This window comes from Hyaena hyaena, unplaced genomic scaffold, assembly GCF_003009895.1.
Source record: "Hyaena hyaena isolate Hyena2069 unplaced genomic scaffold, ASM300989v1 scaffold_242, whole genome shotgun sequence".
Classification (NCBI taxonomy): domain Eukaryota; kingdom Metazoa; phylum Chordata; class Mammalia; order Carnivora; family Hyaenidae; genus Hyaena; species Hyaena hyaena.
The window spans coordinates 273,897-562,254 of record NW_024080869.1 but is presented as its reverse complement, the minus strand read 5'-3'; the positions used below and the strand labels follow the sequence as shown (position 1 = coordinate 562,254).

At 36.3% G+C, this 288,358-nt stretch overlaps 1 protein-coding gene and 1 long non-coding RNA gene across 3 annotated transcripts; one reads left to right on the top strand and one right to left on the bottom strand.

Annotated features, from left to right (window-relative positions):
* The first annotated feature begins 79,560 nt into the window (after positions 1-79,560).
* HMGCLL1 (3-hydroxymethyl-3-methylglutaryl-CoA lyase like 1) lies at positions 79,561-264,512 on the top strand. Of its 2 annotated transcripts, XM_039244304.1 has the most exons (9): positions 79,561-79,668; positions 128,574-128,654; positions 128,880-128,987; positions 158,740-158,835; positions 160,772-160,920; positions 171,963-172,026; positions 173,444-173,632; positions 258,980-259,105; positions 263,183-264,512. In XM_039244304.1, the coding sequence occupies exons 1-9, from the start codon at positions 79,561-79,563 to the stop codon at positions 263,282-263,284; spliced, it is 1,023 nt and encodes a 340-aa protein (XP_039100235.1). In that variant the 3' UTR covers positions 263,285-264,512. The 2 variants fall into 2 exon arrangements, with proteins under 2 accessions (XP_039100235.1, XP_039100236.1); XM_039244305.1 differs by lacking the exon at positions 258,980-259,105.
* Positions 125,822-278,885, bottom strand: LOC120239802. The gene is made up of 4 exons (XR_005530512.1): positions 278,837-278,885; positions 141,243-141,329; positions 128,542-128,628; positions 125,822-125,921 (listed from the first exon to the last, which is right to left on the bottom strand). It is a non-coding gene; the product is annotated as an uncharacterized LOC120239802 (long non-coding RNA).
* Between the last annotated feature and the right edge of the window lie 9,473 nt (positions 278,886-288,358).

Here is a 288,358-nt window from a genome sequence, read left to right as displayed (position 1 = left end):
CTAAAAGGAGGAAAGTACTAATCTAATTAAATTAGAATATCATTGTAATGAAAATCTAAATGAAACCTTCTGAACCCCTTATTAGCTTTGTTGGTCTTTTTTGTTTTTGTTCTTTTTCTTTCTTAAGTTTTTATTTAAACTCCAGTTAGTTAGAATACAGTACCAGCAATAGAATTTTGTGATTCAGCACTTACATACAACACCAGTGCTCATCCCAACAAGTGCCCTCCTTAATACCCATCACCCGTTTAACCCATCCCCCTGCCCACCTCCCCTCCAACAACCCTCAGTTTGTTCTCTATAGTTAAGAGTGTGTCTTGTGGTTTGCTTGTCTTTTTTTCCCCCATGTTCATCTGTTTTGTTTCTTAAATTCCACATATGAGTGAAATCATATGGTATTTGTCTTTCTCTGACTGAATTAATTCACTTAGCATAACATACTCTAGCTCCATCCACATCATTGCAAGTGGCAAGATTTCATTCTTTTTAATGGCTGAGTAATATTCCATTATATATATATGGCCTACCTCTTCTTTATCCAGTCATCAGTCGATGGACATGGATGTTTGGACTCTCTATAATTTGGTTATTGTTGATAGTGCTGCTATAAACATTGGAGTTCATGTATCCCTTTGAGTCAGTATTTTTTCATCTTTTGGTTAAATCCCTAGTAGTGCAATTGCCAGATAGTAGGGTAGTTCTAGTTTTAACGTTTTGAGGAGCCTGCATATGGTTTTCCAGAGTGACTACACCCAGTTTGCATTCCACCAATAGCTTAAGAGGGTTTGCCTTTCTCCACATCCTAACCAACACCTGTTGTTTCCTGTGTTGTTGATTTTAGCCATTCTGACATGTGTGAGGTGACATCTCATTATACTGGTTGGCCTTTATAACTTAAATATTTACAATTCATAATGACTGCCTTTAAGAAATTTCACTCTGAGAAGACTCTTTGACAGTTTTTGCATAACTTGATATATTCAGTATGTGGGTGGGAATATGTATATGTGTATGTATACACTTTCAGGCAGAATTATAGTTACAAATGATTTTGGCTTCAGATTCAGACCTTGGAATATGACTCAATTCTATACCCTGACACTTTCCACTGTTATAGGTTAATCTTCTATAAACTTATTTTGAAAAGATGTGTTATGGTTACTTTAAAACTCCTTTAAGTAGAAATATTTCAAAAATATAACATGTTAATCATAAAAGAACACATTTCTTCCCTATGAAAATTTCGGTGAGGCATAAAAAAAACAAAGAAATATATTCTGCAAAATGCTGAAATAATGTCTGGAAAATATGTGAAACTAAAATCACCACACAATGTAAGTTAAATGCCCATATTTATTTATATAAGGAGTGTGACTCTTAATGTATAGAAGATGCCTCTTTTTTTTTCACTGTGGTTTTCTTGTATGAAGGAACACTGTGTGGCCTGGATTCTACTTAATTAAAAGCCATAGAGGGCCTTTCCAGATGTAAAAGGGGCCTGAGCTGAACAGTGTGTTGACATCAGATGAATGGGCAAGGCCACCTGCTAGCTCCACTTTTGGCTTTGTGGATGATTTACATTCCTGTGGCCTGTTGCTCGGCATGACCACTCTCAGCACTTCACAGCCCCATGGCCTGTTTAATATCATGGATGCCTTCCAGTCATGAGGTCCCTCTCTATATTAACATCAGCGCACAATAGCAAGGGGCTCGTTCCATGATCTCTCTCCTTGCAGTATGATGGTTTTACTTAATTCAGGCCACATAAAAGAAAAGGAAATTCTGGATTAAGATAAAATAAATTTCTCTTGCCTAAAATCATTAACAGAACGTTTGTTCTCTCATGAAGATAATGCTCCCCATTTTAATTGGCAAATATGATGAGTTAGGCCAAAAATATAAATCTTGACATTATTAATATCCGCAGGCTGTTTCAATTTTGTTTCTTCAACTTTTTTGCAACAGTCAGGCACCCAAGTGTGTGAAAATGAGGCTGTGGAGGCTGAGATCATATCAGTCTATAGACCTAAGAAATTTAAAATATAAGGTAAAATAAAAACTGAGAAATTTTATATTTCAGAAAAGAGAAACTGGCGGTGGCAATAGAAGTGAAAGGAAAGACTCATACAGAATACGTTAAGAACACATAGAGAAGGATATTATTGAAGGAAGTTGCCAAACATTTGATTTTAAATTATTTTAATAGAAGCAAAACTAATGAGGGTGTATGTAGGTAGATTTGGAACATTGCACATCAGAAATGGAAACAACAGCTTATCCAAGCATTATCATAAGTATTGACTTGCAGACAATGTCTCTTCATTGTTGTTTCTTTTTCAAAAATCGTTCGGTCTTAGATGTAGAAAAAGCATTTGACAAAATACAGCATTGCTTCTTAATAAAGACCCTCGAGAAAGTCAGGATAGAAGGAACTTATTAAACATCATAAAAGCCATCTATGAGAAGCCCTTAGCTAACATCATCCTCAATGGGGAAAAACTGAGAGCTTTCCCCCTGAGATCAGGAACACGACAGGGATGTCCACTCTCACCACTGCTGTTTCACATAGTGCTGGAAGTCCTAGCATCAGCCATCAGACAATAAAAGGAAATCAAAGGCATCAGAATTGGCAAAGAAGAAGTCAAACTTTTACTTTTCACAGATGACATGATACTCTACATAGAAAACCCGACAGACTCCACCAGAAGCCTACTAGAACTGATCCATGAATTCAGCAAAGTTACAGGATACAAAATCAATGTACAGAAATCGGTTGCATTTTTATACACTAGCAATGAAGCAACAGAAAGAGAAATCAAGAAGCTGATCCCATTCACAATTGCACAAAAAACCGTAAAGTACCTAGGAATAAACCTAACCAAGTATATAAGAGATCTGTATGATGAAAACTATAGAAAACTTATGAAGGAAATTGAAGAAGACACAAAGAAATGGAAAAACATTCCATGCTCATGGATTGGAAGAATATAGTTAAAATGTCATTACTACCCCAAAGCAATCTACACATTCAATGCAATCCCAGCCAAAATTGCACCAGCATACTTCTCAAAACTAGAACAAACTATCCTAAAATTTGTATGGAACCACAAAAGACCCCGAATAGCCAAAGTAATACTGAAGAAGAAAACCAAAACAGGAGGTAACACTATCCCAGATTTTAGCCTCTACTACAAAGCTGTCATCATCTAGATAGTATGGTATTGGCACAAAAACAGACACATATACCAATGGAATAGAATTGAGAACTCAGAATTGGACCCAAAAGTATACAGCCAACTAATCTTTGACAAAGCGGGAAAGAGGATCCAATGGAAAAAAGGCAGCCTCTTTTTTTTTTTTTAATGTTTTATTTATTTCTAGGAGAGAGAGAGACACACACAGCATGAGCAGGGGAGGGTCAGAGAGAGAGGGAGTCACAGACTGAAACAGGCTCCAGGCTCTGAGCTGGCAGTCAGCACAGAGCCTGACGCGGGGCTCGAACCCGCGAACTGCGAGATCATGATCTAAGCGAAAGTCGGACGCTTAACCGACTAAGCCACCCAGGTGCCCCAAAAGGCAGCCTCTTTAACAGATGGTTCTGGGAGAATTGGATAGCAACATGCAGAAGAATGAAACTAGATCATTTTCTCACACCATACACAAAAATAAATTCAAAATGGATAAAGGACCTGAATGTGAGACAGGAAACCATCAAAACCCTAGAGGAGAAAGCAGGAAACAACCTCCTTGACCTCCCCTGCAGCAATTTCTTACTTAACACATCCCCAAAAGCAAGGGAATCAAGAGCAAAAATAAACTATTGGGACCTCATCAAGATTAAAAGCTTCTGCACGGCAAATGAAACAATCCATAAAACTAATAGGCAACCAACGGAATGGGAAAAGATAGTTGCAAATGACATATCAGACAAAGGCTTAATATCCAAAATCTATAAGGAACTCACCAAACTCCACACCCGAAAAACAAACAACCCAGTGAAGAAGTGGGCAGAAGAGATGAACAGCCACTTCTCCAAAGAGGACATCCAGATGGCCAACAGACACATGAAACGATGCTCAGCATCCCTCCTCATCAGGGAAATACAAATCAAAACCACACTGAGACGCCACCTCACGCCAGTCAGAATGGCTAAAATGAGCAAATCAGAGGACTCTAGATGCTGGCGAGGATGTGGAGAAACGGGCACCCTCCTACACTGTTGGTGGGAATGTAAACTGGTGCAGCCCCTCTGGAAAACAGTGTGGAGGTTCCTCAGGAAACTAACAATAGAACTCCCCTAGGACCCAGCAATAGCACTGCTAGGAATTTACCCAAGGGATATAGGAGTGATGATGCACAGGGGCACGTGCACCCCAATGTTTGTTACAGCACTCTCCACAATAGCTAAAACATGGAAAGAGCCTAAATGTCGATCAACTGATGAATGGATCAAGAAGATGTGGTTTATCTGTACGATGGAATACTACATGGCAATGAGAAACAATGAAATCTGGCCATGTGTAGCAACATGGATGGACTTTGAGGGTGTTATGCTGAGTGAAATAAGTCAGGCAGAGAAGGACAAATACCATATGTTTGCACATATAGGAGGATTAGGAGGAACTTAACAAAGGACCATGGGGGAGAAGATGGGGGGAAATAGTGGGGGAGAGGGAGAGAGGCAAACCATGAGAGACTCTTGAATGCTGAGAACAAACTGAGGACTGATGGGTGTGGTGGGGAGGGGGAGGATGGGCATGGAGAAGGGCACTTTGGGGATGAGCACTGGGTGTTATATGGAAACCAACTTGACAATAAACTATTTGGAAAAAAAATATTTACAATAAAAAAATAGTTCAGTCTTCATATTAAAATGGAAAATTCATATATTATTTATATAGGTTGAAGTAAACTATGTTTGATTAATAAAATATCTGAAGCATTTTGCATATATCTGTGTGAGTTGAGGTACAATTGTTCAAATGGAACCAATATTATTTAAGATGCAATAAGAAATTCATAGAGGAAAGATATCACTATATTGGGGCCTTATAAAATGTTAATAGCTCTCTAGACACAAGCCAATAGTCACAGATGGAATATCTATAGGTAATAGAAGATGGCATTTGCATGCAACAATGGAAACTATTTTGGCCTTGCTTTTAAACAATGTCATCTGAGGCCTAAATAAGCATAAGTGTTCTAATAGGAAAATGGTATAATAAATGTAATACTTCAAAACATGTTTGTAATATTGTTTAAAAAATAATCACTTTTGATTTTATTCCAAAGACAACCCATGTTGAACTTTGTTATTAATGGGTAATTTTTTAAAAAAGGATTTTCTTATAATTAAAATTTGGTGTTATTATTAATCATGTAGACTACTATGTTATTTTTAACAGTCACACTTGTTTCTCAAGAGTTCTACATTTATTTCAATTAAAAATTATTTTTAACATTTTCAGTCTGAATAACATGAAACCCTAGTGGTTTACTTATTTTCTTTCTCTTTCCTCTCTCTCTCTCCTTTTTTTTTTTTTACAATAATTCTGAACTTGTAAGAGATATTTTCTATGAATGTAATTTATTGTCAAACTGGTTTACATACAACACCCAGTGCTCATCCCAACAAGTACCCTCCTCCATGCCCATCACCCATTTTCTCCTCTCCCCTGCCCCTCCATCCACTCTCCTTTTGTTCTCTGTATCTAAGAGTCTGTAAGAGGTATTTTTAAGTAAGGTTAAGAAAAGAAACAAATTTATTTTCTCTAGTTTAATTCTATGTCTTGAACTTATTTCTTTGTGGGAGTTTGTTTTTGATCTACAGTGTCACACAGGAAACCAAAGTGAATTCTGGTAACATGCTGAAATAACAGAGGCACATAGCTTTCCCACAAGAAATATTGGATGAAGTAAAACTACAAAGAATACATAGCTGAGGCGCACCTGATTTGCTCAGTCAGTTAAGCACCTGACTTCAGCTCAGGTCATGATCTCATTGTTTTTGAGTTTGAACCCAGCATCAGGCTCTGTGTTGACAGCCCAGAGCCTAGAGTTTGCTTCAGATTCTGTGTCTTCCACTCTCACTCCTGTTCACTCTCTCTCTCAAAAATAAATAAAACACTTAAAAAGTATAAAAAAAGAATACATAGCTGAAATTTTCACTCACAGTCAAGATGGAATAATAAAGACTTGACTTATACCCCAAATTAAAACTGCGAAAAATGAAAAGAAAGAAAGAAAGAAAATGAACTTTTTATTTTTTATTTTAACATGTATTCAGTTTTGAGAGACAGAGAGACAGTGCGAGTGCGGGAGGAACAGAAAAGGAGACACAGAATCCAAAGCCGGCTCCAGGTTCTGAGCTGTCAGTGCAGAGGCTGACGCGGGGGTTGAACTCACAAATGGTGAGATCATGAACTGAGATGATGTCTGCCACTTAACCAACTGAGCCACCCAGGCACCCAGGAAAGAAGTGTTTTTAAGACAGTAGACATTAGTGAAAGGAAAGTGATCTGTAAGATACAGAACACAAATGAGGTGAGTCCTGTGATAGTCCCAGGGTCCTGCCTTGAGAGAATTTCCAAATTACTGTTCAGGGAGTAGGAACCTAGAAATTTATATCTAGCTAAAATAACTTCCAAAAACAAAAGTGAAAAGAAGACAATTTTTGGATTCTAAAATAAAAAAAGACTATTTTTGGAATCCAAAACCTGAAAGAATGAATTACCAGGAGGTTCACACTACAAGAAATGTTCAAAGAAATTCTCCAATTTTCCAGACAGAAAGAAAATTACTCCAGATGAAGATACAGATATATAGAAAGGAATGAAAATTATCAGACATAGAAACTATATGACTAAATATACAAGATTGAAAAAAAGTCTCTTTAAAGATAATTGACTGTTTAAACAAAAATAACAACAGTATAGTATGAAGGTACAGCATATAAATAAATAAAATATATGAAACGACATAACGTGGGAGGAAAGAAATAGAATACCATTTTAAGGTTTTTATACTTATGAGGAGTATAAAATTACTAAAATGTAGACTGTAAGAAGTTCTATTCATCCTAAAATAACCACAGAAATAATAGTTATAGCCAATAAGTCAATAAAGGGGATAAATTGAAATTATAAAAATAATCCAGCTATTTTTTTAAAAGGCAGAAAAGAGGACAAAGAATGAAGGGAACAAATAGAAAAGAAATATCTAGACGATAAACTCAAACTAACCATATTGAAAATGACCTAAACACCCCAAATAAAAGATAGGCTTTGTCAGATTGGGAAAAAATGAAGGCCCGTCTGCATGCTGCTACAAGAAACAAGCTGCAAGCATAAAAAAACAAGTGGGTAAAAAGTAAAAGGATGGGAGGAAGTTTATTAGTATGAACACTAGTAAAAATAAAGCTGGGTCCATGTTAATATTAAATACAATATAGTTACAGCTGAGAGTATTGCTGAGGTAAAGGAAGCCATTTTTCAATTCATGAAGAAGACATAACATAATCCTAAGGTTTACGCTCTTAAAACAGACCTTCAAAATACAGGAAGCAACAACTAATGGAACTGTAACAAATAAAAGACAAATCCGTAATAATTGTTAGATATTTTAATAATATCCCTCCCGAACAGTTGATAGAACAAATAGGCAGAAAATCAGCAAGAATATAGAAAACCGGAATAACACCAACTTGACCTAATTGATATTTATAAATACTTTACTGAAAACAACAGACTACACACTTTCTGTGAACATGGGATACTTCCTAAGATAGACCACATCTACTATATAAAACATTTCTCAATAAATACAAAGGTACAAAGGTGCGACAAAGAATGTTCTCTGACCATAGTAGAATTAGTTAGAAAGAAATTAGAATAAATCAAATTGCCAATACATCTGACAAATCCCCAAAGGGACGGAAATTGAATAACACACTTCTAAACAACTGATGTGTCAAAGAAGCAGAATGAAAAGCTAGAAATTATTTTTAAAGAAGAAGTGAAAACACAAGATGATTAGAAATTTTTTTAACTAAGAAAAATGAAAACATATGACGTCACCTTTGATGGTAGACTGCTACAACATGGAAAACAATACAAAAGGGAAATGTATAGCACTGAAGTTTCAAGTTAATCACCTCAGTTTCCACCTGAAGACACATACAAAAGACAAGAAAGGAAATAAATGATGCAGCTAATATCAATGTAATAGAAAACAACAATAGTGCAAATCAGTGAAACCAAAAACTTCTTTGAGAATATAAAATATTTGAGACTATTTTGAGTTTAAACACTAGAGATTTTCCAGATATTGAAGGAATGATAAGGTAATATTATGGATGACTTTACACCAATGGATTTGTCACATTTGATGATTTGTGAAGATGAATTGTTTGGATGACACAAACTACAAATGTGGACTCAAGAAAAAATAGATCATTTGAATAGTACTATATCTATTCAAGAAATTAATTTCCACAGAATAATTTCAATACAAGGTGGCTTCAGAGGAGAATTCTGTCAACATTTAATGACAAAATAATACCAATTCTATACAGACTTATCCCTAACTAATTCAATAAGGCCAGCATTAGCCTAATATCAAAACAAAACAAAAATAGTTAAAAGAAAGCAAGATCTGTAAACTGAAAACTACAAAACATTGCAGAGAGAAATTGAAAGTTACCAATGGAAAGATATACCTTGTTCATGGCTTGAAAGACTCAATATTATTAAAATGTCGGTTTTTCCCAAATTGATAAGAAGCCCTATTCAAAACTCTGCAGTCTTTTTAGTAGAAATTGACAAAACAACTTTGAAAAAGAACAAAGTTTGAGGGTTCACATTTTGTGATTTCAAGACTTATAAAGCTATAGTTATCAGACAGGTGGTATTGGCATCGATAGGCAAATGGATCAATAAAAGAGAACACGGTTCAAAAATAGATCCATACATATATAAAGACAACTGATCTGGGGCAATGCACAAGAAATTCAGTGAAGAACTGATAGTCTTTTCAACAAATTAGCAATTGTATACTCATATGTAAAAAAAAAAACCAAAACCTTTGTACACTTAAAGAAAATACCTAAAACTATATAATTGTTAGGTAAAAATTTTTAGAAGCTTGAGTTAGGCATTTCTTTCTTTTTTTTTTTTTAATATTTTTTATTTATTTCTAGGAGAGAGAGAGAGAGAGAGAGACAGCGTGAGCAGGGGAGGGTCAGAGAGATAGGGAGTCACAGACTGAAACAGGCTCCAGGCTCTGAGCTGGCAGTCAGCACAGAGCCCGACGCGGGGCTCGAACCCACGAACCGCGAGATCATGACCTAAGCGAAAGTTGGACGCTTAACCGACTAAGCCACCCAGGCGCCCCGGCATTTATTTCTTAAATACAACACCAAAAATATGATCCATAAAATTAAAAAATTGATAAGTTGTACTTTATCAAAATTAGAAACTTTTGTTCTTCAAAGCACTGTTTCAAAGAATAAAAAGACTTGCTGTGAACTGAGAAAATTTCTGATAAAGAACTCGTGTCCAGGTATATAAGATCAATAATAAGAAAACGAGCAACCCGATAAAGAAAGGGACAAAAGATTTGAAGTGACACTTCACCAAAGAAGACATATGGATGAGAACTAAACATGCAAAAAGATGGTCAACATCATTAACCATTAGGCAAATTCAGATTAAAACCACAGTGAGTTACTACTATGTCCCTGTTAGAATGAATGAAATGTAAAGTTTGACCATGCTTCCTGTTAGAAATGATGTTGAACTACTGAATTTCTCATATACTCCTGGCAGAAATATAAAATGGAGATAAGCACTTTGGAAAACAGTTTGATAGTTTCTTAAAAAGTTACACATTCACTTACAATTATGAAAATACTATATGACAGAGTCTTTCCACTCCTAGGCAACTACCTAGGAATAAAGGATATAAAGACTTCTACAAGGATGTTTATAGAAGCTTTCGTGGTAATAGGCAAAAAAATAGGAAACAACTCAAACATCCGTCACCACGTGACTGGATAAACAAATTTTGGTATATCATAATAATGTAATACTACTAAAATTAAAAAGTAATAATTTGTTGAATTATTCAAGCAACAATAAGAATGGATCTCAAAATAATTATGCTGAATAAAAGAATCCAGACAGAAAAGAATACATAGTATATCACTAAATTTATATAAAATTCTACAATGTTCAAACTGACCTAAACTGGCATAGAACAGGTCAGTGATTACTTAGAGGTTGGTGGGAGGCCCTGGTTGGAGTAATTACAAAGGGGAAGAAGAAATTTGGAAGAATGTGGATATGTTCATTATTTTGATGATGATGATATTTTCATGAGTATATGCACATATCAAGGCTTTTTAGCTGTACACTCTAAATATGTGCAGTTTATTATATGTCTGACATATCTTAAGCTATGTATTTTAAAACTTTGACAGCTTTGAGACAGAGACAGAAAGAGAGAGAGAGAGAGAGAGAGAGAAAGAATCCCAAACATCCTCCATGCTTAGATGGAGCCTGCTGCTGGGCTCAATTTCACAAACCATGAAATTATGACCTGAGCCAAACTTAAGAGTCTGATGCTTAACAGACTGAGCTACCCAGCTACCCCTGTCTTAAGCTATTAAAATATAAAACAACTAAAAAATAATCCCACAACAAGATACCACTCTACACGCATACAAATGCACATAAACATGCACAGACATAAGATCATATCAAATTGTATTCTTTAAATATGTGCAGTATGTAGTATTTCAGTCATATCTCAATAAAGCTGTTAAAAAAAATTGTAGCTAAATGCAACGTGGCTCTTTTGGTTAAAGATCTGACTCTTGATTGTAGCTCAGGTCATGATCTCAAGGTTTGTGAGTTGAAGTCCCAGGTCAGACTCTGAGCTGGCAGAGTCTGGGATTCTCTCTCTGTCTCTCTCTCTCAAAATAGATAAACTTACAAAAATTATAAGAAATTCATAGCTAAATGCATAAGGAAAGAAGATAAATCTCTGTATGCTAAAAGTACAGAGAAATTAATGCTGGAGCACTCAGGGAAACCTGTCAGAATACACTAGCCCCTCATGGTTTCGAATCAGAGACCATTGGGATGGAGGTTCTGGTAGCCATTCCAGTACTGGAGACTCACTCTGGGCCTTTTTGTAGTGTGGAATTTGGGCCACCCACTAGAGAAAAGTAGGAAAGCACATTGGAACTCTGGTCATTGAAGTGTCATCTGTAAGAAATCAAAATTACAGGCTGTGTTATGTGAAACTGTAGAGTCTGACATCGTTCAATTACCTAGAATCAAAACTTTAAGAATTTACTATAAAAGCTCTTTCTGCACCATGGAAAGCCTGGAGGCTTTTGGTGAAAGCAAGCCCCAAGTAACTGTGTAGTGATAGTTTCACAGTCCAGAGCACAGAAATATATTATACATAGATAAATAAAATAGTTTACTTGATTTATTTTGAGAGAGACAGAGACAGCATGAGCAGGGGAGGGGCAGAGAGAGAGAGAGAGAGAGAGAGAATCCCAAGTAGTCTCTATGATGCCAGTACAGAGTTCAATGCGGGGTTCAAACCCACAAATCCATGAGATCATGACCTGAGCGGAAACCAAGAGTCAAACACTTATCCAACTGAGCCACCCAGGCGTTCTTACCTTCATATTTAAAAAAGGGAACAAAACTGGAAACATAGCAGTATATGCCTAGTGAAACTATCATTTAAGAATGAGTGTTGGGGCGTCTGGGTGGCTTAGTCGGTTAAGCGTCCGACTTTCGCTTAGGTCATTATCTTGCGGTTCGTGGGTTCGAGCCCCGCGTCGGGCTCTGTGTTGACTGCCATTTCGGAGACTGGAGCCTATTTCAGAGTCTGTGTCTCCCTCTCTCTCTGGCCCTCCCCTGCTCAGCTGTCTCTCCTTCTCTCTCCTAGAAATAAATAAAAATATTAAAAAAAAAAAAAGAATGAGTGTGAAGTAGAAGGTTTTTGAAAGTAAAATTGCGAGAAGTTATCACTCCCAGATCATGACTGAGAACATGTACAAAGCACTACTTTCAGATAGTAATTGAACTGAGAAGGAAGGGATGAAAAAAAAAGAAGAAGCAGCAGCAAGCTATTAATATAATATAGCCATTGACTCTGAACATTAAAAATAATAATTGCCTGAGGTATGAAACAAAGAATAAAATACTAGACAAAAATAGCACCTGGGTTAGGATACAAGAGATAAACCTTTTTTCTTTTAATAATGTTTATTTTTGAGAGAGAAAGAGAGAGAGACAATGTGTGAGCAGGGAAGGGGTAGAGAGAGAGGGAGACACAATCTGAAGCAGGCTCCAGGCTCTGAGCTGTCAGGACAGAGCCTGAAGTGAGGCTCGAACCCATGAACCTGAGATCATGACCTGAACCAAAGTCGAATGCTTACCTGACCAAGCCACCCAGGCACCCCAGAAGTTAAAGCTTTGAAAGGCCCTTGTACTCAGTGGCAGAATAGAAATATTGCTTAGTTGTAGGCTTTGTTAATTTTTTTGGAGCAACTACTGAAAGAATGGAAATATAATGTATAATACACAAATTATATATGATAGGGGATTGAAAAATTTGATCCAATAAAAAGTAAGAAAGGGAAAAAAAGGAGAAATAAGCATAAATAGTTCACATATCTATCAATTGCAAAAGTTATAGATTAAAAATAGCTTCTAAGAAAATGCAGATTGGGATACACATGTAGAAAATTTTTAACCCATTGTTGATACTAGTTGAAACTGTGTGATGGATAAATGAAGATTAATTAAATTACATTATTCTCTATTTTATATGTTGTTGAAATTTCCCAAGATAAAAATGTGAAAGAATAAAAAACTCCTGTTATAAAATTTTGCCAAAACCTTTTAAAATTCAAAACCATAAACAATAAATAGATTGGCTCTTAAAAAATTCTTTCTAGGTTATTTTTATAGAGACACCTTCAGAAGGCACTTTACAGGTTGTTTATAAATTATAAGAAAGAAAAAATACCAGCCAAGAACTGTGAAAAAATTAATTTTGGAAAAAAAACACTCTTTAAAAAGTATAAAGGAGTTACTACTTAACAAGTAACATAAAATTTCATAGGAAAATAAATTTTAGTAGTGAAATTGCCTCATAGAAGTGTTTTTACTTAAAAGAAAATAAAATTCTTTTTTTTTAAATTTTTTACATTTATTTTTGAGAGGCAGAGTGAGACAGAAAGTGAGAGGGGCAGAGATAGAAGGAGACACAGAATCCAAAACAGGCTCCAGGCTCTGAGCAAGCATTCAGCACAGAGTCTGATGTGGGGCTCGAACCCACTAACTGTGATATCATGACCTGATGCTCAATTGGCTGACCCACTCAGGCATCCTGAAAATGAAATTCTTAAAGGCATGTGCTTTTTTATGATCATGTAATCTAAGTAATAGTGAATTGCATTAATTTGCTCATCTTCATGGCTATTTGAATAACTATTGAGCCTATGGGTGAGGGAAAAATTAAAACGAACTTAATAACTAAGCCCAAATAATACTTATAGGTGATAGGTTTCCTGCAGGGTGTAGAGGAAACAGACATTGTCTTGATCAAGTCTTTACAGGGATGGGAGTTCAAAATGAAGGAGGCAGAGTGTCACTTTGCTGATGTTTGCTGTCTGTTATTTAAAGATTTCAGTAGAGGAAAAATGCTGGCTGACAGCTGTGTAGTGAGACAGACCTGGGTATGGATTCTGAGTGCACTTTATACTGGCACTATGATCTCAGACATGGTACTTAACCTAACTGACTCATGGTTTTTCTCCTCTGTAAAATGGGGATATGTTCTGCTTTCCAGAATTGTGGCAACTAAATTAGAAACAGGGTGTTTGGCTGTAATATTAAAGGGCAATATTGTGCTGGACAAAATGAGACTAAAACAGTAGAAATGTGAGCAATAAGTTTTTAGTTTTTTCTTCTTAATTTTTTATTTAAAATTGTTTGGGGGACAATTATTCATACTCTGAACCGTTTGTAGTTGTGAAGATTTTTTTTAAGACATGAATTTCCAAAAAATAATTAGCTATATATTATGACAAATATAATGGGATAATTTGTAGCTTCTTTTAGTCTCAGTTGTTTCATCTGAAAAATGGAGATAATACCTACCCCCTTCAAGTTATTGTGAAGATTATATGAGTTTCTCTAAGTAAAGTATTTAGCATAGTGCATGGGACAAAGCAACCCTCCATTTTGTAAATTCACATAAGTGTGCCTAGAAACATATTTGGAAGTACATAATATAAGTAGGTTATGGTTGAGTTTGTCTGAAGAGCTTTATAGCTTTAAATATTTTTCTTATATTTGCCAATTTCCTTATAATGTAACCATGGTATTTTATTTTATTTATTTTATATTTTTGCAACAGCAATGATAACAATATTTGAATTGAATCAATAAACCAAATAGTAAAAAATAAGATTAAAGATAAAGGCCTGTTATTTGGAAGGATCATCTTACACATTCTCTACAATTTTTTTTAACCTACATGCTCTGATAATACATTAACATTTTTAAAATTTATGCATTTTTATTTTATTATTATTAATGAGTTTTATAACTCTTGCATATAACAAAGTATTGATTTATAAACTAACAATATGACTAATATAAGGAAATTAATAATATTTGAATAAAAATGAAGTTGAAAAATCAAACAAGTAAAAAATCCACAAAAAATCTAAACTAAGAAGGTAACAAAGATTATAAAACTTCTCAGTGATGGTTCTAGGTAACTAGTTCATGAGAAAAAAAGTGACTTAAGGTTCATTTCTTACCAAATCATCATTTTGACAAAAACCTCATCTTATTTAACTGGTTTCTTCTAAACTTCTTTCAACTTAATTGTACATCCTTATTTTGGAATTGGAGAAAATAAAATGAAATTTTCAAGAGATTTGTATCAGAGAGTAAATTAGAATGTTTGCTTAATTTCAAATCTTGAATGTTACATTCATAAAACTGCTGTTTTCTAAAGCAGTAGAAAGCATTTAAGGTTTTATTGGGCAGGAGGGTAACATCAGAAATGCGATATTTAAGCAAAATCACTGTTGACAATGTAGCCAATGGGCTGGAAGGGACAGAGTTAATTGAGCTGAAAACCAATATTGATGAACAAAGACTCATTTTGTGGTTTGCTTTATGTATGAGGGTTAGTCTCAGATTTGGTTTAAGGTAACAGGACATTTCTCCAGGAAAAGTTGCTTTTGTACCAGAGGGCTTTCCCAGAGGTACTTAGAGGGTACCTAGCATCATTACAAATGTACTGGGTCTGAGGAAAATGGTTCTCTTTCTCATTTAAGTGTTCCACATATTTAGATATTGACTATAGAGAGGGATAAGAGGTTTTGTTGGAAAACTAGTTACCACTAAAACTTACTTGAAAAAATTGCACTTCTGTAAACCTGCAGTGAGCAGGGAGGGAGCCTTCAGTTCCATGATTTCATCACTTTTGTTTGAAGAGTCCATTGTGAAACAGCTTTTCATTCTGCTTATTGTCTATCTTGAAGATTCTTAGGAACCCAGCTTTGTTATAGCATGGTTTCATCGTGGCATAAATCATTTTGATACTTTCTCCTTAGATTGGTCATCTTCTTCTTTGAGAATGTAAGTCTTTATTAGAAGGTTAAAGAAAATATTTAACCTCTTCATTACAATGTATTAGGAGAAAGGAAGTTAAGTCAGTAAAGTTAATATCAGTTTGCCTGAGATAGTACTATTCAATATAGTCCCTTGATCAGCAGAGTAGACATTCCCGGGCAGCCTGGACCTCCTGCATCAGAACCTATCCGGTAACATGATGTCCTTGTGATCATATGCCTGTGATGATCTGATAAACACTCTCTAGAGAGCAGATGGGCACCTGAGTTCAGGGAGTAAGATTTATGGATATGCACTTAGCATATTGGTATTAATGGGAGAAACTACACTCAGCTTATTGGTGGAAAATACTAATAAATATTGAATAATGCTTATGTGTTGCAGATCTGTGTGCACTCTTCTTTTCTCCTTTCTCCTCACTCCTATTTGTTTTTATAACTTAATAAAGATAATTCTGTTAAAGCTTTGTTTCTTTTTTCAGGCTATATCTAATGACAGTAACAGATTGGAAGGTCAATAAGATTATTGTTTTTCTAAATGATATAAAACTAGGGTTTTTTTCCCCCTTCCTAAGCAAAATCACTGAGTGAATGAGATAGCCTAGTATAAAAACAGCCACCTTCTCTTCATGGCTTCTCTTCTTTCTTGCTCAGTATCATTAGATGTATCAGATTTCATAGGCACTCTGCCTGACAACCTAGGTGCCATTTTACTATTACATCATGTCCAGCCATTTTTGGTCCCCATAAGAACATAAATCAGATTTATTAGTAACTTATTTTTTATTTATTCCCTCTATTTCCTCCTATTTCAGTTCGTGGTTATTTTATATGTAGAATAATATGCATTGAGACTCTAAAGTTTATGCTATTGACCTTGTCCTGTCCTAGTAAATTCAGTCTTTGCAGCTATAGCTCCATTTTTTAATTCAAATAAGGAGTAATGGTAAGTAATTTGGAAGTGAAAAGCAAGGCTGTCTTGAAACAATCTTTTATCATCTTGGAGATGTCAGGTGTTTAAATCTTTATTTAATATTGCCTCAGCCATAGCTCTGGTTTCTCAAAATACCAGCCATCCATGAACCAATACCCTGACCTAGACTGGATAATAATTTTCATGTGGTAGCTTTTTGACTACTAACATACCCCATAGGTGTATTCAGCATAGCATTATGGGAAAAGTCTGAAGGCTAAAGTATGTCCATGAATCTAGTTCATACAAGGACACAGTCTTAATGAGTGCTTAAGAGTAAGTCACCATCAGCTTTGATATAGCCATCATTGTCATACACTAAGTTTTTACACATGACAGATAGTATGAGTCAGCCAAAATGCATAAAATATGATGCCATAAAAACCAGTTACTTCAGTCAATAAATGTGAAAATGATATAAGATAAATGTGAATGGTTTTTCAAAAGAGAACATATGTCACTGTAACATCATTTGAAGGTTGTGTTTTACTTCATACTTACTCTCAGTGGACTATGAGATTGAGCTGTAAATAGATGTGATTAACTTATCTCCATGTAATCATTTGATAACAGATATAGTCTAAAGTAGGAATTATAGCATTATGTGACATTTGTGACATATTTTAATTGAAGAATTACTGTAGTGGAATCCCCAACCAGAGAAATTTCAAAAATTCCTTTGACTCTAAAATAGGAGCCCATATGTATGAAACAACTTTTATAATTATAAGAAAAACAGTCTTGGCTGTGTGTGAATTTTAATGGAATGAATTTTCCTCTCCTCCCAGTATATCTCAGGCTGTACAGAGCATTATACAGGACATGCTTTGTAAAGTCATACCCTTTAACTTTCTTCTTATCTTGGCTTGGTAAATCCTAGAAAATAACAATTATATGACATTTGCTAACACTCAGATTATACCTATTACAATACCACCTCTCTCCACCATTATAACTATGTGCTAACTGCCATTGCATCTCAGTATATGAAGTAATAAATAGGCCCCAAGTGCCAAGCAAAAGTGCAAAAGCAGGCAAAGCATTTTCCCCTGCATATGGGAACCATCTCTTAGGAACTTAACTTCGACCTAGATAGGCAGTTTGAATTGCTTCTATAGTTCCTTTGTTAAGAAACTATTTTTATTCCTTAAACCAACCCTTTGCTTTTGGTTCTTGTATGAATACCGTGGGAAACTAAAACATTTGCAAACTGGAGAGTCTTAGTACACAGTGCTTGTTCCACGCCTTTTGAAAGAAAGTACATGGGGATTATTACTACTTTGGTTATTTCAAGCACTGTAAAAATTAGTCTCAATGTTAGTTCCCATGCTCTCCTTGCACTGACATTATTACGTTTAGGGAAATGTGTACTAGTGGGGCAAATGGGCTGTGGGAAGGGGTGAGGAAAAGAGTGGCATTGAGGCTACACTCTTGCTATCAGCACTTCCTCAGTGCAAGGCTATTTAATGAACTTAGCCTCCACAGATTTTTAGTAGTGTTGAAACTTTGGAAGGCAGATGTTTGAATATTCACACTGTTTTGCTATGCTGTTTCTTATGAAAGGGTAGGAAGAAGACAATTGAAGGAATATTTGCTGCATCCCTATTACTAGTACTTTCCAGTAGCTGAGATGCAGCACCTTGTTTTTTTGTTTATCTTTGCCTGTTTTTAGTCCTGTTTATGCCTGTTTATCTTTGCCTGTTGCACATTAACTGAGCATAAGAATATTGTTTCTGTGATGTGCAGAATTGTACTTTGATGGTCATTAAAGATTTGGAAATGAGTGGTGTTTGGTATTAACCAGCTGTGGCCTTGAGTGATGAAATTCTAAAAATATGTAGTGTGCCTTCTCAAAACACATATGCCTTAAATATGTAGAAGTAATCAAACACAGAAGACCAACCTTTAGGCAAAATTGGCTATAAGGGGCATAAGCATTTAGTCCTTGATTCCAAAGATTGCATTTCAGGAGTTGGAGACTTTGATATGCAAATAGGAATGATTGTATTACTAACAGTTCTCAAATGACCAACAAAATAAAAAGATTTTATATTCAAGTATAATAAAAATTAGGACACACACACACACACACACAAGAATGACATAGTTATATCAATTACAGAGTCTTAGAGTTTCAAAAAAAAGTAATGCATAACAGAAGAGCCAATGACCATTGCTGTTATGTTTCCTGCCTTAATTCATTTCTTACTCGTTATTTCATACCATTGCCCTTTCAAATCCTTAGAAGCCTAGGATTGCAAGATAAGATAGCTAGTCAGTATAGGCCTTAGAAAAAAAGTGGCCTTGGATATTTTAGTCAGTTTGTACCTAGCCACTGGTGCCTCAAAAGACTCATAATATATTCTTTTTTTTTTAAATTTTTTAATGTTTTATTTATTTCTAGGAGAGAGAGAGAGAGACAGCGTGAGCAGGGGAGGGTCAGAGAGAGGGAGTCACAGACTGAAACAGGCTCCAGGCTCTGAGCTGGCAGTCAGCACAGAGCCCGACGCGGGGCTCGAACCCACGAACCGCGAGATCATGACCTAAGCGAAAGTCGGACGCTTAACTGACTAAGCCACCCAGGCGCCCCAAGGCTCATAATATATTCTAAGAATGGAAAACTTTTCGTTGTTACAGGCAGCGTTAGTATAATCAGAAAGGATAAGAATAGGTCAGATAAAAATGTATGAGCTTCCCTAGCATGCTTTTTTCTGCCAAAAACTTATTCTTGAAACTCCCTCTAAATAGTATTAAGTACATTTGTGCTAATTCCAGTGATTAAGTTGTACCTTATGCCTATGTTTACTGGGAACTGTTGGTTTTTAATACTGTGATCAAAAATATTTATTTAGTGTACTATCAGATGATGTAACAAAAAATACCTGTTAGGCACAAGGCAATGTTTTCATTTCTTTCTTGCAGAATGTATTGGTGTGTCTGGATTTTTGGCTTTTATGAAATTGTTTTCATAATACTTTGAAACATTAACTCATGGATTTCTTCTTTTTTTGCCATTTCCAAAAAGAGGTCATTTTGTCAACTCAGCAGATGTCAAACCTAAATTTCTCTTGCCACAGTTGAAGCCTGTCTCCTCTTCCACTTGAATGACTGGAAAAAGAGAACAGCTGTTGGACGTCACCCCCTTACAATAATAAGTCCCTACTTAACTTTCTCTTTTTCCAGTTCATTTTAAAGCCCCAAGCCCTGAAATTTTCCTCATAGGTCCTATTATCCTTCCTAAAATCATTGGATGCAATCCTGTAGTCACATCACCACATATGTGGAGCCCCAGCTTGGGAAGAGTAATCTCAGAAAGACTGTACTCTGCTGCAAAGGTATGGTTGCCTAGCTCATCTGCCTAACATTTCAGCTAATTACGATAATAACATGGAGTACAAGTGAAATTTATAGGTGCCGTGTGGTCCTTTCTTTTTCTTTTCTTTTAATTTTTAAAAATATTTTATTTATTTCTGAGAGAGAAAGAGAGAGAGGCAGTGTGAGCAGGGAAGGGTCAGAGAGAGAGGGAGACACAGAATCCAAAGCAGGCTCCAAGCTCTGAGCTAGCTGTCAGCACAGAGCCCAATGTGGGTCTCAAACCCACGAACTGTGAGATCATGACCTGAGCCGAAGTGGGACGCTCAACTGACTGAGCCATCCAGGCGCCCTTCTTTTTCATGATTTAGTAACTTTGTATTGCATATTGTTAAAATTAGTTATTCTTTCCTAAATTATCTTAAATATTTTTCAAAACATTCACCCTATTTTAGATTAGGTATTGCTCTGCTGAGGCCAGAATTAGTCATGGAACTATCTTACTTTTCCTTTACATAAGATAACAACTTACCTTATTGATTCATTAAATTCATGGTAGGAGTCAGGATATATGAAAAATGGCATTTAGAGAATAGTTTGATGATGATAACATAGAGCTACAGCATTTTCATCTACAAACACTGTGAAATGCTAGTAACTCCTAAAGCAATCTCTTCTTCTTTTCTTACTCTCAAACTTCAGGATCCCACTCTTATTCTATTTGTATTTACAGATGTAAATAGACACATATACAGGTAGATATAGTACAGTCATTAAGAGCACGGGTTTTGAGTTTTACCTTTGGCTTTTATTCCTTCTCTGATACATGTGAAAGCTCAGAATGCTTTTAAACTTCAGTTTCTTCATCTATACAATGGCAAAGTCAAAACTGACCATGTCTAAATATGTACATGGAATGTCACCTAGCCGTCAAAAAGAATGAAATCTTGCCATTTGCCATGATATGGATGGAGCTAGAGAGGATTATGCTAAGGGAAATAAGTCAGTCAGAGAAAAACACTGTATGATTTTACTTACATGTGAAATTTAAGAAACAAAACAGATGAACATTGAGGAAGTGGGAAAACAAGAGTGCAAACAGACTGTAAGAGATTCTTAACTATACAGAACAAGTGAGGGTTACCAGAGAGGAGGTGGGGGGATGGGCAAAATGGGTGATGGGCATTAAGGAGGGCATTTATTGGGATGAGCACTAAGCGTATATATAAGTGATGAATCACTAAACTCTACTCTTGAAACCAATATTATACTATATATTAACTAGAATTTAAATAAAAACTTGAAACCAAAAGCACCAAACAAACAAACAAACAAATACCCTCAAAACTGACCACATCATCACAGGGTGATTGTGAACATTAAATAGGATGATAACATTTGAAATACTTTGTAAAGTGAGTGACCCACAATGAGCATACAATAAATATAACTAGCCCTGAAATTATATTATGATTTTTATAATTTTAATCATCTCTGAAGGGGTATCACCATCAATATAGAATTCTCTGGTACATATCAGTCATATATAATTTGTAGCATATTATTAACCTTAGGAATATTTAAAATTACTGCTTTCCAATCCTATTTGTTGTTGTCATTTATTTGCTTGTTTAATTCTGTTAATGGTTGTTTACTATTGTCCCACAAGCTCTTTACTTGCACTTGCACTGGTTTAAGTCATTACTTCTGATACAGGTTTTGTGTTATTCTGTATATTTATCTTTATGTAGATTGTTTGGCTTTGTTTCCTTTTTTTTTTACTTTAGGTTTTATAATTGTGGAACACAGGGAGAAGACAATCAGCATATAAAACACATAATACAAGCTCAATGAAGCTCACAGGCAGAGGCTAGCAGGATGCACACAGCTCTCCATAATATGTCTACTTCACTAAACAATACAGTGGAGTGGGGGACACCTGGATGGTTCAGTCAGTTAAGAGTCCAACTCTGGCTCAGGTCAAGATCTGATGGTTCGTGAGTTGTCTCACTTTTGTCAGTGCAAAGCCTGCTTTGCATCACCTCTGCACCTCCCCAGCTAGCACTTTCTCTCTCAAAAATAAATAAACACACAAAAATAAATAAACAATACACTGGGCCTGCAGGTGGCTAGATTCTCCACTAAGAAGGAACCCAGTTTCCTGCCTCCTTTGATATTTATATAGGAGCTGTGAGGAGACAGATCCTTTACCCAACTAAGTTGGAAAATTCTGGACTTTCAAAGTGACTATAAGGTCTTGCTGTCATAAGAATCACTTTATATTTACACTCTGACTCCCTAAGAAGTTTGCACATTGACATTTATATCAGCAGAGGACCTTAAAGCCCACACTGCTAAGCCTCCTTTCTCTAGATCTTCTGAGGAGGAGCTGTTGAGTCATCCAGTAGATACACTAAATTGTCAATAATGACTGTCAATTAGGAAAATTGGAAATGTTAGTCCTGCATAACTTTTTTTGAATTCCAGTCTAGTGTGCCTGAAAGTATTCCAAGCTAGTGTGTAATGTGCACTTGTGATTAAATAGCTCTCATAACTAAGCCAATTATTATTTTACTAATAATATGCAAAAATACTAATTATTAACACAAAATGGAAAATTGATATAGGTTCCTAGAAAGAGTAGGCTTTACAGATTGTTGTAGTTTTATACAATTGCACATAATAGCAATTTCAGTGAGTTATTAATGTTCAAACAGTATTTCTTACATTCAAGGCTGATGTTCAATAACAAGATATTTAAGTAAAAGTTAACTGCAAAGTATCTACTTCCCATCTTGGCTTTGTTGTTCTTTTTTTTCTCCATTACATACCCTTGAACTCTGAATGAAACAGGTTTTTCATGAGGAATAACGTATTTGAGCTCTTTGTCAATAAAATGCAAATGTGTTCAAGGAAAGAAAAAGTTGTTCAATTTGATTATGATGGAAATATTAAGGAGGACAATAGTTTAGGTTAGGAAGGTAGATTAAGTATAAGTGATGGGGGATCTGGAATGCCAAAACAAGGAAATTAAAATTTATTCTTTAGGGTAAGAATTTGAGCCTAATAAATACGTTTTATTTTATAAAACAAATTGAAAAAAGCAAGTTATGTTATTCTAAAATACATGGAAGACAAAAAGTACGCAGACTAAATTTTAAGGAATCAGAAAATTTAGAAAGTAGTATATTTATTTCTCTTTACTCTTTTCTATAAGCATATTTTTAAACATGGCTGAGATCATACAGATTTTTTAAAATTTAAGATTAATTATTGATATTTGAAAGGTAATATATTCTTAACGTTTGAAATCCAAAAATGTACAAAAGTGTACACTGAAAATTTCCCTCTCAACTGTATCCTCTGGTGTCCAGGTCTGTCAGTTAAAGTGATCAGTATTATCAGGCTAATCAAGAGCATATGTACACACAAGCATGCATCCACACAAGCACATGCCTTTACATACTAGCATACATTTCACTTTATCTTCTGCACCATATCTTTTTCAGCTAATGATTATCTTAGAGATCATTTCTTATTGGTATATAGAAAGCTTATTCACTTATGTAATGTTGATATGGAATTTTATTACATGAATGTTTTGGACTGATATATTTGCTGTAGATGGACTATATTGACCAGAAGAAGCTAGATACTGTTGTGGTAATCACAGCAACAGCAATCCGAGGTCTCAGCTGCTTATGTAACAAAAGTTTATTTTTCACTCATGCTCTGTGTCCACTGTGTCAGAGATGTGGGTACCTGACTCCATAGCCCTTCCTCAAAGGCTCAAGTTGAAAGGTTCCACCATTAAATACAAATAAGTGAAAAATCTCAAGGTCAGGTTCTTATATCTTTGCTAGTTTTCTGTCTACTAGTGTTATCTTTTACTGAGAGAGGAGTGTTGAGGTTTTCAACCAGAGATTAAAGTCTCAATTCTCTTTTCAGTTCCATCAATTTTTGCCTTATGCCGAAGCTCTTTTGTTGTGTTTGTATTAGTTTTCTATTGTTGTATAACAAATTGCCACAAAATTAGTACCTTAAATGAACCTCCATTTGTTAGCTTATAGTCTGAAGGTTGGAAGTCTAGGAGGGCTCCGGTGGGTTCAAGAGAAGGGAAACAATTGTAATTGGCACAAGTTTGGTGATATTTTGAATTCTCATGCATTTCCTCTACCCACCTGTTGCCACCTACTTTTCAGAATCTTCAAAATGTGATATATACAATCTGTCCAGATTTTATAGTTCAGGGCAGTGAGAAAAACAAAGTGGTATTTACTTACTTCCACTTTATCCAGAACCAGAAAACCCCAATTTGGAGTTCTTAAACATAAGCAATAAAGGGTAACTCTGGCTGATAAAGAAGAAAAACAATTTCTGTTTTTGTTCTTAAAAGTTATTGGATAAGTTACAGAATTGTTGAGAATGTTGAATCAGGCTGGAGGCCATGTTTGAAGAACAATGCCGCGAATCCTGTCATAGAACCTGCTGGATCAGGGAGTACCTGCCATAACCACAAGAGTTAGCACTTACCAGAAACTCAAATTTTCCATGACTGCTACTGCTGTCTGTAGGAAGTCTATCTCCAAACCCCAACTCAAACCAACCAACTGGTATTCATCTTAGCACCAAATGCTTTCTTGCTTATTACTTCTAAATCAGAGTCTTTCAGAGGTGAATCTAATTTATGCAAATCAAGTCACATGCCTGTATTTTTAACATTGAAAGGGAGTTGTATGGATTCTACCTCGTTGAGGGAAAAAACTCTCATGCACAGCCAGGATAATCGAAAGGTGCTGGACAACCAGGAAATAAGACCATGTTTATTGCACTTAGAGGACATTGGAGAAGACAAAATAAATGTTGGCCTTGCTTTATTTACTAATAATGTATATAATCAATTATGCTAGTAAAAATACTAGCTTGTTTTATATACCTAGAAGATTTAATGAAGTTAATTGCTATTTTTAAGTGTTTTTATTATGGCATTGAACAAAGGTGGATAAGGAAAACATACATACACTGGTGTCTATAGTTGCTCTTAGAATTCGTAATGCTATAGATATTTTCTTTTTTAAGATTCTGTGTTATAAACATTCCAACAAGCTACAAGAACAAAATGCAGACTGGATTCTTCCCCTCTGAAGTATTTATGTCTTTAACATGGACTTAAAAGCAAAAACTCCAAAGTAAAAAAGCCTGCTCTGTACCCTTTTCTGTTACTTAAGAGCTAAGTAGATGGACAAGTGACTTGGCTTCTCTGCACTCAGGCTTCCTATCCATAACATGAGATTGATGCTATGAGTTCCAAGCTCATGGAATTACTGAGAGGATTGTACAAGGTAAATATAAAGCTTGGTATATGGTAAATGCTCTGTAAATTTTAGTTATGGTTAGTATTATTAATGTTCTATTGTTACTATGGGAATAAAATGTATTCCTGTTATCTTCAAAGACACTCAAAGATATCCTCAATGTTGAGTAAAATCAAAACTGACTGCTTTCAGCTAGAGAATATTTTCTTATTTATGATGCACTCTGGTAAGCGACTAATAAGTTTAAAGGCTTCTCAATGTTAAACATGCCCACCTTCCTGGAAGACCACTTATGCGTATCTTCAAATACAAGTCACAATGCTCTTCAAAGTTAAGAAGAGAGGGCAAAGGTCAATGGAAATTCAACTCCTGATTTTTATCACCTAGTCTGTATAAACACAGAATACACAGAAGTCCAAAACTTTGAAAAAAAAAATTGTGAATGTTCCTTGGCTTCCGTGTATAATGTTATAAAAGACACCCGAATGCAATGTCTTTTGGTACTCCCTTCCATGTCTGTTGAAAGGGTGGGTGTTCTATGTAGTTTTGGCAGATGATGTTTCAAAGTTTTTGAAATGTTTAACTGGTGCAGCGTTTGCAATTGGCTGCTACCCATGCAGTAGGACTTGTTTCCTTTTGGTATAAATCAAACATTTAAGATGATAGCTCAGAGAAATAATTTGCATTTTATTGCTTTGGAAAGAATATCTGTGTGAGTCCTTCATGCTCCATTAGTTAGAAAATATTAAAGTAAAATGAATGAGTCCTGTTATGCATCTATGATAATTTGTGGCCCAGTCCCCCACAATAAAAACATAAAAATTTGACTCCTTACAAGGCTTTAACATGTAATGTTAGGTATAATCACATGTAGATTTTTATCTTCTTCTTCTTTCTTTCCAATGGCAAGGAGTGAGAAAAGAGAATGGAATTGCTTTGGCTTATGGTCTTAGAAAAAGTGCCTGCCCTGAGTAACTCAAGCACTTCGCAAAGTAAAATAACTGATTTCTGATACTTTGAGTGGATAAAAATGTGGTTTTCCATGAAGAGGGTTAACTTATTACTGAGTACCCTGTGGGTTAATTCTTGAAAGGGGATCCTATTTCTGGCCTATTGTACATTTTCAGTGAATGCTGTTTTTAGGCCCTATTTGTAAAAAGTTATTTGCATGGCTAGGTCATGTTGGTTCCATTACTTTTTTAGCACACAATTGGGACTACATAGTCTACACTTGATTCAGAACCAAAACAGAGGGTTTATAAAAGTGCATTCCTGTAGGGGAAAAGCTTGTGAGCTGAAAAGTTATGAGCGTAGGGATTTTTTTTCCTCTACCTCTTTATGTTACTTTATTCTCAGAAGCTTATGCTCTAGTCAAGGGAGCAGTAGTTTCTCAGATGGTTGTTGTGAAGCAAAATGTGGCCCTTCCTGTAGGTTTCAATTGTATAGCTAATATTTACTGATTTGTCCAATTTTGTAATAGGTATATTCTATTATTTTGTCTTTGTAATAAAATGTAACTAAAGTCCAGAAAATAAACATCTCAGTGAAGTGCATCTATTTTCCTTGAAATGTTTTAGAATAGGCTGCAATGAGAATTTTTTTTAACAGTGATTTAAATAATTTCCTCATGTAACTAGTTCAGTTAACATGCAGATCTTTTGCACCGCAGCCGAGGTTTGAGACAGATGACTTTTCAATAATGTTTTAATTCCAATTAAAAGCCCAAGAGGATTTCCCAACAAAAATAAAAGGAAAGCTTTCAATCTGGCCTTGGATGAGGAAGCAACTTGTACAGCTGCAAAATTGTCGCGTGGGGGAAGGAAGCAGATAATGTGCTAGAGAAATTAACAAGAGAGGGGGCATGACTTGTTTTAATGTTGGAATCTCCTCCTGAATCTTATATTTCCGAGTCAACTATAATCTGACTAAATGTTTCTGTCTAAAATATAAAGGAACAACCTAATTAAGAAAATGTGAGTACTGACATATTATCTTGTGGCTGCTCCGATAAATGAAAACTAATAAATGACTCAAAAAGGGAGTGTATTCTTACTTCAAAGTCACACTCTTATTTGTAATAAACAGCATTACCTAACTTGATTAGACACTGTATTCTTCAGATTCTACTTAAAAAGATACTAATCTGCTTTCAGAAATCAAACCAAAACCATCAAAAAGATTGCCCATGAAAGCAAAATTAAAATTGTCCTGTGTGACTGAGATATACGTCTATCCTCTTAACATAAATATTTTAAAATATGTAACAGACAGCTTCTGAGGTACCCCCAATGATTTCCATTTCTTTGTATTCACATTTTTATATACCAGTTCCCATACCCCCCTCATGCCCTCCATAGGCCCTTGAGTATGGTCTAAACCTATTAACTCACTTGTAGAGAATTGTATATGGTAGAAGTGATAGATATAATTTCCAAGCTTATTATATAAAAAGACCATGGCTTTCTCTCTCTCTCTCTCTCACTCACTCTTGCTTTACCTCTGATCATTACTCAGTGAGGAGTTGCCACTTGTGTAGGGAGGCCAATATAGCAGAGGACTGAGGGCTGCCAACTACTACGTGAGGGAGCTTGGAAGTGGATACTTTCACCCTAATGGAATTGTGGGATGACTTCAGGCTGGCTACAGTTTGAATACATCTCATGAAACACCTTGAGCCAGAACTACTTAGCTAAGCCTCTTATAGATTCCTGATCCACAGAAATTATTAAATAAATAGGTCTTGTTTTAAAACCCCAAGTTTTGAGGTAATTTGTTACATGACAATGTATGGTTAAATTCAAATATTTAAGCTGGTTGTTTGAAGAGAGAACATTTTACTTTATAGATATAGTTTTAATCATATATTCACTAATGCATATTTATATAATTATTTATAATTACATATAATTTATTTATCTCTGTATTATTTAAAAAAAAAGCTTCTTTCTCATCTGTGCTCCCATTCTCCTGTGCCCTTTCCCACAGGTAACCCCTGTTACTGTTTCATGTATCTATCCATAAATAATCAACTACATATACAAGTAAGCATGGTAATATATCTCTAAGAAATACTTAGCAGCCATTCACATAACTATTATACATGTTGCTTTTTAACTTACTGACATGTTTTTGAACCAAGTTATTGGGTGCCTTGTTGTTTTTAATGGCTACATGCCATGATTATCCATCAAATTCCCAGGTGTTGAATGTTTTGATTTACAGTATTTTGCCATCACAAACAGTGCTAACATGAATGTCTTCTATCTCTGCTTATAGGAAAACTTTTAATGGAAGTGCTATGTCCAAAGATATTTTTTGTAATTTTTAATTTAAATATTGCCCAGTTTGCTTCCATAAACTTTGTTCAACTTCCAGCAACAATTTAAGACAGTGTTCACTTCTCCATACTTTCATTAACATAGTTTTCAAACTTTGGTTTCTTTTATTTTCAATAATTGTTTTTAATATTTATTCATTTTCCAGAGGAACTGAGCCAAAGTCAGACGTCTAACCAATTGAGCCACCCCGGCGCCCCTCAAACTTTTATTTCTTTGTTAATCTCATAGTCTAACAAATAAATAGCTCATTTGGCCTTGATATTCCTTAGATCTGATGTTAATTAGAAGTGAGGTTGACCATTTCCTTGGATATTTAAAAGCCATTTGTATTTCCTTTCCTATAAACAGTGTATGCATAATCTTTACCCATTTAGTTTTATTGGATCACTGATCTTTTTCTTTATGATTTATAGAAGCATTTCTTTTTTTTTTAATATTTTTTTTTAATGTTTTTTATTTATTTCTAGGAGACAGAGAGAGAGACAGTGTGAGCAGGGGAGGGTCAGAGAGAGAGGAAGACACAGACTGAAACAGGCTCCAGGCTCTGAGCTGGCAGTCAGCACAGAGCCCGACGCGGGGCTTGAACCCACGAACTGTGAGATCATGACCTAAGCGAAAGTCGGACGCTTAACCAACTAAGCCACCCAGGCGCCCCTATAGAAGCATTTCACAGATAAGGAAATTAAAACTTTGTCTATTATATATGTTCAAATTTTTTACCCAAGTCAGTCATTTGTTTTTACATTTATATGGGCATATAGACATAGAATATTGAGGGAACTGGATCAGTCATCAAAAATTGGTTAGTGAGGGGCGCCTGGGTGGCTTAGTCGGTTAAGCGTCCGACTTTCGCTTAGGTCATGATCTCGCGGTTCGTGGGTTCGAGCCCCGCGTCAGGCTCTGTGCTGACTGCCAGCTCAGAACCTGGAGCCTGTTTCAGAGTCTGTGATCCCTCTCTCTCTGACCCTCCCCTGCTCACGCTGTCTCTCTCTCTCTCCTAGAAATAAAAAAAAAATTAAAAAAAATAAAAAAAAATTGGTTAGTGAAAGTTAAGCACCACGTACATGGTATCTCCGAAAGGGATGTAAAAGTGAAGGAGAATTGCTTGCTTTCTTTTGGTAATATCACTGTGTAAAGCCTTAGGAAAGACTTCATGAAAGTGGTGTAGTTAGTGTTTAATTTTAAGAAATAACCACAGCCATTACAAAGATAAAAATGCAGTGTTCAGTGGAGTGTGAGGGGGTAAGGAAAGGCAGCTGACAGCACATTAAAAAATAGAAAAAAAGAAAAAGCTAAGTGAGAGTGCATTAACTATACTTGGCTTTGTCCCTGACTTTCTGAAATGGCAGAGAGTCCTGAACTGCTTGTTAACTATGTAACTGAACTTACACAACTACTTACTAAATACTTGTCACTTACTAAGTACTTGATAGTCATACAGAGATGTCAGGTGCATTAATGAGATGATTCAATTCACTAAACAATTATTCAGTTGACTCCTTCATGAACTGGGAGAGGATCTAGCCTGGATGAAAATGCTAATGGTTGCATTTATTTTTGAAGTATAATTGCCCCTCTGTGCCATTGGGCACTAGAATACCCGATGAAAGTGTGAATTAATGTGTTACTAAATCTGCAGTGCTCTGACATGTGGTCAGAGAGTGGTATTTCCAAAATGTGAAGGAGATTAGTAACTCTTTGATCTTGCAGCTACATTATAAACTGCCACCTCCAGGGAGAAATGCTTTGGTAGCTTTATGTTTGGAGGATATTGTAGGGAAATTTACTTCCCAGTGGCATTGAGGTAGGAATTATCTAGCATAAAGTGAAGAATAAAAATATATGCCTGTGGAACTTCAGGATAATCATTGTTATACAAGGGAATCAACATCTCAGAAAATATGCAAAATTTAAAGATACAAGTAAACCAGTCAGTGAAACATTATACTTCATGTACACCTCTTGCACAAAAAATGAAAGAATATAAAAGATATTTGAGAGGGCTGGAAAAATCACCTGTTTCTAATTGCATTTCCTTCTCTCTTCAATTACTTGACAACCACCAATTAAGCAATTACACTACTTATTTTCCTCAGCATTCATTTTGACATCTAAGACATATGTTTCTGATTCTATCTCTGTAGAGTGGATTGCTGAGGCGGGGGAGTTCCCAGGCAGGCAAGTAGAGGGAAATGAAGGGGAGAGAAGGGGAGAAGATGGGAATGGAAGGGAATTAAAGAGAAGGGAAGGGAAGGGAAGGGAAGGGAAGGGTGGGAGAGAGAGAGAGAGAGAGAGAAGATAAACTTACTTTTTTTCAGCCTTGAGGGTAATTGAGAACTGTAATTGAAACAATATCCAGTGAAGTCATACTCTGTTTAATTTAGGGTAGTGTCATATAATCCTATTGTATTGTTCATTTAACAAAAGTCGTTTGTTCTTTTTTGCCGTTTTTTCTGTATTTTCTCTCTCAAGGAATGACATCTCTATCTATTCAATTATATAAACCAGAAATCTAGAATTAACCCTTGACATCCCTCACACAACCTATATGCACCCATGTGTGATAGATTTCTTCTAAATACCCTTTGCGTTTGTCCACTTCTCTTTATTTCTCCTGGCATCACTCAAGATCAGGCTGCCATTTAGCTTCTGCTTATTCCATTGCATATATCCATATTCCATAGCTTGGCTATTGTGAATAATTTTGCAATGAAAATGGGAATGCAAACATATCTTCAAAATACTGACATTTCCTTTGTAAATATACCCAGAACTGAGATTGCTTTATCGAATGGCAGTTCGACTGTTAATTTTTTTAAGGAAAATCCATACTTTTCCCAAATTGGTTGTACCAATTTACCTTAATACCAACAGTGTACAAGAATTGCCCTTTTGCCACATCCTCATCAATGCTTACCATTTCATTCTTTGGTAATAGTCATTCTAACAGATGTGAGGTGATGTCTTACTGTGATCTTGATTTGCCTTCCTCTGATCATTAGTGATACTGTATAACTTTTCATATACTTGTTAGCCTTCTGTGTGTCTTTCTTTTTTTTTTTAGAAATGTCTATTCAAGTCCTTTGCCCATTTTTAAATCAAGATATTTGTTTTATTGTTATTGAGTCATTTAACTTCTTTGTATATTTTGGGTACTAACCTCTTCTCAGATACAAGATCTGTAAATATTTTATCCAGTTCCATGGGTTATCTCTTAACTCTGTTGATTGTTTCCTTTGCTGTGCAGAAGTTTTTAGTTTGGTGCAATTCCACGTGTCTATTTTTCTTTTGGTTGCCTGTGCTTCACGAGTCATTTCCAAAAAATCATTGCCCAGACCAATGTCAAGGAACTTTTTCCCTAAATTTTCCTGTATTAGTTTTATAGTTTCAGGTCCTGTATTTAAGCCTTTAATCCATTTTTGTTGTAGACTTTGAGTCTGGAGTTCTCTCTTGTCCAGCAAGAGATAGATAAGGATAAGACAGATAGAGCATACTACCTCGGGGTCAGCAAGGCACCTTTCTTTTGTTAATTAGCTCCAGGAGTTTCAATTTGCTGCAGCAGTCTGTTGCCCTGTTTATCTCTTTACCTATTCTGGAAGCTTCTATCCTATGGAAGCATCTTCCTGTTCTTAGGCTTTTGTTCTATGCTGGGGCGACTTTTGCCATATTTACCTATTCTGGACGCTTTCGTCCTAAACCTTGTTAACCCATTGGTGCAAGCTCAGAGAATTCCTAATCTCATTCCCCATAATTCCAATTGGGTTTTGTAAAGGAAGTGAGATAAGGATGCAATCTCACTCTTCCCAAAGTGGATATTGGCTTATTTGGAATTGATTAGCATATGGATAGGAATTGAAATCAAGAGTATATACGAGATTAAGAAGATTAAGAATGATACCTATGGGGTGCCTGGGTGGCTCAGTCCACCTTTGATTTAAGTGTCCAACACTTGATTTTGGCTCAGGTCCTGATCTCAGGTTTGTGAGTGGAATCTGCTTAAGATTCTCTCTATGTTTCCCTCTCCCCCTGTCCTTCTTCCCCACTCGTGCTCTCTCTCTCTCAAAATAAATAAAGAAAAATTTACTTAAAAAAAAAGAAGGGAAATGATGTATAGAACTGAATTAAGTAACAGCAAATTTTAAGGGGTGGCCAAAGAATAACGTGGAGAAGGTTAAATCAGGATTTAAACCAGGAGAGAGGGATATAGGAATAGATTGTTCTAAAAAGAGGAAATAGTAAAAATTTTCAAAGGTGGTTGAGAGGTCACCTATAAAAACAACTGAGAGTAATTCAATACAATTAGCAACATAGGCTGTTGATAACTGTTAAGAGCACATTGTGAGTAAGTATTAGTGATTCTTAAGGTAGATAGCAGATTTTAATGAATTGAGGAAGAAATTGAGGCAAGTAAAAAAGCATTATGATATCTTTCCTTCAATATGCTAGTGTGATATTTGAAGGGAAACATGAGGTCTAGAGAGGAAATTATCTATTAGTCTATCACCGTATGAATCACCTATTTTGGTGAAAAAAAGCTACAGTATATATAAATGTTGATGGGAAGGAGCCAGTAGAAAAAGACCATAAAAGAGAGAACATGAGATTCAGAGTTTAGGTGAAGGGATTTACCTTAGAATGAGAAATTTTCTCTAATAATAACCCAGGAAGGAGAAAGGATACATACTTATTAAGGTAAATCATATAGGTTTTGTGAATAAATTGTTTCAACCTCTAATTGACAAATTATATTTTCTCTGACAAGTAGGAGAAAAGCATATCAACTAACACAATGAAGTAAATGGAAAGTAAAAATACACTGATAAAATTATAGTAGGTTGAAAACATGTCATACCGATTTGAAAACATAGCTTATTAGGGAAATATAGAAGTATTAATTAGCACAATAAATAACTCAATTTAGCCTGGAAAACTTAAATTTATAACACAGCCAATATATGTGGTTTTGAAAATTCCTCTAACAGTTGTATGTGTAAGCGCAAAAATGATGAATCACTAGATTCACGATTGGGGTTTGCACATTGGACCAATGTGAGGCTATAGAATGCCTGATTTAAGGGTTATGAGGACAAGAGGAGTTGATGTGATTAACCATAGAATCTGAAATTGATATTGTAGGAAATGAATCCTGAGATGAGTTGACAGGGAGGAAGAAATTTGAGGTGTTAAAATATTTGTGATCATAAAGAATTTTAAAACAAAGTGGTATGCACAAACCAGAAGGTGGAAAGTTGTGATGATCAAATTAGAGATTTAAATTTAAAAAAATTAACACATTTATTTTTGAGAGACAGAGAGAGACAGCATGAGTGGGGAAAGGGCAGAGAGAGAGGGAGACAGAATCTGAAGCAGGATCCAGGCTCTGAGCTGTCAGCACAGAGCCTGATACAGGGCTCGAACCCACAAACCATGAGATCAGGACCTGAGCCGAAGTTGGATCCTTAAATAACTGAGCCACCCAGGAGCCCCAAATTAGATATTTAAATTTAATAATTCAGAGATGGAGCTGTCCTGAGTATTTCTGAGATATAAGTTTTGGGTGTATCATCCTCATTGGCATTGAAATTACCTAGAGATGGCAGAACATTTAGTGGAGAGATAGTGAACCCCATGCTAAAGTCTTCAAGTCAGCAGATGACATTATAGTGAACACATGCTCATAGATAACTTACTCTGTTGTACAAAACATAATTCATATTTATAAATAACTTTAAGTTTTAACTTAAAGTCTCTTATTGAATCATACAACATATTATAATAAATAATATATATATTTATACAACATTAGAATTATTATGAAACAAACATAGTTAAATTGGTGACTATTCAAAAAACTATTATAATCTAAGTCAAACTGCCACTTCCTTTCCTCTTCCCCATCATAGGTTTATGTATTTTTTGGTGTCTAGGAAAGACATTCCTGGCACTTAGCTAATAGCCAAGGGTTTTGTTGAAATGTACAACCTGAGTGGGTAGCTTTATGTTGTTATGTTCTTGGCATCTGTCCTCTCTAGTTTATACTCAAATGACTGTACTTACGCCTGCCATGCTCACCATTAAGATACTGACCTCCTTCTCCTTACCATGAAGGATCTCCATACCTGCTGTCCATCTCTGTCAAACTCAAGATAATTATTTTGAGATATGAAAGAAATCTCAAAGGTCCCTTTATATTAAGGCCCCAGGGGACTCAGAGAGTTAATACATGTCTCTTTGCCTAAATATATTGTATTTCATTTCTGAAATACAGTCTCCAATCTGAAGCAGGCTCCAGATTCTGAGCTAGCTGTAAGCACAGAGCCCGACACGGGGCTCAAACCCACAAACTGTGAGATCATGACCTGAGCTGAAGTCGGACGCTTAACCCACTGAGCCACCTAGGCACCCCATAAGAGGTCAAGTCTTCCTAATGTGCTTCCCAGAATACACATTGAGAAGTTTCACTATGCTCTAGGTTTCCTTCAGCTTCATGCTAATTCCTACTGTTTATACTTCAATTGTTCTGCCTGTGGCTGGGATTCAGCACAAGGTACCATATTAGGGACCCTCAACAACACTTACTTAATCTTATTGTTCATCCTTCCCAACATTTTTTAATTCCCTAAGCTGGATCATCTTTATCTATTTTAAATGTCATATGCTTTTTCTGCAGTTCTCTTTTCATGATCTAAATCCCACCTGTAGAGAGAACCCTTTGAGATTTTCATCAATATTTGAATATATATTTTTTAGTAATAAGAAAAAACTTTTTCTCTCCAAGATCTGGCTTTTAAAAGTCCAAATCTTGCAGTTATAAAAAATACTGTTTCTTCTCTGGACTTCATAAAATCTACTTAAAAATTCAATTGGCTTAGTAAAATTCTTTGCATTCCTATGTTTGTTCTTACCTTAAAGTGATAAAGACCTTTAGCTCAGGGGTAGATAATCCAATTTAACAAGAAAAATTCAGGGGAGAAAAATCTTTATTATAAAGAAATGAAGAAGCTGAAAGGTATGACTTTGAGAAAGACAGAGTTTTCTTTTTTCTTTTCTCTTCTCTTTTCTTCTCTTCTGTTTTTCTTTTCTTTTCCTTTCCTTTAATTTCCTTTCCTCTTCTCTCCCTTCCTTCCTTCCACACCCCCTTCTTTCCCTCCCTTCTTCCTTCCTTCCTTCCCTCCTTCCTTCCCTCCTTCCCTCCTTCCCTCCTTTCTTTCTTTCTTTCTTTCTTTCTTTCTTTCTTTCTTTCTTTCTTTCTTTCTTTCTTCTCTATCTCTCTCTTTCTCTCTCTCTTTCTTTCTCTCTCTTTTTCTTCCTTTCCTTTCCTTTCCTTTCCTTTCCTTTCTTTTCTTTTCCTTTCCTTCTTTCCTTGTAATAGGGATGGGTAAATGATAGTGTAGAATGAACTTGAGAAACCAAATTGGATATAGATGTCATCCTTTCCCCCTAGAATCATGAGATTTCCTCCACAAGAGTCTTGTTGAGAAAATGGAAAGTCCAGAATAAGGCCATAATTACTGAAAGCATGTAAGTTAAAAAAATAATGAATGATCTAGTTATTTTATTAGATGAACAGCAACAACAAATTTGCATGTAGATAAGTGGAAGATGCTATTTAAGAAGATATGTGTAAAATCTGTCCTAGAATGTCACATTCTAACACCTACTCTTCATTTTTGTCTCCATAGCCATTTGCTCATGGTTATTTCCTCGTGTTTAAGATAGTTACAGAATGTTTAAAAGAAAGATAGGGGCATTCAGTGCTTCCCCAAGTAGACAGGGTTTGCAGAAAAGACGGACTGAATACAATTTCTAAAGGCCACGAGATTGCCCTGACCATCAGCTCTGTGAGTTCAAGCTTCATAAGACAAAAACAATGACAGACAAACTGCAGACCATGGTCATCCTTGACAAACCTAATTGCAGAAACACCTGCAGAAACATTCAAGAATCCCTTATTATAAACACTTATACCTGTTTTCTGTCTGGTGAAAAGCATTGTATTTTTTTTTTTTTTGTAACAGCTTATTCTCTTACATTGTCTTTAAAAAAATTTTATGTTTATTTATTTTTGAGAGAGATGGAAAGTGAGACAGAGAGGGAGTGTGTGTGTGTGTGTGTGTGTGTGTGTGTGTGTGTGTGTGTGAGGGACAGAGAGAGAGGGAGGCACAGAATCTGAAGCAGGCTCCAGGCTCTGAACTGTCAGCACAGAGCCCGATCTGGGGCTCGAACTCAGAGACCATGAGATCATGACCTGAGCCAAAGTCAAACGCTTAACTGATTGAATCACCCAGGCACCCCCAAAATGTCTTTCCTTAATTTTTTTTCTGCATAGTGAACTGAAGTGTCTAAATTTTGTGTAAATCTAAAATCCTCAGTGTCAAGGCATTCTAGATTCAAAGTCAGTTTTTACTTACCTTCAAATGCCTACCAGGTCTCCACTGAGTTTTGACAATGATGCCCTAATACTGGTATGACAACAAGGAGGGCTTCTTTTCTAAAATAGAGATTTCTTAAGTAATAGATGGAAGAGGGACACCTGGGTGGCTCAGTCGGTTAGTGTCTGACCAGCTCAGGTCATGATCTCATGGTTCATTGGTTCAAGCCCCGCATATTGTGTATATTTATTATAATAGATGCACAAAATAGATGTACATTCAAAGATGTACAAAAATACATTTAATCATCTCTTTTCTTCCTCTCTAATCTCTACCCCATTTCTGTTTTCCTTAGGTAACCACAATTAACCATAGAGGTTATCCTAGTATTAAATTCACCTTGACCAGAAAAGTATATGCATTATGAGTGTGCAAATTACATATATATGTGTATATATATAAGCACATGTATATAAAGCATTTTCATCATTTGTTATTATTTATAGATATTATCTTTAATATACCTGTTACTTTGCTACCTACTTTTCACTCAGTTAATTGGTCCTTCCTGTATATCAATGGATCTAACTTTATTGTTTTGATGCCCTAATTTAGTAATGCATATAAATATAAAAAATAATTATACTTAAGGGATTATACCACGCATGCTAGCATTAAACATGTTCTGTCTTTTTCTTTACTGTTTGCTTCCCCTCTCTTTCTTCCTATCCTTCTCTATAACTTAAAATATATACCACTGTAAGTGTATAGATACTTCGCTGTGTGCTAACCAAAAACTTCTCATGTTTTCTTTCTCTCTCTCTTATTTCCTTGCTCAATAATAACATGAAAAGCCCTCCAAATAAATTGATATGACTCTAATTTATTTTTAATGGCTTTAGGATATTTCATAATGTTGATATTCTTCAATTCTTTCAACCACTCCTCCGTAATTTAGAATTCATTTATCCTTGGGGCGCCTGGGTGGCTTAGTCGGTTAAGCGTCCGACTTTCGCTTAGGTCATGATCTCGCGGTTCGTGGGTTCGAGCCCCGCGTCGGGCTCTGTGCTGACTGCCAGCTCAGAGCCTGGAGCCTGTTTCAGTCTGTGACTCCCTCTCTCTCTGACCCTCCCCTGCTCACGCTGTCTCTCTCTCTCTCCTAGAAATAAATAAAACATTAAAAAAAATTTTTAAAAAAATAAAAAAAAAAAGAATTCATTTATCCTTAAGTTTTGCTTTATAAAATACAAAATAGTGAACTTTGTTAACATTACTTAACTGTGTTATAAGAAAATCTTTTTCATTTAATCATAACTTTGGATTAGAATTCCTATTATACCGCTAAAAGGTAAACAAAGTTTGTTTCATGGAAGTAAAATTAAATATATTTTATTAAATAGGGTAGACGCAATAGAAAATGTAAACTACGTGATATGGTATATAATATATATGAATATGTGACACATATGCATATATAATATACACATATGATGTGATTAAGGTATAAAGAGTAATCATGTGACTACTGTAGTGATACAAATCATCAATGGATTGGAAAGCTCTTCTCTATTCCTGATTGTAGTTTATACCTTTCTTTCTTCTACCTCCTTATGTTACCAATGATAGATATAATCTTAGATATAAAGTTTTTCATTTTAATTAATTAACATGTATATGTTTAAATAGCACAACAGTTATAGTTTTATATAATAGGGCTCTATGTACTGTTCTACACCTTGGTGTGTGTTTTTTTTTTAATGTTTATTGATTTTTGAGAGAGACAGAGCATGGACAGGGGAGAGGAAGAGAGAGAGGGAGACACAGAATCTGAAGTAGGCTCTGGGCTCTGAACTATCAGCACAGCACCCATTTGGGGCTTGAACTCATGAACCAGGAGATCATGACCCGAGCCGAATTTGGTCAGTTAACTGACTGAGCCACCCAGGCACCCCACAACGTTGCCTTTTTATTATGGGTTACATTAATACAATTCATGTTAATAGACAAGTCTGTAGTTTATGAATTTTCGTTTTTTGGCATAGTGTTCCTTTGAGTAATAAAATATGATGAATTGGCTCACTCTCCTATTGATGCGAATTTACATTCTTTACTATTTATATGTTCCAAAGAGTGAAGTTGCCAGAATATGTGGTGTGAGCATCTTTAGCTTTGTGAGATATTGTGCAATTTCTCCTCTTCCTTCCTTCCTTTCCTTTTTCTCTTCCTCTTCCTCTCCATTGTCATGAATGTTGTCATCATTTTCCTTTGACCTGGCTTCACAACAGGTGAAGGAAAACTGGAAGAAGATACAGAGTAGGGAAAGATTTTGTGATAATATTTAGCTGCATTGAATTTGTACTCCACAATTCCTTTGAGGTCTTAATCTTAAGTCATTTAAACCACTCTTAAAAATGAGTGTGAGGGGAGTCTGGGTGGCTTAGTCCATTGTGTGACCAACTATTGATTTCAGGTTGTGATCCCAGGGCTGTGGGATCGAACTCCACTTCAGGCCCCTCACTGAGCATGGAGGCTGCTTGGGAGTCGCTCTCTCTCCCTCTTCCCCTCTCCCCAACTTGCTTGCTCCCTTTCTCTTTCTCTCTAAAATTAAAAAAAAAAAAGTGTGAATTCTATGGCTTTATTTGTGGACAGCAGTAGATGTGAGTTTGAGTTAGCCTCTGCCAGTCCTTGCTGTGTGATCTTGTATGGGTTATTGATCTCCATTTCCATATCCGTAAATTAGGAAAATAGAATTATGCCTATCTCCTCCAGTAGAATTTTAGCTCCAGAGAAACAAAACAAAACAAAACACAAAACAACAACAACAAAGACCCAGAATATGTGTGTTGGTTCATCAGTATATTTTTTGTATCTAGAATAGTGTTGTCATCTAGTAGTTAATAAATATTTACTGAATGAGTTTAATAATTATACACTATAGCAAGTGAAAAGATTTAAGGAGGGTGACTGGCACAAAGTAAATGCCTATTAAATGTTTGCTAGTAAGTCGTTGTCCTAGTGGTGGTAGAAGTATTAGTAGTAGCAGTAGTATTACTAGTTGTAAATATATTATCAGGTGCGCCAGGTGGCTCAGTTGGTTAATATCCAACTTTGGCTCGGGTTATGATCTGCATTGCTGAGTTAGAGCCTTTGGGCTCTGTGCTGACTGATAGCTTGGCGCCTAGAGCCTGCTTCAGATTCTGTGTCTCCCTTTCTCTGACCCTCCCTCCCTCCCTCCTCCCTCTCTCTCTCTCTCTCTTTAAAAAATAAATAAACATTAAAAAGTATTATCAGCAAACATAGTGGTGGTGGTAGTGCTTGTGTTAATGATAGCAATGTTACTGTTACTAATAATATTAGCTAACACTTATTGAAACTGTACTATATTCGCACACATGAAATATTTAATTTGATCACTGAACCATTTTTGCCATAGATATAATTATCCTTTCTGGAATAAGAAAACTGAAGCAAAGAAAGCTCAAATAATTATTACTAATTAAAATTAGAATTTACAAAGTGATATTGATACTTACATATTAACTTAAAAATGGGTCTTTCAGGTGTTGTACATATTGTCATTTTTCAGTCTTTGCTTGGGCTGCTAGAAAACATAGATTTAACATTGCAGCTTGCCTTAACAATATTTAGGACCATATGGTATAAATTTAGTGGTTATTATGCTCCTGGCTTTATTTCTCTGTTCCTACTTTCCATTTATCCTAATTTCCTAAGCTATTTGTTTTACCTTTCTTATTGTATATATATTTTAAAGCTACCAAGCTACCTAAAACAAAGTCAGGGACACATCAAAATAAATTTTTCTCTTGTACTATTTCCTGTTATTTGTACAAAAACCCTGAGGATTAGGCAGGCTTATCATCCACATTTTACAGATGAGAAAATTGAGTTTTCAAGAAGTTAATGTGACTTTTGTGAGGTAATAAAGAGTGGAAAAGAAAATCCCAGAATTCTGTTCAGATCAATTTAAAAATACAATATTTATTTATTTTTGAGAGCGACAGAGACAGAGTATGAGTGGGAAGGGGCAGAGAGAGAGATGAGGAGACACAGAATCTGAAGCAGGCTCCAGGCTCTGAGCTGTCAGCACAGAGCCCAACACGGGACTTGAACCCACGAACCATGAAGATCATTATTATTATTATTATTTTTTTACTTTGCTGTTTTGTTTTTGGGTTCACTTTTTCTAGTATTGAATTGCTTTTTGTCATTTAAGGTAGTTTGGGAAACCAAATATGGATGCACTCTTTCAATGGGGACAATCCCTAATTCTAAGTTACTTTTTATTTCTAGTTTCTGATATTACTTTGCCCTACTCTGTTTTTGTCCATAGTCTTAGCAAAAATATAGTAAAATTATCAAGATAGCAGTAGTGACAGAATTGTATCAGTTTTAAGCATTGTGTTCTAGGGTCAAAGTAGAGCATGTTTAGGGGGAGTTTTATAGTTACAACATTTGGCAATAGTATGGATTAAACAAATCATGCCTTGCAGATGTAAGCCACTGGGTACTTTTCCCTCTGTGCCTTTTCTCTGCCCTTTGCCTTGGATTCACAAAGCCAGTGTCATGGCAAATGGTTTAGTCTCAATTCTCTACTAGACAATGACATTGATTATGCTGTATGTATATGTATATGTGCATGCACACACTCATATATGCACATCAAATTGTAGAAGAAAGAGAAGGGGACATATATGTCTTTTTGATACTCATCCCATGTGTTCATTATTCTAGGAAGAAACAGGAGGCTATATATTCAGATGTGGTCTCTATGGGGATGTATACTAACTCTTTGGCTAAAACATCTAAATGAATACTACCAAGGATGTTCAGAGAAAATAAGAAATTTCTTAAATATGCATATTTTAAAAAGAATGATCTTTTTAAAAAATTTCTCAATGGACTTTTTATTTTATTTATTTATTTAAAATGTTTTATTTTTTTCTAGGAGAGAGAGAGACAGCGTGAACAGGGGAGAGTCAGAGAGAGAGGGAGTCACAGACTCTGAAACAGGCTCCAGGCTCTGAGCAGGCAGTCAGCACAGAGCCCGACGCGGGGCTCGAACTCATGAACCGCGAGATCATGACCTAGGCGAAAGTCGGACGCTTAACCGACTAAGCCACCCAGGCGCCCCTCAATGGACTTTTTAAAAGTCAATTGTCAAATGTGTTTTTGTGGAAGAAGTCACTTTATTATCACACTTATTTCAACCTTTAAGGAACAACTGACTCAGGGTTTTTAAGTTTGTATCACTGCAGGAAACTCATATTGTCCTTCATCCTGTGTGGGTCTGTCAGAAATAAATAATGATACCAGGAACCACCGGTTCAATCCACATCTTTTGATGGTCTTGTTTCCTTTTATTAAATTTGTTAAATATCTCATTACTTTGATCTCAAAACTTCCTTTCCTTATTATTGTCCAGATTTAAAAATGATACTATTCTGTCTGTAATTGTAATGAGAAAAATATATGGGGGGACCTGGTGTGAAGGCAAGGCACCTCCTTTGTTTGGACTCTCCAGACACATATTACTCACATGTTAGTTTAACACATCTTCACAGGCAACAACTCACTACTTAAAGTTAAGAAATATGAATCCTTGCACTACGCCATAAGCTATTTAGCTTACCAGCAATTGAATTTAACAGATTTAGGTTGTGAGTACAGCTGTAACACTGGAAAGAAAGCATTTATAGTAATAAGGACATATGGAAATATGAACGAGTTACCACTGGCACAGCCGGGAAGCTAAGACCCTTTGTTCTTTGTAAGAACATGTTACTGTGCATTTTACTCACTAGTTGTGTTATTCTTCAAAGTTACATTAAATTCTATCGTGGTTTCCAACTGGATGCTTCTGTATATCCTATGCATAGAAATTTTGACTTATCCACTTTTAAAATGCTTAAAAATGTTTGTTTTTAATTTAAAATGTTTTTGCTCCTTCTTCACTTATAGTCCCCTTTGAGATGGTCTAGGTTTTGTCAAGGTGTGAAGGGGCTCTGTGTGAAATCCCGAGTCACGTTACTGATCAGGTGTGAAAAGGAAACAAGTGTCCTAAAGGCTAGGCATATACTTGACCATGAGATTTATAGTTTCAGTGTCTCAGAATGGAGTCAGGTTCTGTTCAGGAGTTCAATACACTGTTGGGGGGCTTCTGATTGCCTCCTGTCAGACCAGTGTTTGGGTCAGATGTGGACAATGCTAGCAAATAAACTGGGTTCCTACAGCAGCTTCTGTGATCACTTCTTTTAACTGTTATCAACTCATACCTTTAACTTGACTTCTCTGGCTTATACTAAACATCACCATTCTTTGTGTTCAGCATTGGGTCAATAATGCTAGGGCAAACACTGTTTTCAGAGGTTTTTTTTTCCCCCTAGCTCTTGAGCTCCCTTTACTCTTCTACTGCTCCATTCCTCTACTGATGTCACAAAGAAGAAATCCTGCTGTAGATGCCAGGCAAAAAATTCAAAATGATGTGCCTTCTACATAAACTTAAGCAAAAGTGAAAACTGACCCTCTGTAGGGATGACATCTAAGTGACAACTAGCATGCAGTTCAGGGGAAAAAAAGGTACATAGTCTTGGTAACTTGATACAGTAATCAATTCAACTACAGAAAATATAATATAATATAATATAATATATGAAATTTAATTCTTTGTTTTCAGCTGTATATTTCATGAAAATGAAGAGATTATTTTTTACTCACGCAGACTCTTGGCTGGGCATCATAACAATCAGGTCTTTGTCATCTGTAACTTGACAGTCTCTCATTCTGTTATGTTTCAGGCTAAGTTACGGGTTGGCTCTACCTAGTCAACATTTCCCTTAGCTAAATAATTATGTGTGATTTAAAGCTAGGTCTCTGTTGTCTGTTTACTTTACTATTAGACATGGACAGAGAGATAAACTTTACAAGAAAAAAAATCCATGTATATTTCAATTTTTCCTGTTTTTGTTGCATGGGCAAATTATTTCTTTGTCTGTAAATTACTCATAGGTCTTGAGTATGACCTGGAAACACATCTATTAGAATCAGATTATTTTGTCTATCCAGATAATATAGTTCTAAGTGCTTTGTCTAGGCCACTGTGTTTTCAGTTTGTAAGCACATCCAACTCTCCCTTAAGGAAGTTTTGAGTTTTTATATTTAGAGGTTTGTTTACTTGGAGACTCAGGATGTATGTGCCTTAACAGATAATAAACTGTCTCCATTATTTTTAGAATATTTAGAAATTCTCATCTTCAATTTGCCTATGTAGAATGCATTTTTCCACCCTCACATTGAGCAGTGTTGACTTTATTCAAAAAAGACCCAATTAGGTGGTGAGCAAGGGAAGTAAAATATATTCCAGGAACCAAAATTCTTCTCTGAGGACTCTTCCCCTTCCAGGATATGAATAATGTACCACATATGGATGAATAATTTACTCACTGTGCCATGAGGGTTCTCATTTTTTCAACCAAGTAAGGTTTTAGAATTTGGGAAAGGTATCAACAGATTGATCTACTTGGAAAAGAGATGTGACATGTTTACATTCATCATCATGGGCATTCAACTGCAGGAATGTTGGGAAGAAGCATTTTAGTCATTTTAGAAATGTCATTTATTACCTCTGGCTACATGAATTAAGATGTTCCAAGTCGTTTCTCCAATTCCTCTTTGTCTTAAATTCCCGCTGGGTTCACAGTAGTAATCTTAAAGGCAGAGTGCTAAAGTCAAGTAGTAAAAGCTTACTTAAACATTCTGAGGTTTCAGATACAGAGTTTCTCTTTTATGTCCCTTTCCTTTTCATTATTTCTATTACCCTTGGTAGAGGTAGCCAAGTAGATATTTTAGCAAACATTACACACACATACACGTGCACATACACACACATTTTCGGTAAAGGTCTAAATCTATTAATTTTATTAAAATCTGTCTCCCTAATCTCAACTGCTAGATGCCACTTTAAATCAATGGTGCTATGTTGTATCACTCTTATTCTTGATAAATTTACTATGCTTTCTATCCTTGAGATGGGGCTTTGGTGTTATTTTCAACAATTTAACCTTTCAGTCTAAAAAACAAAGATGGTGGAAGTATGACCAAAAATTTTCAAATATAATGTTTTAATAAGTGTGAAAGGATTGACAGTAATATTCTGAGCTTTTTAAGACTATTGTTGCTGTGCATTTTTAAATCTTTTTAGTCTGTGCTGCCCACCAACATTGACTTACTCTTTCTAAAACATTATTTACTTAAATCATGTTATCTTACAGGAAAACCAACAGTTGTTCCCTGATGCTCATTGTATCAAGGTTGAACTCCTCAATGAACTTTCCTGGTTTTTGTTGTTGAATGATATAGTTCCTCTATAGCTCTCTGACCTTATTTTCCATTTTTTCATACATCTACTTTTACTTGTATTAAATCCTTTCTCCATTGTTCCATGAATAGAGCATTCTTACCTCAATCTTCATTCCTAAATTATGCTATTTTATTTATTTGAAATACCCTCTTTGCCTATCCAAACACACTCTTTCTCTGAGGCTACTCAAAATATATCTTTTCCATGAGCAATTAATGACTAGACCAACCAATACTGTCTTACTCATTTTTACAGTTCCTGTAACTAAAGGACACACACGACCATATATTAGACCATAGACATTTTCATATTTACATTTGTGGCTTTGACCTTTGCAGGATCACAAAACTCCATGTAGTTTGGTGAGGCATAAATTTGAACCCCACATACCTTGAGGCTGGTGTGGGCTAGTGAGTCACTAGTAAGCACACTGGCCACACTGTGGTCCCTTGCTTTACATTCACTCTTGCAGTCTTTTGTATAGTATAATCTGTATTTCATGTGAAAAATCACACTCATCACATATGCAAATCCTTGCCAGTATGGAAAATCAGGACACTGGATGACTCTGAGAGTTACAAGAGCCTCTGTACTTTATGTGGCTTACTCATTGCTTTGTGTATATCTATGTGGTCTTCCCAGCCAGTCATTAAAATTCACAGGAGAATTATGCACTGAAATTCTCTATCTAGAAATTTCCCAACAAAGCCCAAGGAAGAGTATGTTATGCCCTTACTGAATCAAAATGCTGTATACTGATTGTCTATCAGGCATGTTACCTGTTACTGTGAATTTTTTACTCCCTCTTAGGAGCTCTCTCTTGATTATAATATGATATATGCTATAATATGAATATGTGCAAAAACCCACTGTCTCTCAGTTGATGTGATGAAGGGGTTCCTTAAAAATCTAAACATTTCCGGGGCACCTGGGTGGCTTAGTCAGTTAAGCGTCCGACTTTCGCTTAGGTCATGATCTCGCGGTACGTGGGTTCGAGCCCCGCGTCGGGCTCTGTGCTGACTGCCGGCTCAGCGCCTGGAGCCTGTTTCAGAGTCTGTGACTCCCTCTCTCTCTGACCCTCCCCTGCTCACGCTGTCTCTCTCTCTCTCTCCTAGAAATAAGTAAAAAAATATTAAAAAAAAAAGAATCGTCTGTTGTTAAAAAAAAATCTAAACATTTCCAACAAAGTTTAATTAATATGAATTCTATTATAAAAAGCTAAAGAAATTCAGTAGGTTGAATCAAAATGCTAAGCTTGCTCATATTTGATATTTTCACATACAAGAATGACAAATTTTGAACTATAAATTACATATAAATTTATATGAAATTTAAATAGAATTATTAATAATTAACTATATTATAACAAGCACCTTTAAAATATGTCCATTAAATTAATAAAGATGCCATGGCCATGCCCAGATTATTTTAACTTATTTTGATTACTCATATTATTTTCCATTTTGTCTCATTATCAGAACTCTTAGAACTGACTGACTAGAACTTTATTTAGTCCGTTTTGAATTTGCAACATATTATATGTTTTTACTAAGGCGAAATCTGAGGCAAATAGAAATGGTCCTCTAGGCTTTTTAGAAAAATATTATTTTATTTAAAATGCACGCTTTAATCTTCATCTTGGCTTAAATGTTGTTAGGCTTTCACTGCTTCTTCATCTGGGGGCCTCTTTGAGGTATTGATCTATTTTAGTCATGGCTTCAGTTACCAGTTTAAAAACAAACAAAATCTGAATGCTTTGGAAACAGAAGTGTTCATACAGGCTAATCTCAGTGTACCTTCTGGGAGGAATGAGAAAATAGGTAAGGCTAGCAGAATACCTGTCTTTAAAGTATCTTGCCTTCTTCCTTTGCTACCCTTCAGAGCTTCTAAATTACACAGTTGAGATCAGCCCTGACATAGAAGGGTGGGGCTTATAAACATTGTTATACCAAATATAATTTATATGTATTTTTAATGTATCATCGGTTTATCATGTTATACTTAGAACACATGAATCAGTCCCAGAGGGAATTGGGAGATGGTGCCCAGTAATGGGGAAATCAATAAAATGTTACATTTTAAAGGTTGTTCTGACAACAGTATCCTTAACTTCTACTTTAAATCAGGGACTTCATGGGTAATGCACTGTGCTGAGGAGTTGGGAAGGAGTGAGCACCCACGGAGGGCACTGGCTGTCCCTGGAACAGCACCACTTCTGAAAGCCTGTCCCAATATCTTGCTTTTGGCAGACAAGTATTATCTTAATGTCCTTCTAGCATTATATTTTCCTGGGGAAAATGCTCATGGTTATAGTGGTATGAATAATTCACTATAAAGTATTTATTAAGTCTATGATTTGTGGAGGAATCAAGTGCATGTAATTGACCTAATATGAATACAGGTAGTTTATAGAAACCACCACTCTTTTAATTCTGTTTTGAATTTGAAATATTCAAAAAGCATTAGAATCAGTAACTTAAATGAGCTCCTCAGAAATATAATTTGCATTTAATGTTAGATGCCAAATCATTTTTTTAGAGATAACCATTTTATAGGAAGTATGAATTTAACGCATCGGAGCACAATCCTTCTATACAAAAACATGTTTCATTATGAACGCAATGTGCAGTCAACCTCATAAAACATGAGTACAGTAGCAAGCATGAAAGGTCTTTACCATGCCCTTCCACGTTTTTTTTTTTTTAATGTCTTATTTATTTCTGAGAGAGAGAGAATGACAACATGAGCAGGGGAGGGTCAGAGAGAGAGGGAGATACAGAATCTGAAACAGGCTCCAGGCTCTTAGCTGGCAGCACAAAGCCCGACACGGGGCTTGAACCCATATACTGTGAGATCGTGACCTGAGCTGAAGTCGGACGCTTAACTGAATGACCCACTCAGGAGCCCCCACCCCTTCCATGGGTTCTAAATGCATCCAGTGTTCTGCCAGTTCTCTCTTCTTGCTATATCCCCCTTCATATGCTCCATCTTCCTCCTTCACTTCTGCCAGCTTGCATTCGCGCCTGCTGATGGTCTCCCTCATCCTGGAATCCACTGTTTTCCACCATTTCCTGGAATCCATACTTTCCCATTTTTTGCTTTATCTTCTCTTTGGAGGAAACACCTCTTCTGGTAATTTCCTGAGAAAAGTTGCACGGGCAGTAAAAACTTTAAAACCGTGCATGCCTGATAGTGTCATTAGCTTCTTCTCACACTGGACATAAATTTTCTGGGTGTATCATTCTAGTTAAGAATTATGTCCCTTACAGCATTTTTAAGGGGTTTGGACTTCAGTGCATTTTAACTTCCAATGATCTTTAACTTTTTAATCTCCAGTTAAAGAGCTACTTTAGTTACTAAAATTGCAAAAAAATAAAAAAAAATAAAACAACTAAAAAGTTACTGATTTAGCAGTCCTGTACCATTCTTCAAATCCTTTGCTTACGAACTTTTCCCTTTCTATCCTTTGTATTTTTGTACAGTCTTTATTTCTAGAGTTGTAAGATTTCAAATTATATGCCCCATGGCTGTCTTTTTAAAATTTATTATACAGTAATCTGGAATATTAATGTTCTTAACTTATAAAAACAAAACAAATTATTTCTTTTATAATTTATTCTCTATTTTTTCTCTTGTCTCTTAAGTGTCTATTCATATTAAAATTCTGAAACATTCATATTTTGCTATCTTTTCCTCCTATTTTCTTTATTTATCTCACTGGTTTTTATTCTGGCAGATTTTCTCAATTTATTGCCCAGTATTTCTATTCAGTTCTCCATTTCTGCTCTCATTTTAAATTTCCAGTAGTGTCTTTTTGTTCTTAGTGTGCTTTTATAAACTTAGATTCTCATTACACGGTGGCTGCTGTCTTTCATCTCTCCAAAGACATTAAATACCTGTTCTTGTGTTGCTTTATTCTTTTATTTTTACTGGTTCTGTTTTCTCTTAGTTCTCAAAAATAAAAATTGTATCTGTTTTGGCCTCAGTTTTCTAATGACGTGTTTTCTTCACATGTGTGTTAGGACTGTACTTGACTTTCTTTTTCCTAGTTAAGAATTAGTCCTGTAAAGCTACTAGGAAGTTCCATGTTCAAAAATGGGTCTTATTCCATAGTAGGTATTATAATAGCTTGGTCAGCTAATTGTACCAGTTAGTTTTTGCTGTTAAATAAATCAAACTTAAAATGAATAACTTAAACTAATAACCATTGATTCAGCTTGTGATTCTGTGGTTCAGGTGGAGCCTGGACTGGCCCAGCTGACCTCTCTCTGCAAGCTTATGATTTTTGGTTAAGTGCTATGTTGATTGGCACCTGAATGATCTAGGATCTCATGTGTGATTGTTGGTGGACTGTTGGCTGGGTTATGTTTGTTCTCTTCCTCTCATCTTCTAATGTGCTAGAATGAGCTGGTTCACAGGTGAGCTCAGGATTCTTGGTAAATCAAGAGAACATGGTCAGTGCAAAAATAATAAGTGGGTACTTTTATAATCTACAATGGAATGTTTCTCAGCTGTTTTGTTGGGTATTTTCAAATCTAAATTTCTGTAAATCTTTCTCTTACAATTTTACCCAGAAAGAAATTTTCAAGAGAATACAGTCTAACTGTTGCTTTTCTAAGTAGGGAGATGGGCCAAAAGAGTCTTTGCAGTCACTATGTCAATTTTGTCTTAAATGTCCTGTCATTTTAATACCCCTCACTACTTTTTGTCTTTTGACCTTGGTTCAAGAGATCCTCCTAAGAGAGTAAGCTTTCCCTCTTTTGTTAGTGTGTTGGGGAAGGAGTTGTCTGGTGGTAAAGTCTGTAGACAAATATTTAAATGGAAAGAAAAATGCACCTATGATGCCATTGTTATGGCATTTTTAAGCGGGACTTATCTGGTATTATTATCTGGAAATAGTCTATGGATAAATCTTCCCCTAATTACATATTTCAAATGTTGTACATTCCATTTACCAAACATTAAAGTTAATGCATCTTAATGTATTCCACAAAAGTATTTGTGATTCCACAAAAGTCTTGCCATCATTAGTACACTAGATCAAGTAATTGAGTTGGAAAATCTTAGAAAGATTTCCTCCTACACCTCTCCTCATCTCCACCTGTATGCATACTTTCTAGAGGCACCAGATGCCTATAATCCTTGATTGAGCCTTACTAGTTTTGGCAAGGCTGCTCCCACTGCTAGCTTTGGATTTACTTTTCCCTGGTTTGGTGAGGCTATCTTTCATCTGTATGCTTTCCAGATTTCAACACTTTGTTGCTATTATCTCCTTTCCTATTTGGTTTCTGGGGGATTTTAATTAACCATATTGTAATTTTTTAGGAAGGAGTGGAGGAAATAGACATGGTTCTCTCTTTTTTTCTTTTACAATCATGCAATAACCAAACATTATTACATAAAACTAAAAATTTACATAAAACCTGATGTTAGAAAACCACCATCTGTTCACACCAAAAGCCAATCGAAGATGAAATGGGGTCTTGGCAACTGGCTACAAAATATAGTTCATTATTATTATTTCTATTAGTAAGTTTATTCATTAGAATATGACATATTTTTTCCATCTAACATTTGATAGAATAACTAACCATATGTGGGGATATTAGTAGCTACCGCTTAGGATGAAGAATATTTTTTATTATAAAAATTCTTGAAGTTTTAGAATTATAATTTTAAGATTAAATGCTAGGAAGTTATAAACGAAGTAGTCTATACAACTTGAAAGTAATGAAAACACAAACTTTCTTTAGGCCAAGATGGTTTAACAAAAACAAAAATATAAAACCCATAGATCTCTCTAAATCTCAAATTAATCAGAAGAAAGAATTTTAACAAACTAGGAAAATTATGAGATCACATATGATTAGATATAATAAAATATTTTAAAATTATGGTGTCTTAGTCAGCTTGGGATGCTATAATAAAATAACTTAGCCTTAAGAAGCAAGCAGTTATTTTCATAGCTCTGGAGGCTGGTAAGTCCAAGATCAAGGTGCCAGCAGACCTGGTGTCTGGTGAAAACCATTTTCTTGGTTTGCACACAGTTGCCTTCTTGCCAGACCTTATGAACATCAGAAAAAGGGGTAGGGAGCAGGAACGAGGAGAGAAGATATCTTGTCTCTTCTTAAAAGGGCAATAGTATAATCACATATATAATTTAAAAATAGCTTGGAGAAAATGTAGATATTTGAAAAACTGACTTATTAAAGTCATATCAATATTTATCAGTACTTGCTATTTGTCAGAATATAGTATCTTTTTATTTACTAAATCAGAAATGTTAGTACGTTTTGACATGCATAAATGCAAGTTTAAGAAGATTTTTAATCTCTATGGTTTCCACAGTGTAAGTTTTAGAAATTATTTTAGGTGAAACTGGAAAGAAGACAGTTATTTTTTCCTTAATTTGTATACATGCATTGAGTTGTTTAAAAAGTAGAAAAGAGGCATTATCTTACCATGATGAATTGAGCTTTTTCTTTTTCTTCTTTATTTCAATGCAATGACTCTTACTGGTCTTCTTGGCTGTCCTACAATAAACTTTCTTCGGATCTGAGATAGCTTGCTGTTCTCTTTTGAATTCTTTTTCATTCTCAGTACCTTTATCTCAAGAATGTTTGAACCTCTAGCAGAAATACATGAGTCAGTAAGGTTTCCTTTCAGTGTGGAATAGGATAGGGAGAAACTAAATATACACAAACTTCTTTGACTTATTCATTAGTAAACTTAGAATTTATTTCTGTCAGAGACAAGTGCAGAGTATTGACTTTCTTTAAGGATGACATATGTAACTGCATATGTAAATGTGTCCCATAAAAATATTACAAGATATGCTCTAAGTCTTTTGAAGGAAGATCAGAAATTAAGTGGTAGCAGTAGATCCTAGTGGACCCAGGAAATGGTGCAGAGTGGGATAAACTCAGTACAGTAATTGAAAAAACTGGGGAGAATGCCAAGCTTTATATCCTCAGATGTTTACTAAAATGAAAGTAAATTAACATGTAGTAAGAAGATAGAAAATTGTCTTAACCTAGCAGGAAGAGGGGCAGGTGTTAACAGTAATTTTAAAAAAAAGCACAAAAGTATTTTTTAAACATTATTTTTTATATGAAAGTAGAAGTCTGAGTTAGAGGGGCAGGAAGACTTTCTATTCCTCTTTCAAATATTCAATGGCAGAGGTAGAACTAGATTTCAAAGAATCTTATTTCCGCAGTTTAGGTAATGAAAAAAAGCAGATTTTTGAAGAGGAGTTTAGCAATCAACATATTTGTTAAGAAATGATCTTGGGATCAACACCTGAGAAAGAAAGGGGAATAAAGAAGGAGTGAGTAGAGGGAACAGTCAGGCATAATGACAGTCACAGCTGACCTGGTGTCAGGAAGCTGATCAGGAAGATCTCTGGTGTTAGAATGTCCTTTGGCTTTGCTGCCAACTGGGCTGAGATGCTAGGCCTTTATACTCATCTTTTGACACAGAAATACAGATCATCCTTTTTTTAAGGACATTTGTCAAAAAATTCTTAGGAGAATTTGTGTTGCAATTAGTTTGTACTGAACAGAAGATTAAATGAAGGGCCCTGGTTAGGTATTCCATGAAACACTGATTGGGCAATGGAAAAATATTGGACCAGAAATTCAACAGACCTGGGTTCACATCTTGCCTCTACCTTGGCTCCTAGTTTCTTTTTCTAAATGTGAGATGGTCCATTAGAAATATAAAATATAAAAATATCTTTCTACATAACTTTAATGGGTTATTTGTCCCAATTATGGAGGTATGTTATATGTATGAAAAGATCACCTGGAAATCTCATATTTTTCTAATTGTAACGTCCTTCAACCAAAGCTTTAATCAGAGGGATAAACTTCGTTCAGTAGCTTGAATTCTAGTTTCTTATTTCCCTTATACTTCTCTTTGCTTACCATGAAACCTAGGCTTTAGAGAGCAATGAAATATTCCAAAAGCAGCAATAGAAGTACATAAAGGATGCCTTTTGTACTGGATGACTGCAATAACCTGTACCTTTTCAGACTACCCAATGGGAAAATTATAAATGTAGACTTTATGTAATTTCATCTATTTCAAACAAGTAAGCTGTAAAAGTGGTACTATATTGTTATTTTGTAGAAGAAAGTTGCAAAGTACCCATGAAGTTGATGAAAACAATCCCAAAATTATATAACAGACATGATTCATGAAAAAAAAATCAATAGTACAACATTTTGAATGGATTTTTATATTGAGGCTGGGAGAATAGATTCAGAAGATTGTTGTAGTGATAGCAAGGATCACTTATACTGCAGAAACTGGCACTATCTTAAAAGGCTTACTGTTAGAGTAGGTAGGAAGATTTGCAATTACAGAGTGATTGTGACTTTTCTAAATCAAGATAATATAATAAGTCTTGGGGCATCTGGGTGGCTCAGTCGGTTGAATGTCCAACTTTGGCTCAGGTCATGATCTCACTGTTTGTGGGTTCGACCCTCATGTTGGGCTCCGTGTTGACAGCTAGCTCAGAGCCTGGAGCCTGCTTCGCATTCTGTATCTCCCTCTCTCTCTGACCCTCCCTTGTTTACACTGCCTCTCTCTCTCTTTCAGAAATAAATAAAACATTAAAAAAAAAAGGTAGTATAATAAGTCTTTATGATAGACTATGGAATACTAAACTAAAGCAAAATTAGTGATAAAATAAAAATAATCATATCCATTTGAAAATGAATTTTTGTCAATACAAATAAATGTACAAGGATGTTTTATGAAACAGTATACTGAATATTTAGAAGTATATATCGTAGACAAAATGTGTTTTATTATTATTTGTTAAAGCTTATTTATTTATTTTGGGAGAGAGGGAGAGAGAGAATCCTAAGCAGACTCTGCACTGCCAACACAGAGTCTGATGTGGGGCTCCAACTCAAGAACTACGAGATCACAACCTGAGTCAAAATCAAGAATCAGATGTTTAAACGACTTAGCCACCCAGGCACCCCACAAATGTGTGTTGTTATTATTATGAAGATACAGTATTCTATGTCAGGTTCCCTGAGATGAAGTTTAGGGCCTTGGATATTTATTAGTAAGTGTCCTTGTGATCAGTGTCTGTGGAAGGAAAGGAAGATAAGCAGGATTGGCTAGAAGGGGTAGTCAAGGTACAAAGTAAGCCTGACAATAGCCTCTGGAGCCACCATGGTCAGCCAGAAATGATCCACCTTGGTTGCAATGATGAAGTCTTTTAAGTCCATCTCCATTTGGCCATTGGGGGCCATTGGAGGGGGTGGGAGTGGGGGTAGTGGGTCAGCACTGCCAGCTGAAGACTTTGTGCCAACAGCACTTCTGGCAGTGGAGGCTATAAACTCTTCATTTGGGAGAATCTGGATGGCACATATCCTTAATGACCACATACACAGCATATTATGAATTTAAATATCAACACACTAAATAACATAAACAATAGCACATAATCTTTGGCTAGCTGATCTCCATGTATTTTAGTTTCTTCATTTTTTAAGATGATCACATTGATACAGTATTGTCAAAAATTAGTACATGTAAAAGTGCTTAGAATACTCACTGTATTATGATGCCCACTGCATGAATATTCATGATTATAAAATAGTAATATTAGTAAACCCTGGATTCAGAGAGGGTAAAATCTTTATAGCTTGTATCATCCTAATAATTGTTCTGTACATTTAGGGTTTCTGCCACTTGGAATGTTTTCAAGACAAATATTTCATTTATTATAAATTTAAAAACTGAAAAGAAAACCTTAAAACTGCAAGGCTTATGTGCCAGTAGCCCTTGAAAATTTCATTGGTTTCTCATTATGTTTTTAATACATCCCTCTGGTACAAGTATCACTATTTCTACACTAATATTTTTAAAATTTCCTTTGTCTTAATCAAAAGCTTTAGGAAACTAAATGTACAATCATTGAAAATATAATTTTAAAATTACAAAATATAAACCTAGAAAACTTGAGCAACACAAAAGTTAATTGAAACTACCCTAGAAATATAAACTCAATCCTAAGGATAAAAATGTAGCTGGTTACATGGGTTTGCCACATTCTTTGGCAGAGTTAGGAGGGGTTTGTTTTGTTTCAAAATAAGTACAGAAGTTAAAGAATGTGTATGATTTTCTTCTCCTCAAACTAATTTATATGTAATATTTGTTTTCTGATGAATTGACTTAAAGTTTCACATTTCAGGACTTCTTTGTCAGTAGAAAACTTGGCAAAGAGCTCTGCAGATAAAACATTCGTGGGTGGTGGAGCCTCTAACAATTGGGCTAGCTCCTTGCTGCCCTTGACTTTTGTTCTCCTTTAAAAAAAAAAAAAAAGGAGGAAGGAAAATTTTGGATAAGACAATTTTATGAATGACCTTTCTCCTCATCAGACTCTTTAGACCACTAATAAACTACTTCTCTATGGGAACAGACATTGAATCAATATAACTTCTGTATGCACTTATGGAATAAAATCAACTTACTCTTTTTTATTGAATGTTTTCACTGAGAAAACAATCTGACTTTGATACATGATAGGACCAAGAAGCTTCTTATGCTTCAGCTCTTTAGTTTGCCCCTTTTAAGAAAAAAGAAGGAAAGAAAGAAAAAGAAACGTTCTTGTTGGAGAAATCCTAAACTACAAAATAAATCACTGACTTTTTAAAAATAAATTTCAGAGAAGCATAACATACTATATAACTTCTGGTTTTTGAAGTTAAGGAAGCTCAGTGTCCTAATAACTTTCAGACTAGTGAGATTTAATTAAAGATGAAAGTTAATGAGGGACCATAGGAAGGATACCATCCATTTTTATGCAAGAAGAACTTTCATGGTGACAAAAATTAGACTATGCTGGTGGGATGGGCATTTTCAGTCCCGCAAATTGTGAAGTGAATGAGTCCGATACTGAGACCACTGAGAAGAGTTTAGTATTTAGAAATTGCACATTTCTGTGTTGAGTAGACAGAAGATATTATATCAGCTAAAATAGCAAATGATCATACTCCTCTCAAATTGACCAATGAAAACCTCTGAGATGAATAGATATACACAGGTAGCACGAGAACTCACAAAAATCTCTCTATATTGTATTTAGAAATAGAATTTGTTGGGGTGTCTGGGTGGCTCAATCAGTTAAGCATCTGACTCTTGGTTTCGGCTCAGGTCATGATCTCGTGGTTTGTGAGTTTGAGACCCGCATCCTGCTCTGCCTCTGCCAGTGTGGAGTCTACGTGGGTTCTCCCTTTTCCTCTCTCTCTGCCTGTCCCACACTCTTTCTCTTTCTCTCTCACTCAAAATAAATGAATAAACTTTTTAAAAAAGAAATAGAGTTTGCTAACTAGAAATAAAACCTAACATAAATTATAACCTAAATAAACTTTAAATAAAGCAGTTCAAAGGACAGTCTAATTGTGTGAACTGCCAAGTAGGAATGAGTTAGGGACATGATTTCAATACTCAACATAGGGAAAGTTTAAAACTTTTCTTAGTTTTATATATATATATATATATATATATATATATATATATATATATATAACTTTTATTTATATTGGGGAAGACAGAGAGAGTGTGAGCTGGGGAGGAACAGAGAGAGAGAGAGAGAAAAAGAGAGAGGGAGAATCCCAAGTAGGCTCCACGTTGTCAGCACAGAACCTGATATGTTTATTATTTCTGATATATCTGTAATATATTATACGTATTCAAATTACACTTCTTTCTTCAACTGTATTTCCCTGATGATTTGGCCTTTCTTAGCAGTTTCTTGTTTTGCATAATTTGCTTATCAGATTCCATAATAACACAGCTTCTACAATCATCATAGCCAACTTCTTTTGTTCTTTGGTCCATTGAACATTTGTTAATGGGAAAACATACTGAGCGTTAGAATTGTACACTGGTATACTGAACATTTACTAGCATAAAGTTAACTTAGAATTGACTTTCAATTTCATTTGTTGAAGCATATAATGCTATCCTTTTTTGTGAAGTGCAGTTGACACACAATGTTACATTAATTTCAAGTATACATAGCAATTCAACCAGTCTGTACCTTATGCTATGTTCACAAGTGTAGGTACCATATGACACACAATACTATATTTTAAGTTTATTTATTTATTTTGAGAGAGACAGAGAGAGGGTGAGCAGAAGAGGAGCAGAGAAGGAAAATCCAAAGCAGGCTCCTTGCTGTCAGCGCAGAACTCCAACCCATGAAACCATAAGATCATGACATGAGCTGAAACCAAGAGTCAGTTGTTCAATTGACTGAGCCAGCCATATGCCACAATACGTAATACTGTTTTAATGGCTTAACTGGCTTTTCCATTCTTCAGGATGATGTCGCATTCTTTTCTAAAAATATTTTAAGTTAATTTATTTCTGAGAGACAGAGACACAGAGGGCAAGCAGGGGAGAGGCAGAAAGAAAGGGAGACACAGAATCCAAAACAGGCTCCAGGCTCTACACTGTCAGCACAGAGCCAGTCTCAGGGCTCAAACTCACGAACCCCAAGAGCATGACCTGAGCCAAAGTCAGATACTTAATTGACTGAGCCATCCAGGTGCCCCAACAATTATACACTTCAATTCACAATTTATTTTCAATTTGTAAGTGATGTCTCTCTTTTAAGAAGAGCCTTGACACCTAACAGGATACATTTTTCATTGATTCTTTAACACTTTTCAAAGTTCCTTTAAACCAGATATTATTTCAAGAACACTGTTAACTCTTCTTTCAATCTGTGTAATCCTATTGTTAAAGAGAAAGTATAGGCTTCATGTAATGTCAACATTCTTGTCAACAAGAATTTGGGGGGCCTTTTCTTTAGAATTGAAACAGATTTCAGAGCTTCAGATAAATTGAGCATTCTCTCAACTACGTTTGTTAAAGAGAGCTATCAGGTTCTGAATGTGAAGAAAATTAAAGAATGCTGAATGCCAAAATAATTACAAAAATTCCTTAATCTTTCAGTTTGAACAGAACAAATGGTGAGGGAAAAGAGTAATGTTATAAAATTTACTTCAGTAGAATAGACATCCGATGATGCTTGAGGTGCATTATCAGAATAGGGGCAAGACTGCAAACACCTTCCACAAGACCATTCATGTTTTTTTTTTTTTAATGTTTATTTATTTTGAGAGAAAGAGAAAGAAGAGGGTGGAAAGAGAGAAAGAGAGAGAGGAGAGTGGAGAGAGAGAGAGAGAGAGAGAGAGAAAATGACCAAGGGAGGGGCAGAGAGAGAGGGAGAGAGAATCCCAAGCAGGGTCCTTGCTGTCAGTGCCAGCCTGACATGGGCTCCATCTCAGGACTGCTAGATTACAGCTGTGAGATTATAACCCGAGCCAGTGTCAAGAGTCTGACACTCAACCAACGAAGTCACCTGGGTGCCCCACGACCATTCACGTTTTGCTTCAACTTCAGATAAACACTATCTTCACCATTATGCAAAAATTTACCACATTTATATTTGTATGACCTCCCTTGAAAGCAGCACTTTTTTTAATTCACTACTAAATAAGAGAACCTCTGCAAATTTTTCTATTGTTTCTCAAATCTCATTTTATAAGAAGACATTTCCCCCAAATAAGTATTGCATAAACAAAGGGAATTTTTTTCTGCAATGTGATTGCTTACCTGTGATTTATATAAACCACAAGTTATTGATTTAAAAAGTGAGACATTTCTATTTTTATGATTTCTGTGATAGTAAATGGAGTTAGGACTTTTTAAAAATTATTTTAATAGATTTGTTCTGGAAATTGAAAATTTGCTTGCAATTTTTAAATCAGAAAATAATGGGGTACCTGGGTGGCTCAGTCAGTAAAGCGTCCAACTTTGGCTCAGGTCATGATCTCACAGTTCATGGGTTGGAGCCCCTCATCAGGTTCTGTGGTGACAGCTCGGAGCCTGGACCCTGTTTAAGATTCTCTGTCTGCCTCTCCCCTGCTCACACTCTGTCTCTCTCTGTTTTATTGTCAAAAATAAATAAAGATTAAAAAATTAAAAAAAAAGAAAATACTTCTGGTATGAGTGTGTTCAGTCATTTGAAGAAAATATTCGGTGTGGAAGGCCATTTCAACTTGTTTTCTGTATGTGAATTTCTCTTCGTATGTATCTCTTTCTTTGGTATAGTTGAAGATCTTAGATGGAAAATACTGATTTGTATCTGTTTTCCCATCATTATCGACATTGAATTAATAAATTCATACTGTGCAAAGAGCGTTGAGTTCCTTTTCTTTGTTTAATAAATGCCCACTATTCAGAAAATGTATCACACAATTTACTCTTTCATTTGGGCTACAGTATATACACATAAAATAGATTATATAGAGTTCTCAGCCTTAAGTGCCATCTTCTTGGAAACCCAAGCACCATGAAAGCCAACGGGAGGAAGAAGCGAATGTGCCAGTTGAAGCTAAAAAGATAGATGGGGTAGGGGTCAAGTAAACCACCAGCTTGTGCTTATGTGGAAGCCACAGGAGCAGAAATATGGAAAGCTGGAGGCCACAGATGCTGTTACGAATTGGAATGCATTCAATGGTTCTAGAACATCCATTGCCATCTCATTGCAAGGACCACCTTTGAGAGACCCGCTTTGCTCATACCAAAGTAGCTCCTTTGGGTTCTTTTCCCTGGACCTATGACTTTTGAGACTAATTCTGTTTTCATTTATGGCTGACTGTAACATGTGTAGAATACATCATATCTCCTGCTGTCTTAGCTGAAAAAAAAAATCATAGACACCACTGCAATAATCAAAAAGATTCCATTTGATAACCTCACAGCCATGCCAGTAGGTCTGTTATTTCTCAAGTGCAAACTTATAACTGTAATCAGTTTGAATCACTGAAAGCTAACAACAATTGGCTTTTATATCTGATGCAAAAAATGGTTAACTTGCCATTTGCCTGCAAAATAGAGTTGTATTTTAAGATACAAATACAAAGTTAGAGTTGATATTCTGTAAGGTTTAGGAAAGCCCGGAGTTCAAATATTGGTGGACTTCTCTAAGTGGATGTGTTTTTGACGGGCTTTCAGGTGTGTTCCTGTGGGTTGTAGACATAAGGCTGCTGTTGACTGTCTGACTTTCAAATTCACCAGAGTGAAGCACTGGCGGATTGGCCATTGTCTAGGCTGGTCACTGATTAAGCTGCTGACCTTCAAATGCTTGGGGCTGTCATGCATTTGCTAACTTTCTAAAATGAGACTGTTGACTGGTTGATTTCAGAGCACGTATACAGATTAGAAGTTATCTCTTTTTTTAAAAATATTTTTATTTATTTCTAGGAGAGAGAGAGAAAGACAGCGTGAGCAGGGGAGGGTCAGAGAGAGAGGGAGATACAGACTCTGAAATAGGCTCCAGGCTCTGAGCTGGCAGTCAGCACAAAGCCCTACGCGGGGCTCGAACCCACGAACCGCGAGATCATGACCTAAGCCAAAGTCGGCCGGTTAACCTACTAAGCCACCCAGGTGCCCCTAGAAGTTATTTCTTATTGGTGGTTCCTAGTCACAACTTAGAACTCTGGCCCAAATAGTCTTTTTCTTAAGACTTAACTACTTAAAAATAAAAGTAGTGTTAATTCTCAGTCCTCCCTATTCATTTTCCTTATCAAAACTAAGGGAGAAACCATAAAGGATTCTCAAATCTTTATTAGTGAAGGTATGGCTTCAGTTAATGTTGGCACCTAGGTTATTTAAGTACCAGTTAGTGTGGCAGATCTGGTGTATTTTGAATAAAGCACATTTAAAGTATGTTATCAGAGTTAGTAGAGGACACAGAACAAAATCATGACATACAGGACATGTTCTGTGCATACAGGACACTTGGCAACCATAATTTTAGACCCTTCTACAGCCAAAGTAGGGTTTTGTTTTATGTTGGAGTAGTGTTTGCTTGTTTTAGATTTTTATTTGAACACATCCAGGGATGAGGACCTTACATGATCTGAATATGTACAGTTTAGTTGACCATGCTCTTATTGTGGGAAACCTACCTTTCAGTACACTGCACCTTTATTTGCACCCACTGATCCAAATCTTAATCTTGGTAATCATGCAGAACCAGTCTAATCCTTCTTCCACAATTGCTTTCCTCAGACATTTTCTTGTAGTTATCATGCCCCTTTCTGAATTTTATCTCATTAGGGTTAAGTACCCAGATACTTAACTCCATTTCTCTGTCTTACAAGGTTAAGTTTGTTAACAAAAAACTGTTTAGTTTAAAATGATTTGTTTTTCTGAAGTTTTACTGGCCATTATGATTAATATGTCTATGTTTTGTAGTTACAAACTGTCCCATTTATAATTTCAGCTAGCACCTCACCCAGAATTATTATTTTAAGCTCTTTATTTTGAAAATGATTCCTTCAGTTTACCACTGTCATTTGTAGTTCCTCTACACCACTTCTCACAGATAATGGAATAAGTGCAGGGAGTTGTTTTTATTATTATTTTTTAAATTTCCATGGACTCCAGACATGTAATTTTCTGGGCCCTGAGCCCTGAGCTCTTACAACTTCTTCCTTTTACAACTTCTTAATATATCTTGCATTTCAATTCCCTCTTAACAACTTCTGTATCCTTTTCAATTGCAGCTTTGAAAATCTGGGATTAATTCTTACATAAGTACTGTTTTGTTATGGAAGAAACTATGTCTCCATAGATAGAAAGAGGCTATAAATCATATTTAAACATTTATTTTAATATGCCTTTAGTAGTCTTGTGATGAAAGGGAAAGTATTATAGAGGCATTATATTTTGAACTTTATAAAATACAAGTGCGTATAATTACAATTTTTTTAGAATTCCTTTATTAAAGTATTAGTAACTTTATTGACATGGTGTTTGTAATGAAAGCCAAAAGTCACAATATTTTATGTTAGGTTCCAAAGAAGATCTTACTTTAACATCTAAATGCTGTAACTTGACCTTGAAATAAAACTCAAATGCAATATGGAAAAATCAAATGATACCCATATTTCGTTGCTGATTAAGAATCATTGAGTTTCACACATAACAACATGTTATTTTAATATATTTTTCATTTAGTTGATAGCATATAATTTAAATATTTTTCTATGTTGATAAGCCAACAACTGGCTTCAGTTATGAGTTATGTGTATTTTAGTATTTGTCATTGATTTTCAAAATCTATGTAGTAAAAAGAATTGCCACAGCTGTTTTAAATGTCAAATACTTAACTTGGCAGGTAGTAGTTTAAAATTCAGCATCTAGTGACATAAACTTCATGAACTAATGACTAATAACAGATTTGAAGGACAAAAATTTAAGTATAGATGTAATTTAAATGCATAGCGAAATGTATTTGAGATTTTGTGATGCAAATCTATGAAGTCCCTAAACTTTCATTGTGTTTTTATTCATACTTTTGATAATTTTGAAGTCCCTAAACTTTCATTGTGTTTTTATTCATACTTTTGATAATTTTGAGTTATATATCAGTTTTCTGAACTCATAATTTTAAATAAAAATTGCACATAAATTCTCAATATATATTCTAGTTATTATTGCTATATAACAAACCACCTCAAACTTAGAGTTATAAGTGACAACCATTTTACTACACTCATTGTTTCTGTGGATCCAGAATTAGGCAACAGCCTGGAGGACAAATATTTCCTGTTCCACCATGTCTGGAGCCTTCACTGGGAAGGCTTAGCAATTGCTGTGGCCTTGAACAACTGAAGCTGGGGAATTTACTTCCAAGACAATTTCTTTCCTCACATTCTGGCATTTGTGCTGGATCTGTTGCCTGGAACACCTACCCACGTCCTCTCCATGTGATATGGATTCCTCAGAACATGGTGGCTGGGTTCTGAAAGAATGCGTCCCAAGAGAGGCCTCCAAGGACTGATAGAAATGACTGTTGCAAGGCCTTTTCTGACCTAGTCTCAAAAGTCACAAGATATCACCTCCACTGGGTTCTATTGGTAACAAAAAGAATCAACTAAGTTTGGCTCTGAGTCAAGGAGAGAGGACATAGATACCACCTCTCAGGGTAGGGGTATCAAAGAAATTATGGACATATCTTAAAACCACTGTGTGTATGAGTAATATGTGATCATACATCAGCATGTTCATTTTTTTTTTTTTAATTTTGAACTATCTAATGTTATCTTCGTCACAGATAAATCCTAAGTTGAAAACCAATGATTCCCACCTCTGGGGTTTACATCTTTGTGTAGTACCCCTTCTGTGAGTGTGGGCAGAATTTGTGAACTTGCTTTTAACTGATAAAGTAAAGATGATAGACTGTCATTCCTGCAATTAAATCACATCACATAAGGTGCTGTGTTAGCTGACTGGAGCTATAGTCTCCTGGGGGCTCAATGAAGGATGCAGCCATGTTGGAGAAGTGCCCACATGGCAAGGTATTATGGGTGGTCCCTAGGACCCAAGAGCAGCCTCCAGCTTCCAGCCAGCAAAAGTCAGGACATACAATCATACAGCCACAGAAAAATGGGTCCCACTAACACCTCAAATGAACTGAGGAGGGAATTCTTCCCCTACTGAAACTTTTGCTGGGAATATAGTCCATTTACTTTGATTGCAGCCTTGTAAGACCCTAAGGAGAGGACCCTGTTAAGTTATGCCCAGGTTTCTTCACATGGAGTTGTGAAATAATAATGTGTGTTATCTTAAGCTACTTGGTTACACAGTGAGAAAATACCAATACAACTTTTTTTTTTTAAGTTTATGTATTTATTTTGAGAGAGAGAGCATGAACAAGTGAAGGGCAGCTAGAAAGGGAGAGAGAGAGAATTCCAAGCAGGATCCACACTGTCAGTGTGGAGCCCTATGTGGAGCTTGAACTCATGAACCATGAGATCATGACTTGAGCTGAAACCAACTGAGACACCCAGAGGTCCCCAATACAATCTTATATGCTGTGATTTTAATCATATAGAGTGATCACATCACTTTACTGTCTGAGTCTTTTGAGTTTGAAAAATGTACTAAAATAGTGGAAATTGTGTAAATTTGAGATATTTATTGACAATATATTGATGAACGTATAAAATAGTTCTTTTCAAACAATATTAATTTTCTTAAAAAATAAAAAATATACATATATAAAAAGAAAATAGATTTTATTGTAGTAATTATCTGAACATTAAAAAATCTTAGTACTACATTTATTTATGAGCTTACTCCATTTGTTAGTCATAGCTTTAATACTTTATCTCTTAACGATTAACTGTCATGGACTTAATATCAGAATTTTCCATGGTATTTCTACATTCTTTCCTAAAGTTACACATTTTATTAAATAAAATTGAAATTTACCTCTGTAATGAAATATTTCCTATGAGAAACAATAGCTTTTTAATTGAGAAAATATTTTTATACAGCAGCTGAGTTTCCCGGTATGCTTAGAAAAAAATCTTCTAGGAAAATCTTCTAGAATAGAGGAAAATCTCAATGCCCATATTTTATTCAAATATTTTAACCCAAATAACTATACTATCTTTTTTTAAACTTATTTATTTATTTTGAGAGAGAGAGAGAGAAAGAGAAGAGAAAGAGAGAGAGAGACAGAGGAAATCCCAAGGAGGCTCTGCACCTTCAGTGCAAAGCCCTGTGCGGAGCTCCATCTCCCGAACCACGAGATTATGAGATTATGACCTGAGCTGAGATCAAGGGTTGGGCACTTAACCAACTGAGAAACTCAGGCACCCCTCTACTGTCTTTTAAATTGCATTTATAATATTTGTATTTTCTTATATTTTTGCTTTGACACAATCATTTGTAAGATAAAATTCATCAAATTCTCCAACCTTCCAAGATTTCCAACTCATTTAGAATAAAACGCCATCACAATTTAGAGGACTCTTTTACAAACAAACAAAAAAAAAACCATTCAGCATATATTAGAAACTGAGATTGATTTGCAAAGTTGTTCACAAGGGCCCTAATATTCTCAAATCAGATCAAAGATAAGCAGTGAAGAAGAAATCTTAAGGGGCACCTGGTGGCTCAGTTGGTTCAGCATTCAACTCTTGATTTCAGCTCAGATCATGATCTCAGGGTCATGGGATCAAGCCCTGCATCGGGCTCCACATGCTGAGTGTGAAGCCTGCCTGGGATTCCTTCTCTCCTTCTCTCTCTCTCTGCTCCCCCCACCTGTCAAATTAATAAGTAAACATATAAAAAAGGAAAGTTATATACTTTGATACTACATTGTATCTTTTCAACATCAGTTCATCACAAAAGATTGTGGTTCAATAATATATTTCCTGGTATGTGTAAATCTTGACATCTGTATTTTCAGTTTGGTTAGTAGAATATTTCTCCAGTATAACAAGATTCATGAATTATTTGTGTATCACCACCAATCCCAACTGCATTTTTTCTTCATAGGTTTTTAAGAAGGAACCCACTTTCGCTATACTGCAGCATTACACCAAAGACTTTATTTGCAAAATCACAACAACAAAAGCTATCCTCAATGTTAAACTTTTAACTGAATTTACGATAGCATTCACAGTCGTCAGATCTTTTCCCTTGGTGAAATACATTTCAGAAGCTTTACTTTGATTCCATGAATCAGATGAGAAAACAAATCAAACTTTTGTGGTAATGAGCTAAGCTGCTTTTCTATTGAAATCTCTGAACAAGGTAATAAAAAGGTATTATTTCCAAGTTCTCTTTCTCATGGACTCCATGCATTAACAGCCCTATCTCTACTATTCACCTGTGCACACACATGCACACACACACACACACACACAAACACACAAATACAGAAAAACAAAAAGACACAAAGTCTTAGAATATAAATAGAAAGATTAACTTAGAATAGTAACTTAACTAAATGAAAGTTCATGCTTTATAGATTGATAGATATTCCATCAGTGCCTGTACATGTGTTTAGATGTTGTCTTTTGATATAGTCTTGAAATGCTGGTGCTTCTGTTGTAGATTTGTCTTTTGATTTTAATGTGATCAGTTCAACTCCCAGGGTAGATGGTAAATACTGAAACACATTTTGTTTAAATTACAAGTGCATCATCAACTTTCTTGAGAAATGGAAATTCAGAACTTATTACTTTAAATGCACATTTGTTTTCTCATGAGATTGCTATCCAAAGATTTTATTACAAAATAAAAAATATGAGCATAAGTAAAAATCCAATGAACAGTTGTAGATTTACATTATATAGTAAATTTTTTAAAAAACCTCACAATATCCAGCGTGTACACTACTCTCCATACTCCATTGCAGGACTGCTCAGCATCTATTCCTTTACGTAATTCATCCATGTTTAGCTTACGATTTTTAATATTTCCTTATACCCAGAGGATTTGTATTTTGTCAGCTTCAGACATTTCACAGGACTAAGAAGGGGTCATGGAACAATTAACCAGCTAGTAAGACCAAGACACCAGCAGGAACTGATGGATAGATTTCTTTTCTGACCATCATCACCCAAGACCACATGGAATTAGCTGTCCCTAGCTATTTCTCACAAAGCCCATTTTATTTGATCAGCTGGCACCCTGCATGCTGTCCTTGAAAAGGAGATAGTAGTTATATGTTGCATCTGGAAAAGATCAAATAAAGAAAGAGGCTTGTTGCTGGTCCTATTACAGATTTAACCACGTGTTAAAGTGAGAACTCCATTCTCAGAACAAAAGTCTCACACTCTGCAGATGAGATTGTGGCAGAAGCTGGGAGTCAACCTAGCCCATCCTGGCTTATTTTAATATAATTATTAAATAAAATTCTTTCCTAAAAATTAGAAATTCATGAAATTCTAAATAGTATAGCATAACTGGACAAGTATAATCTGGGACTGACCCAAGCAAAATGGAGAGCTTGGTCTCACTGAGAGGTGATGTGAAGGACATGGAGGAGTCAGATATTTGAGCTAATGAGAGGGGAAGAAAGAAAATAAATTGTCTAAGTAATAATTTAGGATCATTGGATTCAAAATCACTTTTATAATATTTGTTTCTTCATAAGATAAAATTCCTACCCTCTTCTACCAAGAATTCTTTTATAGATGGTATAATTTTTAAGAAACCAAGTACATTTTTCCCACTGGTTCAGTGTAAGAAACACTTTCTAATTTAATTAATCTTTTTTTTTTTTTTTACAAATAGTTTATTGTCAAGTTGGTTTCCATATAACACCCAGTGCTCATCCCCACAAGTGCCCTCCTCCATGCCCATCTCCCCCCTCCCCCCCACACACATCAGTCCTCAGTTTGTTCTCAGCAGTCAAGAGTCTCTCATGGTTTGCCTCTCTCCCTCTCCCCCACTATTTCCCCCCTTCTTCTCCTCCACAGTCCTACATTAAGTTCCTCCTAATCCTCCTATATGTACAAACATATGATATTTGTCCTTCTCTGCTTGACTTATTTCGCTCAGCATAACACCCTCAAGGTCCATCCATGTTGCTACACATGGTCAGATTTCATTCTTTCTCATTGCCATGTAGTATTCCATTGTATAGATATACCACATCTTCTTGATCCATTTTTCTGTTGATGGACACTTAGGCTCTTTCCATGTTTTGGCTATTGTTGAGAGTGCTGCTATGAACATTGGGGTACATGTGCTCCTTTGCATCAGCACTCCTATATCCCTTGGGTAAACTCCTAGCAGCGCTATTGAACCCCTAGGGGAGTTCTATTGTTAACTTTTTGAGGAACCTCTGCACTGTTTTCCAGAGGGGCTGCACAAGTTTACATTCCCACCAACAGTGTAGGAGGTATCGTTTCTCCATATCCTCACCAGCATCTAGAGTCCTCTGATTTGCTCACTTTAGCCACTCTGGCTGATGTGAGGTGATATCTCAGTGTGGTTTTGCTTTGTATTTCCCTGATGATGACGGATGCTGAGCATCGTTTCTTGTGTCTGTCTATCTATTAAAATGATGACTAATATAATATGTGGTGATAATTCACTCTCTGTAGGAGGGAAGTATATATAAGTATATACTCCAGTATAGTCTTAGTGCCAAACTGCTTCAGTTTATAAACCAACTTAAGTCACTTCTTAGCAATGTGACTTTGGTCAAGTTCTTTAATCTCCCTATGGTTCTAATTTTTTTTGCTTCCAAAATGTGAATATTAAAGATACCTATGTAAAAGAGTTGTTCTGAGGATTAGATAAATTAATATGTGAAGAACTGTTAATATAGTGTGTGGCACATAGAAATCAATCAATTCAAGCTAGCTATAGGTTGTTATTATTTCAATCAACTTTTCTGGAAGCTTAGAAGGAAATAATACATACTATGCATTTAATATTACATAAATTAACTGTGCTTGATTAGATAAAATGTTGATTGTTAGACTATGTTCCTATTAATATTTTATAGTCAGCATGAAACAAAGTAAATCAAGGTCTTAGATCAAGAGAGAAATCATATTTTTTGAAGACACAATACTTACAAAGGCAAAATCTTTATAAATTATGCTGTATGTCTTTATTTTCTGCAAAATATCACTTCTGCCATACAGAGTTAAGATACAGAGGTGGCAACAAATGTCCATTGACTGATGAATGGATAAAGAAGATGTGAGATATATATACATATATATATATGTGTATATATATGCAACGGAAAATTACTCAGCTTTCAAAAAATGAAATTTTGTCATTTGCAACAATGTGGATGGAACTAGAGTACATTATGGTAAGTGAAATAAATCAGAGAAAGACAAATATTATATGACTTCACTCATATGTGGAATGTAAGACACAAAACAGATGAACATGAAGAAAGGGAAACAAAAAGAAGATAAGAACAGAGACAGAGACAAACCATAAGAAACTATTAAATACAGAGAACAAACTGAGGGTTGCTGGAGGGGAGGTAGGTGGAAGGATGGGCTATATGGGCAAGAGATACTAAGAAGGGCACCTGTTGGGATAAGCACTGGATGTTATATGTTAAGTGATGAATGACTAAATTCTATTTCTGAAATCATTATTACACTATACATAAACTAAATTGGATATAATTAAATAAATAATAAATTATAAAAAAGAAGAGTGGCAAGACAAATCTGAGCTTTGCTGGCTATCATTTGTAAAAGCTAATATTTGAATGCTAAGGGATATAGGATTTATAAACTAATTTTAATGAGTTTGTTTTGAACTAATGATAATAAAAATACATTGATCCTCTTAATATGTGAATGATTATAAAGTAAGACATCAAGTAAGCAGCTTTATGATTATTTATGGGTCTCATACTCTAACTATGGTTTTGTCAGGATGTGATCCCAGGAATCTGATTCCTGAGCTGAGCTTTACATCTCTCCCTGGGAAATCTGGTCTTTGATGGGGTTTCAACAACTCAATTAGCAGGACTAAGGGACTAAGGTAACTACTTATTGGGAGAGGTTTTGCATTTGTAGGAAGTCTGTTTTCCATGGGTTAAATATTTGAAATTATGGGAGGGGGGAGCAAACCTAAAATGATTTTTGATGGATTTCATTTTTCTCAGTGTGATTTCAGCAAAGGTAGCTATAACCTGATGATAACATAAGTAGCTGTGTGTCAGACCACTTGGGTTTGAACTCAGCTGTCTTGCTAAGTAGCCATCTGTTCTTATGTGACTTAGTTAGCTTCTCTGTGTTCAAACTGTCTCATCTGTAAAGTAAGAATCAGATAACCTTTCTCATTAATTAGATAACATGTATTTAAAGTACTTAGCATAGTTCCAGTCACAGGTTAGGTCACTGCCATCATCAACAAGCATACTAGTCATGTTCAACCAGTGGTGGTTTTTGCCTCCCAGGGGGCATTTGGTAGTGCCTGGGGATAATTTTGGTTGTCATGAGTTAGGGGAGGCTACTAGCATCTAATGACTTGGAGGCCAGAATTCTGCTAAAATTATTACAATGCAAAGGAAATCCCTCACACAAAGAATTAGCAGGCCCCAAATATCAATAGTGTTGAGGTTGAGAAACACTGATTTTAAGTTATTCTGTTGGATGAAGTTGTTGGGTTGTTTTTTTTAAGTTTTTTTTTTTTTTTTTTTTTTTATTAATGCTCATTTGTTTTGAGAGAAAGAGAGAGAGAGAGAAAGAGAGGAATCTCAAGCAGGCTCATCACTGACAGCACAGAAACTAATGTGGGGCTTAATTTCAGGAACCATGAGTTCATGATCTGAGACAAGATCATGAGTGGGATGCTTATTCAACTGAGCCTTCACCTGAAAATGAAATTTAAAGGCCAAAACACATTTTCAAAATGTTGCAAATAATGCTGATTAATTCTAACATTAACTCTATCTTTAAGCTTCTGTTAAGCAAACTATGACTTAGCAAGAATCAGAAACCTCTGAATGATATATAACTATGAGAAAGGGAAATGTTTCTGAGGGCATAATAAAAGAAAGTAACAAGTACGTTTGTACAATGTAGGTGAGAAAGTGAAATGGAAGACACTGGACAAAAACTAATGAGAGCAGGGACTGCGTGGGAAGAAGGGAATCTCCAAACCTGTTTCCCTGTTCCCCTTTTCACTCCTACCTGGGGATCTGGTGAGTTTATAATTTTTTAGTTCATTTCAAACTTTAAATGAGTGAGTGAAAACTTTTCTGAACATCATGTATGAGATTTTGAAAGTTGTAAAAATTAATATTGTATTACACAATAGCTATAGATCATCACCTTAGCATTTCATATGATTCCATATTGATGCATTTCCACTTGTGAGTTTAGAGGAGATGTGCGGCTGGAAAAACGCAGAGCATTGAGTAATGCCACTAATTAATGCACTCTTGTGACTTTCTGCCCTTACAATTTTTAACTAAAATGTTCTTGGAATGATAGCATTCTAGCTCGAAAGGGACAACTGAAATTATCCAATCAGTTGTTTTGAATTCTTTAGAGAATTGTACTTCCAAGAGAACACTGGGAAGCTGTTGGCATGGCAACTACATTTTCCATGATGGAAAAACTTCTGTAAGTGGTAGAGTAGAACTTCTTTAGGTCAGGAAAAAAATACCATATGATACGTGGAGAAATATACTAATGACTATTCCATGTGACAGAGAAGGAAAAAATGAAAAGTAAGAAATCATCAGGAATTCAAAAATCATAATTCCTACTAGATAGATATTTTGATAAACTTATAGCATGGGCATAAATTCATGGCTTGAGTTACTTTTAATAAGAGTAATATCACTACTACATCTACACATGATTATCAAGATGATGTCCCCTCTGTAAATTTTCTTTGAGGACCTAGACCTTAGTCTTAAAACCTCAGTAAGAGAGAGCATATATAAATGCTGCAGTTATAAAGAGAGTTCTTTAGTTGTTCCCATGGACAGTACTTTAAACGTCATCAAGCCTGAAAAGGTCTTCGAATTTCATACTTAGGACAAGATTGGTTTCTCCATACATTGTGGGAATTTCATGGAGTGCAGAATCAAGAGACTGAACTCTAGAGTAAACATTTTAACCTTTTCTAGGAATTTTTATAAGGAACAAATGGCGGTGTGTGTATGTGAATAATGTCTATCATTTATTCTTGAAAAGTATGAGATAAAAAAAGGTAAAGCAAAGGCTTTGAGATACAAAATTTTGAACCCTCTTACACTTCCTGTTGATTTTAGTATAGTTATTCAAGGTCTCTGAGCCTTAGTTTCTTCAGCTATTAAATGGAGATGATAATTCACTCACATAGTTAAAATATCCAGTGGAGTGCTTCATAGGTCTTGTCACTTAATAAATCCAATATTTCCTCCCCAGCTCATGAGAACAGGTATGACACACTTTAAAAAAGTCTAAGGCTATATATAACAGTCTGACTTGCAAAATAAATACTTTAAAATTAGCCTCGTTTTAGCACCTCTGGTGGATTTATGTGTTTATGTTCATCTGTGGCAAAACTGAAAAGGATCATTGTACCTATAATTTCCACAGTCAAATAATCACGAGCATAAAAGTATCGTTAGATCAGGTACTTTTATGAAGACTTTTATTTGAAATTATTTCCATGTCTTGATAGTTCTTGGTGGTAATATATCCGATTATCAACTTATCTTTCTCTTCCTTTCCCTGCTGTTCCCCTTCACATGATGGACTTGGTCTGTCCAATCTTCTCACAGATGCCCTCCTTCCTGGTGCCTCTCTTATGTCCCTAACTGAAAATGGAGGGTGCTCTGCTCCTGTAGTTTTCATATTATCACTTGGCACTCATCAACATACTGTTTTGTTGTAGATATTTGGGTGGCATATTTCACTACTAAGTTAGAAGTGTTTTTGTGTTAAAGACTGCTTGTTCATCATTATTCCCAAAAGGGTAGTATAGTGCCCTATACTTATGCATTTAAATACTCAATACACATTTAACAAACATGCAAATTATGCTATAAATAATTTTTTTAATCTAGAGTCTATATTTTGGAATTTAGAGTCCTATAGTCAGCTGATTAAAATGCATTTGCTACTATATATATTAGATATTATAAATTTAAGTCTTAATTTTCTTTGAATGTCACCAGTATAATGTGAGACCTTTAAAGCCAAGAAGGTATGTCTTACATATTTGTTCATACTTATTTTCCCATTAACTACTGAACATCAAAAAAATCTCTTTAGTGAATTAAACTAATGTTCTATAGGTCATTAAATTTGGGCTTTATAGAGTCCCACCAACTGGGGCAATGTCATATATATATATATATATATATATAATTTGTTTTTAATTTAATTTTATTTTGTTTTTAAATTATTTCCATACACACACACACACACACACACACACACACATTCTTCACATTGAACTGATTTGATTTGAAAAGAAGAGAAGAGATAGAAAGCTAAGATATATTATTGAGCGTCTGCTATGTGCAAAACAAAATACAAAATGCTTTGTGCTTGTCACCAATATTTACTTGTTTTCTGATTTAATAGTGCTTTATACAGATTCACAGAATGATACTGTCCATGGGTAAGAGTGAATACAGTTTACCTGTTAAGGTCATATTCATTATAAACCATTAAAACATATTAACTGATTGATAAAAACATTTTCCAAATAGAGTCTGAGTTTGTAATGGAATGGAAAGATACTTTTATATTTATAGGCAAAAATTATGTGTACTGTAGCCATCTAATGAACTAAAAATAGTTAATGAACAGTCAATGTTTGTATATTTTCTTTTATAATATAGCTGGCAAAACTAATGTTTTTGGATCCTTCTGAATTACTGAAAGAAGAAATAGACTCCTACATCTGGAGCAATGTGGTTTGCAGCTTTGTTCTGATTTCTGTATCTAGTGCCAGGTATCCATCACCTGGGTGGGGTGTTATTTTGGTAAAATAGATCTCATTACTTACTCTCAAAAGAATGCTCTATTTCAGAACAATGCTATTGTTAATGGAACTTTGATTTTAGGGACCAAATGCCAAGAATGTTTTTAAACATTCTGTTATCCTTCCCATCAATTTAGATCAGCCAGACATAACATATGTGAGAAGTTATCTAAATTTTTCAGCAATAAAACTGAGATGATGAAAGCTTTGCTTCCCCTTAGGTATCATCCAGTATTGGTAACCAAGTTGTTTTCATTCTTTCTTTTTTATTGTTTAAGGCTGGTGCATATTAGTCTTGTGATACTTGCCAAAGTTCTGTAGCATCATTGTTTGAGACTCACCATATGTGTCTTTGATCCCTGCCCAGTGGGTACCTTGGCTAAATGCCAGTTTGGCACTTATTACTATTACTATTTTGATTTTTTCACTTGCTTCTGACTTTATACATGCTGTCATCATACAAACCCTTAAATAGCCATCTTTGGGACCAAAGGGATTCACAAAATGACGTGTTTTAACTGTACCCTTCTCCCCCAAGAACTTGCCACTTGATTGATATGGTCAGTCCACCTCGTTTTGGGTTGACTGATCTCTGGAATACAAACCCCTCATCGTTCTGTTTTTGAGAGCCTTTGTTTAGGATATAGGGAACACATAACTGTGTAATTTATTGTTGTCATTTTATATGGAGAAGAAGTAGGGAGAAGGATGGGAAGGATTATAGAGAATATGTGGCTTAAGTCTAGTTTTCTTTCTTGTAGATTCATCAAAATATCAGAACTCTACTCTAAGTTTCTCAGTTTCTCCCAGTTAAACTTAATGTTCATAGCTCACTTCACCATCTCTTGGATTCCATCTTTCCTTTCCTAGAGGTGATAGGAACTCCAGAATGCATTGGGAAATAAGTGCAAACATAGTAATCATAGAAAAAAAAAATTCAAGTTAGAATTCTGTTAAACATGGATGACTAAGCTGATTTGTTCTTTTTTTTAATTTTTAAAAATATTATTTTAATTTTTTTTTGAGAGAGAGAAAGAGAAACAGAGTGTAAGCAGGGGAGAGACAGAGAGAGCAGGAGACCCAGAATCCAAAGCAGGATCCAGGTTCTGAGCTGTCAGCACAAAGCCCAAGGCAGGGCTCAAATTCACAGACACTTAACTGACTGAGCCAGCCAGGCGTCCCGTGCTGATTTGAAAGATGCCTTTCCCTCCCCTCAAACACTGATATCAAGGACACACCCAGGTACTAAATATTGCCAAAAAAGCCCACAAGAGGGTACAGGTCTGTGTAGCCAGAGACTGAGGCTTTTATCACATGGGAGTGGGATATCCAATGGCCATCTGAAAAAGGGAACTAATTGAGACAAGATCATGAACCATTAGGTTTCCAAAGTCAGTTTCATGTGTATGAGATGGTAAAGGTTCATCTGAATGTGTGAGTGAGAAATGAAATCCCTGCAAGAAAACTGAAGCCAAATTCCATTGTGGATGGCTTTAAGTTCTAGATTCATAATATCCTATGGTACCCCAAGCTAAGATAACAACAACAAAAATAAATCCTACTGCTGTCAAACCAAACTCATTGGAAATCCCAGCCAAGCCAAAGAGAAACCATTCTTTAGGGATGTACCAATAACCCATACAAGATTCCCATGGGGGAAAAAGCCTTCATCAAGGATAAACTTATATTAGTAAATTATGAACCACATGAGAAAATACTATATATATGAAAACAAACTTTGTTAGAAATAGAAATAGAAATTGACAGAAACACAACCATCATGGAAGATGTTGTTTGTTGAAAGATTGATTAGACAATTATTTATACAAACATTCACAGGATCATATTCTAGCTACCCATCTCCCTTTCAAAAATAAGTAAAAGGTATCTCCCTTTCAAAAATAAGTAAAAGGTATTGTTTAGAAGATTATTGAAAAATACTTTTGATTATATATGTGTGTATATGAATATTGCATAGCCATTGGCATCATAGTTTGAAAGAATTTATTTCAATGTTAAATGAAACAGTCAGAATCAAATGCACAGATAGGAAAGTATTTTCTAAGAGAAAATATATTAAAATATTTCTAGTTTTAGAATGGTAGGTAATTTCATTGATATCTTTGTGCATATTTTGTATATCCCAAAATATCTATAATATGGGAAAAGATTCGAATGACAATACAGCACTGAAAAGCCTAAAACTTTGAGAATTGTACATATTTTGATATTTCTGGCATCAAGAACAAGTTTAGAAAATGGGCATGAGATAAGACTGTAAAAATAACTAAGAATCTCAAGAAAATTGATTGTGTCTTTTAATATACTTCTCTGCAAAGGTTATGAGAAATCTCTAAGAGTTCTAAGGTTAGAAATACTGATCAGATACGTATTTTCAAAAATTTCTCAGGCTGTACAGTGTAGATTTTTTAATGCAAAATAAACCAGAAAACCAGACTACAGTAGTAATAACAGTTACATTTTACTGGGTGCTTACTATGTGCCAGAGACCATGTGTTGATCACCTTATATATATTCTAGCTCATATCACCTTTGCAACAGCTCTGTCAGGTGGGAAGCTTTACCTAAACATAAGGCAACAGAGGCTAAAAACTTGCTGAAGGTCACTGAGTTTGTAAGTGGTGGAATCAGACTCCCATCTCAGAGAATCTAAAGCCAGTTTTAGAGCTCTCCCTCACTATGGTGCGTTCGGTGGTGCCTTTCAAAGAGAAAGATGGAAAAGAGAAGGCAACAGAAAAGAAGTTAATTAACATTTCTGCTTGAGAGATTGGATTTTGAGTAGGAGTTTAAGGAGAGAAGGAAGTTAAGAACAATCCGGAGAAGACAGGTAACGGAAAGTTCTGAAAATGATTTAAAACTTACATTCATTAGAGAAAACAGGAAATTCAATTCATTTTAATTTGCAATGAATTTTTGTGTCTTCTCATATTTGAATGTTGAAATGCAGTGAAATAGAAATAGTTTGGTTCTGATGCATAAAGAGAGTAGTGTAGAGTGCAGATCACATATGCAACACTTTGTGATTTTTTTAAATGTTTATTTTGAGAGAGAGAGAGAGTGAACATGTGTGCACAAGTGAAAGGGTGCATGAGCAGGGGAGGGGGGGTGAGAGAGAGAGAGAGAGAGAGAGAGAGAGAGATAGGGAGGGAGAGAGAGAGAGAATCCCAAGCAGGATCTCTGCTCTCAGTGAGGAGCCCAACTCCGGGGTCGATCCCAGGAACCATGAGATCATGACCTGAGCTGAAATCAAGAGTTGGACGCTTAGCCAATTGAGCCATCCAGGTGCCCCACTTTGTGATTTTTAACAAGTATTTCCTTTACTGCTCTAATGGAACCCAAGTTTCTTTACTTTCATATGGGGAGAAAGAGCTACCTTGCCTACCACAAGAATTTGCTGTTATCTGTTCTCATTTCATCTAGAACTTTTTAGATTTGTAATAATAGGAGTACATATTGAGAATTTCATTCTAATTGTAAAAAAAGATGATGTTCAATAAGGTAGCTGTTCAAATTTGTAAATTTTCAGCATTCATAATTAGCTTTAACATCAAACCTTACTTTCCACCAAAAACCCATCTATTTTCACCCCCTTTCATTTGTGAGAGTATACATTCTTAAGATATTTGGTCCTTATTATTGCCAATGATTTTGGTATTTATAGGATAAAATTTGGATATTATAGCATTTTCCATATGAAATGCATGAAGTAAATCTGTGCCACAAATATTTTCATATTTATAAGGCTTTTCTGCAAAACACACACACACACACACACGCACGCACACACTATATTACTATGGTGCACTAGTTGGGAGATGACATTTTCTGAAGGCCTCTCCTATTTAGAAAACTAGTAAGCACTAAAATTTACTTCTAGGTGTTCTTGGTACCAAAGGGACTTAAAATATTTGGCTTAACTCAGAAGTCATATTCTCCAAAAGCTTAGGCTTCACTAATAATTATCAAAACTATTTCAAGTTTTTTTCCTAAATTTTAATGTTTATTTTTGAGAGAGAGAGAGAGAGAGAGAGGGAGAGGGAGAGGGAGAGAGAGAGATGAAGAGGGGCAGAGAGTGAGGGAGACACAGAATCCGAAGCCGACTCCAGGCTCTGAGCTGTCAGCACAGAGCCCGACGCGGGGCTCGAACGCACGAACTGTGAGATCATGACCTGAGCTGAAGTCTGACGGTTAACTGAGCCACCCAGGCGCCCCAAAACCATTTCAAGGACTGACTCCATTATGAAGGTTACCTTGCTGTTAATGTTGTTCAAATTGGTGCTTTTCAATTCTTTCAAATACTATGTTCCCTGTTACAGTATTACAACAAGGAGGGGAAAAAATGGTAATAGGCATTGTTGCAACCTAAATACATTTCAGTTGTGTGGAAAATAATTAACAGTTGATCTCTGCCAAAACAACAACAAACAACAACAACAAACCATAGAATCGACTTAGCACTATGAAATCATAAAAGAGTCACTATCCGGTAAATAATAATTGGAATTTTTTTGTGCTTTAGAGAATTACAAGCATCCAATAATTGCATGAGTTCGCTTTGGGAGCTTAGAGCATGTTCTCCAAGTTAATTTCCTTGGTCAAGGCCATGAGTTCTAAGATCCCCTTATGTCTTTGCATTTTCCAGGGCTGTCCTAGTAAGGATCTATGTGATACCTCTCCATTGTATGCCTTTTTTCGTCTTTAATGTTTTAATTCTATTACCCATGGAAGTCTTCCCATTCTCACAAGTAGTAATGATTCTGTCCTTATTCTGGGTGTTAAATTCCCTCTAAGTGTGTTTATGCTATGTTTTACAAGATAATCTTTGGCTCCTTTCGTCTGCTAGTGCAACATCAGCCAGCTTCTGATTTCTATTTGCTACAGCAACCAGTCGAGCTCATTGGCGTGCCTGGCCCTGCATGCTTGATTGCACAAGACTATTCTCGATGAATGTCTTGTCAGTTGCAAGATGCTGAACCCACTCTGAAAAGTTTTAGAGTGGGTCCAGGTGATGTAAGTGTGCTTGTGAAAGGAGAGGAGGTCGAGAAATGGTCTGTTCCAGGAACATCTTCCCAGTCCCTTCCACACCAAAGCTTACTCCTATTCTAATGTACAAAGAATTTCTGTAGCATTTTCAGTTCGAACGAATTTAGCCTTTAGCGCTTCAATAATTTTGAGCCGTGTATTTCTTAAGCAACTCAATTGCATCTCAGTGTTTGCTCGTAGTACCAATTTACTGACAATTTACTGACTTACCAAGTTATCTGTGACATCTTCCCCAATTTTGTACTCTGTATATTCTCCTCTTTATTACACAGTGTTTAAACCTTGCAAACGGCCTGAAAATACTTTAAAATCGAGTTTACTGTCATCAGGCAGAATCTCAAGTGAGTTCAAGGCTGGAGAATCCCCCATTAAGCGCGAAAGTCTGCAGCCGGGACTGAGCAAACTCACCCGCACAAAAACGCATGCGCCCTTCCTCTCATTTACACCCGTTCTTTCTCTTAGGAGCTGAACCAGGTGAGAAGTCGGTAAGTGGGGCGTGTGCAGAGAGCCCCGCACGCTCAGCGCAGCAAGGAAAACGGCGCCACACTTGAGTAGCCTTGGGTTCCGTCCCCTTTCTTCTCTGGTTGCGAGTGCTGCGGGCGGCCGCCGCAGGTGCCTCCCGCGCTGCTTGCCCCCGGCGCGGCCGCCGCTGCCCGCTCCCACCCCTCGGCGCCGCCGCAGTGCGCGGAGCGCGGCTGGTGCCCGCGGCCCGGAGGGGCGCGCTCCAGCCAGCGCCGCTCGCTCCGCATCCCTGTCCTGCAGGCTCCCGGCACCCTCCCATCGCCGTCTGCGGTCCCAGGCCCCGCCATGGGGAATGTGCCATCAGCGGTGAAGCATTGCCTCAGCTACCAGCAGCTTCTCCGGGAGCATCTCTGGATCGGAGACTCAGTGGCTGGGGCGCTCGACCCTGCGCAGGTACCACCTCGCGGCCCAGGATGTCCCCACCCTTTTGCACACTGCCAGCTAGTCTCTCTCCCTGTTATGTAGCCACCGCACCCTAGGGCCCTTTCCGCAGCAGTTCCGTTTTGTTAGGCCTCACCTCTTAAAAGGGTCCCCATCCTCTCTGTGCTGTGAATATGTAGACCCGCCTGTATAGCTCAGATCCAGCAAAACCCCTACCTGTGGCCTTGCAAAGGAAACGGTTTCTTCTTTGTTTTATCCCCGAAGGGGATGCATTATGTAATAAGTATGTGTAGGCATTCCTCCAGGAAGAGTGCCTTTGTTTTCATTTCCTTCCCTGTACCGTGGAACAAAGAGGACACATTTGTCAAAATGTTTGTCAGGAAAAAGAATGATGCCAACATATAAGGCTAGGGGAAAAAATGGTAGAATGTAATTATCTGTCGTACCATTAATTAATTATCTCTAATGTATTTATGCTTCAACACAGTTCAATAAGCTTAAAAAATTGTAAATAATAGCAATGTCAAACCAAAGTTTATTTCCCTGTGATTCCTGAATACCCATTTTAAGACAACAGGCAACGTAATAGTATCCACATGTTTGCAGCTTAATGCACTCTCAAATGGCAGGTAAATGAAAAAAAAAAGTATATATATAAAGACATTTGCTTTTCCTTTAAAGGAGATCACAATGTAAAATTCTGCAAGTAGTAACCATGATCATTGTTATATGAATGTTAAACCATGGACAAAGGAAGGGACACTATAAGGGTTTTGCTCTTTTTTGAATGTTGCTGGATGCAAAATGTTTGTTCCTGATTCATCTTGTGAAAAGAATAGTAACTTGTGTTAATCATGTTAGTAGGTAAACATAATTTTACTATGTAGCTTTAAATCGACTGTTCTAATACTGGGTTTCCCTTTTCCTGTAGTTTTACATTTAGCGTATCCTCAGTTTAGCATACCCTTATGTGAAATCGTAATCTTGGTTCTACAAATTGGAATTCAGCATTTGTGGATTCTTTCAAAAGCAATCAGAAAGATACATTGCTTCCCCTTACTTAAAAGATGGGTGTGGTCATCTGGCTAAAAGCCTGTTGCTGAGAACACATGAAAGAGAAAGTTATTCTTCCTGTATGTTTACATAACTACTTAATTTTTCTACATTCTTATTTGATTTTTAGCTATTATAACAATATTCAGTCTGTTATATAGTAACCCTTAGTTTTTATTCCCTAACTCTGAGACTTTACAGGACTCAATTATTAACACTGTATTTCTCTCCTTTACATTCTAATTTTGTGGATTGTGGGGTCAATGATGGAGCCTGGGCTGCTACCTGAGCATGTCTACTTTGCCCTGTTAAGATGCGGAAGCAGGGTAATTGAAAATGACTGGCAATATGAGAAACAGCTATACATTCTCTAAATATCACGCTTTTATCCCCTGACTGCTTTGCCTGGGAAACTCCTATTCATTTTTCAAACACAGCTTAAATGTCACTTCTTTTGACCAACTCTTTGGCCCTGCCCAGAGTTAAAGCCCCATTTCTGTGCTCTCATGATACTTGATACATAATTCTGTTTTAGTCCCAATCTTGTTGCATTGTAATTTTTAAATCTTACTTGAATTCACAGCACCATTGACACCTGACACCTGATACTTAACTCATGGCAATTGATCTCTCTTCCTTGGCATCTGTTTAACAACACCTGTAACTGCTTTTAAAGCCTACCTCTCTGGTTCCTAACTCTGGAACCAGCCTCACTTAGTGGCTTCTGCCTGTCTGGGAAATGATCAGTTCCTCATGATTCCTTACCACACTCACAGTTTCACTTCCTGTTTATATTGTATATATATATATTGTATATTTATTTATCTAGATTTATTCTCACCTCCCTCTTAGGCCCTAGTCCTGATGTTCAGCTGCTCTTTTGACGTCATCATTTGCATATTGAAAAAGCAATTCGAACTCAACATTTCCAAAACTGGATTCACGTTCTCCCTCCTTAATCTCCAGACCTTCTCCACTATTTCCTATCCTAAGAACCCCATCACAATTCATTCAGTTCTACAAGCCACAAACCAAGAGCTCTTTATTTTCTACATCGAAAGTATGACAAAGTCCTGCAATTTCACCTCTTGACTTTCTCTCAAATCCATCTATATTTCTCCAGTTTCATTGCTGCTACCGAATTTAAAATGGCATTGTCTCTCATGGACTACTGGACAAGAATGGTCCTTCTTCAGTCCACTGTTTGTATGGCTACTTGGAAGATGTTCTCTACTTCAAATAGAATTCTGTTGTCCCCCATTTTATAGCCTTCTATGAATGTCCATTACTGTTAGGAATGAGTACAACAACTTTTAAAGTGTCTGAGGCTTCAAATGGTATTTTCTTTGCATCTCTCTGCAACACCGTTTAAAGGTATTCTTTTGTTCTTGCCACAGTGGCCTTCTTTGAATTCTTAATAATGTTTCCTCTGGAACCATGGCCTTTGATCGTTCTCCCCCTCTGCTGGGAAGATTCTTTTCAGCGAATTAACTTCTGTTTACCCTTCAGATCTTTGCTCAAATGTTGCATTTCCAAGAAATCTTGCCAAGACTCTTAAGCAACCCTTGCTATCTTATACTGCTCAGTGCACAATTCAACATATATAATATAAAGTATATATATATTTTTTGTGATTATTTGATGTTTAGTTCTCTACCAGATTCTAAACATCATAAAAGTAAAGGAAATATCCACCATCCTCAGCAACTAACAAAATGTCTGGTTAGTTTTTAATGGCCGGTAAATACTTAATGATCAAATGAATGAATGTTTCTCTTATGCTTCTGGGGACCATGAAATTCCTGTTAGCACTTGCCAGATCAATGATTGGTACATTGTAGTACAATGATAAATATTAGTTAAATAAATGGTTATATTAGGAGAATGATACTGAGTGTCATCAATACAGTTTGGTCTTAGTGATAGTAGATGGAATTATTACTGTTTGAGTCTTAACCTTATTATTTCTTTTTTTTTAAATTCTTTTAATTTTTTTTTAATTTCTAGGAGCTAGAGAGAGAGAGACAGCATGAGCAGGGCAGGGTCAGAGAGAGAGGGAGATAAAGACTCTGAAATAGGCTCCAGGCTCCGAGCTGGCAGTCAGCACAGAGCCCGATGCGGGGCTCGAACCCACGATCCGCGAGATCATGACCTAACCGAAAGTCGGACGCTCAACCGACTAAGCCACCCAGGCGCCCCTTAACCTTATTATTTCATAGAAGCTAGTCATGCTTTGATCGGAAGTAGACTTGCAAATGGCTTCTGGGGTTTGTGAAGAGACAACACAGTGCTTAACATGTGTTCACCATAAAATGGCAGAGAGAATGATGAGCATGACCCCTGTGATTTGAAACAGTTTGGTAATAGTTGGGACAGATAGGATGCTATAGTTTGGAAGAATCCTGTGCTAGGCAATAGAAGATTGGAAACCTAGATCTTTTTCTGCTACCAATTCATTCTGTGATTTTTGTGCAGGCAATATCCAGGCTAGATCTTAAAATTTCTGTTTACACATTAGAGGTAATGTATCCCTGATAAATTATTAGTATTAAAAATAAATACTGAATATGTGTATGTATAAATATACATGCATTTGAAGTTGCACAATTTATTATCAAATACAAAATGGGTCAATGTAAATGAAAGGCTTATTGTACCACAACTCCACTAATTAAATTATTTGAGTTTCTAATATTTTGCTAATGACACTGGTTTTACAGAAGATTCTGTTAATAGACCAGGAGGTTAAAATTGATCATTCTATGGTTCAAGCTATCTCTTAAGGCCTGTTTTATTTTCTATGTGTGTCTTTGTTAAAATGGGTATGAAGAAGCTGGTTTCATTGGTATGTTTCAAGGTTTTGATTAAATGTAATCAAACCAAATGCAACCTGTGAAAGCAATTCCATTTTGACTTCCAAGTGCTGCTTAAGCAGTATCTAAATTTCTTCTTATATTATTTTTTTATTTTTTAAAGCTTATTTGTATTGATAGAAGAGAGAAGAGTTGTGGTGGGGCAGAATGAGAGGGAGAGAAAGAGAATCCCAAGAAGCTCCGCAGTGTCAGTGCAGAGTCTGAACTCTCAAACCCCGAGATCATGACTTGAGCTGAAGTCAGACACTTAACCAACTGAACCACCCAGGTGCCACAATTTCTTCATATATTAATAACTCATTGTGATAATAAAATTCTGAATGATCTAAATTCTAATGCAGACTGTCTTGAATATATTAGATGTATGAAAGCAAAATCGTAGATTATGTGACTTTAACTTTATAGTTATTGTACATTATATCCTGATTACTTTAAGTTACATTGGCTCTCAGCAAAAATTATGATTCAAGGAAAGTATTTGTGTTCAAATTGCTCTGGAATTTAAACTAAATATATTTCTACTTAAATTTAATCAGAGGATAATGTGACTACATGCTCTTTAGTTTGCACCTATGCAGTTGTTAGCATATTTACTAAATACCTTGGGAGGACTGGGGAAGGATTTTCAGGGGGAAAAAAAAAGTACCCTTTTACTGTTTTTTATTTGTCTCAGGTGGTTATTTCCCCTCTTTTTTTTTCTCTTCCATTAGGATACCCCCCTTCTCTTTTATAGCTTCTTTTGAAATGACCTATAATTATTTAGTTTCCCCCTGCAATAGCTTGTTAATTATATATTTTTTACTTTTAGCTGCTATCTATAAGATATCAACACACATCCTGGGCTTATTAAAATATTAAATAAATTGGCACTATTACAACTTATTAAACAAGTAAATATAGTACTTTAGCTCCATCACTGCCATGTACTTTTTATAGTGTAGTATAATGTTAATTTTACATGTGGTATATTTGTAAAACATATATAGTCACTATACATTTATATTCATGAATGTATTTCTTTGTCTTCATTCCTTTCTTCATCTCCATTTTCCATCTGAAATATCTTCCTTCAGCTAGAAGTAATTGTTTTAATATTTTCTGTAGTAAAAATCTGATTTTTAGTATAGTTTGAAATTATGTTTATTTTGATACCTACATATATAATGTGCATAAATATAAGTTAATAATGACTATAAATATATATTCCAGGTAAGAAGTTTAAATATATGACAATTAAACAAAATGCAGATTCCTCAATAATAAAGTGGAAGCCAGAGATAATGACATGAGCTATAAGACTTATTTTTGCTTCTTTGATAATAATGTGTCTGCTCATTGTCTTTGGTTTCCAGGATTGTGACTATGATGTGTCTAGATTTAATTTTCTTTGCATTTGCTAATGGTTAATAACATTTCTTGGATCTCTGGCTTTAAGCTTTGTTGGCATTCATATGCTTGTGAAATTTTTCAACCATTTATTCCTAAGTATTGCTTCTGTTTCCTTTTTAATCCCTTCACTTGGGCCTATAATTTGAAAAAATCATAAAATTTCCCTGTGCTCCATCTTTTTCTTCCACTCATTTTTGTATTTTCCATCTTTTTTTGTATGCTCAGTCCGAATATTTTCTTCTCACCTGTACTCCATTTCACTAATTCTCTCTTCAGTTTTAATTTGCTATTCATCGAATTTATTGAGTTCTTAATTTTAGTTCATTTTTGAGTTAATGCGTTTTTAAAACCATTTTTTAGTTCTTTGCTACATTCTCTATCTTATGAATTCTTGAGTATTAGAGTTAAGTTCCATGTCTGACAGCTCAAATATTCAGGTCTATAGTGGGTCTGATATATGTATCTTTTCTTTTGGAATGCTTATTGATTTTTCAGTGTGTGTAAAGACCCAAAACATGAAAATTCTAGACCTATCGTGAGACTCCTCAAGTTACTCTTTTCTAGAAAGGATTATCTTTTTTTTTTTTTCTATTTACCTACCTCCTCTTCTCTGCCCCCAACCCCCACCTCTAGGAACCAATAATCTATTCTCTGTGAGTTCTATTTATTTATTTACTTAGTATTTTTTAGATGTTTTTTAGAGTTAGTGCAGAAGCAGGGAAGGGGCAGAGAGAGAGGAAGACCGATAATCCAAAGCAGGCTCCACACTGTTGGCACAGAGCCCAATGCAGGGCTCAAACTCCCATACTGTGAGATCATGACTGAGCTGAGGTTTGACACTCAACCAACTGAGCCACCTAGGATCCCTGAGTTTGTTGGTTTGATTTTTCAGATTCCACATACAAATGATATTCTACTGTATTTGTCTTTCTTTGCTTGACTTATTTTGTTTTGCATAATTCCCTTAATGTCTGTCCATCTTGTCACAAATGTCAGCATTTCCTTTTTTATGGCTGAAAAATATGCCTACATGTATGTACTACATCTTATTTATTCATTCATCTGTTGATGAACACTTAAAATGTTCTCATGTTTTGGTTATTGTAAATGATACTGCAGTGAACATGTGGGTGCAGATAACCATTTCAATATAGTGATTTCCTTTGGATAAATAATTTGAGGTGGATTTGCTAGATAATATGGCAGTTCTATTTTTAATTTATGGAGGGCTCACCATACTGTTTTCCATAGTGGCTGCACCAGTTTACACTCCCACCACCAATACATGAGAGTTTTTCCTTTACCACACACACATCCTTCATAAAACTTTTTCTTGGATTTTTGATAATAGCCATTCTTACAGATGTGAGGGACAAAATGGATCTTTAGCTTTTAGCTCCCAGGAAGTATAAGGATAGCTTACTTTAAGTCAATCAGATGCTTGGTTAATTTGAGGCTGGGTCTACCTCATTTGTGAGGATTTGTCTTTCTCTTCACCCTTTTATATAGTAGCTCTTCAGTGGTTCTAACTAACAAGCCTATGGTGTTGACCAGTGTACCTCCTCCTAGTTGGTACCTGAATTCAAACTATTGTTTGCCCAGCCTCTAAGGCTCCTAGAAGCTCTCTATCAGCTCAGCTGCTGATACAGAATTAGCCAAAGTCTCAAGAGGAAACGTCATGCTCAGTGTTGGTCTTCCCACTTTGTTTTTCTTCGGCGTGGTACATGGGCCACTGAAGTACTCCCTACCTTGGCAACTCCCTAAGGCTATCTAATAAGTGTTGTTCATTCATGTTTTGTCCAGATACTCTAGTGGTTCTCTGAAGTTCATTCCAAACAAGCTAGCTGAAATGCTAACAATATGAGGGAAAATGTGTAAAAAAATTATATTAATTTACCATTTTACAAAAAATTTGAAGTAGTTACATTCCAGGTAATATGCCAAGTGTTGAGAGTAAATAATCTCCTAGCTTTCTGAGATACAATTAACATATACCACTGTGTAGTTTTAAGGTATACGCATTTAATATACTTACATATTGCAGAATGATTACCACTTCAGCATTAGCTAACACTTGAAATGCATCACATCATTAGGATTTCTTTTTTTTGTGGTGAGAACGTATAAGATCTTCTGTTAGCAACTTTCAAGCATGTAATACAGTATTTTTTTAATGTTTATTTTGAAAGAATGAGTGAACATTGGTAGGGGAGGGCAGGGGGAGAGGGAGGCAGGGGGAGACAGAGAGAGAGACTGACAGAATCCCAAGCAGTCTCTACACTCAGCATGGAGCCTGATGTAGTGCTCAGTCTTTCGGTTTGTGAGATCATGACTTGAGCCCAAAATCAAGAGTCATGTGCTTTACCAACTGAGCCACCCAGGTTCCCCAATACAGTATTATTAACTATAATCACTATACTATACATTAGATTCTCAGACCTTATTTATCTTATAGCTGGAAATTTGTATAGAGTAACAACTTAAAGTTCAAAGAAAGGAATAAAATGATGACTGGCTGCTTCAGGAAAAATATTTTATGGAAAAATAGACTATTCTAATGGTTTTCACTGTAAAAATTATGAAAGATATTTTAAAAAGAATAAAATTATACTCCAGTCTTTGGCTTTAGAGAAACAGTAACACTATTTACTTATGTGCGACATAGTTCAGTAAAATATGCTGAATATATCAATGAATGATTACATGGATAGTCCCTTCATAATGTCTCTATTAATATGTTTATCTCAAATCTTTGATTTTATGGACATGAAGTTTGTAAACATATTTTTGTCATCATCCTTTACTTTTAATCCTTTGTGTTGCCTTATTTCTATTTCATTCTTTTTGTCAATTCTTAAGCCTTTCTGGATGTCCACATATTTAATCAGTTCATTTGAAGTATTTTGTAGGTTTGTTGATCCTCTTGTCTATATTTATATGTTTGTATCTTTGTGCGTGTGTGTGATGTGCTAATAACTAATTTCTATTTCTTGAAAAAATCCTCTATATCTGTTTTTTTTTATTAACGTTTGTTTTAATTTTCTTTATTTGAATGTTTAGCTTATGTAATTTTGGCCTTTTTTAAAAAAAATGACCTGTTTTAAGGCACTTTCATTTCTCTATCATTTTGCTTTAAATGTGTCTCTTAGAAGCTGCTTATCTGATTGTATCATTAGGTGGCTTTACCTTTAATTATGTGTGATTATGCATGACTGTTGATTATCCTATTGTCTGCTATACCTACCAGCCTCACTCACCACTTTATATTTTTTTTTATCTCTGAGGCTGTTTATACTTTTTGGTATTCTTATTTTATATTTAAGTCAGTATGATTGTTTGGAGCAAAATATGTATTTCACAGAATGAACTTATCCTTAGAAAAAGTGTGTTACATTATTACACCATGGCTCCTCTCATAACACGTTACCAGGTATATTGCCATAAGGCCTCTGACAGGTAGGTGAAAGTAGAGTTCCAAAGACCTGTATTACTCATGAAGCCAAAGATTTTAGTCATGGGCACAACAAACTTAGAAAGTTTAAAATACAGATAATTGTGATCAGGAGTTTACAAAGTGAGCAGTCACAAGCAGTGATAAGCCCTTTGTATGGCCATGTGATTTAATGGCTCAAATGAAGTAAACCCAGTAAATTTCAGTGGAAGTTGAATAGTGGATGGAAAGTTCACCAGGACCTTGAATACACTGCAGAACATTGTCAAAATCTGGGGATAAGGGAACAATGGAAAACTAAGTTCTACTGGTTTTGGTAGATAGATGGTTCAAGTCCTCAGAGATAACAGACCATATAGCCAAATCACATGGATCTCCAAGGAAGAGGAGTTTTTACACAAGTAAAAAAGAGCAACAATTTTCAGGAAGTAATGGAAACCAAAGATGTCGTCCATATTTGTGGTTACTAAGCAAGGCGTAGGAAACTAAGCAGTCTCTATGTGAGACAATTCCAGTCAGGTGCTTTCCACACGGGTGAGAAAGGCTTCATTTGAGGCCAGAGGATGATAGGAATGTTCACTTAAGAGGTTGTGAATGTAGTGGAGCTTGTGATTACAGAGCTGTTTCCAGATGGAAAAATGAGGAGAGTTGAGTTTTCACATAACAAGAAAGGCAGAAAACTATGTGGGGTTCTATAGAAGAAGTAGATGGTTGTTGGGAGTAATATTTTGGGAAATGACCAAAGAAAACAGGATTGTAAAATAAAGTGGGTTACCACGTGTTTGATCCTCAACAGCCTTGTGATGGATGTGGTTCTCTTTGGGTATCTTGGCATGAGCCAGGACCTGGATTTATTGCATTTCAAGAGAGTCCTCATCTCTCGAGCATGGAGACTGCACATCTTGGAATCCCTTTTAATTTGAATTGACTTACATGTGCTTTTGGGGAAAAAAAAAAAAAAGACAGAAAAACAAAAGCCTTTTTTGTCAGTGTTGTTTATATGTTGATTCCTGAAGGGAAATACCTGGCTGGTGAGTGCGGATATTAACAGCAGATACCCTTATGGTCGTGGCTTGGTCTCTGGACCATTGGGAACACTGCTCCTATGATTATTTCATCCCATACGTACCTCATCCAGGATCCAACTTATATATACATATATACTTCTCATATTTTTAAATCAATTAAGATACAATATTTTGTATGAATTCTCTATTCAGGGCACTTTTTTAGTCATATAGCTACTACTGTGGAGTATTCAATATGGACTAGGTACTGCTAACTGCTTTACATACAATAACTCATTTAATCCTCTCAACAATACATTTTATGAACTAAGTAACTAGGATGCAGAAAGGTAAAATAACTTGTTCATGGTCCACAGCTAGTGAATAGCAGAGCTAGGAATTGAATTTAGGCAACTCTAGTTGCAGAGCCCCCGATTTTTCCTACTAGATTGTGTTTCCTAAACTTTTCTGGTGATCGGGAGCACCTGAGGTGTTTATCAAATGTACCAGAAATTCTGATTCTGTAGCTCTGAGGCGGAGCCAAAGCATCGCTATTTTTTACATTGTTTTGTTGTTGTTGATGTTGTTTTATTTTTGCAAATACTGTGCTGGGTGAGGCTGCCACCGCTGTATTGCCGCATCCGCTTTCAGAGAGTCTGCTGTTCTATCATGTTTTCTCTGGTCTATCTTTCCAGAGCTCCTGGCTCCTGTCCATGAAAGACTCCTATGAGTTTCAACTTCCCTTCTGCCCTCTTTGAGGTTGAGACTAGAGTTCTGCCTGGAATAGAATTGCATTGGATACAAAAGGAAAAACAACTTGGTTTCCAATAAATTTCCTGTTCCCTTCAATCTCCAATACTTTCTGTCCTTGGATTTCTGTTGGCTCCTGTATTTCTTGCTTTCTCTCATTCCAGCTGGCTTTCACATCCTTCCATCCCCCCACTCTGTGTTCTTGTTTTTTTCATTAGCTGTGAGCTCCTCCAAGTCTTCTGGCTTTCTTTATGCTTATTCACTCTGTGCTGTAACTTTCCCTGACCCTTTCTTCTCTCCTTGACTATCCTTTTCCAAGTTTAGCTTTTACTTTTGTTTCTTTTTAGCTTTCCTAATCAACGAAGGGGCTAGACTGTGTAGCACTATAACTTTATGGGTCACTTTCATGTAACAGATCATATTAAGAGAGATAAAGCAAAGTCATTTGGAGAATATTTTTTTAACAGAAATTGATTTGAAAGTGATTGTCCAGCCTGCTTAAAGCACTAATAAAAAAAGCAACACACAGAAGCCTAGTTTCCTCCCGCAGGTCTCTCTATTGTTAGTCTAAGCAGGAGATACAAATTGGCTTTTAGACAGGTAAGCAGAATTTACCCTCTGGAAATATTTTGTTGAGTCAAGGCTACACTTAAAAGCTAAGGACATAGACATAGAGGGGCGCCTGGGTGGCTTAGTCGGTTGAGCGTCCGACTTTCGCTTAGGTCATGATCTCGCGGTTCGTGGGTTCGGGCCCCGCGTCGGGCTCTGTGCTGACTGCCAGCTCGGAGCCTGGAGCCTGTTTCAGTCTGTGACTCCCTCTCTCTCTGACCCTCCCCTGCTCACCCTGTCTCTCTCTCTCTCTCTCTCTCCTAGAAATAAATAAAACATTAAAAAAAAAAAAAAAGCTAAGGACATAGAAATGCCTTAAGCAGGATGTGTACTCTGTATTTGTTTACTTCAGTGCCTTGGGCATCCAGATTATCTTCCTGTGCCGATAGATATTTTATTTTGTTTTTAATCTTTGATGAACAATCACAAGGAGCTACCTAGGACATTTCTGAACTTTGGCATTTTTTGAACAGTATGAACCTAGTTGTAATTAGCAGCAAGCAGGAGTTTTGTCTTTAAATTACCAGAAACTTGCCATCTTCCCCTTTGGATGATCTTTTCCGAGTAATCAGAATTCATTCCTAAGTGAACACTCAGGTGTTGGTGCATTTCGTCTACATATCTGACCATCTTGTTGGGGAAATTTTTCTGTTTTCTTCAGAAAATAATACTGTTTGGCATATCTTGTTCCCAAAGCATTCATTCTAAAATCAGACTTTGTATAATAGACTTTTCAGTAAAGATAGATTAGAACATTATTCAAGTTTATAGATGTTTATATTTTTAAACTTTTTTCATATAGCTCATAGGAAAGCCCAGTAATAATGTAATAGCCCACTTGTAGAAAGGCTCTCTGAAAAATCTAAAATACAAACAAAAACTATTGTTTCTACACAGTGAAGAAGGGACCAGAGCTGTGAGTTCTGAACATGATTTTGATAAGAGAAGCCGGTATTTCCTTCCTTGGGAGAGAGGAAGGGCTGTGTTCTGGCTCTCTGGTGCTAGCAAGGTGGGAGGACCATGGTGGGCAGGAAAGGGAAGTAGAGCCACTGATGCTCTGTCCCAAGGGCACTATTCAGGCCACATTTTCCTTTTTCATTGCTGTCTTCTTCTGAAAGCTCATTTCTTGAGCCTGCTTTTTATTTGGTTCACCTCTTTTTTTTTTTTTCCCCTGCATTCCTTTTTTAGAATTCCTTTTAAAACACCAGCTTGTAAATATGTTCTAATGCAGTGCAGAGGGAGTTGGTGATGATGATAATAGTCTTTGTGTTGGAGGTAGACTTAAGGTCAAATGGGATTCAGATAGATGGAAGACCTTCCTGGTCAGAATAAGATGCTTGAAAATATCTGGGCAGAATTAATACAATAAATTCATGGAGAGTTATGTAGGTATGAATATTGATGTGTATGAGTATATACATACTAACCTGTATCTGTATCATCTATCTCGTCTACTGTCTCTTAAAGGGAAAAAGAAATAATTGACAGGCCCCCTAATTTTGAAAATTGACTTATTAGTTTTTTTCATGTTTGATTTGAAAATGGATGTTTACCTTTGCAAGTGATGGCTCTTAGGAATGTTTGGCTTGTGTCTCTTGCCTCTCTTTTTGCCAGACCCAATTCCTGAATAAAGCTGAGTGGGCTCATGCTTGTTTTCCGCATTGAATAGAGTTCCCTATCAAATATGTTGGAAATGATCGAAATATCTATATATTAAGTATGTAATACATTTTTGGTGCTAGAGTGAGATCTTCTCAAGAGATGAAACTATTTTATTTACGTTTTTGTTTTGCAGGAGACCTAAATACTCAGATCCTTTAAAAATGTCTATAGAACAAAATAGTTTCTATATGTTAAATACTGCAAATATCCATAATACAAACTTCAGGTGCTTTCAGCCAAATTAACTGACCTTCTGATTGGCAAGACTATGGATTTAATTATATCAAAGACATTATTTTTGTAAACTAGAATTAGTTTTAGTTTTGCTGTATTATCCATATTGGACTATAATGTGTATTTTCAAATCCAGGTACTAATTTTGGAATTTTTGAAAACCTGTCTTTTCTTTCCTGGCTACCACCAGGAAGGTCAGAAAAAGTAGAATCTAGCTTTTCATTTACTTTTCATATCTGTTTTTACTGAGTTAATTCACACGGTGTACGATACGCATCTTAGGATTCTATTTTATGGGAAATGGAGTAGAAACATCGAGGGGTATAATGATACCCTCAGGGTGAAGCAGCTTCTCTATTGCAGTGTCTAAGCCATGGTCTCTGGTTTTGGATTCCGTGTTTGGGCTGAATATCCCACTGATAGTAAGCGCATCAAATGTCACCTTATGCTCGTTAACTTTCCAAGTCACGCTTCCATGGTTTTGTGCAGTACGGAAATGCAGATGGCAGGAAACTTCAACTACATAAAAACGCCTTTAATATAAATTTCACTCTATGAAATCAGCATTTCATAAAGTCTTTTTGGTGAACTTTATTAACAAGCAAAAGGGTCTAGGAAGCTTGGCAAAAAGGAGGCAGGAAACCCCAAAGAGAACATGTCTGTCAGACGTCTTTCCTTCTGGGGCTTCCTTCCAAATGTTTTTGGATCTTGAAGGAAGTGGAGTGGCTCTTTGCCACCACTTTCATACATCTGTAACCCACTGAGTGTACAGAGTCTGGCATTCACTTTTTAAATTCTTTCCTCAATCTGTATTTATTTCACTGTGAAATAGAAGCTGATCACATAGGTTAATGTTGAAGTCAAAATATGAATCTTATTTTACTTAGACACTATTTCTACTTTCTGAGAATTTTGATTTAAGGACTGAGAATTCTCAGATTTTTAAAAATGCCTATGGCACAGATCAAACCTTACATTTTATAGAAAGCTGTGGACCTGGTCAAACATAAAAGCTGAGGGCAATTTGGAGTTCTGTTTGCCTAGGTTTTAGGGCTGTGTTTAAAAGACATTTGCAAGACCTGTGGAGAAACAGATGTAGTTATTCAGAGTTTCACTCATGAATGTCTGCTATCACTTAGTCCCCATTCCCTTATGACAAGATTTTAATATTTAATATAATTCTGCTAAATGTATGCTCTAGAAAATATTGAAAGAAAAACTTGAGCTAAAGGAAATGGAACATAAGCCTGTGTAAATATTCGTCTCTAGAGAGCTAGATCTCTTAAGTATCTATTTGCTCTTTGAAGAATATATAGACACTGACCTTTTGGGGAGAAAAGAATAGTGATAACTTGTTAAATAGAATGTCAATCATTTCTCTTAATCAAAAAGTATTATTTAGAGCCAATAGTATTTTAGCATACCTGCTCTATATTTGCAACTAATTCATTGAATGGAATAAATGCAAGAACACAGGAGACATAAAATGCTACATTAACTGTTAATAGAATATTATTGACAAGAGTTTGGGAAATTACACAGCAATAATAATAGCAACCACTCTTTACCACATAACACTTACTCCAATGATTTTGCTAAAGGCTTTACTTAACTTCTGAACTCCTATCTGCATGAAGAAGATCCTGTTACGCTCGCTTTTAATATGAGGAAAGGGAGGCTCGTAGAGTTAATAAAAATCTCTGTAAGCCACATAACTCGTAGCAGCACTGGACTTGGACCTATAACAGGTTCCAAAGCCAGAATTTCTTACGCTACGTCATGTCAGTGTATTGACCAATAGGAACTTCAATTATAAGAGAATTATTTTGTACTCATTTACTGTAACTTCTTTTTGTTTAACAGACTAGGTAAGGTTCTAGATTAATCTATCACTTTAAGAAAGGAAACTGCACTTGGTTACATATGATTTAGGATGATATAGCTCACTCTGCCTTACTCATTTTGAGACTCCATGTTTAAAATAGTGAGAATGTCTTCCCACTTTTTTTTTTTAATGTTTTATTTATTTCTAGGAGAGAGAGACACAGCATGAGCAGGGGAGGGTCAGAGAGAGAGGGAGTCACAGACTGAAACAGGCTCCAGGCTCTGAGCTGGCAGTCAGCACAGAGCCCGACGCGGGGCTCGAACCCACGAACCGCGAGATCCTGACCTAAGTGAAAGCCGGACGCTCTACCGACTAAGCCACCCAGGCGCCCCGAGACTCAGTGTTTAAAATCTGAGGTGGCTGAACCTGAATGAATCACTCTTATTTCAGAGATAAGTTATTCAGACTCTTTAAAAGGATGCCATTGTTCTTTGTTAACTTTTCATGACCTTCTCCTTTCACTCTGTACCTCATAGCAGCCCTTCTTTTACCCCTGTACTCAAGTAAATGGTTTTATAGGATATTTCTGAGAAATAGATCCTTTCTTAGTGTTTTGTTTTTTTTTTTTAATAAGTGTCTTAAACTTGGGGCAAGTACAGTTGACTTAAAGTCATACCAAAAAGGTCAGAGTTATACAAAATGCATTGTATACATACCAAATATTATGTATGCAGAACTCACACACCAATTGAAAATTTCTGGGTAAGTTGTGTGGGGGAAAAAAATCTATTTCCTTCAAACATTGCATCTTAGTTCTTTTTTCTAAGTGGTCATCCAAAACTATAGTGTATAGAGTAAAACTGCACTGTTACACACTAAGTGAAATTAAAAAACAAACACACACAACCTCCATCCCCTAATATGTGCTTAAGTGCTATATTTTAAGGTTAATAAAAACTTTATTAATAAGACCTGTGTTGTTGGAAGCATAGAAAACAATTTTTTGTTGGACACAAACAAGTATGAATGTAAAGATAAGCAAATTGTATATAATGTATCACAAAATAAAAAAGATAAATGAGTGAGAAAGAAAAGAATAATCACAAGGCAGTTGTTCTAGCTCTACAGTGTGTCCCTAAAAGAAGAACTTCAGGATCCTTCCATTTGAGACATGAGGAGTTCAGAACCAGTGATGTTATGTCTGAACGTTTGAGTTGAATTTATACTGTTAGAGATTGCACTTTCAAGTGGCTTTGCTGTCCTTTCATTTCTGCTCAGCATTTCTAAAACCCATGCTGAAGTTAAGAAAGTGGGGTGGCATGTGTCTGTATCTCCTTATTTCTTCTCGCCACTGGGCTGACTGAGCTCCTTGGGAGCATCAAGCCGTGAGGCTGCACCATCCACTTCTGAGAATGCCACAAGCCCTATGATTTTTCATGCCACCTGTTCTTTTACTAAATACAAAAGCAAGAGAAGACCAGCAGGTTCTTGTTAACCTGTTGGGAAAGGAAAATAAAAGATTCTTGCCATACATTTTGTAGGAGCTCTTGTTTAGCTAGTTTTGATGAAACCACAGGTAAACCTTGGTGTCAGGTGATTTTAATTACTCAAACTGTATGTAATAACTTTCTTCTGTTTTCTGATTCATAATGTAGTTGGAGACCTACTCTGTGAACCAATACAGTTAGTAGAAAGTGCCAAAAACTCTTTAGAAAGTCTGAAATATTTAAAATGGGCTGGGACATGCTAGAAGATGTGTCAATAATTCCTAGGAGGGAAACATATGTGTGAAAAATTAAGTTTGTGCTTAATAATTAGTGAACTATACAATTCTCCTATACTAAAGACCACGGGAGTTGAAAGTCAGAAAACAAGCATATTCTTACATACTTTTGATATTTGTATTACTGTTGTGGCAGAGTCTAATTAAATTTGGTCTATGGGGTGTGTGTTTTATTTTTCACATTTTGGCTTCAACATGCTATCAGCACATAAAATACTTTCGTAGAACCCTAGCTGCTAATTTGTTAGTTATAATTAGCTAAACATTTGAATACTTTCCAAGTGTCAGTACACTTCAGTTGCTCTAATTTTCTTTTTTTTTTTTTTTTAAACATATTTTCTTTTTTTTTTAATTTTTTTTTAATGTTTTATTTATTTCTAGGAGAGAGAGAGACAGTTTGAGCAGGGGAGGGTCAGAGAGAGAGAGGGAGTCACAGACTGAAACAGGCTCCAGGCTCTGAGCTGGCAGTCAGCACAGAGCCTGACGCGGGGCTCGAACCCACGAACCGCGAGATCATGACCTAAGCGAAAGTCGGACGCTTAACCGACTAAGCCACCCAGGCGCCCCCAGTTGCTCTAATTTTCATGAAGACAAACATTTATAGCTCATGAGCTTGTTCCTGTGAATAGGTTTATCATCACATGCAGGAATGTATATCGACTCAATGAAAATGATCCCATCCATGTCCAAACATGTTTGTGACTGTCTGTATGTCTCCATATATGTAGGTTTAGGGCTATGTATGTATATATGTAAGTTCATATTTATTACTGTTGGGTAAATGGTGATATATCAATTTTTTTTTTTTGAGTTAGAACACTCTGAGAGGAATGATGAGGTGGGCAAAGAGAAATAAGAAGGACCCAGAGCAATTAAGAATGTTGTGTATGAAATTGATACAAGAATAACTTGGAGAAGCCACTGAAAAGGTGGCCTCTAGGAGAAGGAGTCAAATAGGATAGAATCTCCCACAGTGCCTACTTGTTTACCCTGCCAACCTTATAGTTGATTTCTTGGCTTATTCTACTGACATCTTTTAAGTATGCTTGAGATTTCAGGATATTTATCTCAAACTTTCAAATGACCAGCATAAGTTATTACATTTGTTATCTTGTCACTTTGGATAGTAGGACCTATTCTTGCCACACTAAACCTTCATAAGTCAAGCCATTAATATTCCAACTGTTTCCCTCCACAAGGACTAAAAAGATGCCCTAGAGGGCAGATGGTCTGATGGTGGGGGCAGCAAATTCCGAGGCCTTTTCTGAACTACTGTCTTCCATTCTCTCAAGCTATTCAGCATAAAAATGACTGTGTGTGTGTATGTTTCTTTTGGTGTGCTCTAATATACATAGATGCTACCACTATTGGTATTTCTAAATAACACTGAAAATTTAAAGAGAGGTAGAAAAATGTTTAAAATTCTTGCAGACTTTATAAAGAAAGTTTATAGAATTGTTTGAGATTCTGGTGTTATGGCTTAAAATGTCGTGCATTAATTACTCTAGCATATGCTGAGAAGACCAATTTGAAATGGTCCAGATGAGGAAAGATAAATCATTTCCACTTAGACATAAAATAATGGTATTTGAAAAGGAGTTAAGAAAGTGCTATTTAAGCTATGGGATTAGAATGGATATTAGTATAAGATTATGATTTGAATTTTTATCATTTTTACATTATATGGGTAGAAGAATTTTATGGATTTTGTAGCTGATGGTGATGGGATCTTAAACATAATCATACAGATTTTCTTTAAGTTGGCTTACTAGACCCATGGCTCTCGACTTGGGGTCCTTGGATAAACAGCGTCCCCATTATCTGGTTAGAAAAGCAAATTCATGGACCCAACCTGACCTAATGAATCATGATCCCTGAGATGGTCCCAAGAAGTCTTTAATAAGCTCTACAAGGGATTCACATGCACATTAAATTTGAGAAATACTGATCTAAAGGAATTGCCCATGACTAAAGGCCATAATGATCTATACAGGAAACAGCTGGAATGAGGAGGCTTGAGGTTTGTCTCAGTCTTTTTAGAGGCCTTATTTCTAAAAAGGAATTTGCATTAACTAAGATTGTAAAACAAGAAAGATCAAAGTTTTAAAATTATTTTCTAAGAATATAGTTTAATTATAAAGTTATTAATATGAGAGTTGTGATGAATAACTTTAATAAACATTGAATACTCTAAGTTTAGAATAGGAAGTTTGCTGGGATATTTGCTTCCTGAAAAATTGAATAAAGAATGCTGCTGAAATGAACTATTTATGTACAGAATAAAATTAAACTTTATTGAACAACCTGATAAATTTTGTTAGAGATTTGGTTTTTAAATCGATGCTTAGTTTGCATAGCTGGAAGGCATAAAGACTAATTAGTCATTGCATGTAACCTGTTTGTTAATTGTTCCTCTGAGGGGAAATTGAAAATCAGCCACCATGGTTTATTTTTTAATGGAAATTGAAAAAAATAGAACATTGATTTATTGCCTAAAATGGCTGATAAAGTTTGCATCCAACTTTAGCAGAACTGCAACTTTTTTTCTTTGTTTTGATGTTTCAGACTGCAGATGTTAGCTGTTTTTGTGAGGAAATAATGGTGTTAGCTATGAGTTTTCTTGGAAAGAAAGAGCTTAAAAGCTTTAGAGTGCTGGAATCCCAGTCTGCACAGCCAGATGAACATGGATGGAATGTTAGGTGAAGCCTATGGGGAGTAATTCCACAGCAGCATCTGGAAGGAAACAATAAGTGGCTGGAGGGTTTACTTTTCAGGCAAATGATTAAGAAGTGATTAAATGAAGGTGTTAGGATGTGAGGGAGGGAAGGAAGCACTGAAGGTGTATATATAATATGGAATGGAGAGATTATGGAGAAGTCTTAACAGAATGAACCGTAGATCACAGCTGAGATTATAAAAAGCTGAAATTGGAATTTGGACAGAATAGCTTATAGGTATCACATGAAACAAAACATGAGATTCACATAATATGGAACATACTGGAATATAATTTTTTTTTTAAATAGTGAGGGACAGTGATGATATCTAGTTAGTCAGAGCCACTGGAAATCATTTCCTAGAGTTGGAAAGACATCTTGCATTACACCTTTATAGTCTTACTCTGATTATGTTGGCCCTACTTTAAAGTCCTAAGAAAGCTCTTGGCTTTGTAAATAGAAATCCAAGTCTTTGATCAAGTGAGTGGTTTTACTCTAGCAGCTTGATACTACGAGTGGTTTTGCTGTAGCAGTTTGATACTACCTTGTTCATAATACATAATGACAGTCTTACTTTACATTGCTTTCTATAGAAATTTCTTTTTACTCTTCTTGTAAATGAGCACATCTTCCTGTCCATTTCTCTTCCTTAGTGACTATTTTCCACTCCAAACTGTGAATGAATTAATTAATTGTTGAATAAAGGAAGAGAGGAATATATAAAGTTATGTTTAGATGTACGGGGGTGGGAAAATCCTTCCCCCCACCCCCTGTCCCCCAGTTCTTTTGGTCTATTAGTTAAAAAATTTGTACAAAAGTTTGCCCTACAAAAACATGAGAAGCTCAAGGATAGCCAAGCAATTGAGGCTTACACATCATCCTGAACCAAGAAGAAAGGAAGTATGGATCTGGGGCTTCAAAGAAGAGAAAGAAAATTCATAGGAAGATGGGAAGGGCAAAAGTTCAGTAAACAAATGTTTGTTATGCCACACAGAGACAGTGGGACACAGAGAGGAATTTGAATAAACAGCTTCTGTGGAGCTCCCCCAGCTTACCACACCAAGCCTATAAGTTTTATAGTTACCTTTTCTGAAAGCCCTCTTCCTGGACCAGGCTCTGAAACTAAATTTTTAGAGACAGTTAATAGGGAGGTGAGAAGTGCTTTTTGAGTCTTTTGGACCTTGATTGTCTTAAACTCAAAATCATGTGCACGCCAAAGTGGCACATTTTGGGAAGACTCATTCTGACCCCTGTTCGTCTCATGTGTAAAACATCACCATGAAGGTTCACAGTCCAGATGTCGAGTTGATAGATTGCTCCATCTCACTTAATCAGTCTCTTAGTCCTGAGAATAGATGAGCTCATTTAAACAGTTGTGTTTCATGGCACCTGGGTGGCTCAGTCAGTTAAGTGTCTGACTTTGGCTCAGGTCATGATCTCATGGTTTGGGGGTTCGAGCCCTGCATGGGGTTCGAGCCCTGCATCGGGCTCTGTGCTGAATGTTTGCTCAGAGCCTGGAGCCTGCTTCAGATTCTATGTCTCCTCCTCTCTCTGCCCCTCCTCCACTTGAACTCTGTCTTTCAAAAATAAATAAATGTAAAAAAATAGTTGTGTTTCATTTGAGGAGGTGGTAATACAGGTGGACTCCCAAAGTTAAGTTTATGTTGTAATCAGATATTTAATAAGAGATATTTTTATGGAAACAAAAGAAGAAAATGGTTAATAATTGTACAGACCATAATCCCAGTTTCTGAGTTCTGAAGTCAGGTAGTTGAGAAAATTTCTAGATGACTAACTTGAAGCATCATCAGATGGAGAAAGGGCAGGCAGAGACAATCTGATGGATATTCCTGGCTTGTAGCTTGAATGTCTTTGGCACTCTAAGTGGTCACGCAGCAACTGGCATGAAAATTGTCCATAAATAAACTATTGTGATCTCTCTGAAGTTCGTTTCAAATGGTCTAACTCTAGCTTGCATGGTTTAGGGCAAAGGGCGATTTTAGTTCTCAGTGATTCCAAGTCAAAAAGATAGAAGAAATGTGAAATGAAAATTTGGAGGGTTGTAGCCAAATAATAAAAACTAGAAGAATTCAGAATCTAATCCAATTTGTAGGTAGAAAACAACATCTCAAAGATAATTACCAACACTGGAAATTGATATCCACAAAGGTATGTTTTGCTCAAACATATTTTTTTGCCTCTACAGTCATCCCATTTTTATTAAAGTAATTTAAGTAAACAATAAGATTGATTTGTTCACAGATTAAGTCTGGTTTCAATAAATTTGGCATGATTACATTCACAATTGGAGCAAGAATGGCGATTGATCATATAGGCTCTTTTAAATATGCTTTGCTGGAACTTTATTTTCAGACAGAGTATGTGTGTGGGGGGGGGTGGGGAAGGGAACGAGAGAGAATTTCAAGCACTAACAGTACAAAGTCGAACCCACGGACTTTGAGATCATGAGCTTGATTTCTGAGCTGAAATCAAGAGTTGAATGCTCAACCAACTGAGCCACCCAGGCACTCCTGGAACTTTTTATATTAAAAAGAAAAACACACAGATTGCACTTGTAAAAACCTCTCAAGGCAAGGAAGTCAAGACAGTGACTTGCCACTAGACTTTCCCAGCAATACCTCTAGATTCAGATTAATTACTCTCTTCCTGAGGTCTCCCAAGTATACTGAGGTTTCTATACCTGCCAGGAATTGACAGGTAGGGCTATTCAGCTTGTAGGGCTGCTGAGAACCTTGTAAGCAAGGTGTCAAACTGATTTTTCTAAGAGGTTTTATTAGCTGTGTAACATCAACCTTAGTTCATTAAAGCTCTCTGGTCATAGCTGAGTCTATGCACATCATTCTCTAAATATGATATTCTACACAAAGCCTTGGTAATATAGCTGATGTTTCCAATTGTGTCCTGTTAGAAGGACAACAGGTTCTTATAGAACTTAGGCAAATAAGTATATTGCCACGAAACTAAGAAAAATCCCTGAGGGTTTTCAAATTCTGGGGTGTTCAGGTAGGGAGAAAATGATAAACATTTTATCTTTGCTCATAAGAATATACTCTGCTTAAACTCAGTCACAGCTTAGGATGACAATGTTTCCAAGATCTGGAAGACTCATGATTAAAGAACCAATAATTTAAACAAAGAGTCAAAATTAAAATCCTCTTCATCAGTTTATCAGTCCTATGTAATCAATTCTAGTTGATTTTGATCTTTTGTTAGCAATGTTACAAAGCCATCAGTTTTTTTTCCCCCTCATTGGAGTTCTGTAATTGGTTACTTAAGCACTATAATTTGAAAGTTATCAGAAAATGTATTCTAGAGTACTTACTAGAATCCTTTCTATGTAATTCTTTGCAGAAACACTTTTGCAAAAACATCCAAGTAAAACAATAACTGTAGGGGACAAAGGCTTAAAAATGGTGATGGTTAAAGGTCAGATGAAAAATTCATTGTAATGTAGTTGACAAGGAATTTGGTTATTTCTGTGACACATAAAAATATTTTAAGATAATTATTGGAATCACAAGTGATAACATTATTAGGACATATCAGATGTCTCAGAATGTTATACAATTTCTGGAACATTATATATACCTACAAAGCCAATGTAAAGAATGCTTACTATTCTTTTTTTGACAATGGTTCCCAGGTAGTATATCAAATAAGCTTAATTAGTTTAATATATATTTTTAAGAAAACAAATATTTCGAGATGTTCAAGGGATCCTCTAAAAAAAATCCCAAAGTTAGTTTAAGGTAAAAGCTTTCATATAGAATTTGATTTGGGGGAGAATTTGTCAAAAATATCAGGTTTTAAAAGAGGGGGACCTGGGTGGTTCAGTCAGTTAAGCAGTCAACTTCAGTTCAGGTCATGATCTCACAGTTCATGCTGTCTGCTGTCATTGAGGAACCTGCTTTGGATCCTAGGTCTCCCTTTCTCTCTGCCCCTCCCCTGCTTGTGCACACTCCTGTGCACTCTGTCTCTGAAAAATTAAATAAACTTAAAAAAAAGGTTTTAAAATAGTCAAAGAGGCTCATAGATCACTGTGCAACAATAATTATCTATTTAACCATAGTGACCAAGACTTGAAAGGCAAATACAGAAGAGGCCCCTGGGTGGGTCAGTCGATTAAGCTTGTGGCTCCCTGAGTTCATGATATTGGACTTGGGCCCAGGCCACACTCTTGTGAGTTTGTGAGTTCAAGCTCCACATAAGGCTCTGTGCTGATAAGTCAGAGACTGGAGTCTGCTTCAGATTCTATGTCTCCCTCTCTTTCTCTGCCTCTCCCTTACTCATACTCTGTCTCTCAAAAATGAATAAACATTAAAGTTTTAAAAAGAAAATACAAAAAATTGAATAGTTTAAAACAGAAACCCACAATCCCTATTAGCTTTTTTAATAGACAAGACTCAGTTTTCTTAAGTAATCAAAGATTTGATAAATCAATGAAACAGTTATTTTTACAAGACGAATTATCAACATTTTTGTTTTCTAGGCATATTACTTAAAAAATAAAGAAAAACACTTTATGATCTCTTATCAAGGTGAGACCAATAGTTCAAGAAAACTTTGTTTTCTTTTAACTTTTTAAGTTTTAGGAGATAAAAGAAAATCAAGTTCCTGTTTTACATAAGTACACTATTGATATTAATCCTTATTTTTTTTAACATTTATTTATTTTTGGGAGACAGAGACAGAGCATGAACAGGGGAGGGGCAGAGAGAGGGAGATACAGAATCTGAAGCAGGCTCCAGGCTCTGAGCTGTCAGCACAGAGCCTGATGCGGGGCTCAAACTCACAAACTGTGAGATCATGACCTGAGCTGAAGTTGGATACTTAACTAACTGAGCCACCCAGGAACCCCTAATCCTTATTTTTAAAGTATGTATAATAACAGTTCAATTTTAGCTGCTTGATTATACAAGGCAAAATTTTAAGACAATTATTTTAATAAAGTTGGCAGTACCGACCATGGTAAGAAAATACTACACATCAACAGCACACATGCTTAGAAGGTCATGAACATACAAACACAAAGTTTCCATTTAAAAATTTTAACCAGGAAATGGCTATTCGTGGAGAAGACACATAAGGTGGTTTTTTCCCCTAAGATTCCAATAAACTTTGGCGATTTTGTTTATCTTTTGATAAGAAAAAATACCTTTCTGAAGTTGGTATTTTAAAGTGATGACCTAAATAAAAGAATTCCTAGGGAAGGATGGGTGAAATGTTTACATTTCAGGGGCACAGGGAAAGAATGCAAGTTCTTCCTAGAAGGACTCTTATTCCCTTAAGGCCAGAATTTTTACAATACTTAACAAGCCTTTTGAGATAAATGTAGGAGGTTTGGGAAGTGGTGAAAAGGATAAGTGGTCTTTGTATTGTGCCTGGAACTGCATTTCTGGTTTTGCAGATTTTTACGATAAAGATCTTTTTGCTTTTAATATATTTTTTAAAAATTTAATATTTATTTTTGAAAGAGAGGGAGTGACAGTTCAAGTAGGGTAGGGGCAGAGAGAGAGAGGGAGACAGAATCCGAAAAAGGCTCCAGGCTCTAAGCTCTCTGTACAGAGACAAACATGGGGCTTGAACTCATGAACTGCTACATCATGACCTGAGGTGAAATTGGATGTTAACTGACTGAGCCACCCAAGAGGCCTCAGTTGCTTTTAATTCTTAAAGAACTAGGGTGTATTCTGGAGGATAAAGGACTGACCTGTCCATCCATGTACATTGGAATGTTTTTCTCTAGGCATTTAGCTTAGACCAGAAGGTCTAAAAAAAAATCCTATCAGGCTGAAGGTATCAGATTCCAGTGTAGTCAGATTTCTAATTATAGAATTATTTTCAAATATCCTGTCAGAATTCAGCTGGGACAAACAGTAAATATTTCTGGCAATACTAAACAACTCTATGGACCCAAGAGGTGCCCTCAAGGAGGGTGCAAGAGATAGCTTCACAAAATTTGGAGTCACTCCTAAAGATAAACAAAAGAAAGAACTGGCAACATGTATAGTCCAAGCAGAGGGAAAGCTGAGCCAAATTCTCAGGGCACAAAACGAGACAAGCTAGAAGGCTATACCTATCCCTGGGAGAGAAAGGATCAATAACTAATGGGTCTGGATTTGGAAAGGAAGGGATGTGGAATTTTATTTTCCTCTTTTGACTGGGCCCTATAGACAGAGATGCAAGAGAACTGTATCTGGCAAGAATCTTTGCTTTTAGCTGGCTTCTGCCAGTTTTCCTAGGGTCCTCTCTGTAAATTCCAGGATCTGCCAGAATTTGGCAAGATTTTTCATTAATTTTAATTTCCTTTAACTATTTAAGAGAATAACGTAGCAATTTACCAGAAAATTCCTCAGAGTCTCATCAACCCTGTTAAGTTAGGAAAGTCTGTATAAAATATTCAATGACTGAGTGAGCACTTCAACCTTAGACCAATTCACTGTAGGGTGAAAACCTCTAGTGTTCATTCCATTAGCCCCTGAACTTGGCCTTGAGCGGATTCATTTCCTAATTATGTGCAGGAGTGCCTGGGAATTTGCTGAGGAGATGAGGTGGTTTTTAAGAAGGGGAATTAACAGTGGGTGTGGATCTTAAATTTTGTTATAATTCTGATTTCTGTTGTTGAGTCCCTAAGGCTAGCCATTATAATCCTTTGTATTCTCTTTGTAGTTTGGTCTTTCGATAGGTACCAAGAAGACAATTATTTAAGATGATCACTCTACAAAATTCTTTTTTCAAATATAGCCAATTCAAAGGATCCATCATCTGGCCATTGATGAGAAGGATCTTATAATCTTAATAGTGACTCAAATCAATAAGCCTTTATTTGGTAAGAGGCATCCCAAAGGAGAGTGCAGAAGATGCAGCCCTCCCAAAGTCCAGAAAGATCACCTCCAGGATTAGCCTAAGAAAGCAGAGGACCTTCATTTTCACAGTTGGGAAGAATGGTATAGTGCAAATGGCATCTCTAGTTTCTCATGAGAATGTGTGTTGCTTCCAGTCTTAGACTGGCCAATCTGTGACACTGACCAGGTGCTTGTAGAATAGGACTCTGTCAGCACTAACACGACAAATGAGGATTGAGATGACAAGATCCTTTATGCACCAGGACTGTTTCTGACAAACTCCCCTGAGAGCTGCCACAGTTGGACAAAAGGAATGCCACCTCACAAATTTAGAAAAAAGGACCCTCCCTACCCTTGTTTCCATCGGACCCCGCAGGTAGAGCTCTGGGTGGCTGCCATGTTAAGAATTCTTTCCTTCCGCTGGTGTTTGCCAGAGGTCCTAGGTTCTCTCAGCTGCAGAAGTCCCAGTGATCAGTGTCCTTTTGCTGAAGGGCCCTTCATGGTCCCCAATTGCAGGCATAGAAAAATTTTCCTTCTCTTTTTAGGTGTTTTTCAGGTGGTGGTAGGGGGAAGCTGGTTTATTAATTAAACTGACGTAAGACAGAGTGAGAGGAGAATACCAAATTTAATTTCAGACACAAGAGGCTCAAAGACGGACAGCCTAATCCTAAGCCAAAGACAAGAGGGTAGGGGTCTGAAGCCTAAAGGGAAAAGAAGATAATTCACAAGAAGATGGGAAGAGCAAGAGGTTGGTAAACAAATGTTTGTTACGACTTAGAGGCAGTGGGACATTGAAATTTGAATAAACATGTCCTGCCAAGCTTACCTGCCTCCGCTTACCACAACTAGCTTATACTATTTATAAAAGTTATCTGTGCTGATAGCTCTCTTCCTGGACCAGGCCTTCTATGTGGATTCTTAGAGGCAGATAATTGAGAAGTAAAAAGTTATTGGGAGTCTTTAAGGGCCTTGTTTGTCTTCAGCTCAAAATACACAGGCTGCATTTTGGGGAGGCTTGTTCTGGACCCATTCTGATGGGAGAGAATGGGTTATTTTTCCACAAAAGGCTCATATTTATCATTAAAAGTAAAACCAAGTTTATCTCTGAATAGAAGCTTTCCTTCTTGATGTCCGCTCTTTTGAGTGTCTGGAAAAGGTAGAGATTAGAGAAAGAGATAAGGGAGCTTTATAGACGTTCATGCCCTGCTCTCATACCAGTCATCCCTCCACATAGTCCCTTAAAGTTCCTTTATTTTTTCCATTTTTTATTTCTGTAGTGTTTATTTTTGAGAGAGAGAGACAGACAAACAGGCAGAGTGTGAACAGGGGAAGGGCAGAGAGAGAGAGAGGGAAACAAAGAATCTGAAGCAGGCTCCAGGTTCGGAGCTGTCAGCACAGAGCCCCATGTGGGGCTTGAACTCACGAGCAATGAGATCATGACCTGAGCTAAAGTCAGACCCCCAAATGACTGAGCCACCCAGGTGCCCTAAATTTCCTTTAATCTTACTATATGGACCCTCTAAACACAAGGCTCAATTTCTACCCTGGACTCAAAATCTAAGAATTGATTTTATTTGCCAGTATGTCAAAATAGTGTAACACACAATTATACCTTTTCTGTAGGGTACAGTGATCACACATGGCTTCTTGTTCAAGTCCAATGTTGATGATTTGGTCAGTCAGGGAACCAGACTCCTCCATGTGGCCCTGCTCCACACAGGTCCTTCCATGAAGCTGGTTGACAGGAAAAAAGATCAAAGGAAAGATATATCTATTTCTACCCACTTCACTCTGAAACTGACACACTCTTGTTTCACTCCATTGCCCAGAACTCACTTGAATAGTCATGCCATGTGAGGGTACCAGGAAAGTATGTATAGTAATTTCCTACTGTATAGACTTAACCTTCCTGCCAGATCTCTCGGCAGCCTCCTTTTTCTGGATTATGAGAATATAAATCTAACTGGGCACATTCAGGAACAAAGAAATTATTAAATAGAGGGCTATGTACATAGTATTTCCTCCCACAATGAAACTTTGTAACAGAAGGCCCCATTTAATTCTACTAAAATACCTTTCTGGCCTCTCCTCCCATCCTGCACAATTACCTCGTTAGACTGATGTTCTCTTACAATGATTATTACATTGAGTGGCTCTGAGAAGTCACAACCTAAGAGATCCCATTGCTAAAATGTGCATTAGAGTTGATCCCATTGCTAAGTGAAAGGTATTGGAATGTCTGGTTACCCAGAATTTGTTTTGGGTTACCACATTGTGAAGATGGCACTTTGATAACCAGGGCTACAGTCCTGACAGATCACAGGCATGGTCAGAAAATTTTTGATGGGATTTAGATGTTTGGATAGTTCTGAGGATGGTCGATCCACTGGGAGATAGAAAATTTGAAAGAATCAGAAGTCAAGAAGCAGCCCTGGAGGAAGTGGGATTGCAAACACCTCTCCTTTTTCACATTACCCAGATATTTCTATAAATGTAGGGACTGGAAAAGGCCCAGTTTCTAGGTCATTCCACATACTGGGATTAAAGGGTTCTTGGAAGGATGGTTTTGCTTATTTGTGATTATCTTTGGTCATCATAGTCACATGGATAGACTGTGAGTGTGATATGCAGGGACACAGACTGGAATCTTGTCAGTATGAAAGCTCTGTATTCTGGTAGGGGTGGAGGGTATGAATAATGAAAATAAGTCTGTATTTCTTCAAAGAAAACTTATGTAGGAAATTTAAGTGCAGTGATCATATAATTTATGGTTCCAGTGTGGGTACTTTAATATTTTAATGTTTTGTTTATTTTTAAGAGAGAGAGCCTGAGAGCAAGCAGGGGAGGGGCAGAGAGAGAGGGAGACACAGAGTCTGAAATGGGCTCCAGGCTCTGAGCTCTCAGCACAGAGCCCGACGTGGAGCTCAAAGTCACAGACGGTGAGATCATGACCTGAGAGGAAGTTGAACGCTTAACAGACTGAGCCACCCAGACGACCCTCCAGTGTGGGTACTTTGAGGGTAAAGGCGGACAATTGGTATAAACCAGGATGGCTTCAAACAGAAAGGGATATATGGTTATTTTATTTTTCAGACCGTGTTATTAAAGTCAACCATCAGCAACCCTTCAAAGTATTGAGTAGCCCTAACTTGAAGAAAAAGTTCATCCTCCTCCTCCACCTGCTGTTTGTATTCCTGTGTTAAGTAAACACTGACAGAAGCTCCATTATCTGTAGGGTAATCTTTTACATGTTAAGTCCTGTGAGTTTTCTATACCGCCGCCTAAAAAGTTCCAGTACTTTCCCACCTTTGCTGTACCTGCTACTGTTAATTCTTTTGCAGACCTTTCCTAAGTTTTGGTTTCTTTAGAAAGAGACAAAAGCAGGACTAGCTTCTCTAGATAGGTTCCAACTATATCCTGGAAAGATGGGGATGTTTTAGACTGGCTCCAACAGTTTAAACTTTTATCTAAGTATTTTGTTGCTCTCTTGTTCTACTTGACAATAGGAGGTTGTGGAATGACCTAGTCGAGTCTTAAGTGCATGGAGAACTTTTAAGTACAGTGTGGGTGCCAGCTGTACTCTATTTAGGCAACATAATTTATTGAGCCCCTCCCACCCCCACTTCCCGGTATATGAAGAGCATTTAAGCAGAGCTAGATTTCAGCTTACATGGAATGAACAAACACACACATGATGTGATTTAAGAAGGATCAGAAATTCAGCGGCCCCAGACCACCCCTCACCAGCCCGCTCACATTTCCAACATTAGAGACACCTGTGGGGTTTGAGATACAGTGTCTCTAAAATGAAATCGGCCACCTGGAAAGGAAAGCGTAATAAAGCTGGTAGCAACCTCATCAGTTGGCTTCAGAGCCCTAAGGAAACAAAACATGCATTTTAATTAGAATTAGGGCCAGCAGAGGTCAGCGTTTTAGAATGCAGAGACAGGTGAGAAGTCAAAGAGAGAAGCAGTCTAGAAATTACCGAATGCAGGGCTGGGGTTACTGCGGGCAAGTCCTGTCTGGAAGCAGGCAGTGCTGCCAGGCAACCTAATGTAGTTATTTTGCTTCAGGCAGGAAGATAACAGTAGTATTTTCAATGAATGGAGGTGGGAAGGAGTTTAATGGGGAAGGAAATTTTGAATAAGTTCAACAATTGACTTGCCTTTTTTTTTTTTTTTAACACTTGAGACTATTTCCCTCTCCTAAGTATTTTGGCTTCATCTGCATTTTACATTTTCAGACCTCCAAGGAAAATCAGGATAAAAGTTTTTCATCTGTCCTGCCTAGCCGGGAAATCAAGAGACTTGTTAGAGTATAGAGTTGTATCTTCAGGGTCTCCTTTTGCATCCTCTACCTCTAACCTGTCCTAACCAAGCCACCATCGTATTCTCTCTCATCTGGATTATTACTGTTATCTTCTGTCTGTCTCCTGTTTCCACTCTGGCCTCCATCAGCCTATTCTTGATACAGCAGCCAGAGTGAACCCAGTAAAATACACCTCAGATCATGTCATTCCTCTGCTCTAAAGTGCTCCAGTGGCTTTCCATCAGCCTGGGAGGAAGTCTTTACCTGGGTTCTCTATTTTATTACTTTAATTGACTTCTTGCTCACTCTTGTCCATTTCACACTGGCCGCATGGCCCTTCCTATAGCAGTTAACACACCATATGTGTTTCCCCCAGTCACCTTGGAGAATGTGGCCTGGCTGTTAGAAGGTCCTTTCCCAGGACCTCTGTATAACTTGGCACTCAATCCCATCACCCACCTGCTTCTATTCTTTGCTCAAAGTATACCTTCTTATTAAACTTGCAATATGTCTCCTGTCCTTCAAGTTCCTCTTCCCTTTCCCTCATTGATTTCTTGATGACACTTACATTTTTTTAAAGTTTTTTTTTTTTTTTTTCCTAGGAGAGAGAGAGAGACAGCGTGAGCAGGGGAGGGTCAGAGAGAGAGGGAATCACAGACTGAAACAGGCTCCAGGCTCTGAGCTGGCAGTCAGCANCAGGCTCCAGGCTCTGAGCTGGCAGTCAGCACAGAGCCCGACGCGGGGCTCGAACCCACGAACTGCGAGATCATGACCTAAGCGAAAGTCGGACGCTTAACCGACTAAGCCACCCAGGCGCCCCACTTACATTTTTTTTTTTTTTGCTGTTGTCTGTAAATGTCATGAAAAAGGGGTCCTTTGTTCACTGCAGTATGGCAAAATTATGAAATAAATGGATAAAAGAAAGCCCAGCTAACTAGTAGTCACAGACCTCCAAGGGGGCTCTTGGTACGTTGATGCTGATGACAATAATCACAACTCTTCCTCCTCTAATGTAGGGAACAGCCCCTCTTCCCCCATCAAACATTCTGCATACTAGTAGGTATTTAGATCCTCAGGACCAAGACTCTGGATATATTTTAATATATCATAGCCAGTAATACCAGTGGAAAATTTCAACTGTATCCCACTCTGCCAAGGAGAACCTGACAACAAAAACATGTATGTTCCTTTAGATCACAGGATATTCTGTTCTTTGAAAAGCAGTAGCCCAGATGTTTGACCTAACTTCCTTTTGTGGAAGATTCTTTACCACATGCATCTCCTTTGGAGTTTTTGAAAGCTTCCCTTAGACAATTCATGTGCAAAGAAGGATTCTTATTGTCTTCCTCAGAGTATCAGGGAGCACTATGTATAGTGAATTTGTGGTGTTTTCTAACCCATAATGACTGCGAACATCCTCTATTAGATGACTAACTTCTATGAACTCTGAATAAATCATATCTGTTTATCCCATCAGTATTTACTGAGCATGTTCCATATGCCAGCCTAAGTTCAGAGAGCTGGGATACAGCAGTGAACTTAAGTCCATACACTCAAGGGACTCTTAGTCTAATAGGAAGAGGCAGACAATAGATAATTAAATAGCCGTACTCATAATGTGTGAGGTAGTGATGAGTACTAGAAGAATAATCAAGATTAAGAGTGATAAGATGGGATCGCTTCTCGGCTTTTGGCTAAGATCAAGTGAAGAGTGATAAGATGGTGAGGAGGGTTTTTGTTACTTTCTTTCCACGTTATATAGGCTCTACAAAGAGCAGAAATGTGAAGAAAGGGAGGGAAGGGGCCACAGAGATATATGGGGGAAGAGCAGGTCTGCGGAAGAAGTGCAAGTGCCCAGGGGTTCAGGGGACTGTGGGGAAATCAGTGTTGCTGGAGCAGGAGTGAAGAATGAGTGGGAGAGCAGCTCAGGAAGGTAGTGAGGTATAATATCTTGGAGGCCTCAAAGCCATGGTAAAAACTTTGTATTTTTCTCTAAGGGAAAAGGAAAGTCATGCAGGGTACTGAACCAGAGGAATGACGTGATTGGTTTTATGTTTCACAAGTACTCGCGAGGTTGCTGTCTTGGGGGGGGGGGGTGGCAAGAGTAGAATCATAGAAGCAGCTTACAAGGCTCTTGTAGTAATCGGGGTGAGGGATGGTTATTGAAAAGCTAGAACACAGTTTGCTGATTGGCCTGAGAGAGGCCACATGAAGAAGAGAGGATTCGAGGAGGAGTCCTGTGCAGGCTTTAGCTGTTACTTTAGTCCATTGGAGTTACTGTCATAGAATACGATTGACTAGATGGCTTTTAAACAACTACTTTATTTTTCAGTTCTTGAGGCTGGGAAATCTCATTCAGTGTCTGGTGAGGATTTACGTCCTAGTTCACAGACAGCCGTCTTTCTGGTTTATCTCTGTGTCTTCACATGGTACATGTAATAAAGGGAGTTCTTCGGAGTCTCTTTTTAAAAAATCATTTTTAAAATTTTTTATTTTTTATATTAAAAATTTTTAGTTTAATTTTAGAGAGACCAAGGCAAGCATGAGTGGGGGAGGGGCAGAGAAGAGGTAGAGAAAGAATCCCAAGTAGGCTCTGTGTTGCCAGCACAGAGCCTGATGTGGGGCTCAAACTCCTGAAACTGTGAGATCATGACCTGAGCCAAGATCAAGAGTTGGATTCTTAACTGACTGAGCCGCCCAGGGGACCCCAGAATCTTTTATAAGGACACTAATCTCATTCATGAGGGTTCTACCTTCATGACCCAATTCTCTCCCAAAGGCTCTACCTCCAAATATTATCACATTGGATGTTAAGTTTCAACATACAAATTTGGGGGGGGGGGGCACAAATCTTTAGTCTATGTCAGCAGCTCAAAAGAAAAGTATGCAATTTACTGAAACATGAAGGCCTGCAGGAGGATAGATTGGAGAGGGACACACTGGAGTCTCAGTTTTAGACATAACCACCTTACGGTTCTGCCCTGGACTCCATGCCTTAAGGGGTCATGTGCATTGGCATATTGTCTAGCCTCCCTCCACTCCTGTGTTTCAGTATATTTTATTCCACATATATTTTTAATGTCCTACATGATGAGATTTCTGAAATTCTGATTTTGAGGTCAGGAACGTTTTCTATCCCATAACCTGTAGTGACAATTAGAATAATCAGTATACCTCAAGAATGATGATAAAATGAGGGATTGGGTTGCTTTAAAGTGTTGTGAAGTCTTTTTGCTCAAGGGTGTGGGTCAGTTTAAACTTGAGACTTTTGCATGAATGTCAACCATTCATCTGCTGGCTCTGTGTTCCACAAAAAGATGTATATTGTTTGTTTGTTTGTTTGTTTCTATTTATATCTTCCATACCCCAAAACTACTCTTTGAAGTTGAAAGGAAGCTCCCTGGGGTGAAAGAAGAGAAATTGAAATCTAGCATGTGAAGATGATGATAGAGGGCTTTTTTAGATACTCTTTCCTTGAGCATGTTGCCAATCAGAATTATTAATGCATTTAATTTGCCTTTTAAATTCATTTCTTTTCTAGGAGAACATTTCCAACAAGGAAATAACTGACTCCTGTGCTCGTTCATGGCATTATTCAGCCAGGTTTCGAAAATGAGCTCTTATTTACCCTCTTAATGAAGTGAGTGCCCCTCTGTCGCCTCTGAAAAATTCAAACTTGGGTTGACATTGCCAAGTGGAACAGGATGGGTGGAGTTGATGGTGTCAGCACTGGAGGTGGATAAAATTGTTGGCAGCCTCCAGAATGGGATAATGTCTCCAAAGTGTTTTGAGCTCCTTGCTGAAAGACCTTGAATAATTTCCATGTATTATTTTGATTATGGCTAGAACTCTACAAGGTAATCTGCTCTGCTATCGACAATGACTCCTTTCATTGTAAATTTTAAACAAATACATGTATTTTAAAGTGATAATGAAATAATTTTAAACTATCCTTTTATTAAAATATTAGAGAAGCTTTTCATGTCATGTTAGCTTTAAGAAAGCCACATACTTAGTCAAGTATTAAATCCTCACCAAGCTAAATGTTAAATGATTTATATTCATATTCAATCTTCACAAACACATATACGCCAAGGATACTTGGCTCAAAGGAGAGTCACATTCCCACTTCAGACAGAGGATAATGAGGAATAGTGATCGAATTATTTCCTCAACTTTGTACATCAAAGTACATGATAGAGCCAGGCCTGTTCATCAAGTATGTGGTACAGGCAGGTCTTTTGTCTCCAGAGTTTTTCACTACCACACTGGATGGCCCTTGCACCAAAGTTTTTAAACGATGTCAGAGAGTTGCTTCACGAGTAGTATTAGAAACAAAGCTACTAGAGTTACTAATAATTTATTTTAGGAATGTTCTAACTAGGGTAACTTGTTGGAAATTGATTTCCATATCCATATGGATTTTCTTAGAGCAATTTCTAGAATAGGATTTTGCCTGTATTAGCTCTCCAGTTAGAATTATGTGAATGAATGAATAAAAAAAATTACTGTTTGTGCCTATTTGTCTAATGACCACTATACGTTCAGCATTATGCATGGCTTTGCCAAAATTCTTCATAGCTATTTTGATCTCCATTTTATTTCATTTGTTTTTTTCTCAATGTTTTGCCAGTGTTTTATTATTTTTTATTTGCAGCATAGTTGACACATGTTACATTAGTTGCAAGTGTACAACTTATTGATTTAATGAGTCTGTATGTTATGCTGTGCTCACCACAAGTATAGCTTCCCTCTGTCACTATACAACACTATTAACAGTACCATTGACTGTATTCCCTGCACTGTACTTTACCCCATGACTTACTCCTTGCATAGTTGGAAGCCTGTACCTCTCACTTGCCTTCACCCATTTTGCCAATCCTCCCACCTCCTTCCCTTCTGGCAGCCATTATTTCTCTACATGTATAAGTCTGTTTCTGCTTTTTGATTTTCAGATTCCACATATAAGTGAAATCATATGATATTTGTCTCTATCTGACTTACTTCACTTAGCATAATACCCTCTAAGTCTATGCATGTCATTGCAAATGGTAAGATCTCATACTTTTTATGGCTGGGTAATATTTCTGTGTTTGTGTGTATGTGTATACTACATCTTTATCCATTTGTTTGTTGAGGGGAGCTTATGTTATTTCAGCATTGTGGCTACTGTAAATAATGCTACAATAAACATAGAGATGTTTAGATATTTTTGACCTAGTGTTTTTATTTTCTTTGGGTAAATACCCAGTAGTGGAATTACTGGATCATATGGAATTTCTAACATTTTGAGGAACTTTTTTCTTCACTTCCTTACCATCACTTATTATTTCTTGCCTTTTTGATTCTAGCCATTCTGATAGGTGATAAGGTGATAGCTCATTATGGTTAAGATTTGCATTTTCCTGATGATAAGTGATATTGAGCATTATCTCCTGTATCTGTTGGCCATTTGTATGTTTTCTTCGGAATAATGTCTATTCAAGTCCTCTGCCCATTTTTAATAGGATTATTATTATTTTTGGTGTTGAGTTGTAGAAGTTCTTTTTTTTTTTATGTTTATTTTTGAGAGGGGAGGGGAAGATAGACACAGGATCTGAAATAGACTCCAGGCTTGGAGCTGTCAGCGCAGAGCTGGAAGCGGGGCCCAGACCTACAAACTGCGAGATCATGACATGAGCCGAAGTTTGATGCTTAGCCAGCTGAGCCGCCCAGATGCCCCATATAAGTTATTTATATATTTTGGATATTAACCCTTTATGATCTCCATTTCATAGAAAAGTAATTAATTAAATGAATATATAGTTGCTGTAGTAGTACAGTCTCTTTTACATGGGAATCTGTTTTTTTTTCCCCCACCCTACGGTATTTGGTTTTTGGTTTGGAAAACTGGCTCAGCTATGTAAACTAGGAGATGGATCTTGACTCTTTATTGGAGCAGCTAATGTCAATTAACTGAACAACCTTATCCTTCAATCACTTCAGTTATATAGATCAGAGTGCCTGACACTCAACACTATTTACATTTATGTGGGATTACAGTTGGTTGTGGAGCCCTGTGTTGTGCATCATGAGATGTTTAGCAGTATACCTGATTGCTACCCACTAGATGCCAGTAGTCCCCAGCATTTGTGACAACCAAAAATGTCTCCAGACATAGCATATGTCCCATGGGGACAAAAATTAACCTGTTGCAGAACCAGTGAATCTTTTAACTGCAACATTGCTACAGTTTACCAGGGACCATTAATGTCTTGTCTACTTCCAAGGATGAGGACTACACGAAAAACAGTGATCTGTCTCCCAAATCCCATTTTAGAGTCTGCTTCCTCAGCTCACTTATGGCACCAATATACTTAGGTCTGGTTCCTCAAACAGATTCTTGGAAGAGGGTCTGTGTGCAGAAAGTTGGCGCCCTTGACAGTACTTGTGAGGAAGTGGAAAAGGTAGGACAAGGCAGAGGGAGCAGTAGAACTGTGATGTCCTACTAAAGGTGTGAGTCCCACTGGAGTCTTTGGAGCTGTTAAGGTCCTTTGGAGTTGTACTGCCTTACAGCAAAGGGCCTGGGCTGTCACATTCCTGCATAAACCACTCCTTGGATGACTACAGAGAGGAGATGAGAAGGTGGCTTTCTTTAGTTGAGGGCAGTCCCTGAAAAAAGGCTAAGTGAATTGCCCTCAGCTGCCAAAGTTTCAGCTTCCAGGATTGTCTCAGCCCTGAAAGGAATAGCTGAACAGCACACTCAAACAAATACTATAGTCCATCAATAATGGAAAGCAAAATTTCCAAAGACAGAGATTCCACCTTATTTCACTAGAATGCGGTAGTATCTCTATCAGTCTCTTATTCCACCATTTTTAGCATTCAACAGTTAATCACTCACAATGTCAGACTCTTACATATGATTGGATATGAGACCCCATAAATTATTAATTAGTTTATTATTTCCAGAGAATTTTTGGTGTGTCTATAACCATACAATTCTAGGCATTTTGATTCTTGCCCATCAGAACATACATATTATCTAAAGGAGTATTTTGATAAAGAGACTTCATTAAGATCTAAAAACCTTATTCAAAGTTTGAATGAATTCTTCAGATGTCTAGTCTTCTTGTACATAATAAAGAGTATTATAAAGCTGTAAACTCCCAGCATATCTCTGATGTGATTTCATCGTTTGCCATTATTAAACAGTCAACATGGCAAAACCAAAAAGTCATGCAAAGCACGTTAATTGCTTTTTGCAAATGATAATGGCAATCAAAACTTAAGCAACTATTTACAACAATGAATTGTGGCTTCTTAGCCAGATAAGCCAAATTGCCCCAGCAAAAGCACTGCTGTATACTATGTTGGGTGTATGAACTTTAAAACTCTGACAAAAATTGTGTATTTCAACGGTTTTCTTAAACTTTGTGGCTAAAAGTCATGCTGCTGGTATAGCTAGCTTAACATAGTTTCATGTACTATTATAAGCCACTGTTTGGAGAAATTGATCATCCTAAAAATATTTCTGTGATGAGACTTGGTGTACTACATGGCATATCCCATATTTTTCCTGGGAGTTGGGAGTTTTTCCCGTGTGTGTGTGTGTGGTGTGGTGTGTGTGTTTATATTTTCAATTGATCTGTCTGCCTATTGTGTCTGCAAAAGGCAAAAACAATTGTAGTGGTTAAAAAATGTATATTAGCAAAGACGCTAAGGAAAAGGTGACTTTCTATACTTAAAATATTTCAAGTCAAACTTTTTCTTTTGTTTTTTTAATTAACACTTTTATTACTATCTTAAAATTTAATTACAGTAATAATGATAATAGTAATAAAAACCTATAAATGATGTTGCCTACTTTTTCATAAAGTTTATTTCATTTTTTTGTTAAATTGCCATGAATGTAGGAATAAATAATTTTATTTCTAGAAACTAAGCAGTCTAAATAACAGCCACCATTTAAAGAAGCAGAACTATGTGTACGAGATCTCATGTTATATCAGTGCATAGAAGTTTTTCTTTTTTTTGAACTCTTTGAAATTTATCTTAATGCTTTTACTGGACAGGTGATAGAATTCTTGGATTAAAAACTACTTTTCTTGATTTCTTTAGTTTTCCTCCTATGTGTTTCATCCCACTTTTGTTTCTAATACCATCCATGTTTCATACTGTTCACACAATCTCTGTTAATCGGTATTTTCAGTCCTCATATTCAATTTTATTTATAATACAGTTATGGATTTATATTAAAGCAATCCGTGAATGACTATTAAGTTTTTATATAGACATTTATTGCTTAAGACACTTCTAAAAATGGAATTTAACAAGGAAATGAACTTAAGTGATGGAGATGCTAAGAGCCTCATTTAAATAAATTTAATGAATAAATTTAGATCTCATATTCATCATTCTATATTTCGATCTGTTATGGCAGATAATCTTGTATAATATTCTTATGCTTTTTTGTAACTACTTTTATTTAAGTGCTCATAAAATTAATATATTTCCAGAGGGAATTCATTTTGAATTATGCTTTATATCTGCACTGACACCCAGCATTAATTTTCCATTTAGTACGCAGGACAAATATTAGCATGCATACATATGGAAGAGTGTTCAGATTTTTAGAACTAAGGGTTCGTAATCTCTGTTACTATTGGTCATACATTTACTGAATGCAGTTGGGAACAAAGTACTGGATGTATTCTACTTTTCCTTTTGGCTGTCAAAAATTATTAAAAGGTACGTAGATACCTTCTTTTACCTTTTGATTTTGTAAATTAAGATATATTGCTTATAAAGTTTGAGGTGACTTAACAGTACATTACAAACATATTCTTATCTTATTACAAGTTGAATTCTTCTTAAACTGCCGGAGATTGACTTTGAGTGAACACTGAGACATGGATATTATGAAAGAAGGGTTTCAAATATCAGCTTTGTTGATTCAGCCCTTCATCCTGGAAAGGCACCAGAGAGAGAAATGTCTTTAGATTGTTCCAGAGGACCAAGGTTTCTGTGGATATCTATTCTATCAGCGAGAATGCTTTATGTGTTCCTGACTAAGTTAGGCTAACAGGGAAATATCTAAGAAATAACAAAAAGCAGAATGTGGAGAGTTTAATGTTACCACAAATGCACTGTGGGCATATTTCAGATGGGATGAAAAAAATAGATTCTTTTGAAAAATTGAAATCTAATTTATGCTGCCTTAAAAAGTTCAGTTTAATTTCAAAAGAAAATCTTACAGTTTCCTGATTCAGACTTCTCATCTGTGTAGTGGGAGCATTTGATTTGTCTGGTGTAGCAGTTCTCTGTGGGAAGAATACTGACCATGAAACAAGTTATGTCAGTATTATAAAGACTTTACACATAAAATTACTCCTCAGGAAATGAAGTGAGTGGAACATATAAAAATCTGTCAGGAAATTTCTCCTGTGGATGGTCTTGTTTTCTTAGAGGGGAATAAGCAGTATTTGTAGAGTGGATAATAAGAAATCGTCTGTCACCATCAGGAGGGTAGATTGTATATATAGAAGCCTCCCATATATATTTTATGTGTAAATATAAAAAATAAATACAGGCACATACTCCATTAAGATTTCAGAGAAATCCCCATCAAAATATGTGTTCCATTTAATTTTATGTAAGAATGAAAAATGTAAGGAAAGCAGCCCATTTATGTTCTACATAAAATAATAGTTCATTATTTCACAACCTTAAGCCCAATAGTTTGTGGTATATTTAATCTCATCCTAAAGAAAACTAAAAAAGGAGCCAGGGAAGTTAGTTGGGTAACCTTAGAAAGTCATTTAATCTCTCTTTCAGTTCTGCCTACCTCACAGGGTAGCTTCACAGATGAAATGTAGATAGAAAAGTACTTTGGAATAATAAAGCAACATATAAATGCAAGATAGTATTCCTTTTGTTGTTCTATGAAAGTGAACCATTAGAAATCTGATGCCAAATGTGGGCATACATTCAGCCATATAACATGACGTTTTGAAAGCCTTGTTCTGGATAATACATCTTTTGTTTTTCACCAGGATCATACATGACTCCACATTAAACAGGATACACTGAGCTCAGTAACATAGAGCTTTTAATGCTATAAAAATAAATTCAGACTATAGACCTATTTAAAGACTATGTTGCTAACTTCTGCAGACTCCTTTTTTTTTTTAACTCAATTCCTTGGAACATATAAGTCATTCATCAACTCTTAGATATTTACTATATAAAAAAAAAAAATTGCTGTGTCCCCACTGCCTCTGCTCTCAGAAGGTAGCATGCAGATGCCACTAAAGTGTGAGCTTATTACGGGCAGAAATTTTTGTTTGGTTGGTTTATTTTCATATATCTGATACCTATAATCTGCTAATATGTGTTGATAGACAAAAGGCCAACCTGACTTTTCTGAAGTTAGGTGGAAGCTCACTTATTTATTTAACAAACAGCATTTGAGTATGTATGTGTCAATTCTGATGACTCTGAAGATTTATAATCAAATACTAGAAATAGTAAAGTGGTACTTACATTTTAAGATAAGTCTCTACAGACTATTATAGGATAATAGAAATGAAATTACTGAGTTTCAGGAGGTCAGAAGAGTCTTGAGTAGATCACAAATAGCTTCTTAGATAATGAATAAGTTTTGTTGAGAAAAATAACTGAGTATTAATTGAAGTAATAAGATGTTGAGAAGCAATTCTTTATGGGTCTCTTGCATTTTTGTATGTATTAATGGCCAAGGCATTGAATAACTTTTTTTAAAAAATGTCTTTTCAAGGTGTTTGTCTGGCAAACAACCTTGGGAAACCGAGCAAAGGGTAGGTATGCCTACCTCCCAACTGTGAAATACTCAGGATCCCCCAAGCAGTGCTCCTGTCATGTTCTGGGAACCAGTGAAAGAAAATGTTGATGCTATGACTGCATTAATGTGAATAATAAAGTTTTTGTCTCTCATTCAAGAGTTGCATATCTTCTGCCAGCTCCCATAAAACTGTGACTGAGTTGCTTATGAGCTAGCATGTAGGGTAAAATCTTAGTCCTTCAGAGGTTGTGACAGCTTGTTAATGGGGATTGGGTATAGAGGAAGACATGACTTCCTGAAAAAGAAAGAATGGGAAGTCTTCTGATGGATTAAAGGGATTTGAGGGAAGAAAATGGAAGTTAGTAGCAAACCTACTGACCAGATTTTATAGTCAATTGAGGAAAATATGGTCTTGTGTTTTACTGACTATTAATGATGAGAAACTGGGAAGATGGTTGCAGTCTGGTTTCCAGGAAGAAGGTTCAAGGGTTGAGCAGTGCCTTGATTATGTTAACTTTCCTAGGGGCAGGGGAACTCCCTTGGCTATCTGGTGGACAGCCTCAGGTCCACACATTGTAACAACTAGCACTAAGATGAATACTGTGTGGACTGAAGATTCTCTTCCTCTTTGCATCAACAGTTACTAGAATTATAGAAGAAATAAATTTGGCCAATGTTACAAAAAAAAATTGGGTGAATCATAAGAACTTTGGTTCAGTTGGGAGTTGAGGGTATGGGATGAGCAATGATTGTGATAGAGGAATAGCAGTAACTGGACCTTCTTACAACTCTGCCTGTCCTGCAGTCTGTCACGGTAAACTTAGATATAATTGGAGATGACAGAAAAAGGTCTCTGAGTCTGTGAGTTCTGGCTGCTGTACAGAAACTTTGGCCCTCTTGGAAAGATTTGGCTGGGATAGACTCTATGAGGAACCATAGATGAGTCAGTTATTGACTGGTATCGGGGAATCCTGCTGCCCCAGATTGTGTTTATACTGCTGAAAGGTAACATATTGGAGAATGAGAAGGGAGCCAAAGAATTATAAATTTTATGGTCAGCCTTGCCACTTTGCAAAACTCCCTTAGCCAATATATTGTGACTGGATGAAGAGTTATTATCTTGATGGATCATGTGCAAGTCAAGCCCATGTCATCCAGAGGGAACAACCCCCACCCCATTATCTTGCTGGGAACCAATGCAATTGTGGTTGCTGAGTCCAGGGGTTCCCCAGGTTAAAATCAGTAGTGTTAGTAATGATGATTTTATGTATAATGTGTTCATTTGATTGAGCTGGTGAGCAGCTCCCTTGCTGCCCAAAATGGAAAGTAAAGGTGCCTTACTGATAAGGAACGAATCTCTCCCTCTGTGCCCCTATATCATTTCTAATCTTTCTCCATCTGTTTTAAGGAAAAAGATGATTATTAGTTCATCAAGATCATCCATCTGAGTGTGCCGGGGAACTTTGGGGAGAGGGAGGACTCAGACATTTTTGTCTGTCACAGAAACGTGTCAAAGTCACCATCCTACTCAGTCCCAGAGGTGGGAGGCCTGTCTTCAACTGATGAGGTTTGGGCAGTATTCACAATGGGAAAAGAGAATCAAAGTAACCTTTTGGATGGGGTTGTTGAAGCCTCAACAATATGTTGTTGATTCCGCATCTGAACATACAGTAAAAATTGATGTGTGATGGGATTGTAGTTCTGTTCCATAAGTGCCAGAGGGGATCATCTCAATTAAGAAAAGCTGCATATAATGAAGTGAAGAATCCCTTGGGAATCCCTGAATCCTTCTGACCATTTTGAGCTACAAGCCTCTATGACTGGTGATCTTGCTAATTGGAACTTTTGACAAAGTCAGGCAGCATCCACTTGGAGGTGCTGTTTAGGAATTTGGACCCCTCCCTGCCCTGACATAGCTACCAGGTATCTTTTGAAAATCAGGTATTATTTTGCTATTGAGCTCTTGCTGAAATTGGACACCTGAGTCATGGAGGCATTTGAACTCTATGGCCTATTTTCATTTTGGAAATGACTAACAAGGTAGCACAACCTCAATAATCAAATGGAAATGGTATATTCAAGAAAGTGGTAAGCCTGTCCCCAGTGCAATCTCAGCTCTACACACAAAAAGTAGCAGTTGCCCTCTGCTGCCCACTCCACTGCCTAAAGCAAAGCTATTAGTTCAGTGGCACGCTTCTATTCACAGTGCTTTTCCTGAGGCCTTGGCTTGGTTGGATGATGTTTTGGCTAAGCTGAAACCTAATCATGTGCACCGGGATGCTGTAGTTTTATCTTTGTTAACAGTTGTGCAGAGCTAAAAATGGGTGTGATCACTCTACCCACTCAGGAGAACTTAAGGATATTACCATTTTTTAAAACTGACTTTGGAATGTGGTCTGTGCACTAGCTTATTTGCCATTTGGACATACATAGACTGAAAAATCAAAGACACATCTTTGGGTGCTAGGAATTGTACTGATTGAATCAGATGAGGCCCACATTCTAATGAAGTCCCCTAGAATCAAACTGCTGATCAACTTCAATCACTTAAGTTACCATCATTTGCTATCTGGATCCATCATAGTAGTCAGCATGGCAACATATACACTATCATAAAATGGGTACAAAGTAAATGCCTCTCAGTTTCTGGTGCAGAGTCTCTACTGCATGGGATTTATTCAGTTCATCGAGTCCAGGACCCTTCAGAGGAGGAGGGGGCATGGCTGATATCAATAATGCTGGCTGATTTTATCCTACTACTTGTAGTTCTGTGGAGAGTAGACTTAATTAAATGTCTTATAAGATAGATTGAACAGATTTGGTCCCAGGCTGTGTTTATAATTGCAGAAGCCAACAGAGTGGCTTACTAATTGGGAAAATTTGCCATATATCAAGACAGTATTAAAATGAAGAGTGGATACTATTGGAAAATAATTCTTCATACATGTCTTAAATTTCTGTATGTCTGCAAGCAGAGTTACAATTGCCTTGGCTCCAAACTATGTTTTCAAGAATTTTTGTATTGGACGGGGTGCCTGGGTGGCTCAGTCGGTTAAGTGTCTGACTCTTGATTTCAGCTCAGATCATGATCTCATGGTGGTGGAATTGAGCCAGACATTGGGCTCTGCATTGGGGCATGGAGTCTTCCTAAGATTCTCTCTCTTCTTCTCCCTCTGCCCCTCCCACACTTGGGATTGCTCTCTCTCTCTCTCTCTCTCTCTCTCTCTCTCTCTCCAAAAAAATAATAAAAGAAGAAAATAATGTTTATACTAGGAACAGCTTTTTTTTTCTTGGAACAGCTTTAAATGATAGAAGGCTTCTTCTAGAGCAAAGGATAAGTGTGCTTAAAGTCTTAGAAGACACAGCTAATGTATTCCTACAAAGCAAAAGGAAGGCATGCTCATAGTCTAACAACCATGCTTACCCCTATAGCCATGGAAAGATCATGCTTACACCTATTACCAAAGGATCAGATTCACTGTGCTTGGTGTTCCTTGTTCCTTTCCTGTAATGCAACCCATTGCTTGTGCAAGTGTCAGTCATCTTTGTTTCTCCCTGTAGGAGTTGGGGCTTGAGGAACCAGCCACAAAGGCTGGTCCTCTAGCTACTGCTATTGCTGTGAGTACTGTGAGTAATCAGCACTTTTTCCCCCTCTGATCCAGGTGTCTTGTGCCTTCCACCAGCATCCATGCAGCCTCAATAGTTAGTTTACATGTAGGCTAAAATTTCAGACCCTTAACCATTCTTCACAATTAGTAACTATAAAAGATACACCTCTAATGTAAATGATCTTAAAGAGTTGACATTTTTGTCCATATAAAGTATAAAGTGATTGCATCTTATTGGCATGATGTTGTTATTTAAGCAGTGATTCAAAGAAAGTCTCCATTTTTGTTGTTGTTGTTGATTTACTTTTATTTTTGTTTGGTCTTTATTAGCTTTCAAGTTGGCCATGCTCCTCTGCATCAGCTTACTGAAAGGGAAGGAGCATGGAGGGATGTGCATGGGATATTTTCATGGGCCAAACCTAAATGTGGTGCATATCATTCACCCTTGCATTCCATTGATTTGAATTTATTCCGATATAACCATTACATAGGGGAGAAATGTAGTCCAGTCCTTTGTCCATGAAGAAGAGAAATAGTTTGGGGGAAAATCTTTTCCACAGATGGAAGGTATTTCTAAGCAGCAGAAACCTCATGTATACAGACATGAAAGTGTAGAAGACATGATTTTGGCCTGGCTAAAGTCAGAAGATGCATGAAGTAGAGACAGTGGTAGATGATGAGAGGCTTGACATGAATCATCTATCTGAGACTAGATTGCTCTAAAGGTGATGGCTGGTTGCTGAAAGATTTTAATCATGGAGAAACAATATTAGGAACATTACCTACAAAGATAAAGCAATGGACTGGCTGAGAAAAAAATGGCAATTTTAATGAAGTCAGTGACAGAAGAGATTGACTAACATAATCAACAAGTAATTACTGAGCACAGTCTAAGTGTTACACATTGTGCCAGGTGCTGGGTATATGCCAAAATAAAACCAGTAATAAATGGACCCCTTAGATGTAAGTGGTAAGAAGGGTAAAGAATAGCATGTGGTCTGGGAATGTCTGAGAAGAGTCATGAGGTGGGGAAAATAATGAGCTCAGTCTTGAATCATTTCTGTGTAGTTGTGCAGCATTGAGGTGAATTTTGTCCAGTAGACATTGTTTATGTATAGCTCAAGCCCCTATGAGAAATTAATACAGAGATAGAAATGAATAGAAAAAGGCTAAAGAACACCAAGAAAGGGCTCTTACATCATACATATTCAAGTGTTACTTGATTGTGTTTATTTATTTATGTATGTATGTTGCTGTTAACAAGGAGAACACATTTTAACTTTCTTCAGACTTCTCAGATACACTGGTAGAGCGAATATTTTTCCATGCCTAGAAAGAAAAAATAATAGCATTATATTCCAGAAGAAATCTTCACAAATCACTTCACAAGTGAGTTCATACTCTGCTTTTGTTGTGGGTGAGAGAGAACTTGCCTTGTAGGAATGGAGGTCTCCGTCCTTGGATTCCCCATGGGAAGATTTACAAGGGGATCTGTGCTCATGCTCAGATAAAGACAGCCAGAAGGAGAGTAGCAAGCACAAAGCAATTTTATTAAAGCAAAATACACTCCCAAGGTGGGAGAGCAGCCAGGTTTCAGGAGGTGGAACCAGCCCTCAGGTTGTTCTTGAGTTGGATACTACTGGGTCTCTCTGGGATGGGGATGCTGTAAGGTACAGTGGGGTGGTCTCTAATGGAGGCTGCTTCTAGTCATTAGGAGAACTCCCCCCACAGGGAGTTGGAAGGGGGAATTTTTGATCCTACAAGGTTTGTGGAATCATCATGCCAGCCTTTGTCCATCCAGCAGCGCTGTGTATGTGTAATGCAGATTCATTATAATGAGTGTAGAGGCTCTCCTGGAGCAAAGGTGGAGTAGCAGAGGACAAGTTCTATACCTGTGGCCTTTTGGTCTATCAGCCCCAAGGTCTTAGGAGCTATCAGATCAAGATGTTGTGCTCCCTGGCTTTAAATGTGTAGCTTATTTGTCACCATCCTTGCCTCCAGCTCCTGTCTCTATCATTCCTCCTCAAGGACTTGGATTCAGCCTTGAAGCATTCTTTCCACTGCTTATATCTAGCTTCTACCTAACACTTTGAAATGTCTGTACTTGGTAGAGGATCCTACTTCAGTTTTTTCAGATTGTTGCTTCTGCTAGCTAGGACAGTGTTGTAAAGGAGGGTTTTAAGTCCTTTAATTGCATTCAGCATGTTGTTACCATCCTAAAAGACACTGTGTTCCTTGTGGTTATTAAAACATTCCTGTTTAATAAAGAAACACTCTTCATGTATACTCTAAGCTAATTGCTGTTGAAGGTGCAGTTTCGGGAAATAGCAATAATGAAAAAACATGGCTTAAGATTGGCCAGTTTTATTTTGTTTTGTTTTATTTCTGCTGTTTTAGGACTGGAGGTAACAAGAAAGAACAATGAGCTTCTCTTATTCCACCTTCCTATGCCATCTCTGTCATTTATTGCTTTGAAACTGTGGCCACTGTAAATGAGACATGGTTTCATGGTTGCCTTCCAAAATGGAGTGTAAAGATGAGGGGCCCCATGCTTCCATTACAACCTTCTCAGAAGATGGAGAGATGAGAGTTCTTTTCCTTTTTGGTTAATTTTTGCTCATTAAATTGTCCAGTTTAATGGAAATGTTGAGGGTGGTATGTAAACATTGTAGCAGGGATTATCTGGGTTCTTTTAGTGACTCTTAGGAGACTATTCTAATTTTAACTATAATGTGACATTTAGAAAGGCAGTTTCTGTTTTTCCTTTTTTAAACTGTCTTTAATTTTTATTGATTTTTAAAGTTTATTTTGAGAGAAAGAGAGAGAATGTGTGAACAGGGGAAGGAAAGAGAGCGCAGGAGAGAAAGAATCCCAAACAGGCTCCGCGCTGCACTGTCAGCACAGAGCTATGCTGGGCTCGATCTCATGAACCATAAGATCATGGCCTGAGCTCGATCTCATGAACCATAAGATCATGACCTGAGCATAGATCAAGAGCCAGATACTTAACCAACTAAGCCACCCAGGTGACCCATAAACTAATGTCTTTAAAAAACCCTTTTAGTGTTTTTTATTTATTTCTGAGAGAGAGAGAAAGAGGCAGCGTGAACAGGGGAGGGTCAGAGAGAGAGGGAGATATAGAATCTGAAGCAGGCTCCAGGCTCTGAGCTAGCTGTCAGCACAGAGCCTGACGTGGAGCTCCAACCCACGAGCCGCGAGATCATGACCTGAGCCAAAGTCAGATAGATGCTTAACCGACTGAGCCACCCAGGCACCTCGACTAATGTCTTTTTAAATGTGTCCATAGTACTTGGTTTTGGGCCAGAGGTTCCAGAGTCTAGACCCTCTGCCATTTCAGATTTGGGCAAAAGGTGGAACAGAGTACTACAATGGGTAACAACTAGGTGTTCCCAGTGGAATATTGAGGGTGAAGGCCCTACTGCAGTGGCTCTGTCCTTCAGGGAGCTATGTTTAGGTGCTAGTTGTGTGGTGTGACACAGAAAATAAATAAGCAGGATACCTTTTTATCTAGTCTCAGTTTTCTAGGCACAGGCCAGAGAACCACAGCCATATTCCTCAAGTTCAAGGTATGGAGTGTGGCATCTTTATGACTGTGCTTGGTAGAACAATGTTAATACAAAGATATACTTTTGTAATTAATTCTAATAGTAAATTTTATCAACACATATCCAGTTACTTAACAAGTTTGCTTTTTAAATCCTGAATATGTTACCTTTTCCAGTTATATTTTAGAAATTAATTTTTCAATTTTCATCTAATGATTGAAATTACTGAGCTAGAAGAAAAAAAATCATCTCATGTTGCTGGTAATATAAACTTGATATTTGGATTATAGCACTGTGTTAGATTTAGCTTTCTGGAGTGAGAACTTTATTAAACTGTAATCATTTGATTTTCAGATAAGCAAGTTTGATGATCTAACTATTACCTGTTTTTCTTGTCTTGTATTTTCCATTTTAGGAAACATCCCAGTCATCTGGACTCCCTGAGTATGTTAAAATAGTAGAAGTTGGACCTAGGGATGGATTGCAGAATGAAAAGGTAGTTTGATACTAGTTTAACATAGTAATTCCAAGTGCTAAACCAAAATATTTATTAAAATTCTAGTCTTAGATGGGTTTCATATATTACACGATTATGTTTGTTCTCAATTGCTACTTAAATTTATGCATCTTAAATATGATTTACTTTTGTTAGGAAGTAATTTTCTATTTATGTTTCAATAGACCCTATGTGAATTACTTATAATTTTTAATGCTTTCATAGGTTATAGTTCCTACAGATATAAAAATTGAATTTATCAATCAACTTTCCCAAACTGGCTTATCTGTAATAGAAGTGACCAGCTTTGTGTCCTCCAGATGGGTACCACAGGTACGTAAATGCATAATTCCTTAATTGAATCTTTAAGTCAACTTTGCCAAGATTTAGCCAAAGATTTGCCAAGATTTAGCAAATTGTAAATTTTAATGTTAACCTATTATTATTAATTTACTATGTTTTTTTTTTCAAAATATTAGCCCATGCATTGAGACATTATTAAAGAGAAATCCCTATGATGAAACATCTATGTCTTAAGTCCTAAAAAGTTTTGGGAACTCCATCTCAAGCCATCCTGAGTATATGGTCCAATATAATGAGTAGATAAGGTTCTTAAATAGCAATTTAGGAGCCTGCTGTCAATTTACCACTTTACTGACTTCATGACTAATCTAAATATCACTGTTCCCCACTGCTTAGTGCCTAGTAAGTAGGTATTGTGAAATGAATGATGAATCAATCAGCCTGAAATAATCATAACACGTCACTTTGAATTTTTTGGTATGGACAGCTGACTCTTAACTTTTTGTTCATGTATTTGGTTCTGTGTAATGAAGACCACAAATACTTTCCTTAGGAAGGCACAAAGAGCTTTGGGACACTAGACCTATTTCCTTGACAATGGTCATTTTGTAAAATCGCTCACCATTATTTTATGAGCTATCATTAATTTTAAGGGAATGTGAGCCCCTTGTATCATACTTAAGTCTTTATGAAATTGCCTCTGTTTGATTCAATTAGTGTTCACTTCACAAATTTGATTACTGTTGAAGAAAAACTAGAAAGGTGTAACTTTGGCATAATGTCGGGAAAAAGAGAAGTTATTGGTAGTATTAATTGATGACCAATCACAGTAGTATTTCAGATACTAAAGTTTACTAAGTCCTATTCAAGATATTTTTTATTTTCCAATGTTTTTATAAGACTGCTTACAAAATATTCTTCTTTACTGAGATGATGCGAATTGTCACCAATTGTCACATTCTATTATATAACCCTGGAAATTGTCTGATTATTCTTGACACTAATCTAGGACACATTCAGTAACATTTAGAAAGATGAACCTTTCATGAGGGCCATACTTCCTGTTTAGCTGGTTTAGAGGAAAGATGGTCAGAGCAAAAGGGAAGGCAGTCTCTCTGTATACAGTAATAGGAAAATGCTTTCTGGTCTCATATTAAATAGATATGTGATAGGGCCATAAAACAAGATGACTTATTCTAGGCTTGGTCTGAAGGTAAACTCAGGACCTAATCTATTGAGATATAATGAACACTTCCTAGGCTCAACTCAATAATGAATAATTCAATTCATCATTATTGAATAAATGATGGAATTCCCAATGTAGCTCTTGAGGACAGCTGTGGTGAGGCAGAAGTACCTTTGGTACTGTGTCCCTGTCCACATTGTGCCTTGAGCTTGAGTAAGTGACTTAACCTCTTTGGACCTTGGAAATCCCAGCGATGCTTCCTATAGTATGGGAGTGTTGAGGGCAATAAGGCCCATGAATGGACTCCTGCCTATGAGTGCCCAGAGTCCAGAGCACGTGGCTCTGACCGGTTCTCAGTAGGGTTATCTGAGTGATTGCCTGACTCACAGATGGACTGACTGACCCTGAATTCCACACAAGTTAGCTTCCTTCTTTTTCATAAAAAGTCATTTTCTTAGAGATGGAAGTATGTGTTTAGTTTAAATACTGGATCAGACAAGCCTGATCTGAATAATTGAAGATACTTATTCAAACACTAAATAATATGTTAGGTATTTCACTTTTAATTCTCATGTGGTTACATGCATAACAGTGTTTTAAATAAATGTGTTAAAAATCTGTAAGAAATTGGTGTGTCTGAATCAAAGATATTACCAGATGGAGTCTTCCCAAGTTATACCAGCCATTTTCTAAAGGACCTGTCAACATACTGAGGTCTTTTCAAAGGGCAATTTCGAGAACATCCCATTTTTTAAATGTGATTTTCCATAGTTGTGCTTGTGCTTTAGATTTCATTGAGCTGGCCTGCACAGAGCAGTTTTTATTGTAGTTGGTGATTGTCTCATCATGTAATTCTGCCGGTTGCATTGTTTTCATGTGAACAGAAAAGGGTGTGAAATCAGAATGAATTCATAATGCTAATTTCTCTTTGGAAATTTTACCTTGTAATCACTCATTTTTGAAGAAAACCTTATGACATTAGACTCCTCTAACTTAAAATCATGTCTGAGATGTGACACAACAGTTTTAGTGCAACTGCTGATGGATAATTGTCTGAAGTGATTTGTACTTCTTCTAAAGATGGTGAGTGTAGCTATAAATCGGTGTTCTCTTAGTTCCCTGCATTTTCTTCTGTTTCCTTTCCTTAAACATAGGTCATGGGAATAGTCCTCTAGTTTATGTTTAGATTGCTGCTTGTTCACTTATTCTTTTTTTAGCGTTTTAAAGCGTTTTTACAGTTGCCGCCCACTGTTGTGTTTGGCAGCAGCTTTGTAAGACAGCTAAAAGAAAAGTTCCACGGTAGCAGGGTCCCCTATAAAACAGGATCCCACACCTATCATCTAAATGGCCAGAGATGATAAAATACTTGCCATTTAAAGAAAAAGAAAAAAAAAAAAAAAACCACAACATGTTCTTTACAACTTATCTGGAAAAAAAAAAGGTTTCCTTAGAGTGACATATAATACAAGAACATTTGAAATGAATCCAGATAGTCTCTCACTTTTATGGAATGAATAATAACAGCACAAAGAAAACATGTTTATAAAAATAGGCATACTGCAACTTTGGAAGGTGGCTCTTTAGTAGTAAGCTATTTAAATCATGATAAAGACAATAATTTCAAAAAGTGAACTAGTGTTTTATATTCATGTTATTTAGCTATTTGGTTTTAAATGTTTTCATTCACATGAGTGATGAAAGTGAAAATCATTTATGGAAAAATAAGAATACATTAAACATATATAACACTGTGTGTTTCCATAGGCCACAGGCAGAGTCTCAGCAAATGCTCCCATTTACGTTCATTTTTAACTGTTGGAAAAGGTGGGTCCCAAGTTCGTGACATGGACAGAGATTTTTCTCTGTAAAAGTAAAAAGACATATACTTAAAAGACTGTAACAATTACTTACAAATTTGTTAAACACTTGAAAATATGACCTAAGCACAATGTGAACAACAAGGAATGCGTAAACATTTCCCAGCCCTCCTTTCAGTGTGTGATGGTATTCTTTATTAGTAATGAAAATGGTTACTGGATTGAAGTTTCAGGTTCAGATTTACATTGATGAGATGCAGGAGGCTGTAGCTTCTACTTCTGAGTGTCCTGCTTCTCTTCCTGGCTCTGCCCTTGTTGAATGAATGGGTATGTGGAGAAGAAGCTTGGAAAAGGGTATTTTAACATAGATGTTGAGAGTGTGTGTGTATGTGTGCGTGTGTGAGATAGAGCGCCTCAGAGGTTGAGAGAGCACGTGCATATGCACCCAGCCCCCTGAGTATTTTGCTTAGGAGGCACAGTTAAGTGACAGGGTAATTTCATCATCTGGGAAGTGTTCCAGTGCAAGTCCCATCCATTATACCCCGATGGGTTGGCTTCTGCTACCTCCCCAGAGAATATGCAGGAGAAATTTACCAAGAGTACAGTTTTGTTTCAATGTAACAGGAGTCCTTGTACACAGATACAAGGGTGAGCTAAAGGAGGAGCATTTAACCCTAACTCTCTTCAGTGGAGGCTGCCTTAGTGTGCTCACTTCTGTATTTAGAATACTCTTAGCTGCTACTACACGCTAAGAATAATGAATTTTCACTTAACTGCTGCCCTACTGTGTACCTTTATACCTTCCACATGTCATTTCTATAGTAGAGATGTGTCTGGTCAATTACCACAGTCAGCATCAGGCACCTGCCAGTTAGGATCACCAGAATAGTCATTGGTGATGTCTTCATTTCCTTTTCTTATCTCCTGAATTTGTAGTCATGGTACAGATGCTACACGTGTACCACATGCTGCTTCCTTACAAAAAGCTTATATGGAAGGCTTATATTTAAGGATTTTTTGTTTTTAGCAATAGCTTCTAGCTGTATTAGACTTTTTTAAAAAATTATTTGAGCATGTTGAATTTCATACTTGTCAAATAATAGGTCAATGTTTGTGCAATAGTTGATCTCAAAGAAAAATAGACACACAGGTCTTGAGCAAATGAGCTCTGATAGTTATAAAAAGTAAATGAGTGCCTTTTTCTCTGTCTCTGTCTCTCCAAAAATTAAAAAAAAATGTTAAAAGGGGGAGCCTAGAAGTGGGCAACTGGGTGGCTTAGTAGGGTTAGCATCTACTTCTTGATTTTGGCTCAGGTCATGATCTCAAGGTTTGTGGGATTGAGCCCCTTGTCGGGCTCTGCACTGACAGCACAAAGCCTGTTGGGATTCTCTCTCCCACTCTCTCTGCTCCTCTCTTTCTCTTTCTCTCAAATAAATAAACATTAAAAAGGGTGGGGGGTGGCACCTGGGTGGCTCAGGCAGCTGAGTGTCTGGCTCTCAATTTTGGCTCAGGTTATGATTCCAGGGCTATGGGATCAAGCTCCATACTCAGTATGGAGTTGCTTAAGATTGTCTCTTGTTTCTCTGCCCTTCTCCCAACTTGTGCTCGCTCTCTCTAAAAATTAACAGAAAAGTAAATGGGGGCCTTTTAGTTTTGTTGATTGTTTGTATTTTGATAAGGTCCTAATAGTCCATTTTTGCTTTTGTTTTCCTGGTCTCTGGCAATGTGTCTAGTAAGAAATTTCTATAGCCAAGATCAAAGAGGTTGCTGTACATATTCTTCTCTAGGATTTTGATGGTTTTCTGTCTCACATTAGGTCTTTCATATATTTTGAATTATTTTTGGTGTAAGGAAGTGGTCCAATTTCATTCTTCTGTATGTGGCTAGATGGGTGATGGGTATTAAGAAGGGCACTTGTTAGGAGGAGCACTGGGTGTTGTATGTAAGTGATCAATCACTGAATTCTATGCCTGAAACCAATATCACACTGTATGTTAACTAACTAGAATTCAAATAAAAATTTGGAATTAAAAAAGTAAATGGGGATAAAGTTGTGCTATGAAAGCTGTATCCACATAGATAAAGTATACTAGGTCTTCAAGAAAATAAAAAAATGCATAACAGATTTTCTAGCTTATTTTTTCCCAACATTTAATGGCACAAACCACAGCCTCTTCAAATTGTTTCAGTAAGTTCAGTGATTTTCCACTGACTGTGTAACATGTGGCAAATATTCCATATGTGTGTTCACATGTGTGTGCGCATGTATATTCACATATCCACATATCCACAATTGCCATGCTCCCTGAAAGCTGGCAAAATGAAATCTGGTCCTTTTGATTACCTGCATTATAAAATAATCCTCAAATTTAGTCTTTGGAAACATTAACAACCTTTGTTTTTGCTTATGGTTTCTATGGATCAAGAATTTTTACATGGCTCAGTGAGGCGGCTAGGTCTACAGGTTTTGCAGAGATGGTGGTCCCAGCTGAATAGCAGGAATTAGCCCCTGGGTCAGCTGGAGTCTGGCTGGACACCTCTTTCTCTGCGTGTTCTAGAAACTCTCTATGCAGTCTTTCTGTGGGCTAGCTAGAATTTCCTCACAGTGTGGCAGCCTAAGACATCTAAACTGGTGGCTTAGAGTTGCAAAGGTGAGTGTTCCAAGAGGCAGGCAAAAATGGTGTGCTTTTTATAACCAAGTCTTATAAATGTTATGGCATTACTTTTCCATTAATAATTCATTGAGGAATACAAAGCCATCCATTTTCAGGGATGTCAACTCTTGATTGGAAACTAGGCTTCTAGAGTACTAGAAGAGCAGAAGGAGAAATATCATTGGAGCCTTTTTATAATATTTGACATTTTGGTTTTTAAAAATGATACAGTAATTAATCTAGCCCCATGCTTTTTCTTACTAATAATTAAAGAATAAATATAGTTGGTTGAAAAAAAACAGGTTCTGCATTCTGAAACTCCTAAATTAAAAAAAAATAGATGTTTTAGCATTATCAGGGCTGCTAATATTTACCTCACTCCTACCCAACCCCTTTATAAAATTGTGTGCCTCAAATGGGATTCAGGTTGGCATTTGAAGGATAGGGTTGTTGACTAGACAGCATAAGAGATGAAGGAGGGAGACAGAAATGAAATAGAAGCTGGTAAAACAGAATCCTAGGCCTTTGCCTTCAAAACCACCTCTTCCCTGGAGTGAAGCTTTTTCCTGTGTCCCAGTTTCTAAACATACACCAAGGTGAAAGGGGAGGGGAGGCCATGGGAGTGGAGGAAAAAGAAAATGCCAAAAAACAAAAAGTAAAATTTAGAGCTTGCAGTCGGTCGTCATAGCCCCCAAATCTCCACCATCCATCTGAAGGTGGTGAGGCCACACAACTTCAGGAATCACTGTCTTCACTGTGGAGTACATGATTTCTGTATACCCAGAAGCCATGCCTTCCATGTCCAGACCTGCTCAGCAGAGTCCTAGCTTCTGGACTAACACCTTCACAGATCATCTCTTGTAACCTAGTTGGCATGCCTGGTTCAATTCAATGTGTTGAACTGTTTCGGTAATGCCTGCTTTGTTTTGAGAGTAAAGAGTAGCAAGTCCTTTTCTTTTCTAAAAAACAAATGTCAGTGTACTCTAGAAATGAAAAGTAGCAATTAGATTTTTGTTGCTCTTTGTTATTAGAAAACATCCTGCATTATTTTAAGTTGCTGTATTAGAATGTTTCTCTAGGTTTGTAGTCAAAATTTTATCCTTTTAAGTAAGAATAATCAACTGTATTCTGAATACTATATTAGGATCTCTCTAACGGTGAGATCTTAACGGTAACGGTGGTGAATTTGATTTATATCCTATACAAGTGTTGTTTGTATATTAGGGGGTATTACTATAGGTTTACAAATAGTGATGGTGTAAATTCTTGCATTTCTCTATTATGGAAGGAGGGGGGCTTTGCTTACTTGTTTTGGTTTCTTTCATTTTGCTTAACCATTTGCTATGTTTTTAAGCAGTGACAAACCTAATAGTAAATATTTTAAAGTATTTAAAAAACATTTACACTTATATTATTACTATGGTTCTCACATAAGGCTAGCAAATTGCCTAAAGCATATTCACACATTTTTTTTTTATGGTTGCTGCTCTTTATTTATTTATTTTTTAACAAATAGTTTATTGTCAAATTAGTTTCTACATAACACTCAGTGCTCATCCCCAAAGTGCCCTCCTCCATGCCCATCCCCCCCTCCCCCCCACATCCATCAGTTCTCAGTTTTTGTCAGCATTCAAGAGTCTCTCATGGTTTGCCTCTCTCCCTTTCCCCCACCATTTCCGCCCTTCTTCTCCCCCTTGTTCCTCCGTCAAGTTCCTCCTAATCCTCCTATACGTGCAAACATATGATATTTGTCCTTCTCTGCCTGACTTATTTCGCTCAGCATAACACCCTCAAGGTCCATCCATGTTGCTACACATGGCCAGATTTCATTGTTTCTCATTGCCATGTAGTATTCCATGGTATAGATAAACCACATCTTCTTGATCCATTCATCTGTTGATGGACACTTAGGCTCTTTCCATGTTTTAGCTATTGTGGAGAGTGCTGCTATGAACATTGGGGTACATGTGCTCCTATGCCTCAGCATTTCTGTATCCCTTGGGTAAATTCCTAGCAGTGCTATTGCTGGGTCATAGGGGAGTTCTATTGTTAGTTTCCTGAGGAACCTCCACACTGTTTTCCAGAGGGGCTGTACCAGTTTACATTCCCACCAACAGTGTAGGAGGGTGCCCGTTTCTCCACATCCTCGCCAGCATCTAGAGTTCTCTGATTTGCTCATTTTAGCCACTCTGACTGGCGTGAGGTGGTATCTCAGTGTGGTTTTGATTTGTATTTCCCTGATGAGGAGGGATGCTGAGCATCGTTTCATGTGTCTGTTGGCCATCTGGATGTCCTCTTTGGAGAAGTGTCTGTTCATGTCTTCTGCCCATTTCTTCACTGGGTTGTTTGTTTTTCGGGCGTGTAGTTTGGTGAGTTCCTTATAGATTCTGGATATTAACCCTTTATCTGATATGTCATTTGCAACTATCTTTTCCCATTCCGTTGGTTGCCTATTAATTTTCTGGGTTGTTTCCTTGGCTGTGCAGAAGCTTTTAATCTTGATGAGGTCCCAACAGTTTATTTTTGCTCTTGATTCCCTTGCTTTTGGGGATGTGTCAAGTAAGAAGTTGCTGCGGTGGAGGTCAAGGAGGTTGTTTCCTGCTTTCTCCTCTAGGGTGTTGATAGTTTCCTGTCTCACGTTCAGGTCCTTTATCCATTTTGAGTTGATTTTTGTGCATGGTGTGAGAAAATGATCTAGTTTCATTCTTCTGCATGTTGCTGTCCAGTTCTCCCAACACCATCTGTTAAAAAGGCTGTCTTTTTTCCATTGGATATTCTTTCCTGCTTTGTCAAAGATCAGTTGGCTGTATACTTTTGGGTCCACTTCTGAGTTCTCAATTCTGTTCCATTGGTCTATGTGTCTGTTTTTGTGCCAATACCATACTGTCTTGAGGATGACAGCTTTGTAGTAGAGGCTGAAGTCTGGGATGGTGATACCTCCCGTTTTGGTTTTATTTTTCAGTATTACTTTGGCTATTCGGGGTCTTTTGTGGTTCCATACAAATTTTTGGATAGTTTGTTCTAGTTTTGAGAAGTATGCTGGTGCAATTTTGATTGGAATTGCATTGAATGTGTAGAGTGCTTTAGGTAGTAATGACATCTTAACTATATTTATTCTTCCTATCCATGAGCATGGAATGTTTTTCCATTTCTTTGTGTCTTCTTCAATTTCCTTCATAAGTTTTCTATAGTTTTCATCATACAGATCTCTTGTATCCTTGGTTAGGTTTATTCCGAGGTATTTTATGGTTTTTTGTGCAATTGTGAAGGGGATCAGTTTCTTGATTTCTCTTTCTGTTGCTTCATTATTGGTGTATAAAAATGCAACCGATTTCTGTACGTTGATTTTGTACCCTGCAACTTGGCTGAATTCTTGGATCAGTTCTAGTAGGCTTCTGGTGGAGTCTGTCGGGTTTTCTATGTAGAGTATCATGTCATCTGCGAAGAGTGAAAGTTTGACTTCCTCTTTGCCAATTCTGATGCCTTTGATTTCCTTTTGTTGTCTGATGGTTGATGCTAGGACTTCCAGCACTATGTTAAACAAGAGTGGTGAGAGTGGACATCCCTGTCGTGTTCCTGATCTCAGGGGGAAAGCTCTCAGTTTTTCCCCGTTGAGGATGATGTTAGCTATTCACACATTTTTAAAACACCTTTTGTCTCAGAATAGAACATGGAAATATGAAAATGGTTGTTTTAGTTACAATAGTGGACATTACTGATTTTTCTTTTTGAACTGGTTTAAGGTTATACATTGCAATAAAATAGGAAAAAATATGAATTGCTAACATTGTACATATTGCTGAGCATTCAACACCAAGTTACTCTGTAGATAGGATACAGTTATTTTACTACTGTATCCAAAGCAAAGCAAACCTTATAGTTAAAAGCAGTAATGTCAGCAATTCTGCTGGTCAGATTTTCTTGTTTTGTTCAAGCTGAAGGTATAATTCAATATTTTTGGATGGTGTTCCTCATGAGACCAAAAACTACGTAATTATACTCAAAGATATATTCTCAGCATATACTGCTTTTATGATTACTTAATTGGATCAACTGCATTTTGACTAACAAATTGAGTTTTATTTTGTTTGTAGATTTATAAAATGAATTATAACAAAACATTAAAATACTTTGTCTCATTTATAATTCACTAATACTGAATGTATTGTGTATCATATTTTTGTCTAAGATTTCCCTTGAAAGAAAGAAATTGTTCAAAGCCACTGATTATATTAAAATACTTTTTTGTACTTGATTAAACTAATCTTAAAATCTAGTCTTGTGGAACTATCTATATGTAATGACAGTTGAAAGGCTGCACATAATATAATTGCATAAAAGCTGAATATGGGTACATTTTGGCACAAAAAACCTGAGCCTAACTTTTTAATGTTCTTTTCTGCAATACTATGATTAGTTTGTTGATAAACATTGTCAATCTTATTTTAGTGTAAACTCATTCCTTTGGTGTGTCTCCTAAGCCACTTAAATGGTGTCCACTTTAAGAGAAGCAGAATATGTCAAGGAACTAAAGTTCTTTTCAAAAATTGATGATCCTATACAATGAGCATTGAAAATTAAAGTCTTATTCCCATCATGTTTAAGTAGATTGATGTACAAGACCTATTTTGTTAATATGTTTATGAAGTATTATGCTTACGCACATGCGCGCGCGCGCACACACACACACACACACACACACACACACACACACTCTCTCTCTGATCTAAAATGTCTGGTGGGTCGCCTGAGTGGCTCTGTCATTTTAACGTCCACCTCTTGGTTTCAGCTCAGGTCATGATCTCACAGTTGGTGGGTTCAAGCCCTGCAGTCAGGCTCTACACTGCCATTGTGGAACCTGCTTGGGATTCTCCTCTCCCTTTCTGCTCCTCCCCTGAGCACATGTACTCTCTCTCCCTCTCTCAAAATAAATAAACTTTAAAATAAATTTAAAAAATGAAAAAAATAAAATACCTGGTTAAATTCTTCGGAAGTTTTCTAGGAGTAATAAATATGTAGTAAACAAAATTAGATAAATATGAGTGCTGAAGTTAACACTGCATTCCAAAAATCACATGAAGCAATAAATAAGTTTTATAGTTGAAAACCTACACATTGAGATAGGTATGCTAGTGTTTAACTTCTTCCACATTTGATAAAATTAAGGGACAATAAATTTATATTTTCACATACAGTATTCCTGTCAATAGAAAGCATTTTTTAATAATGAATTTCATTTTACTCTAAATATTTTTGCCCAAATTCAACTATGTTAAATAGTCAATTTATAAAATTAGAGACTGACTATTATAATGTAGAAGAGAATGTTTTACATCTATGAATTTTGGGTATTTGTTCATTATTAATATATAAAACATTGTTGGAATAATGCTGTTCATTTTATTAAGATCTTGGACAACTTCTAACTTGTAATTGAAAAGGCTCATAGGTTATAGTTTTAATTGTTCCAGGTATTCATGTTCATGTTTGCCTATTTAACTGCCTAATCAAGTAATTTTTGAAATACATGTCAAAGCTGGTTCATGCCAATAACCTGAGAACACCAGTACAACTTACTCCCTACCGTCATGTACTCCTGGGATGTGATCCCCATTAATAAATTATAACCCTATTCTGAGTTAAGACCAATGAATTTTGTATTGAATTCAGCTTATAATCTGTAGTAAGAAATGTATTTCTTACTATGAAAGGAAAAAAAGGAAAAAAAAGAAATGTATTTCTTAGTAACCCCAAAATAGTTACTTTCCCTCAAACCTTCAGGTTGCAGATTTCCTGAGCTTTTGTTGGCATTATTATATCTACCATCTAGATACAATGATTTATACATTTTCTAATGGAATGCTAGAAATTCTGAGACCTGACTCAACACATGTATAATACGAGTAGGTAAAATATTTTTTAAAAATTTCTATTTATTTATTTTGAGAAAGAGAGAGAGACAGACAGACAGAGAGACAGAGTAAGTGTGTGTGGGGGAGAATCTCAAGCAGACTCCACACCATCAGCACAAAGCCTGATGGGAGACTTGAACCCATGAACCACAAGATCATGACCTGAGCCAAAATCAAGAGTTGAATGCTTAACCGACTGAGCCACTCAGACTCCTCTGGCAAAGTATTTTTTTATCTCTCTATACCTCGGATATTTTCCAGTTGTTCGTTGTCGTATTCATTAGTTTTATTGTGTTTATTAAAAATTGCATTCAGTCCTTTGCTGAGCTTAAAAATTGAATAATGCATATTTGCTAATAATAACCATGGTATCGATGTCATAAGGCAATTGTAGAGTTACTGGGAATGAAATTAGTAAAAACAAAACATAGAAGTCTTAAAATCAAGTGAATATCTGTAAATAAGTTATAATGAAATGTAATTTGATAACTAGAATACGTTAAGCAATTTGCCATCAGTCACTCTGTCTAACCTTTTAAAGTCCTGTGTTCTGTCCTGTTCACTAAAAAATAGATACGATCCATGCGATGGACAAATCATTGTATATGATCATACAACTTTCAAATTGATATCATTGCTTGTTGGAGTAGTAAGACCCTTTTGGCTACAGCCCTTATTGTCAGTGAGACAGTCTCCCTCAAACAACTCATACTGACCCTCTTTTCATCAGCATGACTATCCACTGTGGGCAGAAGTGTATACACTTCTAGAAAGTGTATACAGAGAAGGAAAGCTCTATTTGTCTGTAAAGAATGAGTACAATTAGATACAGTTCTTAAAAGTGACTTCTTCCATACATTGAAAATAACAATGTTGAGAGTGTTATCATCAAGCACACAGACATGATATATGAGAGGTAACACAGATGAATGGAAAGAAAATTATATACGGGGAGCTTTGAGACTTCTTGCCCCTACTTCAGAGTGACGTTGGGAGCATGATTGTTTTAATACGGGAAGACCAGGAGGGTGGTCAAAAAGGCATTGACCTGAACAAAGAATAACTAATGTTTATTTGTTATGTTTATCTTAGGAAAGGGGAAATGTTATTGAATCAAATGACTGGTTTCTCTGTCTGAAACATTGGTTTTCCAGTCTAAAACCCACAAATCCAATTGGTAGATTGGATTTATTTTATAATTTAAAAATTAATATTTGTAGACATTAATGGGTTATGATTAAAATGTTTTGCCTGCATTTATAGTAAAGGAGTAGAGGTCATATGTTACTTGATTTGGTCACTCTTAAGAAGCATGTGTGTTCCATCCAATACAAGGCAGTACAGAAGTCCTTAGAACACAAAGGATGCCAAACAAGGAAGTACAGGAAATTATACACCAGACCAAATTAGTTTTAAGGCTTTTGGACTTAAGAAGTTTTTTAAATGTGGTGTCAGACCATTTTAGTAGTGCAGCCAAAACAGGGTATTGGGTAGGAAAAAAAAAAAGAAACAAAAAAAAAAAAAACCCTAGATGTTCAATTTTCCAGAGATTTCCTGTGTTTATTATTATAAGACTGTGATTTATTAAAACTGTCTTACTTCTTCAAGCAGACCAAGATTTCCTCTGTGCTACTGAGGCTAAGATATATGGGGTTTGTGCAAAGTCTGTGAATGAGACAGGGTTATGGTACCCAGGCTACAATGCTGTTCATAGCTGGTTAGAGCATTTTCACCCAGAATTGTCAGGAAGAGCTCTAGTCTCATTTTTTCTCATTACTGAATTTACGGATGTATTACCTTTAAGAGGAGTTACTGCTCAAATTAAATTTTGAGTTATAATGTCTGAAACCACATTATTTACATTTTTAGAGTAATCGATGGCATGTGTGGAAGAAATTGCACATTCTGTTTCTGTCTTTCCTGCTGTACTCCTGCATATAGAAAGTAATACCATCAGTTATGTCTCATCTGGCAAGTGGAGATGGTAGGCAAATGCCTTCTGACATTTCCTTCTTGTTTTGAACTTTAATGAATGTTGTCCTGGGTGGTGGTGGTGGTGGTGGTGGGGCAAACAAAAGAATCCTACAGGAATATTTTTAGAAATGATGTGGTAAACTATATTAGAAAGCATGGGTAAATGAGAATTATAAGTCCATGAGTTTAAATCTATTTCCTGACAAACTTTAAAATGGTTTATTAAGCAGAGAATTTATAAACATAGATAGACTAAGAAATATTATGGATATACTGAGAGTAAGACATTCCAAACTGATCTCACTGTTTTCTTGATAGTTTTTTTCTGGACTGGCAAAGGAAAAGAATACTATAGACATCGTGAATGTGTATTTCAGGAAAATCCTTAACTATCTTAATATTGTGAAGAGCAAAGTAAGAAATATCACCAAGCCTGGTAATTTCCAAACTTTTATTTATTTTTAAATCCATGGGATTTTTTCACCCTGGATAAAACATCTTTTTAGAACCATGATATGTTCTACAGACAGGAAAATTACCTTAAAATATTTAAATAGCTGCCTCCCAAGGCCCTGGGAGGGTGCTAGCAATGTACTCAACTGGCCATATAGTTCAGTGAAATTTACAAAAGTTAAATATTTTTGTGTTGTTTTTTTTAAAGAAGCTTTCTCTCATACTGCAGTCATTTTAGGTACACATAGCCATCATTTACCTCTGAAAAAAAATAAAATTAATGTTCTTTATTGAAGCAGGAGTGGGGGTTCTCAAATGCACTCATTTGATTTGTTTTCCTCTGAGCAGAAGCCAGTAACAGCCTTTGTGTCTAAATCCACTGTGATTCTTTCTTGTTGATGTCTAGCATCTCCTGAGAAGTTTTGAAACTGTAGATTCCTGGGTCCTGCAGTAGAGCAGAATCAGAATCTGTACAGATACGTCCAAGAAATCTATATATTTTAAAATATACTAAATAATTCTGATGGTTTATCTAGTTTGAGAGACACTGGTTTAGAATATTAAACCATGATTCCCCACCCAAATTGTTTAGCTTAAGGATGGGGTCTTTCTAAGAGCTACTCCCTTGACATTGTGATGCACAAAATCTTCAACAACGACCAAGAGGGTAGATGCAGAAAGTAGATGCTATAAGGAATATATTTATCAAAGAGAATATGCTTTCCAGTCAGGTAGACTTGGGCCTTATCTCATCTCTCCGAGTCACTAGTTGGGTAATCTCACTCATCCTCGGTATCTCCAGTCATCTTCTACAAAAATTGCCCCTCTTGTTGGGTAGTTAAAAATGTTTAAAGAGATAATGCATATAAAGAATTCAAAACACAGACATAACATATAGACCAGCATAAAGTGAATGCCTGTTTTTATCATCACCCCCCTTGCTAGAAGTAAAATCTTAGAAGAATTAGTAGAGAGAAAGAATCATGGTTCAGGATGGGTTGAGATCAAAATAGAATAAAGGGCAAGAAAGAAATTTCAGTTCATTTCATCAACCATTTTTTATTTATTTTAATTTATATTAGCATGAGTGGGGAAGAGAGGCAGAAGGAGAAAGAGAAAGAGTATTTTAAGCAGTCTCCATGCTCAGTGTGGAGCCCAACACGGGGCTCAATTCCATGATCCTTAGATCATGACCTGAGTTGAAAGCAACAGCTGAATGCTCAAGTGATTGAGGCACCCAGGCGTCCCTCAACAACCATTTCTTAAGTGTTCCTTTTATGCAGAGTCTTCAAGGAGCTAATAATTTAGTCAGGGAAAGAGACACATAAAACAACAAATTATACAAAATGTGAGGAGAGCGATGTTATACACACACATGTCTGATAGCCATCTGGATATTTTCTTTGGAAAAATGTCTATTCATGTCTTTTACTTATTTCTTCACTGGAATATTTTTCGGGTGTTCAGTTTGATAAGTTCCTTATAGATTTTGGATATTAACCTTTAATCTGATATGTCACTTGCAAATATCTTCTCCTATTCTATAGGTTGCTTGTTAGTTTTGTTGATTGTTCCCTTTGCTGTATGTAAACTTTTTATCTTGACAGTAGTTCATTTTTGCTTTTGTATCCCTTGCCTTTGAAGACACATCAGGTAAGAAGTTGGTGCAGCCAAGGTCAAAGAGGTTCTTTCCTGTCTTCTACTCTAGCATTTTGATGGCTTCCTGTCTTGCATTTATTATCTTTCATGCCTTTTGAAGTTTATTTTTCTTATGATATATGAAAGTGGTCCAAGTTCATTCTTCTGCATAACTGCTGTCCAGTTTTCCCAACACCATTGCTGAAGAGACTGTCTTTTTTCCATTAGATTTTTTTTTCTGATTTGTCAAAGATTAGTTGGCCATACATTGTGGGTCCATTTCTCTATTCTGTTCCATTTATCTGTGTGTCTGTTTTTGTACTAGAACCATACTATCATGATGATTGTAGCTTTGTAATACAGCTTGAAGTCCAGAATTGTGATACCTCCAGCTTTGGTTTGCTTTTTCAACATTACTTGGGTTATTTGAGGTCTTTGATGGTTCCATACAAATTTTGCAATTGTTTGTTCCATCTCTGTGAAAAATGCTGGTGTTAATTTGATATGGATTGCACTGAATATGTAGATTGCTTTGGGTAGTATGGACATTGTAACAATAATTGTTCTTCCAATCCATGAGCATGGAATGTTTTCGCATTTCTTTGTGTCTTCTCCAATTTCTTTTATAGGCTATCTATAGTTTTCAGTGTATGGATTTTTCACCCCCTTGGTTAGGTTTATTATTCCTAGATATTTAATGGGTTTTGGTGCAATTGTAAATGGGATAGATTCTTTGACTTCTCTTTCTTTTGCTTCATTATTGGTGTATAGAAATGCAACTGATTTCTGTGCATAGATTTTATATCCTGCGACTTTGCCGAATTCATGAATCAGTTCTAACAGTTTTTTTTTTTTTTTTTTTTTTTTTTGGTGGAGTCTTTTGGGTTTTCCACATAGAGTATCATGTCCTCTGCAAAGAGTGAAAGTTTTATTTCCTTCTTGCTGATTTTGATGCCTTTATATCTTTGTGTTGTCTGATTACTGAGGCTAGGACTTCTAATACTCTGTTGAATAACTTTTGGTGAGAGTGGACATCCCTGTCGCGTTCTCAACCTTAGAGGGAAAGTTTTTAGTTCTTCCCTATTGAGGATGATATTACCAATGGATCTTTCATAAATGGCCTTGATGATATTTAGGTATATTTCTTCTATCCCTACTTTCTTGAGGGTTTTTATCAAGAAATGATGTTTTATTCTGTCAGATGCTTTTTCTGCTTCTATTGAGAGGATCACGTGGTTCTTATCCTTTTTTTATTAATGTGATGTATCACATTGATTGATTTGCATATATTGAACTAGCCCTGCATCTTAGGAATAAATTCTACTTCATTGTGGTGAATTATTTTTTTAGTGTATTATTGGATCTGGTTTGCTAGTATCCTGTTGAGAATTTTTTGCATTCATATCATCGGGAAAATTGGTCTATAATTCTTTTCACTGCAGTCTTTGTCTCGTTTTGGAATCCAAGTACTGCAGGCCTTATAGAATGAGTTTGGAAATTTTCCTTCCATTTCTATTTTTGAACCAGCTTCAAAAGAATAGGTGTTAACTCTTTTTTAAATGTTTGGTAGAATTCCCCTAGAAAGCCATCCAGCCCTGGACTCTTATTTATTGGGAGATTTTTGGTTATTGATTCAATTTCTTTGCTGGTTAAGGGTCTGTTCAAATTTTCTATTTCTTTCTGTTTCAATTTTGGTAGTTTATATGTTTCTAGAAATCTGTCCATTTCTTCCATATTGCCTAATTTGTTGGCATATAATTGCTAATAATACTCTTTTATAATTAGTAGTAGTATTAATAGTAGTAGTAATAGTAGTAGTAGTAGTAGTAGCAGCAGTAGTAGTATTTCTGTGATGTTTGTTGTGATCTCTCCTCTTTGATTTGTGATTATATTTATTTGGGTCCTTTCCTTTTTCTTTATGATAAATCTGGTGAAGGGTTTAGTGATTTTTGTTAATTATTTCAAAGAACAAACTCCTGGTTTTGTTGACCTAGTTTAGTGTGTGTGTGTGTGTGTGTGTGTGTGTGTGTGCGCGCGCGCGCGCACACACACCCATGTCTTTTATATCATTGATTTCTGCTCTAATGTTTACTATTTCCCTTCTTTTGCTAGTTTTAGGCATTATTTGCTGTGCTATTCTTTTTCCAGCTCTTTAAGGTATAAGGCTAGGTTGTGGTTCTGAGACCTTTCTTCCTTCTTTAGGAAGGCCTGGATTGCTACGTACTTCCCTCTTATGACCGCCTTTGATGCATCCTAGAAGTTTTGGGCTGCTGTGTTACCATGTTCATTGGCTTCCATGCACTTTTTAATTTTCTGTTAAATTCTTGATAAAACCATTCATTCTTTAGTGGGATGTTCTTTAATCTCCAAGTATTCATCCTCTTTCCAAAGTTTTTCTTGTGGTTGATTTTAAGTTTCATAGTGATGTGGTCTGAATATATGCATGGTATGATATCAATCTTTTTTTACATGTTGAGCACTGATTTGTGACCCAGTATGCAGTCTATTCTGGAGAATGTTACATGTACACTTGAAAAGAATGTATTCTGCTTTAGGATGAAATCTTCTGAATATATCTGCTAAGTCCCGCAGGTCCCGTGTGTCATTCAAACCTTTGTTTCCGTGTTCATTTTCTGCTTACGTAATCTATCCATTGCTGTAAGTGGGGTATTGAAGTCCCCTACTATTGTAGTATTATCAATGAGTTTCTTTGTTTGTGATTAAGTTATATATTTGGGTTCTTTCATGCTTTCATATTGGGGGCATAAATATTTACAATTGTTACATCTTCTTGGTGGATGGACCCCTTAATTATGATACAATGTTCTTCATGTCTTGTTACAGTCTTGGTTTTAAAATCTAATTTGTCTGATGTAAGTATGGTTACTCCAGCTTTCTTTTGGTGACCATTAGCATGATAAATGGTTCCCATCCCCCTACTTTGAACCTGAAGATGTGTAAACAGTATATAGATGTGTCTTGTTTTCTTATCCATTCTAATGCTCTATGTCTTTTGATTGGAATGTTTAGTTTATTTACATTTAGAGTGAATACTGAAAGATATGAATTAAGTGCCATTGTGTGGCCTGATGAGTTGGTGTTTCTGATGGTGGTCTCTGGTACTTTCTAGTTTTTGTTGCTTTTGGTCTTTTTTGTTTTGTTTTGTCCTTTATCCATTGAAAAAGTCCCCCTTAAAATTTCTTGCAGGACTGGTTTAGTGGTCATGAACTCCTTTACTTTTTGTTGGTCTGGGAAGCTCTTTATCTCTCCTTCTGTTTTGAATGACAGCCTTCTAGTAAAGAGTTTTTGGCTGCATATTTTTCTGATTCAGCATATTGAATATATCTTACCATTCTTTTCTGGCCTGCCAAGTTTCTGTGGATAGGTCTGCTTCAAACCTGATCTGTCTTCCCTTATAGGTTAAGGACTTTTTTTCCTCTTTCTGGTTTCATAATTCTTTCCTTGTCTGTGATTTGAAGCTAGATCCCAGTTGTGTTTTGGTCTCCTTGTTGAAAGAAGCTTTATAGAATACAGTAAAAAGGGAAAGAAAAGAAAGGAAAAAGATAAGAAAAAATGAAAAAAATTTTAAAAAGATAGAATAAAATAGAAAATGTAGAATAATATGAAATAGAATAAAAATTTAAAAACTAAATTCTCTTTGTATCTAAGAAAAATAATGAAAAAGGAAAACAATTTAAGCAAAAACAGAAGCAAAATAAATTAACAAGCAAGCAGAGTGAAACCTGAATGGAGTTACATCCCTTTTTTTTCTAGAACTGAAAATATGAAGCACTCTATAGTGTCTACACTAAGCAGGTGGAGTGACTTTTGCTGGTCTTCAGTAGGATGTGCTTGGACGATGTAGTTGGGAGAGGATTGGTATAGTGGCTCTGATTTCCACTAGGTGGCACTGCTTAGTTTATTGCAATAAGTGTGCCTGAGTGAAATGCATGTGCACAGGACAAGTGAAAATGGCTTCACCCAGCTCCCTAGCCACTATACCAGGAATTTCCACTCTCCCCGACCTGTGATCAAGCACCCCTACTTTGTCTCTGGACTCTGTCCACTCCCCACCTCTACCCTATCTGTGTCCAAGCTGTCTGCCGACCAGGTGAGTGCCTTTCTCCAGAATTTTATCTCATATGGGGTTGTGTTTCAAACCCCAAACTTCAGACATCCCCATGGCTTGGATCCATGCCAAGTGTATGAGGGAGGGTCTTGCTGAGCAATGGCCAGGTGCTGGCTTGCCCAAGAAAACATTCATGCAATTGTGCAGCAGCAGAGGTTCAGAGAATGTGGCAAATCACACCACACAGCTGGCATCAGGTTTCAGGACACTCTGGTGTCTTTGTCCCAATACCAGCAAACACGGCTGCTCTCCAGGGTATGCTGGGACCTTTTTCTACAGGGGGGTTCTATGGCCTCTACCAAATGCACTCCAAGCATGGGAACCACTTCTCTCTGTGTGGCACACTGACCCCTCAGACCCTACCACCTGTTCCTTGAGATTCACCTGGCTTCCTCACAAGAGCACCACCAAGTGCCAAGCTCTAAAACTTCAGACTCTGTGCTGTTTATAGAATCCTGGTGGTTTGTAACCCTCTCCTTTCTTCCAGTCAGTGGTTTTGGGGAACACTTTCCTTGTTCAGTCCCCTGTGAGTGTTTTCACTCTCTTTCCAGCTACTTTCAAAGGGGAGTGTTTTTCTTGCAGGATCCCTATGCACACCACTCTCCCCTTTCTCTTTCTCCCTTTGTCCTCTCTCTGTGAAAATGGGCTGCTACCCTCCACAGCTTTTCGTTCCCCCAGTTCACCTTTCTACGCTACGTACCTGCTGAGTTTTGTGGCTCAAATTATGCAATTTTTGTGTTCATCCTCAGATCAGTTTCCTAGGTCTTCAAAATTGCATAGTGCTGATCTAACTGCATTGTAGGGATGAAACAAGCTGAAGGTCTCCATGCTGCTCCATCATCTTAACTCTTTGAATTGAAATCTATCCTCTTAACAAGATTTTCAAGGTACAGTATAGTATTGCTAACATAGGCAGATGTTGTACAGCAGATTCAGAACTTAATTAACCATCTTGCATAACTGAAACTGTACCCATTGAATAACAACTTCTCATTTCTCCCTTATCTTCAGCCCCTCACAATCACCATTGTACTCTATGGTGCTATGTGTTTGATTATATTAGATACCCCATATAAGTATAATTATGCAGTATTTATCATTTTGCAATTGGCTTCTTTCATTTAGCATAATGTACTCAAGGTTTATCTGTGTTGTTGCATTTCACAGAATTTTCTTTTTTTTAAGGCTTATGATATTTTATTGTGGGTTTGGCCACATTTTCTTTGTACATTCATTCATCCTTGGATATTCAGATTATTTCATGTTGGGTATTGTGAATAATCCTGTCTCAGGAATGTAGATACCTGTTCAAGATTCCGATTTTAATTATTATGGATAAACACCTAGATGTAGGTTTTCTGCAACATTGGTGTTTCTATTTTTAGTTTTTTGAGTAATGTCCATACTGTGTCCACAGTGTGTGTGCCATTTTACATTTCCACCAGTTCTATTTTTTCTACATCAATTGCCAACACATATTATCTTCTGTTTTTTATACTAGCCATCCTAAGAAGTATAAGATACTGTCTTATTGTGGTTTTGATTTGTGTTTCCTGATGATTAGTGATACTGAGCATCTTTTCATATGTCAGCCGTATGAGATATGTCTGTTACCTTGGAGGTATGTCTATGGAAATCCTTTGTCTATTTTTTAATTGGGTTGTTATCGTTACGATAAGGTTGGCAGAATTCCTACTATATCTTGGATATTAAACTGTTACTTGATATATGGCTTATAAATATTTCCTTCCAATTTGGGGGCTCCCTTTTTGCTCTGTTAACTGTTTTCTTTGCTGTGCAGAAACTTTAGTTTGGTGAAGTCCCTCTTGTCTGTTTTTGCTTTTTGTTGACTGTCCTTTTGGTGTCATATACAATTAGTCATTGCCAAGATGGGTGCTATGAGCTGTTTTCTTTTTTGTTTTTACCTAGGACTTTTACATTTCCAGATCTTAAATTTCAGTTGATTTGGGGTTTATTTTGGTGTATAGTGTAAATTCAGGATCCAATTTCATTCTTTTACATGTTATCTAATTTTTCTAGCACCATTTGTTGAAGAGATTATCTTTTCTCCATTGTGTATTTTTGGCATCCTTGTCAAGGATCAATTGAACATATATGTATCAGTTTACTTCTCAGCTAGTATTCGTCTCCATTAGTTTATATATCTGTCTTCCATGCTGTTTTAATTATTATAGCTTTGAAGTATATTTTGAAATCATGAAGTGTGATATATCCAGCTTTATTCTTCTTTCTCAAGATTAATTTGTTTATTTGGGTTTCTTCATAGTTGTGTATAGATGTTAGGATTGTTTTTCTATTTTGGTAAAAAAATGAGATTTTGATAGGGATTGCATGTTTAATTTATAGATCACTTTGGGTAATGACATTTTCACAGTACAAAATCTTACATGGAATGTTTTTCTGTTTATTTCTAACTTTGTTAAATTTTTCTTTAAAGTTTTATAGTTTTCAGGTACAGTTCTTCCATCTCCTTGGTTAACTTTGTTCCTAAGTATTTTTTTTAATGTTATTGTAAATGATATTGTTTTCTTAGTTTCCTTTTGGGATGGTTTGTTGTTACTGTACATAAATGCAACTGGTTGTTGTGTGCTGATTTTGAATCCTGCAACTTTACTGAATTTTGTATTAGTTCTAAGAGGTTATTGTTTTTGTTTATGTGGAACTTAGAGTTTTCTGCATATAAGATCATGTCATCTGTGAACAGAAATACTTTTACATCTTCTTCTTTGCATGCCTTTATTTCTTTTTCTTGCCTAATTGCTTTGGTTAGGACTTGTAATTCTATATTGAATGGAAATGGAAAGAGTGGGCATACTGTTAAATCACTAATTCAGAGGAAAAGTTTTTTACTATTGAACATGATGATAACTGTGGGCTGCATATATGGTCCTTATTATGCTGAGGTAATTTTATTCTATTACTAAAGTTTTATTTGTGAGTTTTTAATCATAAAATAGTGTTGAATTTAGTCATATGATTTTTGATGAAGGATTTTTGGTTATATTTTGACATACATTGATATGATCATTCTTGATTCTGTCATTGTAATGTATCACGTTAATTTCTTTGTGCATGTTGAATCTTTCCAGCATCCCAGGGATAAATCCCACTTGGGCATGGTGTATGATCCTTTACATGTTCTATGGAGTTTAGTTTGCTAGTATTCTGTGGAGGATTATTTCTTTTGTGTCTATTAGGATATTGGCCTGTAGTTTTCTTGTAGCCTCTTTTCTGGTTTTAGAATCAAGGTCTTATTAGACCAGCTCCCCTAATGCATGGTCTTATAAGATGAGTTTGGAAGTATTCCCTTCTCTTGAATTTTCTGCAAGAGTTGAAGAAGGATTGGCATTAAGACTTCTTTAAATGTTTGGTAGAACTCACCAGTGAGCTTTTCTTTGTTCTGAGATTTCAAATTACTGATGCAATCTTATTGCTAGTTGTAGTTTTGTTCTGGTTTTCCATTTCTTAATTTTTTCTCCATTTTTTGGCTGCTTATTTTTTGTTTGAGTCTTTCTCATAATAGCACTTTATAATATTTTCTTTGGAGAAGCTAGAAAGAGGATTCAGTTTTTTCTGGTGTTAAAGGTTTTTTGTTGTTATTGTTTTTGGTATGTGATATGGTACATTATGCACAAATACACTGCTTTAGAAGAATTACTATAGTTTTGTGCCCTTCACAATGAATGATTTTGATGTATAGCTTATGCTGAAATTTTTATAAAATATAAAAATATAAATGATGTATTTAAAATTTTATGTCCTGTATTTTGAATATATATATTTCTGTTAAGAAAAGACTTTCATTTAATTTGACATTGGTGGAAATTGGTTCATTACATAATTTTACGCATAAAATATTTAGAAAAAAATTTCTAAAGACTGGCTTCTTGCTCTGTACATTTTGAAACTTTTTTCTCAACAAATATTTATATACTTTTGGTCCCAGATATTGTAGGACATTGTGAATATGGACTCCTTGCTTAACCCTACAGAGACAGTTTTTTTTTTTTAATTTTTTTTTATGTTTTATTTATTTCTAGGAGAGAGAGAGACAGCGTGAGCAGGGGAGGGTCAGAGAGAGAGGGAGTCACAGACCGAAAGAGGCTCCAGGCTCTGAGCTGGCTGTCAGCACAGAGCCCGACGCGGAGCTCGAACCCACGAACCGCGAGATCATGACCTAAGTGAAAGTCGGACGCTTAACCGACTAAGCCACCCAGGCGCCCCCCTACAGAGACAGTTTTAATAGGAAGTGTAATTGAGTACTATATGTTATATAATGTATTTTATGTATTTTAAATATATGAGAATATTTACACTGATATTATTGAAAAGTGTAGTAATCATGAGCTGTCCCTAGTGGCAAAGTTTGTGACTGAATTCATACATAAAGAAATATAATATTAGCAATTGAAAGCAATTCAATGGTATTCCAATCTATACGTTTATTACTTGAAGACCATTAGAGCAGACCCATTCTATAGATTAATGCAGAATTTTGTATAATTGCCCTTTTTCCTACTCATCATATACTTCATTGCTCCAGAGTAATATAAGCATCTTACCACCAAGACATACCTCTCACACCCCATGCGTTTTCCTCTAACTTTATTGCATTTTATTATTTAGACTTTCTAGATGTCTTGTACTATTGCTTCTAACACTCCTCAGTTTCCCTCCTAAAATACTGTGAGAAGAAATCAGGTGGAGAACTCTTGTTAGAGTGCAGGCGAGGAAACAATTTGAGTTCTTAGAAGATGAATGGAATGAAGGAAGGGCAATGGGTAATGCCCACTCCTTGATGATGCTTGACTTGGTCATACTGACTGGTCCAGGTCAGAGAGAGAAAAGGAATAAAAGCAGAGTTCTGTATTTAGGTTATAATATCTAGTTGTAAGAGGTGGTCAAGTTATATAATTTTGCAGATAGCGCTTTGCAGATAGCACTGTAAAGATGGCATCTCTTAATATTTTTTCCTCACATGAATTTTAGATTCTACTCAGAACACCTTTCCCATAAAAAAAAAAAAAAAAACAGAGTGCTAACTTAAAGTCTTGATGCTCTCACACTTCCACCCTATAATATAGTACAGTTTCCTCACATTCAGCAGAACCAGAGATGCATTGAATAGTTTCTAAGGTGATACAGAATAACTCAGCTCTTCTCATGTATTTTGTAATCTATTAGTACTAAACTCTTATTGAGTTAAAATAATAAATGTAGCAGTTTTATGTGTCATCAATATGTATAAAATACTTCCATATAAAATTTTATAATGCAGCTCTGGAACTTAAAAACCTGTACCATGTGTTATCTTCATAATTGCAGTTGTTCTGGGAAAAGGAAAAATAAATATTAATCATTGCTAAGTAAATGGATCAGTTCTTATAAAAAAGAACAGAACCTGTCAATTTTTCTGCATTTTTATCTAAAATTATATTTATTTCACTTGACTGAACATCTCAGACAACATATATATTCATTTGGAATTGAACAAAATTTACTTAGTGAATATTCTGTGTTCTCTGTCAGCTATTATTTGGAAGACAGATAAAGTGTAATAGGTATTTTTACTTTCATTGGACTTGAAAATGGAAGACCTGTGTGATAAAAAAAATCTAGATAATATTTCTCTCCATAATTATCTGAAGAATTTTACTAAACAAGTATGTTTTTAGTTTAGGCTTATTAAACTCTTTCCTTTTACAGTACATAGAAAGTTAAATTTATCATAGAAAATATATGTGAATGGTTTCATTCTATGAATATATTTGAATAGTTTCAGGCTCAATGAATACTTTTGCTTCATTAAACTCTCATGAATAAATTTCTCTGTTACAAAAAAACAGGCCCCTGAGTTATTTACAATTAGCCTAGACAACACTTAGCTTAAGTATTTGTCATTATTCTAGTTTAGTTTACAAAAAAAAATCCTTTCTTATCTGTGCTCTATTAAACTCCAACCACATGACATTTGTATTTTGTGATTTGGTGTCTACACGTATACATACATATCTTTCCTTACTGGCCTGTGTGTTATATGTGTAGGAACTGTATCTGCTTCATTTTTTCTATGCCATGTTAAATATGTAGTAAGGGTATAAAATACTGAATCAGTATTCAAATGTTGAAATAAATTTTGAAAATGATTTTTAATGTCTTAGAAATTTTAAAATTAACTTTTGTATGCCATCAATATATCAATATATATGCATATATGTGTACATCCATATAAATGTAATAGTCTGTGTACAAAATATAACTGAAACTACTATATTTTCTTTCATAAGTTTATGAGAAATTGCTTGTCATTGTTTATGACTGTATACTTGTGCATTACCTTGAAGTCCTAATAAACTCAGGGAATTTGGATGAGGACACTATGTATTTAGGACACTAATATTCAGATAATGACAAAATGTTAAAAAGATATCTAAACATATATGGAGTATCTAAATTTAATTAACCCATGATAGTAGCAAATACAGTTTCTAAACTATAGGCCTATTATACTCTAATCTTTATGAATTTTTTCATATCTATAATACCCTTGCAATGTCTTGCACAGAAATTGTTATTTTAATTCATATATAAATGTGGATGCCTAAGAAACTGATTAACCATGGTATAGCCTTTTTTGTTGGCCAGATAGACATAGATATTGCCATTTCCAGACTGTGGTCAGGTGATAGCAAGCATATTATCAACCAAATTATGGGGATTTTTATTAAATGAAAAGTCACAGGAAAATCTTTAAAATATGTTAAATCAATCCAGATGTAGAAAGGTTTCATTAAAATGTCAAAATAGCACTGTAAAGGAATTGTTCCATTATTGTTTGAACAACAGTTAAACTTGAGACATTAAAATAACCTAAAGATTGAAGTGTAGCATAAACTTCCTAAGAGTAAAAACAAACAAAACAAATGCAACAATTTTATACCTTTAACTGAAGCGATAATACTTTAACTGAAGGTATATACTTTAACTTAAACCTTTTGTATTTTATTCATAGTAATAATTATATCCTATCAGGATTTTCTAATGCTCTTTACATACGTGTCTTTATTGACCAAATTTAGGTTGAATGCTATTACTTCCTGAATGACCTCATTATACTGTGGCTATTTTTAAAAAGTACTGATTCGTTGAATTCAAATTCATGTATTATAATTTTACTAAAGTATCTTCAATGATGATCAAAGCTGAACTTTCATGACATGGGAATTTGGATACTATCTATCATCTGTGTTTTCTAGTTTTACTGACTGAAACATCTGTTAAATCATTTGTTTCTTTCATCCTGTTTCAATATTTTTGTTCATTTACATCTAGAATGAAATAATGGCATACAGGTCAATATGGCCTGTATTTCTTAAAGATTAAAACTTGTTTTTGTCCTCTTTATGCTATTTTATGATGCACACACTAACCAAATTTGTATATTGGTTAGAGAAGCACTTATATAATATAAATGTTTTTAATGAATATTTAAACATACTTGACATAAGTACTAGTAGCATTGATTAATGCCACTCTCCAGTAAGAGCGTTGCTTCAGATTTCATTACACTTCCCTAAAATAGGTAGTAACTTTGCTCTTCTTTGATTGAAATTAGTAGTACTTTAATTTTTTATTATAATTTGTGTGTATATATTTGCATGTACATTTTTGTATGTTATGTATGTGAGAGAGAGACACAGAGTTCACATTGTAGCATCAGACATAAAGGCTAAATCCATAGATATTTAGTGAAGGACTGTGTTGAAATATACACAAATAATAAATAATTTAAAAAGAAGGCTATAAAATAATGAGGATTACATTTTCTAGTAAAGTTCTCTTCCTTACACTAGTAGCCCACTGTGTCCTATTAATTTTGCATGGGACTTCTATTCCCATTACTGTTTTCCTGGAACTTGTTGCATGTTGCATTCTCACAATTGCCTGACAATTGCCTCACTTCTTTCCCAGACTTCCCTTTGCATCTCTCCCAAATGTATCTTTCCAAAGTACTGCATTTATCCCAATGTTTGGCTAATTCAACACACACTCCCCATGGCTTTCTGTTGCCTTAATGATACATGCTATATTTTTAGAATAATCTGAACCTGGCTCAAGGACACATCACAGTGTACATCCCCTATCTTCATTTATAATCTATTCCCACATTATTTACCCATAATCTTCTCTAGCCAGATTGTGTATTCCTCCTGCTGCACTATCCCTCCCTCTTTTGCAACCCTCTTGATTATTCTGTGTTTCAGCTTCTGTAGCTATGTAATGAATTACTGAGAACTTAGTGGTGTAAATAAACATTTGCTTTGCGCATGAAATCTGAGGGTAGGCACAGGGGGACAACTTGTCTGGTCTGCAATGTGTGGGGCTTCCTCTGAGTGACTTGAATGCTGGAGGCTTAGGTCATCTGAATACTCCTTCAGTCACAAGTTTAGGGGGTGATGCTGGTTGTTGTCTGGGAGCCTTAGTTTCTTTTCGCATGGTTCTCACCACATTGGCTTCCACACATGGCCTCTCTGCATAAACTCATTTTTTCACAGTGTGTTAGCTGATTTCCCCCCAAAGAGAAAGCCATATGGAAGCTGTATACTTCTCCATAACCTGGGGTCTGAAGTCACATATTATTATTTCTGCTGTATTCTATTTCTCGGAAAAAACACAAGTCTGCCCAGGTTCAAATAAGAAGTAAATATAGTTCACCTCTTGATAGGGATTGTTGAACTTCTGGAAGAGCATGTGGGATTAGAAATATTGCAGTGGCCATATCTTTTTAAATTTTAATATGCTGTAGTCATGTTCTGCAGTTTGTATTCTATACCTCTTATAACTTTCCTAGACTATAAAGCCTGACCAACTTTTCCCAATTCTGAACTCTTATAACCTGTGCTGTGGTTTACAACCAGTATATTCCTTTGAATAGTTAAGTTTCTGTGTACATCTGTGTTATTTCCCCAACTATATGGCAAATTATTTACTGCAAGGACTTTACTTTCCTGTATTTATATTTACCACAAGGCCTAGCATAGGGTTTTGGACACAGTAGGTGCTTAATAAACATCTGGCTTAAAGTCAAATAGGCTTAGCATGAAATTAGAGATTTGGCTTTTATGCATTGTAGATGACCATGGGGGATAGTCTTTGTAAAGAATGCAGTTATTGAGTGGCAGATAGTAGATGTGACTCTAAGAAATAAGTTAGCAAGAATCATGTTTTAGACAGAAGTAAATGCGGTTAGGTTGAATGAAACTTGGAGACTTAAATGCCACTAAGGTATGATGGCAGTCAATGGGAGGTACTTTTTTTTTTTTTGCATCTTAAATATTTTCAATTTCAAATGTACTTAAAACTCATTTAATTAATCCAAATTATGTTCACGGAAAGTATTTAATTCCACTGGCATTTCACTGAGAGGAAGACCTATGAACTAATAGGAGTAAATATTGTAATATTTAATTTTTTTAAACTGTGTAGTTCTATTAAGAAAAGCATTTGTAGTTTGATTAAATTTTATTTAATTTTGAAATTAAAAATATTCATTGTAACAAGCCATGGTATATAGGGAAAAAATGTCTTTCCTTATCCATTCCCATATTGAAGATACAATGTATGTTTCTATAGCTTTCCTCATGCTCTTTTTTCATACTTTATTCCTTATATTTATTGTTCATGCCTTGATTTATTATTCTGAAACATGGTTATGTAAGTAATAATCTGTCTGTGTACTGATTATGAGATTTGAGGCTAAATATAGACTACGTGGCAAACTATTAAATTTGATATTATCACATTGATTTTTTATAGGATCATAGAAAATATAGAAAAATAAAACCTTGGAAAGATAGGTTAAATTTTCCTCTTTTGTACTCCATTTTATGCATCTGTTTGCATTATGAGAACAAATAGCAATCTGATGATAATGCATAGAGCACTCTGACTCTTACTAAAACATCTATGCTCACCAAACATACTCTTACATATTTCAGATGGCTGATCACATTGAGGTGATGAAAGGCATTCATCAATACCCAGGAGTTCGATATCCTGTCCTTACTCCTAATCTTCAGGGTTTTCACCGTGCTGTAAGTGTGCTGTGAATTATTTTTAAATCCGTATACTTCTTAATGTTTTAAGGATCTTTACAAAGTTTAAACAGTATCTGATATAGCTCCCTTGTTAGCCTGCATAAATGCTATGCTAATATATGCACATGAATACCTGGGTATCTGTAACCCCTTAGTATTGGTATGGACTGAAGTGTCCCACATAAATGACCCTTCCATTTTAACCATTCAAGAATCAAAACACAAAAATACAGTTATCCATTTTGATGAAGTTCCTTTGAAAATGTATTTTGTGCTTCCCTCTTAAATAAGAAATATAGAATTTAACTAAACATTTCTCAGTACACTATTATTAGTATTATTGAAATGGATCATATTTGTCAACTTTTTTGGATCGGCTTTCTGTTACTGTTGTTCCCTCCCTCTAGGTGAAGTGAAGCACTGCCACTTAGAACTGCGTATAACAACTTTCCCTCTTCTCTTCTGGCTTGTTTCTTCCAATCCTATGTGACTTAAAAATTTATATGCAAAAGAAAAAAAATATTTGATAATGACACATACAAAAATATGGCAATTTTGAGAAGGCTTGAGGTGTTGTGCTTATAGGGCTTCACCATAAAAGTTTTGCACTGGCTATTTCTGGTGTTAATGAATTTTTTTTCTCTTTTGTATTTGGGACTGTGTTGTGTAAAGTTGAGGTTGTGGATGCTCATTGATAGATTAACTGTTGTGTATCTTGTTAAAACCATTTTTCTTTTATTTTGATAATAAAATTTTTATTCTGTTGTAAAGAAAGAGGCATTTTAAGAAATTATACATATTGCTGTCATTGGTCCTAACAAAATAAGGAATGTCTCCATCTTGAAAAAGATACCAACTGAGAGCACCCCCTTGCAAAAGCTTGAAAGGGCAGGTAGTGGAATGGAACATGTGACTTGGGAGTTAGGCATGCCTGTGCTTAAGGAGACTTGAGAACCTATAGTACCTTTGGGCCCTTGTACAAGTTACTTAGCTCTTTGAGCCACAGTTTTCTCATCTGTAAAATAGGTAAGATTGTGGGTTACAGACAGAACACACAAAAGTACTAACAAAAATCCTGGCACACGGTGAGTATTGAAATAGAATTTGGTTTTAGAATTTAAAATTTTATTTTCAGCCAATCTATATTTTTTGTTGAATTAAAAAAAAGATTTATTTTTCTTAATACATGAATAGGGTATCAGAAAAAGAGGCGAATCTAGACACAACACCACAGATACATTAATAAAAATTCTTTTAAAAATCCAGGAAAACTAGGAAATTTGATATTTGAAAACAAGTCACTGGAGGAGCCTGGAGCAAGGGCTTAAGATGGCAAAAGGGAAAAATATTAGGTTAATATTTTGAATTTAAAGACTGGCAAGAGGATTAAGACATTAGACATATAAGTATGGCCATAGCAGTCAAGGTATGAAACAATGGATGCTAGCTTAAGAGACAGAAAGAAAATTTGGGGCAAAATCTCAGTGATGAATTGGAAAAACATTTTTCTGTTAGGTTTTAGAAAGAGGAGAAGAACAGAAAGCATTATTCTCTCATAATTGGTCTAAAGATAATGTTTTCCATAGATCTTAAATGGCTTTATTGGGGTGCCAGTATTTTCCATAATTATAGTTAAAATATGCTTGATACCTACCCATATTTTAGGAAAGATAAAATTAAATTGGAGCATCATTGCTGTTTTCTGTACCTCAGATTTATGAGTGTTGCAGCTTGGGGAATTATTTTCTTATCACGAAATACATTTAAAATTTGAAAAGATCATATGTGGCAAGATGAGAAGATTCTAATTGTGAATTCCAAGGCAAATGTTAAAGAATACATGTATGCCTTTATTGAGTAGTTAATAATTCTTCTATTGCTATCATTTACGTGTTTGAAATTACATGTTTTTGCCTTCAATTGTATTTTTCAGGTTGCTGCCGGAGCCACCGAGATCTCAGTTTTTGGTGCTGCATCTGAATCCTTTAGCAAGAAGAATATTAACTGTTCTATTGAAGAAAGCATGGAGAAGTTTGAGGCGGTTGTTAAGTCTGCAAGGCACATGAATATTCCAGCACGAGGGTATTTATGAAATTCCACAAATTCTAGTTAGTGAATATCTATCTATTCTTGAAGTTCATATATGAACTATGTAGATATTATTTTAGCATTCATAATATGCATAGGGTATTTTTGTATCTTTTATGATCAGGCCATCACTGTATAGTGATCTATCTCATGAATATCCACTAATAATTATTAGAGTTTATCTAGCTTTAAAGTATACAGTACTGCCAAGATGAGAACCAAGCTTGACTTTGCAGACCTAACATTTCATGCAAACCTGACATTGTTACGCAACTTATTAACACCCAAGATCTTTTCATTTCAGCCTACTGTGGGCTGATCAATTTGTGTAAACTCGTAGTATCATTTGCAATGGAACCATCTAATGTGGCTTCCACATCTTTAAAAACATTTTTAAGACCTGGGACTTTCTTCAAAAAATTATTTTATGTAGAACTTCAATAGAGTATATAAAACAAAATTGAGCTTTCGAACTGCACCAGGAAATTCAACCCATCTTTTTCCCCATTCAACCTCCCCTTCACAGTGGACTTCTCTGTTTTCTCTGTGTGACCCAAAAGCAAAGGTAAATGGGGAAGGGGAAGAGAGAGAAGATCCCCTTTGATTCTTACCTGCTTCCAGACCCAGCACTTGGAGCATGTACTGTGGTCTCTACTCTCAGGCCTATGTTCTGTGAGATGTATAATAACTTGTTACTTAAGAAGGAATTTGTTTCTAAGACACTAGCTAATTTTCTATTGATTTTTATAATTATAGAGATATGTCAGTCTTAATCTGAATCAATTAAAATGTATGGCATTCATAAGAGAAGCCTGACAGCTATAATTAGATTTAAATACAGGTTTACTTCTTTCAGTTTAGGAGAACAAAATCTATAGTGGCAAGTAAAGGTTCAATGGTTAATGAGAAAGACAAGTGGATCCAATTTTGAGTGACAATATTAGAAAAGAGTTAGATTTCAACCAAGGTCATTTGGAGAGCAAATAGAACTAGACTGTACCAAGGGGGACTTTCTTGTTGGTTTGCTTACTTTACTTAGCTTCTTTTTCCTCTCTCCATAGCAGTAGTTTTCAGCATGAGTTTTTAAAAATGTAAAATTGTTTTTGTAGTCAAAATATACACATTGTGGAAAACACATACAAGAAGAACTTAAAAACCAAGAAACGTGTATCCATAGACAGAAAGTAAAGGATGTGTTTTATATTGCAAAAAAATGTGAATAACCACAACAAAATGTATTATAGGTGTCTAAGTTCAAACATACATAAGCTTTTTTGTCTCTTTCCTTTCAAAGAAAGGGAAAAATGAAGAAGCTACTGTATTTAACATGGGTTTAAATGTGGAGTATAGGTTTTACAGTAAAGTCACTCTCATTGGAAATTTGGGAAAAAAAAACCCATTACCATACTAAGTAAAGTGAATGTGCAGCTTGCACTTCAAATATGAAGTTTTTTAATGTTAAAAGATGGTTGTAAACATAAATTATTTTAATATCACATTTTATTATCTCAGTTTTTCTCTTATAAAATAGAATTTCTATTAAAGCTAATAGAATTCTTAAATTCTCTTGAATACTGAGTTTTGAGCACTTTATATTGTCCCATCAGTAAAGAAACGTTTTTAGAAACTTTTTCTTTTAATAGAGAATGTGTGAGTCAGGGAAAGGGTCAGGAGAGGGAGAAGGGGAGAGAGAGAGAGAGAGAGAGAGAGAAAATATGAATATCCAATGCAGGCTCCACGCTCATTATGTAGCCTGACATAGGGATCAATCCCACCACCCTGGGATTATGACCTGAGCTGAAATCAAGAGTTGGATGTTCAACGTGCTAAGCCACCCAGGCACTTCAATAAACTTCTAACCATACTAACTTAAAAAGTATAGGCCTTAATAAGAAGGGTACAAAGTGCAAGATGGACAAGAAGTACTCACAGTCCAATGCCATCAGCAGAGTACATTGGAGACCTACTGTAGAAGTATACAATAAATAAATGTGTGTTTTCCAACACAGATTTTGCTCCTTTGAGCACAACTCCTAGATCTGCTGAAACACTATTCATTTGTAGAAATAGACCTTTTAGTCTGTGAGTTCACTCTTGGTGCCGAGAATTATCTTCCTACTCCCTCACACTTTGAGAGAATTTAAATTAGATTTTATTTTTACTGGCAATCTAGAATTTAGATACTCATCATTAAAAGTCATAAGTCACTGGTAATCATTTAAGAAAAAAAGAGTCATGTTCAACTAGTGGAAACTGAAGTAGATGCCTCAGCGTGTCTTTCTGGGGCTATATGGCAACAGCTGCATCAACATGAACTTGATCATCATGCAGAAAATTTATGTCATCAGCTGTCAGATTTAAAGGCCATGGGGCAGTACACATTTTATATGCTTACTTATATGCTTACTAAAACGATTTACATTTTAATAAAAATAGTAAACTTTCATATGGTCTAAATAGCAGATTTTATTAAAGTTATTAAGGCTGTGGTTTGATCCCCTGATCCTGTAACACACATATACACATGCATGTGTACACATTTTTTAATAGATGCTCAGAACTTTACACAACATCTGGGACACATTGGGAAAGCATACCATGCCAAATCATTGACATAAAATGCAAAGTCAGCTAACTACTGCTGAATATACATTATATATGAGTGAGCAATGAAATGTCTACATTTTGGACTTCATTCGTTAATGTCTAATTCATATGACATATGTTTAAAATATCTAGGTGATTTTTCTAATATCTGTCAAAATTTTTAAAAAGTTAAAAAGGCAAAGAAAAATAAAAGTCTGATAAATGTAATGATTTTCTCTATTTTTATCAATGCATTTATTGAAATAATGAAATCTTGGTTTGTCAAGATCCTTTCAAAATTGAAACATCTCAAGCTATGAAGTAGTGCTCTAATATATGAAACATTTAGTTTTATTTCTTCTTGTCTGAGTATCGACTTACCTTAAATGAAGTCACAACAATCACATACACTATTTGTGAGAATATTATTTAAAAAAAAAAACTGTCACTAACAAGCCATTATTAATTTCACTATTAAAATGCTTATCAATATATATAACAAATTCACAAGGTCAGCGGTTGTGCATATCAAAGCAAAACTTTTTACATAATGATGTCTTAGGCCTTTCTTATAAAATGACTTCAAATGATTTGAACCATGATTACTCTGAAGGTTTGAGCCTACTGAAAGTTGAAAGTAGTAGTTTTGTAACATTTCTCCTAGAAGCCAAACAAAATTATCCATCTATTATTTACATAAATATACAAAATGCAAAAATATTTAACTGTGAACTGTAACCACTGGATTCCTTAAATTCCCAGAAGAAAAATGTCCAAAATAATGAGAACAAGGAGTAAAAGACAAATGAGAAATTAAGAGAGATAATCATTTATAACTTTTAGATACAGAAAAACCAAAGACCATTTTAGGATGTGATAATGGTTTATACTGCATATTAGTGTCTTTGTTTTCTTTTGGGTAAATACCCAGTAGTGAAATGACTGGATGGTATGGAATTTCTATTTCTTGAGGAACCTCCATGTTATTTTTACAGTGACTGCCAATTTACATTCCCACCAACAGTGCACCAGGGGTCCTTCCCCCCTTCCCGCACCCCACATTGGCACCTACACTTTGTATTTTTAAAATCTTTTACATACTAGCTATTTTGAAAGATGTGAGGTGATATCTCCTTGTCATTTGATTTGCATTTCCCTGATGCGAATGAGTGATGTTGAACATCTTTTCATGAGTTTCTTGGCCATCTGTATATCTTCTTTGGATAAATGTATTCAGATCTTTTGCCCATTTTTAATTATTATTTTTTTGATGTCAAATTGTGTAGGTTCTTCATATATTTTGAATATTAACTTCTTATCAGATATGTCATTTGCAAATACCATCTCCCATTTGGTAGTTTGCCTTTTCGTTTTGTTGATGGTTTCCTTCACCATGAATTTTTTTTTTTTTTTTTTTTTAGTTGGGATAGTCTCAATAGTTCATTTTCACTTTTGTTTTTCTAGAATGTGTATCTCTTGATCAATGCACTCACCCTCACCACATACTTTCTGCTTATCCAAGACCAATAATAATCCATTCTGGTTTAACGGCTTCTGAATAAGATTGTATTATGTATATTAGTGACCAGTTTCTTTGATGAAACACCCTTAACATTAGGACATTCTTGAGCATTATTATTTTTTGATGAGTTGCTTAGCTCTGTATAATTTCTAACCCTTAAAATGACTATGCAGTAAGGGAAGACTCTTCTACCTCAAAATGGTCAGTTTTCATTAGTTTTTCCCTTTGAGAGGTAATTTTGAACACCAACTTATTTAGTCAAGAATTTGCAACCTGTGTGTTAGCCAAACTATTTAGATCATGTTGCACATGTTGTGTTCCTTATTCTTTGTCTGCATAATATATGTTATAATGGATTCTGATGCTGATCTTGAAGATAATAGCAGTACTATTGAGTGTGATAATGAGCTTTCTTATTTAAGTCTCAATATTTTAAATACACTGTGTTTCTCATGACTAACATAGCAAATACCTTCCATTGGATGATCTACCCCAGGAGATGCACTTGCATATTTGGCACCATCTTCTAAGTGTACAGTTTATTGGCCAAGTTCATTTCCAGTGTCTTAAACTGAGGCCTTCCCATTGGCCTGGAAGAAAAAATTTGAAGAGCAATTCAAAACCTCATTTACCAAAGCATGGTACATAAAACTCTAAAAGTGAGACATCTGTTAAAACTATTTTCTGTCATACATATTGTTTGTTTGAAGGGTTATACTTTTTTTTAGCTTTACATATTAACATGGCACTACCGTGTATCAGAATAACACATACCCAGCAATAGTTAATATGTGTAAGCTGTGTTGTGTAGTCATCTCTAAACAGCCTTCATATAGAGCCTTTGAGGAAAGAATGTGTCTTGTCATTTTGCTTGAAAGTAGCATTTTAGAACAAAAAGAGAATTTAGCAGAATTGGTCCTTGAGACCAAGGGACAGTATTTATTTCTTATATTATCTGTAGTGTTAAGTGTGTACCAGGCTCTCACAGTCTGTTTTTAGTTGGCTTATTAGTACTGGTATGCTATTTTGTATTGTTTATAGGCAGATGTGTCATGCATGACTGCATCAAACCAGCTCCTACATTTAAATGTCTTAATATATTCAATTGACATTACATGTCATCTCTTCAATCTTGGCATTGTTTCTCTCTTCTGAGGATAGCAGTCGTTGATTGTTTCCGTTTGTATCTGTGACATTTTTTCCAGGCTTTTCCTCATCATTTTTGTTTCTTTTTACCGGGATGATTAAAGAACATAGGATAATTGTGGGAAGGCAGGCTTGGATAAAGCCTCACTCTAGTTGCTTTTTCATGACTCAGTTTCACCAGGTAAAGTTGTTAAGACTTGATTGCCTCAGTTTATCTTTTATCATGATTTTGGACAGTATTGATAAATGGTCTTTACAAGCACAAAGAAAAATAACTCACATTTCTATCCACAAAATTTTATAACACCATGCCTTTAATTTTAGCACAATTAGCTTCAATATGATTGGCCATTCCTTTATTCTGTCATCCTATATGATGTTTAAAATATTGCTCTAAGTCTGAACTCCTAAATATATGCTGTCATCTTTTGCTACAGGATATAGAACATTAATAACCTGGATGTAGCTATACACGTAAAGATTAGGAATTTCATAGAAAATTATTTAAATGATGAAAATGGCACCTTAAATAACAAATTTGTGTATCTATTCAAGAAATATTGAATATTTTATATATAATGTAGTGTCTAGTGATATTGTATGGAATATGAAAATGAAAAAGTAGACAAACTTCAAAGAGTTTCCAGCAGACTGGGAAATTAGTGTATAGAGAAATTGTTAAATTGTCAAAAAAGGCAAATACATTAAGAGACATACAGACAGATCCTATTCAAGTTTAAAGTAATACTATATTAAATTTCTCTGGGGTTATATGGAGAAACTTAATGCAGAAAGTGTCAATAAAATGAAGCGTTAAAGATCGGTAAATATACGGAAACATAATCAGAAATAATGGGCTTTTCAGGCAGGGCAAGAAATGAACAAAGAGCAAAGGCATGGTGAAGAGAAATCTCAAGAAGCATTTAGGTAACAGGAAAGAGCTTATTTCCACTGGAACGGGAGTTTTTGAGGCTGTATAGTGGGAGGTAGATAGAAAGTTAGAGGTTTCACAAATTGCTGAACTTGAATACCAGGTTTATTTGGTAGACAATGGCAAGTCCGTGTACACTTTCTATATAATCAGATCTATTCTGTGTTATGCCTATTATTAAATCTATTTATAAATCTATTCTTTTGTCAATAGGTATTAGTGTACAGATGAGTGGTGTGAGACCAGAGGCAAGGAGAGCACTCGGCAGATGTATGCAGCTGACCTGGAGAAAAGACTCAGGGACTGTTCTGTATATTTGGGGGGGGGGGGCGGGCACTAAGCAGAGGTCACATACAACAGAGGCTGGAGGGGAAGAACCAGTCAACTTGGGTTAATGAATAGTTTCTCAAAGGTGACCCTTAAGTGATTTGGCAGGACAGACTCTGAAAATGACTGCATTTTTTTTAATGGCAAATGCAGGGGAAGCAGGAATGAGCACCATTTTTGACATACTGAGCTTAATATGCCATGTGAATGTGTCAGGCAATCCATTTATAATGTTCATGAGACTTGGAGTTGTTCCTGGAGTTGTCTATCTGCATAATGATGAAAGACGAAGACTATGGGGGACTGAACTGATGAAGAGACTCCCTTTTCTGTTCCCATTACAAACATGTGGATATAACCAATTTTAAAACATAAAACTAAACTCAGAAAAGAAAGTCCTCAAATTTCATCAGAGAAAGTGTGGTAAGCATGCAGGTTGATGCCACTAACACCTGGGGGTGTCTATTTCAGATTCCCATAATCCCTAGTGGCTTGAAAACAGAATTTTAATTTCTACATGAGGAAAGATAGATGTTCTACTAGAACATGCATTTTAAAGTGATTATTCTTTTTTTTAATGTTTATATTTATTTTTGAGAGTGAGAGTGAGCATGAGCAGGAGCAGAGAGAGGGGGTGACACAGAATCTGAAGCAGGCTCTAGGCTCTGAGCTGTCAGCAGAGAGCCAGATGCAGGGATCAAACCCACAAACTGTTGAGATCATGACCAGAGCCGAGGTCGGACACTTAACCGACTGAGCCACCCAGGCGCTCCATATTCTTGAAGCCTGGAATCACCTCTTTGCCAATGCAAAGTCACTGGAACTTGTGGAATATTATGGAAACCCCAATTAAGAAATTAAAGTATAAATTTGTCCAAGAACTGGTAAAATCCATTGGGTAGTGGCGAAAGGAAGTCAGATCTTGTTTACAGGGACATTTGAGTAATTCAAAAGTCTCATGGAACTCCTACAGAAACTAAATCACTATGAAAAGATACAGTAAAAATTACAAACCACATGACAATACACACTACCCTAGGAAAGAAAAGTAAAAAGAAAAAGCCAGAAAACTCTAATGGAAAAAAAGGAAATAGAGCAATCTGAATATTTTATAAATTAACCCCTTAAAATACAGAAAAAAGGAAGAACATAAAAGAACAGATCTTTATGGAAATGATGAAGATTTTACAAAAACATATTTCTTGAAATGAAAAATAGATTTATTAAAGGAAAACAATTGCATTCAACTGCAGATTACATACAGTTGAAAGGAGGATTGATGACTAGAAGTAGTATTTAAGGAAATTGCAACAATAAAACAGATAACAAAATAATAGAACTTTTGGAAGTGAGGTTAAGAGAGAGTGACTAACAGAATTTTCAGAAGGAGAAAGCAGGGAAAATAAATGTTAGACATAGATTTGATGAACTAGTATTTTGAAGATTTTCTAGATTTGAAGAAAAACATCATTGTTAATATTAAAGATGTATAGAGTCCTGACATTCTCATGGTAAAATGCAGGATATTAGATATAAACAGAGAATCCTAAAAATAGAGAACAAATTACTTTTAAATTGCTATAACAGAATCACCATTAAACAGAAAAACTCTCTTCAGCAAAACTGATACCAGGCTAGTGAAATATGTTCAAAATGGCTGAATAACTGTTCACATAGAATTTTATACCCAACCAAACTATTAAACATTAATGAAGGTGAAGTAAAATTATTTGGTGACAAAATAGTCTGCAAAACTTTACCATTGCTGAAAGAACTACTAACGGGTGTAGTTCAGTAAAAAGGACATTGAACCAGAGGTAAGAATTAAGATAAAATAAGAAATGGTGAGGTTGCAATTGGGGCCTTAAGCACAGTAGAAATGATTCAAGACAGGTCTGTGAGAAGTTGAACTATCCTCCAATTAAAAATAGATAAAAAGTGCTGTGGCATAGTAGTGAGATTCTTGAGACTAAATACTCTCAAATATGTGTATTAGCACTTAATACACAAGGGAATCAATCAGGCAATCCAGGGGAGGTAGTATTGCTAATGTTTCAGTGGTTTTCAATTTTGACAAGTTTCTAAATGGAACTTTAGAAATCATTTTGAAATATTGGTGGTTGAATTTAATTCCCAAGGTTTGTGATATAATTGGTGGAGTGTGTCCTAACCATTAGGGTTTTGGTTTTTAAACTCCCCAGGCAAGTTTGAGAACCACTCTAATAGATTATTAGAGAAGAGCAGAAATCTAGAAATTGACTTTAGCCACTATTCAAAGCAGACAGTATAGACTATTTTTACCATGGTGGAGGCTATTTTATCCTCATGAAAATGTTTAATTTTTTTACCAGTAGTAAGCTTTTTCTGTAAAAGACTAGATAATAATATTTTAGGTTTCGTGGGTCAGATCATGTCTGTGCTACAAGTCAACTCTGCTCTTACAGTGCAGAAATAGCCATGGACAATGGGTAAGCAGATTGGCATGGTGGTGTTTGAATAACATTTTACTTGCAAAAGACTAATGAGCAAGATTTGGCCTGTGGGTCTTCATTTACCAACATATGCTTATAGGATATTAAAGTAAGTTAAGTAACATAGATGAGAACCATCACATTTATTTTGGAGAACGTAGCCCCCTCTGTGAATAGGTGAAAGAAGTGGCCACTCACAAGAATGGAGAAGTATGTAGGAAGATGAAATGCAGTGGACTGTGGAGACCAGACAAACCATAGGGCTGGGAAGGAATCTGAGGGGAAACTTGAGTAAATGAAAATGTAGGTGATGTTACCAAGGGGGAGCTATGGCCAGATAGTAAGTTAAGAATGCAGGAGAGGTTGGTTTCTTTATATCATTCTGTATTTGTTTTTTTTTCCCCCTTACTTTGTTTTTCATATTTAGAGGGATGGCATGTAAGTAGATGGCTTGGATTTTGTATTCAATCATATCTAGATATTTTGGGTTCATAATAAAGTAATTACATATATTTATTTATCTATAATCATTACATCTGAAATGAAAATGTTCTTTTTCATCTTTAACCACCTTTTTTCAAGTTATTACATTTATAGAACATTTTCTTTCCATATATTGTTTAAATTTATATAGGTTATACAGACAAGATTAAATTATAGTCATTATAAGAGCAGAGAAATGATTTACTGCAAAGCTTTCAAATTTTATTTGAATCATCCTTTTTATCCCTCTGTCCTCATCAGTTGCTTACCTGACTTATTGAATTGCTTATTTAATTCCAAAGCACAACTTTTATTCACATTTTAATAGTTTTGAAATTACAGTTTTAGAATCGATATGTATTGAATCATTGAATATATATATAATACATATACAATTGTAATGTGTGTGTGTGTATATATATATATGTATAACACACACAATGTATATATTTTTTACTCCAAACCCTGTTATTTAAATTTATAGTATATCTTATAATGGACAACATCTTAGAATCTAGGAAATATGTTATTATCTTTTGTCTTGGTTTTGCCTCTACCTTTTCACTGGCAACCACTCCCAGAGTTCCTAAAGAATTAACATTTCTGGGAAACTACTCTGATCTTGTCACTATGTTACCTAATAATTTTGAGTGATCTCAAAGTTCAGACTCCTTGGCGTGGCATTCAAGGGCCTTATTATCTAAAGCCTGTTATATTCTGGCTCAGAGAATTGGATCTCCAGCCTCATTTCCTACCAACCCTCTCACTCATGTGAATTGCTTCATCCCTGACAATCAGACACATGATGCATTATTTTAATACAAGTGTTGTAAAAATCTCTGAGGAAAGTTTAATAAAATGGGATTGGTGCTGAGCTGAAAATAGCTAAAACAGGCTTTTTCTGAAGCTTAATACTTTATGATGGAAAAGTATCATTATCATTTCAGGAAAGGCTTGACTTTTTGTATTTGAGTAAATTGTTGAAGAAGCTTATGGAGTATCTTTACATGGAGCCTTTTAAACATAGACTACACACTCTTCTGTATGGGATGATTTAGGTATACCCAAGAGATAAACAAGATGAACTTTGAGTCTGTGGCCAGCTCTAGGAGTTTTGGGGTGATTAATGACTGTATCTAAGTGAGGCCAAAAGATCCAGATGGGAGTGAAGAGAAATTCAGTTAGTCATCTACCCGCTATTTCTCTATCATTCCAAAGAACTGGATATTTAACAGTTGAATGTATGTACTTATTTAAATAAAACTGTAGTTCACTGGTATTTTCTGCTTTGAATGTTCATATCCTGCTACAGTATAAATAATTCCACAAGATAAACACCTGTTATTCCCATCTGCCATCAAATAACATGTATCAAGTTGTCATTTTAGAGAAAAATTGAGTGAAATTAAAAATGTTCCAAGGCTGTTTTTCTTTGTTCTAAGAATAATAATGAAGGACTATTGTAAAAAAATATTTTGATGACTTTTTAGCTATTTTTTTGTAAAATGGCAATTAGGAAATGATTTAATCATCATCTATATATTTATATGGCTCTATATTTTAAATTTAGGTATGTGTCTTGTGCCCTGGGCTGTCCGTATGAAGGAAACATCACACCACAAAAAGTGACAGAAGTAAGATACTCCTGTGGTTTTCTGGTTGTTGGTAAAATGATGTTTGTTTGTTTGTTTGTTTGTTTGTTTGAAGAGGGCTCTTCTCCTTACTATTTATTGAGTTTTCTCATATGGGTGCTCAAAGATGAAAGAATAAAAATGCCTGTTTGGTTTTTATGTGGGTAGAACTCAGTGACCTTTCCTCATTCCATCAGAATGTCAGGGGAGATTGTACACACACACTTAAATTTCACTTTGGTTGGTCAGGTAGCATCCCTGTGTTTTGGGCATTTGTATCAGAGTATATACACTGCTTTTTCCGTACACTGCGTTCATTCCTTTGAGATCCTACACTTAACTCCTGAGACTCAAGTTCCTTCTATTAGAAAGCAGTTTTTCAGCAATATATACTAGTCGTTAAAGGTGACATTGTAAGAAAATCAGAATTTAGGCAGGATAAACCTTCAGTTTGGATAAAGCATTTCCTCTTTTGTGCCTTCATCTGACTTTTGAAATTTACAGATTTTTCAAATGAGTGCTATCCCAGTCTATTATTTAAGGAAGACCTTTGCACACAGAGGCAGATATACTATAAAATAAAGAAGCTTAAATATTTTAGTCCTTCACCTGTATGGGACCCTTCTAAGACTCCGTTATAAATTTGCATTCACAATTATGTATTGTTTTCTTAAAGAACTCTTCCAAAATGATATAACTTCAGGCTCCACAAAAACTAGGCTCCAACTCTACCTGTCCACTGATTTCCTTGCTTTTCTGCCTTTTGCCTCATGGATGGGGTCTGTGGATGGACCACACATACCCTCAGGCTCTCCATTACTGCACCAGAATGCCTGAGGAGTTGCCAAAGAGAGCTGGATAACAGGGAGTCTGAAGCATTAGGAATTCATGATCAGCAACCTTTTAATATCCAGCATAAAGAAACCTTGCATAGGTGCCTCCATTTATGAACCAGAAATATTAAGTGACTCTACCAATCACAGAAGTACTTAGTGACGGAGCTGAAAGTATTCCTGATATCTCTTGACCTCTAATGCCTAGAGAAAAACTACTTCTAAAGTAAATTTGTAAATCTTCTGTTTGATTAAAGGGTTGAGAAAGTAAGCCTCTCATAATTGAAATTGTAGCTTGTAATTTCATAACTGAACATGGAAAGAGTTATGATTCTAAGGCAAGCTTGAATATTAGAAAAAGATAATTATAATAATGTCTTTTAAACTTTTATATAATACTTGGGATTTAATAACCAAGGAAAAGGACCAGAAAACTAAGATCTGTGTTTTCCGTGAATACATAACTGATCTTAGTCATAACTTTTACTTGTAGGTGATGTTTGCTAAGGAATAACAGGGTTTGATTTTTTTTTTTTCCTTTTTTTTTTTTTTTTTTTTTTTTTTTTTTTTCTTTTCTTTTCCAATAGGTATCTAAGAGATTGTATGGCATGGGCTGTTATGAGATCTCTCTAGGTGACACATTTGGAGTGGGAATTCCAGGAAGCATGAGAAGAATGTTGGAGAATGTCATGAAAGAAATCCCACCAAGTGCGCTTGCTGTTCACTGTCATGACACATACGGACAAGCCTTAGCAAATATCCTTACGGCCCTTCAGGTATTTTGCATTATTTGTGTGTAAGTGTAAAATGGGTATCCTTAGTGATAATATAAACATGTTCAAGGCTTAGTGAGATAATATTTACAGATTGCTATGAGTATAATATTTAAACAGTCTACCACATGACAAGTACTCAGGAAATATCTGTATATTACACATTAATTTTTAGGGCCATGATATTGCCTATTGGTTTGAGTTGATAAAATTTGTTCTTTCTCACTGAAGTGTAGTTCAATATTATTTTAATTTTAGGTGCAACATGGTAATTCAATAAGTATATACATGATCACCAGAGTCCATGTTATTACCCTCTGCACCATACAAACTTCCTACAATATTGATGATATTCCATAACCGTTTCATGCTTGTGACTTTGTTTTATAACTGGAAGTTTGTACCTCTTAGTACCCTTCATCTATTTCACACATTCCTCCCACCCTACTCCCTCTGGAAACCAAGAGTTTGTTCTCTGTATTTGTGAGTCTATTTCTGCTTTTTCTCATTGTTTTTGTTTTTAGATTCCAAATATAAGAGAAATCATGTAGTATTTATCTTTTCCTGTCAGGCTTATTTCACTTAGTGTAATACCCTTTAGGTCCATCCATGTTGTTGCAAGTGGCAAGATTTCATTCTTAGGGCTGAGGAATACCACATTGTGTGTATATGTACCAAATCTTCTTTAGTCTTTCATCTGTTGATGGACACATAGAGCTTTACTATCTTGGTTATTGTAAATAATGCTACCACAGAATGGATAGGTGTGTATATCTTTTTGAATTAGTGGTTTTTTTTTTTTTTTGTCTTCAGGTAAATGCTAAAAGTTGAAATATTGGGTTGTATCATATTTCTATTTTAAATTTTTTGAGGAAATTCTATACCGTTTTGCACAGTGGCTGCACCAGTATACCTTTCTGCCAGCAGTGCATGAGAGTTCTTTTTTCTCCACATCCTCACTGACACTTGGTGTTTCTTGTCTTTTTGATACTAGCGATTCTGACAGGTGTGAGCCAATATCTCATTATGGTTTTGATTTGTATTTCCCTGATGATTAATCATATTGAGGATCTTTTCATGTGTCTGTTGGCCATCTGTAGTCTTCTTTAAAAAAATATTCAGGTCCTCTTCCTATTTTTAATTCGATTTCTTTGGTGTTAAATTGTATAAGTTCTTAATATATTTTGGATATTATCCCCTTATTAGATACATCATTTGCAAATATCTCCTCCCACCTAGTAGGTTACATTTTGGTTTTGTTGATGGTTTCCTTCACTGTGCAAAAGCTTTTCATGTTGGTATAGTTCCAATAGTTTAATTTTGTTTTTGTTCCCTGTGCCTGAGTAGACATGTAGAGAATGTTACTGAGGCCAATATCTAAGAGATTACTGCCTATGTTTTATTTTAAGAGTTTTAGGGTTTCAGGTCTCACATTTACATTTTTAATCTATTTTGAGTTTATTTTTGTGTATTGTATAAGTGAGCCAGTTCCATTCTTTTGCATATAACGGTCCATTTTTCCAAACACCTTTATTAAACAGACTATTGTATATCCTTGACTTCTTTTGTATTTTTTGAAGTCCTTTGCCATAGATGAATTAACCATTAAATTATGGGTTTATTTCTGAGCTCTCTATCCTGTTCTCTTGACCAATCTATTTTTGTGCCAGGACCACTCTATTTTAATCACTTAAGCTTTGTGGTATATTTTGAAATCTAGAATTGTGAGACCTCTGGATTTTTCTTTTTTCTCAAGATTGCTTTGGCTATTCGGGGTGTTTTATGCCTCCCTACAAATATTAGGATTGTTGTTCTAGTTATGTGAAAGATGCTGTTAGTATTTTGATAAGGATTGCATTGAATCTTCTGATTACTATGGGTTGTATGGACAGTTTAATGATATTCTTTCAATCCATGAGCATGATATAGCTTTGTATTTCTTTCTGTCATTTTCAGTTTCTTCCATTAATGACTTACAGATTTCAAATGGCAGGTCTTTCACCTGCTTGGTTAAATTTATTGCTAAGTATTTTATACTTATTGATGCAATTATTAATGGGATTGCGTTCTTAATTTTTCTTCCTGCCACTTTGTTATCACTATGTAGAAATGAAATAGATTTCTCGCTATTAATTTTCTATCCTACAACATTACTTAATTCATTTTGTAGTTCTAACAGTGTTTTGGGTGTAGACTTTAGAGTCTTACACAGAGTTCACGTCCTTGCAAATAGTGACAGTTTGACTTCTTCCATAACAGTTTGGATTTTTTTTGTCTGATTGCTGAAGCTAAGATTTTTAGTACTATATTGAATAAAACTGGTGACGTTGGATATCCTTGTCTCATTCCTGATCTTGATGGAGATACATTCACTTTTTACCATAAAGTATGTTAACTGTGGGTTTTTCATATGTGGCCTTTAATATGTATAGGAATGTTGCCTTTAGACTCACTTTTTTGAGAGTTTTTATTAAGTGCTATGGAATTTTGTCAGGTGCTTTATCTGCATCTATTGAGATGAACATAAGATTTGTATTCTTCATGGTGTTAATGTGGTGGATCAGGTATGTTGATTGGCAGATATGGACCCATCCTTGCATCCCTGGAATAAATTGCACTTGATTATGGTGAATGATTCTTAATGTATTATTGATGTGGTTTGATAATATGTTGTTGAGGATTTTGCATCTATGTTCATCAGCGACACTGGCCTGTAATTCTCTAATTGATGGTGTATTTATCTGACTTTTAGATCTCTGTTTTGTTTAACAAGTTTTTCTGATGTTGTAGGCATCCTTTGTAAAGACCATCTTTTTTTAAACCAAGTACATTATTTAAAACTTTTTTGATGTTCATTTAGTTTTGGGAGAGAGACAGAACCAGGGAGGGACAGAGGGAGAGAGAGGGACAGAGAGGGACAGAGAGGGAGGGAGGGAGAGAGAGAGAGAGAGAGACAGAATTTTAAATAGGCTCCGGGCTCTGAGCTTTCATCACACAGCCTGATGCGGGGCTTGAATTCACAAGTGTTGAGATCACGACTGAGCTGAAGTCAGATGCCTAACTGACTGAGCTACTCAGGCACTCCACAAGATTATCAAATTGAAGACATTTGGAAATTTGGATGATTAAAAATTACTTACTAATTTCTAATAACTTAGTTATTTTGAATGTATTTATTTAAAACACTGCATACAAATAGTGTTTGTGGATATATCTTAAAATTAACATTAGTTTGTTAAATTTAGATAAAAACAGGTTTGTGTGATGTTTTTAGAACCCATGATTTGGACAAAATAAGACTGTATCAAAACTTGCTAGTGAGGCTGAAAATCCGTATGTTAAACTTTATGTCATGGCCCTAAAGTGTACAGTTGTTTGGCAGAAGTTAAAAAACAACGTGAAGATCAAGCCCTACAAAGGGCTTATTTTGACTTTGTAGCATATGTGCACAAATCCATGTTTATTCTCTGGAAGCAGGCAAGGAACACTGTATTGAATTAGAACAGAAAATGATATCCCATGGACTTTTGGGCGTGGGAATTTTTACAATTTCCCCATCCTAGGTATTCTAGTTTCTAAAACAATAGAGAACTAGGGATCACTGCAGGAGTCTGTGCTCAGCCTCAACTGTAACTTATTAAGCGCTCCTTCCCAGCCAGCTCCTGAAGACATCTGCCTCCCCTACCCCCTCCAACTTTCTATATGGATATTCCCTCTCTCTTTCTCTCTCTCCTCTCTCTTCCCTCACTTCTCTTCTTCCCTTCCCCTTTGCTTTCTCATTCCTCTCTATGGATATTTCTTCCATAAATGGTAACATTTTGGGTAAGAGTTTATTTGTATAGCCCATTTACTATATAATGGATGATGATTTAGTTCTTTGGGATTTAGGGCTATAGTGCAAAATCTGAGAACCCAAACTTCTGCTTCTGGAAACTACCTCTTGAAAATGCCCAGATCCAAAATATTGCTGAAACCCTAATGTGATTTAATGGTTAACAAGGCCTATTTGAGAAAATCATGTGTAAAATTGGATATAAAACTGAGAAAAGTAACCCCTAGTAGGTGTGTTAACTATCTGTGTGTGTGTGTGTGTGTGTGTGTGTGTGTGTGCACGTGCCAGTGTGTGAAAAGAATAGTTCAAACAGATGAAACACCACTTGGGCAAAAGGCCTTGGGAGAGGGGAAGATTATGCCTGAGGAACTGAGAGAAGATAAATAAATTTATACGAGAAGCTAAGATTTATGATATATGCTGAATTAATTGACAAGCATCTACTTGCAAAGAGTTGAGGACTGAAATCTTGGGGCTTTTTCCCAACCTGAAACAGCCATACACAGTTTTGGGAAATAATCCTGGTCCCAAGTAAGAAGGAAAACACAGATGAGAACCTATATAAGATAGGTTCTCAAAGGGTGAACCAGCAAAAATTCCTCCTCATGATAGGAGAAGGCTAGAGTATTCATTCTCATGGCTTTGGCTATGTGTAGAGGAGAAGTACCAAGTCCATCTTTATACTTCAAAACCTTTTGTCAATACCTGTGTGGATTCAGCGTTCAAATTCACATCACTTGCGCAATGAAAGATCCAGGCCGATAAATTATTTTTAAATAGTTGTGGGTTAGTGGCACCTTCAGGTGCCAGCTGTAATTTAATTTTCTTCTGAAAGAACACATCTTCAACGTAAGCTGAACTATTTTTGGTGTGCATGTGTGTGTGTTTATGTATTTGTGTGTGTGTGTGTGTGTCTTGTGTCAGGGGAGGAAAAGGGCAAAGAGGGTGGGTATTCTCTTCAGCAGCTCCTGTGGCACTTATTAGGAAATGTATCTACCAGTGTCTATAAATGTTTTCTATTCTTGTACTATGTGCCTAAGCACCAGGCAAATATGGGAGGTAGAACGGCAGAATGGAGGCAGGGAACCGGGAAAGCAGTAGTGTATTTCCAGCTTGGTCTTACATTGCCCCATAGCTTAAGTTGTAGTCAGCATGTAAATAGGTAGAGAGGAGGGTAATGGTGTATTGTTTTGGAAGCAACATGATGTAACAATGGAGAGCCTAAATGCTCAAGTGAGGAAATAGCCAAAAATCAGAAACCTGCTGGGACATTTAAAATTTGAAGTTGTAAAGTTTTGTCTTTTTTGCCATCCAGTGTTATCTAGTTTGATGTCCTTGACAACCTAAGAAGGAAATCTACATTGCTGCTCTCTGAAACTGGGTGTAGCTGAGACAATCTTTAAATGTTTTGGAACTTGTATGTTGATAAATAGAGCTGCATGTGGTTCTGGACCGTCCCTGCAAACCCGCATATATTTACTGCAACACTAAGTAAGGCTGAGTTCTCCAGGGACCTTTTCCTTTCCTCGGCTCACATTCCCTCCCCAAGAGCAGTAGCCACAACAACAAAATGACCAGTTTTACCTTTAGTGGAGGAGAAAAAATGTCTTGGAAAAAACTGCCGGTGTTTAAATAGAAGGGAAATCAGAGAAAGTTCCGCTTCATTATGAACAGGACTAACTTTGGCTTCGGGAAGCAGTGAGCATACTTCATTTTTTAAAATGGAATCTTTGAAGTGGCTTCTAGTAAAATTGATGGTGGATGTGGAGTGGATATCATTTGGTTTAATTTGGGGCTTGAGAAACAGTTTACAGTGCTCTAAACTGGAAGTTAATATTAAGGCAAGGAGACATATAATAAGTGGAAACTTGGCCACAATGGTAGGAAACAAATGAGAGTTATAAATGGAACATCCCCCCTCAGTCTGGAAAGCACATACTAACCGTGTAGTAGAAAGATCTTTCTTGGGTTCCCAGGTTTTACTATGTGCTTTTATTACTTGAACATATGACTTATTCAAGTGTACATAATTGTATGGAAGGCAAGAATTCATAATTATCAGATATTTAACAGAGAGAAATAATTCTGAGACTATAGCTTTAAGTGTGGCATATTTATAACCACTCAAAACTGAAAGAACAAGAAAATGAGGTGAGAAAACATACAGCATTTTACTAATGGAAGAAATGTACATGGACCAGTATACTTGTCTAAATTTTTTCTATAAAAATTTAGTTTCACTCTTCTCATGTTCCCAAGTACATGAGTAAAATGCCAGTGAACAAATTATTTAATCTACTTAATATCAGACAGCTGGACAGTCTACTTTTTACATTCAAATGATTTGTCTTCATAACTGGGTAAAAACAGAGTAAAACAAATGAGATCTAGTACCACAAATAACAGTACATGTTAATTGGTAGCATGGAGACAAAACAGAATAGGTAGTATCGAAAAATACTTTGTGCCTTTTTTTCAGTCAGCTTAATAGACTTTTACTTAATGTGCCTTTCTTCATAATGTTTTCCATGTGTTTATTATTCTCTTTTAGAAAAACAAAACTATTTTCCTAATGTTTATATCAAAGCATTCATTTTTTTAATATTGACTTTTGCTAAACCATATTTAAATGCTACCAAACAGCAATTACTTCTTTAAGCAATCTGTGTCAGAGGTTCTCAGGGAGGATTTTTGAAAACTCTAATCACTAGCCCGAGGAGTCCCTGTTCTCAGTTCTGCATCTATAGAATGTATACAATAATGTCTGCCTCCTGAAATGATGCAGACTTGAGATATAGAGTGTCTAGAACAATTGCCTTGGTAACACTGCATTTGATTTATAATATTATTATAGTGCTTACAATTAAAACTACTAATAACAAAAGTAAAAAGTAAAAATAACTTATTACTCTATTTGTGACCTAGGAGACACAGAGTTGCATTATAAATGTGTAAATACATGCATTAGTTATTACTCATTTTTGTAGCATCAGTAAAGATCTAAATACAATGAGCAATAAAGAAAATTTTAAAAAGTGAAATTGGATGCCCTTACAGAGGTGCTAAAAAAAGTATCATTAATTTAATCAATAAATATTTATTTTATAAGACACTCTTGTAGATGTTAGAGTCAGTCGTTAAAGTCTCTAAAGAGTACTGCTATACAGAAAATTCTTAGCTTAAATACATATTTTCAAATTTTTGATAATCTTTATTTTTTAAAAATTTGTTTCAAAGTTTTTATTTATTATTGAGATATAGAGACAGAGCATGGGGATGAGTGGGGTAGAGAGAGAGGGAGACACAATCTGAAGGAGGCTCCAGGCCCTGAGCTGTCAGCACAGAGCCTAGTGCGGGTCTTGAACTCATACTCCGAGAGATGATGACCTGAGCTGAAGTCAGACATTTAACCGACTGAACCACCCAGGTGCCCCAATGATAATTATTTTTCTACACAATGAACTTGAACAGTATTCTTTCAGAAAAAAAAAATTCTTATTTTCTTATTTCACCTCTGTGAAATTTCAGTGTGAAAAAGATGAACAAAGTAGCTTCCTACACTTTTTCAAGTGGTTGGATTGCTTTTATAAGTGATGAAAAATGATTAAATATTTGTATAAATGTTGCTTTCTTTTGTTTACCACCACCATCTTTCTATTAATATTAACTTCTCTGTGGTTTTAGCAATAGGTGATCAATTAGTTTTTATTTTCAGTATAATATAATTTTTATCTATTTCTATATATCCACAGGTAATTAAAAGAGATTCAAAAAGCAGCTTCTGAGCTAGATGGCATTTTAAACTGTCATTCAATTAATATATAAAAATAACATGTGAAATTCCATAATATGCTAAAAATGCAAGTTTTTAATTTTTATGCAATGGATTATGCTTAGATCATAAGCTTCAAGCTTATCAAGGAAGAAAATATATCCAAACATGCTCTACCTCTCCTACAGCAATGCATGCATTCTGATTAAATTGGTTCTCAGGCCCTTTTTTTACTTAGAAAAGGTTCTATGAGACCATAAAAAGAATGCTGAATTCATCAGCAAAATATTTTGTTGCCTTTTTATTTATTTATTTATTTCCATAAATAGTTTATTGTCAAGAAGGTTTCCATTTAAAACCCAGGGCTCATCCCAACAAATGCCCTCCTCCATGCCCATCACCCCCCTTCCCCTCTCCCCCACTCCCATCAGCCCTCAGTTTGTTCTCAGCATTCAAGAGTCTCTCATGGTTTGCCTCCCTCCCTCTCCCCCACTATTTTTCCCCTTCTTCTCCGTTAACTTCCTCCTAATCCACCTATATGTGCAAATGTATGGTATCTGTCCTTCTCTGCCTGACTTTTTCACTCAGCATAACACCCTCAAGGTCCATCCATGTTGCTACACATGGCCAGATTTCATTGTTTCTCATGGTCATGTAGTATTCCATGGTATAGATAAACCACATCTTCTTGATCCATTCGTCATTTGATTCACTTAGGTTCTTTCCATGATATGGCTATTGTTGAGAGTGCTGCTATGAACATTGTGGTACATGTGCCCCTATGCATCAGCACTCCTGTATCCCTTCGGGAAATTCCTAGCAGTGCTATTGCTGGGTCCTAGGGGAGTTCTTTCCATGTTTTGGCTATTGTTGAGAGTGCTGCTATGAACATTGAGGTACATGTGCCCCTATGCATGAGCACTCCTAGCAGTGCTATTGCTGGAGTCATAGGGGAGTTCTATTGTTAATTTTGTGAGGAACCTCCACACTGTTTTCCAGAGGGGCTGTACCAGTTTACATTCCCACCAACAGTGGAGGAGGGTGTCCGTTTCTCCACATCCTCACTAGCATCTAGAGTCTCCTGATATGTTCATTTTAGCCACTCTGACCGGCATGGGGTGGCAGCTCAGTGTGGTTTTGATTTGTATTTCCCTGATGATGAGGGATGCTGAGCATCGTTTCACATGTCTGTTGGCCATCTGGATGTCCTCTTTGGAGAAGTGTCTGTTCATGTCTTCTGCCCATTTCTTCACTGGATTATTTGTTTTTCAGATGTGGAGTTTGGTGAGTTCCTTATAGATATTGGATACTAGCCCTTTATCTGATATGTGATTTGCAACTATCTTTTCCCATTCCATCAGTTGCCTATTAGTTTTATGGATTCTTTCCTTTGCTGTGCAGAAACTTTTTATCTTGATGAGGTCCCAATAGTTCATTTATGCTCTTGATTCCCTTGCCTTTGGGGATGTGTCAAGTAAGAAATTGCTGCGGTTGAGGTCAAGGAGATTGCTTCCTGCTTTCTCCTCTAGGGTTTTGATGGTTTCCTGTCTTACATTCAGGTCCTTTATCCATTTTGAGTTTATTTTGGTGTATGGTGTGAGAAAATGATCCTTTTTAACTATGGTTTAGCTTTTCAAAGAAAAAATATAAATGTGTTCCCACCTGTATCAGAACGTTTAATTTACAGTTGATTGATGACATTCTGGGAAAAGGGGTATCCATGGGAACAACATTTACACCTTGTGATCTCAATTCCCTTAAGTCACAGCTTTCAGGATCCAGAAAAATCCCTCATACCTGTTAATCAGTTAGACCATCCTTCTTGGGATCCAAAGGCTGAGTAGGTTGGAGGTTCAGCCCTGGTGGAGAGCAGGTGTAAACAAAAAGTAGACTCAAACACCATGCACCTTGGAGTAGAAAGTGGAGACTGGATCTGCTTGATGTCTTTGCACTGCTCATGAGCCTGGATCTTGTGCTGTTTGCTCATTTTCTTAAAATTACCTAGTGTTCTTCTAGTGGCTACTCCTTTTCTCAGTTAAGACTTGAAAACAACATGATGCTGTGACACTTAGCTTTCCCTTATTGATAAAATATGATATTGACAAAGTCTTCTATTTTTCTAGATTCTCATTTTCTCCTATCCAAAAACAAAACAAAACAAAAAAGTCTGTCACACTGGAACATTTCTCTTTATGAAGGTTTCCCTTTCATGAAATTTTCATCAGTTCTTAGCAGATACACTTAATCAAAATATCTTGTTTATTCTTCTTGGAAATTTGACCATATTATTTTTAAAATGAGATTAATGGAAGTCTCTTTTTCTTTTCCTCTGAGTGTACCAAGTAAGACAGAAATCCTGGGTGAAGCTGTTATTTCATTTTATTTGCACATAATAATGCAATTTTTGAATCGGGAGGACAGACTCATCCTGGTAAATTTTTAGCGGTTTTTAAAAAATAACCATTTTTAATGTAAAATGAATCCTTGTTGCTGTTGTCACCTTCAGGGAACAAAGTAACGTCATCTGTTCAATTATTTTCTTCCCAGACGAGTCTTTCTTCTCTTTAGTACTTAATTTTGGCTTTTATATTATAATGGTGGCTGTTTGGGCCAGGATATGATATAATATGATACTTTCCTTGGCATAAGAGATGGAAATTTCAAAACTCACTAAATTTTCAAGCACCTCTCTTATTCATTCTGTAAATGTCTCATCTTATTGCTTTAATCTTGTGTTCAATATCTTGTTTTCAACCAAGTACTCATCACATCTCTCTTAACACATATGGTTTTAATTTGGAAATCTTGCTGTTTTGCCCTGTTTGTATAAAAACACATTCAGCTTTTTATTTTCTAATTTTTTCCAAGTTTTTTTTTCCCTCAATTGTGTTGTCTTTTGGAAGTTCATGCTTACAAGGAGACTTTAGATATGTATATACTCTTGCCACTGAATATAATGTGAATGCTTATTTTCCTTTAGAAATATTGATTTGAAATTGATTAGTTTGGTATTAACATTAAGTATTATTTGCTTGACTGATTTCTGGCCTATTGAAATGTAACAAGTTAATGGTTAGATGGCCAGCACTAAAACCAAAAACAAGTGCACACACAAGCATGCGTGCAGACACACACACATGGAAAATTGGAACTGCTGATAACCTTAATGGCCAACATCAAGAATCCTTCAGCTTTATAGTTCCATCAACTTTTTCATATGTCAGGTATTTCTAGTTCTGGGTTTAAATATAATGGGAATAATGTATGTTACTAATATAGCTGTTAGATCTCGTTTTTACAAACGAGTATTCTACTCACTGTAGAATACCAAACTTGTTTATGATACTCTCAGTAAAGGTTAGATTCAAGAATAGGGGAGGAAGAGAAGCTTAATAAAGTGTGTGTCAAATGTGGGATCTCCAACAAGAAATACAAGGTTTTCCCCCAATTATTTATAAATCTCTTTAATGTAGGGCAGAATACAAAATATAAATTATGGTTATCAATGTGACCATTGAGAGTTATTTTAGAATTTGCTTTAAAATGCTCATTTATCTCTTGTTATTGTCTTTAATTTAAAGTCCAGTTTGTCTGATATAAGTATAGCTACTCAGCCTTTCTTTTAATATCCAGTAGTATGATATAGATTTTTCCATCCCCTTACTTTTAATCTGAAGGTATCATCCAGTCTAAAATGAGTTTCTTGTAGACAGCAAATAGATGGATTTTGTTTTTTTATCCATTCTGCTACCCTGTGTCTTTTGATTGGAGCATTCAGCCTGTTTACATTCAGTGTTATTATTGAAATATGTGGGTTTAGAGTCTTTGTGTCCTTTGTGAGATTCATGCTAAAATGAGAAAATCAGAGAACTCTAGATGCTTGCGAGGATGTGGAGAAACGGGCACCCTCCTACACTGTTGGTGGGAATGTAAACTGGTACAGCTCCTCTGGAAAACAGTGTGGAGGTTCCTCACAAAACTAACAATAGAACTCCCCTATGACCCCAGCAATAGCACTGCTAGGAATTTACCCAAGGGATACAGGAGTGCTGATGGATAGGAGCACATGTACCCCAATGTTCATAACAGCACTGTCAACAATAGCCAAAACATGGAAAGAGCCTAAGTGTCCATCAAATGACAAATGGATCAAGAAGACATGGTTTATCTATACAATGGAATACTACATGACCATGAGAAACAATGAAATCTGGCCATGTGTAGCAACATGGATGGACCTTGAGGGTGTTATGCTGAGCGAAATAAGTCAGGCAGAGAAGGACAAATACCATATGTTTGCACGTATAGGAGGATTAGGAGGAAGTTAACAGAGGATGAAGCAGGAGAAGAAGGGGGGAAATAGTGGGGGAGGGGGAGAGAGGCAAACCATGGGAGACTCTTGAATGCAGAGAACAAACTGAGGACTGATGGGTGTGGGGGAGGAGGGGGGAGATGGGCATGGAGGAGGGCACTTGTGGGAATGAGCACTGGGCGTTATATGGAAACCAACTTGACAATAAACTATTTGTAAAAAATAATAATAATAAATAAAATGCTCATTTAACCAAACATTTATCTACCTCATATGTGACAATCTCTCTATTAGGTATGATAGACCATAGGAAGCAGTAAAAAACACAAGCACTTTACTCAATAATATTTTCATCTCTCAAAATATTTAAATCATGTCAAATTGCATAGGTTTTGTTATTTTTACCTATGTTACAAATTGAAGTTCTACAGCCTGAAATTTTAAAAAATCTATACAAACTATAATAGCTAAGAATCAGGTTATGTGTACACATTTATACTAAAGACTTCTCAAGTATAGTAAAAATATTCTATGATTATCTTTATGATTTTTGAGATATAACTGATATGCATTACTCTATAAACTTCAGACACATAGCATAATGATTATACTTAAATTTATTATGAAATTATTACTATGACAAGCTTAGTATATATCCTTCTCATACAGATATAACAGAACAAGCTATAAAAGAAGACAATAATTTCTTTTGTTATGAGAACTCAGGATTTACTCGAAATGATGTTATGATTTATACTGTATGATTTCCCATGTATCACACAGCCATGGTATATTGTATATTGCATGTTGTATATTACATCCCTAGTGTTTATCTTATAGCTGGAAGTTGGTTCCTTTTGACCACTTGACTCCTAATCCCCCTCCCTCTACCCTAGCCTCTGTTAACCAAAAATAGGATCTTTTTTTCTTAGTTTGGTGGGGTGTTTTGCTTTGTTCTTTAGAGTCCACATTTAAGTGAGTTCGTTAGAGTCAACATATAAATAAGATCATAAAGCATTTGGTCTTTCTCTGACTTATTTCTCTTACCATAGTGCTCTCAGGATCCATCTATGTTGGCAGAGTTGTCAAGAGTTCAATGTTTTATGGCTGAATATTATTCCTTTGGGTGGATATATACCACAACTTCTGTTTCAATTTATCTGTCAATGGACACTTACATTATTTCCATGTTTTGACTATTGTAAATAATGCTGCATTGAACATGGAATGCACATATGTTTTCAAGATAGTGTTTTAGGTTTCCTTCTGGGATATATTCCCAGAAATGAAATTTTTGGGCCTTACAGTGGTTTCATTTTTAATTTTTTGAGGATTATCCATATTGTTTTCCATGGTGGCTATACCTGTTTACAGTCCCACCAACAGTACATAAGGGTTCTCTTTTCTTCACATTTTTGCCAGCATGTGTTATATCTTGTCTTTTTTGATGATGGCTGTTGTACAGGCATGAGATTATAACTCATTGTGGGTTTGATTTGCAATTCCTTTATGACTAGTGGTGTTGAGCATCTTGTACCTGTTGACTACTTGTATATTGTCTTTGGAAATATTGTCTATTCAAATCTGTAGTCCTTTTTCTAATGGAATCATTAATTTTTTAAACTGTTGAGTTATAAGAGTTCTTTATATTTTTATTCGATATGTTTTGCAAATTCCCCCCCCTGTTCATACATTGTATTTTCACAGTGTTGATTGTTTCTTTTTTTTGTGAAGAACCTTTTTAGTTTGATGTAGTCCCACTTATTTATTTTTGATTTTATTGTTTGTGTTTTAGGTATCATTTCACCCTCCCCCAAAAAATCTACCAAGACCCATGTCAAGGAGCTTTTCCCCTATATTTTCTTCAAGGAGTTTCATTGTCTCAAATCTTATATTTCAGTCTTTAATCTATCTTGAGTCAATTTTGTGAGTGAGGTAAGAGTTCTAGCTATTATTCTTTTACATGTAAATATTCAGTTTTCTCAGCATCATTTACAGAAAAGACTATCTTTTTTTCTTAAATAGTTTATTGTCTAGTTGGTTTCCATATAACAGCCAGTGCTCATCCCCACAAGTGCCCTCCTCCATGCCCATCACCCCCCTTCCACTCACCCCCACTCCCATCAGTCCTCAGTTTGTTCTCAGCATTCAAGAGTCTCTCATGGTTTGCCTTCCTCCCTCTCCCCAACTATTTTTCCCCTTCTCCTCCCCCATGGTCCTCTGTCAAGTTCCCCCTAACCCACCAGTACATGCAAACGTATGGTATATCTGTCCTTCTCTGCCTGACTTATTTCGCTCAGCATAACACCCTCAAGGTCCATCCATGTTGCTACAAATGCCCAGATTTCATTCTTTCTCATTGCCATGTAGTATTCTATTGTATAGATAAACCATATCTTCTTGATCCGTTTGTCATTTGAAGGACGCTTAGGCTCTTTCCACGTTTTGGCTATTGTTGAGAGTGCTGCTATGAACATTGGGGTACATGTGCTCCTATGCGTCAGCATTTCTGTATCCCCTGGGTAAATTCCTAGCAGTGCTATTGCTGGAGTCATAGGGGAGTTCTATTGTTACTTTTGTGAGGAACCTCCACACTGTTTTCCAGAGGGGCTGTACCAGCTTACATTCCCACCAACAGTGTAGGAGGGTGCCTGTTTCTCCACATCCTCACAAGCATATGTCATCTCCTGATTTGTTCATTTTAGCCACTCTGAGCGGCGTGAGGTGGCAGCTCAGTGTGGTTTTGATTTGTATTTCCCTGATGATGAGGGACGCTGAGCATCGTTTCATGTGTCTGTTGGCCATCTGGATGTCCTCTTTGGAGAAGTGTCTGTTCATGTTTCTGCCCATTTCCTCACTGGATTATTTGTTTTTCAGGTGTGGAGTTTGGTGAGTTCCTTATAGATTTTGGATACTAGCCCTTTATCTGATATGTCATTTGCAACTATCTTTTCCCATTCTATCAGTTGCCTGTTAGTTTTATGGATTGTTTCCTTTGCTGTGCAGAAGGTTTTTATCTTGAAGAGTTACCAATAGTTCATTTTTGCTCTTGATTCTCTTGCCTTTGGGGATGTGTCAAGTAAGAAATTGCTGCGACTGAGGTCAAGGAGGTTTTTACCTGCTTTCTCCTCTAGGGTTTTGATGGTTTCCTGTCTCACATTCAGGTCCTTTGTCCATTTTGAGTTTATTTTTGTGCATGGTGTGAGAAAATGATCTAGTTTCATTCTTCTGCATGTTGCTGAGAAAAGACTATCTTTTTTGTTCCTTGAGTATTCTTGAATCCCTTGTCAAATACTAGTTGAAGATACATGCTTGGTTTATTTCTGGGCTGCCAGTTTTGTTCCACTAATCTATGTGTCTCTATACTGTTTGGATTTCTGCAGATTTGTAGTATAGTTTGAAGCCAGGAGGTATGATGCCTTCTGCGTTGTTGTTCTTTCTCAGGATTGCTTTGGCTATTCAGACACTATAAATTTTGAAGTATTTTTTTCTACTTCAATAAAAATGTCATTGGAAACTTGATAGGGACTTCACTGAATCATAGATGGCTTTTGGAAGTATTGACATTTTAACAGTATTTTTCCAATGAATGAACACAGGATATTTTATGTTTATTTGTGTTTTCTTCATTTTATCAAATGTCTTAGAGTAGAGATTTCCCCCCCCCTTTTGGTTACATTTATTTCTAAGTATTTTACTTTCTTTGATGCTATTGTAAATGGAATTGGTTTCTTTCTTTATCACATAATTTGTTGTTAGTGAATAGAAATGTTAATTTTGTATCCTACAGTTTTACTGAATGCATTGGTTAGATGAATTAAACTAATTCAACTAATGACTTTAATAGAATTCCTACAGTTTATACTTTTTTACTTCTCTTTCACCTTACATTTTAGGATACTGATGTTACAATTTACATTTTTTATATTGTGTAATAACAGACTATTGTAGTTATGGTTATTATATTTGTTTTTAGCTCTTAAAGTGGAATTGTAGGGACACCTGGGTGGCTCAGTCGGTTAAGCATCCTACTTCAGCACAGGTCATGAGTCTAAGCCCAGTGTTGACAGCCTGCAGCCTGCTTCAGATTCTATGTCTCCCTCTCTCTCTCTGCCCCCCCTAAAATAAACATTAAAAAAATTAAAGTAGAATGATAAATGAATTATGCACCACCATTACCAAATTAAAGAATTGAGTGGTAACTGCATGTTTCCCATTACCCGTGAGTTTTACACTGCATTCTTAAAATTTTATGTTAATAAATGTTCTTTTATTTTCAATCAAAGAACTCCCTTTTCAGATTATTGTATAGCAGTCCAGTGATGAACTCCTGCTTTTATCTGTTTTTATCCCTCCTTCATTTCTGAAGGACAGCTTGGCAGTATAGAAATATTGGTTGAGTTTTTTCTTTCAATATTTTGAGTATATAATTTGATTGTCTTCTGGCCTGATGAAAAGTTTCAATAGAGAAATCCACTGATAGTCTTATGTGGGTTCCCTTGCATCGACTTCTCTATTTTTGTTTGCTAATTTAAAAACATTTTTTTGTCTTTGACTTGTTTTTTAAATATATTTGATATAAAATGTTACTTTGGTTTCAGGAGTACAAAATATCAAAAGTATATACATTATACTATGCTCACAAATATGGCTTTCAGGGTCCCATAAGATGCTACTATAGTATCACTGACTATATTCCCTATGCTTTACTTTTTGTCCCTGTGACTTATTCATTCCATTGCTGAAACTCTGTATCTCCTATTCCTTTTCACTCATTTTTCCTATCTCCCTATCTCCCTCCCCTCTGGCAACCATCAGCTTGTTCTATATGAGTCTGTTTCTACTTTTCATTTGCTTTCTACTCCTTTCTTTTTTTTAATATTCCACATATACATAAAATCATATTGTATTTGACCTTTTCTGACTTATTTCACTTAGTATAATATCTTCTAGTTACATCATGTTATTGTGAATTGCAAGATCTTATAAATTTTTATTGCTTTGTAATATTCCAGTTATTTTTTATCTGTTTATCTACTGATGGTCACTTGGGTGGTTTCTATATCTTGGTATGTTAGATCATACTGCAGTTAATAAAGGAGTGCATAAATCATTTTGAATTAGTGTTTTCATTTTCTTTGGGTAAATACCCAGTAGTAGAATTACTAGATCATAAAGTATTTCTATTTTCATCTTTTTGAGGAACCTCCAAACTGTTTCCCACAGTGGCTACAGCAGTTTACACCCTCAACAACAGTCGATGAGGGTTCCTTTTTCCCCATATCCTCATCAACACTGGGTGGTTTTTTTTGTTTTGTTTTGTTTTTTTGTCTTTTTGATTTTAGCCATTCTGACTGGCATGAAGTTGTATCTCATTGTGATTTGATTTGCTTTTCCCTAGTGATTTGTAGTGTTGAACATCTTTCATGTGACTGTTGGCCACCTTTATGTCTTCTTTGGAAAAATGCCCATCTGTAATGGTATTATAATTATTTGGTTTTGAGTTATATACTTTCCTCATTGTGGATATTAACACCTTATCAGATATATCATTTGTGAATAATTTTTCCCATTCGGTAGGTTGCCTTATTGTCTTATTGATGGTTTTCTTTGCTATGTAAAAGCTTTTTAAATTTGGTGTAGTCCCAATAATTTATTCTTTCTTTTGTTTCTCTTCCATGAGTAGGCATAGAGAAAATGTCGAGAAAATGTCAATGTCAAATTACTGTTTTCTTGAGGATTTTTAGGTTTCAGCTCTCATGTGTAGGTATTCATTTTTAGTTTATTTTTGTGTATAATATCAGAAAGTGGTCCAGTTTCATATTTTTGCATGTGGACGTGCAAAGGAGACTATCCTTCTCCATTGTAACTATCCTTCTCCATTGTAACAGTCTTGCCTCCTTTGTTGTAAATTAATCATATAAAGGAGGGTTTATTTCAGCACTTTTTAGTCAGCTTCCCTGATTTCTATGTTTATTTTTGTGCCAGTACAATACTGTTTTGATTACTATGCCTTGGTAGTGTATCTTGAAATTTGGGATTATGATATTTACAACTTAGTTCTTCTTTCTGAAGACTGCTTTGGCTATTTGGGGACTTGTATGGTTCCATACAAATTTTAGTATTTTATTCTAGTTCTGTGAAAAATGGTATTGGTATTTTGATAGGGATTGTGTTGAATCTGCAGATTGCTTTGGGTAGCATGGACATTTCATAATATTAGTGTTTCCAGTCCATAAGCATAGAATATCTTGACATTTGTTTATAGTCTTCAGTTTCTTTTATCAGCATTTTATAGTTTTTAGAGTACAGGTCTTTCACCTCCTTGGTTAAGTTTATTCCTTAGTTTTTTGTTCTTTTTAGTGGAAATGCAAATAGAATTTTCTTCTTAATCTCTCTTTCTACTACTACTTCATTAGTGTATAGAAACAGAAAACACTGTTTATGTATTCACTTTGTATCCTGCAACTTTTCTGAAGTCATATTTGTAATAGTTTTTGGTGGAGTGTTCAGGGTTTTCTACACATAGTATCATGTCATCAGCAAATAGTAAGAGTTGAGCATCCTTGCCAATTTGGTTGCCTTTTTTTCTTGTCTGAGTACTGTGGTTTGAACTTCCATGACTATGTTGAGAAAACTGGAGAGCTTACTGAAAAAGCTCTCATTTTTAAACCATTGAGTGTAATGTTAGCTGTGGGTTTTTCTTGTTTGGTCTTTATTATGTTGAGGTATATCCCCTCTAAACCCAATTTGTTGAAAGGTTTGTAATGAACTGATGTTAAATTTTGTCAGATGCTTTTTATGTATATATTGAGAAGATCCTCTCATTGTTATTCTTCCTTTTGTTGATGTCTATCACATTGGTTGATTTACAAATATCGAATTATCCTGGCATCCCTGAAACATTCTACTTGATTATGATGACTATTATATTACTGAATGTGATTACCTAATATTTTTTGAGGATTTTGCATCAGTATTCATCAGGAATATTGGCCTGTAGTTTTCTGTTTTTGTAGTCTTTATTTGGTTTTGGTGTCAGGGTTATTATGTATTTGGAAGATATTCTTCATCTTTTATTTTTTATAATAATTTGAGGAGAACAAGTATTAACTCTGCTTTAAATGTTTGGTAAAATTCCCCTGGGAATTCTTCTGGTCCTGGACTTTTGCGTGTTTGGAATTTTTAATTACCAATTTTGTTGCTACTAATTGATCTGTTCAGATTTTTGTATTTCTTTCTGATCAGTTTTGGAAGAATGCATGTTTATAGTTATCTCTCCATTTCTTCTAGGTATCCATTCTATGGGCATATAGCTTTTGATAGTATTCTCTTATAATGCTTTGTATTTTTGGGGTGTCAGTTGTTACTTCTTTCTAATTTCTGATTTTATTCATTTGGATTATATCTTTTTTCTTGATGGTTCTGGCTAAAGATTTATCAATTTTGTTTCTCTTTTCAAAGGACCAGTTCTTTATTTCATCAGTCTTTTCCATTGTTATTTGTTATTGTTGTTGTTTTTTGTGTAGCCTTGTTTCATTTCTTTCTTCTCTAATCTTTATTATATATTTTCTTGTACTAACTTTAGGCTTTTTTGTTTTTCTAGTTCCTTTAGGCATAAAGTCATTTTGTTTTTTTGAAAGTGGTCTTATATCTTCAGCCAGGCCTGTATCACTACAAACTTCCTCCTTAAAACTGCTTTTGCCACAATCCAAAGATTTTCGACCATTGTCATTTCATTTGTCTCCATGTGTTTTTTGGTTTTCTCTTTAATTTCTTAATTTACCAATTGGATGTTTAGCATGTTGTTCAGCCTCCATGTGTTTGTGTTTTTAATTTTTTTTGTTATTGATTTCTAGTTTCATACTGGTTGGAAAATATTCTTATGATTTCAATCTCAAATTTATTGAGCCTTGTTTTGTGGCCTACATAAGATCTAAATTGAAGAAAGTTGAATGTGCATTTGACAGAATACACTTGTGTGTATTTTGTTGTTTTTGTGTGGAATGTTCTGTATTATTGGTTAAGACCATCTCTGCCAATGTGTTATGCAAAGACACTGTTTCTTTATTGACTTTTGACTGGATGATCTATTATTGATGTAAGTGGGGAGTTAAAGTCGCCTACTGTATTGCTGTCAATTTCTCCCTTTATGTCTGTTAATATTTGCTTTGTGCATTTAAGTACTCCATTGTTGGGTTTATAGATATTTACATTGTTGCAACCATCTTCCATTGATCCTTTTTGCTGGTCTTGTGACATTTTTTGTTTTAAAGTCTGTTTTGTGTAAGTGCTGCTACCTTGGCTTTTTCCCCTTTCCTTTAGCATAAATTTTTTTTTAATCCCTTCACTTTTAGTCTGTATGTGTCTTTAGATCTAAATTGATTCTCTTGATGGAAACATATAGATGACCTTTTTTTTAATCCATTCTGATACTTTGTGTCTTTTAATTGGAACATTTATACTATTTACATATAAAGTAATTATTTTTTAAGTTTATTTTAAGAGGAAGAGTATGTAAACAAGGAGAAGGAGGGAGAGAGAGAATCCCAGTGCAGGTCTAACATGAAATCAAGAGTCAGAGGCCCACTGACTAATCTACCCAGGTGCTCCTAAAGTAATTATTGATAGGTATATACTTACTGTCTTTTTGTTAATTATTTTCTGGTTGTTTTTGTAGTACTTCTCTATTTTTCTCTTGCTCTTTCATTTTGATTGATGACTTTCTGTAATGTTATTCTTCGATTTCTCTTTATTTTTTGTGTATCTTTTATAGGTTTTAGGTTTGTGGTTATCACGAGGTTCATTTATTGCAGACTAAGTACCTAACAATGCATATTAAGTCAATGGTCATTTAACTTCAAACATATTCTTAAAGAACTTTCTTGGGGGCACCTGGGTGGCTCAGTCAGTTAAACATCTGACTGTAGCTCAAGTCATGATCTTCTGGTTTGTGGGCTGGAGCCCCACATTGGGCTCTGTGCTGATAGCTCAGTGCCTGGAGCCTCCTTTGGATTCTGAGTCTCCCTCTCTTTCCCTGCCCCTCGTCCATTAACACTCTGTCTCTCTCAAAAATAAACATTGAAAAAATAAATAGTAATAAAAGAAACTTCTTTACTCTTTTGTCCATGTTTTATGTTTTTTTCATCATTTCCTTTTAATTATGGCCTTTTATTTTCCACTTAGAGAAGTTCCTTGAGCATTCTTGGAAGGCTGGTTTAGTAGTGATAAATTCCCTTAACTTTTGTTGGGGTAACTATATCTGCTTTTAATTCTGAATGATAACCTTACCAGGTAGATATTTTTTATTGTATGTTTTTGTTTTTGTTTTTGTTTTCAGCTCTTTGAATATATCATGATAGACCCTCTGTCCTGTTCTGTTGAAAAATCAGCTGATAGCTTTGTGGAGTTTCTCTTGTAATTTTTAATTCTCTCTTGATCTTAAACCTTTTACCTTTTAGTCATTACGTGATTTAGACCTCCTTGGGTTCATCTTGTCTGCAAGTGTCTGTGCTTCCTATGCTTCCCCAGGTCAGGGAAGTTTTCACCTATTATTTCTTCATCAAAGTTTCTGCCCCTTTTTCCCTCTAATATCCTTCTGAGACCCCTTGTAATGGGAGTGTTTGTTTGCTTCACAGTGACCAAAATCAACCCTTAAGCTGTCCTCATTTTTCTTTTTGGTCACCATGGGTGTTCCCTTCCAGCTCAACTGATCTGTTTTTCTGTATCTACCAATCTGTTGGATTCCTTTAGTGTATTTTTTTCATTTTGGTTATTGTATTTTCATTTGATTGTTTCTTTTCTGTCTCCTAGTCAAAATTCACAGTTCTTCAACTCTGCTCTCCAGTCTGCTGAGTTTCTTTATGGAAGAAGGTTGGGGCCTGAAACCCAGGTGGGCACAAATTGGGGGTTTCCAGGGCTTTCCATGCATAGGCCATGTTGCTTGGTTGAACATACCTAAGCTAGCAGGTCTCGGAGCACTCTGCACTAAAAGTATCCTAGCAAGTCAACTGGAGCCAAAGTGGTGTGGGCATAGAGTGTGCTTTATGCCAGTATTCCCTTGGTGGGACAGACGGAGCTAAAGTGAGTGGTAACCAAGGGTGTGCAGTGTGCCACGCTGGAGCCAGCTTGGTGGGATGCCTGGGTCTGGTGTGGGCTAAGGTCTTAGGGCTCACTGAGGCAGTAGGCCAGCAAGGGTGCCTGTATCCTTTTCCCATCAGCTCTGTCAGTGTATGTATATGGGGGGGAGACTTAAACCATGGTATTCACTAGCCCCTTCAATCTAAAGAGTGTTGCGGTGGCTCCTTGCCATTTGGAAGGGTTCCAGTGCTAGCCCCTTCAAATTCTACTTGTTCTTTTATTTATTTATTTTAATTTTTTTTAACGTTTATTTATTTGGAGACAGAGAGAGGGAGACACAGAATCCGAAGCAGGCTCCAAGCTCTGAGCTGTCAGCACGGAGCCCAATGAGGGGCTTGAACCCATGAGCTATGAAATCATGACCTGAGCCAAAATCGTATGCTTAACAGACTGAGCCACCCAGGTGCCCCATAGTTGCTCTTTTAAACCATGGCTTTTTTCTTTCTGTGCCCCAGTGTGTCTAGGACTAGTATTGGTTAGGGGCCTAGGATTCACTGAGGTGGCTGGCTACCTATTGCACCTGGAACCTTGCTTCCTTCTGTGCTATTGAATTGTAGAGGGAATCTAAACCATGCACCTTTTTAGCACTTAAAACCCAGAGAGAATCCCAGCAGTTCCCATGTCATTTGGCAAGTTGTAGGGCTGGCTCCTTTATATTACAGTTGCCGTCTTTAAACCATGGGTTTTTTCTGTGCCCTAGAACAGACAAATCTGCCTTCTCTCAGTACCATCTCTCTCTACTGTAGTTTGCAGTGTTGGGGATCATTGTTCCATTTGGTACCATGTTTGTATTTCTCTTATTGGTTCTCTATAAAATCTCTATCTTTTGCTGGGCAAAAGCTCTTTAGTCAGCATTCCATTGTTCTTCAGGAGGAATTGCTTTACAAAGAGGTTGAGATTTGCTGTGTCCATGGAGGAGGGTAGTTCATGGTCTTCCTATGTCACCATCTTGGACTGGCATTACTGTCACTGACTTTGACAATTTATTGTGTATCTCTATGAAACATTATTTGTGTTCAAAATATTTAGGCCTCATGGGCTTCTGAGATCTAGATGTCTATTTTCTCCCCATGTTTGGGAAGTTTTCAGCCAATATTGTGGTAAATATACTTTCGGTTCTTTTGTCTTCCTCATCTCCTCTGGAATTCCCATAATGAAAACATGGTTCTTTTTCATTGTATCTCATAATTCTTTTGGCTTTCTTCACTCTTATTCATTATGTTTTTCTGACTGGATAATTTCAAATGTCCTATCATACGAGTTGTGGATCCTTCCATCTGCTTGGGTGAGTCTGTTTTTAGAACTCTCATTGGAATTCATTTATTTCACTTTTCCAGCTTGAGAATTTTTTTGTTGTTTGGTTTGGTGGTTTCTATTTAACTTCTCATCTTCCTAATTTTGTTTAGTTGTCTGTGTGTTCTTGTAATTCACTAAACTTCTTCAAAATTATTAAAATGGATTATCAGTTTGTAGATTTTCATTTCTTTACAGTACTGAAGCTTTGTTAATTTCCTTTGACAGTGTTGTAGAAAGTCAGGTAGACTTTCTATGATTTGTGAGTCCTTATGTGGTTATCTGTACATTTGAGTAAACAGTCTCCTCTTCCAGACTTTGCAGGTATGCTGTGGAGACAGTTCTTCACCAGTCAGTTCAGTTTGAGTTTCTGAATGTGTCTGCTGGTAACACCCTTGGGCAAGTAGGTCCTGCCATTAGGATTTATTTTTAGAAATTGCAAATATTTGAGCTCAGAGGTCAGGGTTGGGGATATGCCATTGGTTGAGAATAGGTGGAAACTACTTCAGGCTTGGTTCCATGCCCAAATAAGTTTGTAGAATGGGCTCTATGGTTGTCAGGATTCTTTGCTCAGGCTTATTAAGTGGTTGTGATTGGGTACTATATTCACCGGTAGCTCAGGGTATGAATTAGCATCCCTGCCCTGAGAGGGCAACTCAATGGGACCGAAAGCGTACATAATTCATTGTTTGGGTATCCTAGTCAGGCAAGAGTGTGCACTGTGCTGGTCAGGTGAGGCTACTAGCTTTGTTCTGCATATAGGAAAAGCTATGAGTTCTCTGTGTTCAAGTGTCACTGTAAGCAGTGCTGTTAGATGAGCTGCTGCACAGCTTCCCAAATGCTCTCACAATTTCCCTTGTCAGATGGGCTGAAAGCTGTATTCAGTAGTAAGAGGGGCTTACTCTGAATTAGTTCTCCTGCTCAGGCTTACTGAGACAAACAGCTCAAAGACCACTAAGCTTGTGTTTGTGGTCTCAAGATGACCCATGTTCCCTGGCCCAGTAGGGCCACTGGCTTTACATTGTAGGTGATGAGTGATGAGTTCTGTCTGCTGTCAGCTCAAGCATTGCTCAGTTACACAGTATTCAAGCACTCTTATCAGCCTTTCTGGTCAAAAAGGGGTTAAGGAACATGGTCTATTGTGAATAAGGCTATGACACCTTTCTTGCCTGGGGAGAACTGGTAGGGCAAGGTCAGGAGCTACACCGAGCATTGGATGATGTTATGAATTAACTCCATACCTAGGTGTAGCAAGAAAACCAACCTTTCATACTTGGTATTGGCTTTGCTCTGTGGGTGATTGACTCTTACTGCCTGCCTGTGTGTGTGTGTATAATCTTGAATAGTGAAGTGCTCTAGCTGTGGGAAGAATGCAGGCAAGAGTAAGATCAGTTACTGATTGACGTTGTAGAGTTTCCAGTGTGAGCAGAGGGAATTTCAGGTAAGTTGACAAAAACCCAAGGGAAATCATGTATGTACCAAACATGAGAGAGCTTTTTATCTTGTTACACTTTACTGGCAGTTGACTGCTATTTGATATTTGCAAGTCAGGACAACTTGATAAATGCCTTGTTTGAGGAAGCTCACTCCAACTTCTATGTGAAGGATGAACTAGTATAATTTGGGGTGATGCAGATATTAAATTATAGAGACCAGAGACATAGACAGTAGGGAAAAGTCTACTGTAATAGTCACTTCCTGGTGATAAATGATAGGAAGGAAAACAGAATGAAGGATACATATGGGAAGTATTATAAGAGCGTACACTCAGTGGGACTAGGAATTGCTCATGAGTATTTCGAGGTGAGGGTGATAAAGAGTAAAGGTAGATTCAGGCAGAGTAATGACTCCAAGACTGCAAGTGTAGAAAATAGGTGATTAGGATATTTTCTTTCCAAGACATTGCCAGTTTATGAGAACAAATGCAGTCACCTGTTAATGATAGTAATCCATATTTCATGAACTAATGGTTCAATATGACCATAGCAAAATAATTCCTCAGGACTACTTTGATGCCTAAGGCAAATAGACTTTTGGAATGCCTGTCTGCCAAATAATTTAAAAGTACAGTCAAAACTAAATTCTACACTTTATTTTATTGTTTAAAGAAATTTAAAGGGGCATATTAGTTGGGGTTTTTCCAATTTTATTGATACAATTGAAATACATCACTTTATGAGTTTCAGGTGTAAAGCATAAAGGTTTGACTACATTTTGTGAAATTATTACAATAATAAGTTACCATCCAACACCTCACATATACACAGTAAGAAATAGAAAAAGGGATTTTTTTTTGAAATGAGGACTCAGGATTTATGACTTAACAGTTTTCATATACATCGTCCAGCAATGGTACTATAGTTATCAAATTATACAAAACATTATAATATTGTTTATAACTAGCCATTGGTGTCTTTGGTTGGCCACTTTGCTCCAGTTCCCTCCACCCCATTTCTGGTAACCAAAAATCTGATCTCTCTGGGATTTTGTGTGTGTGTGTGTGTGTGTGTGTGTGTGTGTGTGTGTGTGTTTTAAATTTAAATTATGTAATTCTGTATATATCTTTGTCTAACTTATTTCACTTAGTATAATTTCTTCAGGGTCCACTCATGCTGTTACAAATGGCATGGTTTTCATGTTTTTTTGTTGCTGAATAGTTTTCCTTTGTATATATAGCAAACCCTTCTTTACCTATTCATTCATCAACAGTCGCTTAGATTTTTTTCAGGTCTTGACTATTATAAATAATACTTCAATGAACATGAGGTGCAGTTTCCTTTGGCTATATTTATAGAAGTGGTATTGCTGGATCATATGATAGTTCTCTTTTTAATGGTTTTTTAAAAATTGTGATCCCTCATACTGTTAACCCTAGTGGCTGTACCAATTTACAATCCCACCAACAGTGCACAAGTTTTCCCCTTTTACCACATTTTCACCAGTATTTTTTTTTTATTTCTTATCCTTTCAGTGATAACCATTCTAGGGCACAAGGTAATATCTCATTGTGTTTTTAATTTGCATTTCCCTACTGATGAGTGATGGTAAGATCTTTTCATGTGTTTCTTGACCATTTGCATATTATCAATGGGAAAATGCCCACCCCTATCTTTCACTTGTTTAACGGGATTTTTTTTGTGACTATTAGACTTGTATGTGTTCTATACATAATTAGGATATTGGTCTCATCATATATGTTCGGGAACTTTTTTTTCTTAATCCGTAGATTGTGCTTTCATGTTATTTTTTTTCCTACCTAGCTTTTTTAGTTTGATGTAACCACACTTACTTTGTTATTTATGTTTTAGGTGTCATATGCAAATAATCATTGCCAGACTTATGTCAAGGAGTATTTACTATTTACTTCTGGAAGTTTCAGCTCTTACATTTTAGACATTAAACTATTTTAAGTAGTTTCAGCTCTTACATTTTAGACATAAACTCTTTTCAAATTAATTTTTGTGAGTAGGGGTCTAGTTACATTCTTTCACATGTTAATATCCAGTTTGGGGCGCCTGAGTGGCTCAGTCGATTAAGCGTCCGACTTCAGCTCAGGTCATGATCTCACGGTTTGTGGGTTCGGGCCCCGCATCGGGCTCTGTGCTGACAGCTAGCTCAGAGCCTGTTTCGGATTCTGTGTCTCCCTTTCTCTCTGACCCTCCCCCTTCTCATGCTGTCTCTCTCTCAGAAATAAATAAAAAACATTAATCTTTTCTCCATCGAATATTTTTGAATAACCTGTCAAGTAATAAATGTATTTCTTGAGGCTATTTCTTGGCTTTCAATTCTGTTGCATTTATCTCAGTTTTTTTCTTAATGTTTATTTTTGAGAGAGAATGCATGCACATGAGGAGGGTAGGGACAGAGAGCGAGACAGAGGATCTGATGCAGGCTCTGCAGAGTTCTATGCAGGACTCAGACTCAAAAAATGTGAGATCATGGCCTGAGCCAAAGTCAACGCTCAACTGACTGAGCCACCCAAGCAGCCCTGATCTGTCTTTTTAAATGTCAATACCATACTGTTTTGATTACTATAGCTTTGTAGAATAGTTTGTCTTTCTTAGAATTGCATTGGCAGTTTTGAATTTTTATAGTGCCATATAAAGTTAAGAATTGTTTTTCTACCTCTGTAAAAAATGCCATTGGAACCTTGATAGGGATTTCATTACATCCATAAGATGGCTTTTGGTACTGTTGACATTTTAAGAATATTCTTCCAATATATGAATACAGGGTACTTTCCATTTATTTTGTGTTTCTTTCATCATTGTTTTCAGGGTAGAGCTCTTTGATCTTCTTGGTTAAATTTATTTTTTTTATTTGATGGTATTATAAATGGTATTGATTTCTTTTTTCAGATAATTTGTTGAATAGATCTAACAGTTTAGGATTTTCAGTATATAAAATAGACACTACAAATAGAGACTATTGTACTTCTTCCTTTTTAATTCTGATGGCTTTGGTACTTTGTCTTGCCTAATTTCTCTTGCAAGGATTTTCAGTACTGTGCTGACTAGGTGTGGCAAAAGTGGGAACCCTTGTCTTAGTCCTGAGTTGAGAGGAAAAGCTTTCAATTTTTCTCCACTGGGTACAATATTAGCTGTGGGCTTATCTCATATGGACTTTATTACGTTGAGATCGATTCCTTCTATATGTAACTTTTTCTTAATTCTAAATGAAGGTTCATCAGATACTTTTCCTTCATCTATTGAGATGATGATGGGATTCTTTTCTTTCATATAATATGATGTAATTGATATTGAACCATCTTTGCATCCCAGGGATTTGCCCACTTGATCATGGTGGATGATCCTATTAATGGGCTTCTCAATTCATGTTTTTAGTATCTTTTATTGTGAATTTTGGCATCTATATTCATGAAGAATATGGGTATTAGTTTCCTGGTAGTGCCCTCTTCTGGCTGTGTTATCAGGGTAATACTGGCCTTGTAAAAAATGAGACTGTCTCCTGATCTTGGAAGTACTCTATTTAACAATTTTCATTATTGAAGTCTTGCTCCTGGACTTTCTTTTGTTGGGACACCTCTTATTTCTTCCAAATTTAGTCTTATAGGTTGTATGTTTCTAAATATTCTTTGACTGCTTCTACATTGCTCATTTGTTGGCATATAGTTGATCATAGTAGCCTCTTATCACCTCTCTTTGATAACAATATAAGGCTTTCTTTTTCATTTTGTTCTTAGTCTAGGTAAAATTTCCTCAAGTTTATCTTTTCAAAGAGCCCCTAGTTTGGTCTTTTTCTTTATTTCTGCTAACATTGGACTTAGTTCCTCAGGGGATAGAATTAAGTTTATTTGGGGATTGTTCTTCTTAAAGTAAGCATTTATTACGATGAACTTCCATCTTAGAACTTGCTTTGTTGGATCCACAGTTTTATGATGTTGTGTTTCCATTTTTAAGATAATTCTTCTTCAGTCAAATGATAGGGAGTGTGTTGTTTAACATATTCATACAGTTTCCTGTATTGAGTTCTAGTTTATACCCATTGCAATCAGAGAAGACACTTGGTATGATTTCAATCTTCTTGAATTTGCTAAGACTTGTTTTATGGCCTAACCTATGGTATATCCTATTCTGTAGTTGGATAGAAGATTCTGTGGATATTGTTAGGTCCATATTGTCTATAGTGTTGCTCAAATCCTCTGTTTTCTTCTGGATTCTCTGAATATCTATCCATTATTGAAATGGGAATATTAAAGTCCCTAAGTATTATTTCATTGCTGTTTTTGCCTTCTGTTAGATTTTGCTTAATATAGCTACTTGATGGGATGACCTCTTTTTCACTATGTAATGACTTTTGCCTGATTTTTGTTTTGTTTTGACTACCATTTGCTTTGCTTAAAAAACCTTTTTCCATCTCTTCAATCTCAGCCAATGTGTCTTCAATTAAGGTAAGCATATTGACATATTTTTATTTTAATCAGTTCATTTTATATCTCTTGAGTGGAGGGTTTCATCCATTTTTATTTAAAATAATTACTGATAGTAAAGATAGTCAAGTCTCCTTTTGAACCTATTGGAAGTCACTGGATTCTTCAGTTCTGAGAATTTATAGTTTCTATTTCTTTGTTGAACTTCTCATTTTGTGTTATACATTATTTTCCTAATTTTGATTACTTGTCATGTTTATACTTCACCAAAGTTCATAAAAGCATTATTCAGAATCCTGTGAAGATTCATAGATCTCTATTTCACTGCAGTTATTGGAGCTTTATTAGTTTCTTTTGGTAGTGTCATCTTTGCCTGATTTTGGGGGGTTCTTGATCCCTTATGTCAGTATCTTATCATTTTGATAAGAAGCCTGCTCTTCCAAACTTTGTAGGTTTGCTTTGTCATAAATAGTTCTGTACCAATCAGTTTGGGTTCTTGAACTATCTGCAGGTAGTATCCTTCACTATAGAGGCCTCTTATTAGCATCTATTTTTAGTCAAGCCCGTTGTTTAATCTTGAGGTCAAGGGTGGGAGTAAGTGCAGTTGGATTAGGTATTTGGCTTGTTGGATTAGGTATTAGCCTCTCACAGTGAGGCTGAAGGATAGGCTCACTGGTTTGGTGGGTTTGTCAGTATGGTTACTGGATGGTTGTGACTAGTCAGCATGCGGTGGTGCTATAAGTTATTTTTCCTGCCGGGGCCACAGGGCAAGAGCATCACTAGTTTGTGTAGCTTCCAGGTGTTTTTGTCAGCCCTTGTGGTCAACTGGGGCAAGGTTGGTTTTCAGGAGGTTTGACAGTCACCTAGCCCCTTTGCCTGCACAAACCAAGCTCTAGCTTCCTCAGTTCTTTGAGGAATTTGAATCAGGCAGAAATGATTGCCCTGGTCAGTGTGCACCATTAACTTGGTTCTGCAGTTAGCTGGTTGGGATACTGCCTATATGAACTCACTCTGCCAAGACAGGAGTGTGGCTGTTCCAAGCCACTCCCTCTTAATCAGTCATAGGCAAATTCCCCTCAATCCATATAGTGTAAAACCCCAGTAGAATGTCACCACTAGGCTATTTTTTCCCCTTTAGCAGGACCAGAGGCTCAGGGGAGACCTCTCAGCATGGTGCTGTACTGACCTAACAGAAGGGCAATACAGTCACCATGTAGCTGCTTCTCTTACCTTTCTAGTGCAGTATGCCCGCATCTCTTTGATGCAAGAAAGTACTTCCGGCCCACTTCCCCATTCTAGGAATCTCTTAGGGGTGTCTTGTCCATGAATAGTTGTTCTTGTGAGGAAAAGCAAAGTCAGGAACAACTGATGTCACCAGCTGGGTGATGTCATTCCTCCTATTGGGTGGGTTTTAACAACTAAAATACTGTTGATTTATAAATATTTGAAAACTATAGCTAAGCACAAAGAAAAATTGTTTACCTACAATCCCATCGTGCAGGGGAAATTACTATTAGTTATTAAAATAAGGCATTCTCAATACATACATAATAAGAATGTGTATATATATATATATATTGTGTATATATATATATGCATGTTTGAAGAATGTTTTTGAATAGTATGTTAAGCTAAAAAACTTGTACCTCATGTTTACCACCTGTACACATACCTGTATGTGTAGGAATCAGCTTTGGGTGGGAAGTAATAATGAGGGCAAAAGATGGGGCACAAAATATTGTATCCATAAGAAATCAAAGAAAATATTGAAGAAACTGAGAGTGTCTCATGGAGTAGAAGAAAAGACAGTCTTGAATCCTAGAATCACAAAGAAGAAGTAAATCAAAAATGAAGAGGTAAGTGACTATGGTGAATCCTGGGGAAAAGTAAGATGAAGACCACATATTGATAATACTGTCTTCTCTTAATTGCTTCTGCCTTTGGAATTGTGCTTAGAAGAACCTTTACTACTCTGAAATTACATAACTTGCCTACCTGTCTTTTCTCTGAATTTCCTTTATTCAAATTCTTAACCCACCTGTACTCGATTTTTTATATAAACACATTGTTATCTACTTATAACTTCTTTCCTCATCAATAGCAAATGTTCACCTATGATGAGTGCTATAGTTTTATATTTTTTTCTCTCACTTGAGACAACTGTGGCTTATGAAAGATCAGTTGTCCAAAGCCATCTATTTGAAAGGAGGTAGAACCAGGATAATAACTTAGTTTATCTTGTCTTTTCCTGTAACTTTTGTCTGTTTACTTCATACAAGTGTCATACATTAATGTGACTTTGTATTAGATTTAAAACCTAATATGGCATGATCACTGCGTTAGTCTTTTTAGCAAACCATTATTTTTAAATAGTCATCTCATTTAATTTTAATTTATCTAAAACCTCATTCTCAAAAATTTAGAAAAGTTTGACTTAAGAATATTGTCTTTCACAAAATTGTATAAAAATGAACTTTGCTTATTTTCTTTCTGTTATGCCTTACAAATTTACATTTCTACCCTGGATGAGAATTATTTTAATATGTTTTTCTTCCTGATTTTGAATTTCTTCTTCCTTGTATTTTATCAATCCTTTTCTCCCTTTATTCAGAAATTGTATTTTCCTGAGGCCCATTTCCTCATTAATAAGTATTTAGTTGTGTTGGGGGAAAAAACTTTCCTTACAGGATATGGAAAATGTTTACAGCATCAATTTCCTGAGGTAAAAAGTTGAGGTTTGAAAAGGATGCTTTGAGAATTAGGTTCCTTTTACTTTGATCTCATAATAACTACAGATAACTAAATAAAGCTCACATTTCTTAGTAAAATGTTTTCAGTTCAGTAAACATTCTTAAAGGAAACATTTGCTTCAATAACCAAAACCCACTGTTTTCACTGACGGTCTAAATTAAAAGAACACTGTTTCTATTCTGTAAGGAAAGAAAATCCTATTTATTTTTCTACATAGACATCTTGGAACACTTCCCTTGAAAATACACAAGACTTTATGGATAACAGACCTTCAAGTGAAATGTATTCACATCAGCTATCAGAAGGCCAACAGTTTTCGATAGCTGAATCTACTAAAAAAATTAAATACTCGAAAACATGACATTTTAATTGAGATATGACTTTATCCTACTTCGACTCATTTGCTTAAACATAAGGTCACAGAACTTACCAAGAATTAAGGATCTCCAGTGTCAGATTATATTAATTCAAATTAGTATGAAATGGTAATAAGTTTGCCAATGTGGTTCAGGTGTTTGCTTATTGAAAATCATGGTGTTTACTGCACTATGGAAACAATTTCCTACCTGAAATTCCAGGTAAGTGTTTCATTTTTGGTAGGGTAGGAAGATGTTACTAAATTATGAAGAAGTGGAAGCAACATTAGGGTAGGTTCTCTTTGCCAATTGGCCTGAAAAGTAAGTCGAAAAGAGGACATTTGTAAGGAACTATGACAAATATGTTCATTATTGTTCTCTTCGATCGTGTTGCACAATGTTAGATGAACAGATAAATGTGTTGATAGCTTACCTTCTTAAAACATGAAATTTTTGTTGTGGAATTTAATGAAGTACTAACTTGGTCATCAAAAGGACTTTATATTCTTGCATGACAAAAACAGGCTGGAACTAAATTCTAGATAATCCCTTGAAAGAAGACAGGCCCTAAAGTCTGATTTGCATCTCGTATCCCACTTACTTGCTTAACTCCAGGAAGAATTTGCATTTTAGAAATGTGATCTAAATTTTTTGAAGAGATTATATTTGGAGAAGGTAAGAAATAGTACATTTTTCATTACTAATCCATAATTCAAATGGAGTCGGGTGTCTTTAGTTAGTATAGGAATTCTAGATTATATTAGTTGGAATTGGGTGTTAAAATGACTCCTATTGAACTATGATGAGCTAAAAATGAATAAACTTAGATCTACACCTGTATATTTATAATAACCTCTCTGTATACTGTTTTAACTTGCCAGCTTCTTACACAACTATTTTTTTTTCAATTAAAAAAAAGAAATTAAATGTCTTTATTTGACTTTCTACATTGTACTGATATCCCATACCAATACAAAACTTGGGGGAAAATGAGTATGTATATCCAGCGTAGGATTATATGAGGATCACTTGTAAAATTGTTTAGGAAATTAATCATCCATATTTCAACACACACTCACCACCAAATACAAATGTAATGTAAGGAAAAGAGTGCTGATTAAGAACAATAGGACTAGTAAATTGTTCTCAGCAGATAGAGACTCCTATGGAGAATATGAAAGGCTGGTAAAAATGAATGATGCGTATATACAAAGCTCAAGCCTGTGGGATGAATCCTACATTCATAAACTGTGTCTTGAGCTATAATATGGGAAAGTGTCCTGCGTGATTTGTTTAAAGCCGAAGACACTTAAAACTATACATAAATCCATTCATTGTTAGGTCTTAATTCGTCTTATTTCTTCCTTATCTCCTAAGGACATTTGTCTTCCTGGTTTGAAAACTTATGTAGATATATTCTTGAAGAATAATTTTCTAGAGGAAGATTTCTCTCTCAACATGTTAAATTTATCATGAGAAGAAATAGAACTCAAATTTACTTTCAATCAGTATAGTTCTATGTGAGAATAGTCAGAAAAAGAGTGGGCTTATAGGTTGGTATCACCAAAATGGAGACGTAGTTCTACTTGTGAGAGAAAGCAAAGTCAGGAATAACCTAACAACTATTCACAGACAAGACACTACTGAGAGAATTGTAAAAACACAGGTTTAAGGCTGAGGCATCATGATCCATGTGAGAGACGAAAGACTATCTTAGAAGGGTAAAATGAACAGATACATGATGAGCACATTTTCCCTTTCCAGGGCTAGCACAGCACCAGACAATAGGTGAGGAATGAGAGCCTAGGTGTCACACCCAGTCACCCCTCCCCCAGCCTTGTGAATACCTCTACTCTGATACCATTTCACAGAGCTCACAGGGAATGCTGCATGAATCAACCACTGGGAATCTAATTGGATCTTAGTCCAAGTACTGGTCCAAATTAGCAGTTCTGTTCATCTGCAGATCTGAGCTGGTGATACTCCTTAACCAGGGAACTCAGTGGGGGTGCAGATCTAATTTCAGCCCCCAAATGAAGAGTTTTGCTCTGGAGCCTGGTCTGCCTGTGCTGAGGCAGAAGAGCTGAGTCATAACCCCACTACCTACTGATTATAATTTCTGGCCCCTCACAATTAGAATATTCAGGAAATTGAGAAACTGAAGTGGGCCATCGCAGACCACCTAGTGTGGCACAAAGACTATATGACCCTAAGAATGAGAACATCTAGAAACTATAAGGCAGGCAAGTGGACAGAGCTAATTGCACACACAGCAAAGCCAGTGGCTCTATTCAGCCAGGGAACTTGGGTACAGGTCTGCTCGTGTCAAGACCACAAACATTTCAAAAGTACAAATGTAACCTACCAAAATTTGTGGGACAGAGCAAAATCAGTCCTAACAGGGAGGTTCTTACTGATAAATATTCTAATTTTAAGCTTCAAGCAACTAAAGCAAATTAAGCCCTAATAAATAGGGAATGAAGAAACAATAGAAAAGATCTATGTAATTAAGAGCTGATTGTTTGAAAAGATATATGAATTGATAAACCTTTAGCTTGACTGAAAGGAAAAAAAAAAGACTGAAAATCAGTAATGAAAGAGGAGATACTAGTCACCAATACCACAGAAATGCAACGGATTAAAGAGGTACCTGGGTCTGGGTGGCTCAGTCAGTTGAGCATCATGACTTCAGGTCATGATCTCATATTTTGTGAATTTGAGCTCCTCATTGGGCTCTCTGCTGTCAGTGTGGGGCCTACTTTTGATCCTCTGTCCCGCTGGCATTCTCTTTCTCCCTCTCAAAAATAAGCAAACGTTTAAAAGAAGATTAGAAACTACTATGAAAATAAAAAAAAGACATATAACCTACCAGGACTTAGTTACAATGAAATAGAAAATCTGAATAGACTAATTACTAATAAGGAGAATGAACCAGCAATTAGATTCTCTCAACGGTGCAGCCCCTCTGGAAAACAGTGTGGAGGTTACTCACAAAATTAACAATAGAACTGCCCTATGACCCAGCAATAGCTCTGCTGGGAATTTACCCAAGGGATACAGGAGCGTTGATGCATAGGGGCACATGTACCGCAATGTTCATAGCAGCACTCTCAACAATAGCCAAAATATGGAAAGAACCTAAATGTCCATCAGTGGATGAATAGATCAAGATGATGTGGTTTATCTATACAATGGAATACTACATGGCAATGAGAAAGAATGACATCTGGCCATGTGTAGCAACGTGGATGGACCTTGAGGGTGTTATGCTTAGCGAAGTAAGTCAGGCAGAGAAGGACANGCAATGAGAAAGAATGACATCTGGCCATGTGTAGCAACGTGGATGGACCTTGAGGGTGTTATGCTGAGCGAAATAAGTCAGGCAGAGAAGGACAGCTACCATATGTTTGCATGTATAGGAGGATTAGGAAGAACTTAACTGAGGACTGTAGGGGAGAGGGAGGGAGGCAAACCATGAGAGGGGACCCTTGAATGCTGAGAACAAACTGAGGACTGATGGACGTGGGGGGGAGGGGGGTGATGGACATGGAGGAAGGTACTTGTGGGGATGAACACTGGGTGTTATATGGAAACCAACTTGACAATAAATTATTTTAAAAAAATCTCTCAGCAAACAAAAGTCCAGGACCAGGCTGGTTGAGTGGTGAATTTTATCAAACATTGAAATAAGAATGCTAGCTCTTCTCTAAGTGTCCCCATTGGTATAAAAGGAAAAAAGTCTTCCAAATTCATTATATGAGGCCGGCAGTATCCTGATATAAAAACCAGAGTAGATGCCATATGCAAAGAAAATTACAGGCCATATCCCTGGTAAACTTAAATGCAAATTCTCAACAAAATATTAACAAACTACATTTAACAACACATTAAATATTCAACTGAGATTTATTCCAGGGATGCAAGGATGGTTCAACTTTCACAAGTCAGTCAACATGAGGAAAGAGAACTCCATAAAGACCAGATATGACAACCTCAAGCTAACATTATACTAAATGGTGAAAAGTCGAAAGCTTTATTTTTTTTCCTCTAAGATTAGGAATAAGACAAAGATGCTCACTCTCTTGGCTTGTGTTTAACATAGTACCGGATGTCCTACGCAGCGTAGTATGGCAAGAAAAAAATAAAAGGGATCCAAAAATGGAAAGGGTAAGTGTCACTCTTTGTAAATGACCTACCACATATTGAAAACTGGAAGAGCCAAAAAGACTAAACCAAAGACTCAACAACAAAAAAGTTAGAAATAATAAATTCAATAAAGTTGCAGGATACAACTTTAATGTACTAAAATATGTTACATAAGTACTGAATAACTAACAGAAAGAAACTAGGAAAATCTTATTTACAATTGCATCAAAAAGTATAAAAGTTAGCTAGGAATAAATTTAATCAAGGAAGTCAAAAGCTTATACACTAAAAACTGTAAGATACTGAATGGAAAGATATTCCATGTTGATGGGTTATAAAATTAAAAGTGGGAAAATGTCTGTATTACCCAAAGAACCTAAAGACTCACTGTAATCCCTATTAAAATTCTAATGGCATTTTTTATAGAAAAACTTTAAAATCTGTATGGACCCACAATTGGTGCAATCACTGTGGACAACAATATGGAATTAATTCTAAAGATTAAAAAGAGAACTACCCTAAAACCCAGCAATCGCATTACAGCTTATTTACTCAAAGAATACAAAAACACTGGGGCGCCTGGGTGGCTTAGTCAGTTAAGCGTCCGATTTTCGCTTAGGTCATGATCTCGCTGTTCGTGGGTTCGAGCCCCGCATCGGGTTCTGTGCTGACTGCCATTTTTCCAAAGACAACACATGAATGGTCACCAGGTAAATGATGAAGATGCTGTCCATCACTAATTAGGGAAATGCTAATCAAACCAGAAAGGGGTAGCGACTCAGCCCTGTCAGACTAACCAAGGAGAAAAGACAGAAAACCTGTATCAACAAAGTTATAAATGAGTAAGGAGACATTACAACATCTAACATAAAAACATAAAGGATGGGTGCAACTAGGTGGCTCCATCGGTTGAGCATCCAACTCTTGACTTTGGTTCAGGTCATGATCTCATAGTTTGTAGGGTCAAGCTTTTCAGTGGGCCCCATGCTAGTAGCTAAGTGCCTGTTTAGGATCCTCTCTCTCCCTGTCTCTCCCTCCTGCACTCACATGCACACACTGTCAAAATACATAAACTTTAAAAATATACATAATTGATCATAAAAGTCCACTATCATCATCATCATACAACAACCTGGACAAACTAACAGAAATGAAAAATTCTTAGAAACACACAGCCTTTTAAGAATGAAACAGAAGCAAATTTTAAAATCTAGTAAGAGGCTGAGTTACTAGTAAGGAGATTGGATCAATAATCAAAAATCTCCCAACAAAGGAAAGCCCAGGATAATAAAGCTTCACTGATTGATGAATTTTATCAAACACCTACAAGAAGAATTTACACCAGTCCTCAACATTTAATAAAAATGATAAGCAGTGGACATTTCTAAACTCATAAGGCCAGAGTATCACCAATTTCAAAGTCAGAAAAAGACTGTTAGAAAACTACAGACTAATATTCTTCATCAGTATAAATTCAAAAATTCGCAACAAAATACTAACAAACTGAATTCAGCAGTGCATTAAAGGATCACTCACCATAATCAAATGGATATAATTCCTGGAATACAAGGATGGTTCAATCACCACAAATCAATTAACAGGAGACATTAATAGAATAATTAATTGTATGGCCATTACATGAGAAATTCAAAAAGTGACAAAATCCAACATCCATTCATGATTTAAAACATTTACATTAGGATATAAAGAACAAATCTCAGTGTAATAAAGGCTTTATATGACATACTTCCAGGTAATATACTCAGTGGAGAAAAGTTTAATGTTTTTTCTCTAATATCATGAACAAAACAGGAGTTCCCACTCACCACTTTTATTCAACATAGTATTGGGAGTCCTTGCTGGAGCAATTAGTCAAGAAAAAGAAGTAAAATTCATGAGAATTGGAAAAGAAGAAGTAAAATTGTCTCTCTTTGAAGATGACATGATTTTATATGTTGAAATCCTAAAGAATACACACAAAAAAAATAAGTCCAGTAAATTTAAAGGATATAAAATTAACATAAAAATTAATAGCATTTGTATACATTAACAGCAAATTTTCTGCAAATGAAAGAATATTTCCCCATTTACAATAACATCAGAGGAGGGAGGCAAGATGGTAGAGAAGTAGGGAGCTCCCTACATTTCACATTTCACTTGCCCCCATCTCTCAAATGGAGAAGGCCTGAAACCATAGGGACCCTTACAGAATCCAGGAGTTTGGGAGGAAAAGGAGACAGAGTTAACTGAGGAAAACTTTTAACGTGAGTGCCAACTGGGGAAGATTAAAACGGGCTGGGACCGGAGACAAGGAAGGAGGGGAGGGAGCCCCCTTTGAGGGCAGCCATGGTGAGTTGAGGGGAAAAGAGTGGCTGAAACTGCTCAAGGAATTGTCCCTGTCACTGGAAAAGAGAAAAACCTTGGCTTGGGACACAGAGGGATCCGGTTTCTTGCTGTCCAGCTGACCCTGAGCGGGACGCACTGGTCCCAGGCGACCCCAGGAGAAACCAGCCCTCTGCTCACGAGCCACCTTGACCTGGAGGTGAAAAGGCATGGCTTCAGGCATGGCTGGCACATGAAAAGATGATCAACATGACTAACCATCAGAGAAATTCAAATCAAAATCACAATGAGAGATCACGTTATACTTCTCAGAAAGGCCAGAATCAAAAAGACATGAAATAAGTGTTGGCAAGAATGTAGAGACAAAGGAACCCTGGTGCACTGTTGGCAGGAATCCAAATTGGTGCAACCACTGTGGAAAAAATTACGGAGTTTTCTCAAAAAATACCAACTAGAAATGCCACATCATCCAGTAATTCCACTACAGAGCATTTACCCCAAGAAAATAAAAACACTAATTTGAAAAGATATATGAACCCTGTGTTTACAGCTTCGTTGTTTACAATAACCAAGATATGGAAGCAAGCCAGGGTTCTTCCGTAGATGAATGGAAAAAGCAAATATGGAATATTATTTAGCAATTGAAAAGAATGAGGTGTATTTGCAACAAGTATGCACCTCGAGGGCTTTATGTAAAGTGAAATATATCAGACAAAGAACTATGCCATATGATTTCATTTATATGTGGAATCTAAAAAACAAAACAAAAAATCAGAAAGACTCCGAAAGAGAACAAACTGATGATGGTGAAAGGAGAGGGGGTGGAAGGATAGGCAAAATTGGTGAAGGGGAGTGAGAGATACAGGCTTCTAGTTATGAGATGAATAAGTCATAGGGATAAAACACAGCATGGAATATAGTCAATGGTATTGTGGCAGTCTCATGTGATGACGGATGGTAGGTACACTTGTGGTAAGGGTAAGGTATAAAGTTGTCAAATAACTCTTCTACACCTGAAACTAATGTAACATTGTTTGTAACCATACTTCAAGTAAAATGATAAACACAATAGCAGCAAAAGTAGCAGTATAGTATTGGCATTAAAAAAAGAAAAAAAAACAGGTGGCTCAGTTGGTTAAGTGTCCAACTCTTAATTTCGGCTCAGGTCGTAAGCTCACAGTTTTGTGAGTTCGAGTGCTGCATTGGGCTCTGCTCTGACAGATCCTGCTTGGGATTCTCCCATTCTCTCTTTGCCTCCTCTTTCCCCCACCGCTCACTCTCTGTGTCTCTCTCAAAATAAACTTTAAAAAAAAAAATAGATCAATGGAACCGAATTGAAAGCCCAGAAATAAACCTAAGAAATATGTTCAACTACTATTTGACCAGGATTCCAAGAATACTCAGTGGAGAAAAAGTCTCTGAAATAAATGCTGCAGGGACAGTTGGATATTTACATGTCAAAGAATAGAACTAGACCCTTGTCTTATACTGCTCACAACAATTAACTCAAAGCAGGTTAAAGACTGAAATATAAGATCTGAAACCATGAAATTTATGAAAGAAAATAGGAAAGAAAGCTCCTTAACATGGATCTTGGCAATGATACTTTGTATATGACACCTAAAGTACCAGAAACAAAATAAAAAATAACTTGAGCTATGTTAAACTACAAAGCTTCTGCATAGCTTAATAAACTGTCAACAAAGTAAAAGGACAACTTATAGAGGAGGAAAATAGAATTACAAACATATCTGATAAGGAGTTAATACCGAAATATATAAAAAACTACAGCTCAATATCAAAAAAGCTAACAAAAATTTCCAAGTTAAAAATGGGCAGAATACCTGAACAGTTTTCCAAAAACAATACATAAATGGCCAATAGATACATGAAAAGATACTCAACATCACTAATCATTAGGGAAACACAAATCTAAACCCCACAATGAGAAATTACTTCATGCCTGTTAGAATGGCCATCACCAAAAAGACAGGAGATAACCAATGCTGGTGTGAATGTTGAGAAAAGGGAACCCTTTTGCCTTGTTGCTGGGATTGTAAAGTGATACAGTCACTATAGAAAAAGGAATATCCTCAAAAAATTAAAAATAGAACTATTTTATAATACAGCAATTCCACTAGTGAGAATATAGTCAAAGAAATAAAATATGTAAACTAGTCATTAAATAAGGTTCTGTTTCTTTTTTCCATTTCTGATTATTTATATCATTCTATGAATTTTCCTTTTATCTAACTTTTCAAACATGTTGGCATAACCTTCTCATGTGCAACCGCACGTTCATGGTAATAGTATTCATTATAGTCAAGACATGGAAATGACAGATAAGTGGATAAAGAAGCTATGGAATATACAATATTAAATATTATAATATGTGTAATATATGACATGGAACATATAACATGGATTATAATATATAATATGGAATATTATTCAGACATAAAAACAAAGAAATTCTACCATTTGTGACAACATAGATGAACCTTGATGACATTATGTTAAGTAAAACAAAGCAGCCAAAGACAATACTGTATAACTCACATATGAAATCTAAGAAAAGAAAAAAGAAACCAATGGTGGGGGGTGGGTATGGAAGAACAAGCTCATAACAGAAGGCATTGTTTTGTGGTTATCAGAAGTGAGGGAAGAGGAGAAGGGAAATTGGGAAAATACCTTCAAAATGTGCAAGCTTCAAGTTACAAGATAAATAATTGCCAGCGATGTATAGCATGAGGACTATAGTTAACAACTTTTATATATATGATACAACAGTGTTAAGAGTAAAACTTTAGAGTTCTTATCACAAGAAAAATTTTTCTTTGGCTGTTTCTTTTTAATGTGTCTCTATGAGATGATGGATGCTAATTAAATTTATTGTAACCATTTCCTAATAAATGTAAATCAAGTCATTATGCTGTACATCTTAAACTTATGCAATGATGTATGTTAATTATATATCAATAAAGCTGGAAAAAGTAATTTATTGACCATTAAATAAGATGTCATTTCAAATGCAAATTTTGGCTCTGCATACTACAAGGAGACTGACCTACAATGGTGCGTCACTAATGATTTAAGAGTTTTGCTACATCATTAAAAAACTAAACATATATGTAAAATGTTTAAACATCTGTGTGATTACTAACCTAGATTCATGTCTGTTTTTATATTTTCTTTAAACAATATTTTAATCTTTAAGAACTATTTTGGTTACATGCAATATTTTGGTAATCTCTTTTTTAACACATATTATCCTTTTATAATCCATTCACCCAAAAAAGTTGCTGGTCTGTAAATTTTTAAGACTTCTGTACCATTATCTGACATAAATTCAAAAGTTCATTTATAACTACTCCATTTTCACTTCTCCTCTCCTGTTTTAAATTCATATGGAAATTTAGCTGTCTTCTTAACTTCTTTTTTTAAAATGTTTATTTTTGAGAGACAGACTACAAGTGGGAGAAGGGCAGAGAGAGAGGGAGACACAGAATCAGAAGGAGGCTCCAGGCTCTGAGCTGTCAGCACAGTGCCCAGCACGGGGCTCAAACTCACAAGGTGTGGGATCATGACAGAACCGAAGTCAGACGCTTAACTGACTGAGCCTCCCAGGTCCCCCTTCCTAACTTCTGTAAAGAATCTATTAGTTTTCTGTGAAAATTTGAATGGCTTAATGAGCTTCTTCACATTATCTCACTTTTGATGTCATAAGGAGAAATGAGAAGATGGAAGGAATGTGCACTATTACAGATGTAGCATAGATCAAATATAAGAAATTTGTTATACCAACATATTTGAAAAATATTGTGAAAAGAAAATTCATAGAATGATATAAATAATCATAAATGGAAAAAAGAAATAGATCTTCCTTGAAACAGTAGTTTATATTTTTTTCCCACAGTGAAAACATCAAACACAGATGCTTTTATGGGTGAGTTATACTGAACATAAAGGAAGGAAGTAGTTTCTGTATTACACCAACATTTTCGGACAGTACTGAAATAAAGACCCTATCCCATTTCATTTTACAAGTAGTATACTTCTGGACCCAAATCAATCAAGCACAGCATATAAAAGGAAAATAAAGGCCACTCTTACTCATGATCATTGATGCCATATTCTAAATAATTAGTAAACAAAATAACATATAAGAAAATAACATATCACCTAAGAATGTTTTATTCTAAGCATTTGAGTTAGGTTCTACGTTAGAAAATGTATTAGAAATCACTACTTTACAGTTTAAAAAGAAAAAGACATGGTTATTTCAGTGTATAATATGTCTATACCATACATTTGGTGCTCAGTTTTTCCTCACTATTCAATTTTTGTTCTCTTGCCTAAAATTTAAAAGCAAAGTCTGAAACTGGGAAAAGTGTGATCTTTTAAATAAATGGTGCTTATTCAACTAGATATCCACATAGAGAAAAAAATCTTAATCCTTATTTCACACTGTACATAGTATCAAGTCCTGATGCCTCCTAAGTCTAAACATGGAAGCAAATAACATGAGGGAAAATGATTTGCATAGACAATGGTTTATTATATAATAAAGAGCTAACAAGATAGAAAAGATCAATAAGTGCACTATCTTAAAATTAGAATTTTCTGTCTATAAAAAAGATACAAAACCCTGTTATCAGCTCTACATGTAAAGAGCTTGGAAATCATCACCCTTATTCTTAAAACAAGAAAAAAATCTAACTGAAAATAAATGACTTTTCTTGGAACCATCAGAGAACTGAGATTGCAGGGCAAAGATCCATCCTGAAATCTGGAGATAGACAAATCCAGAGTTGCACAGCTGAGATCTCATTATTTGGTAGAAACACGTAAATGGTACTTTTGAGCAATGGCTGGAGGGGAAGCATGGATAAGGATGGGGAGAAAGTCTAGAGCCAGACTTGAAGGAGTCATCACAATTTCATGAGTTCTACTTCAAGGAACCCCACCAAGTTCTAATAGTGAGAAGCTGAGAAAGATCTTGTGGTTTGGGGGTGGGGGAGAAAGGGAAAATATTCACTGTGTAATACTACCAAAGAATTCTCCCTACAAAGGCCTATTCTCTAGGGGAAAAGACCTTACCAGAGACTTACCCTAGCTAGGGAAGGACATTTATCCCACTGCACTCCTTGTTAGACTTCATGTCTTACTAATAGAGCAAAAAAAAAAAAAAAAAAAAAATTGATACTGCTGGAGAAACACTTGTGAAGGTCACCTCCTAAGATACAGGCACACTAAAAGCCTGAGAATCTTAGGATTATAAAGTCTTTCCCTTCCCCCTACACCTTATCATCACACCAACAAGTCTTCAGCAAACTAGCAGTGAATTAAAGCTGAAAGGGCTGCAAGATAGAAATTCTCTCTGAGGAGGAATACTTAGGGAATTCCACATAAAGAGGTTAGACAAAATCAAGGAAATTAGAGCCTCTGGCTGTTAGAGCCACAACATTCATAACAGCCAAACGCCTAGCTAAACTAAAAAATTCTCACATGTGTTTAGCTTATTTACCTCAGTTTCTGTCATCAGATACAAAATGACTGGCTTTCAACAACAACAAAAAAATCACAAGCCAAAAACCTTGAAGAAAACAGAAAACAAAGGTCTAAAGAGACAGAACATCAGAACTAGACTCAGATATGATACAGATGTTAGAATATTCAGAGAGGGAATTTAAAGTAACTATGAATATGATATTAAGGGCTTTCACAGCAAAAGTAGAAACATGCAAAAAAAGATATGTGAATATAGCATAAAGATGGAAACTTTAAGAAGGTATTAAAAGGAATTGCAGGAGGAAAAAAAAAACAGAAATGAAGAATAAACTCATCAGTGGGCTGCACATGGCCAAGGAGAGAATCAGTGAGCTTAAAAATATGTCAGTAGAGGAGTGCCTAGGTGGCTCAGTTGATTAAGTATTGAATTCTTGATTTTGCCTCAGATTATGATCTCATAGTTGGTGAGTTTGAGCCCTGTTTTGGGCTCTGTGCTGATAGTGTGGAGCCTGCTTGAGATTCTCTCCTTCCCTCTCTGCCCCCTCCCCAACTCACAATCTCTTGAGTTCTCAAAAAAAATAACCATTTAAAAAATATGTCAACAGAAACTTCATAAAACTGAAACACAAAGAGAAAAAGAATGGGGAAAAAAGTAAACTATACAACTGTGGGATGGTTTTAAAAGATATATTGTATGTGTTTTTAGAGTAAGAGAAGAAGGAGAATAAATATTTGAAGCAATATCAGAGGACATTTCACAATTGATGGCAGACACCAAATCACAGATCCAGGAAGCTTAGGGAACACCAGTCAGGATAAATATAAAAATATATACACCTAGGCACATCATATTCAAATTAGAGAAAACTAAAGACAGAGAAACCCTTAAAAGAAGCCAGAGGAAAATAAACCTATTTATATAGAAACATAGATAGGAATTACGTTGGATTTCTCATTAGAAATCATGCCAGCAGCAGGAACATAGGGTGAAATATTAAAAATGAAGGTAAGGGGCTCTTGGGTGGCTCAGTTAATTTCGACTCAGGTCATCATCTCAGGGCTGTGGGATTGAGCCCCATGTTGAACTCTGTACTGACAGTGTGGATCCTGCTTGGGATTATCTCTCCGTCTCTGTCTCACTGCCTCATGGACATGCAGTATTTCTCTCTCTCTCTCTCTCTCAAAAAAAAAAAACATTTAAAATGTTGAAGGGAAAAACCAACAATCCTAGAATTCTGTATTCAATAGAATTATTCCGCAAAGGGATTAGAGAAATAAATGATGATTTTTAAATATTAATTTTATTTCATTTTGATATTTCATATTATATAAATAAATGTGTAAACACTGCCAAGATCTACATGTATCTGTGAAACAACATTTACCAAATGACTAATGCATGATGTTCCAAAATTCTACATGGGTAAAACTATCCATTCAATGTGAAAATATTCCAATAGATTTAAAGGTAACAGACTATTAAAAAAACTTATTGACATGATTTTGGACTCAACATTGAAATAAACTTTAGAAATAAACTTTAGATTATTAAAATAGTCCTACATTTTCCAACTAGATATTTAAATAAGGCTAGAATTTAAATGAGGCTATAGAAGCCTCATATGCTTCCTATAAAACATCATATCACAGGAGACTGGATACAGAAGAAGAGATGAGAATCCAGCTGTATTTTACTATTATTCATTTAATTTAAAAAATTCACATCAAGTTAGCATATAGTACAATAACAATTTCAGGAGTGGAATCCAGTGATTCATCCCATACATATAACACCCAGTGCTCATCCCAACAACTATCCTCCTTAATTTCCCTTGTCCATTTAGCCCATCCCACCACCCAAAACCCCTCTAGCAACCCTGTTTGTTTTCTGTATTTAAGGGTCTCTTACATTCTGTCTCCCTCCCTGTTTTCATATTATTTTTGCTTCCCTTCCTTTCTGTTTTTTATCTTAAATTCCACATATGAGTGAAGTCATACGACAATTATCTTTCTCTGAATAATTTTGCTTAGCATAATATCCTCTAGTTCTAACCATGTTGTTGCTGATGGCAAGATTTCATTCTTTTTGATTGCCAAGTAATATTCGTTGTGTATGTGTGTGCACACAATGTTTATATACAATATATATACCACATCTTTTTTATCCATTTCTCAGTTTATGGACATTTGGGCTCTTTCCTATTTCAGCAGTTGTGGATAGTGCTGCTATAAATAAACATTCATAGGGGCTCATGTGCCCCTATGAATCAGCACTCCTGTATCCTTTAGATAAATTCCTAGTAGCGCTATTGCTGGATCATATGGCATTCTATTTTTAATTTTCTGAGGAACCTCCACACTATTTTCCAGAGCAGCTGCAACAGTTTGCATTCCCACCAACAGTGCAAGACGGTTCCCCTTTCTCTGCATCCTCTCCAACATCTGTTGTTGCCTGAGTTGTTAATTTTAGCCACTCTGACCGGTGTGAGGTGGTATCTTAATTTGGTTTTGATTTGTATTTCCCTGATGATGAGTGATGTTGCACAACTTTTCACGTGTCTGTTGACCATCTGGATGTCATATTTGGAAAAGTGTCTATTCATGTCTTTTACCCATTTCTTCACTGGGTCATTTGTTTTCTGGGTGTTGAGTTTGGTAAGTTCTTTACAGATTTTGGATACTAGCCCTTTATCTGATTTGCAAGTATCTTTTCCCATTCCACCAGTTGCCTTTTAGATTTACTGATAGTTTCCTTCGCTGTGCAGAAGCTTTTTATCTTGATGAGGTCCCAATAGTTCATTTTTGTTATTTCCCTTGTCTCTGGCAACATGTTGACTTAGAGGTTGCTGCCTGTTTTCTTCTCTGGAATTTTAATGGCTTCCTGTCTCACATTTAGGTCCTTCATCCATTTTGATTCTATTGTTGTATGTGGTATAAGAAAGTGGTCCAGTTCATTCTTCTTCATGTTGCTGCCCAGTTTTCCCAACACCATTTGCTGAAGAGACTGTCTTTATTCCACTGGATACTTCTTCCTACTTTGTCACAGATTAGTTGGCCATACATTGATGGGTTCATTTCTGTGTTCCCTATTCTGTTCCATTGATCTATGTGTCTGTATTTGTGCCAGTACCATATTGTCTTGATGATTACAGCTTTGTAACACAGCTTGAAGTCCAGAATTGTGATGCCTCCAGCCTTGGTTTTTTGGTGTTTGTTGTTGTTTTTGTTGTTTTCCCAAGATTGCTTTGGCTATTCAGGGTCTCTTCTGGTTCAGTACAAATATTAGGATTATTTGTCTAGTTCTGTGAAGAATGCTGTTATTTTGACAGGCATTGTTGAATATGTAGATTGCTTTGGGTAGTATCGGCATTTTAACAACATTCGTTCTTCCAATCTATGAATATGGAATATTTTTCCATTTTGGGGGGTCTTCTTCAATTTCTTTCATAAGCTTCCTATAGTTTTCAGTGCATAGGTTTTTCGCCACTTTGGTTAGGCTTATTCCTAGGTATTTTATTGTTTTTGGTGCAGTTGTAAATGATATTACTTGATTTCTCTTTCTTCTGCTTCATTATTGGTGAATAGAAATGTAACCAGTTTCCATTCATTGATTTTATATCTTGCAACTTTGCTGAATTGCTGATCAGTTCTAGCAATTTTTGGTGGAATCTTTTGGGTTTTCCACAGAGTATCATGTCATCCATAAAGAGTGAAAGATTGACTTCCTCCTTGCCGACTTGGATGCCTTTAATTTGTGTGTGTGTGTGCGTTTTGTCAGATTGTTGAGGATAAGACTTCCAATACTATGTTGAATAACAATGGTGAGCGTGGACATCCCTGTTGTATTCCTGACTTTGGGAAAGCTCTGTTTTTCCCCACTTAGGATGATATTAGTGGTGAGTCTTTCATATATGGCTTTTATGATCTTGAGGTATGATCCTTCTATGCCTACTTTCTTAAGAGTTTTTATTAAGAAAGGATGCTGTATTTTATCAAATGCTTTCTGTGCACCAATTGAGAGGATCCCGTGGTGCAATTCTTTCTTTTTATTAATGTGTGTATCACATTGATTTATATGTGGATATTGAATCAGCTCTGCATCCCAGTTATGAATCTCACTTGATAGTGGTGAATAGTTATTTTAATGTATTATTAGAGCCACCTGGCTAGTATCTTGTTAAGAATTTTTGTATCCGTGTTCATCAGGGAAATTATCTACAGTTCGCCTTTTTAGTGGGGTCTTTGGTTTTGGAATCAAGGTAATGCTGGCCTCATAGAATGAGTTTGGAAGCTTTTCTTCCATTTCTATTTTTGGAATAGCTTCAAAAGAATAGGTGTTAACTCTTCTTTAAATGTTTGGTAGAATTGCCCTGAAAACCCATCCAACCTTGGAGTTTTTATTTGTTGGGAGTTTTTGGTTACTGGTTCAATTTCTTCAATGGTTATGAGCCTTTCACTGACCTGCAACCATACACCCCTCCTTTGTCTTAGGCTTCTGTCCATTCCCATTTCTACACTGTCCATATCCAAGCCATCAGTCTGCCAAGTGGAACATCCTTCCTGAATTTTATGTCAGATAAGCTGTGCTTCCAAAACCCCTCACTTCTGAGAACTCTGCAGCTTGGACCCACTCCAACCCTCTGGGGGAGGATCTCGCCCAGCATGTCTGGGGGCCAGCTTGTTCCAGAGAACATTCATGTCCTCGTGCTGTGGCAGAGGTTCAGATATTGTGGCTGGTGCCAGCTTGCTCCAGCAAAAGCCTATGCAGTCTCACAGCAGCAGTGATTCAGAGATTTTGGCAAATTACAATACACAGCTGGCACCAGGTTTCACTGCAGTCTGGTGTCTTTGTTCCAATACCAGCAAACGTGGCTGTTCTCTGGGGTCTGCTGGGACCTTTGCCTGTTAGGATGCTATATGGCTTCTACCAAATGCCTTCCAAAAAGGGGAACTACTTCTCCCCATGTGGCCCATAGATCCCTTGTACCTCACTACCTGCTTTCAGGGATTCACCCTTCCTACAAGAGTACAACCAGGTATTAAGCTCCATAATTTCCAACTCTGTGCTCCCCTGTTTATAGAGTCCTAATGATATTGAAACCCTCTCCTTTCTCTCCATCAATGGTGTGGGGGAATGGATCTTGTTCATTCCCTTTTGAGTGTTTCCACTCTTTCTCTCCAACTACTTTTGGGGGGAGGACTTTTCCTGTACTCTCCCGAAGTGCCACATTCTCTCTCCGTTCTTTGTCCTCTACAAAAACAGCTCTCTACCCTCTGAGGATTCTCTCTCCCTCACTTCACTTCTACATACCGTGTACCTACTGAGTTTTGTGGCTCATGTTATGCAGATTGATGTGTTAATCCACAGATCAATTTCCAAGCTGTGTGAAATGGTTTGGTGCTTCTCTAGCTACATTTCAGGGATGAGAGAAGCTGAGAATCTCCATGCTGCTACACTGTCATGGCCCCTATTTGAAACAAATGCTTTTTCAGACAGAAACTAGGTGGGGGGGGGGAGGATTTCATCATCGGTAAGCTTCCCTGTAGAAATGTTGACGATATTCTTTACAGATAAGGAAAGTTATGTATGATAGAACAAATCAGATCTATAGTAAGGAAGAGCAGAGATGTCATAAATGAATATAAAATATAATCTTTCATTTAAAATATTCTTAATTCATCTAAAAGACAGCTATTGATTCCAAGTAGTAATAGTTACAAGGTATAGAGAAATTTTAGCCTAATAATAAATTAAATGAACGACAGCAATGTTAGAAGGGATGGCAGGAAAAATTGGGAATACTCTGCTACAAGGTATCAACACTACACATGAAATGGTATTGTATTACTTTAAGGTGAATTTAGACTCATTAAAAAGGTATATTGGAAACTCTAGATAAATCACTAAAAACTCTTAAAAGAACCATGATTGATTTACGAAAAGATACAAAAGACTCATAAAATGCTTAGTTAAAACCAGAGAAAGGTTTAAAGGAATAGAAAAAAAAAGGTGATGAATAGAACACATTTAAATACATGGTGGATATTAATCTACTGATAATCTCTAATCATTTCAAAGGTGAACAGTATTACTACACTGATTTGAAGAAAGAGATTGTCAGAGTGGATAAGAGGTAAGACCCAACTATTCTTTGTATACCTGAAATCTGCTTAAACATGAAAGCTCATACATACTCATTCCATACTAATCGAATGAGACCTGGGTAGCAATATTAATTTCTGACAAAGCAAACTTCAAAACAAGGAAAATTACTAGGGATAAATTTCTGTATTACATAATGATGAAAGGATAATTATCCAAGAAGAAATAGCAATTATAAATATGTATGCATCTAGCAATGCAGCATCAAAATTTATGAGGCAAAACGGACAGTAGTGAAACAAGAAATAGACCAATTCCCTATTACATTTGAAGACTTTGACATACCTCTTTTAGTAACTGATAGCACAAGCAAACAAAATCAGTAAAATTGAAGTTGATATGAACAGCACTATCAACCAATTTATTCTAAGCGACTTTTGTAGAATTTTCCACCCAAAGACAGCAGGATATATATTAATAAAATATGTTAATAATAGGAGTAATTGGTTATGATAATTGGGTACAGTTAATAGGGTAATTCTTGGTACTATCTTCACATTTTTCAGAAAATCTAAAGCTGCCCTAAAATATTAATTTTATTAAAACAAAAAGAGATATATTATGAGACAGAAAAAACAAGCCACGATGTGGAGAAACCTATTTGCATTTTCTATATTTGGTAAAGGTATAGTATACCGACTACATGTAGGACTCTTACTAATCTATGAAAAAAAATAAGATTAAGAACCTAGTAGAATGATGAACAAGTGAGTTGAAGAGACATTTTACAACAGAAGGTATACTAATGGTCATAAGCTATGAAGAGATATTCACTCCATTAATCATAAGAGAAATGTAAATTTAAGCCACAGTGAGATACGACTGTATAGTTGCAAGAGTTGCTAAAATTATAAAGTCTGGTAAGTATTGGCAAGAATTTTGAACAGATGGCATTCTTAAACAGTACTGGTGGGAGTTTAAATTGGTATCACCACTTTTTAGCATATATATACTTTAAAACTCAGCAAGTGCATTTCTAAATATATACAAACAAAAACGTACACATGTATTTACCAAAAATATATGTTCAAGAATGTTCACACTAGTACTCTTTTTAATAGCCCCAAGTGGAAGCAACTCAAATGTGCGTCAGCAATTGAACTTATATAGATGGTGGTATCTACATTTATCAATAATAATAATTAACAAAAAACTACTACATATAACATGTTTGAATTTCAAGAAAAGTTGTTGAGCAAGAGAAAACAGAAATGATTAATTGTATATTGTATTACATTTACATAACATTCAAAAACAAAATTCATCCATAGTGATAGATGCTAAGATAGAATAGCATAATGTGGGGCAGGGTTGGGCTGAGGAGGGCCTCTTGGACTGGTAATATTCTGTTTTCTGATGTGGGTGGACATATGAACACTCGATGTGTACACTTATGATTTGTGTTTTCTGTATATATACTTAAAGAGTTTCCTTTAAAAAAAAAAGGCAAAATGAAAGAAGCCAGTAAAAATGCCAAAAGGACTCCATTAGATATTACACGTAAAAGGGAAGAAAAATGCCATGTTACTAAAAAAAAATGAAAATGAAAATAAGCAATTCCATTTCATGCCTTGTATACTGCCAAGCATCTAAAAGTCAGACATATCTAGGGTTTAATATCCAGAATATCCAGTACTGGCAATGATGCTGATGTACAGAAAATCACATATCCTGCTAATGAGACTATGTGGTGATACAACCACTTTTGAATAAGGTTGGCTCTTTATAGTAATTTTGAACATGTACATACCCTACGATCCAGCAATTCATTCTGAGATATATACTTAGAAAATCTCTTGTACGTGTACAGCAGGGGATACAACAAAGAGTTTATAGCAAAAATGTTAATAAAAACTGAATCAACTCCAACTTCCATGTCAAATGAATTGGGTAAAGTATTGCATATTCACACAATGATATATACTATGATAAGGAATATCTAGATCTATGTGTAATCACAGGATTCATCTCAAAAAATTAATAATGCGTGAAAAACAAATTATTAAAGAATACCTAAAGTAATGTTTCAGTTATTTACAAATATGAAGTTTGAAAATAGACAAAATTAGCAATCATTGTTAACATTATAAATAAAACAAAAGAATGATTTGCAGAGTTTTCTGTACAAGAGGGGACATGTCATCAAGTAGAGCTTGAAAGAGAATTCAAAAATATTGATCATGCTCATATGGCTTGTGGGTTCAAGCCCAGCATCAGGCTCTGTGCTGAAAGCTCAGAGCCTGCAGCCTTCTTCAGATTCTGTTTCCCTCTCTGCCCCTCCCCACTCACCCTCTGTCTGTCTTTCAAAAAATAAAAATAAATTGATGATGCTTTATCTTAAACTGTGAGGTAAACGGGATGTTCATTTTGTTGTATTTTTTTAGTGTTTGCTTGTTTTTGACAGAGACAGAGAGAGTGAGCAGAGACAGAGAGAGAGGGAGTTACAGACTCCAAAGCAGGATCCAGGCTCAGCTGTCAGCACAGAGCCTGACTGGGCCCGAACCTACAAACAGTGAGATCATGACCTGGGTGAGGTTGGATGCTCAACTGACTGAGCCACTCAGGCACCCCTCATTTTTTTATGTTTTAAATTGTATGTCTACTTTATGCTTTTTACATTAACAATGACAAATTAAAATTTAAAGAATGAAAGAATGAAATATAGGAGTATAACCACATTTGGACTTTTGGTCATGAAATCCTGAATCAAAGCTAGCAGTGAAAATAAAACACCCTTTTTTGTATTCTGTTAACTCCTATAGTTATTTTGCTAAGTGTCCATCCACTGTCTTTCAGCCCCTGGTCATTTGAGAACACAGTGGAGGGACCTATAGGGTAAATCACTAGGACTTATTTACACAACAAAAAATGTAGCTGCTAAAATATTCTCTACTGATGTTTCTGAAACCAGAGACCTGAAACTCACAGCGGAAATTAGACCCTTTACTTTTCTTGCGCCCACACAAACAACAATTATAGCATCATGTGACAAAAGTTATAAGAAATATTGCTTGGTTTCAGTGGTTCAACCAAGTCAGGAGATTTCGGTAATTGTGACAGACTGGACCCAAAAACTTTAGTCTTCAACAAGGAATGGATCTTAGACTTTAAACTGATCCCTGATAAAACAACCCCGGGGTCATGAGAAGGCTACTTTGCCAATTTCATTTCACTGTGGGACCCACTGACATCTGGTTCAGCTGCGGAAGCTGGAAAACTTCTTTAAAATTCTCTTGACAGTAAAAATGGACATGTGGAAAACATTCTAATCTGTTAATCTTTGGTGCTCCTGAAAAAGGGACATTTGGGTTTATACTTCATGATAATAAATAAGAAACCTCCAAATCTAGTTGTAAATAACTTCATGGCATTTGAATAAAGAATAGAACTTTCATTTCCCAAATGTGCCAAAAGATAAATACATACCTGCATCAATCCCATGATGCAAGAAGCCCCCTGGATTCTTTGTTTGCATGTGGGTTTAGTAATTTGCCCCCCTTTACACTGGTGCCATTTGGCCAGTGAAAATTGCAAACAGTAGCAAGTATTTTTTGCTCCTCTTCCTCTCTCCCTACCCCACTTTTCTCCCCTTCTTGTCTGTTTCTCCCTCTCTGCTAACTAGGCATCAAGCGCCCCTCTTGCTCGTGTTTTAAATATTTCAAATAATCAAAGGAATAAAACAACACAACTATTTTCATATATGTATTTCCATTTTATCCGTCACCTGTAGGGTCACTGCATGAATGTCTGGCTTCAAGATGAATAGGGTGTAGAAGCTGCATCTATATCTTGCAGTATCTACAGGGCATACACAATAGCAGTAAAACATAGCCAGGATCTGGGCTTCTTATTCTTCACTTCAGCTTCCATATGAGTTCAGTCGCCTTACTGCTCCCTACTTCATATAGCATGTTCCCTTGCTTCAAAATGCTGTTTCCTGGTTTGGGCTTTTATCATTTTATGACTTTTGTCTCTTTGTTTTTGTTTCTTACTTCCACTAAGTTCCTCTTTTCAGCTATAATATATTTGTCCCAATTTCGAAATACTATTCTAAAAGCTCTCGATTGAAGCTCATAAAATGAATCAGAAAATAAAGGAAATATGCATGATCAAATATAGGTCTATAAATCCATGCTACACAAGACGTTTGCTTTCTCTAATCTAAATAATAATCAATAATCAAAATAATTGTGCAAATACAAAAATATATATTTTAAAAATAAAGTGCAGCTATTACTTCTAATAAGCCAGCTCATTTTTTTCCTGATTTAATCTATAGCATCTTAGCTCCTGAGTGGGAGAGTATAGAACAGAAGTTATAAACAAGGCTTCTGGAATCTAAATGTTTAGGTTCCAATTTTGACTCTGTGGCCTAGGGGAAATTATTTAATTTCCATACACCCCATGTTTCCTCACCTGCAAATGTGAGATTTTAGTAGTATCTACTAAGAGCAGTGGTGAGGATTAAATGAATGTGGGTATGTATTAGTCACTGGAAGTGTTACCTTTTCTTGCTCTTCATATTTGCTCCATATCTCACCTGACAGGCAGTCTAGCCTTCATACCACAATCAGGAATATCATTCAATCAGCCCACCTTTTCACTGGAAGGTTGTCTTCTTCTCTAAATCTGAGTCTGAGGTAGCTAATTAGCTGGGTGTGGCAACACTGTGTTTAAAGAACTCTTCTGTGTTCCTTAGGAATTCACCACACATCTATTGAGTATCTTCTATGAGATACTGTACTTTAAGAGAAATTAGGAAAACAATCCCATTTACAAAGAGTAAAATACCTAAGAATAAACTTAGCCAAGGAGGTCAAAGACCTGTCTTCTGAAAACTATAAAACACTGATTGAAAAAATTAAAGATGGCACAAATGGCAGAATATCCCATGCTCATGGACTGGAAGAATTAATATCATTTCAATGTCCATACTCAAAGCAGTCCACAAATTCAATGCAATCCTTACCAAAATATCAACAGTGTTTTTTACAGAACTGGAGAAAATAATACTAAAATCTGTATGGAACCAGAGATAGCCACCAAATAGCCAAAACAATCTTGAGAAAGAAGAACAAGGCCAGAAGTATCAGAATGCCAGGTTCCAAGATTTACTACAAAACTACAGTAATCAAAATAGTATGATACTGACACAAAATGAATGCATAGATGAATAGGACAAATTGGCAAAGGATCTGAATAGACCTTTTCCAAAGAAGACATACATATGGACAATAGACATGAAAAGATGTTCAACATAACTAATCATCAGGCAAATTCACATCAAAACAACAGTAAAACATTACCTTACATCTGTCAGAATGGCTAAAATAAAATAGTAAAAAAAAAAATCACAAGTATTGGTGAGGCTGTAGAGTATAAAGAACCTTCATACACTGTTGGTGGGAATGTAAATTTGTGCAATCACTGTGGAAAACAGAAAGGAGTTTTCTCAGAAAAATAAAAACAGAAATATCAAATGATCTAAAGAGAAAATATATTCTATATTGAATGTAGGTTGTATAGATTGAAGTACAGATATAAATCCATGAAATAAATGGTTGTGCATATGTATAAGAACTTCTTAAAATGAGATCTTTATTAGCTGAAGTCATAATTTATTCCAAAACATCATTTCTTGGAATAAGTAATATTTCAGATGGGGAAGTATTAGTTCATGTATAAGCAAATTTCCAGGCAGAAAAGACATTGTGGTAAGAACAAGGAAGTTACAAACAGTGTGAAGGAATCTCCAAGAAGTTTTAAGTTGTTGAAATATGAACTTCAGGATAATGGTAACAAAGAAAATGGCTATGTAAACATAAGACAATGATAAAAGACGAGGCTGCACAACATATCTTGATGCCAAAACATGAAGGGCCTCACTAGCAATGGTAACAATCTTGGATTTCATCCAGTAGGTGATGGAGAGTCACAAAGGATTTTAAACAGGGAAATGATATTTGAAAGTTAAGTTTATACTTTAGAAAAATTTTTCTAGCAGATCTTTAAAGGGTTGATTCAAGGAACATAGGACAAAGCAGATCAGGTGATAGTCTCTTACAGTGAATTAAGCAAGAGATATTAATGGGTTTGTGTATAGGGCATACACAATGTAGAATAAGAGAAGAGTGTTATTGGAAATTAATTTAGGAGCTAATATTAGTAGGACCTCATGACTGACTAAATTAGGAAGACAAGAGAGAGAAAGGGGAGGGGACTGATTAATTCCCATGGTTTTTGCAAATGGTCAATGATCAGACCACTGGTGTGTAGATGCATTTAAACTGCTCTTGCTCTCCTTCAGAGCAGAGAACTTTTGTGCTTTAACTATGGGGAGGCAGTGGAAACAGAAGAGTTAAAGCACAGGAATCTTTTCAGCTTGTCAGATTAGCTCAAGCAGTGAAATCCCATCCCTTATTTATTGTGGCACTTAATGACAAAGCTCTTGTTTTTGACTTGGCACTTTATTCCTTTGAGCTACCAGTATTCTAAAGGTTCATCCCTCTTAAGCTTCCTACAAAACTGTTTTTCCTTCCTGCCTGGCGGCTGATACTGCCTCTTGATTAGTCAAAATAATTTACCTCATCTGGCATAATTTTGCTCAAATGTCTGCCCCACTAACCAAAAAGGTTTATGGAGTAGGGTTCTGGGCCTCAATACTAAGGCCTCAGAGGGTCTACAAATAGATTCTGTACTCAAGAATCATACAGTCTGTTAAAAAGGAAACCACAGGCCCAAAATGGCATCACTGAGGTTAAGGTCCCAAGTCAGTAAATCAAGATTTAATTCCTAATTTAACTACAGTTTCAACCCCCAAGGAATGTAACCTTTAACCAGTCAACATGGGAAATTTACTGATGGACCCCTTCTATTCTCCTTAGGAGGGTGACCTTGCCCAAAACAATGGATACTTTGGTAATAATATTTCATTTTTTCTGCTCCCTCTCTCCCTCTAAAAACATTTTTCCCCCTGTAGCTCTTTGGAGCCCCCATCTATGTGCTAGATGGGATGCTGCCGGATTCATTAATCAGTTAATAAAGCAAATTGGATCTTTAAATTTTACTCTGTTGAGTTTTTGCTATTTAACAACTTCCATTACTAATGACAGTACACAATACAGATTAAGTGCAGTGGTTTTGGAGCCAGACCAACCTGAAAACATACATGGGCATAGATGCCAATATAAAATAAAAAAAATCTTAAAAATTTTTTTAATGTTTTATTTATTTCTGAGAGAGAGAGAGAGACAGCGTGAAAAGGGGAGGGTCAGAGAGAGGGAGACACAGAATCCAAAGCAGGCCCCAGGCTCTGACGGCTCAGAGCCCCATGTGGGGGCTCAAACCCACGGTGAAATCATGACCTGAGCTGAAGTCGGATGCTTAACCAACTGAACCACCCAGGCACCTCAGAAAGAAAATCTTAAAAAGAGTTTTAATACCACAGGTTTTAAACTGCTATGAAATTAAGTAGTAAGAATGAATACAACATGACCAATTTTTATGAACTCAAAGTTTGTGTCCCACTCCCAGCTAAGTCATATGTGAAACCCTAAAGCCCATGTTATATTTTTAGGAGATGGAAACTTTTGGGAAGTACTTCAGTCATAAGAGTAGAACGCTTAAGAATAAGACTAGGTCCAGGGCCCTCGGTGGCTCAGTTGGTTGGGCGTCCTACTTCAGCTTGGGTCATGGTCTCACGGTTTGTGGGTTCAAGCCCAGCATCAGGCTCTGTGCTGACAGTCAGCTCAGAGCCTGAAGCCTGTTTAGGATTCTGAACTAAAGAATCTAGAGTCTCTCTCTCTCTCTCTGTCTCTGTCTCTCTCTCTCTCTCTCTCTCTGAGCCTCCCCTGTTCACACTGTCTCTCTCAGAAATATATAAAAAAAATTAAAGAAAAAAAAAGAATAAGATTAGGTCCTATGAGAAGAAATGAGATGGTTTCTCTCTTGGTCGTGTAAAAACACAAAATGAAGACAGCCATTTAAAAGTCAGGAAGAGGGCCCTCATCAGACATCAGATCTGTTGGCACCTTTATTTTGGATATCACAGCCTCCAAAATTGTGAGAAACAAATGTTTATTTTATGAGCCACACAGTTTCTAATAGCCCAAACTGACTAAGACACCAAGGTTTATACCAGAAATGAATGAAAGATTAGTTCAATAACAGGACACTGATGCAGTCATAACATATGTAAATTAGAAGAGAACACTATTTCTTAAGAAATGCAGAAAAAATTGATAAATATTTGTTCATGATAAAACCTCTATGAACCAAAAGTAGATGGAGACTTTACTGGATGGAGTTCATGAATATTATCTACCAAAACCTTACAATGAATATTATATTAAATGATTATTTTTGACTGATTCTGTTTCTAATATAAGATATGTATTGCTGTTTTAACACTGTATAGATTTTAACCAATGTAATATTAAGAAATAAAAATTAGGTACGACTTTAAAAATCATGTGTATTTTCACATGGTTAGTTATTTATAATGATAGAATATATATTCTCCTGGATTTTCATGTAGACAGTCCTATCATATGTAGTAACAGTTGTGTGGTTGTGGGAATGTGAATATATATATTAATAAGAGTATTCAGCAAAGTTTCAGGCTAAAAAATATTCAAAAGAGCAGTGTTCCTACACAGAGTAATTATGAGTCAAGATTTAACAGAATAAATAAAATATTCAATTTAGAAACAAAATAAAACTATAGAGTACAAGAAGAAACCAAATAAAATATGTGCTCAAATCAAATATGTACTAAATCTTTGATGAAAACCTGTACATATTAAAAATGATATTTAAGAAATACAAATAAATCAGAATAAGCAGCTAGATATATATTGTTCATGAAGGAGAAAATCCACTCTCTAAAAGATGACAAGTATTGCAGTATTGATTTATTAAGTTTATATTCTTTGAAATGATTCTAACAGCTTTTTTCATGAAACTCAAAAACAAAATCTATAAATGTCATATATGATATGCCCAAACAACATCATGCTTGAAGGTGAAAAGTTGAAACTTTTTCCTCTAAGATTAGGAACAAGACAGGAGTTCCTCCTTTTACCACTCCTATTCAACATACTTCTAGAAGTCATAGCCAGAGCAATCAAACAAAAAATAAAGGACATCAAAGAAAGGAGCAAATCTGTCTTTGCTTACAGATTGTATTGTCTTCTATACAGAAAATCCCAGACCCCATCAAAACATGACTAGAGTTAATAAATTCAGTAAAGTTGCTGTATACAAAATCAAAAGATAACAATTGTGTTTCTATACACTAACAACAAAACATTTGAAAAATAAAGAAAATAAACTCATTCTTATGACCAAAAATGATAAACTATTTCAGAATAAATTCAACAAAGGAAGTAATAGACCTCTACTCTGACTATGACTTTGATGAACAAAATTGAGCAAATTCAACAAATGAAAAGATCCAGTGTTCATGGATTGTAAGAATCAATATGGTAATAACATCCATTTTGTGCATACTGAATTCCATCTATGTATTTGATGTAACCCCTATCAACGTTCCAGTGGCATTTTTCACAGGAAAAAAAATCCTAAAAAGGCCCCAAATAACCAAAGCCATTTCAAGAAGCAGAAACAAAGCTGGAGGCATCATGCTTCCTGATTTCAAATTCTACTATACAGCTATACTACAAAGCTAAACAGTATGTTTCTGGCATAAAAATAGACAAACAGACCAATGGAACAGTATTGAGAGCCCAGAAATAAATTCTCGCATATGTGTTCAACTAATATTTGCAAGGGAGCCAAGAATACTCAATGGGGAAAGGATACTCTCTTCAATAAATGGTGTTGGAAACTGGATAACCACATGCAGAATGAAATTGGACTCCTATCTTACACCACTCACAAAAATTAATTTGAAATGGATGAAACTTTTAGAACCCTGAAACCCTAAAACTGCTAGAGAAAAACAGGGAAAAATTTCTTTACATTGGTCTTGGAAGCATTTTCCTGGATATGACATCAAAAGCACAAGCTACAAAAACAAAAATAAACTACAAGAGACTATGTAGGACTACATAAAACTAAAAAGCTTCTGCACATCAAAAGAAACAATCAGGAAAATAAAAAGGTGACCTATGGAATAGGAGAAAATATCTGCAAGTCATATATCTGATAAAGGACTGATAAGTAAAAGACGTGAAGAACCCCTACAACTCAAGGGCAAACAAACAACCCAATTAAATGTGGGCAAAAAAACTGAACACATATTTTTCCAAAGAAAACACACAGATGGCCAACAGATATATAGAGAGGTGTTCAACCTCACTAATCTTCAGGGAAATGCAAATCAAAACCATGAGATACTACCTCATGCCTGTTAGAAGGGCTGTCATCAGTGCCAATCCAGCTGGTGAGCCAGGTGGGCAAGGAACTACTGCGCCTGGCCTACAGCGAGCCGTGCGGCCTGCGGGGGGCGCTGCTGGACGTCTGCGTAGAGCAAGGCAAGAGCTGCCACAGCGTCGGCCAGCTGGCCCTCGACCCCAGCCTGGTGCCCACCTTCCAGTTGACCCTCATTCCACATCTGGACTAATGCCCCTGGCCTAAGATCCAGGGGCTCTTCAGCTCTGCCAACTCTCCCTTCATCTCTGACTTTATCCAGTCCTAGACACTGAGCATGGGCTTCCAAATCAACAAGAAAATGCTGTACAGCTCCTAACAGCTGCTCATTGAGGAGTGTTGAACATGGTTCTGGGACCGACCTTACCCCAATGGCACAGACAACTGAACTTTAGAGGTGGACCTGGGCAGGCAGGACCTGAAGAATTGATGCCTGTGTATTAGAAAATGGACAACGGCCACCTGAAGGAAGGAAGATGAAATGGGGGGAAGATTGTGGTTCCTAGGAAGCTTACTGCCATGTTCAGGCGGTTCCCATTTGGGGGCACATGCTCCTGCATACTGTAGTGTGAAACAAAGGCTTAGGGGCCAACCAGGCTTCTGGATGGATGTGTATCCTGCACGTGCTTATTATTTTTCTTGTTATGGACAGTTTACAGTGGCTTGACAGAGCCAGGAGAGCAGTTATGCTCCTGGGAGTGGCCCTGGAGAGATGGGGAGGTCATCGAGGTGGTTTGTGTATCTCACAGTCTTAAGGGGCCAAATAGGTTTCTTCTTTGTTTTTGTATTTTATGTTTTTTTGATCAGACCTTTACTGTTGATCTGTGCTAAGCAGCTATCTTATAGACACATGAATGTAACAATAGGAAGGTGTGGATGTTAAGATCACTTGGGGATCATTGAAACCTGAAGGAAAAAATACCTGGGGGCTATCTTTGGCCCATCCCCCAATGTGTACTACAGAGTTGAGCTGTGAGGGGATGGGGCTTATTGTGGCAGGGGCTGAAACCCCTCCCCCCAAGGGGTGCCATCTGAGTGATACACATATAACTGTTTATATGAAGATACTCGCTGTTCATGAATATACTTAATGTTAAGGTATTAAGGTGGATGCAATATTTTTTTTTACTTTTCTAATAAAAATTCTGTTAAAAATAAAAAGACCTATCTATACCTCATGTCCATTATAGCATTATTACAATAGCCAAGATACAGGAACAACTTAAGTGTCCTCTGATGGATGAAGATGTGGCGTAGATAGATGCACACACTCAGCAATGGGAAAGACAATTTTGACAACTTAGATGCACCTTGAGGGCATTATAGTAAGTGTGTTAAATTAGTCAGAGAAAGACAAATTCTGTATGATAGCACTTATATGTGAAAGCTGAAGAAGCTGTATTCAGAGAAACTGAGTAGAGCGATGGTTACCAGAGACTAGTAGGTGGAGGAAATGAGGAGATATTGGTCAAATGGTACAAACATCTAGTTGTAAGATTAACAAGTTCTGGGGCTCTAATGTGTTGTACAGGGGGATCTAATGTATTGTACAGTGACCATAGCTGATAATACTTTATGATATACTTGAAAGTTGTTAATTGAGTAGATCTTAAATATTGTCATCCCCAAAAAGAACTGGTTATTATATGACTGGATAGAGGTATTAGCTAACACTATGGTAGTAATTATTTTGCAACATATAAATGTATGAAATTTACATGTGTATACATTAAACTTACATACTGTTACATGTCAGTTATCTTTCAATAAAGCTAATTTAATCAGAAAAAAACAAAAGTAAAACAAAACAAAAGGCAAAATAAACAAAGTTTTAGAACAAGATGGGAGAACCTGCCTTATCAAATTCCAGTCAGGAAAGACTTCTTTATGATACAGCAGCCTTCAGGACTGATTTTATCTGGAGCTTAGACAGGATCAGAATGCTTAGACAATGATCCACAGTTAATTCTAAAAGGCTACAAAGTAGGAGAGGGAGTTGGTTTTTACCAAGGAGACTACACAGGCTAAAGTTTATCGTTAATCCTCACTAGGTTGTTAATCTGAATGAAGTTGAGTCACAGGTAGAACTGAATGTCAGACTCAACTATTGCCATCTTATTTATATTTGGAGAACTTTGTTTTAGGTTATATCTATTGAAAATATCCTGTAGATGTATACCTAGGTGGGTATATAGAGGCCTGACAGTAGAGTGCTTTGTTAAAACATTAAATCACTAAGTTACATTATCAGTGTTATGGCTGCAGAATATATTTTTACATCCCTTACTTGGTCTTTTTTAAATTTGATTTCTGCAAGTAGGAGTCTAATATTTTTCCTGAGATTTTTTTAAACCAGCAAATAATCTTCATGCAACTATAATGATATAGATGTAAATTTTTGGTTGCTATCACATATTAACAATTAAGAGAAGTGATTTCTCCTGTAATTTAGTGTTAATATTGTTCATAGTCATTGTTTCTAGAAATGTGTATCTTGACAGAAATTTTAATCCTAGGTAATTATATGAGTCTCATTACCAATATTTAAAGTGTGTGTATGTGTTTATATATACACATTATATGTATATATATATATATATATATCTCATTTTATTTTATGAAATATAAATATGAGACATTTCATCTTAAAAGTTTTATGTGGTTCCTGATTCCCACCTGTTTTGGATGCTCACTGTATTTAAATGATCCTGTCCATACAGAGTATGGCCCTGGAGGTGAGACTCAAAGCATTCAAAAGAGCTTGGAAATATTTTATACTGAAAGCATGTCCCATGTGTCCTGTCAGGAAAACAACAGTATGTGGAGTAGAAAGATGAACAGCTCAATCAGAAACAGAACAAAAGACAAAGCTCCCTTTCTTTCAGTGGTGATCCATCTGGAGAAGTGCCAGGGGGTTACTACATTTAGGTAGTAACAAAGTAGAGACTTTGTTTGAGATATTAGAAAATCTGCAGTTGACCTACAGTTTTAGACCAAAATTTTATCTTTCTAATGTTATGTTCTGAAATACCTGTATCAAAATATCTTTTATTGTCTTATAGGAACACTTTGGAAAGTTGTATGTTCTGGCATAACTTTTCTAGAAATTTCTCTTCAATAGTTCTTTTCTAAAATTGTTTAATGTTTTTATTTATTTTTGAGAGAGAGAGAGACAGAACATGAATGGGGGAGGGGCAGAGAGAGAGGGAGGCATAGAATCTGAAGCAGTCTCCAGGCTCTGAGCTGTCAGGCCAGAACCTGATGCAAGGCTTGAACTCTTGAACCACAAGATCATGACCTGGGCCAAAGTCGGATGCTCAACTGACTGAGCCACTCAGATGCCCCTCTCTTTAATGGTTCTAAAACAAGGAAACTAAGGCATAATAGTAAATAACTTAAATTAGGAATTATAACTTTTCTTTTTCATTTGCTTTAAAAGAGTTACAGAATTGTTTGCATTGCAAAGGCTGTTCTTTTCCTCATATCTTTATCTCTCTTCTCAGATAAAGACTGTATGGACTCAGCACCCCAACCCCACCATAATTTCTTTGTGACTTTTACAACATATATTGTTCCATGTGGGAAGACTCTTTGTACCATCAGTGCACAATTTTACTTCATAAACCATGTTTTAATTGTGGTGTGGTGGAGTCATGTTAGGTGTACATGTTATATACTTAATTACTTCTGAGAGGCCTACTGGCTGAAATATATAGCAGCAATATGAGATCTAAGCATCTGAGGCATACTTATAATAAAGGAAGTTTGCATAATCAGTTTTGATCTTAGGTGATATTAAAAATAGCCCTTAGACCATTTTACACTAGTTTATCCAAGTACAGCTAAAGATGGCTAGCATTTTCATTGATCATTTGCATGGTCTACTTTAAATTGATCTAACTAATCAGAAGAATTTATAAGATTCTATATTGGCACAACATTATGGATTACATTTTTAAACTTAAATCTCTAGATGAAATTAAAATCATATAGTTGTTATTCCAGCTTGAAGAGGTTGAAGGCAGATATGTGTGGAGAGAGCAGAGTTTTGGAAGGCATGGGGGAGAGGGGCAGGGAGAAGAAAGCTAGGATGCCTTATAAATTAGGAAGAGAACAAAATGTTTAAGAGGTGAACATACATGGTTAACATAGGAAGAATGTAAATGATTTTGTATACAGTTCTAACAGATAACGGTGAAGGTTTTGAGGAAGGCAACGTCCCAAAAGACAAGATTGCCTCTTTTGAGAAAAGAAGTAACTCCCTTAGAAAAGTAAGCATAGAGAAGCAAAGTACCCTTCCCTATTACATCTTTTTTAAAATTTCTAAAGTGTTGACTCTTAATTATGAAAGAAGGTTGCCTTAGTTGGGCACCACAGGCCCCAAAATACCATGCATATATTGTGTAGCTGATGAAACTGAATGTCTTGATTTGACATATTTGTCATTCATATGGATCACAATGAATCATACAGAACTTCTACCCTTTAACTTTTAAAAAAATGTTTATTTATGTTTGAGAGAGAGAGATACAGAGTGTGAGTGGGGAAGAGGCAGAGAAAGAAAGAGGAGGACAGAACTTGAAGTAGTTTCCAGGCTCCTGATGCCAGGCTCGAACTCACGAACCATGAGATCATGACCTGAGCTGATGTCAGATGCTTAAGACTGAGCCACCTCTTTGACCCTATTAGTAAACAGCCATATATATATATACATATATATATATACATATATATATATATGTATATAGACATATACGTATACATATATGTATAGATATACACACACATCTATACGTCTAATGTTTATTTTTGAGAGAGAAAGAGAGAGATCATGAGAGGGGAGTGGGGGAGGGGCAGAGGCAGAGGGTGAGAGAGAATCCCAAGCAGGTTGTCTTGTCAGCATGGAGCCCAATGTGAGCTCAATCTCACAAACCCTGAGATCATGACCTGAGCTGAAATCAAGAGTTGGACATTTAACCAGCTGAGCTATCCAGGCTCCCCATAGTCATTTATATTCTTATTAAATTTTGCTACTATTTAATTTCTCTAAATTATAAATAGAATGATTTCATTATTCATGTATTTAGGGTAGTTTTGCAGCTGCCAGAGTGGCAGTGACTGTCTTCACTACTTCTTCAGTTTAAGTTCAAAGAGTCCAATCAAGTACACATACACTTAAAATATAAAATATTGCTTAGTAGAGCATTGGTCTAATTTAATGGTTTTTGGAAGTTCTGTAAAAGTGATGGTTACCTTATCTTATTCAAAGGATGGTTTTAAGGGAAATGCCAAAATACATTAGTTTTCATGAAGTGAATTTACTAGTCAAAGTAACATGAAGGAAGAAATTAGTTATATTTCTTACCATATGCCAAGTATTCTACTCAACAAGGTATTTCAAATTTAGCAAATCTTTGCCTATTTGGTTTTAGTCCCTCCAGCTGTCCCATTGATTATGAGGCATTGAAACCCTAGCTAAACCTTTTCAAAAGCAGTACTGTTTGTTAGACACAGTATTATTTGGAGAATAACAGTATGATTTGCCTTTCTTGTTTCATTTCTTCTGCAACATTTAAAATACTGTACATATGTCACTCACAGTTGGAGATTTTGGAAAGCCAAGGAATGTGTTCCACATGTTTCTTTTTTTTGACTCTCCAAAAAACAATTTACTCTCAAAATAAAAAAAAAATCTTTACTACCTTAAAAAATGTCTAGATGAATAAAAAATACAATGGGTCATTATTCTTTAGGATGTTTATACTGCTTGCCAACAAAGCACCACAGAGTAATTTTACAAATTAGATTTTTGTGTTTCTTTTTCTTTTTCTCCATATTCAGGGCACAGAGTTAAACGATTTTTGTTCCAAGTTCTGTAGCAGCACCCTAAGGGCAAAAGTCTTAATAAAACACATTAAGTTGTTTCTCATGAGCAGATATTACATCTTATATTTTATGTCTCATAGAGATTTCCTACTTAATGTTACTTGGTCAGATACATGTTTAAATGCTGCTAGTGTTTTAGTAATAAATAGGAAATGTTGATATTAAAACTTACCTTCATACTAAATTTCAGACATTTCTTGGTTAAAAAACACTGATACACAAAAAATGTGCAGATACATGGGCTACACAGCTCACTAGTTAACAATGGAGTATTTTTCCTCCCTTGGATAAAAGTGACTAGTGAATTCAATATATTTCTTTTAGAAAATGTTCTGTCCATGGATCAGACCAATATGTTCAGTTTTGAATGTGTGTCTTTTTTTTTTTTAGTTTTTCTAGCAAAAGATTATAATGTTTTCTTCAGATTACTCAGATTCCTTAAGGAATCTGTGACTTATAAAACATTTGGAACTTTGACTTAGAAGAATAATTTTTATATATATTGAGAAACATGATGAGTTATAGTACAATAAACACCTTATTCTGTTAATGTTAATATGCATTTTAACTGTTACATATTTTATCAGTAGAGTAATATATCAGAAGCACAAAATATGCTCACCCAATCACTAACAGATATAGACTGCCTGCCTACCATGTACAAACCTCTGCTATAACTGTCTGATATTTGGGAGGTATAATATTAGCATCTTGATTACCATTTTATTAAAATTTTATAGGGAGCTGTTAAGCATCTCTCATTTTCTTTATAATTAGGAAAGTAACCATGAACTCTATCCTTCCTCTTTTTTAAAGAATACGTTTACATACCTTAAAAGTAAGACTTCATCCCTTGGGTAAATTCCTGGAATACTACATGGCAATGAGAAACAATGAAATCTGGCCATGTGTAGCAACATGGATGGACCTTGAGGGTGTTATGCTGAGCGAAATAAGTCAGGCAGAGAAGGACAAATATCGTATGTTTGCACGTATAGGAGGATTAGGAGGAACTTGACGGAGGACCAAGGGGGAGAAGAAGGGCGGAAATGGTGGGGGAAAGGGAGAGAGGCAAACCATGAGAGACTCTTGAATGCTGACAAAAACTGAGGACTGATGGATGTGGGGGGGAGGGGGGGATGGGCATGGAGGAGGGCACTTTGGGGCTTTGGGGATGAGCACTGAGTGTTATGTAGAAACTAATTTGACAATAAACTATTTGTAAAAAAAAAAAAAAAAAAAGAAGTAAGACTTCAAGAGGGAACTATTTCAACTACCCACTTGGAAAGTGAGAGCCAAAGAAGTAAAGTAACTTCCAATATAAATATGTGGTTGGTGAAAGAGACAAAAACTTGGGTAAAATTAAACCTCAGTGTTTTCTATGACTCTCAATTGTCACTCATCTCTGGTTAAGTGAAAATGAGTTAGTTATTTGTGTACATAAGTGGTTCAGTTTTGAGTTAAATACCAACCTGACATCGATATTTTGGGTTTTACATATATTGCAATAAATAACTAGCACATTTTCCATAGATAATATATAATGTTGTACTTTATTTTGTATAAAGTTTTAGGTTTCTCTTATGCTTAGTGAGATATGATGACTGGAGGAGTTCCACTTTTGTAAAATTTCAAATACAGCTCTACTTTAGAGGAGCATACATGCGTTTGTTAGATGGCTTATAAACTTTGATATTCTTCTGGACATGTGAGATGATGTGAGTAATTGATACAAGATTAGGCACTGGCCTGAAATACTGAGGAAGAACAGACATGATTCTATTAAAAAATGCAATAGTACTTATGGATGTCTTGTGTATATTAGCTGTAAAGAAGATTCTGAGAGTTCTAAATTAAATAGTAATTATGTGATATGGCTGAAATACACACACACACACACACACACTGATAGCTATATATGGATATGTATATCTCCTATATTTACATATAAGCTATCTTAAACATATTCAATAATGGAGCATTTAACTGAAATTTAAAAAGTATGTGTACTTACGTATCACGATCCTATCTTTAAGAACCCACTCCATTAAGCATCTAGACTTACAATATTGCATCTAACCTTTATTTTTGTCCCCTTTAGTGAGTTGTACATAGAAACCACTTAATAAATGTTTTCATAGTAAATGAATAATATTTTGGATATTTCTATAAAATTGTGCTACATAGTGGGAATAATCGGGCTAATGTTAAATGTCAATAAACAGGAAACTGTTATTAACAAGTTCAGTCATTGGTGTTGCTTTTAGTTCTTTTTAAAGGACTACTCCAAAGTGCCATACTCTATAAAATCATCCTACTCTTCAAGGCCAGATTCAGATGTCATTTCCTCCATGCAACCTGCTCTAATTAACACGGCCTGAAATAATTTCCTTCCCCCTTGGACTCTTATAATATTTTCCTAATTGGATGAATTAGTAGTTCTCACAGTCTTCCTTCTATGTATCCACATATACACCATATCTTTTCTACTAGGTTTTAAGTTTTTTTTTCTATCAAGAACTGTATCTTAAATATGCTAATATGCCAAGCTTTTGTAAGAGTATAATTGGTAAGTATTGGTTGATTGACAGTGCTGAATATGTTCACAAGAGCTATCATTTCATAGTAGTTTTGACTGAAGAGGTCTCCTTGTGAAATCAGAACTATTTCAACTAATAGATATTTATGAAATTCATGTTGTATCATCCAAGTAAGAAACTAAATCTCCTGTAGTCAATTACAGGAGACTTTTGTTCAAGCAAACATGTTTTATTTAACAGGAAAGCACAAACATGACTTCAGTTAATTTGTTAATAGCTTCATGAGCTTTGGCCTGTAACATCCTTGCTAGTCTACTGTAGTTTACTAATCCAAAACATCGTGGCCTATCACATGGCAAAATTTTTTGTGATATGGAAAAAAGTAAAATGCCCCAAGTCGTTTTCCATTCTATTCTTACCATTGAAAAAATGCTGAGACTCCCTTCTGCTACACTAATGATATGGACCTTATTAAAGTATACTTTTCCACAGATCTGGCCCTGCTATGTGTCTGGTGTTATCATCTAACACTGTCTCTCTGGTTCCTACTACTGGGTTACTGTGGTCTGCTCACTGCTCTCAACACACTGAGCATCATCCCCTTTCAAGCCTTTTGTTCTGACCTTGTTCATTTTGCCTTAAAGGCAATTATTTCATATAAGTTCTTAAGATCATTTTCCTACTTCATCCAGGTCTCAGCTCAAATACTCTTGTCTCAAGCAATGTTTCTTGAAAGAAGAATGGTGTACTTTGGCATCTCTCCCCTGTAAATTGTTTCCTGCGTTCTTATCTTGTTGTTTAGCTATGTTAAGTGTTTTCTCCTCCATCAGAAAGGTGGCTTGATAAAAATATACATTTTGTAAATGATGTACATGTTATTTTTCACAACTCTATAGCTGATACCCAGAACAATGTAGGAAGTCAACAAATGTTTGTTCGATGATAGGATGAAAACTTGCCACTACTGAGCGTTAAGTGATCTTGCAAGTTTTCTAAAAACAAAGACATAAAGAGTTACACACATCTTGTTATGGTATTGACACTTAAGTGGAATATAGTGAATGGCTTCTACAAAAGCAATTTAGTGAAGAGTTCTTGTTTGGTCTGTGTAAATAACACCTTCCTTCTTCTAAGAAACCATTTCTCTAACAGTCTGACCATGTACTTCTTGTGAGGGCAGAGTATAGGATTGGGTACACTCATGGCGCTCCTGCAAGAAATCCTTGTACTCTAGTGCATTCACTTCAATAACTGGTTCAGAAATGGATGTACGATTCTAGGGGACTCAATAAATATCCCTTTCCCAATAGTTTCCTGGCTGGAGCTCATGAAAAAGCGCTCACTTTACTTACATAAAATTCTGTGACCTTTGGCATAATAGACATGAACAAAATAAAGCCAACACAGGAAAGAAATGATTGGGGGGGGGGGAGATAAAGGAAGGGAGAGAGGGAAAGAGATGACGAGAAAGAAACAGAAAAGTTCCAGTCTTTCCTAAGATTAGCTCCAAACTCTCCCAGTCCACTCAAGTGAACCAGCATATTTCCCCTACTTTTTTTTCTCTTAAGTAATTCAGCCTAGTCATCCTGATTAATACAGGATAAAATTGGTGAAATTAGTGAATGATATCTTCAGCAGAAGGTTTTAAGATATATGTGGGGAAAACTTTTCCATTACAAGGCTAATTTTTTAGTGTTTTATAAGGACAGTCAGTAAATGCAAGAAAATAACCTTAACATGGGTTTCAGGGAAGCTATCTCTGCGGGAGTCTGAGCTGATAAGATCATAGTATATGTCTTTCTGATAAACTAAATTGATGTAAGGCTAGCATTCAAATACTTAGAAGAGCGGGGGCTGATAATTCTTAAAAGGTCTTCAGTATTTTCTCAACCTGCCTTTGACAAGAGCTAGATGGAAGCAAATTCAGATTGAACTCCATGAAAAGGATGCTTGGGTCTCTCAGGCTCCAGCCGGAAAGCAGGAGCCATGTAAGCAACTGAATCCAGGAAATTGTGTACAGGTGAAAGGAGAACCATAAAACTAAACATTAGACAGCAAAGCAACCCAAAGATGAGCACGGTCTGGTTTAGGGTAGGGTATCCCCGTGCCGAGGGTGCACTCACTCTCAGGTGATAACTGTACTTTGTCCACCCTGACAGTGCCTCCTTGTATCTTACACCCTGGTGCTCTCACTTTTAAGGAGGCACTCCTGAGATTAGTAACAGCAGGAAACTACCCTGCAACATCAGTGAGGCCCCTGCACTGGACAAAGACATTATTACAGGAGTACCCCGTCCAGAGTCACCGGCAGGGAGTTGGAACCATGATGGGCCTGTCCATGGTCAACATTTAGAGTCACTGAGGAAACAGGCTATGCTAGAAATGCCACCTGAAACAGAGAGAGAAATATTCTTGCTTACTCCTCCATCAGAGCCTTCTGTGGGCTAAACCAGGTGGAATATAGCTGACATGGGAGGTGGGGGAATGCAGGCTGCACAGTTCAGTCCTGTGTTAAGAAACCAAAAAGGGTGGGGAGCCTGTGTGGCTCAGTTGGTTGAGCCCCCAACTCCTGATTTCAGTTCAGGTTATGATCTCACAGTTCATGACATCAAGCTCCACATGAGGCTCTGTGCTGCCAGTGTGGAGTCTGCTTGGGATTCTCTCTTTCTCTGTCCTTCCCCTGCTTGTGTGCATGTTCATTCATTCTCTCTTTCTCTCTCTTTCTCTCTCTCTCTAAATCAATCAATAAATAAACAAGCTTTAAAAAAGGAGGGGGGAAACAAAAAGGGGCAGACACGCCACACATCTAAGAGCAAGCAGCACTTGACTATCACTGAGCTACACACTTTGGAAATTAGAGACGCAGATGAGAGTTTTCTTGTTCTGTTGTAAAAGCTGAAGAGTCTAACTTTATTCTTGCCCAAACAGGATATTTGGCCATATCAATCTGTTTTTTCCATGGTTAATATTGTATTTTCCTACTTATCTCATAGGTGATTTTTCTTTGAATGTTATCTAGCCAAGTGAGGGAATAGTACTTGGACTCATACCTAAATTCCTATCTGCTTCTCTATTTTAACTCTTGACTAAGGGTGGCATTGAATCTTAGGTGCTCAGAAGTATTAACATTAAGACAAATCCTAAAATATGTTACAAGTCTTATGGAATCTTTTGTAATTGTGGTGGTATTTGGCAGTCTTGCTGCATATACCAACTAGGTATGGGTTTGATGCGCTTTAGGAGAATCTTCAAGTTATTTTTCTTAAACGGTTTTATAAGTCTTTTTCTTGGCTATTAACACTGGACACACAGTTGTATGCCATCTAGAAGATTATTGTATGTGACCATCCCAAGAAACCACTGTGTCTTTGCTTAGAATTTGCCTGTCATGTTCAGATGGCAAGGAATGGACCTACCACAGGAATGTGTTACCTCAAATCACTATAGCAGAAGCACCTAATATTTTAATGCGGTCTACATTTATAACATTATGACAAAATTAGATGGTACTGAGCAAGCTAAGTTAAACATGCATTTATAGAAAGCCTTAGGATTGGATAAATCCTAGAGGACATCAAAGCCAAGAGTTTCATTCACTGGAGAAGGGATTCTTTCCACAATCTTTAGACTGTCTTTTAATAGTTTCAGTGGCAGGGAGATAATTATTTTAAGAATTAACCATTTAAGTTTAGGCAGCATCAAATGGCTATAGTTATCTCTCATAACCAAGCAAAATCTACCTCTGCCCATTTTCCTCTGGAGTCATACAGAATATGTCTACTTTTCTGACCACATAATGATCTGAACTATCTAACTACAACTATTATCTACCTCTGAGTCTTATTCAGGATACTCACAATAGCCTCACAACCAATGATCATACCATATTTTCCAGATAGGTTTGGTTTGCTCCAAACCTGCTTCACTTGCTATATATTTAAGTGTAATTATACTTACTTTTGTTTTCCTACCTTCTTTGAGTGACTGGCTTCAACTGGAGGAAAATCCATTTTGATTTCAGGTATATTCAGCTTTTTCTCTTTTCAAGTTATACTCACTGCTTAGAAAAATCAACACCATTTTTTATGACCATAAATATCTTGTGAGATATTCTGATCAATGGTGTCTCTGGGGTAAGCAAGTTTTTTTTGGTAAGTCATTTAGAAATCGGAATGATCTTGCACTATTTGAAATGAACAATAAGGATGTGAGTGGTAATCATATAGTGATGTAATATTGTGAAATGTTTTAAACTTTCTATGTAAATAATGACAATGTTCAGTTTAATGAACCCTCGAGTTTAAATGCTCCAAATATCATCTAATAAATGGCTGAATTCAAATCAGCTGAGTTATTTCCATTTAAAACTCAATGCCTCAAATTTCCCTGCCCTTCTTTGCCTCTTGTTCCTATGAGCTTGCCAACTTGAAGGAAGTTTGAGTATCTATCTACCATTAGGCAGGAGTTACCTAGTTTGATGGCATTCTCGGTCCTCCCTTGTCTTCCCTGATGTACCTCGCCAGCCTATTCAGTGTTGTCCCTTGTGATGATGGTACCCTAATCATGGCATATGGAATTTGGCTCATGCTCTGCTCCTTCCTGGGCATGATCCTAGTTCTCTCATGTTTGCCTGTGCTCTCTTAGCTCCGGTGAGGAATATGAAAAACTGTTGTATGCTTTCTGTGCCAGGTTTCAGTGCTCTAATGTTTTTGAGGCTTCCTTGGGTCTGGCTTGCCAGGCTCCCCACTTTGCCTTTGCTGAGCTGGCATCTCAGCCAGCTGGATGAGAGCTTTTGAGTCTTATACACTCTCCAGCATACACCTTTAGAAGCAGGACCAGTCCCATGTATTCTAGGCCTTCCCTTAACCTATCTGAAATTTCTATCACCGATTACCCCAACCACACCCCTGGTACTCAACAGGGAGGAGTCTTCAAGCCAGAAAGCACATTGCCATATCTTTTTTAATTGTTTCACTGCCCAAGAGAGGCCAATTCTTTGGGTTATAAGAATGCTTAACCATTAATTTGAACATTACCAAAGCCATGGATCACCCAGGATGTAAGTGAGCAAGAAGAAATAGGCATACAATCAAAGATGAAGAAAAAGAACTAATGCTAGTTTTGAACAAGCATCTTAAAGGGATGCTTTAAGAAATGACATGTTAAATATCCAGTTTTGTTGTAAATATCTATAATTATTTTCAAGAAAGCAACTTCTGCTTTGTACTAGAGTTGATTTCATATCCCATTCCAGCTAATGGATCATCCTCCTATTAGCTGTTAAGCTAGCAATCAGTGCTTTTGTCAATGACACCTCTTTCTTCCATTATTATTCATTCATTGAGACACTATTTTACCTCATAAATCTCAAATTTATTCCTTGACAAAAGTATTTTTCCCCTTCTGCTTCATTTTATTTATTTATTTTTTTTACAAATAGTTTATTGTCAAATTAGTTTCTACATAACACTCAGTGCTTATCCCCAAAGTGCCCTCCCTTCTGCTTCATTTTAAATACGCATCACCGTTGACTTCATGCATTGCCCTAATTCTAACAAGTACTTCTGCTTACATATTTCTCAACCTCTATCCATCTCAATTATTGCTCCCCTGATAACTAAATTTGAGTAAAACAAATGCTGCTGATGCCATGATTATTCATGAACCTTAAGTAGTTCTTTATTTTGTAGAGAATAAAGCTCATACCCCAGAGAAAGGGATTCAGGACCTATCATAATCTGGAATTGCACTCCTTCCACACCTCAACAGCCCCTACAATACAAGTCTCAGTAAAGTATTCTCAGTACGTCCTTGGCCTGTTCATCATATGAGCCTTTTCTCAAGCTGTTCCCTCTCTGCAGAATATCTTTTCCCTCACCATCCCCCACTTGTCAACATCCTTCAGGGCCCAAAGCAGAGCCAAACTATTCATCAAACTTTTCACCCTGCCCCTCCTTCCTTGCTCCCCTACAAAATATAGAAACCGTCTCACTAGTGTTCCTGAATAGCTCTGTTTGTAATTCTCATAATAACTACCACACTATACTTTGTATTACAGTTCTTTGTTTTTGTGAATATCTTCTCTGCCAGGTTATTAACTTAATGATGTGTTAGTTACTACTCTTTGTTTCCAAGCAACAGTAGCCAACTCAAACTACCTTAAGCAAAAAGGACACTTTGTTATGAGGATACAGGGATGTCTCATGGAAACCTCCTAAAGAAGTACACACACAAGAGCAGAGATTTGGAGGCTTTTTCACCTGATCCTGCATCTGAATTTACATCACTTATCAAATATGCAACACTATGCATGGTCATATTAGATGTTCTGTGGCTCAGTTTCTCATATATAAAATGATGACAGTACCTACTTCCTAGGATTATTATGTGGTTGAAAACACTTGGCGTAGCCCTAATTAATTGTTATTTCAAAAACAGGTAGGGAGGAAGTGAAACGACCTCAGAAAGACTGAGAAGCTGTCTGGAGTTCAGGTGACATTTCTCATTCAATGATGCTTCCTTTTCCCTCTTACTACAGACTGAATTTCTCTGCTTTCCATTGCTCATGGAAAAAGTTGCTTGTCCATAGTTCATATGCTGTACATCTGACCTTTTAGGAGGGTGAATTTTATCTTTGTGTCTCTTCTAAATTCTGGGGAAGGAGATTGTGACTGGCTCAACTGACGTGCATTAACTGCACTGAGGATTAATAAGGAGTCACAGAACAAACAAACAGGTCCCATCTTTATGAGAAGACAGTTCCAAGGAGGTTTAGGGAGCAAACAACATAGGTAGTGAAACACTGAACCGTTTCATTTATTGTAGTATCGTCCTTATGTAGTTCTGTGTTTCCAATTGAATTGTATCAAGTTCATTTATTATCATGTGTAGTTATACTTACACCTGGGTCTTGCTATTGCATGTATTATTGTTTTAGATATCTTATTTGTCCAATTCTTTCAAAAATATTTGAGTAGTAACTTATTATGTTCTAAGAGCTATGCCATATACTGAGCCTACAATGAAGTGAGATAGAAGAATGTTCTTGGCCTCATACAGTTAATATATATAACTTGCTGTTTAGACTCCCCACTGCCCCCAAAATTTGGCCCTCCTACTATCCCAAGCCCTCCTTGGTTTATGAGTATTGATAACACTGACACTTAATTCTTGTCAGCATCACTGTGCTTTCATTCTTTTTTGTTTGTTTTAACTTTTTAAAAACTTAATATTTAGTTGCATATTTATACCATTAGATAGTCCTCCCACTGACATCCATTTGGAACTAGAACTTATTTACCTCTGACCAGTGAAATCCCAGAAACATGATCCACCTCTAGAATCCAGGTCCACCTCTAGAACTAAAGACCTCTGTGACTTTGGTAACCCCACGAAGAACTCAGGTGCTTAATTCCCTTCAAATAAATTAATCATTCATAAGGGAAATAGACTAAATTGTCTAGTTGTAAAACTCTTGAATTTGTAGTCTTATGAAAAATAGTTACTTCCATGTGTACGGATACAATTTTTATTGTTTCCAGTGTTATTTCTTGATCTACCCCCTTTTCTACCTCATTATCTATCTACGTCTTTGTGTCCACATCAAAGAGTGTAGTAAGGGGGCGCCTGGGTGGTTCAGTGGGTTAAGCGTCCGACTTCGGCTTAGGTCATCATCTCATGGTTCATGGGTTTGAGCCCAACGTCAGACTCTGTGCTGACAGCTCCTGTAGATCCTGTGTCTCCCTCTCTCTCTGACCCTCCCCTTCTCACGCTGTCTCTCTCTCTTTCAGAAATAAACAAAACATTTAAAAAATTTAATAAAAAAGTGTGGTAAGAACAGGGTAGGGCTGGGTCTCAAAGTAGCTAGTGTCAGGGAGCCAGAAATGGCATAACTTGATTCTAAAATCTCAGCAGATGAACTCAACCACTGTGTTTCTGAGATTATTGATCATTTATTTTCCTGAAAACTTTGGGGTCCATTTTGCTTTAACACATCTCTGTACCTCTGTCCATCCTCTCCTCCCTCTACTTCAAAGGACAGTTTTCTCCACTAATTTCTAGCTCAACTCCATGTTTCTGCCCTAATCCCAAACTCATCCACACCCCCTAAGTGTTTTTCTCTGTGAATTTTCTATGTATGGGATCATTTTTTTAAAAGTTTATTTATTTATTTTGAGAGAGAATGCAAGTGGCAGAGGGACAGAGGGAGATGGGAGCAGGAGAGATAATCCCAAGCAGGCAGGCTCTGCACTGGCAGTGTGGAGCCCAACACTGGGCTCAAACCCATGAAGTGTGAGATCATGACCTGAGCCTAAGTTAAAGAATGCTCAACCCACTGAACCACTCAGGTGCCCTGGTATCATTCTTTACTTCATTTAGTTTGTCTCTGAATGCTTCCAAGTGATAGGTCTCAGATAGTCCCCATATCTCTCCATTAACATGCCCCCAATTATGCCCTAATTTTCTTCTTTAAGACCACATGTCCTCTGTCTCTTTGTTCTGGACCTATGCTTATTTTTTTATTTTTAATTTTTTTTAAATGTTTATTTCTTTTTGAAGGAGAGAGAGAGAGAGATAGAGGGTGAGTGTGGAAGGAGCAGAGAGAGAAGAGAGAGGGAGACACAGAATTGGAAGCAGGCTCTAGGCTCTGAGCTGTCAGCACAGTGCCCGACATGGGGCTCTAACTGACAATCCGTGAGATCATGACCAGAGCTGAAGTCGGATGCCCAACCGACTGAGCCACTCAGGCGCCCCGACCTATGCTTGTTAAAGCCAACATTTGCAGAGTGTTATGTGCCAAGCTCTATAAGCATGTTCCATGGAAGATCCCACGGAGTACTCAACGAGCCAGTGATTTAATACCAATATATTCATTTTACAGTTGGTGGGACAGAGAAACAAAATAACATTATCAACATCACGCAGTTAACAAGTGGCATAACAGGTTCAATTATAGGCCTCCTTAAACTGATTTTTTCAGTACTAGGCTGTATGCTCTCCATTTGTTTCGTAAGTAATTGCCGGCTTTCCTCTGTCCTGTCTATGCTTCAACAATCCATTTCAAAATTTGTCAGTTTTCTAAATCCAGTACCTTTTCTCAGCTCTTATTTTCCTTAAGTAGAAAGCCTTCTACTTCTGTGAAGCCTTAATTACAATGGTGTAAGTTTTTAGAGAAACTTTTCCCACTCTTGTTTGTGACATTGGGCCTCCTCCTGAACTCCTTGTCTCTTTCAATAATTCATCTTCCTTCATCTACCTCCAAACAGTGAGTGTTAACTGAATACTGGGATGTGAGTCTCTTATATTCTTTTCAGGTTTCTTCAGAGAACTCAAAGCTGAGTATATCAAAGTGAATTTGTTTTCCTTATTTTAATTGCTCTAAAAGATAACTGCCTAAAACAAAAAGAGTAGCAACATGTTATGGGTATGGAAATGTATTAGGGGTATATAAAAATAAAGGTAGGGAAACTACAACAGAAAGGGGGGTTGGATAGAATGGAGAACCTACTATTATCAGGTCTTTCATTATCTGTGGCATAGATATTTGAAGGTACTTAGTAAAGATTTATACTGTAAACCATAGGGTAACCACTAAACAATTTAAAAAGGTAGATTATTGATCATTTATTTTCCTGAAAACTTCAGGGTCTATGTTGATTTAACACATCTCTGTACCTCTGTCCATCCTCTTCTCACTCTACACCACTGTAATTAAGGCTTCACAGAAGTGAAGGCTTTCTACTTAAGGAAAATAAGAGCTGAGAAAAGGTACTGGATTTAGAAAACTGACAAACAAAGGGAAGTTTTCTGTGCTTTCTCTACAGGTTACTGTAGATGCTCAATATAGGAGCACCATCCACTCAAGAACAGGCAAAAGCAGATGATGCCAAGAGGAATCATCTCAAAACAAGAGAGAAAATGAAATCATTCAGAAATGCTCCATTAACAAAAGAATAGATAGAATAGAAAACTGATGGAATAAAACAACAGCTGCAAATGGTAGATTTGAATCTATCTCATCAGTTGTTCTATCAGTTCTAATTGGCTGTCCCGATATTACTTCACACCTCAAAATGAATAGTGACTCAAACATATGGAGATTTGTTCCTCACTGAGCATGTTTTTTCAGTGGGCATCTCTTCTCCAGATGGTGATTTTAGGACCCAGGATCCTCCCATTTTTTGGCTCACCATCCCCTAAAACCTCATTGTCATCTGCATTCGACTGTTGACATAATTTCTTTTTTTTTTTTTTATTTTTTAATGTTTTATTTATTTCTGAGAGAGAGAGAGACAGAGAGAGAGAGAGACAGAGAGAGCATGAGCGTAAGCAGGGGAGGGTCAGAGAGAGAGGGAGATACAGAATCTGAAGCAGGCTCCAGGCTCTGAGCTAGCTGTCAGCACAGAGCCTGATGTGGGGCTTGAACCCACGAACCACATTATCATGACTTGAGTCGAAGTCACGTGCTTAACCGACTGGGCCACCCAGGTGCCCCATGTTGACATAATCTCTTAAAAGACTTATTCTATAAATGGGGTGCATGACTTTGCTTGAACATCACTGGCTAACCTATAGTTTCATAACCACACCTGAATAACAGGTTCATTGGGTAGGGTCGCCTGGCTAAATTTCAGAAAAGGAAACAGATTTATGGTGAAGATCCAGCATTATCTTCCACAGATGAACAAGTAAATCAAGGCTTTTTAAAAACTTTATTATTTATAAAGTCCATCTTGGAGTATGAAACAATGCAAATACTTACAAGAAAAAAATCAAAAATCTGCTTTTTTAACTAGGATTTTAGGTGATTCTGATATTCAGATGGTCTCATTCTCAGCAACACTGAGCAAAACAAGATGGAGCCAGTATGGTGATTAGACTAGGACATAATGACACTGAGAAAAGGTTCTTTCCTACAAGAACCAGAATCTCTTTCCACTCAAGTATGTTCTGGGAGGCAACAGCTTCTGCATAATTTGCAATTTAGAAATGGAAAAGCTCAGTCCCCCTCTCAGTATCTCAGGCATCATAAACGTTTTTATTCATTTCTTTTTTTAAAGATTTTACCTGTAAGTGAAATTTGTCCTTGTCCCATTTGTTTCACTTAGCATAATACCATCTAGTCAGACATTGTAAATGGCATCTTCTGTTCATTTAAGTTTGAGGGGAACTGGCTTAACTATTTTGTGCCAATCTGAGAGAGAACAGGTGATCACTGTAGAAGTGAAGTATAGGAGCACTATCCACTCAAGAACAAAGCAGAGGATGCCAAAAGGAATCGTCTCTAGGATTTGGATTGAAATCCAGAAATGGAAAAAAAAAAAAATAGAGCCTGAGAAAGCTGAGTATAATTTTTGGGTGCTGTTCTAGCAGAGGAAGGGGATGACTGTGAAACAACAGGAAACATTACATGTGTGTTACCTACTTACTATAGAGGGTCAAAAACACCAATGAATGAGGCCAAGCGTGGTTAGTATCTTCTTCCTAACTTTCCATTTCTTATCCTTATTTTTCTATGCCATTACATAATCATTGAAAATACTTAATGGTTTCCTACTAGTCCGTCTTACCTAATTTGTTAACTATTTCCCTATTATTGGACATTTAACTTATGGCCTTTTTTTCTCCTATTACAAATCATGCTACAAAGAATACATACTCTTGAACATCAATCCATATTAATATTTCTGGCTATTTTCTTGGGCAAGCTTCATAGGAAAAAAAATCCTTTGGACAACAATCATTTCCTTTCTCAAATCTCTTATTACTATATCATGAGTAACTTAAATCCAAAAATGAGTAACTCACACCATCAGAAATAATCTTATTTTAAATTAAAGCTAACAGAACAGATTTTTTTAAGAAGAAGTTGATCTCAGAGGGTAAAGAAATTAGATGTCATTTCAAAACTTAAGAAACATACAGAATTTTGGTATGTAAAGATTTTAGTATCCTCAATACCTACATTTTAGATTCCATTAGATATTTTGAAATCATGAAAATATAGGACATTGTAAATTTTGCAAAATTATTTGACTCCACTTAAGGTATTTCTGTTTTGTTTGGGAAATAAGTTCTTAAAGCACCAAGAAAAAGTCAAGATGTACTTTTTGTTAGCATATCAGCATGGTTTGGGCATCTAAGCACTACACAAGAGTCCTACTCCATAGAGCTCACCTAAGATTGTAGCACCTAGTGATGTGCTCACGGTAGATCTACAGTCAATTTACCATTTTCCAGAAAACATGGTCATTATTACTTCATTCATTTTTCTCAGCCCTTAAGTCCAACCACATAACTGCAGAGCTCAAACAGACAGAGCACATGTAACTGAACTCAACAAGTTTATCATTTCCTGGTCACTGGATTAATAGCTTTAACCATGAGCATGGAGAAATGTGGAAGCCAACCACGCCTGAACCCTTTGAGTTCCAGGTTTTATTTTAGGGAGAATTAGTTCTCTTAGCTCTAAAAAACATGGTTTCTAGTTTGATAACTTCTCAGAGACAAAATATATAGTAATTTTAATTTCTAATGATAAACCCCAGGAGCTACAGGATTTTGTGTGTATTCCAAGTCCCTGGCACATAGAATTTCCTTCCTAAATTTGTTCCATTCAAAGGAAGACTAACAAAAAAATATACTGAATATATTGAACCACAGTGTGTAAGTTTCTCTTTTGAAGAGAAAATATTTATTTATATAATGTAAAGTGATTTATTTACATATTTGTCATTTGGGGAGGCTGGGACACAGTGGGGTTGCAAATGCTTGACTTTAACTTGGTGGATTTTGAAGTTACATTGCCACCTTGTGGCTACTCACCTGAAGATGTACTTTTCTCCAAAACAAAACCCAAATGCTTTGTTTTGAGATCGATCTTGCCGGAATCCCTCGATGGTGCAAGAAAACCTCTTGTGCTTATGTGTGTGAATGCACACACACGTGCGCACCCCCCCGGGAACGCACATGTACGTGCACACACACCCACACCTCAGGGAACTGGAAAGTAGTGGTTTCTGTTTGGAGACCTGGGAAAGGGATTTCTAAGAATAATCTTTTAATGCAGATAATCTCTTTATGATAAAATCATCTAAGAGCCTATTACTTTCAAATACATGATACTAATATAGTAAAAGTAGTGACATTTACTATAGTATCAGGATTTTAATAATTAAGCATAAAAATGTCCTTCTCTTCACCATCAAGAATCAATGAAGTATAAATATTTTTCTTCCTACTCTGTCAAGCACTTGTTTACATGATAGTATGTATCATTTCTAATGGAATAGGGAAGTAGATGTAAAGACAAGTTACATAGTAAAGACAAATTTTTATAGTTGACTAAGACTAGAAGTTTCCAAAGCAACTTGTTTAAAAAGAAAATCATAACTTAGTATATGGGTAACATTATCCATTAAGATTTATTTCTAGGGAGCAGAACTGCACATTTAATAGAGAACAGAATGTAGGAGATGCTGCATAAAAAGTGCTTTTAAAGTAGTAGTGCAATTTTTTATTTTGGAGAGAATTTAAAAGGCAGTAATATCTTAATGTTCTCTTTAACAGGTAATGTATACTTTAACAATCTCTTCCACTTTGCTTTAAAGTCACATATTGTGTAGGATTGATGCAATTAATTTGGGAATAGAGCTTACTGATATAAAATCCTTGTCTACAGCTATTCTGACACTAGGAAAGAGGGAAAGACCATTTTCTAGGTAACCTTTCACTCAGATCATGTCTGTATTCAAAGATTTTGTATGCATATTAACCCCTGCAGTCTCCCATGCTAGGAAAATCACTTAGTTGTAAAATAATGATTTTAGTCAAGGAAATGAACCTTGGATTCATTTATGTTCATTCTCATTTCTACTACAGGCTAAGGCTTACAGAGCCCCCGGACCTTTTTTTCTTTATATATAATTAGCGTTCATTGTGGAGAAACTACAAAACAAAGACAAACAGAATTAAATGACCTGTAATTACACCACCTAGTGATGACCACTCTTATACATTTTGGTTTATCATCCAAAAACTTTTTTTTTTAAACCTGTAGGTCTTGGTAGGTATCCTCTTAACTTTCAAGGGGATATCTAGACAAGTGATTCACAAAGCACAGTCCCCTTGGTATGACAAAGGGATGCAGGAGGTAGAAACCAAATCTCAAACAACCTGAGCCACAAATTATAGAAAGTAATATTGGATTATAAACCAAACTGAAAAGAATACCATGAGTCCCTACTGATTAAAAAACAACAACAACAACAACATTTGAATAAATAGAGGAGAATATAAAAGTCTCCCAAATGGGCGATTTCCAAATAATTTCTGTAGATACTCTTTACCTCTTAACCACAAGCTGTATGTAATGACTTCCTCCAAAGAGTATAATCTGGAAAAGTGGGGAATGGGGGCTTCCTAGTGCAGAACGCTGACAAACACTACCTCAGCCAGGTGATCAAGGTGCATATCAGTCATAAATCATGTTAATAACATGTACCTTTGATTGTATTGAGAATGGCATTACACTTCTGTTGTCTTACTTGAAATATTTCAGAATTTTAGTCTAACCCCATTAGGAAAACATCAGACAAACCCAAACGGAAAGACAGAAAAGACCATTAAGTTAAAAACTAAGGAAATCTGAATAATGCATGGACTTTAATAACATACCAATATTTGTTCATCAGCTATGACAGATTTACCATAGTGATGTAAGATAATGTAGTAATACAGGAAATTAGGTGCATAATATATGGGAATGCTCTGTTCTTCACAAGTTTTCTGAATATCTAAAACAATAGAAAGCTTATCAAAAAAGATTTTTTTAAAAAAATGAAGTGTGATCCCCAGAGTAGCACCAAGAGCAGAATCTGGGATCTTGTGAAAAATTCAGATTCTTGAGTCAGCCAGCCACCTGAGAGTTCTGATTTCAGGTGCTTCTCATTTTAGCTGAGATCATGTGACTTTTTCTTTAATGCCCAGGAGATGAAGAATCAGATTAGGCCTCTTGGTAGCATCTGATTATCCAATTGTCACCTTGTTTTACAGGAGCATGATATGCCTCCGTACCTTCTCAGTCTTCTCCAATCCCCTGATCTCCAAGGCCCCTTTCAGACCCCACAGTGATCGTGTTTTCCAGAATATCGCTAGCACACACATGTCTACCTCTGATATCCCTACCTATAAGACCTGTACCAATTTGTACTTTAAATCTCATTGTGAATTCTCTGGAGACAGAGGTGACCTTGGGCAAATTCTATGATCCTGCTGTACTGGAGTTTCTTCATCTGTGATTTGAGGATGATAGAAGAATATCTGCCTCATGAGTTTGTTTTTGTTTTGTGAGGATTGGCAGTTAATACTCATAAGATGTTAGGAATAACATCCAGGAATTAATGAGGACCCAATAACTGTGAGATGGTGCTAGTATTGGTGGTGGATTTCTTGCCTTACAAGTATCTCTTCACTTCTCCCAAAGCAGCAAGTTTGGGTATACAAAATGATGGCTCAATAAAGATTGAGTGAATTGAATGGGTGAACTGAACCCGTAAAAATACTACTTCAAATACAGTGACCCTGCCACTGTGACTGGTCTTCTAAGGCACATGACTTTGAGCTGTGATGTTGGAAATATTTCGTGTTTACATAATACCATTAGAATAGAGCTAGAGAATCGGTTGGAGAATCCCTAAACCTGGGAGTGAATTCATCTTACCTGAAGTTTCACCCTCTACAGTTGTGCTGGTATCAACAAATACACCATTTTAATTTTGATCTAAGATTATTCTACTTCTTGAGATCCTTAGGTTTCTGTTAGCCTAGCAGATAAATAGAAAAGAATAGATAGAAAAGAAATCAGCACCCCAGGGAGTGTTCTAGCAGCAGGTGAGTAAGTGACTATCTTTGCCTAATGGGCTTAGATTTTGCTTATTTGCTCTTTGGAACAGGTTAAATAGAAATTCAACAATTTGTGTGCCATAAATAGACAAGCCCTGAGTGTTTTGGTTTGTTTTCCAGATGGGGATTAATGTGGTGGACTCTGCAGTATCCGGATTAGGTGGTTGTCCTTATGCAAAAGGTGCCTCTGGGAATGTAGCCACTGAGGATTTGATATATATGCTTAATGGCTTGGGGCTCAACACAGTAAGTGATTTGACATATTTTAATATTCATGTATGCCTTGCAGATACAAATGGGAATGTGTCTCAGACTTGGGAAGCAATTTTGAGGTCAAAGTTTTACTACACGTTTGCTATCTGCTAAAATGCACAGTGGGACAGCACAATAAAAACCCTATAGGGGGCTTTATAAAGTAACTTATTGCTATGGCCCCATCACCAATAATGCTACCATTTCACATTTTTATCATGCTCCATGACCTCCAAAGTACTTTTTCATGTATTGTCTGATTTGATTTCACACACTTTGTGAGTTAGAGCCTGTGTCTTTGCCGTTAGGATTGTAATTTTTGCAGTTTTGTTTTGGATGGATGTTTTCCTAGGAGGGAATGGAGATCTTGATTTTCTTGCAGTGACAACTGGAGCTTCTGGCAAAGAGCCCAGGGCACTATTGAAATGGTCAGGGAAAAGGAGAGCTTAATGTTACTTAGTGCATGAGTTACTGTTCAAGAAAAATCTCTCTAAAAAAGTACCTGACAAGTCACATACTCTACAACATCCACCTAAATTAGCACTTAGTTTTGCTACATGCTTGTTTCTTTCTTTTTTTTTTTTTTTTTTTAACGTTCATTTATTTTTGAGAGAGTGTGAGTGGGGAAGGGGCAGAGAGCTCTGGAGACAAAAAATCTGAAGCAGACTCTAGGCTCTGAGCTATCAGCACAGAGACTGACACGGGGTTTAAACTCACAAGCAGTGAGACCTTGACCTGAGCTGAAGTCAGACGCTTAGCCAATTGAGCCACCCAGTTGGCCCACCACATGCTTGTTCACATTACTTACGAGTCTGTAAGGCGGGTGTGTGTGTGTGTGTGTGTGTGTGTGTGTGTCTGTCTGTCTGTCGGGGGTACACAAAATATAAAAGGCAAGAAAAAAGTTCACAAATCATTAAAAGTTAAAAATGTTTTCTGAGATGAGAAAGCATCATCTGGATTACAAAATGGAATTGCCCCCCGCTCTCTCAACTTTTCTCTGTCCTCACACTGCTTACATGAAAGGTCCTGCAGTATCACTTGCTACCACCACTTAGATGGCCTTACTCCCCATACTCAATTTCACCTGCAGAGTGGGGTGCCACCATCTTCAAAAAATCTTCGGGGCACCTGAGTGGCTCAGTCGGTTGGGCGACCGACTTCGGCTCAGGTCATGATCTCATGGTTCGTGGGTTCAAGCCCCGCATCGGGCTCTGTGCTGACAGCTAGCTCGGAGCCTGGAGCCTGCTTCAGATTCTGTGTTTCCCTCTTTCTCTTACCCTCCCCTGCTCCTGCTGTCTTTCTCTCTCTCTCAGAAATAAATAAAACATTTATTTTTTTAATGGAAGAATTAAAAAATCTTCCAGTGGCTCCCTGCTTGACCCTCAGGTTCATAGCACTGGATTCCTCCCCTTAGGGTTTCCATGCCCACCTGTATGCTTCTACCTCTGAACCTACTCTGAGGTTGTATAATGATCTTATTTCTGTGTCTAGCTCCCCCCGAAGCCAGTGAATGATTATTACAGCTGTTTCCTTTACACAGATATGCTCAGTAACATTTACTGGGTGACAGATATCACTTGGGACTAAACATCAAAAGCTATTGCCTGTCTCTCCTGGTTAGGAGAAACTATTATTTCATTTACAAAATTCCTTAATCCTCTCTAGTAGAAATGTATGACCATAAGTTAGAAGACTGAAGTGAACTTAGTTGATGCTTATGCTTATGATGTATTGGGTCATGTTCTAGAAGTTGGGGGCTGAAATGCAAATAAGCCCTGGCTTCATTCCTAAGAATTCACGACTTAAGGAGAGGATTGTTACACTGGGTAGGAGTTGCAATTAAACCAGCTACCCGGCTAATAAGCCAAGATCCTCTGTAGGATCTGTGTCACTATGGCTCCCATGTCGAATTACCAAGAGCCACTATTCTGACTTGTAAGATATTTTAGTTGGTTGTTCTTTGTTACTCTTGCTATTAGCACATCAGCACAATTCCTTATTTCTTTCCTGGGTATTCATCCTCCACACTGGTGTGCAGCCTTTTGACTTGCCTTGAAATTCATCATGCTGCCGTCAGAGGATTTCATCCAAAATACAAATGTGAATATGCCTGGTTTCTGCTTGAGCACCCATCAGTGGGTTCTCATTTCCTGAAAAGCAAAGCTGTGTTCTGTCACCTCATTAGGGCCTAGTCATAACTTTCCAGGTCATCTCTGCCCATCATTCTACATATATAACATGACATTTTTTTTTCAGATGTTTTGTACTGTTCTTCTGCCTACAGTGCCCCATACATCCTCCTTCTCAAAGACTCACACTCCCCAGGTAACACTCACATCAGAATTTTCCTTTCCTTGACACCCTTTCCTGACACACTCCTCACTACTTTCTTTTTCCTCAGTGAGTTGACTACCCCATCTCTGCTCTCATAATCAGCTGGGCATATCTCTGTCAGTGTCTTTAATTATAATACAGGACCCCTCCCCCCCTCAACAGGGCTCCATATTGCCTGCTTGACTATAAACAATCCAAGGACAGAAACTTTATTCTACATGAGGTTCTTAAAACACCAGAACATATCACAGTACATGAGACTTATCTAAGCATCTGACAAATGACTCAATATTAAATATGCAATGTTATTTCATAATGTTCTCTGTTAAATGATAGAGAAAGGTCAAAATGAAAATTTTGGTTAAAATGTCAGCAAATTCCAGTATATACTTGTTATCAATGGAATTCTTGGGAAGCAAAGAACACTGGTGACTAAGGTCTTTCTATTACTTCTTCCTGGGTATAACTCAAAAATGAAAGATACATGTAGCTAATTATTCACAAAACTTAAATAGCACTGGATTTAGGATGTCAACTAAGATGTGCCTAACATATTCCAGCTAAAGCCATTCCCAGGACCCAAACAATTAACTCAGACCAAAGCCAATGTTGGTACACTAGAGCAACTTAATAGCAAAATGATATGAGAATCATTTATAAGTGTCACTTTACAAAGCATTTCTCTTGATCATTCCCCAAAAACAAAGAAGTAAACTACAAAGGAAACATTACTCTAAAAGTTTCTAGAGTGAATTGGTTGTATTAAAATGATGATCTCCTTATGATCATTGTTATGAAAAGGCCCTGTGCCTGTGAATATTTATATTTGTCTCTTTTAAGAAAATGACAGACTTATACATAAATATTAAGAATTAATAGCACGGAAGCCTGAGTCTATTTAATTTTAAGTCCATTTAGTTTCTAGTCCATGTTAAAGGAGGACATAGGAGTTTATGAAATGCTACCTGAGGGCAAACCTCTGGGTAATCCACCTAATGCTCTGTCTCCCCTAGTGACAGCACAAGTGCTGGGTGGAGACCTTGATGGTTACCTCTTGCTATACTAAGCCCAAGAGAAAAGGAGCATGCCCTGAACTTGGCCTTCATACCCAACTGCCTATCTGTCATTCATGGATTTATCTAAGCCTTTGTTGATCCTGTTTATGCTTTTAGCCAGTACAACATCACAAACAAGTTCCAGATGTGTACTAAATACTACTTCCTTTTATTTGACCTACAGCTACTTCCTTCAATATCATGCCATAGTGTTTTTGAATATGGTTAAAATAATACATTCACTTTTCCTCCTCCGCCTCTTATAGGTTTATCAAGTTTATTTCTTTACACAGTAAAAAGATTTTCTATCCTAAGTCATTATCTATGAACTCCTCCAAACAATTCTAATTTTAATTGCCTTTCACTGTATCTTCAGCATTGTTTACAGTTTTGTTATTGTCCTTCCTAGAGTTTAAGGTACAACCTTCAATTATACTGAGTTCCTTCAGGTATGGCTAGCCTATGATTTTACAGAAGGGTCAGGTTCAAGATATGCTTTAATAAAACAGAAAAATCTAAAACACTGACTGCAGGATTCATGAAGACACATGTTGCCTTTAGATCAACAATGAGCAACATTTTGTTTAGTAATTTCAAATTGTGAAATAACTACTAATAAAATTAAATATGTTTTTTCTTCTTTCTCCCTAACCCACCTGGTATCCCTTCTTTTCCTTATCAGGGTGTCAATCTTTACAAAGTGATGGAAGCTGGTGACTTTATTTGCAAAGCTGTGAATAAAACCACAAACTCTAAAGTAGCACAAGCCTCCTTCAATGCTTGACTTGAATAAATTTGTGACTTAAGTCTGAGAAGATCCATCTCAGCTACAGACACTCATCTGAAAATCATTACTGTCAAGTTGTTCTGAAATGTGAAGTAAATGACAAGAGTGGGGAAAAAAGATGTAATTTTAATGTGTATTCCGGAATAAATTATGAAATCCATGAAAAGCAATATCCAGTCATTGGTAAATTGCAAGCTGAAGCTAAATACTACGATTTGTAGACCTGCTTTTGAACTTGGAGGAAAGTCTACTCTTTTGCTCTAATAGAAATAACTTTTTAATTTAGTAGATGTGAAAATTGACTTCAGGTTTCCCTAAGTATCAAATACTGTGTTAATACTTAATCAAGCTGGCTTAGCACAGTATACATATTGTCAGTAGTTTATGAGCTTCTGCGTAGTGTGCAAAGTGTGTGGCCTCAGTAGTATGTGTTATGCCTCTGGATCCCAACTTGCCATTTGCCAAGTCTGTTAAATTATGGACCAAGCGCCAAATCTCCATCTGACCCTACATAATTTTTAGCAATAGAACTTTTATATTTCAAGTATGGCTAACATCTGTTAACTATTTCAGTGACTTTATCTTGTTCCAAGAGGCTGTGGTCAATGGCAAGATGCCATACCCTGGAAACATTACGACCTCCCATGTTTGTTATATGCATCCAGTTTACCATACTTTCTCTTTCATCAGGTTTAGTAAAAACCGGCATGGTGTTCCTCAACTATTGAAAAATATAAGGTTCAACTTTCATCTCAATGTCTCAGTTGCAATGATAAGAACAGATTGATACATATAGTATAATCCACTTTGGTAATTTTCAAATCACATCCAAATTGCCCGAGGAAATGTCACTATGATCCTAAGAACAGTAAGGCAGTTTTTATTTCATGAAACCAAACAAAACTGTTTTCACTGATTCCAGGTACTTTGATTAAATCAGATAATTTATGGTTATTTTTAATGTTGAAATGGCTGAAATTTTATCTTTTGCAACAGAAAGAATTGCCAGAAATGCAAAAGTTAATATGTCAAAGTGGAGAGGAGGAGCAGAAAGATTGTGTTAAGAAAAAACATTTCTGTAACCTATGCAAATCATATGGGGACAGAATTATGAACTGTAGGTCTGAATCATCAGTTCTATTATTTATGTAGACTTCTCCGGTAATACTTGGTTGATTTTATCTTTGAATAAATTTGAATATAACTTGAAATATGAAAGTGAGTACTGTGGACTTTCTATAAATATTCATGACAGCTATTGAAATAAAAAGAAATTTAAAAAAAATACAAGAAGTACTGATTACAAATCACAAGGGCAATATATTGGTAACTGACAAAATCGAACCAAATTCCCATAGAAGAGGCTAACTCCTCAGGTTGAGATGGGTATTAGAGCAGAAGCCTGTTATCTTGAGTACTAACTCTTTGCATTTGGGTTAGTGTTGGCAGGGGGGCAATGCAGGGTGCATACAAGATCACAGAACTTTATGGATCTGCCTTCTAGATCTCCCTTTGCCTCTCTAGTCACAGAGAACACAGCCATGTGCACTGGGGCAGTAGTGGCCTGCCTGCCTTAGTGTGCATAGCAGGATATGTACCCCATCTTCTAAAGACTGAGGTTTCTTCTCTTGTGGAGCTATGGAATTCTTAGATGTGAGATATCTGGACACCGATCTTTTGGTACAAACTGCTTATAGAAAGAGCCAGGATCAAAACTTTGCTGTTTTGAAATACAAACCATGGAGTCTTCAAGAAGCAGAGCAAGTAATCAGAAACCCCAGGTGCAGCTTGGCGCACACTTAAGCAGCACAAATATCAATCTGCAGATTCAGTTCTGAGAATACCTCAATGTTTCCTATTTACACTCACCACAAGAAGGTCCATGTTTTACTTATTTGTTATCCTTTCCCCACCCAAACTGTATAAACCTTTCTGCTGAATTAGAGTTTTATTTCTGATTTGGGGTGAAAAAAGTCACTCAAGCATATAAAGGTACCTGAAGTCCATTGGCAGAATCCCACCAAAGCCATATTTCAACTAAGCAGGAAACCCTGGCATCATTGTATGACCCACCCAAACAACCTGCACAGAAATCCATTTCAGTGTCAGCCATGGGGAAAGTCTTTAGAATGGCAAAGCAATTATGACCTTTATTGAAGTACTTATCGAAATAATCTTATAGTATCTACCCTTAAGGAAAATATCCTGTGTTCTACAAAATGTAACATATTTTATCACATGTATATGTTGATGACCTATTACAGATGAAAACTAAGATGAAGTCCTCTGAAAGCTACACATTTTCTAAGTTCCAGATTGATAAAATTCACAAAGCAAATAAATGGTAAACGGACTATGACGTTCTGAGAAAATTTAGCTTGCCTTTTTGTTATTTATTCTGATTAACATTTATTTCCTTTTTAGCTGGACTTAGGTGGCTAATTCATTTGTATACATGTGCATCTTATGTCTCCAAAATGATCCACACCAGGTATGAGAGTGACAGGCTGTACAGCATTGAATAAGTTAGCCACAAATATCATCCCTGTCCGAATTGTCAAGGAGAGATAAAACTAAGGCCTGGGCACCAGCCAGAAATCTGAATTGAAGTAACAGGCCAGTGAAGAATTGCTGTGAATACCAATAATCATTTACAAATGCCTTTTGTAGGTTAGAAGTTCTGTACCATGTGGGGTAGATTGAGAAGTTAAAATAGTTTTGGAGACAAAGAAAAAGGGAGGAAGAGATTGGGCAAGAGAGGGAGGAAGGAGGAGAAGTTCAGGAATGGAGGGAGGGAAGTAAGGTGGAAAACGAAGGAGAGGGGTTTGAGAAACTTTGGTCTGTCTTGAACAACTATAATAGAAAGTACATTCTGATATGGTGGAGTCCATCAGTGAGGCTGCTATAAACTGTACATAATAAAAATCCTTAACTTGATAGGCTTAAGCAACAGAAATTCTCTCCAATATTTTAGGAAAATTTCTCTTCCACCATCACTTAGTTCAGTAGCTCAATTATGTTATAAGCAAAAATCTCTCCCCGTTTTCCTCTTTTCTTATCTCAAGATTTTGGTTCACGTTCAGGCTACTGCTCCCCAGGGTCACAAGAAGGTCAGTACCCTTTCTAGCCTCACATCCTGCACAGTGCTCAGCCACTGGGGAGGGGTTTGTTTTGAATGTTTTTTTTTTTTAATTCAGAGGAATGTTTGCCCACCCCTATCGCAAACTTCCTATGTTTAATTGGGAAGAACATCATTACATGTCACTTCCTTAAAGGTAAAATGAGAAAGGAATAAGCCATTAGAAAAGACCAACTAAGGTCACTGCTCACCATTAACACATCAGTGATGTATTGGAGGAAAAATAATCTGATGGGGAGCACATCTTATGGTGAAATGATAGAGGAATTGAGTTAACAACCATAAGGAAGGGCTATATTTACTTTCCCTCAGGAGCAAAGGTTGGAAACAGAAGTTTTTTAAATTGATGGGTATGGGTTTTAAGGAGAAAGTAGCTGATCCTGCTAATTTTTTTATGAATATAGGCAGTGAGGTCTTCAGGCATTAGGTGGGGGTGGATCGAAGGCTGCAGAAGAATGATAAAGCTTGAAACTCAGAGCATATTAGAATTGAACTCACGCTATCCAAGTTTTCGAAGGGCTGTTATATGCTCAGTGCAGGTGCATGTATGTGTCCTCATGCTATCTTTACAACTTCATTTGACACTCCCATCTACTGGAAGCACTTCCTGGCTTGTGGGGACCACTCTCTGGTCTTATGTCCTCCATCTCTAAATTTTTGCTCTCTTCCTTCTTTCCTATGTGTTTAACTGTAGACTCACACATAGAAATTCACTTACATCACCACCGCCAAAATGTGTTCCACCACCAGCAGGGTTATCATTGCTTGGGACCTTTTGAGAAATTCACAGTAGCAGGTTTTTTGTGTTTTTTTTTATGTATTTATTTTGAGAGAGAGATAGCATGAGCATGGGATGGGCAGAGAGAGAGAGGGAGAGAGAGAGTATCCCAAGCAGGACGTACATGGTCCGTGCAGAGCCTGATGTAGGGCTCCGACTCATGAAACTGGAGATCACAACCATGACCTAAGCCAAAACTGAGTGCCAGATGCTTAACCAACTAAGCCATCCAGGCACCCCTGAAGCTTTGTGTATTCAAAATACCTGTACCACTTACCCCTCCCGCATTAGCCCAATGTCTTTGCTCCTTCAACAAGCCAGATTCAGAGCCACCTCAGGTTCTTTATCTTAAGTTAGTCGTTCTGCCTGTAATGCTCTTTCCCTGGCTTTTAGCCTGGCTCCTTCTTGTCATTCAGATTTAGCATCAATATACCTGCTTAGTAAATCTTTGTGAACAACCCAGTCTAAAGAAAGGCCTCAATTACTTTCTTTCACGTTAACTTAACTTTTATTATAAAATCATTAATTCCTAATTTATGTTTATGATCTTTCTTTTTCCACAAAATATATGTTCCATGAGAAAAAGGGCTTTGTTACCCTCTTTAATTTTACTTCCTTAGTGCTCCGAACACACTGCTCAGGCCTGGCACAGTAGCTGTCTAGTAAATGTTAGAAGCAAATAAAAGTAGAAAGTAGTTTAAATCAAACATTTGAATTTAATCAATGAAAGCATTCTACCTGAACTCTGTCTTTTAAATATATTTCTTAATTTTTCCCTGAGCCCATAGTCATTCTTTAGGGTTTGTCTCCTTATAGTTTGACAGCAATTGTTATTGAAAATACTTAAAATCTATGTTGAATGATCACACTAAGGAATGGATACATACATACACAAAAAGGTTATGAAATTTTAGAGAAAATAATTTTCAGAGAAACAAAACATACTTAAGCAGGAATTAAACCATTAAAATTGGTCCCAAAGGGGTTAATATTGAAAACCTTCCTGAGATGGAAGAAAAACATGAGCTATCTTAAGAGGAGCTCATTATTCCTTTTTATTTCTGCATCTCTTTTACACACACACACACAGATTCATGTATGCATAAATGACCATTCCAGTTGGGCCAGTAAAGCTCAGTTTCATCATGTAAACTTTCTAGAACCCATCCAAGGAAAACCACTGCATTTATAAGTCCACTGTAACAGGTCATCAAGAATACAGTCTTTTAAGTCAGCTGTCATCTGTATAAGTAAGAGATATAAAATTTTCAGAATAATTTGATATCAATGCCTCATTAATTCAGTATTTCTTCAGTATTTCTCATTTATAGGTATTTCAAAATCAAGTCTCAACATAGACAGAACCCACAGTTCTCTATGGCTGACGTATAAACATACTGTCTGTGGTCTCAATTCAGGCTGCATCTTTAATCCATCAGTGGAGAATGAGAGAGTAGAGGGTGTGGATAATAATACTGATACCTGGACTTCACCTCCAAAGATTCTGATTTAGTTGGTCTGGAATAGGACTTGAAGCATGAGGTTTTTTGTTTTCATGTTTTTGTTTGTTTGCTTTTAATGTATACAAGGCAGTCTCCAGTGAAGCCAGAGTTGAAATCTCTACTCCAGGACAGTGTTTTTAAAAATGTGGTTCCAAGACAAGTCTCCATCAGCAACACAGCTTACTTTTTTCCTAGAAGTTTTCTCCAGGTAAACCTGGATCATCCAGGAGTCAGCTCACAAAATCTCTATCACTGATATGTTTATACTTTAGAGATGAGGGGAAGAGATGTAATACCAAATCACTAGAATGTGATTAGAATTTAATAGAAATGCAAATTCTTGGACCCCCAAGTCAGATCTTCTGAATCACAATCTTTGGGTTCTCTAGAGTGAATTTCTTTCTAAAACAGTGATTTACCAGCCTTGTAGTTAAAGGGGAAAAAATAGGCCAGAGTCTGTTTGTTACATGTTCCACATTCATGCAGCAAAGCATCCTTTCAAACTAACACTCATAAACTCCCAATATCCATTTCCAATGTGACAAATCTTATAGGGGATCAGAATATGCAAAACAAATGTCAATGTCTCATGTCACATTCTTCCCCTTGACAGTTTGCCAGCTCAGTAAGATGTAAGTACCACGTGAACAGGCTCATCCTAACAATTTCTCCAGGAACATGGATCAGAGATAAAGTCCACCAGCTTTCTATCTATGGTATTCTTCAAGCTCATTATACGCATAAGAATATATTAAAATGAGTACTAGAGAGCATTTAGGATAGTTATAAAGGAAAACTAGAAATAATGCCTTAATTTAGGGAAGGAGACTGTAATGAAAACTACTTTGCCCAGGAAAATAGAAGGTATAATAGACCTACTGCATATCCATTAGTCTTGAGCCTTCTTTGGTACCATCTGATCTATTACTCAATGGCTATACAACCTTGGTCATTTCACCTAATAATTTTAAACTTCAAACCTCAGTTCCTTCACGTATAAAACTTAAATAGTAGTCCTTGTTTATAGAACAGTTGGATTTCATGAAATATAAGCATTTGTCAAAGTGCTGAACACATAGTAAAAACATTAATAGTTAACATTTATTGAACACTTACTATCCCCAGCTATGGAACTGACTTGGAGTCTAACTCCCCCTCCATTATGAGTTGTTTAGTCCTCAGGCTATTAGGAAAACTCACCCTTCATCCTGTTCCATTTAAAAGGGACATAGTCTTGAATAGCTTTCCATGATCCCAAAAGAGATGGCTCACCATCGAATCTCAGAACCATGTAACCTTAAACTGACAAAGTCCCATGCTTTACTTATGTTGCTGCATCATTGCATCTCATGTAACTATAGTTCCAGTAGGAACTTACTCTGAGATTTTACTCAGTACACCTGTTTGAAGAACATCACAATAGGCTCAGTCTCCATATTACACATCACCAAAGGCAGGAATTTCATGTAAATTAGTAGGAGTTTGTCCTACTGTTTTGGCAGTTGGACAACTGAGTGGGCAGATTTGATGCTCAATGCTAGAGGACTTGTATTTTTTGGCCGCTGTGTAGCTAGGCAGGCTTTACTTTTACCTTGTTCTACAGAATACTATGCTACTTGCTTGTGAAATTGTATGGTGGAAGATGGCTGTATTCTGCTGTTAGGGTAGTCAACTATCTTCTTATATAACTGAACCTTAGCATCAGTCTTATGTGGTGTATAGAAAGGCTTATACTCTTCCAGGAATTCGGAAGAAATACCTCAGAACTTCTGGTAACTGTCTCACCTGAATGTTCCTTTTTCCAACTAGTTATTTAAGGCCCTGTCATTGATAAAATATCTTGAAGTATCTGAGTCCCGAAAAGCTGCCTCCCAGTCAGGGTTTCTCAGTGGCGTGTCTGTACATGAATGCCAATGTACTGGACTGTTTGACAATCAGGAAGCATTCTCTGAGGCCTGCAGCAGTGTGGAAAGTACTGTCTACTTTTCCTAGGAGCTTCACCTAGGTACAAATGGATCATCTGAGAGTCAGCTATAGAAAAATCAATATTCTTAGTATGTGTATACACCAAAGGAGAGGGGAAGAATTGAAATAGCAATGACTTTTTTGGGGGAAATAGTTAATTTGGAAATAGTTATATTATTAAATTTTGTTGCTAAGAAACAATTTATGCCTTACATGACTTTTGATCTTCTCATTTTAAAACATTGGAAAAGGATTATTCTAGTCTATCTAAAACTCTCAGTATGTTTCCTTTTTGGAACGTTTTTGTTAAAAACAAAAAAATCTGTTATTCTTCTAAAGAATTTAATAACTGATAAACATTAGGAAGGCATCGATTCTTCAATGAATTTCAGTAAGATTTTTTATATAGAATTGGTAAATGGAATTTAAAACCAAAGTCATGTGTTTTTTTTAATGTTTATTTTTTAGAGAGAGAGAGGATGAGCTGGAGGGTCAGACAGAGAGGGAGACACAGAATCCAAAGCAGGCTCCAGGCTCTGAGCTGTCAGCACAAAGTCCAACTGGGGACTCAAGCCCACAAACTTCAATATCATGACCTGACCCATCAGATGCTTAACCAACTGAGCCACCTAGGTACCCCGAAGTCATAAGCATAGCTGCCAGTTTACTTCTATTTAGATTAATTTATCGTTGGTAACTTTCTTCCACTCCCCCAGCTTTATTGAGATATAATTGACATGTAACATTGTATAAGTTTAAGGTATACAATGTATTAATTTAATATCTTTACATATTGCAAAATGATCACTAACACAGTAGTTAGCTAACACATCCATAACATCACATAATTACCATTACTGTATTGTGGTGAGAACAGTGATGATTTACTGTCTTAGCAATAATGAAGTATATAATACAGCATTATAATCATCATACTAGAATGGTGTTTATCAGGGGCAAGGGGTAGAGAAAATGAGTAAATGTTGTTCCAGGAGTAAAATGTTCCAGTCATAAAATGATGGAGTTATGTGGATTTTTTTCATGTCTGGATTTTTCTTACAGCAGTCTCTGTATACTCTGTAACATTTGCGCAAGGAAAAGTCTATGTTTTAAACAAAAAAACAGTATGTCTTGGGTTTGTCATCTCTTAAGGTCTTAACAGATGTTGAGGATCAGAGGATTTCAGGTTAGAATTATGGACAATAAGAAGAGGGAATTATGTGATGACAAATGTTAGAAGCATGCAAAGGGATATATATGTTTTTCTATAAAGGGTTTATACACACATGTAAAGGATGGTGGCCAGCACAGACATTGCTATGCTCTTAGCCTGCCTCTGCCTCTTGGCCTTTTACCACTTAGGTGAGGGGAGGCTATTACTTAGACCCACTGGACTCTATAATAGTATACCACCATCATTAAGAATTTTTTGTGTATAGTAAATGTTGTCCTTCAAAATTACCATTTTGGGAGATCATGCATTCATGTCAATGATAGTATCTTTTAGAATTGCAATTGCATTGTGTCTTTCCAACTAAAAAATTAAATATCACTAAAGTATAGTCACATTCAATTTCCATATTATGCTGATATTGTTAACATAGTATTAACCATATTTTGCTTTTGTTTTGTTAATACCGTTAACATAATATTAACCAATTCAACCATCCACATCATTCACTAAGCTTCTATCCAAAATGATATTCAATTGTTTCTAAAACTCAAATGCAAACTGACACAAGATATTTTCCACTTTGCAGATAATTCATAAGAATGTGAAAATTTTTCTAAAACAATTTCAGTAAACCAAAAATAATGAGCCTCACTAGCAGAATGAATAGGTGTCCAGAGTTGCAAGTCAATAGTTTTGAAGGAGTATCATTTATTTCAATCTTTGTTGAAAAAATCATGTTTATTATTTTTTTATATCCCATAACTCACATTTAGTACCATTTATCTAGATGAATTAGGCATGGGCTGTTAAAGATACAGGATTTTTGAAGCTGAATGAATATTTCTACTTTACATCCAATTTTCTAAATAATAAGCATTTCTGTAGGCAATATTGTCCCAGTCAGGATTTATTCTCCAGTTTTAGACACTCCTCACAACCACAGAAGGCCATTTCCAGTATGAATTTCACCTACCATTCTAGTTTAACTTTGTTATCTTCTACTACCCTACCCTCCAAGACCTCTAATGAAATAACCTCATAATCAGTCACTACTTCTGCTTATTCTGCTTTTCCTCATGCTCATGTCTTGACCTCTAATAACTTTCACCCTCAGGTAGCCACTTACATGCAGCATGTTCCCAGTAGAATTTGTTTATACTTGAGCACTCTTCTGTGTGATTGTTTGCCATGTACTTATCTATCTGACTGGATTGCTATCTTCGGAAGTTCAAAGCCTGTATCATATGGACCTGTATATCCCCAATGCCTCTGGTGATACCTAACATATGTTAGATAGCTCCTCATAAGCATCTGTTTCATGAATTAAAATAATTGATATAACTTTATCTTGGTAATATGGGGATTTACATAAACTTTACTTCTTTAGTTCATTAGATAACAGTCTTAGTTGCTATTGAAATGTTTAGGGCAAAATATATGTCCTGTCCTCAGTGGTCTAAGACTGTTGTTTTGGGAAAGTGTGAATTTTCCTAATTTGGAGGAGCTCTTACTATTAAGTTACCTCTTTGCATTTTCCATTTGACCTACATTTAAAAAATCTCAGCAGAATCTTATTTAACAGCAAAGATATGGTTGATGTTTGAATCACTTTTTCTCCAACTGCCTCATGTACAAGTTTTTAAGCTGTTAACAAATCGTATAGGCTCTCTTGTGTGTTAAAAAAGCCTAAGTGCAAATCAGGGTTCTTGCCTACAGGTATCAGTAGTAAATTTTATTAATTCATTTATCAAGTATTTATTGAGACATATTTGAAATAATGTAGTAAATTCTGAGGTTTTTAATTTTTTTAATGTTTTAATTCTGAGAGAGCGAGAGTGAGCAGGCGAGGGTCAGAGAGAGGAAGGGAGATACAGAATCCAAAACAGGCTCCAGGCTCTGAGCTAGCTGTCAGCACAGAGTCCTACGCAGAGCTTGAACCTGCAAACTACAAGATCATAACCTGAGCCAAAGTCAGATGCTTAACCGAATGAGCCACCAGGCACTCCACTGAGGTATTGATAGTAAATAAAACAGATTCAGTCCTTGTCTGTATCAATGTTACATTCTAATTCTGGGAAAATACCTCAGTCCAAGTTAAAAAGCATAGTATATACAGAAAAATAAACAGTTTGAAACTCTGAAAAGTCTAAGCCTTTGGATACCTTATAAACTTACTTGATAAATTGTGAAAAATCAATGTATTTGTTAATGGTGTATAGAATAAGACAAAAAATAAAAATGGAACTAAGATAGGGTTGTTTGAAAAGAATCAACTGACAAGACATTAGCTAGACTCTCAAAAAAGAAGGCTTAAATAAAATCAGAAACAAAGAGATACTGATACCCAAGCAATACAGGTGTTATAGGAGACTACTATGAGTTATACACCAATAAATTGAACATCATAGAAGATATGGTTAAATCCCTGGACATACAACTTGACAAGACTGAATCATGAGTATATAGGAAATATGAATGGATCAATTACTCATAGGGAAATTTTTTTCTTAAATAGTTTATTGTCAAGTTGGTTTTCATATAATACCCAGTACTCATCCCAACAAGTACCTTCCCCTATGCCCATCACCCCCCTTCCCCTCTCCCCCACTCCCATCTGCCCTCAGTTTGTTCTGGGCATTCAAGAGTCTCTCATGGTTTGTCTTCCTCCCTCTCCCCAACTATTTTTCCTTTTCTTCTCCCTCATGGTCCTCCATTAACTTCCTCCTAAACCACCTATATGTGCAAAAATATACTCATAAGGAAATTTAAGAGTAATGAAAAAACCTTCCCAACAAACAGAAGTCCAGGACTAGACAGCTTCACTGATCAGTTCCATTAAACATTTAAATAAGATTAAAGAGTTAATACTAATGTGTCTCAAAATCTTCTAAAAACCTAGGAAATGGAATACTTTCAAACACATTTTACAAGGCCAGCATTACTCTGATATCAAAACCAGACAAGGACACCACACACACACACACACACACACACACACACACGTGCCCAGATTACTAAGAAACACATATGCGAAGATCCTTAACAGATATTAGCAAAGTACATTTAATAATACATGAAGGATGATATCAAGATCAATGGGATTTCAGAGATGCAAAGATGATGGTTTATCTGAAAGTCAATCAACATGATACATTAACAAAATGAAGGATAAAAATCTGATGATCATGTCAATAGATGACAAAATTCCATATACATTTATAGTAAAAAATATTCCCAGCAAAGTAGGTATATAAGTAAAATATTGTAACTTAATAAAAGCCATATTTTACAAGGCCACAACTAACATCATACTCACACAGTTTAAAGCTGGAAGCTTTTACTCTAAGAGCACGAACAAGACAAGAGTTCTCACTCTCACCTTTTATCCAACATAAGAAATCCTAACATGAGCAATTAGGCAAGAAAAGGAAAAAAGAAAAAGAAAACTTTAAATTGCAAAGGAAGAAATAGAACTATTACTATTTGCATTGGATATTTATAGAAAATATTAAAGCTCTACCAAAAAACTTTTGGAACTGATAAAATTTCAGTCAAGTTGCAAGATACAAAATCAATGTATAAAACTCATTTTCATTTTTCTACACTAATAACAAGTTATCAGAAAAAAATTAAGAAATTAATTTCACTTACAATTGTGTCAGTGACAATACTCAGACATAAATTTAACCAAGGAGGAAAAGACTTGTATACTCAAAACTTTAAGACATTGATGAAAAATTGAAGATGCAAATAAATAAGGTATTTGTGACCATAGAGTCAAAGAATAATGTGAAAGTGTCCATGCCCAAAGTAACATGAAGATTCAATGCAATCCCCACCGGTTCCAACGACATTATTCACAGAAATAGAATGAATGATCTTATAATTGGTATGGGATCACAAAAGACCCTGATGAGTCAAAGAAATCTTAAAAGAACAAAGCTAGAAGTATCACAATCCCAGATTTCAACGTATACTGCAAAGCTATAATAATAAAAATAGTATAGTACTGACACAGACATGTAAATCAATACAACAGAATAGCTGCCCAAAAATAAACCCAAGTTTATATGGTCAAGTAATATACAGTAACAGAGGCCAGAATGTATAGTGGGCAAGACAGTCTGTTCAATAAATGGTGTTGAAGAAGTTGGACAATTATATGCAAATGAATAAAACTGGACCACTTTCTTATACCATACACACACAAAAGAAATCAAAATGGGTTAAAAACCTGAATGGTCCAAAAACCATAAAATTCCTAGAAAAATAACAAGCAGTAAATTCTTAGACACTGGCCTTGCTGATGATTTTTTGGACTTTATCACAAAGCAAAAGCAACAACAACAATAAAATGGGGCTACATCAAATTTAAAAGGTCCTGCATCACCAACAAAATGAAAAAACGTAATGAATCTAAGATATTTTCAAATCATGTATCTGTAAGGGTTAATGTCCGAAACATATCAAGAACTCCTACAACTCAATAGTGAAAACACACCAATTTTAAAAGATAAGAAGATCTGAATAGATATTTTCCCAAAGAAGACATACAAATGGCAAACAGGTACATGAAAAGATGCTCAGCATCTCTAAGCATAAGGGGAATGTGAATCAAAACTACATGGAGGTATTCTCCCACCTGTTAGAATGGTGATCATCAAAAAGACAAGTGTTGGTAAGAATGTGGAGCAAAGGGAATCATTATGGACTGCTGGTGGGAACATGAACTGGTACACCCACTATCGTTAACAGTATGGAGTTTCCACCAAATTGAAAACAAAACTGTGGGAGCCCGACAGTGACCACGAGAAAGCGTGGTTAGGGACACCGGGATGTGCCTGCACATGGGACTCTCTGCTTGGGCAGATCATGCCTGTAAACAGGACGTTCTGCCAAGAGGCCTGCACACAATGTCCAAGGTTAATGATCTGCTCGCACACGAGGGAACATGCCCTCCTTAGAAATAAGGAGGAGGATATTAAAAAAAAAAAAAAAAAAAGAAATAAGGAGGAGGCTGGAGTTGTGGGCAGGCCTCTTAGTAAACATGTTGTGGTCGCTTCCTCCCTTTGCTCCCCCCTGTCCTTGGAATGTGTTTGGCTACTTGCCCTTATTTGGTAAAGGAATGCATCTTGTAGATTTCAGTTTGTATCCAGTTACCGGGGTATAAAATAAACCGCAAGGGGGGCTTGCATAGAATTGTTCCTCCGGCCAGAGTTGTGTCTGTGTCTGTCTTTTGTGTGTGTCTTGTCTTTGTGTCATTTTGTCCGCAACACAAAACTATCATATAATTGAAGAATTATACTTTTGAGTATTTATCTCAAGGAAACAAAAACTATCTCTGAAAGATATATGCACCATTATGTTTATCACAGAGCCAAGAAAGGGAAACAACCTAAGTGTCCATTGACACATGAATGAATAAAGATATTGCGGATATATGGATATGATGCACGTATATTCATGCATACATGTATGTATATATTTATGTATATATGATGAAATATCATTTAGCCATGAAACAGAAGGAAATCTTGCCATTTACAACAAGGATGGCCCTTGAGGACATTATGTTAAATGAAGTAAGTGAGACAAAGACATATGTCATATGATCTCACTTGTATGTGAAATCTTGAAAAAAATTAACCCTAACTACCTCTAGAGAAGACAGTGGCTGTTAGAGGTGAGGGGTGTGGGAGGATGGGCAAAACAGGTATGGGGATCAAAAAGGTACAAATATTTAGTTATAAAATAAGTCACAGGGATGCAGTGAAGCTTTGTGACCATAGTTAGTACTCTACTGCATCTTCAGATGTTGCTAGTAGAATGAATCTTAGAAGTCCTCATCACAAGGAAATTTTTTTTGTAATTATGTATGGTGGCAGATGTTAACTAGACTTATTGTGATCATTTTATTATATACAAATATAGACTTATTATGTTGTATACTTCAAATACATTACAGTTCAATTATACCTCAAAGACAAATACCATGTATTTTTTCAGCACCTATTGAACAGTTAGGATTGTGATTGTCTGCTAGTAACAAGAATACGGAGGTACATGGTTGCAGTTACTAATGTAGTGCCATGTGTAATAAAATGTCTGACTCCCTTTTTGGTGTATAACTACTGACAGCTTTTAAAATCTCCCTTCCCTATCCTCCTGTGCCACATCTGGGCAAGCTACAAGGAAAGCCCACTTGCTCCTTCCATTGGTGCTAGTGAAGTTCAAACCATGCAATCACCAGCAACTAAGTTCAAACTGTGTAGGAACCTCCACCTCGGCTCTACTTCCTAGCCACAAAATCCAGGACCAATCATCCCCTGCCTTTGCACAAGCCATTTTTATATCTGCTTGGTTATCTTTCTTAATCTTCTCAGAAAGATTCAATATGTGAGGAATGTATCTCTTCATATCTTCTTGGTGTATGTAGTAGTATCAGTCTCCATATTTGAACCAATTTGGGTAAAAGCCCATCCCATCTGTGTAAGTGATCATGATCCTGTAATGCTATCTTTCTGCTTCACCATGATGAAAGTATGTTATTTTTCATCTTTCTGCTGGTTTTTCTGGTCTCAAAATAGCTTCTATAGCTTCAATCTTTACATTCACATTCAAGGTCAGGAAAGGGGGCAGTAGTGTTCTTGCTACATCTGCCTCTTTAACAGGACAATTATAGCTTTCCCATTGTCATTGGCCAGAAATGTGTCATCACTATACTTAGTTGTTGAAGAGTTAGGGAATTCAAGCATTTGGACATACTGCTACCCTAAACAAAATCATAATTTTATGTACAGAAGTGTGACTGGATCCTGAGAAACCAACTGTCAAACAGGCCAAATAGGGGCCAGGTTGTACAATGTGCTAGAGATATAACTATGAGTCAAATCATCCATAGTTCCTTATAGAACTGCCTAGTAGGGGGAAATCAAAATAACATCAAATGACAATTATACTTGTAATAAGTGCTATAAAAAATAAACTTAACTTTTTCCAACCTCATACAGTAGAAGGTAGGACCTTGTCAAATGCGTCCATCCACACAACATGGATCGGGAGAAGAAATCTAAAAAAAGAAAAGACCATTTCTTGTGAAAGGAATATCATGTGTTAAACCCTTTGTAAGGAAGGGTTACAGTTCATCTGGGAAACTCAAGGTTAATATGGCTAAAGCACAGGGGAAAATGTGGGAATATGGATGTGTGGACACAAGCTGGTTAATAAAGAGCTCATAAAAAATACACAAGGAATTCAGTTGGGCAGATGCTTGGGCATTATGTTTACAGCCTCAAAGCTCTTCTACAAAAATGTGCTCAGGGCTTTACACACAGCAATCACTGTACACCTATATAGTTCTTCAGTAAAAGGAGAAATTTTAAGGTTACTAAATTAGTTAGGAATTAATTTTGTCATGTCATGTCATTTCAATAAAGGTTTATCTGACACCTCCCAACTCCTTATGACGAAGCAAATATGAACAAGATAGATCCTTCTTCCTATTGACTGGCTGTTAAGGAACCTTAAACAATCAGATCATTCATATCTATATCTATAATTATATTTATGTATTTATCACCTTGGGATTCTTGCAATGGGGATAAAGGAGTGAATGGTCAACTCCTTCCCCATTATTGACCATAAATTTCATTTTCTACTAAAGATGAGGGGCTGTAGTGGCTACATCAGAAGAAAATTGTTTCTTTGGATCTGGATACTCAGATCTGAAGGAGATGATAAAATAGTAGAACATGTTCCAGAAAATCAATGGGATATATCAACAAGCTAGAGTTACATAATGAAGTCTAACTAGAGAATCAACATGATTTTGTATTTTCCTGTTTCGTACTGGATGATCAACTGAATATAAAACAGCCTGAAAACTTGGAGAACAGTAAGGAAGAAAATAAATCTTCCTATAATTAAATTTTACTTGACTCTGCAGAATGTTGACTAGGTTTAGCATTCTGCATAGGGCAACCTAGGAGGTCATTTGTGAATGCTTGGATCCTTTTCAACAGAAAGTGAGAGGAATTTCTATAAACCCTCATCTATATAGCCTTAGTGTTCTAGGTCTTATTTTCTAGAAATATCATTTAAGGAATTATGTCCTTAAACTTGTTTGTAAACCTCAAAGCACTTAAAGCAGTGACCACAACTGCTGATGTGTAGGTATTTACTTGACATAAATTTTTATCAGCATGTAGCCCTTCTTTCAGGAATATTGGCATTGTTCTGAACAATAACCTGTATTAGAGGTTTTCAAATCTACAGTTCTTTGTAGAATCATGTCCATGTGAACCAATATCAAGTACTTAGAATGGAATTAATAAGAGTTTTATTGATTCAAGGTGCATTGCACCAGCTGTCAGACACAGACCAGACTCCTTAGCTATTCTTCACCCTGAATTCATAAAGAATAGCATCCCCATAGGACAATTTTAATTGGAAGCATATTTCCCCCATAATGCAAACTCAGGGTCACAACAGGTAACCTGAAAGATTGTTCCACCATATGTTATCCCCAGAAAATATATTCCCCAAATATCATGATACACAAGGGGCAAAGATTACATAAGTCTTAAGATAAACTTCCCATCAAGACAGTTTACCATAACCAAATGGTTGGGTTTCAAATGAAGGCAAGATGCAATTTAGATTCTGTTATACATTAGTAAAATGAAAATTATGTTATCCACCTGTTTGAGGGCCTGTTACTTTTATGCTAAGCTTCAAGTGTGCTTCAAGATATTCAAGGATGGGAATATATGGTCATATATTCTAGAAGCCAGAAAATGTAAGGATTTTTATTACAGTAAGATTAAATGTGCAGTACCATTTTCTCAGACTTCAAAAGAAGTCCATTAATAATGTAATTTGATAACAAATCAAAGTCTCAATTAACACAAGATACTTTCCAACATTTATGTTTACTTAGAATTTCATTTGAAATTTTAGGTCAACATTCAAAGTTTAGGTATTAAAGATAATTTTAGTTTCATGAGGAAATTTTAAGTTTAAGCCTTCAAAAATGATAACATTAAACACAAAAATTTTCAATTCTAATAATTCTATTTCCAAATCCCTGGTATATAACTGTCTAGGCATAAATAATAATCAAGGCTAACAAATACCTACCTTTTAAGTACTATAATTTAAATCATAGTAGGTCTTAGTTTGGGCAGCTATAACAATGTACCACAGACTGGGTAGCTTATACGCAAATTCATTTCTCATAGTTTTGGAGGACGAAAGTGAGATCAGAGTTCCAGGATGGTTAGGTTTTGGTGAGAGCCCTCTTCCAGGCTGTAAACTGCTGACTTCTTGTTATCCTTACATGGGGAAAAGAAAAGTAAAGAGCTCTGTGGGTCTTTTTTATGAGGACACAAAACCCATTCCTGAGAGCTCCCCACTGATGACAGAATTACCTTCTCAAGGCCCACCTCTCAATACCATCACATGGAAGGGTGGGTAGGATTTCAAAATAGGAATTTCAGAAGAAATACAACCATTCAGTCTCCAACTTAACACTACAGTTTAAATGAATCAATTTGTTTGTTACTTTTCTACTAAATTTAGGACAGCAGGTAAAGAGTGCAAATGGAATGTGTTGTCAAAATGCTTTAATGTTGCTGTGACTGATATTATTTTAATTACGCAAACACCTTTGCAAATTAAGTCATCCTACTTGACTTTCAGCTCTAAGGGAGCAGGGTTTTTACACATCCAGGTTTACCACAAGCATGGATATATAATTGGACCTCAGTACTTATTCAATATATTGGCTTCATACACAATTTCATAAGTGGTGCCTTAAGAAATTATACTGGAGTAGGACAATGGGAAGCACATTTATATGTGAAGGGAAATGGCATCCAGGAAACCAAAAAGCTACCTATCCTAACAACCCAAAAATGGTTTTAAGCACTGTGGTCAGTGATTGGTTAGACCAGGAAACTCATGGCTTGCTATTTTTATACATAAATTAGTATTGTATCTTTCTATTCTATTTTCATACATAAAACAATGGCACCTTAAAAAATATAAAGGCAATTTCTAGAATTGACTTTAATACTCCCTTTGATTGTCACATATAAATATTCATGTACATAATATTTATATTTCAGAAATCTGGTTTGAACTTTTTCAGCTATCCTAGGTGACCTCTCATATTGGTTTTTCTGATCACCTATTGACAAGTGCCCCCAGACTGCAGGTTAATTAGTTACTAATGACAAAAAAAAATCATTGGCTTATTTGAAGCTACTTTGGCCTCTTGGCAGTTGGTTCCTCACACAGATTTAGAGGAAAACTCATTTTCATCAAATTGGAATTTCTTAACACTGGAGTGGTAATATGGACCATTCAACTTCTCCTCAGCTGACGTTTAAATTTCAGTCCTCTCCTTATCCCGGAGAACTTCTGAAAACACATGCAATACAGTAACAAATACAGACTGAGTTTGGAGACAGAAATCCATTCCAATTCCAACTCAGCCCACTATCTATTTTGTAAACTTGAACAAATTTCTCACCCTCCAAACTCTGTATTGTCATCTAGTATGTACCAAACAACTTTGAGCATTAAATATCTGTCTTAGAAAAATGCTGGGTTCAGAATAATTACTTAAGTGCTACCTATTTTGATGGACTGTCTTACTGTCTCGAAATATGTCCTGAGCTTCTCTGTAGCAACAACTGTACTTCCTTGCATCATTGATTCAGGGAGCCTTACTTGCTTTGGCCAATGAAAGAGGGCATGTGTTATTTCTAGATCAAAGTTTTAAGACACCAGATATGCTTTGTCATGATTTCTCTTTTCCCTCTGGTGGTATTCTGGGGAGAAGCTGCTTTATCAGCCTGGACCTCCCAGTGAAACAAACAGAGCACAGTTAGAACTTAGCTGTACTCAACTTGTAGTGTAAGAAATAAACCTTTGTTTTGTGATCCACTGACATTTTGTGACTGCTTGATCCTATAGAATAACCTAACCTATTCTCTTTGATATACTTATTACTACTATTATAAATAAGATCAATAATGAAAGCATAAAATTATAAAAGTCTGTATGATCAGGGATATTCTATCAATGTTAGTCACAAATTAAACTCAACTTTTTCTATCAGCCACATTATAAAGGCAAACATTTAGGTATTCGATTCAGTGTCCATTATATAAAAATAAACCAGTCACTAAGGGCAATCAAGCTACTAGTTCAGAAATATGAACTATGTCACATGGATTTTCACCCACACAAAAATGTATGTATGTATGTATGTATGTATGTATGTGGCTAACAAATTAAATCCAGTGTGAGGAAATTGCATGATTTCTGTTCTTTTTCTCTGACCTGTGGCAAGGATGACTATGGTTACTTGCAAAATGATGAGGCAATTACAACCACCAAAGTCCAAATTTGAATGAATCTATAAAAGCACTGCCTTACAGTTGTAAATTTGGGGTGCTCCTTACTATAACAGGCACTCTGGTTTTCTACTTGCAGTAGAGGTAAGATAGTCTGTGAAATGGAAAGAGATGGTAGCAGCGTGTAGTCCCCCACTGCCTGTAACCCTCCTTCGTGTTCTTCTCACTTGCTCTCATCTACTCTTTCAACTTCCCTTGTCCTTATTTCCTCTTTCATATATTAACTCTAGCTTTCAGTTGAGCCACTGCATGTAATAGAAACATAATAGGAAAATCTTAAACCATCAAAATTCTTCCCTTATTTCCCTTGAATTGTGATTCTCTACAACTAAAACAAATGAAGCAACAATATTCATTATTCCGAGGATTAAGGGTACAGTCTTCGACTAAAGAAGTCCATGTTCAGTTTGAGCTCAGAAATCGATCTTCTATGGCATATCATAGTAAAAATGGCAAAATACAAGGACAAAGAGAGAATTTTGAAAGCAGCTAGGGAGAAAAGGGCCCTAACATACAAAGGGAAACCTATCAGAGTGGTGACAGTCCTATCTACTGAAACTTGGCAGGCTAGAAAGGAATGGCAGGATATCTTCAATGTGATGAACAGTAAAAATATGCAGCCAAGAATCCTCTATCCAGCAAGCCTGTCATTCAAAATAGAAGGAGAGATAAAAATCTTTCCAAATAAACAGAAATTGAAAGAATTTGTCACCACTAAGACAGCCCTACAAGAAATCCTGAGGGGGACGCTCTGAAGGAAAGGTTGCAAGGAACAAAGATACCAGAGACACTACCACAAACATGAACCCTACAAAAGATACAAAGACTCTAAACCCACATATTTCAATAATAACACTGAATGTAAATGGGCTGAATGCTCCAATCAAAAGACATAGGGTAGCAGAATGGATAAAAAAACAAAATCCATCTATATGCTGTCTACAAGAAACTCATTTTAGACTGGAAGATACCTTCAGATTAAAAGTAAGGGGATGGAGAAATATATATCATGCCACAGTTTGAGCTCAGAATGTAACTTTTTCAAGCACATGAACAAACAATAGCATTGAAAGCCAGGATTCGTTGAGGGAGAAGTATTTTCTAAATTTTATTAATTTTCCTATACTTATCATGATCCAATTCTGGTACCTTTGAGCAGTAGGGCTGTACCAAAAGGCATAGCATAAAAAATAGGGAAAATATGCTACAAGAAAAGTCCACACTAAATAGAAACTTTCACGAAAGGAGGAGAAAGGGAGAAGCAGGAGGTTCCTAGGGCATCTTTTCCTGACCCCTTCTTAACCATTCCTCGCCACTCTCTCAATCACCATCCCATCTCGTCCATGGTCAAGCTCATCATGAGGAACAATGTTAACACCCATCTAAGTTTGCGGAAAATGACAGTTTAAGAGGTCTTCGTATTTTTTCCTCTCAGGAAGGCATACATTAATTATATTGCCAAATCAGCATGTCACTGAAACTCTAATATGAAGGAAGCCATGACTCAAGGAGGGATTTGAAGTTAATTCCAATAAAATACTGTGTAATATAACAACATGCAGAGAGAATAGAAGACAATTTTACCCCTCAGGAGAATGTGGGGAGGCAGAGATTCTCCCTAGGGAATCAAAACTGGCCCAGGCTTCAAATAAAAAAGCTGCCTGTTCAAATGTGTCTCACATTAAGCAGTCAGATTAATGATTATATGTTACTAATTAGTCCCTATGCTTGGAGGAACCATAACCAAAATCTGATTATCTTCACCAATTCCCTTAATATTTATATAGAGATATTATTTAGTAGTTATCTTTCTTTTTAAATGATTCAGACTTAAACACATAGAATCTATTTGTGGATATGATTAGAAATCAAGGTTCTTTTCCCCCAATTATCAAGATATAATTGACTTAACATTTGTCGACCTTAAACCTACACATGTGATGATTTGATATACTACTCTATTCAGAAATGATTGCTACCAGGGGCGCCTGGGTGGCTTAGTCGGTTAAGCGTCCGACTTTCGCTTAGGTCATGATCTCGCAGTTCATGGGTTCGAGCCCCACGTCGGGCTCTGTGCTGACTGCCAGCTCAGAGCCTGCAGCCTGTTTCAGTCTGTGACTCCCTCTCTCTCTGACCCTTCCCTGCTCACGCTGTCTCTCTCTGTCTCCTAGAAATAAATAAAACATTAAAAATTAAAAAAAAAAAAAAAGAAATGATTGCTACCAATAGGGCTAGTTAACACCTGCATCACCTTGCATACTTACACTTTTTTTGTTGTGGTGGTGGTGAAAACGTTTACTCTCCTAGGGACTTTCAAGTGTATGTAAACTGTTGTCTTGTTAAGATGTTCAGACAGAGAGAACAAGGTAGTGGAACAAGAAGATCCTGAGCTCATCTCTCATGAACACACTCAAAATAAACTATGTATAACCTAAGTCTTTGTAAAAATTACCTACGACTGGCAAAGCAGATTTTCTGCAGCTAAAAGGAATGAAGAAAAGGCCACAAAGACACATCAAGATGGGTACAAGGGGAAGAGGTACAATAAGGAACCAAACCACTCCTGTTTGTGGATCACTGACACACCAGGATATCACAGGCAATGGAGGCACTCTGAGAAACAAGGCAATCAAGCCCTAAATCAGGCAATAGCAGCCATGAGGACCTTCTCTGGGAAAACAAACCCTCAACTTAAGGCTTTGAAAAACCAGTGGGAGTTAGCTCTAGGAGAGCCAGAGGGCAGCAGGAAAGCAAAACTCTGTTTTTCAAGGACAGTATGCTAGGTCGCTTGGTCTGAGACCCAGCATGGAAGCAGCAGTTTGAGCAGTGCTTGGGGTATTTATGAAGAATCACTGACAATTTTCAGATGTGAACCAGAGGATCAAGGATCTGCAGGAGCCTTCTCTGGTAACAGAGGTGCCGTCAGGTACTATTATTCTTGCCCTCTTGTAGCCTTGCTAACTTGACATTTATGGCAACCAGTTTTGACACCACCTATGTTGTTAGCAATATTTGCCTAGCCCAGTGTTCCTCTGAGGTCCCACTCTACCCAACCCACCTTTACAACAAAGTGACTCTCTAAAGCACCTCTTACTCTGGCACACCCAGTAAGTAGCCTCAGTTGGGACCAGCATGCCCTAGAGCTACTACTGCCCCACCACATTTGGCCAGCAGCAGTCACTAGAACTGGCACCACCCCACCTCCAGATTACTTGGAGTATTTCTGCCTAGTGGAGGAGGGATGGGGGCCCCACCCGCACACCCACAAAGACTGCAACCAGACAAGCCCTGCTCAACAATGCACCGAAGGCAATAAGAGCTGGTCTTTCTGGACAGCCAGGCTAATGGCCATGGCAGTCATAGCCTCACCACAAGAGGGCACATGCAGCCCACACAGGACTACCCCTGGAGCATCTGGTTCTGGTGACCAGGAGGAATTTATTACTGGACCCCACATGATGCCTTCTACCTAAGGCCATTACTTTCAAGACCAGGAGATACAGCTGAACTACTTAAAACATAGTGACAAACACAGGGTCAAACAACCTGAGGAGAAAAAGGATTGTGATCCAAACAAAAGAACAGAACAAAACCCCAGAAAAAGAGCTAAATAAAGGAGACAAGCAATTCACTTGATAAAGAGTTTTAAGTAATAGTCCTCACGATGCTCACTGACCTTGAGAGAAGAGTAGATGAACTCAGTGAGAAATTCAACATAGAGGTAGAAAATATGAAAAGGAACCAAAGCTAAACAATATAGGAACTGAAATATAAACTACACTAGGGGGGATCAACAGAGGATTAGAAATTGAAGAATGTATCAATGACATAGAAAACAGGGTAGTAGAAAGCACTCAAGCTCAACAACAAGCAGGGGGGGAAATGAGGATAGTTTCAGAGACATCTGTGACAACCCCAAGCATACAAACATTTGTGTTACAGAAGTCTCCTGAGGAGAAGAGACAGAAAGGAATAGAAAACTTGTCTAAGAAGTAACTAAGGGGCACCTGGGTGGCATAGTTGGTTAAGCATCTGGCTTGTGGTTTCCATTTAAGTCATGATCTCACAGTCATGGGTTTAAGTCCCATGTTGGGCTCTGCACTGGCAGAGTGGAGCCTGCTTGGGATTCTTTCTCTCTTCCTCGCTCTCCCTCTTTCTCTTTGCCATTCCCTATTCACCCTGTCTCAGTCTCTCTCAAATAAAAATAAACTTTAAAAAATAGCTGAAAAACTTCCTATCCTGGGAAAACAAACAGACATCATGTCCAGAAAGCATCTAGAATTGAACAGGATGGACCCAATTCACAGAATTCACACACACACACACACACACACACACACACACACAGTCTCTCTCTTGGTCTCTCTCCCTCTCTCCCTCTCTCCCTCTCTTGGTCTCTCTCCCTCTCCTTCGGTCTCTCTCAGTCTCGGTCTCTCTCGGTCTCTCAAACAAACAACAAAAACTACAAGCAAATCGTTACATACAAAGGAACCCCATGTAACTATTGGGTAGTTTTTCAGCAGAAACTATACAGGCCAGCAGGGAGTGGCAGGATATATTCAAAGAGTAAAAAGGAAAAAGAAGATCAAAACCACAATCAAGAATACTCTACTTGGCAAAGTTATCCTTCAGAATAGAAGATATGATAAAGAGTTGCCAAAATGAAAGTTAAAGGAGTTCGTCACCACTAAACTGGTCTTAAGTATTAAGAGAATTTAAGTGAAAAGAGCCATAGCTTAAATTAAGAAAATTATGGAAGGAAAAAATTTCACTGGTAAAACCAAGCATACAGTACAGGTAGTAGATCAATCATTTATAAATTGGGAATGAAGGTTAAAAGATAAAAGTAGTAAAAATTATATCTACAAAAATTAGTCAAAAGTATCAAAATAAAAATATTTTATATCATATGTTTGCACGTATAGGAGGATTAGGAGGAACTTGACGGAGGAACAAGGGGGAGAAGAAGGGCGGAAATGGTGGGGGAAAGGGAGAGAGGCAAACCATGAGAGACTCTTGAATGCTGACAAAAACTGAGGACTGATGGATGTGGGGGGGAGGGGGGATGGGCATGGAGGAGGGCACTTTGG

Excerpts from the sequence above, each read along its gene's own strand:
- HMGCLL1 (XM_039244304.1), top strand. The coding sequence starts at position 79,561 with ATGGGGAATGTGCCATCAGCGGTGAAGCATTGCCTCAGCTACCAGCAG. Across the intron at positions 172,027-173,443 it reads CACCACAAAAAGTGACAGAA|GTATCTAAGAGATTGTATGG; the intron begins GTAAGATACTCC and ends CTTTTCCAATAG. Across the intron at positions 173,633-258,979 it reads ATATCCTTACGGCCCTTCAG|ATGGGGATTAATGTGGTGGA; the intron begins GTATTTTGCATT and ends TTTGTTTTCCAG.